This window comes from Salmo salar, chromosome 09 (genome assembly GCF_965601325.2).
Source record: "Salmo salar chromosome 09, fSalSal1, whole genome shotgun sequence".
NCBI lineage: Eukaryota > Metazoa > Chordata > Actinopteri > Salmoniformes > Salmonidae > Salmo > Salmo salar.
Genome location: NC_138299.1, coordinates 81,927,691 through 82,216,048, shown reverse-complemented (window position 1 = coordinate 82,216,048; position 288,358 = coordinate 81,927,691). Strand labels below are relative to the sequence as shown.

At 42.6% G+C, this 288,358-nt stretch overlaps 5 protein-coding genes across 11 annotated transcripts in view; 2 read left to right on the top strand and 3 right to left on the bottom strand.

Moving 5' to 3' along the window:
• slc26a2 (solute carrier family 26 member 2) overlaps window positions 1-1,132 on the top strand; it is a 13,969-nt gene extending 12,837 nt beyond the window's left edge. For all 6 annotated transcript variants that reach the window (XM_014212591.3, XM_014212592.3, XM_082955970.1 and 3 more), the window contains one exon: window positions 1-1,132. This exon is cut by the window's left edge and continues 2,157 nt beyond it. The gene's annotated coding sequence lies outside the window, so the exon portion shown is untranslated.
• A 91,298-nt stretch (window positions 1,133-92,430) lies between these two features.
• LOC106611927 (5-hydroxytryptamine receptor 4-like) lies at window positions 92,431-199,487 on the top strand. 2 transcript variants are annotated; one of them, XM_014212595.3, is made up of 8 exons: window positions 92,457-92,715; window positions 117,197-117,331; window positions 117,772-117,859; window positions 136,851-136,964; window positions 150,188-150,388; window positions 156,591-156,744; window positions 164,088-164,656; window positions 196,770-199,487. In XM_014212595.3, the coding sequence occupies exons 2-8, from the start codon at window positions 117,253-117,255 to the stop codon at window positions 196,858-196,860; spliced, it is 1,296 nt and encodes a 431-aa protein (XP_014068070.1). In that variant the 5' UTR covers window positions 92,457-92,715; window positions 117,197-117,252; the 3' UTR covers window positions 196,861-199,487. The 2 variants fall into 2 exon arrangements, with proteins under 2 accessions (XP_014068075.1, XP_014068070.1); XM_014212600.3 differs by lacking the exon at window positions 117,197-117,331 and having other exon boundaries at window positions 92,431-92,715.
• A 24,853-nt stretch (window positions 199,488-224,340) lies between these two features.
• Window positions 224,341-226,124, bottom strand: LOC106611950 (gastrotropin). Its single transcript, XM_014212652.3, has 4 exons — window positions 225,743-226,124; window positions 225,275-225,435; window positions 225,047-225,136; window positions 224,341-224,747 (listed from the first exon to the last, which is right to left on the bottom strand). Exons 1-4 carry the CDS (start codon window positions 225,807-225,809, stop codon window positions 224,688-224,690), a joined length of 378 nt encoding a protein of 125 aa, XP_014068127.1. The 5' UTR covers window positions 225,810-226,124; the 3' UTR covers window positions 224,341-224,687.
• An 18,028-nt stretch (window positions 226,125-244,152) lies between these two features.
• Window positions 244,153-250,075, bottom strand: LOC106611929 (octopamine receptor beta-2R). The gene has a single exon (XM_082955968.1). It carries the CDS (start codon window positions 248,363-248,365, stop codon window positions 247,148-247,150), a length of 1,218 nt encoding a protein of 405 aa, XP_082812094.1. The 5' UTR covers window positions 248,366-250,075; the 3' UTR covers window positions 244,153-247,147.
• Window positions 250,076-250,287: 212 nt separating this feature from the next.
• On the bottom strand, window positions 250,288-282,938 carry LOC106611928 (alpha-1A adrenergic receptor). Its single transcript, XM_014212601.3, has 3 exons — window positions 281,438-282,938; window positions 252,703-252,844; window positions 250,288-252,494 (listed from the first exon to the last, which is right to left on the bottom strand). The coding sequence occupies exons 1-3, from the start codon at window positions 282,417-282,419 to the stop codon at window positions 252,080-252,082; spliced, it is 1,539 nt and encodes a 512-aa protein (XP_014068076.1). The 5' UTR covers window positions 282,420-282,938; the 3' UTR covers window positions 250,288-252,079.
• Window positions 282,939-288,358: the final 5,420 nt, after the last annotated feature.

Sequence of the window (288,358 nt, the reverse complement as noted above, 5' to 3'; positions counted from 1 at the left end):
AAACATATGTAAATGTATCCAAAAAGCTGTGCTTACTGCACGATTACAGATTCTTTGATCTGAAAGTTGAATGTCATGTTGACAGTATAGCTATGTAACCTTAATCTTGATCTTGTCAGACTGTGAACCAAAATGAACTTTCTGTTACAATCTCATCTAAGACAGAATGCATTGTCATGCATTGTCAAGTTTTAGGACGCTTTTTTTTAAGCAATGTTCGGTCCTCTGGCTGTGGCACCATGATTTAGCACCCATTTTTTTCCCTCCATGTTTATTTCTTGTTTAAACAGTGGGAATGTTACTGTTGTTGACGTCCTTTGTTACCACAGCAAAAGTAGAGCTGGTGTCAACAAGATGAATGGTTATAGAGTAAGAGGGTGTTATCTGTTTTGAATGCGGTATGAGAATGTGTCAGTTATAAATTATACATGATTGTTTTTCAGTTGCAACTTATGGTGAAGTAGTGATTGATAAATGTGTTGTCTTAGCTTTCTGGAATGTAAGAAGTTTAATCACAGTAGAAAGTAATTTTTTAGTTAGAAAAACACCTCTATTGACCTATTACACTTACAGCCTTCCAGACTGCTGCTCAGAGACACTCCCAGAATCCTTCACTCCAGCCAGTTTAGGCCATGCCAGAAGTTTTCAGTAACTGAGACATTTTCTGTTTATATCAGAAAGATTTGGTCATATCAGTCCAAACGCAAAATTGTATTATCATTTTTAATCAAACCGCCTTTGTGTTTTCAGGGGTTTTGACACCTTAATGCTGTATGCTTCTTTTTTATTATTTTATTTATGTTCTTATGGTCGTTTAGCAATAGCAGTATATATTTATGACTACATTTGACTAAAGTTATACTAGAGTCAGTAATCAGTGCTGGGAAAGAGTGTTACTGTCTGCTTTAGTTTATTGATGTTGTAAAACTGTTATATTTACATGTAGAATATAGAGACAATCAATGTCGAGATCATACGAGATCATCAGATGGGAAATATCTATTACTGGAAATTGTAAATGTTCTCCTGTACTTTCAAGTGCCTCTGAAATGATATAATATCATGTTAATTGAAGTGCCTTTCTGAATGTCCCTATATTTATATACTCTGTAAGTAAACGTATTTAGTTAAACCAGTCTCTGCTCGTTATTCCTGATTGTGAGTTGGTCTGATATGCAACTGATTTACTCCTTTCCTCCTTCAACATTTTGATGCAAGTCATTTTTGCATTACTGTTCGACACTACTCTGACTCAGGACAGGTTAGTTGATTTAGATTTTTAAAAAACAATGAAATACATTTTTCCCAAAATGCCATGCTCAAATACCACCACTATTCAAGAATTGCCACTTTACTAACATGAATAACTGCTCTAATAAACAATGTATTATTGCCTTTAATAAACAAGGACACTGCTTTGTGAATGCTTTAGTTCATGTTAACTACAACATAATTGAAAAGTGTTTCCAAAATGGACAATCAAAGTAACTTAGTTTGCTTACTGCCATTTGTAAAATGTCACTTTAAATGTATTTTCTGTTGTGTCCACAGTGAGTCAGCTGTACGTGCAGACGGTGGTTCTATCATCTTTCTATGTGTCTGTGATCAGGAATACCGAACAATGTGAAATCCTTTTCAAAGGTAAACACTGATTACGTTTTACCCACTGACCATCCTAACAGCACTAGCAGTGCCTCAATCTCTGATGACATCAAGGAACGAGCATTGTGATCATGACTAATCTGAAACCAAAGGACTGGTATTTACTGGTGCCATGTAGGATTGGGGATGTATGTAAATCGGGACATCATTACAACCTAATTGTCACTCCAGGTAAAATCCCTTCACTGCTTTCATTGAAAGAGTTTATTTTCAAAACGTGATTGATTATGGCTGTTATCAAACTTTTAAAACATTAACATTTCTTTCAAACCGCTAATCGAACACACTCGGTTATTTCTAGGATGCGGTATATCTAGCCAAAATCCGTCAGATAGCGATATTGAGCCGTTTCATTTTACCGTCCAAAGGGAATCTGAATCTGGCCGTACATTTGTATCCCTTTCGGAATGGTTCTTCATTCAGGCTGCAAAGGCATCCATTTCCTCCTTAACTAGATTTAATGGCGAGAAGGAGGGAAAAAATAGGGAAAATATAGTTACGTACTCTATTTCATTATTAACCACTTTAGCATGGTGGTGGAAAAGGGTGTTTCATAAAGAAAGTACGCATATTCCATCTGCCGGCCTTTGGGCTACACTAGCTAGATTTGTCTGCTCAGTCGTAAATTAGATCATTGGATCATTAACTCTGAGACTACTACTGTAACAGTTACATTTTTATCTGGGACCATTGACTGTTAGGAGGGAGGAGGCTAAAGGGGATTAGCCCCCTAAAAATAGCAAAACAAATGATTGAGTGACATGTTGGCAAAAAATAAGTCTGTATCTCCAATGCGCTGTGTCAGCACAATGGACAGGGCGCCCCGCAGTGTGTGTAGTGAGTATGACTCCTTTGGCTTTCCATAAAAAGCAGGAAAAAACGCTTCTCATCACTGTGGTAGGCTATAAAGTAAATAACGTGATACAGCATGATAATAAAATGGATTACATTGAGGTTTTGTGTCACTTGCCTACATACAATACCCCATAATGTCAAAGTGGAATTTTTACAAATTAATTAAAAAAGAAAATCTAAAATGTCTTGATTCAATAAATATCCAAACCCTTTGTTATGGCAAGCCTAAATAAGTTCAGGAGTAAAAATGTGTTTAACATGTCACTTAATAAGTTGCATGGACTCACGCTGTGTGCGATAATAGTGGTTAACATGATTTTTGAATTTCTACCTTATCTCTGTACACCACACATACAATTATTTGTAAGGTCCCTCAGTTGAGCATTGCATTTCAAGCACAGATTCAACCACAAAGACCAGGGAGGTTTTCCAATGCCTCTAAAAGAAGGGCACCTATTGGTAGATGGGTTAAAAAAAAGCAGACTTTGAATATCCCTTTGAGCATGGTGAAGATATTAATTACACTTTGGATGCTGTATCAATTCACCTAGTCACCACAAAGATACAGGCTTCCTTCCTAACTCAATTGCCGAAGAGGAAGGACACCGCTCAGGGATTTCACCATGAGGCCAATGGTGACTTTAAAACAGTTACAGGGTTTAATATAGAGAAGTATTCCAGCAACTCTTCCTAGAATCGTTGCATGGCTCACACGCACACGTTCAGTGGTTGACTGACTAATACAAACTAGTACTATGGATCCACCATGAGGTGGCGTATTAGGTTAGTGTTATCATAAACAATGATCAGTCTTACTGCACTGTCGTGCCTAGACATCACATCCCTCTTTTTTTTTTACAGAATGACAATATGGTTGTACTTCTATCACAATCAATGCATTTCAACTGTTAACATTTCTGTGTATTCAACTCGACTGTTACTCTTTGCATGTAATCACAGTAAATGAACAATTCACTCAAATGCAAGCATTAAGCATTGTTTTGTCTCAATTGAGTATACAGTCGTCTTAAAGACAACTGTCTCTTGTTTGCAACAGTCTTTTTCTGTAGTCTGTGAGATTACTCACGGAGGTATGATGGAGGCTGTCACACCTTGTGGAGTACCTTTGTAGTGCTGGTGTGACACCAACAGTGTCGTCATCATCATCAGACTTAGATGAGGAGTCGTGTATCTCTGGGTTGAGCTTCTGGAAGAATGAGGAGTTCCTTGTGATGCAGTGTCCATTCCTCATTGCCGTGACCATTGAGCCTTTGACCTTTGACACAGTGTAGTGCTCGGTGTTCAGGGCGGTGGGAGTTTGTTGTGCTTGAGTTGGCATTGTAGCATGATAACACCTGGAGTGAGACTATTGGGCGTGGCGTGTCTGCGTTTGTCTGAGTGAGCCTTCATCTTTGCCTTTGTCTCTCTGTGGGATTGAAACATCAGTTCAGCGGGTGATGTTAATATGGCTCTGTGTGGTTTGGAACGGTACTCACGGAGGAAAGTGCTGAGGTACTGTCTCCATGGAAAAACTTGTGTTCCTGCCTCGCAGATGGTTTTGCCTAGAGTATCAGAACTGTTAATCAACTCTAGTCAATCAGATCTGATACTCTACTCTAATCTATCAGAACTGTTACTCTACTCTAGTCTATCAGAACCTCTACTCTACTCCAGTCTACCAGAACTGTTACTCTAATCTGGTCTATCAGAACCTCTACTCTACACTAGTCTATCAGAACCTCTACTCTACTCTAGTCTATCAGAACCTCTACTCTACTCTAGTCTATCAGAACTGTTACTCTACTCTAGTCTATCAGAACCTCTACTCTACTCTAGTCTATCAGAACTGTTACTCTACTCTAGTCTATCAGAACTGTTACTCTACTCTACTCTAGTCTATCAGAACTGCTACTCTACTCTATCAGAACCTCTACTCTACTCTAGTCTATCAGAACCTCTACTCTACGCTCCTCTATCAGAAATCCTAATCTACTCCAGTCTATCAGAACTGCTACTCTACTCTAGTCTATCAGAACCTCTACTCTAATCTAGTCTATCAGAACCTCTACTCTACTCTATCAGAACTGCTACTCTACTCTAGTCTATCAGAACTGCTACTCTACTCTAGTCTATCAGAACTGTTACTCTACTCTAGTCTATCAGAACCTCTACTCTACTCTAGTCTATCAGAACCTCTACTCTACTCTAGTCTATCAGAACGTCTACTCTACTCTAGTCTATCAGAACCTCCACTCTACTCTAGTCAATCAGAACCTCTACTCTACTCTACTCTATCAGATATTCTACTCTAATCTACTCTACTCTAGTCTATCAGAACTGCTACTCTACTCTAGTCTACTCTACTCTAGTCTATCAGAGCTGCTCCTCTACTCTAGTCAATCAGAACTTCCACTCTACTCTAGTCTATCAGAGCTGCTGCTCTACACTAGTCTATCAGAACTGCTACTCTACTCTAGTCTATCAGAACTGTTACTCTACTCTAGTCTATCAGAACCTCTACTCTACTCTAGTCTATCAGAACCTCTACTCTACTCTAGTCTATCAGAACGTCTACTCTACTCTAGTCTATCAGAACCTCCACTCTACTCTAGTCAATCAGAACCTCTACTCTACTCTCCTCTATCAGAAATCCTACTTTACTCTAGTCTATCAGAACTGTTAATCTACTCTAGTCTATCAGATCTGCCACTCAACTCTACTCTATCAGAAATCCTACTCTACTATAGTCTATCAGAACTGTTACTCTACTCGAGTCTATCAGAACCTCTACTCTACTCTAGTCTATCAGAACTGCTACTCTACTCAAGTCCATCAGAACTGTTACTCTACTCTAGTCTATCAAAACTTCTACTCTAGTCTATCAGAACATCTACTCTACTCTACTCTAGTCTTTCAGAACATCTGCTCTACTCTGGTCTATCATAACTGCTACTCTACTCTACTCTAGTGTATCAGAACTGCTACACTACTCTATTCTATCAGAACTGCTACTCTACTCAAGTCTATCAGAACTGTTACTCTACTCTAGTCTATAAGAACTTCTACTCTACTCTAGTCTATCAGAACGTCTACTCTACTCTACTCTAGTCTTTCAGAACCTCTACTCTACTGTAGTCTATCATAACTGCTACTCTACTCTATCAGAACCTCTACTCTACTCTAGTCTATCAGAACCTCTACTATACTCTAGTCTATCAGAACTGTTACTCTACTCTACTCTAGCCTATCAGAACCTCTACTCTACTCTAGTCTATCAGAACCTCTACTCTACTCTATCAGAACCTCTACTCTACTGTAGTCTATCAGAACCTCTACTCTACTCTAGTCTATCAGAGCAGCTACTCTACTCTACTCTAGTCTATCAGAACTGTTACTCTACTCTAGTCTATCAGAACTGTTACTCTACTCTTTTCCTTCAGAACTGTTACTCTACTCTATCAAAACTTCCGCTGTAGTCTATCAGATATTCTACTCTATCAGATCGTCTACTCTACTATATCAGAACTGCTACTCCTGTCTATCAGATCTGCTACTCTACTCTACTCTATCAGAACTGCTACTCTACTCTAGTCTATCAGAACTGTTACTCTACTCTAGTCTATCAGAACTTCTACTCTAGTCTATCAGAACCTCTACTCTACTCTAATCTATCAGAACAGTTACTCTACTCTAGTCTATAAGAACCTCTACTCTACTCTATATCAAACCTCTACCCTACTCTAGTCTATCAGAGCTTCTACTCTACTCTAGTCTATCAGAACTGTTACTCTACTCTAGTCTATCAGAACTGTTACTCTACTCTTTTCCTTCAGAACTGTTACTCTACTCTATCAAATCTTCCACTCTAGTCTATCAGATCTGCTACTCTACTCTAGTCTCTCAGAACTTCCACTCTACTCTACTCTATCAGAACTTCTACTCTACTCTACTCTACTCTAGTCTAGTCTATCAGAACCTCTACTCTACTCTATCAGAACCTCTACTCTAGTCTATCAGAACTGCTACTCTACTCTAGTCTATCAGTACCTCTACTCTACTCTAGTCTATCAGAACCTCTACTCTACTCTAATCTATCAGAACAGTTACTCTACTGTAGTCTATAAGAACCTCTACTCTACTCTAGTCTATCAAACCTCTACCCTACTCTAGTCTATCAGAGCTTCTACTCTACTCTAGTCTATCAGAACTGTTACTCTACTCTAGTCTATCAGAACTGTTACTCTACTTTTTTCCTTCAGAACTGTTACTCTACTCTATCAAATCTTCCACTCTAGTCTATCAGATATTCTACTCTATCAGATTGTCTACTCTACTATATCAGAACTGCTACTCCTGTCTATCAGATCTGCTACTCTACTCTAGTCTCTCAGAACTTCCACTCTACTCTACTCTACTCTATCAGAACTTCTACTCTACTCTACTCTACTCTAGTCTAGTCTATCAGAACCTCTACTCTACTGTAGTCTATCAGAACCTCTACTCTAGTCTATCAGAACTGCTACTCTACTCTAGTCTATCAGAACTGTTACTCTACTCTACTCTAGTCTATCAGAACCTCTACTCTACTCTAGTATATCAGAACTGCTACTCTACTCGAGACTATCAGAACTGTTACTATACTATACTCTAGTCTACTCTAGTCTATCAGAACCTCTACTCTACTCTAGTCTATCAGAACTGCTACTCTATTCTAGTCTATCAGAACTGCTACTCTACTCTAGTCTATCAGAACTGTTACTCTACTCTACTCTACTCTAGTCTATCAGAACCTCTACTCTACCCTAGTCTATCAGAACTGCTACTGTACTCGAGACTATCAGAACTGTTAATCTACTCTACTCTAGTCTATCAGTACCTCTACTCTACTCTATCAGAACCTCTACTCTACTCTAGTCTATCTGAGCTGCTTCTCTACTCTACTCTAGTCTATCAGAACCTCTACTCTACTCTATTCTATCAAAACTGCTACTCTACTCTAGTCTATCAGAACTTCTACTCTACTCTATCAGAACTGTTACTCTACTATACTCTAGCCTATCAGAACCTCTACTCTACTCTAGTCAATCAGAACTGTTACTCTTCTCTAGTCTATCAGAACCTCTACTCTACTCTAGTCTATCAGAGCAGCTACTCTACTCTACTCTAGTCTATCAGAACTGTTACTCGACTCTAGTCTATCAGAACTGTTACTGTACTCTTTTCCTTCAGAACTGTTACTCTACTCTATCAAAACTTCCGCTGTAGTCTATCAGATATTCTACTCTATCAGATCGTCTACTCTACTATATCAGAACTGCTACTCCTGTCTATCAGATCTGCTGCTCTACTCTACTCTATCAGAGCTGCTACTCTAGTCTATCAGAACTGCTACTTTAGTCTATCAGAACTTCTGCTCTACTCCGGTCTATCAGATCTGCTACTCTACTGTAACATGTCAGAACCGCTACTCTACTATATCAGAACTTCTACTCTACTCTAGTCTATCAGAACTGCTACTCTACTCTACTCTACTCTAGTCTATCAGAACTGCTACACTACTCTACTCTAGTCTATCAGAACTGCAACTATACTCAAATCTATCAGAACGTTTACTCTACTCTAGTCTTTCAGAACCTCTACTCTACTCTAGTCTATCAGAACCTCTACTCTACTCTAGTCTATCAGAACCTCTACTCTACTCTAATCTATCAGAACAGTTACTCTACTCTAGTCTATAAGAACCTCTACTCTACTCTAGTCTATCAAAACCTCTACCCTACTCTAGTCTATCAGAACTGTTACTCTACTCTTTTCCTTCAGAACTGTTACTCTACTCTATCAAATCTTCCACTCTAGTCTATCAGATATTCTACTCTATCAGATTGTCTACTCTACTATATCAGAACTGCTACTCCTGTCTATCAGATCTGCTACTCTACTCTAGTCTCTCAGAACTTCCACTCTACTCTACTCTAGTCTATCAGAACCTCTACTCTACCCTAGTCTATCAGAACTGCTACTGTACTCGAGACTATCAGAACTGTTACTCTACTCTACTCTAGTCTATCAGCACATCTACTCTACTCTATCAGAACCTCTACTCTACTCTAGTCTATCTGAGCTGCTTCTCTACTCTACTCTAGTCTATCAGAACCTCTACTCTACTCTTTTCTATCAAAACTGCTACTCTACTCTAGTCTATCAGAACTTCTACTCTACTCTATCAGAACTGTTACTCTACTATACTCTAGCCTATCAGAACCTCTACTCTAGTCAATCAGAACTGTTACTCTTCTCTAGTCTATCAGAACCTCTACTCTACTCTAGTCTATCAGAGCAGCTACTCTACTCTACTCTACTCTAGTCTATCAGAACTGTTACTCTACTCTACTCTATCAGAACTGTTACTCTACTCTTTTCCTTCAGAACTGTTACTCTACTCTATCAAAACTTCCACTATAGTCTATCAGATATTCTACGCTATCAGATCGTCTACTCTACTATATCAGAACTGCTACTCCTGTCTATCAGATCTTCTACTCTACTCTAGTCTCTCAGAACTTCTACTCTACTCTACTCTATCAGAACTTCTACTCTACTCTAGTCTATCAAAACCTCTACTCTACTGTAGTCTATCAGAACTGCTACTCTACTCTAGTCTGTCAGAACTGTTACTCTACTCTACTCTAGTCTATCAGAACTTCTAATCTACTCTAGTCTATCAGAACTTTTACTCTACTCTACTCTAGTCTATCAGAACCTCTACTCTAGTCTATCAAAACTGCTACTCTACTCTAGTCTATCAGAACTGCTACTCTACTCTAGTCTATGAGAACTGTTACTCTACTCTAGTCTATCAGAGCTGCTCCTCTACTCTAGTCAATCAGAACTTCCACTCTACTCTAGTCTATCAGAGCTGCTGCTCTATACTAGTCTATCAGATATGCTACTCTACACTACTCTATCAGAGCTGCTACTCTACTGTAGTATATCATAACTGCTTCTCTATTCTAGTCTATCAGAACTGCTACTCTTCTCTAGTCTATCAGAACTCTTACTCTACTCTACTCTAGTCTATCAGAACCTCTACTCTTCTTTAGTCTATCATAACTTTTACTCTACTCTAGTCTAGTCTTTCAGAACCTCTCCTCTAGTCTATCAGAACCTCTACGCTACTCTAGTCTATCAGAGCTGCTACTCTACTCTACTCTAGTCTATCATAACTGTTACTCTACTCTAGTCTAGTAACTGTTACTCTACTCTATCAGAACTGTTACTCTACTCTTTTCCTTCAGAACTGTTACTCTACTCTATCAAAACTTCCACTATAGTCTATCAGATATTCTACGCTATCAGATCGTGTACTCTACTATATCAGAACTGCTACTCCTGTCTATCAGATCTTCTACTCTACTCTAGTCTCTCAGAACTTCTACTCTACTCTACTCTATCAGAACTCCTACTCTACTCTAGTCTGTCAGAACTGTTACTCTACTCTACTCTAGTCTATCAGAACCTCTAATCTACTCTAGTCTATCAGAACTTTTACTCTACTCTACTCTAGTCTATCAGAACCTCTACTCTACTCTAGTCTATCAAAACTGCTACTCTACTCTAGTCTATCAGAACTGCTACTCTACTCTAGTCTATGAGAACTGTTACTCTACTCTAGTCTATCAGAGCTGCTCCTCTACTCTAGTCAATCAGAACTTCCACTCTACTCTAGTCTATCAGAGCTGCTGCTCTACACTAGTCTATCAGATATGCTACTCTACTCTACTCTATCAGAGCTGCTACTCTAGTCTATCAGAACTGCTACTTTAGTCTATCAGAACTTCTACTCTACTCCGGTCTATCAGATCTGCTACTCTACTCTAACATGTCAGAACTGCAACTCTACTATATCAGAACTTCTACTCTACTCTAGTCTATCAGAACTGCTACACTACTCTACTCTATCAGAAATGCTACTCTACTCTAGTCTATCAGAACTGCTTCTCTACTCTAGTGTATCAGAACTGCTACTCTACTCAAGTCTATCAGAACTGTTACTCTACTCAAGTCTATCAGAACTTCCACTCTACTCTAGTCTGTCAGAACGTCTACTCTACTCTAGTCTATCAGAACCTCTACTCTACTCTAGCCTATCAGTACCTCTACTCTACTCTAGTCTATCAGAACTGCTACTCTACTCTAGCCTATCAGATCTGTTGCTCTACTCTTGTCTATCAGATATGCTACTCTAATCTACTCTACTCTAGTCTATCAGAACCTCTACTCTACTCTCCTCTATCAGAAATCCTACTTTACTCTAGTCTATCAGAACTGTTACTCTACTCTAGTCTATCAGAACCTCTACTCTACTGTAGTCTATCAGAACTGCTACTCTACTCTAGTCTATAAGAACGTCTACTCTACTCTTGTCTATCAGAATGGCTACTCTACTCTAGTCTATCAGTACTGCTACTCTACTCTATCAGAACTGTTACTCTACTCTACTCTAGTCTATCAGAACCTCTACTCTACTCTAGTCTATCAGAACCTCAACTCTACTCTAGTCTATCAGAGCTGCTACTCTACTCTAGTCTATCAGAACGTCTACTCGACTCTTGTCTATCAGAACCTCTACTCTAGTCTAGCATAACTTTTACTCTACTCTACTCTAGTCTTTCAGAACCTCTACTCTAGTCTATCAGAGCTGCTACTCTACTCTACTCTAGTCTATCATAACTGTTACTCTACTCTAGTCTAGTAACTGTTAATCTTCTCTATCAGAACTGTTACTCTACTCTTTTCCTTCAGAACTGTTACTCTACTCTATCAAAACTTCCACTATAGTCTATCAGATATTCTACTCTATCAGATCATCTACTCTACTATATCAGAACTGCTACTCCTGTCTATCAGATCTGCTACTTTACTCTAGTCTCTCAGAACTTCTACTCTACTCTACTCTATCAGAACCTCTACTCTACTCTAGTCTATCAAAACCTCTACTCTACTGTAGTCTATCATAACTGCTACTCTATTCTAGTCTGTCAGAACTGTTACTCTACTCTACTCTAGTCTATCAGAACCTCTACTCTACTCTATCAGAACTTTTACTCTACTCTACTCTAGTCTATCAGAACCTCTACTCTACTCTAGTCTATCAAAACTGCTACTCTACTCTAGTCTATCAGAACTGCTACTCTACTCTAGTCTACTCTACTCTAGTCTATCAGAGCTGCTCCTCTACTCTAGTCAATCAGAACTTCCACTCTACTCTAGTCTATCAGAGCTGCTGCTCTACACTAGTCTATCAGATATGCTACTCTTCTCTACTCTATCAGAACTGCTACTCTAGTCTATCAGAACTGCTACTTTAGTCTATCAGAACTTCTACTCTACTCCGGTCTATCAGATCTGCTACTCTACTCTAACATGTCAGAACTGCAACTCTACTATATCAGAACTTCTACTCTACTCTAGCCTATCAGAACTGCTACACTACTCTAGTGTATCAGAACTGCTACTCTACTCAAGTCTATCAGAACTTCTACTCTATTCTAGTCTGTCAGAAAGTCTACTCTACTCTAGTCTATCAGAACCTCTACTCTACTCTAGCCTATCAGAACCTCTACTCTACTCTAGTCTATCAGAACTGTTACTCTACTCTAGTCTATCAGAACCTCAACTCTACTCTAGTCTATCAGAACCTCTACTCTACTCTAGTCTATCAGAACCTCTACTCTACTCTAGTCTATCAGAGCAGTTACTCTACTCTACTCTAGTCTATCAGAACTGTTACTCTACTCTAGTCTATCAGAACTGTTACTCTACTCTTTTCCTTCAGAACTGTTACTCTACTGTATCAAAACTTCCACTGTAGTCTATCAGATATTCTTCTCTATGAGATTGTCTACTCTACTATATCAGAACTGCTACTCTACTCTAGCCTATCAGATCTGTTGCTCTACTCTTGTCTATCAGATATGCTACTCTAATCTACTCTACTCTAGTCTATCAGAACCTCTACTCTACTGTGGGCTATACTCGGCCTTGTCCCGGGATGGTATGTTGGTGGTTGGAGATATCCCTCCAGTGGTGTGGAGGCTGTGCTTTTACAAAGTGGGTGGGGTTATATCCTACCTGTTTGGCCCTGTCCGGGGGTTTCATCGGATGGGGCCACAGTGTCTCCTGACCCCTCCTTTCTCAGCCTCCAGTGTTTATGCTGCAGTAGTTTATGTGTCGGGGGGCTAAGGTCAGTCTGTCACATCTGGAGTATTTCTCTTATCTTTTCCGGTGTCCTGTGGGAATTTAAATATGCTCTCTCTAATTCTCTCTTTCTCTTTCTTTCTTTCTCTCTTTCGGAGGACCTGAGCCCTAGGACCATGCATCAGGACTACCTGGCTTGATGACTCCTTGCTGTCCCCAGTTCACCTGTCCGTGCTGCTGCTCCAGTTCCACCTGTTCTGCCTGCAGCTATGGAACCCTGACCTGTTCACCGGACGTGCTACCTGTCCCAGACCTGTTGTCCCAGACCTGCTGGAACCCTGACCTATTCACCGGACGTGCTACCTGTCCCAGACCTGCTGTTTTCAACTCTCGAGAGACAGCAGGAGCGGTAGAGATACTCTCAAAGATCGGCTATGAAAAAGCCAACTGACACTTACTCTTGTGTTACTGACTTGTTGCACCCTCGACAACTACTATGATTATTATTATTTGACAATGCTGGTCATTTATGAACATTTGAACATCTAGGCCATGTGCTGTTATAATCTCCACACAGCACAGCCAGAAGAGGACTGGCCAACCCTCATAGCCTGGTTCCTCTCTAGGTTTCTTCCTAGGTTTTGGCCTGTCTAGGGAGTTTTTCCTAGCCACCATGCTTCTACACCTACATTGCTTGCTGTTTGGGGTTTTAGGCTGGGTTTCTGTACAGCACTTTGTGATATCAGCTGAGGTAAGAAGGGCTATATAAATTTGATTTGATTTGATACTCTACTCTATCAGAAATCCTATTTTACTCTAGTCTATCGGAACTTTTACTCTACTCTACCCTATCAGAACCTCTACTCTACTCTAGTCTATCAGATCTGCCACTCAACTCTACTCTATCAGAAATCCTACTCTACTCTAGACTATCAGAACTGTTACTCTACTCTAGTCTATCAGAACCTCTACTCTACTCTAGTCTATCAGAACTGCTACTCTACTCTAGTCTATCAGAACATCTACTCTACTCTTGTCTATCAGAACGGCTACTCTACTCTAGTCTATCAGAAATGCTACACCACTCTACTCTATCAGAACTGCTACTCTACTCAAGTCTATCAGAACTGTTACTCTACTCTAGTCTATCAGAACTGCTACTCTACTCTATCAGAACTCTTACTCTACTCAACTCTAGTCTATCAGAACCTCTACTCTACTCTAGTCTATCAGAACCTCAACTCAACTCTAGTCTATCAGAACCTCTACTCTACTCTAAAACTTCCACTGTAGTCTATCAGGTATTCTACTCTATCAGATTGTCTACTCTACCATATCAGAACTGCTACACCTGTCTATCAGATCTTCTACTCTACTCTATCAGAGCTGCTACTCTAGTCTATCAGAATTGCTACTTTAGTCTATCAGAACTTCTACTCTACTCCGGTCTATCATATCTGCTACTCTACTCTAACATGTCAGAACTGTTACTCTACTCTAGTCTATCAGAACTGCTACTCTACTCAAGTCTATCAGAACTGTTACTCTACTCTAGTCTATCAGAACTTCTACTCTACTCTAGTCTATCAGAATGTCTACTCTACTCTACTCTAGTCTTTCAGAAACTCTACTATACTCTGGTCTATCATAACTGCTACTCTACTCTACTCTAGTCTATCAGAACTGCTACACTACTCTACTCTATCAGAACTGCTACTCTACTCAAGTCTATCAGAACTGTTACTCTACTCTAGTCTATAAGAACTTCTACTCTACTCTAGTCTATCAGAACGTCTACTCTACTCTACTCTAGTCTTTTAGAACCTTTACTCTACTCTAGTCTATCATAACTGCTACTCTACTCTATCAGAACCTCTACTCTACTCTAGTCTATCAGAACCTCTACTCTAGTCTATCAGAACCTCTACTCTAGTCTGTCAGAACTGTTACTCTACTCTAGACTATCAGAACCTCTACTATACTCTAGTCTATCAGAACTGTTACTTTACTCTACTCTAGCCTATCAGAACCTCTACTCTACTCTAGTCTATCAGAACCTCTACTCTACTCTAGTGTATCTGAACTTTTACTCTACTCTAGTCTATCAGAAACTCTACTCTACTCTATCAGAACCTCTACTCTACTCTAGTCTATCAGAACCTCTACTCTACTCTAGTCTATCAGAGCAGCTACTCTACACTACTCTAGTCTATCAGAACTGTTACTCTACTCTAGTCTATCAGAACTGTTACTCTACTCTTTTCCTTCAGAACTGTTACTCTACTTTATCAAAACTTCCGCTGTAGTCTATCAGATATTCTACTCTATCAGATCGTCTACTCTACTATATCAGAACTGCTACTCCTGTCTATTAGATCTGCTACTCTACTCTACTCTATCAGAACTGCTACTCTACTCAAGTCTATCAGAACTGTTACTCTACTCTAGTCTATCAGAACTTCTACTCTAGTCTATCAGAACATCTACTCTACTCTACTCTAGTCTATCAGAACCTCTACTCTACTCTGTCAGAACCTCTACTCTACTCTAGTCTATCAGAACCTCTACTCTACTCTATTCTATCAAAACTGCTACTCTACTCTAGTCTATCAGAACTTCTACTCTACTCTATCAGAACTGTTACTCTACTATACTCTAGCCTATCAGAACCTCTACTCTACTCTAGTCAATCAGAACTGTTACTCTTCTCTAGTCTATCAGAACCTCTACTCTACTCTAGTCTATCAGAGCAGCTACTCTACTCTACTCTAGTCTATCAGAACTGTTACTCTACTCTAGTCTATCAGAACTGTTACTCTACTCTTTTCCTTCAGAACTGTTACTCTACTCTATCAAAACTTCCACTGTAGTCTATCAGATATTCTACTCTATCAGATTGTCTACTCTACTATATCAGAACATCTACTCCTGTCTGTCAGATCTGCTACTCTACTCTAGTCTATCGGAACTTCTTCTCTACTCCATCAGAAATTCTACTCGACTCTACTCTAGTCTATCAGAACCTCTACTCTACTCTAGTATATCATAACTGCTTCTCTATTCTAGTCTATCAGAACTGCTCCTTTACTCTAGTCAATCAGAACTTCAACTCTACTCTAGTCTATCAGAGCTGCTGCTCTACACTAGTCTATCAGATATGCTACTCTACTCTACTCTATCAGAGCTGCTAATCTAGTCTATAAGAACTGCTTCTTTAGTCTATCAGAACTTCTACTCTTCTTCCGGTCTATCAGATCTGCTACTCTACTCTAACATTTCAGAACTTCAACTCTACTATATCAGAACTTCTACTCTACTCTAGTCTATCAGAACTGCTACACTACTCTACTCTATCAGAAATGCTACTCTACTCTAGTCTATCAGAACGGCTACTCTACTCTAGTCTATCAGAACGTCTACTCTACTCTTTCAGAACCTCTACTCTACTCTATCATAACTGCTACTCTACTCTATCAGAACTCTTACTCTACTCTACTCTAGCCTATCAGAATCTCTACTCTACTCTAGTCTATCAGAACTGTTACTCTACTCTAGTCTATCAGAACCTCTACTCTACTCTAGTCTATCAGAACCTCTACTCTACTCTAGTCTATCAGAGCAGCTACTCTACTCTACTCTAGTCTATCAGAACTGTTACTCTACCCTAGTCTATCAGAACTGTTACTCTACTCTAGTCTATCAGAACTGTTACTCTACTCTACTCTAGTCTATCAGAACCTCTACTCTACTCTAGTCTTTCAGAACCTCTACTCTACTCTAGTCTATCATAACTGCTACTCTACTCTATCAGAACTGTTACCCTACTCTACTCTAGCCTATCAGAACCTCTACTCTACTCTAGTCTATCAGAACTGTTACTATACTCTAGTCTATCAGAACTGCTACTCTACTCTAGTCTATCAGAACTGCTACTCTAGACTATCAGAACTGTTACTCTACTCTACACTATCAGAGCTGCTACTCCACTATAGTCTATCAGAACTGCTACTCTACTCTAGTCTATCAGAACTGCTACTCCACTATAGTCTATCAGATATGCTACTCTACTCTAGTCTATCAGAACTCCTACTCTGACACCATTTAGCTGAATGTGTCTGTGGCTGTTTAAGGCTTTTGTCACTTAACTACAAACACCTTGGCATCATCACTGCTTGTTGAGTTTGGCCTCCCACCTCCTCTATGTGTTTCACCTACTTGGTTGATCGGTCTTTAGCAATGGCTCTGGTATCCATGTGTTGCTCCTGCTTTGGTTTTGAGCTGCACTGCTTTGCAAAGGATTTTGTTTCCCACAAGCTTTGCACTCTTTTCCTTTCACTGGACAGTCTCCATAATGTGGGTATTTGCCTCCACAATTCCTGCATTGGTTGTTTGCTTTAGCCCTTTGTGTGTGCTTGTTGGCAGCTGGCTGGTTGTTGCGTTGCTTCTGATGCACTGTATTGACTGTAGTACTATTGATCCACCATGTGGTGTCATATTAGGTTGGTGTTGTCGTACACAATTATCGGTCTTCCTGCACTGTCATGCCTGAACATTACAGTATCTGTGACCAACAGATGCATATCTGTATTCCCAGTCATGTGAAATCCATAGATTAGGGTCTAATGAATTTATTTCAATCGAACGCTTTCCTTATATGAACTGTAACTCAGTAAAATTGCTACATGTTGTGTTTATATTTTTGTTCAGTGTAGATACATGTTGAATGGTAGATAGACAATTGGAAAATACCATGAAAAAATACAAAGTGGAAGTCAAATCTGTATTTCCACATCATGTAACCTAGTGTTCTGTTCTCTCTGAGCATGCATAAAGACCTTATTGTTCTGCTCCATCTCCACAGAGGAACTCTGGATCTCTGTCAGTGTCCATCTGGTTCTTAGTCACCTCCCTGACCAAGGCCCTTCTCCCCCGATTGCTCATTTTGGTCAGGTGGCCAGCTCTAGGAAGAGTCTTGGTGGTTCCAAACTTCTTCTATTAAATTAATTATGGAGGCCACTGTGTTCTTGGGGACATTCAATGCTGCATAATTTATTTGGTACCCTTCACCAGATCTGTGCCTTGACACAATCCTGTCTCGGAACTCTACAGACAATTCCTTCGACCTCATTGCTTGGATTTTTCTATGACATGCACAGTCAACTGTGGGACCTTATATAGACAGGTGTGTGCCTTTCCAAATCATGTCCAATCAATTGAATTTACCACTGGTGGACTCCAATCAAGTTTTAGAAACATCTCAAGGATGACTAATGGAAACAGGATGCACCTGAGCTCAATTTCAACTCTCAAAGCAAAGGGTCTGAATATTTATGTAAATAAGGTATTTCTGTTTTTTATTTTTAATACATTTGCAAAAACAAAATGTTTTTTTCGCTTTGTCTTTATGAGGTATTGTCTGTAGTTTGCCGAGGATAAAAAAATAAAATAATTGTGAAGATGGCTGTAACGTAAAAATGTTGAAAAAGGGAAGGGGTCTGAACACTTTCCGAATGAACTGTATATGCACCATGCCACTGCCTACTTCATTTGTTAATTTAGCAAACAAGACAACATATTAATCCAGTGCCCTTATCACAGTCAACACACCTATATTTTTTATTTAATTAGCTTTAAAAATGCAAAATGTTCTCTCAGCCTCATGGCAAAATGTGTAGAATAGCATGTGACGAGCTTTAAAACAGCAACATTTTCTCTAAGCCTCATGGCAAAATGTGTAATATAGCATGAGATCAGCTATATAACTGAACATTATTTGGGGGGACACCCAAATTTCTGCAGGCCCACCCATCAACAAATGTTTAGCTACGCCACTGGACTGCACTGGGCCTTTAAACTGCCATATGCTTTTATCACTAGTTATTATTGTATTTTAATAGACTGTATTCATTTACCAGTGTTTTATTGTTTTTAATGAGGTCTACTAATTCCAGTGGTGTAAAGTACTTAAGTTAAAATACTTTAAAGTACTACTTAAGTAGTTTTTTGGGGTATCTGTACTAGAGGTCGACCTCTAATCTGTACTTTACTTTACTATTTATATTTTTGACAACTTTTATTTTTACTTCACTACATTCCTAAAGAAAATTGTATCCTTTTTACTGCCTGACACCCAAAAGTACTAGTTACAATTGGAATGCTTAGCAGGACAGGAAAAAGGTCCAATTCACACACTTATCAAGAGAACGTCCCTGGTCATCCCTACTCTCGGATCTGGTGGACTCACTAAACACAAATGCTTCCTTTGTAAATCATGTCTGAGTGTTGGAGTGTGCCCTTGGCTGTCAAAAAAAGTTATACAAAATGAAATTTTGCTGTCTGGTTTGATAAATATAAGGAATTTGATGTATAGCATTTACTTTTACTTTGTACTTTTACTCAAGTATGAAAACTGAGTACTTTTTACACCACTGTAAATCGGATACTTTTAGAATTTTACTCAGGTAGTATTTTACTGGGTTACTTTCACTTTTACTTGAGTCGTTTTATATTAAGGTATCTTTACTTTTACTCAAGTATGACATTTGAGTACTTTTCCCACCTCTGACTAATTGCTATACTGACTTGTGAAATACAGTTGACGTCAACGCTGATAACACTTTATGACAGTATTTTAAAAAATCCTCTCCTTGTTTAATCAGAGCCTTGCTGTATCTGTTTATATTTTCTAAAGCTTTATAAATGTTATATATGCTTTACTAATAAAATGTGGCTTTAAAGATACTTTACTTTTGTCCCTTTATATAACAGCATATTCAAGTTTAATGATATATGAAAAAAGAGAAGAGCCTAGCAACACTACATTATATGTCATTCAGCCAAAGATATAAATTGTGTATAGGTGCTTCAAACTACTCACGGTTCTACCAACATACTGCACATAGGGCAGCGCACAACTGACCCAGCGTTGTCTGCATTAGTGGAGGCTTGGTTGGGGTAGGTCGTCATTGTGAAATACGATTTTTTTCTAAACTGCCTAGTTAAATAAAGGTTAAATAAAATAAATAAATAAACATACTGTAGAATGTACAATCATTATTATGCAGTTATCACTTTTCACCACCAGAGAGCAGCATAGCCATGAGGATCTTGAGTAAATATCATTGAGTAGCCTATATTGAACTGTGGAGTCTGATGTCGGTAAAAACAATGGAAAGAGAGATACAACAGCCAGTAGATAATTGTCAAAGTGCATTTGTTTTCTTAACTTCCCCATGCAACAATATTAAATTACATTTTAATTGGTCAAATCCTGAAATGAACAAGGACAGTGTACTGCAGAAGGGTTTATTGCATTCTATTGAGAAATAAAGATGAAACTGAAAAATGCCATTGTCAAAGATGTGGGCATACTGAATTACTGTGTGCCTGAAATAAGTTGGGGGAAATGGTTTCAAAGGGCAAATAATATAGTTCAGATAAATAGGGTATTGAGGCAGTCTTATCACACTGTCTTATCTGAAGAATGATAGTGGACCTTGGTTCATTGAGTTAAGAAGGAATGAATGTCTCCCCATTGTCACAAAATGGATAGGTCCCATTCTTTCCTGCAGATGTTGGCATGGACACCCAGACCCAAATTTTACACACAATTTAACCCACCAATTCTATAATTCACAGTCATCCTTATGCTTGATTTTCAATTGAGAACATAGATGTATGAAGCAAAGTAATTATCTTCCAGTAGTGCATTGGTTTTGAAGATCCTAACTCCCCGTGTAGGATAATTTCTATATTTCATCATGTCAGTTCAGATAGAGGAACCAGGATTGTATGTTTGCTGTCAATGAGCATTTTATCCCTCTCATCTTTTGGCACTGCCTGTCTATACCCCTATTTCTGTCTTCCAGGCATTTCACTTCTCAATGACACCAGCTACAGCAGCATTGAGGCTATTTCCTCTCCTCTCCTCTCCTCTCCTCTCCTCTCCTCTCCTCTCCTCTCCTCTCCTCTCCTCTCCTCTCCTCTCCTCTCCTCTCCTCTCCTCTCCTCTCCTCTCCTCTCCTCTCCTCTCCTCTCCTCTCCTCTCCTCTCCTCTCCTCTCCTCTCCTCTCCCCATTGTGGTGGTGTTTGGGACATCAGTCTCATCTGACTCCTGGCTGACAATGAACCCCCTCTCCTCCCCTTTCCTCTCCTCCCCTCTTCTCCTCTCTTTAAGGAGGACCCATAGGAAGGTTCTTTGTGCTGATTAGGGAGACTGGACTAATGTGTCTGTGCCAGCAGAGTGCCTAGGACTGAGGATTCACCATTGATTTTCCCCTACAGGTGCTGTGGGGCTTAGCCCTTTAATGAAGTGTAATTGTAATTTAAATTGATTAGTGGTCATGAGCTGTTCTGTCCACAGAGCTCTGTTCTGCATCATATTAATTAGGCACCAAACAGAAGAAATACACTTAAACAGGAAGTGACTAACTGTCTTTTTCCAATAACAAACTCTGTTTTTAATTTCCCGTTGCGAAAAGTTAACCTACTGTGTGCTGTAATGAATACGACCCTGATCTGACCCTCCCTCTCCTGGGTCTGTCCGGGGATGTGTAAAATGAGCTGAGGTGAGACTCAGTCTTTAGTCTGACAACAAAACAGCTGGTTCCTTTTCCCTTATTACTACTACAGAATCGATGGACAAGAGAAATCAGCTATTCTGTGGTGTTTAAGGGAACAACAGCATGTGATTGGGCATGGCCCAGACTGTCAAATTTAAATCAAAGCACCGTGATTCACAATGACTCTCAGAACCACCATTTTGTAGTGAGCCATGGTTCCAATAAACTTTCCGATAAGAAGATAAGGAAGGATTTTTTTTGTAGTTTGCTCCATATCACAGACATGGGTGACAATGAAATGTATTTCCATGAGGTCTGGTTTAGGGATACTATGTATGGTCTGAGAACATGTTGCACTGGGCCCACCACTTAGCAGCAGCTTCTCTGTGTTCTCACTGATTTCTCTCACAGCAGGGGCAGCATTAAAGAGACACTGAGCACGCCGATTAACACCATTTTTCTGTTGCTTATTACAAAATTATTTTTTCAGTCTTGGAGGTGTGTTTCCTGACCGATTCCACATTTTGTTAATGATGTTTGTCCCCCATGTGACACTGTAGACACGGAAGCCTATTTCACTCAAGAAATTTGATAACTCAATAAATCTGTAATTCATTTCGATTACTCAAGAAATCTGTAATTCATTTTGAGGTGTTTGGTGCAGGTATTTCTCAAGTGAAAAAATGTGCCACTTGTTGTCTTATGTACATAAAGTGGAAGCTGCTGGGCAGGTCTGTCTATGCTATTGGATAGAGAACAATCACCACAGCTGTTCACCCTATGTTCGTCATCAAATTCAAAACCCAACCTTCATTTACCCGTTGTGACTCACAGATGTTCCAAACTCCGTTTTAGACCAGACTGACTTTATGACCAACATTATACTATTTACACTTTGTAGTCAATTAATTTTGACACTAGAATAACTGTTTCTGACTCGAATCGATGCCACATAGGCCGTTTTCAAAGGGATTCATTGCTTTTTGAAGGTAGTCGATCTTTAAGTGAGCAGACATTTGCCGTAATAGCTTACAGATGGATCTTATTTCAGTTGTCTACAGGTTGAGTCTACCGAGGTTAGAAGAGCTACTATCCACCAAGGCACCAAATGAGCCCCGCTGTCATCCTGTCACCCTCCCTGTTGTCTGCGTGATAATCTCATCAAAGGAGGTAGTCTACTCAGCACTCAACTGTGCTTCATGAGCTGTCATTGGCAGTACACACCCTCATTATCAACTAAAACCACCCTGTCAACAGTGAAGTATAAAGCTTACCGTAACATATTATGGTGTTTTTGTTCGATTTGGTCTTCGGCAGGTTTTCTTTTGGGTTGTTCGTGCACACCATTGTTTTCTTGAGGCAAGTCGAGGATGGATAGCCGAAGTCTATGCCCCTTCTCCAGTGATTGGTCAACAGTACCACTCTTAATAGGAGTAAGAACATGAAGTGTTTATGAGAGATGACTAGTTTTCATGCAAATGTTTTCTCTTGAGAAATACTGCACCAAACATCTTAGCTGGATGGAGCATTGCATGACTAAGACCTCCTACGCAAAAAAACGTCAAAATGAATGACACATTTCTGGATTTGTCGTAGATTAATTCAGACTATTTTGAGGAAGTGTTTCTGCCTACGTTGTTGCTACAGTGGCTCAAGAGGGACAAACAACAGTTATAATGCTGCTTTTTTTTCTCGTTTGTCAAGGTCTTTAGGGGGTATGAGAGCACAGAGGGTCGCTTCAATCTGCTAAGAACAAACCGAACCTATGTATGTGGATGCCTCAATAGGCTGAGGTTGCTAACATCTTTCTGTGCTCCATTACTTGTACACCCTGTTGAGTCTCTTTGAGGGGTATTCAGACCAGATGCCTTGGTTGGTAGATATCTGTGATCAATGCCTGTGCTGTTGCCGATGGTTGTTGATCCCCTCATTATGAGTCGGCAGATGAACAAGTGTTCCTGTTCCTGTGCCAGTGTGGGGTCACTGACTGGCTGCCCTCTCATGCTGTTCCTTTGCCAGTATGGGGCCACTGTGTGGCTGCCCTCTCCTGCTGTCCTCCACCGTCTGCTGGGGAGAGGCAGTGTTCACTCCCTGGCCCCCCACACTCTTCTACAGGGCACATCTGAGGCACAATCCAGCCCAAACCTCCCTCCAGCTATACTCGCCTCAGACTCCAAGAAGAGAAGTACGTCCGACAGCCGGGTCGGGCCGGGCCTGTTCCCTGTGTCTCTCAGGACCAGAGGGCTGCTCAGCTGGCATGCTGTTGGCTAGGGTATGAATGTGAAAGCTGCAGAGGAGGGGAGAGACAGAAGGATAGAGGAGAAGGAAGTAGATGACAGCCTTGTGGTGGTAAAAAGGACAGAGGGTCCCTCCCTATCATTACAGAGAAGCTTCTCAGATCAGATCATTCCTGGTTCTATTACAGTCATGTCCTCCCTCTCCATAAGGCATGGAGATCAACTCCTCTCTCCATAAGGCATGGAGACCAACTCCTCTCTCCATAAGGACTCCTCTCTCCATAAGGCATGGAGATCAACTCCTCTCTCCATAAGGCATGGAGATCAACTCCTCTCTCCATAAGGCATGGAGATCAACTCCTCTCTCCATAAGGCATGGAGACCAACTCCTCTCTCCATAAGGACTCCTCTCTCCATAAGGCATGGAGATCAACTCCTCTCTCCATAAGGCATGGAGATCAACTCCTCTCTCCATAAGGCATGGAGATCAACTCCTCTCTCCATAAGGCATGGAGACCAACTCCTCTCTCCATAAGGACTCCTCTCTCCATAAGGCATGGAGATCAACTCCTCTCACCATAAGGCATGGAGATCAACTCCTCTCTCAATAAGGCATGGAGATCAACTCCTCTCTCCATAAGGCATGGAGATCAACTCCTCTCACCATAAGGCATGGAGATCAACTCCTCTCTTCATAAGGCATGGAGATCAACTCCTCTCACCATAAGGCATGGAGATCAACTCCTCTCTCCATAAGGCGTGGAGATCAACTCTTCTGCTTGGTCAGCTCCATTAAGTTGAAGAAGCAGAGTAGCAGACACCCCTTTCTTGAATAAGAATGACAAATTGATTTTATGAGCACGCCCATGTTCTGACTTTCTAGTGATCATCACATTTCTTCCTGGAAAAGTAATTTACATTCATCCAACACAGGCAAGTCTACAGTAGTGAGATAGTCTCAGGAGCTTTCAATGTTTTTTGCCTATTATCAACACTGTGACAATTGATGATTGACAGGCGTGCTTTATAACCCATACTTATGCAGTTGTCAACCATTTAATGGTACAGATGTAGCATCTTAATTTGATCGCTCTTTTGTTGCTCAGAATTTTCCTGCACTGCGGGTAATGCAAACTTGTAGTGTATTCAAGGTTTATAAAGGCTTCTAAAGTTTGTAATTTCCACTTTAAAATGTCACGCACTTCAAAAAATGAATCAACCCCTACAAAAAATTCACAGTTCCTGTTCGTGCAGGATTATTTTCCTGCTGTAGCAAACTGGCTCAAATTAAGATCCTGCATCTGTACTCGTATATTATACCTATCCAGGAATAAAAAAGACAACTCTTGTATCCGAAGTGGCTGATACAATAAGATTTAAATGTAAAAAGAGAACATAACAGTTTGCAAGTCTGTTTTACAAGGACATTCTGTTCAGGATTTATTTGTGTATTTGTTCAGTTCAGTCATTATCAAACACTGTGGAGGAAGGTGCAGAGGAGGGTGAACCGAGACGCAGATGCTTCAAATTAACTACTGCCAAATGTAATCAGTGGTGAGTGCACTGTAAGTAGATCCATCAGTCTGCAGGAGCCTTCATCTGTATACTGACATCACTGTGACTGGATCAATTAGGAGTCAAGAACCTTTGTACCCATGTGTTCCTAGTGGAGATAACACAGTAAAATACACACGGTCAAGAAATAAATGAAGATAAATACCCTCCAACTGGCATTCTGTTGACTTGTCAAGCCCTTATTTGGTCATAATGTCTGTGAGCTACATTCAGTCAGTACATCTTTCCAAAACAGCTTAGGTGCAGGCAGCAGGGGAAAGGGATATATATATATAGAGAGAGGAGAAGTTGAGGACTGTTGCTACTAAATCAAATACTAGACCTATAACAGCTCAAGGCCTAGACTAGAGACCACCCAGAAAACCGGGAATATTCCCAGAACATTAGCTAAGATTCCCATTAAGTTGTAGTTAAGGTTTTATCTAATATTAGGAAGATAACATCCCAAAAACATTCAAAGAATATTTCTAAAACTATATAGACTTTCTATGATTTAAATAAAATATTCTTGGAATGTTCTAACATGTTGGGCACCACATCTGTAACAACCACCACAGAACAGTCCCCAAACGTTCTCATTAGGTTTCCAGGTAAGGTAATAACACAATGTACCAGTCATGTTTTCCCAGCAAACCAAAATTGGTTCTATGAAAGTTCTCAAAACATTCGTTAGGTTGTGACAAATGTTCTCATAACGATTATACTATGTTTGCATAAAACATTCGCCTGATGTTGCAAGAACATTCCCAGAACATATTTTGTCCTTTCTTTAAAGGTTCCCAGAATGTTTCATCAGGTTGTGGGAACAGTCTGGTGGAAACATTGTGGGGACATCACAAAAGATATGATCCCCAAATATGAAAAACTGTCCAGTTGTGTAGATGATTCTACAATGTATCTTTTAGGGTGAAAAAACATAAATCTGATGTTACAAGAATGTTCCCAGAATGTTCTCTAAAGGTTCCCAGAAAGTTTCTTTAGGTTGGCGGAACATTGTGGGGATATGACAAGAGATTCCCAAAACACTAAAACTGTCCAGTTGTGCTGACATTCAGATAATGTTTGTATCAGGGTGCAAAAAACATTCATTTGATGTTGAAAAAATGTTAACAGAATAGCCTTTCTGAGTTCTCTAAAGGTTACCGGAACATTTTATTGGGTTGTTGGAACAGTGTGCATACATTACAATAAATAGTTTCCCAAAACATAAAATATGCTCAGTTGTGATGACATTCATACAATGTTTAATTTAGGTTGCACAGGACATTCCCTTAATATTATTGTGATATTCATGAAGGTTGCACAGAACATTCCCACAATCTTGCATATTATGACCATAGCATATTTGTTTGAGGTTTAAAATACAGTGCCGTGAAAAAGTCTTTGGCCCCTTTCTGATTTTCTCTATTTTTGTATATTTTTATACTCAATGTTATCAGCTCTTCAACCATAACCTAATTTTAGATAAAGGGATCATGAGTTAACAAAAAACCAACAAAAATAATTTAATTAACAAACAAAAAAAGTGAAAATCAGAAAGGGGGCAAATGCTTTTTCACGGCATTATAATATGCCATTGATGTTCACGCAATAGTACAGTTTACCTTGTCTTGGAGGTCCTCAAAATGTTTCAACAACATTTAGAAATTGTTGAATTTAAGTTTCAGCTAATATTACCACAACATTCTCAGCATGTAAATTTGAAACTCCATGAAGCATAGGAAAGCAGATTGGAATACATCTCCATTATGTTCCTCTCCAGATTTAATGGTAATTTGCATTTGAGGACTGTATTGTAGGCCCACTACAAGGTGATATAGACAAACAGCATTTTATGTTCAATCAAACAGAATTGAATCATACAAACACAACCATATTTGTTACACTTTATATGTTGACATATGCTTTGTCATTGTGGTGTATTGTGTTTAGATTGATGAGGGACATTTTTTTTAATCCATTTTAGAATAAGGCTGTAACGTAACAAAATGCGGAAAAAGTCAAGCAGTCTGAATACTTTCCAAATGCACATAGTCCTCTTTAAACTAACCAATCTCAGTTCTCTTTAAAGTGAACTCTGGGCTCAAAAAAAGTAAAGAACTCAGTTCTCTTTGTATTTACATTGCCCTCTCCTTTGAATTTGAATGAGGACTCAACTCTTTTGCCAATTCACTTCACCTATTTTTTGGTGTCCTCTTTGCAATCACATTGCTATGTTTAGAAAGGAACCAAGATCTTTTTCCAACATTCACTCAATGCACTCTGGGTTTTTACAAAGTGCAGGACAAGCCATTCCATCAGATTGTGTTATCAGACAGCTAGTTATACCTTTACATTTGAGAAGCTAATAGACTGCATTTAGTTAAAGGTGCTAGACAGGATTTTTTATTATTTTTGCATTTAATTTTCAGAAAATGTCCATAATAGAAGATAATATTAACATGTAAATATTATTGGTAATAGAATAAATAGCATAAGAATACTGCAGATTAAATAATACTGTAATTGAAAATTGTACACTCAATGTATGCTACTGCCCATTTAAGAGCTAGCATTGACTTTGTGGTGAGTACTATCTGAGAACCTTGGGATATCCATATCCTGACCTTCATCGTAACCTTAACCCTAACCGAACCCTTAGCTAACCTTAACCCTAACCTTAGCCTTAACCATTGTAAATGTCAACATCAATAGGGTAACGTCAGAGTTGGGACGTCCCAGGGATCACTGGTTGCAATGACCTTGATTTTGTACCCTATATTGTGATTTTCACCAAATATGTTGTTGTCTTCTCACACTATTCAAACTCCACAACCCAATAAACAGCTTATGAAGCTCTCTTAACCTATAAGTCAAATATTGCAAATAAATAATCTTAACATTATGTCAGTACAAAACTTCACACATATTTTGGAATTTCTGTGCGTTCTTGACAAAATCAAATTCCAAAAACAGCACTTTTTTTTCCACGAACCTGCACATTCATATTCTCTATTGTGGTACCAATGTGAGGGGTTATGTCAGGGGAAACAGTGTTGCAGTATTCTAGTGTGTGGTGTGGGAATAATGACAAGTGTACCTGGGGACCTTTGTGTTCACATTGCCCTAAAAAAGGGAACCGGATGCGAACTCAGACTCTCGAGATGGCCTCAGTTCGGTTCGGGGGCGCTTTGAGGAGTCTGAGTTCCTTTGGAGTGTTCACACTGAACAAGAAATTAAGAGAACTGCACTTAGTTCACAAAAACTGGCTGAATGGGACTAAGTGTGAAAACACCTTACGACTAAGGCTACGTTTCAACTAACAAATCTTTTGACCAATCACATCAGATCTTTTCACATCATATCTTTTTCATAGCTGATCTGATTGGTGAAAAGACCAATTAGTGAAGAAATATCTGAATTGGTCTGCCTGTCTAATGGAAATGGAGAAGAAGCAGGCCATTTAACAGCAAATTCCGTTCAATTGTATTTCCATGGATATTTGTACCGGTTTCAACGGACATGCTACCTTGTCCCGGACTAGCTGTTTCGACTCTCTGTCCCTCTCTCCCGGACCTGCTGTCTTGACCTATGAATGCTCAGCTATGAAAAGCCAATAGACATTTGCTCCTGAGGTGTTGGATGGATGCACACTCTATAACCACTGTGGTTATTATTTTGATGTAAAAAGGGATTTGTAAAATACATTTGATTGATTGATTGCTGGCTGTGCTGCATGCTTTGTAACTGTAGCAACGGCATGGACACCAGGCTGAGGAGGTGACATGTTTCCACAAATATGAAGTGGGAGCCGCCAGTAAGGAAGACCGCTGATGGCACCAACAGATTCCCTGAAAACAACTTTCCCACTCTGGTCTGGGACTCCCACTGTCATGGTTCCTCCGGGCACCAGAGGGCGACTGAGACCGCCCTAGAGACTTTCTTTGTTACTCAGGTGTTGCTTATCATTTCATTATGATTTCCCTTTTAAAAGAGGTGTGCTTTCTGTCCTTGTTTGCAGAAGCTTGATTTCGGGTGTGTGTGTGTGTGTGTGTGTGTGTGTGTGTGTGTGTGTGTGTGTGTGTGTGTGTGTGTGTGTGTGTGTGTGTGTGTGTGTGTGTGTGTGTGTGTGTGTGTGTGTGTGTGTGTGTGTGTGTGTGTGTGTGTGTGTGTGTGTGTGTGTGTGTGCCTGAGCAAATTCAAGGCCTAATGTTTTTTTTTAAGTATTACTGTGATCCTCCTGTTTCCTTGTTTTATCAGTATAGTATTTCGTTTATCTGAAACCATTGATTCCTTGTCTGATCCAATTTCTGCACATGTGTCCAACCCCACCATGTCAGTGATCGCTGAGATCCTGGTTGAAAACAGCAGAGGTGTATTTAGAGGGCAAGTTGGTCAGGATGATATCGATGAGGGTGGCCATGTTTACGGATTTGGGATTGTACCTGGTAGGTTCTTTGATAATTTGTGTGCGATTGAAGGCATCTGGTTTAGATTGTAGGATGGCTGGGTGTTAAGCATATCCCAATTTAGGTCACCTAGCAGTACAAACTCTGACAATAGAAGGGGGGGCAATCAATTCACATATGGTGTCCAGGGCACAGCTGGGAGCTGAGGGGAGTTTATAACAAGCGGCAACAGTGAGGAACTTATTTCTAGAGAGATGGATCATTAAAAGTAGAAGCTCGAACTGTTTGGGCATAGACCTGGATAGTATGACAGAACTCTGCAGGCTATCTCTACAGTAGATTGCAATTCCACCCCCTTTAGCAGTTCTGTCTTGATGGAAAATGTTGTCATTGGGGATGGAAATTTCAGAATTGTTGGTGGCCTTCCAAAGCCAGGATTCAGACACGGCTAGGACATCAGGGTTGGCGGAGTGTGCTAAAGCAGTGAATAAAGCAAACTTAGGGAGGAGGCTTCTGATGTTAACATGCATGAACCCAAGGCTTTTATGGTTGCAGTCAGTAAATGAGAGCGCCTGGGGACGCACAGGGCCTGGGTTAAGCTCTACATCACCGGAGGAGTAGGATGAGGGTACGGCTAAAGGCTATAAGAACTGGTCATTTAGTGCTTTGGGAACACAGAATAAAAGGAGCAGATTTCTGGGCATGGTAGGATAGATTCAGGGCATAGTGTACAGACAAGGGTATGGTAGGTTGCGAGTACAGTGGGGGTAAACCTAGGCATTGAGCGACGATGAGAGAGGTTGAATCTCTGGAGGCGCCAGTTAAGCTAGGTGCGGTCTCCGCATGTGTGGGGGGTGAGGCATGTTGAGCAGGACTAGGGGCTCCGCAGTAAAATAAAACAATGAGAGCTGCCCTAAACAACAGTATACAAGGCATATTGACATTAGAGAGAGGCATAAAGCAATCACAGGTGTTGATTGGGAGAGCTAAGACAACAATGGGTAAACAGCTAAGACAACAACAACGGGTAAATGGCGATAAATGGGCAGAGGGTCAGTTCGAGGCTGGGGACGACAGACAAACAAAATGAAGTACCGTGTTAATGAACAGTCCAGCAGGCATCAGCTGTGTAGTCGAGTGATCATAGGGTCCAATGAGCAGCAATAAATGAAACAGAGAGCCGTTCGGTAGTCGATTACTACGCTAGGCGAGCGGGAGACAGAGTGTTCAGGAAGCTAGCGGGCCGGGGCTAGCAGATGGATCTTCACCACATCCACGACGCAGAGGCCGGTTGAGAGCACATCGGCCGAATTACATCAGCAGACCAGTCGTGATGGATCGGCAGGGCTCCGTGTCGTAAAGGGTCCAGGCCAAATTGGCAAGAAAGGTATTGTAGTTGGCGTACTTCGTTTGCTAGCCGGGAGATGGGCCTAGCTCGAGGCTAACTTGTGCATGCTTCTGGACAAGGGCGTTAGCTATTCAGTAGCAGCTAGCTAGCTGCGACGATCCGGTGTAATGGTCCAGAGCTTGTGGCAGGAATCCGGTGATGTAGTGGGAAAAAAGCAGTCCGATATGCTCAGGGCTGATATCACTCTGTGCAGACTGGCAGGTATTACCCGGGCTAAAGCAGCTGGTGTCCGTGCTAAAGGTAAAGCCTGCTAGCAGTGGCTAACAATGACTAAATATCTAGTAGCTAATTAGCTGGCTAGCTTCTGATGGCTAGCTTCTGATGGAGGTTCCAGTTATAAGGTTTAAAAAAATAGCAGATCCGTACCACATTGGGTGAGGCGGATTACAGGAAGGTATATTTAATTCGAAAAGAGAAAAAAGAGATGGAAATGTATACAAAAAAAACTAGAAAAAGACAGAATATTTACATTGGACAAAAACAAATATGTCTTACTGCTGCGCCATCTTGGAATCTTGATGATAGTGATTCTGAGCTCTCAGGTTCATACAGGGAGTCCTGGTCTTCACTGATCTCACTCTCCATGAGCTCCATCTGTGGTGTATGGGGCAGGACTCGGTTGTATACTGATGGTTGTGAGCGCAATCTAGCTGGGCCACAAGCTCTTTAGGGATCGTCCGGGCGGACCTCTTCTCCACTGCAGCACAGGAACACACAGGCACCCAGGGGTCAGTTTGGCATGCTGTACTAAGCGTTTTTTCCTGTTGGTAGAAAACAATTAAGGCATCTGTTAGGCTATATTCAAGAATCACTGTTTATTGTCCATTTTATATCCAAAATATCCTCAGGGATGACAGATTGAGTCTTGAAATAAACAATAGCCTTAGAAATAATATGGCTTGCATATCTACAAACATAGACAGGGCTCTAACTCCCCTAGCTCCACAATGAGATGGGGTGCAGGCCAGGCAGCTGTTAGCCAGCCTGCCAGCTGTCTGCCACTAGCACAGTCAATGTAGTCAGCTCAGCTATCCCCATTGAGACCGTGTCTGTGCCTCGATCTAGGTTGGGCAAAACTAAACATGGCGGTGTTCGCCTTAGCAATCTAACTGGAATAAAGACCTCCTCCATTCCTGTCATTATTGAAAGAGATTGTGATGTCTCACATCTCAAAATAGGGCTGCTTAATGTTAGATCCCTCACTTCCAAGGCAGTTATATTCAATGAACTAATCACTGATCATAATCTTGATGTGATTGGCCTGACTGAAACATGGCTTAAGCCTGATGAATTTACTGTGTTAAATGAGGTCTCACCTCCTGGTTACACGAGTGACCATATCTCCAGCAAAGGCTGAGGTGTTGCTAACCTTTACGATAGCAAATTTCAATTTACAAAAAAAAAACACTGCGTTTTCATCTTTTGAGATTCTAGTCATGAAATCTATGCAGCCTACTCAGTCAATTTTTATAGCTACTGTTTACAGGCCTCCTGGGCCATATACAGCGTTCCTCACTGAGTTCCCTGAATTCCTATCGGACATTGTAGTCATGGCAGGTAATATTCACATTTTTGGTGACTTTAATATTCACATGGAAAAGTCCACAGACCCACTCCGAAAAACTTTCAGATCCATCATTGACTCAGTGGGTTTTGTCCAACATGTCTCTGGACCTACTCACTGCCACAGTCATATTCTGGACCTAGTTTTGTCCTGTGGATTAAATGTTATGGATCTTAATGTTTTTCCGCATAATCCTGGACTATCGGACCACCATTTTATTACGTTTGTAAACGCAACAAATCTACTCAGACCCCAACCAAGGATCATCAAAAGCCGTGCTATAAATTCTCGGGCCAACCCAAAGATTCATAGATGCCCTTCCAGACTCCCTCCACCTACCCAAGGACATCAGAGTGCAAAAATCCGCTAACCACCTAACTGAGGAACTCAATTTAACCTTGCGTAATACCCTAGATGGAGTCACAACCCTAAAAACAAAAAACATAACTAGCTCCCTGGTATACAGAAAATACCCGAGCTCTGAAGCAAGCTTCCAGAAAATTGAAATGGAAGTGGCACTACACCAAACTGGAAGTCTTCCGACTAGCTTGGAAAGATGCAGTATCGAAGAGCCCTCACTGATGCTCGATCATCCTATTTTTCAAACTTAATTGAGTAAAATAAGAACAATCCAAAATGTATTTTTGATACTGTCGCAAAGCCAACTAAAAAGCAGCATTCCCCAAGAGAGGATGGCTTTCACTTCAGCAGTGATAAACTCATTAACTTCTTTGATGAAAAGATCATGATCATTAGAAAGAAAATTACAGACTCCTCTTTAAATCTGCGTATTCCTCCAAAGCTCAGATGTCCTGAGTCTGCACAACACTGCCAAGACCTAGGATCAAGGGAGACACAAGTGTTTTTAATATTGTATCTCTTGACACGTTGATGAAAATAATCATGGCCTCTAAATCTTCAAGCTGCATACTGGACCCTATTCCAATGAAACTACTGAAAGAGCTGCTTACTGTGCTTGGCCCTCCTATGTTGAACATAATAAACGGCTCTCTATCCACCGGATGTGTACCAAACTCACTAAAAGTGCCAGTAATAAAGCCTCTCTTGAAAAAGCGAAACCTTCACCCAGAAAATATAAAAATCTGCCGGCCTATATTGAATCTCTCATTCCTCTCAAATTTTAGAAAAAGCTGTTGCACAGCAACTCACTGCCTTCTGAAGAATAACAATGTATAAGAAACACTTCAATCTTGTTTTAGACCCCATCATAGCACTGAGATTGCACTTGTGAAGGTGGTAAATTACCTTTTAATAGCGTCAGACCGAGTCTCTGCATCTTCCTCGTGCAGATTTTGATACCATCGATCACCACATTATTTTATACGGACAAGTTCTGGCCTGGTTTAGATCTTATCTGTCAGAAAGATATCAGTTTGTCTCTGTAGATGGTTTGTCCTCTGACAAATCAACAGAAAATTTCGGTGTTCCTCAAGGCTCCGTTTTAGGACCGCTATTGTTTTCACTATATATTTTACCTCTTGGTGATGTCATTTGGAAACACAATGTTAACTTTCACTGCTATGCGGATGACACACAGCTGTACATTTCGATGAAACATGGTGAAGCCCCAAAATTGTCCTCCCTAGAATCCTGTGTTTCAGACATAAGGAAGTGGATGGCGGCAAATGTTCTACTTTTAAACTCGGACAAAACAGAGATGCTTGTTCTAGGTCCTAAGAAACAAAGAGCTCTTCTGTTGAATCTGACAATTAATCTTGATGGTTGTACAGTAGTCTCAAATAAAACTGAAGGACCTCAGCGTTGCTCTGGACCCTGATCTCAATTTTGACGAACATATCAAGCCTGCTTCAAGGAAAGTTTTTTCCATCTACGTAACATTGCACGAATCAGAACCTTTCTGTCCAAAAATGATGCCAAAAAATGTATCCATGCTTTTGTCACTTCTAGGTTAGACTACTGCAATGCTCTATCCAGACAAAGTGCTAAATAAACTTCAGTTAGTGCTAAACATGGCTGCTAGAATCTTGACTAGAACCAAAAAATGTGATCATATTACTCCAGTGTTAGCCTCTCTACACTGGCTTCCTGTGAAGGCTAGGGCTAATTTCAAGGTTTTACTGCTAACCTACAAAACATTACATGGGCTTGCGCCTACCTAACTTTCCGATTTGGTCCTGCCGTACATACCTACACGTACTCTATGTTCACAAGACGCAGGCCTCCTTGCTGTACCTAGAATTTCTAAGCAAACAGCTGGAGGCAGGGCTTTCTCCTATCAAGCTCATTTTTTTATGGAATGGTCTGCCTATCCATGTGAGAGACGCAGATTTGGTCTTGACCTTTAAGTCTTTATTGAAGACTCATCTCTTCAGTAGGTCCTATGATTGAGTGTAGTCTGGCCCAGGAGTGTGAAGGTGAACGGAAAGGCACTGGCGCAACGAACCTCCCTTGCTGTCTCTGCCTGGCCAGTTCCCCTCTCTCCACTGGGATTCTCTGCCTCAAACCCTATTCCAGGGCCTGAATCACTGGCTTACTGGTGCTCTTCCATGCTGTCCCTAGGAGGGGTGCGTCACTTGAGTGGGTTGAGTCACTGACGTTGTCACGCCCTGACCTGAGAGAGCCTTTGTTATGTCTCTATTTAGGTTTGGTCAGGGTGTGATTTGGGTGGGCATTCTATGTCCTTTTTTCTATGCTTTGTATTTCTTTGTTTTGGCCTGGTATGGCGCTCAATGAGGGACAGCTGTACATCGTTGTCGCTGATTGGGAGTCATACTTAGGCAGCTTTTTGCCTTTGGGGTTTTATGGGTAGTTATTTTCTGTTTTGTACATTGTGACCTGACAGAACTGTTGGCTTTTGTTTGTTTCTTTTGTTAAAGTGTTTCTTCACCACGCTGCGCTTTGGTCCCCTTCTTCTACAGACGACAAGCGTTACAGAACTACCCACCACCAAAGGACCAAGCAGCGGAGGAAGCAGCAACAGGAGGACTATACAGAGTCATGGACCTGGGAGGAGATCCTGGACGGGGCAGGACCATGGCACCAGGCTGGGGAATATCGCCGCCCGAAGGAGGAACTAGAGGCAGCGAAAGCTGAGACGCGGCGATATGAGGCAAGGCAGCGCAGCAGGCACGAGAGGCAGCCCCCCCCAAAAAATGGGGGGGGGGGGGGGCACACGGGGAGGTTGGCGGAGTCAGGCGATAGACCTGAGCCAACTCCCCGTGCTTACCGGAAGCAGCGTAGTACTGGTCAGGCACTGTGTTATGCGGTGAAGCGCACGGTGTCTCCAGTACGCGCTCATAGCCCGGAGCGCTACATGCCAGCCCCCCGCAAGTGCCATGCGAGAGTGGGCATCGAGCCAGGGCGGATTGTGCCAGCTCAGCACGTCTGGTCTCCAGTGCGTCGTTTCGGTCCAGGGTATCCTGCGCCGGCTCTGCGCACTTTGTCTCCGGGGCGCTGGGAGGGCTCAGTTTGTCCTATGCCTGCGCTCCGCCGGTGCCGGGCAAAAGTGGGCATTGAGCCAAATGGAGAGGTGCGTGTAGCAAGCATCAGATCTCCAGTGCTCCCCCACAGCCCGGTTCGACCTGTGCCTGCGCTCTGGAGGGGCCGAGCTAGAGTGGGCATTCAGCCTGGAGGAGGGGGGGTCAAGCCTATGCACCAGATCTCCAGTGCTCCCCCACAGCCCGGTCTATCCTGTGCCTCCTACATGGACCAGGCCTCCAGTGGGTCTCCCCAGCCTGGTGAATCCTGTGCCTCCTCCACGGACCAGGCCTCCAGTGGGTCTCCCCAGCCTGGGGAATCCGGCGCAGCCAGAGTCGCCCGCCTGTCCTCCGGCGCAGCCAGAGTCACCCGCCTGTCCTCCGGCGCAGCCAGAATCACCCTCCAGTCCGGGGCCCACGGCGAGGGACCCCGCTCTAGAGGCGCCACCAAAGTGGGGTGAGCCAGTGGTGGAGCGGGGTCTGCATCCCGCTCCAGAGCCGCCACCGCGGAGAGATACTCACCCAGACCCTCCCCTATAGGTTCAGGTTTTGCGGCCGGAGTCCGCACCTTTGGGGGGGGGGGGGGGGGGTTTGTACTGTCACGCCCTGACCTGAGAGAGCCTTTGTTATGTCTCTATTTAGGTTTGGTCAGGGTGTGATTTGGGTGGGCATTCTATGTCCTTTTTTCTATGCTTTGTATTTCTTTGTTTTGGCCTGGTATGGCTCTCAATCAGGGACGCTGTACATCGTTGTCGCTGATTGGGAGTCATACTTAGGCAGCTTTTTTCCTTTGGGGTTTTGTGGGTAGTTATTTTCTGTTTAGTCATTTGTTACCTGACAGAACTGTTTGGCTGTTGTCTTTTGTTTATTTTGTAAAGTGTTGTCTTTTTTCATTAAATTACAAAGATGAGCACTAACCACACTGCGCCTTCGTCTACTCCATTCAACAGCCATTACAGACGTGATCCTCCTGTCTGGGTTGGTGCCCCCCTTGGGTTCGTGCCGTGGGGGAGATCTTTGTGGGCTATACTCAGCCTTGTCTCAGGATAGTAAGTTGGTGTTTGAAGATATCCATCTAGTGGTGTGAGGGCTGTGCTTTGGCAAAGTGGGTGGGGTTATATCCTGCCTGTTTGGCCCTGTCCGAGGGTATCGTCAGACGGGGCCACAGTATCTCCCGACCCCTTCCTGTCTCAGCCTCCAGTATTTATGCTGCAATAGTTTGTGTCGGGGGGCTAGGGTCAGTCTGTTATATCTGGAGTATTTCTCCTGTCTTATCCTGTGTCCTGTGTGAATTTAAGTATTCTTTCTCTCTCAGGACCATGCCTCTGGACTGATGACTTGCTGTCCCCAGTCCACCTGGTCATGCTGCTGCTCCAGTTTCAACTGTTCTGCCTGTGGCTATGGAACCCTGACCTACCTTGTCCCTGCTGTTTTTTGTCCCTGCTGTTTTCAACTCTAGAGGCAGCAGGAGCTGTAGAGATACTCCGAATGATTGGCTATGAAAAGCCAACTGACATTTACTCCTGAGGTGCTGACCTGTTGCACCCTCTACAACCACTGTGATTATTATTATTTGACCCTGCTGGTCATCTATGAACATCTGAACATCTTGGCCATGTTCTGTTATAATCTCCACCCGGCATAGCCAGAAGAGGACTGGCACCCCTCATAGCCTGGTTCCTCTCTAGGTTTCTTCCTAGGTTCTGGCCTTTATAGGGAGTTTTTCCTATCCACTGTGCTTCTACACCTGCATTGTTTGGGGTTTTAGGCTGGGTTTCTGTACAGCACTTTGTGACATCAGCTGATGTAAGAAGGGCTTTATTAATATATTTGATTGATGTGCCTCCTCCTGCATTCTCCTCCAGGATGAAAACCTTTTCAGGGATGAAGATGTCATACTGAAAACAAACATTTTAAGACAACTAAACCCAAATATATTAGTTGGTGTTTACAAGCTACCTGTCTTGCATGCTATTTCATCACACACACAGCAAGCATTTATTTTTCAACAAACATTAGCTATTCCAACTTCAGTCTAGCTAATTGAGGTGGAGCTAACAAAACATTCCAAAAACAAATGCCAACAAAATGTATTACTGTGCTAGCTTCCACCTCAAATAGTCAAGTACCGTAACTACCCAATAACAGGGCTGCACGGAGAAACTGTGCTGCAATTTTAGTTACAGTTGAGTTGTTTGTTAATGTTAGTTACTGGGGGGTGTTACACAACACTTCAGATGCAATTAGCTAGTTACCTTCAACTAGAGTTGCAATAACGTTGTCCAGTGTCTAACGCTAGCCTAGTCCAACAACAGTCATGACTCATGACCGGTTAACATTACTTCAGGCTCTATTGACTCGCTTTCACCTCCTCCGTTCAGCCCGGCTCTTGCTAGACCTCGAAGTCAGCTATGTTGATGATGGTCGATCGATAACACCTGCACCATAACCCTTGAAATGGAGTGGCAAGCAGCGTGCTTCAACGTAGTCCTATGACTCCTTTCCATTTGGAAACTTCCGGTTGCCACATCGAATGTGCCCTTCATTGCAAAGTCTTCCTCCGCGAAGTGTGGGCTGCAGATCCTGGTACTGTAGCTCAAGCTGGCACGTCCTTCCTCTTCAGGACATGGAGCCGCTTCTTCAAAAGTTGTGGGTCCTTGGGGCAGCCGATGGTAGCTTACCAATATATATTTTTTGGAGCCAATTCCTACAGCCTGGCGCTATACAGTTTATGTTTGAATTATTACTTGTTGCCATCTTCGTTGTCCGCACCTAACCTCACTGTCTTCGATTCACTCTCCATGCGAAATCTCAATACCACAGACAATTAGCTGATTCCTGGCAGTGACGCACTGGTGACAGTCGTTACTATGGCAATTTAAAATGGCGCTGACCATAGCTCAAATAAACTTTGTTGAAGATCAAAATACTAAATATAGAGAGGTTTTTATGTTAAATGCACATGTTTAGTATTAGTGGATTGAAAACATCTCTTTGTTTGGATCTACTTCCTGAAGTGTTTCCGTTCCCCTTTAACCATGTTTCTTAGAAGAAAAAAACTCTGATATAATCTACTACAAGAGAGGATTAATTTTTTTCATCCAGATGTATAAATCCAGTTAGAAAGGCAGAATTTAGACGAACTGTCAAAAGTTAAACATTGTGTAAAAATTGCGCCCAATATAATTCCTGCTTGCAACGCTTGATATGCCGCCCCTGTTTTCATGATCTGAAAAGCAAATGTGATCCTAGATCAGCACTCATAGTCTTGGATACCTTGTAAACATGGGCCCAGAAGTACACCACATATCAGTGTTTCCCATCCCTGGTCCTCAAAAAAAAACAACAATACACATTTTTATTGTAACCCTGGACAAGTACACCTGATTCAACTTTTCAACTAATTACAAGCCCTCAATGAGTTGAATGAGCTGTGTTTGTCAAGGGCTACAACAAAACTGTGTACTGTTGGAGCTACTCAATAAAACATTTATTTTTTATTTTACCTTTATTTAACGAGGTAGGCCAGTTGAAAACAAGTTCTCATTTACAACTGCGACCTGGCCAAGATAAAGCAAAGCAGCGTGACACAAACAACACAGAGTTACACATAGGATAAACCAAAGTGCAGTCAATAACACAATAGAAAAATCCATATACAGTGTGTGCAAATGTAATAAGATTAGGGAGGTAAGGCAATAAATAGGCCATACTGGCGAAATAATTACAATTGAGAAATTATACACTAGGGTGATAGATCATGTCGAAGATGAATGTGCAAGTAGAGATACTGGGGTGCAAAGGAACAAAAAAATAAATAACAATATGGGGATGAGGTAGTTGGGTGGGCTATTTACAGATGGGCTGTGTACAGCTGCAATGATAGGTAAGCTGCTCTGACAGCTGATGCTTAAAGTTAGTGAGGGAGATATAAGACTCCAGCTTCAGTGATTTTTGCAATTTGTTCCAGTCATTGGCAGCAGAGAACTAGAAAGAAAGGCGGCCAAAGGAGGAGTGGGCTTTGGGGATGACTAGTGAAATATACCTGCTGGAGTGCGTGCTATGGGTGGGTGCTGCTATGGTGACCAGTGAGCTGGGATAAGTCGGGGCTTTACCTAGCAAAGACTTATAGATGACCTGGAGCCAGTGGGTTTGGCGACGAATATGAAGCGAGGGCCAGCCAACGAGAGCATACAGGTTGCAGTGGTGGGTAGTATATGGGGCTTTGGTGACAAAACAGATGACACTGTGATAGACTACATCCAATTTGCTGAGTAGAGTGTTGGAGGCTATTTTGTAAATGACATCGCCAAAGTCAAGGATCAGTAGGACAGTCAGGGCGGGTGGGTGCGGGCAGCGATCGGTTGAAGAGCATGCACTTAGTTTTACTTGCATTTAAGAGCAATTGGTGGCCACGGAAGGAGTGTTGTATGGCATTGAAGCTCGACTGGAGGTTTGTTAACACATTGTCCAAAGAAGAGCCAGAATATACAGAATGGTGTCATCTGCGTAGAGGTGGATCAGAGGAACATCAGCAGCAAGAACGACATCATTGATGTATACAGAGAAAAGAGTCGGCCTGAGATTTGAACTCTGTGGCACCCCCATAGAGACTGCCAGAGGTCCGGACAACAGGCCCTCCGATTTGACACACTGAACTCTATCTGAGAAGTAGTTGGTGAACCAGGTGAGGCAGTCATTTGAGAAATCAAGGCTGCTGAGTCTGCCGATAAGAATGCAGTGGTTGACAGAGTCGAAAGCCTTGGCCAGGTCGATGAAGACGGCTGCACAGTATTGTCTTTTATTGATGGCGGTTATGATATTGTTTAGGACCTTGAGCGTGGTTGAGGTGCACCCATGACCGGCTCGGAAACCAGATTGCATAGCGGAGAAGGTATGGTGGAATTCGAAATGGTGGGTGATCTGTTTTTTAACTTGGCTTTTAAAGACTTTAGAAAGGCAGGGTAGGATAGATTTAGGTCTGAAACAGTTTGGGTCTAGAGTGTCTGCCCCTTTGAAGAGGGGGATGACCGCAGCAGCTTTCCAATCTTTAGGGATCTTAGACGATACGAAAGAGAGGTTAAACAGGCTAGTAATAGGGGTTGCAACAATTGCAGTGGATAATTTTATAAAGAGAACGTCCAGATTGTCTAGCCCAGCTGATTTGTAGGGGTCCAGATGTTGCAGCTCTTTCAGAACATCAGCTATCTGGATTTGGGTGAAGGAGAAATGGGGAGGCTTGGGCAAGTGCTGTGGGGTGTGCAGAGCTGTTGACCGGGGTAGGGGTAGCCAGGTGGAAGGCATGGCCAGCCATAGAAAAATGCTTATTGAAATTCTCGATTATCGTAGATTTATCGGTGATGACAGTGTTTCCTAGCCTCAGTGCAGTGGGCAGCTGGGAGGAGCTGCTCTTATTCTCCATGGACTTTACAGTGTCCCAGAACTTTTTGGAGTTTGTACTACAGGATGCAAATTTCTGTTTGAATAAGCTAGCCTTTGCTTTCCTAACTGCCTGTGTATATTGGTTCCCTGAAAAGTTGCATATCGCGGGGGCTATTCGATGATAATGCAGTACGCCACAGGATGTTTTTGTGCTGGTCAAGGGCAGTCAAGTCTGGAGTGAACCAAGGGCTATATCTGTTCTTAGTTCTACATTTTTTGAAAGGGACATGCTTGTTTAAGATGGTGAGGAAAGCACTTTTAAAGAATAACCAGGCATCCTCTACTGATGGAATGAGGTCAATATCCTTCCAGGATACCCGGGCCAGGTCGATTAGAAAGGCCTGCTCGCTGAAGTGTTTTAGGGAACGTTTGACTGTGATGAGGGGTGGTCGTTTGACCGCGGACCCATTACGGACGCAGGCAATGAGGCAGTGATCGCTGAGATCTTGGATGAAAACAGCAGAGATGTGTTTAGAGGGCAGGTTGGTCAGGATTATATATATCAGGGTGCCCGTGCTTACGGATTTAGGGTTGTACCTGGTAGGTTTGAGATTGAGGGCATCTAGCTTAGATTGTAGGACGGCCGGGGTGTTAAGCATATCCCAGTTTAGGTCACCTAACAGTACAGTCGTGGCCAAAAGTTTTGAGAATGACACAAATATTAATTTTCACAAAGTCTGCTGCCTCAGTTTGTATGATGGCAATTTGTATATACTCCAGAATGTTATGAAGAGTAAACAGATGAATTCCAATTAATTGCAAAGTCCCTCTTTGCCATGCAAATGAACTGAATCCCCCCAAAACATTTCCACTGCATTTCAGCCCTGCCACAAAAGGACCAGCTGACATCATGTCAGTGATTCTCTCATTAACACAGGTGTGAGTGTTGATGAGGACAAGGCTGGAGATCACTCTGTCATGCTGATTGAGTTCGAATAACAGACTGGAAGCTTCAAAAGGAGGGTGGTGCTTGGAATCATTGTTCTTCCTCTGTCAACCATGGTTACCTGCAAGAAAACACGTGCCGCCATCATTGCTTTGAACAAAAAGGGATTCACAGGCAAGGATATTGCTGCCAGCAAGATTGCACCTAAATCAACCATTAATCGGATCATTAAGAACTTCAAGGAGAGTGGTTCAATTGTTGTGAAGAAGGCTTCAGGGTGCCCAAGAAAGTCCAGCAAGCGCCAGGAACGTCTCCTAAAGTTGATTCAGCTGCGGGATCGGGGCACCACCAGTACAGAGCTTGCTCAGGAATGGCAGCAGGCAGGTGTGAGTGCATCTGGACACACAGTGAGACGAAGACTTTTGGAGGATGGCCTGTGTCAAGAAGGGCAGAAAAGAAGCCACTACTCTCCAGGAAAAACATCAGGGACAGACTGATATTCTGCAAAAGGTACAGGGATTGGACAGCTGAGGACTGCGGTAAAGTCATTTTCTCTGATGAATCCCCTTTCCGATTGTTTGGGGCATCCGGAAAAAAGCTTGTTCGGAGAAGACAAGGTGAGCACTACCATCAGTCCTGTGTCATGCCAACAGTAAAGCATCCTGAGACCATTCATGTGTGGGGTTGCTTCTCAGCCAAGGGAGTGGCCTCACTCACAATTTTGCCTAAGAACACAGCCATGAATATAGAATGGTACCAACATATCCTCAGAGAGCAACTTCTCCCAACCATCCAGGAATAGTTTGGTGACGAACAATGCCTTTTCCAGCATGATGGAGCACCTTGCCACTTGCAAAAGTGATAACTAAGTGGCTCGGGGAACAAAGCATCGATATTTTGGGTCCATGGCCAGGACACTCCCCAGACCTTAATCCCATTGAGAACTTGTGGTCAATCCTCAAGAGGCGGGTGGACAAACAAAAACTCACAAATTCTGACAAACTCCAAGCATTGATTATGCAAGAATGGGCTGCCATCAGTCAGGATGTGGCCCAGAAGTTAATTGACAGCATGCCAGGGCGGATTGCAGAGGTCTTGAAAAAGAAGGGTCAACACTGCAAATATTGACTCTTTGCATCAACTTCATGTAATTGTCTATAAAAGCCTTTGACACTTATGAAATGCTTGTAATTATACTTCAGTATTCTGTAGTAACATCTGACAAAATATCTAAAGACACTGAAGCAGCAAACTTTGTGGAAATAAATATTTGTGTCATTCTCAAAACTTTTGGCCACGACTGTACAAGCTCTGAAGATAAATCGGGGGCAATTAATTCACATATGGTGTCCAGGGCACAGCTGGGGACTGAGGGGGGAACAGTAAGAGACTTAAAAGTAGAAGTTTGAACTGTTTGGGCACAAACCTGGATAGCATGACAGAACTCTGCAGACTATCTCTGCAGTAGATTGCAATTCCACCCCCTTTGGCAGTTCTATCTTGGCAGTTCTATCTTATATAAAATGTTGTAGTTGGGTGTCACGTCCTGACCAGTAAAAGGGGTTGTTTGTTATTGTAGTTTGGTCAGGGCGTGGCAGGGGGTGTTTGTTTAGTGTGTTTCAGGGTTTTTTGGGCAATGTTCTATGTTAATACATTTCTATGTCTGTGTCTATTTAGTCTCTTTCTATGTTCAGGGTTTTTGGTTTGGCCTTCAATTAGAAGCAGCTGTTCTTCGTTGCTTCTAATTGGAGGTCATATTTAAGTAGGGGTTTTTGTCACTGTGTTTGTGGGTAGTTGTTTCCTGTTCCATGTATAGCGTGTTGCCTTACAGGACTGTCTTCGTCAATTGTTTGTTATTTTGTTAAGTGTTCAATTTTCCTTCTAAATAAAAGAAGATGAGTATACACATTCCCGCTGCATTTTGGTCCACTCAATGCGACGAACGTTACAGAACTACCCACCAACAAAGGACCAAGCAGCGGAGGGGGAAGCAGCAGGAGGTGTATAAGGAGTCATGGACCTGGGAGGAGATACTGGCTGGAGAAGGCCCATGGAGGAAGACTGGAGAGGACCGAGAACATTATTCGGGAACACGGCTGGCAAGGAAACCCGAGAGGCACCCCCAAAAATAATTTGGGGTGGGCACACGGGTAGTTTGGCTGGGCCAAGGGTGAGCCCTAAGTCAACTCCCTGTGCTTATTATGGGGAGCGTTTGGCGGGGAGAAGAGCGCCGGTCTATGCAGAAGTGCGCACGATCTCGCCCATGCGCACGCACAGTCCGGTGCGAGCGATTCCAGCCCCCCGTAAGTGCCGTGCTAGAGTGGCATCCAGCCTGGGAGAAGGGCGCCGGCACAATACATCTGGCCACCAGTGAGTCTCCTGGATCCAGGCTTCCCTGCGCCTGCTCTACACACGGCAGCCATCAGTACTCTGCACAGCCCAGTTCGCCCTGTACCAACACTCCGCCCGTGCAGGGCTACTGTTACAACCCAGCCAGGACGGGTTGTGCAGGTTGTGCGCTCCAGACCTCCAGTGCTTATTCATGGCCCAGTGTATCCAGTCCCTGCTCCTCGCACTAACCTTGAGGTGCGTGTCCCTTGTCTGGCGCCTCCAAAGCCAGCCCCACGCATTTTTTTCATTTTTGTATTATTTATAATTTATTTGTTATTTAATTTTTTTCCTCTTTTTAATTTTTTTAATTTTATATTTTTTTTTATTTTTATTTTTTTTGGCCTTCCCTGTAGCTCAGTTGGTAGAGCATGGGGTTTGCAATGCATGGTGTTTGCAACGCCAGGGTTGTGGGTTCGATTCCCACGGGGGGCCAGCACAGGAAAAAAAACATGTATGAAATGTTTGTATTCACTACTGTAAGTTGCTCTGGATAAGAGCGCATCAGGCCTTCAGTGCGCAGTCCCCATCCAGAGCTTCTGACGACAGTTCCCCGTCTAGAACTTCTGACGACAGTTCCCCGTCTAGAACTTCTGACGACAGTTCCCCGTCTAGAACTTCCGATGACAGTTCCCCGTCTAGAGCTTCCGCCGACAGTTCCCCGTCCAGTGCTTCCGGCGATGTCCTACAGTCCGGAGCCTGCAGAGACGGCCCACAGTCCGGAGCCTGCAGAGACGGCCCACAGTCCGGAGCCTGCAGAGACGGACCACAGTCCGGAGCCTGCACAGCCAGAGTCGCCCTCCAGTCCGGAACCGGCGCAGCCAGAGTCGCCCTCCAGTCCGGAACCGGCGCAGCCAGAGTCGCCCTCCAGTCCGGAACCGGCGCAGCCAGAGTCGCCCTCCGGTCCCAGAGTCGCCCTCCAGTCCGGAGCTCCCAGAGTCGCCCTCCAGCCCAAGGTCACCAGTGACGCGCCTTAGCCCAGAGACCTCTGTAGGGGTATACAGGCATGAGCTTTCAAGGGGGGTGGGCAGGCTAGGTTATGGACCTAAGACAGAGCCTGAGCCACCTCCATAGTAGGAGGATTGGGGAGGGGTGGTGTAGCACAAGAACCGTCGGTGACGGTAGCCACCCTCCCTTCCCTCCCTGTAGTTTGGGATTATTTTTGTTTTGTGGTTTATTTTTGTGGTTTTTGTTTGAGGTGCATCCGGGGTCTGCACTTTTTTGGGGGGGGGGGGGGGGGGGGGTACTGTCACGTCCTGACCAGTAAAAGGGGTTGTTTGTTATTGTAGTTTGGTCAGGGCGTGGCAGGGGGTGTTTGTTTAGTGTGTTTCGGTGTTTTTTGGACAATGTTCTATGTTAGTACATTTCTATGTCTGTGTCTATTTAGTCTATTTCTATGTTCAGGGTTTTTGGTTTGGCCTTCAATTAGAAGCAGCTGTTCTTCGTTGCTTCTAATTGGAGGTCATATTTAAGTGGGGGTTTTTGTCACTGTTTGTGGGTAGTTGTTTCCTGTTCCATGTATAGCGTGTTGCCTTACAGGACTGTCTTCGCCAATTGTTTGTTATTTTGTTAAGTGTTCAAGTTTCCTTCTAAATAAAAGAAGATGAGTATACACATTCCCGCTACGTTTTGGTCCACTCAATACGACGAACATTAAATTGGGGATGGAAATGTCAGAATTTTTGGTGGCCTTCCAAAGCCAGGATTCAGACACGGCTAGGACATCGGGGTTGGCGTGTGTGCTAAAGCAGTGAATAAAACAAACTTAGGGAGGAGGCTTCTGATGTTAACACGCATGAAACCAACGCTTTTACGGTTACAGAAGTCAACAAAAGAAGGGCCAGGGTTGGGAAACACTGCTCTATGTCACCTTCAAATGTGAATTACCATTATGTTTCCTTCCAGATTTAATGGCAATGTTTTCCAATCTGCTTTAAGGAGCTACAATTTTGCACGCTGTTAATGTTATGGTAATATTTGGTAAAACTTAAATATAACGTTTTCTAAATGTTTTGAGGACCTCCGAGACAAAGTAAAATATATATTGCATGAACATCAATGGAATATTATGTTAAACCTAAAATAATTATGCTATGAACGTCATAAAAATGGACTTATTTGTAAATTGTGGCACATGTTCTGTGCAACCTATGTGAATATCATAAGAACATTCTTGCAACATCCCAGACAACTACCATAACTGTATTACATGTTCTGGGAACATATAATGAACTTAGACAAGGTGTTCTGTCAACATTCTTACAACATTATAGGAATGTTTTATGCACACTTATACAAACATTATCTAAATGTCAGCTCAACTGGGCAGTTTCAGTGTTTTGGGAACCTATCGCTGTTGATATATCCACACTGTTCCCACAATCTAATTAAATGTTCTGGGAACCTTTTAAAATACAGACAAAATGTGTTCTGGGAACATTCTTGTATCGTCAGGTGAATGCTTTTTGCACCCTAAAAGAAGGATGACACAACTCCCATTCCAACCCCAGTAATATGTCTGATTTAGATCCAGAGGAACCAGGTTTTATCTGTCAAAACACTCACCAAACACTGAGATCTTCACGATACGGCTACTCTCTCTACATCCCCTCTGCACCAAGAAAACACACAAAAAATGTTGTTTTAAGGAGACAATTTGTCCTTATATGATGTAGTATGACTCAGAATAGAGTATGACTCAGAATAGACGACCCGCTTCAGGGGAAATTGAACCATTAATTATTTCTAACGCGGAGCATCATAACCATTAATTAGCAAATAGTCTCTGGAAAAACCCTTAAAAGCATTCTCTGAAATGCACGGTCTTTAGCGATGCAAAAACACTCAGCTAATAATGAGTGTCCAGGTCTGGGCTCTCTATTTATTTCTCCTTCATATCTACAATTCCTTTTCAGTTAATGATCCCATCATTCAAGGTTATGAATCATCATTCTACAAGCCATACACAGAGTGACACTTTTATATGCCAAGGATGGTCAGATGAAGCATAATAATTACGTCAAATTTCACATTTCTGATATTTGCTTCATGTTGTTTGAATTCAGACAGAATAGACACTTAAGATAGAGTTATATGTCTAACTGCGTATTGTTATTTCGGTGCTGTGCTAACAGAAGGTGTGAATAACTTTGGTAACACATTTGATGTCATTGTCATTTCACTTGTCAGCGTGGGTCTTGAGTAAATGGATCTGATTTCAGCCAGGTCATTGCTGCGTAGGTTGTCATAGTTGTTTTAATCTCACCAGGAGGGTGGTGAGGTAGTCTAGTAATTGAAAAGGAGGACCAGAACCTATAAGGTTCTATCTGGAAGAGGTATGGTTTTTAGATGATGAATATTTTCAAGTCCCAGAACTGTTTTGTGATGTCTTCCTCGTCCATGACTAAATAAGTACAGTACATCCCCTTACACACAATTATTTTGGATTGACAACACAGCATTCTGTGATTGGATTGCAGATAGAACCTTATAGCACCAAGTTAAAACTTTCAGGTGTATCATTTCTTTTTCGTCAATTGACTTTTTAAAACATTTGGACATATCTCACATGTAAAGGACCAACTAATGAGCAACTCTATGTGAATAACACATTTTTTACCCAGATTTCAGATATCATTTTATAGTCCCAAGGTCACGAAGTGAGTCATCTTTCTGTCATTGAGAAAATTATTTTTTATTTTGTTGTTTAGTTAAATCAGCCTGTTTTTCAAAACGTTTTCCTTCTCTGTTTTCTCTGTTTCTCTCTTTTTCTCTCTCTGAGTGAGAAAGTTTAAGAAGGTCAAAGGTCACACCCCCAAGACATGCTAACCTCTCACCATTACCAGTAACAGAGAAGGTTAGCATGTCTTGGGTGTATGATATTTGTGTGTCTGTAACGTTGTCACTCATCATTATTCACAATTAATGGTAACATATACATGTAGAAGTATTTAGAAACATAATCTGTTCTTACAATAAAAGTGACTCCAAAATGACACAATACATTATTTACCATTAATTTCTATTGGGCACAAAATAATCTGAAACACAACCAAAACAAACTTCAAATGCATCCAACAAGTTTGTAGAGTCACAAGCTTGATGTAGTCAATGTGTGTTAGGAATATCTGACCAAATACTAAACTGTTGACTATTTTATTGATAAGAATCTTTAGGGATATCAATAATTTTCACCCTTAACATTTTGAGGCAAAACAATATTACTTGTTTAACCAAATCTCTTTCTCTGAGCAATTGTAATAGTATAAAATAATATCATTTTACAATGTATTTCAGCATACAATATAGCTCAGTATTTGTATTATTTATTTTATACAGTCATTATTGCTCATCTTTATCAAGGGTGTCAATAGTTTTGTACCCCGCTCTATATACACATCAGTTTACAGGAAGAAAAAATATAGAAACTGACTGAATTCTCTTAGGTGATTGAAATCAACTGCTTGACTTCATCAGAGGCATCTGACCTCAGCTCGCCTCTGCTGCTCATCCCTCACATTCTTCAGAGACTCTGTAAACTCACTCTCCCCATATCCGTCCAATCACATAACATGGTGTTCAGCACAACACAGCTAACTCCCTGACACTGGGCCGGACAACAACCTCCTTTTTTGGTGAGGTTCGGACCTGTTGACCAATAATCGTCTAACAGTTTCCATTCCTCCCAATCCCTAGACTGAGATAGACTTTATCCTCTGTCACGCCACAGTGGAAGTTATTGGGCAACTGCTAATGACTTGGGTATAATCAATTCATGTAGTAAAGATTATGTCACTTTTCACGCCTTCGACCATGTCTGCCTTTGTCATTACAGTATCCGTGATGATCCCATGAGAGTGTTAATGATGTCTAGGTTGGTTCTACACTTCACCTTTAGTACATCAGAGACAAACACAATACGCCTACCTCCCCTGAATGAAACACGATGGGCCTACTCCCCTTGAATGAAACACGATGGGCCTACTTCCCCTGAATGAAACACGATGGGCCTACTCCCCTTGAATGAAACACGATGGGCCTACTCCCACTGAATGAAACGCGATGGGCCTACTCCCCCTGAATAAAACGCGATGGGCCTTCACCTCCTGAATGAAACACGATGAGCCTACTCCCCCTGAATGAAACACGATGGGCCTTCACCTCCTGAATGAAACACGATGGGCCTACTCCCCCTGAATGAAACACGATGGGCCTACTCCCCCTGAATGAAACACGATGGGCCTTCACCTCCTGAATGAAACACGACGGGCCTACTCCCCCTGAATGAAACACGATGGGCCTACTCCCCCTGAATGAAACACGATGGGCAACCTCCCCCTGAATGAAACACGATGGGCCTTAACCTCCTGAATGAAACACGATGGGCCTCTCACCTCCTGAATGAAACGCGATGGGCCTTCACCTCCTGAATGAAACACGATGGGCCTACTCCCCCTGAATGAAACACGATGGGCCTACTCCCCCTGAAAGAAACACGATGGGCCTACTCCCCCTGAAAGAAACACGATGGGCCTACTACTCCTGAATGAGACACGATGGGCCTACTCCCCCTGAAAGAAACACGATGGGCCTTCACCTCCTGAATGAAACACGATGGGCCTACTCCCCCTGAATGAGACACGATGGGCCTACTCCCCCTGAATGAGACACGATGGGCCTACTCCCCCATAATGAACCGCGATGGGCCTTCACCTCCTGAATGAGACACGATGGGCCTACTCCCCCTGAATGAGACATGATGGGCCTACTCCCCAGTAATGAACCCCGATGGGCCTACTCCCCTTGAATGAGACACGATGGGCCAACTCCCCTTGAATGAGACACGATGGGCCTACTCCCCCTGAATGAAACACGATGGGCCTACTCCCCCTGAATGAAACACGATGGGCCTTCACCTCCTGAATGAAACACGATGGGCCTACTCCCCCTGAATTAATCGCTATGGGCCTACTCCCCCTGAATGAAACACGATGGGCCTACTCCCCCTGAATGAATCGCTATGGGCCTACTCCCCCTGAATGAAACACGATGGGCCTACTCCCCCTGAATGAAACGTGATGGGCATACTCCCCCTGAATGAAACACAATAGGCCTACTTCCCCTGAATGAAACGCTATGGGCCTACTGTGAATGAAACACGATGGGCCTACTCCCCCTGAATGAAACACGATGGGCCTTCACCTCCTGAATGAAACACGATGGGCCTACTCCCCCTGAATTAATCGCTATGGGCCTACTCCCCCTGAATGAAACACGATGGGCCTACTCCCCCTGAATGAATCGCTATGGGCCTACTCCCCCTGAATGAAACACGATGGGCCTACTCCCCCTGAATGAAACGTGATGGGCATACTCCCCCTGAATGAAACACAATAGGCCTACTTCCCCTGAATGAAACGCTATGGGCCTACTCCCCCTGAATGAAACGCTATGGGCCTACTCCCCCTGAATGAAACGTGATGGGCCTACTCCCCCTGAATGAACCGCGATGGGCCTTCACCTCCTGAATGAAACACGATGGGCCTTCACCTCCTGAATGAAACACGATGGGCCTACTCCCCCTGAATGAAACACGATGGGCCATCACCTCCTGAATGAAACACGATGAGCCTTCACCTCCTGAATGAAACACGATGGGCCTTCACCTCCTGAATGAAACACGATGGGCAACCTCCCCCTGAATGAAACACGATGGGCAACCTCCCCCTGAATGAAACACGATGGGCCTACTCCCCCTGAATGAAACACGATGAGCCTACTCCCCTTGAATGAAACACGATGGGCCTACTCCCCCTGAATGAAACACGATGGGCCTACTCCCCCTGAATGAAACACGATGGGCATATTCCCCCTTAGTGAAACACGATGGGCCTACTCCCCCTGAATGAGACACGATGGGCCTACTCCCCCTTAGTGAAACACGATGGGCCTACTCCCCTTGAATGAAACACGATGGGCCTTCACCTCCTGAATGAAACATGATGGGAATATGTTGTAGCGTTTCAGCAGGAGGCCAAGGGAAACTAAGTAACATTATGAAAGTGTAGTTTGTGTGCATGCATTATGACCAACCCCTTCGCCTCATGGGCATTTTAGTACATCACATTTATATAGAGTAGAAGTAAAAGCATCCTAAAATCACAACCAATCAGGGGCCTATGAATCACCTCAAAGGTTATTGTAAAGGAAATTCTCCTGAACCAGGTTACAAGATTTGTTTGTTTATTTTAGTATTTTCTTTCTTTCTCCTATTGACTTTATGAAAGTACATGTTTATCGGCTCTACGTGAAACAACACACTCTGAGATAACCCTGAATTTGAGAAATTAGGGTTTTGCATCATACTGTTTTCACCGGTGACGGTTTGAGCTGTTGCCATGACTACGAGAGCTTGACTCAGAGAACAAAAAAACATGGAGGGGGTAGAAACTGATGTTAAACTGAAAGATAAGATCATCTGAGGTGTTCAGGAGACATACCGAGAAGACTCATTCTTTAAAATGAAAGGCTGTAATTAATCTGGAGAAAGCAACAGGTCTATTAACTTCCCCCTTTTGGAAATATGCCTTTCAATCACGTATACCTGACACCCACTGCCCTCGGAATTATCTTGACGTGAACAAGGCATCCATTGGCTTTGTCTGGGGGAAACTAGCACTGGTATTTGGCAAAGCTCAGTCATTAGAGTATGATTCATTCCCTTGCCCAAGGAGCTGGTGATATCAGGGTCCTGCAGAAGCAGCAAGACTGTCATATAGTCAGACCTTTTCCGCTGAGCCATACGGGGGAGAGGGGATGCTGGGTGGATGGGGCTGAAGCTGGGGGGTTGTGCTGGGAACTGGGGGGTGGATCTGGGTTCTGGAGCTGGGGGGTGGAGCTTGTGCTAGATCAACACACACACTAATGTCTGATTCCCTTTCACTGAAAGGTAATCAATTGTACCAGCTCAAAATGTCAGATGGACTTAGTTTCCGGAGCCTCAACAAAGTTTTAATTAAACCACAGTGCGATTTCCTACCTAGTTCAACTTTTTATACCAAATCCCCCCTATCAGACCATTCAGGGGCTACTCAACTTGCCTAATTCAATTAGTATCAGTACATTAAATACAGATTTAACATTCTCAAACTATTCTCCTATGTATTGAGATAATGAACGAGGTACATTATGGCTGTGGACAGTCTCAGATAAATAATATCTGGTCTACTGGTCTGCTTCAACGGATGCAAATGAGCCGATTTCAGCTCAGTGACTAATGGTGACAGGGAGCATATGGGAGAAGGCACCTTTGGTTTTTCCTGCCTGCCACAACACACACAGCAAGTTGTCCTCCGGGGCAAGAGGCAAAGTCCTCTACTCACAGTAGGACAGCTGTGGCTGTGGGAAACACACACACGGACTGGCTAGCTGCTAATTTGCTTCCTAGGAGTTTGGCCTGGTGTATGTTTGCGCATGCTTTTGTATGTGTGTGTGTGTGTGTGTGTGTGTGTGTGTGTGTGTGTGTGTGTGTGTGTGTGTGTGTGTGTGTGTGTGTGTGTGTGTGTGACTCCTGACGGTTGCACAAACAGACTATTTCTGGGGGGACCAATGGGTTGCACATGCATCATGAGTGGTAAAACCAGGTTAATGTACATTACACTGGGGTTCACTGTCATTAACCTTATGCTACAACATTATTAAAGGCACAATGCAGTCCAAAATGTGATTTTCCTTTGTTTTGTATATATTTTCACACTATGTTAGAATGTTTGAAAAGGCTGCCTGAAATTTCAACCTACTTTGGTGGGATGGAGTTTTGTCATGCCTGGTGAATTTTTGACCATTTTAATTGAAAACAATCACAGTAAGGTACTTAACTGTTACCCAGAACTGATTTGATATTGAGATAAAACAGCTGCACTGGACCTTTAAGCACTTGAGAAAGTCAGCCAAATAGAATTCACTATCTACTATATCATAAAAACATGTTGTTGTTTGTTTTATTAACTCTACACAACTTGTGTAATGTCTGTGATGATTTACAACAAGAATAGCCAGCGGGGAGCAGGCTGCAGGAGAGCCCATTGGAGTCAAGCCTCAGGCTGCATCATTAAAAGCCTCTGCCATAAAGTATGTCAGTTCATTCAGCTCAGTCCTTTGTGAGCCCTTGGTATTGTGTCTGGAGGGCACCAGGCGAGGCTGTTACAGTCCTTTATGACCCCTGACATGTCTGGAGTCCACCAGGAGAGGCTGATACAGTCCTTTAAGAGCCCTGATGTCTGGAGTCCACCAGGAGAGGCTGATACAGTCCTTTAAGAGCCCTGATATCTGGAGTGCACCAGGAGAGGCTGATACAGTCCTTTAAGAGCCCTGATGTCTGGAGTGCTTGTATCAGCTTCTACTCCACCACATACTCTGAAAGTGTAGCGTAAGAGAGGACGAACATGCATCATTCAAAATGTGCAAGACCTCCAGTCTTTAGTCAGTGTACTGTACTGTACTGTACATGACCCAGGGGACACAGCTACAGTATGTAGGACCATCCTATTTCAATTACAGATCCAACAAGATTTCCTCTCATACAGGAGGCCAAGGATGGGTAATACTTGGCAAAAACAATCAATGATGGGCTATAACAATGGGTGAACCTTAGAGAAATGTTTCTAGAAAGCATTCAAAAACATGAACCCGTTTGTGGTGAACATGTTATTCTCTATTCTCTTGTTGTGTGTGACGTGTGGGGAGCTTTTATTTCCCCTAATGTTGAAGAAATCAATTTGATTAGCTAACATCTACGATAACATTGTACACTGCAAGGATACTTACCCCCAAACACCCTTCAAATTTATATTAGTAATAGGTCATGGTATTGATTACCCGGGGGCAACATTCCAGCCCTGTGTCATCTCTGAAGAGCACTGAGGTCCTCAGAGCTTCAAATAGAATGAAACCCCATCGATCTCTGTGGTGAAACCCCCTCAAGCACAACTCATCCAACTGATTACAGAAATACTTTTAACACTGACCGTCCGACCGCAAAGACTGTTAAAGAAATGTCGATAAACGACAGTGACAATGGAAAAAGGAAAGTAAAACTCTATATAGATAATGCTTTTGACCTGTTTTTTTTCTTGCTATCATCACACAATCATGCTTAAAAAAATGGAAAGTTAAACGTTCTGAGGCGTATTTAATGAAGCCTTAATCAGCAGTATTATTGTGTTGTGGTTTCTATGGAGACCTTTGTCTGTAAAGGCTTTTGGGGTTGGTGATGCTATTGAGTAGATCTTACCTGAGCTGTAAAATAGGATCATGAAGGGATGCAATCTGCTCTGAAGAGGCTGGGGACTTTAGTGTTACACTGCCTTCATCTCTCTTCTGCCTGAACTCACCTTGTAGGATTCAGTAGGCTGGAAGGTCCTTGTGTAAACTGTCTAAAAAAAAGTGCTGTTCACCAAAAAGGATGAATTATGACGTAACAAACTTTCTGATATGGAAGTTTGTCAACACGTCACCTTAAAACAAGCGATTAGTATATAAGTGAGCAAAATGTTCTGCAAAAACAATTATTTATATACAAAAAAAACTAACTTTAAACCAATTCTGTTCTTCTGAGCATGGCTAAAGATATAACATTTTATCCAAAATAATTAATGTTACCCAATGGTAAAGAGAGACAGGATATTTACCCAACGGAGAGCATTCCATGTTAGAATATCGTGCTGGGAATCATTTCCCCTGCCATAAAGCTGCCATATAAGGATTATTAGACAGCATAATACTCTGGATTCAATTCTGCATCCTCAGAATAATCTTTATCAGGTTATTCTTGTATTTATTAATAGCTAAAAACAAACTAGCCCTTTGAACTGTTTACAAGGCAAGGATATTCCCCCAATACAAACACAATATTGTGTTTCTACTCCAAAACCTATAAGAATACATTTCTAGGTTCAGACATATACTGTGCGTAGCGCAAGAGCACAAACAGTTAAACCATAAGATTCAAGTGTAGTTGTGTGTACATGTGTGTGTTGATGTGTGGACCGCTCCATGCTCCATGCCATGATGAGGGTATTAGAGACTGGCAACACCATACACATCAGAAGAAAACTAGGTGGACCCAGAGGGCTGGGGCCTGACCTTTCCCTGTCTCTGTGGAGGTTTACAGCTGACCCTGGCCGGTCCCTGTTGTCAGCCGGCTCACAGAACAACATGTCTACGGTCTCACAACAGCAGGAGAGGGTGGTGCTCTGTTTCGCTAGCTCACTAGCTTCACTTGCAAGGTCTCTTTAAAAAATGTTTTATCTCTCAATCTCTCTCTCTTGCTCTCAATTCAATTCAAGGGGCTTTATTGGCATGGGAAACAAATGTTTACATTGCCAACGCAAGTGAAATTGATAAACAGAAGTGAACTCACAAGTTCCAAGATAAAGACATTTCAAATGTCATATTACATCTACAGTATATACAGTGTTGTAACGATGTGCAAATAGTTAAAGTACAAAATGGGAGTTTATAAAAATTGGATTCGTTTTTGAATTCTTTGTGGGTCTGTGTAATCTGAGGGAAATATGTGTCTTTAATATGGTCATACATTTGTCAGGAGGTTAGGAAATGCAGCTCAGTTTCCACTTCATTTTGTGGGCAGTGTGCACATAACCTGTCTTCTCTTGAGAGCCAGGTCTGCCTATGGCCACCTTTCTCAAAAGCAAGGCTATGCTAACTGAGTCTGTAAATAGTCAAAGCTTTCCTTCATTTGAGGTCAGTCACAGTGGTCAGGTATTCTGCCACTGTGTACTCTCTGTTTAGGGCCAAATAGTATTTTAGTTTGCTCTGTTTTTTTGTTAATGAATTATCTTTTGGTTTTCTCATGATTTGGTTGGGTCTAATTGTGTTGCTGTCCTGGGGCTCTGTGGGGTCTGTTTGTGTTTGTGAACAGAGCCCCAGGACCAGCTTGCTTAGGGGACTCTTCTCCAGGTTCATCTCTCTGTAGGTGATGGCTTTGTTATGGAACGTTTGGGAATCACTTCATTTTAGGTGGTTGTAGAATTTTTCAGAATTTTGATAATTAGCGGGTATCGGCCTAATTGTGCTCTGCATGCATGCATCTCTCTCTCTCTCTCTCTCTCTCTCTCTCTCTCTCTCTCTCTCTCTCTCTCTCTCTCTCTCTCTCTCTCTCTCTCTCTCTCTCTCTCTCTCTCTCTCTCTCTCTCTCTCTCTCTCTCTCTCTCTATGTTCTATGTACTGTATTGAGTATACATTAATATTTATGTAAGGCAGTAGAGAAATAAGTGCAGCCATTCCTACACCACCCCAGGCTTAGACAAAAGCTTGAGGAGCACTGCCTAACACATTTCATTGAACCTTTATTTGAGACACGGAGTCATACTGAGACCAAGGTCTCTTTCACATATGAGCCCTGCATAAACATTAATACACAACACACATCAATATTCACATCAATACACAAAAAGCAAAACACAATCATGAAAACAAAACTTTTTTTTTTCAGTATAAAGGTCATCAATCAGCCTTTTGAATTGCCTGGAGGCACCAATTCATCCAATTTTAGAGAGCCTTGGAGATTATTCCACAAGTAAGGTGCAGAAAAACTAAAAGCAGATTTACTTAACTCAGTGGAGATGGAAGGGATCTCCAGAGTTAGCCGTCCCTGAGACCGGGTCTGGTTTCTGCTACGTCTGTAGGTTAACGATCAACATTCAACATCCAGGTTGAGTGGCAAAATAAAGAAGTCAACAACAGGTTGTAAGATTACACGTTTTATTTTAGTCAAAACCTCAGACTTCTGTCATAAGCCTGGTCAAAGGACATGGAGCACACAGGAGAACACAATGAGATATACATACAAACAAACACAGGTTCTGGTGCACGGTCCAGGGAAGCACTATCTAAACATTAATTCAACTTCAAATCAAGGTAAATCAAATATATTCTCTCAACTTAGTAAGACAGTCACTGTCCTGCACCTTCCCACATGGCAACTTCCCTGCACCTTCCCCCATGACAACTTCCCTGCACCTTCCCCGATGACAACTTCCTGCACCTTCCCCGATGGCAACTTCCCTGCACCTTCCCCCATGACAACTTCCCTGCACCTTCCCCCATGACAAATTCCCTGCAACTTCCCCATAACAACTTCCCTGCACCTTCCCCATGACAACTTCCCAGCCCTTCCCCATGACAACTTCCCTGCACCTTCCCCATGACAACTTCCCTGCACCTTCCCTGATGGCAACTTCCCTGCACCTTCCCCGATGGCAACTTCCCTGCACCTTCCCCATGACAACTTCCCTGCACCTTCCCCATGACAACTTCCCTGCACCTTCCCCATGACAACTTCCCTGCACCTTCCCCGATGGCAACTTCCCTGCACCTTCCCCATGACAACATCCCTGGACCTTCCCCATGACAACTTCCCTGCACCTTCCCCCATGACAACTTCCCTGCACCTTCCCCATGACAACTTCCCTGCACCTTCCCCATGACAACTTCCCTGCACCTTCCCCATAACAACTTCCCTGCATCTTCCCCATGACAACTTCCCTGCACCTTCCCCATGACAACTTCCCTGCACCTTCCCCATGACAACTTCCCTGCACCTTCCCCATGACAACTTCCCTGCACCTTCCCCATGACAACTTCCCTGCACCTTCCCCATGACAACTTCCCTGCACCTTCCCCATAACAACTTCCCTGCACCTTCCCCATGACAACTTCCCTGCACCTTCCCCATGACAACATCCCTGCACCTTCCCCATGACAACTTCCCTGCACCTTCCCCCATGACAACTTCCCTGCACCTTCCCCATGACAACTTCCCTGCACCTTCCCCATGACAACTTCCCTGCACCTTCCCCATAACAACTTCCCTGCACCTTCCCCATGACAACTTCCCTGCACCTTCCCCCATGACAACTTACCTGCACCTTCCTCCATGGCAACTCTCCTGCACCTTCCCACATTGCAACTTCCCTGCACCTTCCCCATAACAACTTCCCTGCACCTTCCCCATGACAACTTCCCTGCACCTTCCCCATGACAACATCCCTGCACCTTCCCCATGACAACTTCCCTGCACCTTCCCCCATGACAACTTCCCTGCACCTTCCCCATGACAACTTCCCTGCACCTTCCCCATGACAACTTCCCTGCACCTTCCCCATAACAACTTCCCTGCACCTTCCCCATGACAACTTCCCTGCACCTTCCCCCATGACAACTTACCTGCACCTTCCTCCATGGCAACTCTCCTGCACCTTCCCACATTGCAACTTCCCTGCACCTTCCCCATGGCAACTTCCATGCACCTTCCTCCATGGCAACTTCCCAGCCACACCTCAAACTAGAAAAATTGACAGGATTTAAAGAAAGTCAGCCAATGAAATTACAGAATCAAACATTCAATTAGCAAGGCAGAAACATGCATGATAAGCAACGGAGGCTCATTGTCACACCTTTTACATTTATTCAGAACACTCGAATACCAATCTGAGATAAGAGGTTGTTTCGAAAGCATTGAACAACCCATTCATCAGCAGCGTGTGCTCAGGTCTGATGTCCCATAGTTAATAACCAGGCTCATTACTCATTTCAAGAACCAGCACTGGCCATCAGTACAAAGAGATAAAGGGAGTGACCTGGTGGATGAATTCATTGTTTGCTGTCAAAATGCCCTATATACGCTCATGGAAAATCTGCCACTTAAAAAATAAACATCATTTTTAAACCGTTCTGTCTGGATGTGTGGGCAGGCATCGGATTCTACACCCACACGCAATTCATTTGATCTCATCTGCTGTCAGTTATACTGTATTTCATCCTGCATCTCTGTTTTAATGAAAGCACATGCAGCATCCAAGGCTTAGTTGAATGATGTCTGACAATGAACACGCTTCTGAACAGAACGCAAAGCTGATATAAACGAAAAGATGATTGAGCATATCTAACAGGGTAAATCATTTTGATATCTGACGAAAATATATATTCATGCCAGAACAAACTCTGGAGATTGTGTTGATTTATGCACATCCTGTCCACTGCTCGGTTGTTTGAAACAAGCCTGGACCATTTATGAAATATGTATAACTTGTGATGATTAATTGTTGATTGGAACTGTATCTTATTTCCTTATTCACAGCCTATGGATTTGTGTGCAGAACATGGACTCTGTGGAAATACCATACATTCTGTGTTGCCATGACACCTGGCTCTGTCTGTCTGTCTGTTGGTGAGAAACTTTCCCACCCAGCTGATGCAGAACTTTCACTCCCAAAAAAGGCTTCCAGCCCTTGAAGAAATAAATCCTCAGTGAAATCTGTCTTTTTCCTCTCTGAGATGTGGTAATGTATGTTGAGAGGCAAAAGACTAGGACAAACTACATGACCAGAATTGAACAGAACAGTGTGATCTCTGAAATAACTACCCTCCCAGCCCTATACCCAGCCCCATACCCCTCCCAGCCCCAGTCTCTGGTCCCCAGCCCCATATCCAACCCCATACCCCACCCCAGTCTCTGTGCCCCAGCCCTATACCCAGCCCCATACACCTCCCAGCCCCAGGCTCTGGTCCCCAGCCCCATATCCAGCCCCATACCCTGCCCCAGTCTCTGTGCCCCAGCCCTATCCCCAGCCTCATACCCCCCCAGCCCCAGTCTCTGTCCCCAGCCCCATATCCAGCCCCATACCCCGCCCCAGTCTCTGTGCCCCAGCCCTATACCCAGCCCCAGCCCAATACCCAGTCCCATACCCCACCTCAGTCACTGTGCCTCAGACTAAGCCCCAGTCACTGTGCCCCAGCCCCAGGCTATGTGCCCCAGCCCCATACCCAGCCCTAAGCCACAGTATCTGTAAGAGTAAGGGTTGATCTGTCCGAGTAAGTCCCTGAAGATGTTTCTTCCTTTGCTTTCAGGGTGGATCCCCCAGGCCCTGAGGGTCATCCATTGGCCAGTCTCCCCCCCAAGGGTATGATTTGTATGAGGTAAGTAGCCTATCCTGGTCATTTCTGCCTCCCAGGGTGGACCTGCTGCGTCAGACAGACACAGGGACAGATGAGATGTGCGTCAGAGTGAAATGTGTCTCTCTCTACTTCAGCCTAAGGCAGCCAGCCATCAGTCTAGCCATCAGTCCATGTTGGGGCTGTGTTAATTGAAGTGGACGTGGTGGTGACCGTGCAGCAACAGTCTACACTGTGATATTAACTTATACTGACGTGGCTGATGGATGAAGAATTGTATGTGGCTGATGGATGAAGAACTGTCAGTTATTGATACTGCAAACTCCAGTGTAGATTTTAGCATGTAAATCTTGGTGGGTCAAACAAAAATATATATTTTTAGTTGCATGCCAGCAAAGCCACCACTAAGCAATACCTTAATTGCAGTATAACTGTGACAAACGATGCCCGCAAACTGTTAGGGCCTACATAAAGCTGTCCCAACAGCAGAGCTTTCTTTTCAGCACCATGGAGTGAATCCTTACCACTGCTACACCTGGCTATCAGCAGAGCCTTGTCTGTCAACCAAACAGTTAATTCAGCCTCATTTACTGCCTTTAAAAAAACAGACAATGAAAGCGCTTACAATATTAAATGATGTGCACCACGAACAGTAGGCTAAATTATTATGGGGAAAAGGACCAAATTATTAGGGTGAGGTACATGGGCTACCGACCGCTTACTACACAACATACACTTAGTATTACTTTCTTAGCTACAGTATACATATATCTCCTTGGCATATTACATGACGTCAGTGATCTTCAGGTTGGAGCTCTAGAAAGAGGCCTGAGTTCCTGACTTACGAGTTGGATGACCGTTCAAAAAGTATTTTCCCAGTCGGAGCAAATTTTTCCCAGTTGTCTTGAACTCACTTCAGTCTGAGATTTCCCAGTTCCGAGTTTCCAGTGGTTTGGACACGGCAGAAGTCATGCTGGATTTACAGTATTGCCAATGTTGAATGTTAATCATTTTAAGCCTGGAAAAGAGACCCTTAAACCAAGACTTGGACCACACACCTATTCAACTGAATAGCAGGCTACTAATTGCTTTGCAATGCTTGCAGTTAGCCACTGATTCCTTCCAAACCACTCATTGTTGAATATGCAATTTCCAACTTGTTGTGTAATATTTATGCCCATCGGCTGATGAGCACCGATACATTTTATCTATCATAATTTCTCTTCATTTGACAACGCTTGAAAAGGATTTGCCAGTAGAATGTCGACTTGATTCATGATGATGACTGCTAGCTTTCTAGCTAAGATTTTGAAAGTAACATGTTGACATGATCAGTCCATTCAAAGCTACGGTAGATATAACATTTACATTTACATTTACGTAATTTAGCAGACGCTCTTATCCAGAGCGACTTACAAATTGGTGCATTCACCTTATGATATCCAGTGGAACAACCACTTTACAATAGTACATCTATATATTTTATTTTTTGGGGGGGGGGGGGGTGGGGGGGGTTAGAAGGATTACTTTATCGTATCCCAGGTATTCCTTAAAGAGGTGGGGTTTCAGGTGTCTCCGAAAGGTGGTGATTGACTCCGCTGTCCTGGCGTCGTGAGGGAGCTTGTTCCACCATTGGGGTGCCAGAGCAGCGAGCAGAGGTAGGGGGGCCAGCAGGCCAGAGGTGGATGAACGCAGTGCCCTTGTTTGGGCGTAGGGACTGATCAGAGCCTGAAGGTACGGAGGTGCCGTTCCCCTCACAGCTCCGTAGGCAAGCACCATGGTCTTGTAGCAGATGCGAGCTTCAACTGGAAGCCAGTGGAGTGTGCGGAGGAGCGGGGTGACGTGAGAGAACTTGGGAAGGTTGAACACCAGACGCTGCGGCGTTCTGGATGAGTTGTAGGGGTTTAATGGCACAGGCAGGGAGCCTCGCCAACAGCGAGTTGCAGTAATCCAGACAGGAGATGACAAGTTCCTGGATTAGGACCTGCGCCGCTTCCTGTGTAAGGCAGGGACGTACTCTGCGAATGTTGTAGAGCATGAACCTATAGGATTGGGTCACCGCTTTGATGTTAGCGGAGAACGACAGGGTGTTGTCCAGGGTCATGCCGAGGCTCTTAGCACTCTGGGAGGAGGACACAATGGAGTTGTCAACCGTGATGGCGAAATCGTGGAACGGGCAGTCCTTCCCCGGGAGGAAGAGCAGCTCCGTCTTGCCGAGGTTCAGCTTGAGGTGGTGATCCGTCATCCACACTGATATGTCTGCAGACATGCAGAGATGCGATTTGCCACCTCGTTATCAGAAGGGGGAAAAGAGAAGATTAATTGTGTGTCGTCTGCGTAGCAATGATAGGAGAGACCATGTGAGGATATGACAGAGCCAAGTGACTTGGTGTATAGCGAGAATAGGAGAGGGCCTAGAAGTGAGCCCTGGGGGACACCAGTGGTGAGAGCACGTGGCGCAGAGACGGATTCTCGCCACGCCACCTGGTAGGAGCGACCTGTCAGGTAGGACGCAATCCAAGAGTGAGCCACGCCAGAGATGCCCAACTCGGAGAGGGTGGAGAGGAGGATCTGATGGTTCACAGTATCAAAGGCAGCAGATAGGTCTAGAAGGATGAGAGCAGAGGAGAGAGAGTTAGCTTTAGCAGTGCGGAGAGCCTCCGTGACACAGAGAAGAGCAGTCTCAGTTGAATGACCAGTCTTGAAACCTGACTGATTTGGATCAAGAAGGTAATTCTGAGAGAGATAGCAAGAGAGGACAGCATGCTCAAGAGTTTGGGAGAGAAAAGAAAGAAGGGATACTGGTCTGTAGTTGTTGACATCGGAGGGATCGAGTGTAGGTTTTTTGAGAAGGGGTGCAACTCTCGCTCTCTTGAAGACGGAAGGGATGTAGCCAGCGGTCAAGGATGAGTTGATGAGCGAGGTGAGGTAAGGGAGAAGGTCTCCGGAAATGGCCTGGAGAAGAGAGGAGGGGATAGGGTCAAGCGGGCAGGTTATTGGGCGGCCGGCCGTCACAAGTCGCAAGATTTCATCTGGAGAGAGAGGGGAGAAAGAGGTCAAAGCATAGGGTAGGGCAATGTGAGCAGGACCAGCGGTGTCGTTTGACTTAACTCTTACATCTAGACGTTCCGCTAGCGCAACACCTGCTCCAATATCCAATGATAGGCGTGGCGCGAATTACAAATTCCTCTAAAATACAAAAACTTCAATTTTTCAAACATATGACTATTTCACAGCATTTTAAAGACAAGACTCTCCTTTATCTAACCACACTGTCCGATTTCAAAAAGGCTTTACAGCGAAAGCAAAACATTAGATTATGTCAGCAGAGTACCCAGCCAGAAATAATCAGACACCCATTTTTCAAGCTAGCATATAATGTCACAAATAACAAAACCACAGCTAAATGCAGCACTAACCTTTGATGATCTTCATCAGATGACACACCTAGGACATTATGTTAAACAATACATGCATGTTTTGTTCAATCAAGTTCATATTTATATCAAAAACCAGCTTTTTACATTAGCATGTGACGTTCAGAACAAGCATACCCCCCGCAAACCTCCGGTGAATTTACTAAATTACTCACGATAAACGTTCACAAAAAACATAACAATTATTTTAAGAATTATAGATACAGAACTCCTTTGTGCAATCGAGGTGTCCGATTTTAAAATAGCTTTTCGGTGAAAGCACATTTTGCAATATTCTGAGTACATAGCCCAGCCATCACGGCTAGCTATTTAGACACCCACTAAGTTTAGCCCTGACCAAAGTCAGATTTACTATTAGAAAAGTTTGATTACCTTTGGTGTTCTTCGTCAGAATGCACTCCCAGGACTGCTACTTCAATAACAAATGTTGGTTTGGTTCAAAATAATCCATAGTTATATCCAAACAGCGGCGTTTTGTTCGTGCGTTCAAGACACTATCCGAAGTGTAAATAAGGGTCACGAGCATGGCGCATTTTGTGACAAAAAATGTCTAAATATTCCATTACCGTACTTCGAAGCATGTCAACCGCTGTTTAAAATCAATTTTTTATGCCATTTTTCTCATAAAAAAGCGATAATATTCCGACCGGGAATCTGCGTTTAGGTAAACAGACGAAAGAAAACAAAGCATGGGGTCGACGCGGGCACGCGCCTGAGTCTCACAGTACTGTAACCAGCCACTATCCAAACGCGCTACTTTTTTTCAGCCAGAGCCTGCAAAGCCACGATTCAGCTTTTTGCCGCCTTCTGAGAGCCCATGGGAGCCGTAGGAAGTGTCACGTAACAGCAGAGATCCTCTGTAATGGATAGAGATAATCAAGAAGGGCAAGAAATTGTCAGACAGGGCACTTCCTGCATGGAATCTTCTCAGGTTTTGGCCTGCCAAATGAGTTCTGTTATACTCACAGACACCATTCAAACAGTTTTAGAAACTTTGGAGTGTTTTCTATCCAAAGCTAATAATTATATGCATATTCTAGTTTCTGGGCAGGAGTAATAATCAGATTAAATCAGGTACGTTTTTTTATCCGGCTGTGAAAATACTGCCCCCTAGCCATAACAGGTTAACAAATGAGGATCGGATGTCGTCGACCTTTTTTTCAAAATGGTTGACGAAGTCATCCGCAGAGAGGGAGGAGGGGGGGGGGGGGGGGGGGGGGGGGGGAGGATTCAGGAGGGAGGAGAAGGTGGCAAAGAGCTTCCTAGGGTTAGAGGCAGATGCTTGGAATTTAGAGTGGTAGAAAGTGGCTTTAGCATCAGAAACAGAGGAAGATGTGCCTTATAACGTGAGTTGACGTCATTTTATCTGTGGCCATTGACCTTGAGCCTTCTTGGATGGGCACTTCTAATGTAAATGTATGGCAGCACCCAAAGGGCTTATTTGCTCTCCCCGTAGATTTTGTGGTGAAGTGGTGTCCCCATGAGTGGCAGAATACTGTTTCAATCACTGCGCATCGAGAATATTACCAACCCCTACGTTCCGTATTTTCCACTGGCTGCCTCAACACCACAGAAAGCTGAGCCAGGCTGAAACACCTTCATTTTGGAGCTGCCTTACACAAGAAAGCAAAAAAGAGACCATGTTTGTATGCGGCTTTATTAACTCAATATGTTTTTACATTGTTTGCAAACTGAAATGCGACACGTATTAATGCCAAAATAACATGCAAAACAGGAACAAACAAAATCATTAGACCTCTTGACTTTTTCCACATTTTGTTAAGTTACAGCCTTATTCTAAAACGGATTAAATAAATAAAAAGCCTCAGCAATCTCTACACAATACCCCTTAATGACAAAGCGAAAACAGGTTTTTAGAAATGTCCGCAAATGTATTAACATTTTGGGGAAAATACCATTTAATTAAGTCTTCAGACCGTTTACTCAGTACTTTGTTGAAGCACCTGTGGCTGTGATTACAGCCTCGAGTCTTCTTGGGTATGATGCTACAAGCTTGGCACACCTGTATTTGGGGAGTTCCCCCCATTCATCTCTGCAGATCCTCTCAAGCTCTGTCAGGTTGGATGGGGAGCGATGCTGCAAAACTATTTTCAGGTCTCTCCAGAGATGTTAGATTGGGCTCAAGTCTCTGGCTGGGCCACTCAAGGACATTTAGAGACTTGTCCCGAAGCCACTCCTGCATTGTCTTGGATGTGTGCTTAGCGTCGTTGTCCTGTTGGAAGGTCAACCTTCGCTCCAGTCTGAGGTTCTGAGCACTCTGGAGCAGATTTTCATTAAGGATCTCTCTGTACTTTGACCCGTTCATCTTTCCCTCGATCCTGACTACTCTCCCATTCCCTGCTGCTGAAAACATCCCCACAGCATTATGCTGCCACCACCATGCTTCACTTTAGGGATGTTACCAGGTTTCCTCCAGACGTGACACTTGGCATTCAGGCCAAAGAGTTCAATCTTGGTTTAATCAGAACAGAGAATCTTGTTTCTCATGGTCTGAGAGTCTTTAGGTGCCTATTGGCAAACTCCAAGCGGGCTGTCATCTGCCTTTTACTGAGGAGTGGCTTCCGTCTGGCCTCTCTACCATAAAGGCCTGATTGGTGGAATGCTGCAGAGATGGTTTTCAGAGGTACTCTGGAGCTCTGTCAGAGTGACCATTGGGTTCTTGGTCACCTCCCTGATCAATGCCCTTCTGTCTCGGAGCTCTACGGACAATTCCTTTGACCTCATGGCTTAGTATTTTCTCTGTCATACACCGTCAATTGTGAGACCTTATATAGACAGGTGTGTGCCTTTACAACAGGTGGCCTCCAATCAAATTGTAGAAACATATCAAGGACGATCAATAGAAACAGGATGCACCTGAGCTCAATTTCGAGTCCCATAGTGAAGGGTCTGAATACTTATGTAAATAAGGTATTTCTGTTTTCTATTTTTAATACATTTGCAAACTTGTCTCAAAACCTGTTTTTACTTTGTCATTGTGGGGTATTGTGTATAGACTGATAAGGACTTTGTTTTTATTTAATCCATTTTAGAATACGGCTGTAACGTAACAAAATGTGGAAAGAGTCATGGGGTCTGAATACTTTCCAAAGTCACTGTGTATATGTTATTTTGCTTAACAGGTGGGGTTCTGCCCCACCTGCCCTGAATGATGAGTCGCCACTGGCCAACTTAAGTTCTGGCTCTGTAGTGGACAATGAGCTGGATGGTTCAATGCTGTAGGAGTACAAGATAGAGCTCTGTGTGAGACCACTGTATACTTCAGAAATCCACACAGTATTTCCAGTATTTGAATGTGAAATGTAAGGCTGAACAGACATCACCATCCGCTTTTTTTTATAAAAAAAATGATTTTACTTTTATTTAACTAGGCAAGTCAGTTAAGAACAAATTCTTATTTACAATGACGGCCTAGAAACAGTGAGAGGCAGAACGGCAGGTTTTTACCTTATCAGCTCTTTCACTCAACGTGGACTCAAACTAGCTCACAACAGGAAATGATTTCATGATCTGTACTAAAGCAAAGCAAGGGGGAAAAATAGTTTTCAAGGACAAATGCATTTCTTGATGTGAAGATCAGCAACATGACATGGGAAAACATTGTACAGAGTTAATGACCTGTGAAAGTATGGCCGCAATAGGTCCCCCTGCAGTAATTCACCCAGTCCAACATAATGCCTCACAGGCTAGCATCAGTCCCCTGATGACATTAGCATCCAGCATTTCCCAATTCTTACGTCAGATAGCACGTCGATTCGGCCTGCACTGATCTGTCTTATATATTGCAAAGGGTAATGGGATAGCTTGAAAGTATACTGAACAAAAATATTAACGAAACACGCAACAATTTTAATAATTTTACTGAGTTACGGTTCATTTAAGGAAATCAGTCAGTTAAATTCATTAGGCCCTAACCTATGGATTTCACATGACTTGGCAGGGGCACAGCCATTGTTCCAGACAATCAGAATTAGTTTTTCCCCAAAAAAGGGCTTTATTACAGACAGAAATACTTTCATCATCTGTCTGGGTGGCTGGTCTCAGATGATCCCGCAGGTGAAGAAGCCGGATGTGGAGGTCCTGGGCTGGCGTGTTTGCACGTGGTCTGCGGTTGTGACGCACATTTGTACACAACATTTGAGCGAAATAAACTTTTTGAGCATATGGAACATTTCTGGGGTCTTTTATTTTAGCTCATGAAATGTGGGACCAACACTTTACATGTTGCGTTCATATTTTTGTTCAGTATAGTTCAGCTACAATGTAGTCTTTTGTCCAAGACACTTGGCTGTCCTCCATTGCCCTTTCCTTTGCTTTGCTCCACAGAAACACCACTTTGTATACAGTAGGTGCGCTCCTCCTGTGCTGAGAACAACAACTAAATGTGAGAGCTCCTGTATGGTCCATGGTTCAGCGAGGAGCTGGGGCTAACGCTCTCTGAAGGTTTACATATATTACACCTGGCTTTACAGGAAAATAGGGATGTGATGCAAAAACTTATTTGCTTCCTGACCACCAGATTTGACTTATTAACTTCTAAACACTCATTAACATCTTGGTCTCTCTTCCTAGTCTCTCCCAGTCCAATATGTCTAGTGTCTTAGCATGGCTACTGACTCACTTGGAGAGACTTACTGGACAGAGGTAGTACCCCACTGGGCAAAAACTGGTTGAATCAATGTTGTCTCCAAATAATTTGAACCCCAAAATTCAATGCGATAACGTTGAGTCAATGTGGATAACTGATTGGATTTGAAAAAAATTATGAACGTTAGGGAAATTTGTATTTCTTTCACCAAACGTTCTACCGAAATCCAAAGAAATGTTTTGGTTTATTTCACATTGATTTCACGTTAGTTGACAACTCAACCAAATGTAAATCAAAACTAGATGTTGAACTGACGTCTGTGCCCACTGGGACCTCTTTTACGATTATATACTATGTTCCATGAATGCTGTGCTCATCAGTATACAGTAGTCTTAGGCTGGCATTCAAATAAACCACAACGCACCCAGATCACACTGAACTTGACTTTCAAAGGCAATGTATATTTGAGCTGACATCCACAGCATGTATGCAGGTTGGCATTTATTGGAATGAGTCTTGTACTGGAGGCAGCTCAGCCACAAAGTCATAAAATCTGATTTTAAACCTTACCCTGACCGTAACTACACTGCTAACCCTAACCTTAAAATGAAGACAAAAAAACACATAATTATTTTAATTAATTTTTACGATGTAGGCAATTTTGGCTTTGCAGCTGGCTCATCTAGATGAAACCGTTCAATTCTGCCTCCAGGGCCAGACTTAAGACAATCAACCTGCAGCCTTTACTGCGAACGCGATTTTCACGATGGTCAAAGTAACTGCCTTTAAAAGTAGTGCATAGCGGTTTGTTTGAATCCTGGTCCTAGACAACTTAAGGTGACATTTTATATTTTCATAAATAATGGCTAAAGTTGGATAACTTTATTCAGGTAGTAGTAGTTTTGCAAAGTCCACAAAATAACTTCTGCAGTTTTTGTTATGCACTCCGTATGCTGCACCTTCGGTTCCAGGAATACATCATTAAAGTTCCTCCCTAATTGCCTATTCCCATTGCTTCATGTCAAAGCTGCATGCATTTAGTGCTAACCAAATGATTAATGTGGCCAGTTTATTGCTAACACCAAACTGTGCAATGTTTTAAAATAAATCTAGAACACCCCACGATAGGAATTAATCTCAGGTTAAATTCCACCACACTCTGCCTGCTACCTGGAGATTGTTGTGACAACACAGAGATGTTGGTCATCATTGTGTTGTTATCTTTCTATTATTTTTCTATTTTTCTCTCTGCATTGTTGGGAAGTAAGCATTTCACTGTTAGTATACACCTGTTGTTTATGAAGCATGCAACAAATACAATCTGATTTGATTAGCCCTGGGCTATAGAAAATCTACCCTTATTATCAAGGCCCTGGGCTATAGAAAATATAGCCTCATTATCAAGGCCCTGGGCTATAGAAAATATAGCCTCATTATCAAGGCCCTGGGATATAGAAAATATAGCCTCATTATCAAGGCCCTGGGATATAGAAAATATAGCCTCATTATCAAGGCCCTGGGCTATAGAAAATATAGCCTCATTATCAAGGCCCTGGGCTATAGAAAATATAGCCTCATTATCAAGGCCCTGGGCTATAGAAAATATAGCCTGAATATCTAGTGGAGAGGTGGCCAGTGGGGCGAAACATTCAAACACAGTGAATGGAATTCAAGTTATACATTGAAAACGTATTAGAAAATCATTAATCAATGTTGTTGAATAGCACATTTGGATTCATTTCAACCAAGCCCAGAGAGGACATGGAGGAGTGCAGTTAATGATTAGCATGCTAAACTGTAATGAAAAGCCAAAGAAATGCTTGTTTAGTGGCTGGCATTTAAACCGTCTCTTCCAATCCCATTAACACTGTTGCTATTTCAGTCTGTGTAAAGGTCTGAGACATGAGTGGGATGGAACAGCCCTGCCAAGTTCTCCCCAACCAACCGCCACTGCCATATTGTTCTCCGAGCAATCACATTATGTTTTTCTTTCTACCGCTCTGCAGGATGTCATGTACATTAATGAGAGCTCCTAGTCAGAATCACAGACAGTATTATGTCTGTCTTTTTCTGTTCTATTATAACAGAATGTTTCGTATTTTAGATGTGTGTGTGTGTGTTTCAAGTTTCAAGTTTCTTCTCAACAATGCAACAACAATAATAAATAATACAATTTAAGAATAGGAACTTAAAGTAAATGGCTCAATAGTATAGAATAAACATTTTAGCATAAGTATAATACAGGAAGGCAGACTTTACACATGTTTAAGAGAAAGGGGGGATTGGGGGGCAAGTGTTTAAATTGAGCAGTTTTAGCAATAGTAAATAAGTGTCTGGTAGCAGCAGCTGTGATGCACAGCATGTGTAGCATTAATGTGTGTGTGTGTGTGTGTGTGTGTGTGTGTGTGTGTGTGTGTGTGTGTGTGTGTGTGTGTGTGTGTGTGTGTGTGTGTGTGTGTGTGTGTGTGTGTGTGTGTGTGTGTGTGTGTGTGTGTGTGTGTGTGTGTGTGTGTGTGTATATCAGTGTGGGTGTGTGAGTGAGTGTATGTGTGTTAAGGTCAGGAGAGTCAGTGCAGGTGGTCAGTCCAGTTCAAGTATTCAGCAGTCTGATGGCTTGTAGATAGAAACTGCCTCTGAGCCTGTTGGTATCAGACCTCATGCTCCAATACCAGACCTGTATATATATGTGTGTGTGTGTGTGTGTGTGTGTGTGTGTGTGTGTGTGTGTGTGTGTGTGTGTGTGTGTGTGTGTGTGTGTGTGTGTGTGTGTGTGTGTGTGTGTGTGTGTGTGTGTGTGTGGAGTGTGTGTGTCTGAGATTGCCTAAATTTGTCAGAATTTCAATCCTATTTGAAAAACAAATAGTTCAACAACAATCATTCCTAAGAAGTCAGATTGTAGTCTAGAGCAGGACTTTGATGCTAGAGCAGGACTCTGATGTCATGCTGTCTCATCCTCTTGATAGACTCCCCTACAATCTTCTCTAAGTGTGGTCCTCTGACGAAGAGTGGTCTGAGAATCTCTCTCTGGTAAATGTCACATCTGAGTACCGGGCTGCCTGACAGAGCTCATCTCCTCTAGATGAAGCAGATGGATCCACACTCTCAAGCAGAAAAGCTGAGGAGGAATTGAGTCGGTGCTGGAGAGAGAGAGAAAGAGAGAGAATACTGGGGGACTTTGAGCGGTTCTGGACCGGTTCCGACTGACATTTTGGTGTGCAAAGCGCTCCGTGAATGTCGTAGGGTCCAGTATCTTATAATGCCAGAAAGCCCCATATGCCTGCTCTCTGCTACTACTCTCTCAGTGGAGCTGACTTGAAGTGTCCGGTTTCACACCTTACATTTACATAGGGAGTGACGTGCCACATTTTCTGGCCTATCCAGACAAAGAATCGATTTTCTCTTCCTTTGAGCGAGTGAGCGCAGCTTGGGATATGGCATCTAAAAGATGACAGTCAAGTCAGATCCAGCCATTGTGGTTTCTGTCGCTGTGATATTCTCAGCCGGATTTAGAGCTCTCAACATGAAAAAATACTAAATAATTTCATAGAATTGAAAGACCCCTTCGTGCTTAAATCTGAAGTTGCAACGAGTCTGCACACATTTGAATAGTGTCTCTGCGACGCTTAGTGAAATGTGAAATCTTATAGTAAGTAATTTATCATTTGATTGTTCCTATATTTAGAAAGCATTTCAGTCATTTCAAGCCATATTTCCCCACTTTTGTTGAATAGGAAAAAATCTTATACTGTATGATTTTTCATATTTTGATAATATTTGTACAATGTACTTGAGTTTGTGTCCTCAAAAGTGAGTACACTTCAGCAATTTATGACAATTTTTTATCAGAAAGGTGAGTTCCAGACCTTGCAACATTACAAGTTATTGTTTATGCCCATCTCATTAACAATATTTTGTTTAGGTATGTCTATTTAGGAGAAAATCGAAATGTTGCCCTATTATTCAAGAGGTTTTAATGTCCCTGGTTATGAGATTTCTACTGTCATGTTCCTGTCATATAGCCTGACGACTCTAAATTCTGACGACACTAAATTCACACTAAATTCCTCCGCTGCTCTGTCCTTTCCTATCTACTTTAGTCGGAGACTGCAGTCATTGAAGTTGTTTGTTGTGACGAAGGGGCAAAAGAGCGTTGTACAAAACAAAGTCATCATTGATTGGATCATCGCTAACCAATCAAAGTATTAAAGCCAATGACACATTTTCAAACCGCCGCTTTTCCCACCTGTGTTCTGGCTCTGGAACAATCTGATGGCCCCGAATGTGTTTGCATTCGTTGAATGGTCAGGGAGGTACTCAGATCCATACTAACATCCGTGGGCATTGCCAGATAAAGGAGTCTGGGTAGCCAGGAAACCTGTCATAATGAATAACCCAATAACCAATGGCTCTTCACAGTAGTGTAGATCTAGAATGTGGTTGACATTGACATTCACTAATGGACTGGCATCATACCAGGCTTTCTGGGGAGAGCAAGCATTTTCACCTTTCTCTTTTCACATTGACTAAACTACAACATGCAGACATTTGATGCTGACTGGCATGTACATATAGTAACCCTATATCAGTGACATTTGGCTGAATAAACTAGGTATGGAAATACCTTGTGGGCCCATATAATACTTTATGGTTTACATTTGGGCCAGGCAGTCAGCGGTAGAGGCTGTGGTATAATGGTAGTCCTGGTGTCACGTCCTGACCATATACTTAGGTATTTTTGTATTATATTTGGTCAGGACGTGGCAGAGTTACGTTTGGTTATGGTATAGTGGGGTTGTGAGTGTTGGTTTAGGTTCTAGGTTAGGTTTTCTATGTGTAGGTTGGGTGCTGGACTCTCAATTGAAGGCAGGTGTGTTGAGTTGCCTTTGATTGGGAGTCCTATATTAGTAGGGTGTGTTTGTCTGTGTGTTTGTGGGTAATTGTATTTTGCACTGTGTTTCGTTTCACCTGTGAAACTGTCACCTTGCTCCTTTGCGTGTTTATTTTGTTTTGTCGTTTCCATCTATAATAAATATGATGTGGAACAGTCAACCCGCTGCGTATTGGTCATCGAGTGATTTCGACATATCTTCCGATGAGGGAGAATACGAGAAACGTGACACCTGGTGGGGATGTGACCAGTACTCAGGGGCTGAGCTGGGCTCCCACCTATGTTGTGGTTGCTGTTTCCCCTGGAGAAAGGCGCTGTACCTAGTACGCTTCGGTGAAACTGGACATGCATTTGCAAGGGAGTTGAATATGGGAAAAGAAGTCACCCTGAAATAAATCAACACAGGCTGAATACATGACAGCACTGCATTCAAAATAAATCTTACCTAGATATCTGCTGACTTTAACCTAAAAAAAGGCTTGAAACAATTCAGAATATCTTAAAACAATAAAAAGTTATCTGGATGCATTTTCTTGGTAAGCTAAATCAACTCACAACAAGTTCATGCATTTTCTTGGTGAGCGGGATTAACTCAAAACAAGTCATTTTAACTTCATTATGTCAATACAATACAGCAAAATCTAGGTAACATTTACATTGTTTGCAGTGATTATTTGACTCATTTGTCTCTATGGTCCCTCATGGTGTCCAGAAAACTTGTGATTTCCCTTAAATGTAGCATTTACACTCTTTTGATAAATAAAGTATAATTCACTTGTTTTGATGTGTTTCAAAGTGCTGATGCCAGGCTCATAAAAATGGAAAGTGAGGGAGGAGGAATCAGGAAGGATTGATGAGGAAGCAACACTGCTCTGAGTCACCAATGTTCTCAATCATCTTTCTCGAAATGGAAAAGTTATAAATGTCACATTTCAAATGTATTATCCAACCACTTACACTGCACATATGGCATTTACAAAGAATTCAAGGGTAGAAAATAAGTTATCAAAATGTTTTATGAAAATGATAACTTCAGCAGTGCAACAAGAGAAACCAGATTTGAAAGACTACTATACTGTAACAATACATTCAATTGAATGGAACTCTCTTCTGCCAATACTCAGTCAACTGTCTCAGGTGCATATCAACTTCTGGTCCATGTCAAACTCCAATATTTTCCTCCTGCAGTTCATAGAAAATGATTGCCTCTAAGTACGAAAATATTTGTATAACTGGATAAACTAAAGAAAAGCAAAAGTGAGGCGTGTAATGTTTGTAACCCAATCCACTTGAAATGGTGGGGGTCAAAATTGCATGGAGGAGTTTAAAGAAAGTAATGGCAGAGTAAGAAAATGAGCCTTTGTACATTGAAGTTAATGGAAAGATGTGTTGGTCATTTAATGAGCAGCATCCACATTCCAAACAACGTTAAGGGCTGTTTCCTACATTAGGGCACGGAGCATTAGGATAAGTGTGGGTGGACAGAGTTGACAGGTAGATTATTGAATGAGTAACGGGGAAAATACATCTCTGGGCCTGATACAGTATGTCTGGGAGTCATGTATTCTGCTCTCTCTTCACGCCGAGGCACAGAGTGGTATCTATCATCAGAAGAAGACAAATTGGGTCGTTTTCAGACAACCTGATTCCTTATGCCTGAGCTGAAATCAATTGTCGGACACTGTTGACATAAGTAGCAGCCCGCAGTCCTTTAAAAACCCTTCTCCCACCGTCGTAGACACTTTGTCAAAACAACTAAATAGATCAATTCCTGTTTTAAGTAACTATTACTCCTTTCTCATTTTCTGCAAGGTTGCAGTGGGTCAATAGGATCCTGGGCTTAGGCCTGTTGTCTGGGCTGCAGGTGCTCAGGCCTGTTGCCTGGGCTGCAGGTGCTCAGGCCTGTTGTCTGGGCTGCAGGTGCTTAGGCCTGGAGTCTGGGCTGCAGGAGCTTAGGCCTGTTGTCTGGGCTGCAGGTGCTCAGGCCTGTTGCCTGGGCTGCAGGTGCTCAGGCCTGTTGCCTGGGCTGCAGGTGCTCAGGCCTGTTGCCTGGGCTGCAGGTGCTTAGGCCTGGAGTCTGGGCTGCAGGAGCTTAGGCCTGGTGTTTGGGCTGCAGGAGCTTGGGAGCTTGGGCCCGGTGTCTGAGCTGCCCTCCCTCCCTCCCTGCCTGCATGATGCCTCTCCCCCCCTGCAGTTTAAAGGTGGTAAGGCCTGATCACTCCTGCATGTCAGCCTGTTTACAGCTGGTCTGGAGAACCCCGCTCCGCACTAGAGACTCAACACAGTATAACAACAAATATAGTGATGCTGCTCCTTTACAAACATACAGTAGAATGCATACAGTGGAATAGAAAAACTCATTAAGAGGCTATGGCATAAAGGTCAATGCACTTCATTGATTGGACAATTGTTCAGATTTGCCATTAGTTCTTTTATTCATTTTTGGACTCAAAATATAGTGAAGTTTAATCATCCCCTAAGGCAACTTTGTAACCTTTGACGAAACCAGTTTTGGGTTAGTTATGCCATTAACTGTGTGGCAGTGAGCCGTAGTACAATTCAATATCCAACCCGGGCATATCTCCCTACAGGGATGGGAGGAATATACTATGGAGCTGGACATAGTTCATACAATGGGAACAGGTTAGACAAGAGTCATACATTAGCTTTACTGATAATTCTCCAATAAATAATGATGTGTAAATAGGAACCTGTTTAGCTCCAGGAACAGGAGTGGTAGAGGTCACATTAGTGATCTCATAGAGAATCTACTATGTAACACTACCACTTCCTGTTCAACAAGTGATATCATAGCGAATCCACTATGTAACACTACCACTTCCTGTTCAACAAGTGATATCATAGCGAATCCACTATGTAACACTACCACTTCCTGTTCAACAAGTGATCTCATAGCGAATCCACTATGTAACACTACCACTTCCTGTTCAACAAGTGATCTCATAGCAAATCCACTATGTAACACTACCACTTCCTGTTCAACAAGTGATCTCATAGCGAATCCACTATGTAACACTACCACGTCCTGTTCAACAAGTGATCTCATAGCGAATCCACTATGTAACACTACCACTTCCTGTTCAACAAGTGATCTCATAGCGAATACACTATGTAACTCTACCACTTCCTATCCAACAACAAAAGAAGCATCCTTTTCTTTTTCATATTTGTGAATGACTAGACTAGACATTATGAGGAATGTATTGACTTCTTCAGCTGTGTCCTTGTACATGCGTTTTGGTTAAAGGCACAATGCAGCCATTTTTATATCAATATCAAATCATTTCTGGGTAACAATTAAAACCTCTCTGGGACATCTGGGACGCTAGCGTCCCACCCGCGGTACACATTATCAACAGCCAGTGAAATAGCAGGGCGGCAAATTCAAAACAACAAAAATCTCATAATTCAAATTTCTCAAACATACAAGTATTATACACCATTTTAAAGATAAGATTCTCCTTAATCCAACCACAGTGTCCGATTTCAAAAAGGCTTTATGGCGGAAGCATAACATTAGATTATGTTAGGACAGCGCCTAAACAAGAAAAACCACACAGCCATTTTCCAAGCAAGGAGAGGCGTCACAAAAACCAGAACTACAGCTAAAATTAATCACTAACCTTTGATGATCTTCATCAGATGATACTCCCAGGACTCAATATAACACAATACATGTATGTTTTGTTCGATAAAGTTAATATTTATATCCATAAACCCCATTTTACATTGGTGCGTTATGTTCAGAAAATGTATTCCCTCCAAAACTCCTGGAGAATGAGCACATCAGTTTACAAGAATACTCATCATAAACGTTGATAAAATTTACAACAGTTATTGAAAGAATTATAGATACACTTCTCCTTAATGCAACAGCTGTGTCAGATTTTAAAATAGCTTTACACTGAAAGCACATTTTTCAATATTCTGAATACAGAGCTCAGCCATCAAAGCAAGCTATACAGTTACCTGCCAAGTTCTGGAGTCAACTAAACTCAGAATTAGTATTATAAATCTTCACTTACCTTTGCTGATCCTCGTCGGAAGGCACTCCCAGGACTCCCACTTCCACAAGAAATGTTCGTTTTGTTCGATAAACTCCATATTAATGTCCAAATACCTCAGTTTTGTTTGTTTTGTTCGCGCGTTCAGATCACCAGAGACGAAAAGTCGAATAGTTCCATTACCGTTCGTAGAAACATGTCAAACGATGTTTACAATCAATCCTTAGGGTCTTTGTAACATAACTCTTCGATAATATTCCAACCAGACAATAGCGTATTCATTACAGAGGAAAAAGAAGGAAGGGTGCGCCTGCGTGAGTGCGCAGTAAACAACTCGTTGGTCCCAGGCTTGAGTCAGCTCCTATTCTCTGCCCAGTAACAGTAAAAGCATAAAACAAGGTTCTAAAGACTGTTGACATCTAGTGGAAGCCTTAGGAAGTGCAAAATGACCCCACAGACACTGTAGTTTGAATAGGGATTAGATAGAAAAACTACAAGTCACTTTCTGGTTGGATTTTTTCTCAGGTTTTTGCCTGCCATATGAGTTCTGTTATACTCACAGACATCATTCAAACAGTTTTAGAAACTTCAGAGTGTTTTCCATCCAAATCTACTAATAATATGCATATCCTACCTTCTGGGCCCGAGTAGCAGGCAGTTTAATTTGGGCATGTTATTCATCTGAATTTCTGAATACTGCCCCCTGTCACCAATAAGTTTTAAGTACCCTACTGTAATAGGAAAACTACATTTTTCTCTGCACTGGGCCTTTAAATAAATGGAGAAAGAAAATCTCCATCCTCTCTTGCTCCTTTTTTTCTTTAACAATCTAAGACTGAGACTTCTTAGCACACTGCCAAAGTCCAGAAGTATCCATTCTCAAACATTCGAAGACTTTTCAATATTTACCAAGGTCATTAATAACAACTCCAGCAAGTATTTGTGCTGCATACATAGCTTCAATGGTGCACTCACTCTGCTTCATCGAAATGGAGTCAAATATAATTTATTGACACACAAAGGCACATAGCCCATTGGCCAGCTGGTATTGTCCTTCATTCAGGCATCCTCCAGGTTGTTCCAGGTGATGAATCAGTGTACTACAGTTATGTGACTTCACTAAATCAATTGTGTCTGACAGACAGAGGAGCAGTAAGAGAGCATTGATTTACTAGTGGTCTAACATTGTCCTATTATTATTATATAAAGTGTTCTCATGAACCCTCCTGTAACCCTGGTGTCTATTCACTACCTTTTCTTGTATGTTTTCTCTGTGGCAGCAATTTTATTTGATTTATTTAAAAGCACATGAAGTGCTCTGGTACTGTGAGTCTAGTGTATTGAAGTTGAGAGGGTGCAATTAGGATCCAGTGCATCTCCTGATTCTGTTGCGTCACATCGTTATTTATCACCACCCACGGCTGAACAATGACACTATGTTAACTGTTAGCCCTCCTGCAAGGTTAGTCATGCCATAAAGTTTCACTTCATTAATCTACAGTGCATTCGGAAAGTATTTTTCCACATTTTGTTAAGTTACAGATGTATTTTTTTTTCCTCATCAATCTACACACAATACCCCATAATGACAAAGCAAAAAACGTTAAAAAACATTTTTTTTGCTAATGTATTACAAATAAATAACTAAAATATTACATTTGCATAAGTATTCAGACCTTTTGCTATGAGACTCGAAATTGAGCTAAGGTGCATCCTGTTTCCATTGCTCATCCTTAAGATGTTTCTACAACTTGATTGGAGTCCACCTGTGGTAAATTCAGTAACGCTACAATTGTCCTTACTGAGATGGGATTGCTTCTTCTCTTATTCATCATCCTAGATTTTATAATGCAGTGCACTCCGCTTGAACGCAGTTATAATAAGTAACCACTTAGAGTGAGCCAATCTCCCTGTGATCAATATAGGAAGACTGATCTGTAGTTGGGGTTGGAGACATTCAGTAACTATGCTCATACAATACAATGCATAGGTTTCATAATGAATGTTCTGCATGACAATTAGCAGAACTACCAGAGAATACAAGAGTTGTTTCTATTTTCGAATCAACAAACAAACGGAGCAAATGGAAAGGCCAGTCTTTCTCAAATCTCAGTCATTTCAGCAGTGGCGTGTATTGATGGTGCCAAGGGAAGCCATGAACAAAAAACACACAAAAACAAGATAAAATAATGTGTTTCAAAATTTTCCAAGAGGCTGAATGTGCACTACAAAAGTATGTGGACACCCCTTCAAATGAGTGGATTTGGCTATTTTAGCCACACCCATTGCTGACAGGTGTATAAAATCGAGCACACAGCCATGCAATCTTCATAGACAAACATTGGCAGTAGAATGGCCTTACTGAAGAACTCAGTGACTTTCAACGTTGCACCGTCATAGGATTCCACCTTTCCAACAAGTCAGTTAGTCAAATTTCTGCCCTGCTAAAGCTTCCCCGGTCAACTGTAGTGTTGCTATTGTAAAGTGGAAACGTCTAGGAGCAACAATGGCTCAGCCGCGAAGTGGTAAACCATATAAGCTCACAGAATGGCACCGCCGAGTGCTGCAGCCCACAAAAATCACCTGTCCTCGGGTGCAACACTCGCTACCGAGTTCCAAACTGCCTCTGGAAGCAACGTCAGCACAAGAACTGTTCGTCGGGAGCTTCATGAAATGGGTTTCCAGGGCTGAGCAGCTGCGCACAAGCCTATTATGACCATGCGCAATGCCAAGATTCAGCTGGAAGGCTGTAAAGTTCAATGCCATTGGACTCTGGAGCAGTTCTCTGTAATGATGAATCACGCTTCACCATCTGGCAGTCCAACGGACTAATCTGGGTTTAGAGGATACTAGGAGAACGCTACCTGCCCCAATGCATAGTGCCAACTGTAAATTTTGGTGGAGGATGAATAATGGTATGGGGCTGTTTTTCATGGTTCGGGCTAGGCCCCTCAGTTCCATTGAAGGGAAATCTTAATGCTACTGCATACAATGACAATGATTCTGTGCTTCCAACTTTGTGGAAACAGTTTGGGGAAGGCCCTTTACTGTTTTAGCATGACAATGCCCCCGTGCACAAAGCGAGATCCATACAGAAATGGTTTGTCGAGATTGGTGTGGAAAAGCTTGACGACTGGCCTTCAAAGAGCCCTGACCTCAACCCCATCAAACACCTTTGGGATGAATTGGAATGCCGAATGCGAGCCAGGCCTAATTGCCCAACATCAATGCCCGGCCTCACTAATGCTCTTGTGGCTGAATGGAAGCAAGTCCCCGCAGCAACGTCCCAACATCTAGTGGAAAACCTTCCCAGAAGAGTGGAGGCTGTTATAGCAGCAAAGGGGGGACCAACTCCATATTAATGCCAATGATATTGAAATGAGATGTTCGATGAGTAGGCGTCCACATACTTTTATTCATGTAGTGTATCTCACTGGAGAAAGTATCCGAGCAAGCAAAACTTCACTCCTCTGTCTCTGTATGTGTAGCCCATCTATCTGAGGCTGTCTGGTCAAAATGAGTGTGATATTGCCCGTAACATGAATGTTAGGGAAGCCAGCGAGCATTTGGCCTCCCTTGATTAAAGAAAAAAGTACAATAATATCCAATCAGCGTTGAGCTAAACTGAGCGAACTCAGCTTTGAATGGTCCTGGTGCACCAAAAAATATGTTAAGGGAAGCCAGTTTGGATTTAGCTTCACACCAATCACATCACATCGAGAGCAATACATCATTGACAGATACAACAATTCAAGTTGTATCTTGTTGTGTTGTTGTCCTCTGGTGGCTAGCTAGCGAGCTAAAATTAATACATTGTGCCCCTGGCCTGAGAGGATGGAAGTTCAGTACGTAGCTAGATGTAGAAGGCTAATGTTAACTAGCTAACTTTGCCCATGACATGAAGTTAGGCTAGTGAGCAAGCATTTTAGCCAAGTAGCCAAAAAATTTAGCCAAAAAATAAAAGCTTGTACTGTATGACAGAGTTATTTCGTCAACATGAGAGAGAGGAGGATGGCATTGGCGTTTCTCTACAAGTAGGGTGAGTCAACATGTATTTTCTACTTACGCATACACACACACACACACACACACACACACACACACACACACACACACACACACACACACACACACACACACACACACACACACACACACAAACACACATAAATCAGAACCATGGACAGCCACATGATATTCAGCTTACGTTGATTGGACTAAATTGTTTTTGGTATCTTTTAGTTGTCCCGTATTAGACTTAGCTTAGGTGATTTGACGATGTTGAAATGATGAAGTTTAAATGGTGCTGGAATAGTGGAAGCAGCTCCTGTTTTCATTGCAACTTGGGTAACAGTCCAGTGTTCTAAATCAATAGTTGTTTAGTAGTCCGAAGATGTAGGAAACATTAACTTGCTTGATCGTGCAGTAGGTCATGTAACTGTTTGTTACATGCAATATGCTTTGTGGACTTTACTGGACAGATGTTGCTCTCCGGTTTTGTGATGAAACAAAGGTTTGGTTGAATTTATTCTGCCACTGTGTCTTCTTACTGTCTCGGCCTGAGGCCTATATATCACAGTGTCAAGGCATATGATCTAACAGGTTATAGAGCAAACAACACAATTATCACAACATATAGGTTGCAATATGGCTTTTTTTCTGGTTTGGCTTCCCCGGTGATTTTACTCACGCACCGCTACTGCATTTCAGTACAGAGAATCAGATTAAGGAGCTAACTATCCATCCTAGCTGGTGTCCATCATTGCATCGACTAGATGTGTCAGCAGAATGGGTTTTTAGAGAAGCTTACACGAGCACTGTGACTGTGGATATTGAGACAGGGCATTGTGTTCCACACAGAGTCAGTATACAGCAACAAAGGTGAAGGTGCATAAAAATGGCGTCCCACATTTACTTACCACAAATTCCTTGTTTGTTTAGTTTGCCGTATTGTATGTTGCTCTCCGTTACTCTTTTTTGAGAGTATACTGACCCCAATTCCAGCTCCAAGACAGTGGGAATAAAAAAAAATGAAACCGTAGATGGTGCTGATTTACTGGCACATTGGACCATGTTGCGTGGCGTAGTTAAAGAACTCTGTAGGTAGTGCTAAAAACAATGACCTCATATCTAAATTCATCCATCTGCCTGCACGTTCACCATGATCAACTCTGAAAAGACAACACAGCTTTTTTTGAGAATGATAAAAGGTTATTGTTATTTTTTTATAACTTACTGGAAGTATTTTTTCACAGGTATGACCTAGTGTATCTGATAGATGAAGGTACAGAAATCATAAGCTACAGTAATAATTACAGGTATAGGCCTAATCAGCGATATTGTATTTGGTTAAGTAATTCATGATAGGATTGTTAAGAATATTAACTGACATGCTGTAATTGTAAATATGACGACACAAGGTTTACTTCCCAGGGAGCCTCCACCAGCTGCAGATGTTGAACATTGAGCGCTTAACCATAGAAATAGATCCATTCCATTCAGTCTATTTCTATGTGGATAATCATATTTATCACCCTGCTATGTTAAAGTGGAACTGACAGCGTTTTAACTACTGCAGATATGAAACAGACAATCATAATATCAGTCAAAAATATCAAATTCCCAGTTTATGCTACAGAACCAACTTTACAAGAGCTTTTTAAAACCGGTTCTATTTGACTCAACATTCCCTGACGTTCACGAAGGCATTGTTGGCAGAGTAGATGAATGCAGTTCAATGCATGACTAATATAACTCACCAATGCATTTCTTGGTAGTCCAAAAAATATTGCTATCAGGTTGTAAATCACAGCCGGCCTGGTACATGGTTTGCTGCCTCCATTTGGGATGCACTGTTTCAGTTTCAATGACTCAATATTTTGGACAAAAATGGACGAATGTAACTAAGGCTGGGAATGTCAATACAATCAAACTAGCAAGGGCAATGATCACAAGTCAGTCATAATGTGGCTAATAGGCTAGCATATTTATTTATGTAGCAAGCTAAAAACACGGAGCCTAACAAGTAATAGTTTGTCACGAACGCTCTAGATAACATGTACACAGCCTAACCAGCTCTGCTACGGCAAGTAAAATGGTCAGAGTGAGGTGTTCTCTCATTTGTTTCTGGAAGTAGCTAGCTAGAAAGCTAGCCAACTTTAGGGTGCTTGGTTGGGACAAGCATGTATCGGCAGACAAGCTGCAGAAAGACGAGTAGGCTACAATTGCCCATCATTATCATTGTAATTTTGATGGCCAACTAGCTGAAACAGTTTGAGAGGGTTTATCCAATGTTCCTTCTTTAGATTTTAGCTCATCTTGCTCTGGCTAGCATTAGTTGTTGATCTTGTGTATCTAATGTTTCTTCTTTAGATTTTAGCTCATCTGGCTCTGGCTAGCATTAGTTGTTGATCTTGTGTATCTAATGTTTCTTCTTTAGATTTTAGCACATCTGGCTCTGGCTAGCATTAATTGTTGATCTTGTGTATCTAATGTTCCTTCATTAGATTTTAGCTCATCTTGCTCTGGCTAGCATTAGTTGTTGATCTTGTGTATCTAATGTTCCTTCGTTAGATTTTAGCTCATCTTACTCTGGCTAGCATTAGTTGTTGATCTTGTTGTTGTTTATGTGCATAACTGAGAGAGAGAGCGCCTACCTTTTCATGGTTCAATCAAATCAATCACATTTATTTATAAAGCACTTTTTACATCAGCAGATTTCCCAAAGTGGTATACAGAAACCCAGCCTAAAACCCCAAACAGCAAGCAATGCAGATGTACTGTAGAAGCACGGTTGTTTGATCAATAGGACTGTACAGTTCCCAAACGTAAGAGGACTCCCGTGGTATTTACATATTTTCAGAAATCCATTTAGGTGTATTTTGTGGCTTTTGGGGAATGCATTCAAATGATCTAAAGTTGCGCTGTTGCAACTGCCTGTAAACACACAGTCCAGTTCAAATTGAATGATGGCAGGCCCGTGTGGCAAATGGTTTGTTTGTATAAAGGCCTAATGTAGCTCTGATTGGCTATAGTGCACCGGTCTGCGTAGACTCCAGTCTTGGACAAGAAAATATGTTTTTATTAGGTTTTATTTACTGCAGTGTCTATTAATTGTCCAAATGCACGGCCAATTTCCCACTCTATATTGCTATAGAATTTTCACAAATGCCTTAGTATACGTAATTCCCAAACAATAATTTATGAAAATGTGAAAATGACCATATCTAAGTGCTCGCTTGTCAGAAAATGTTTAAATAAGTGTCATATTCTTCCTGGGAGTGTATATGAACAGATTTTGATAAGATTTCATGTTGCTAAAACGCTGTCAGTTCCACTTTAATATCAGGTATTTTAGTCACTGCCGTGGTTGAATATAAATCAGCCCTCTTCATCAGCTGAAAAAGCTGTCTTCACTCTGTTCTTTTCTGTCTTCTTAGTGTCTCTTGGTTTAAAATGTAAACTGAGTTTAGTCACACGAGACAAAGAACTGGTAAAATTAATTTTCCACTCTACCTTGACATTGATTAATTTAATATTGCTGTAGAAATAGTCAGGGAAATTATTATAATAGTCAGGGATATGCTGCTGGTTCAATCTTCACTCTGTGCCACAGCAGAGTGAGGAAGCAGAAACCAGGGACACATAGGTGGGAAGTTTTCTACGTTTTTAGGGTTTTATTTAGCTGGGGGGCATAGTTGGATGAAGAGTTTCTTACTAGGTCCTAAGATTGTTGAGCAAGGAGCATGCTTCCAAATTGTAAATGGGCCACTCTAAAGTGAACCTTTTTTGCAATTCTATTTACTTTGATCTAAAGTAAACTATTGGTATTTGTCATTGTACTGATGTTTTTCAGTTAGTTTTAATGTGTTGAGATGAGTTGGCGTAGTATGAGGGGTACAGCACCATGGCCATCATGCCAGACAGAGAGAGGGAGAGAGAGAGAGAGCAGGTGGGCCTCAGAACAGACAATCAAAGCTAACTGTCTCGTCTTCCAGCACACAAATCGAAAGTCATAATCACAGTTAATACGATACCACTTCCACAGTATGTTAGAGAAGCCTAAACAGACAGCTAGAATTAGCAAGGTTGTTTTGTTGAGGAAGATATTTAGTAAAGAAAATACTATAATGATGTTTATAGACATGCTTTATGTGCCAATCAATGTTCAGAGAAGTATAGATGTCAGGTGCCTTTCTAGTCTTCAGAATCTGATCTGTTGTTTTTTTGTTGGGTCTAATTGTTGCCGAAATGTGGAATCCATGCAGTCACATATCTGAAAAGTAATCACAATTTGACAGAAGCAAAAAGTGAGGCTTTCCATTTGGTACAACTAAATGTTTGCTGCCCAGCTGCTAAAACTGCCTCTCTATGTAAATGCATTGTTGCATAATTCACGTGTTGCATTTGATTTGGCTGTGATAGAATAGCACCTGATTACTGTACTCCTCTGAATGTGGCGATGCACATTCTCATCCTCCTCTGTCGAATTATATTACATTACAAAGAGGAAGGAGGAAGTCTCCTCACAAGTCTCCTCTCCTTAGGTTTACATACAGTAGAATCGACTGCTTCCTTGAACCATACCATTCAATCTTATGAGTTATGAGTTAAAAATGTAAGAGGATAACATTTTATACTGTGCTCTCTTAGCCTAACAAATGACAAAGTGCTTGGTGGAGTATAATATTTATTACTAAGTGTGGTACAATCAAAAAAGTGTAATGTTAATTCCTCAAATTTTCTCCACTAAGTGCATTCAGTAGGACTAACAATCAATTTGAAGGAAGAAAAGTGTCAGTTGGTATCAGTTACAAATGGTCCATTGAGTAACAGCACATTCATGTTGTGGCATGTTTGTGGTTGACTTTGTAATGTTTATGTAAAATATTTGTTACCTCCTTCGCTTAACTATTAATGAGGCTACAAATAGGAGTGTTGAGTTCTTGAACACACCTCTGAGGAAGACAGATACCAGTGCTACTGTCTCCCAGATGTTTATTGGACCCTTACTTAACCAACAACGGCCCTAAATTAAAAGAAGCACAAAACACTAAGTTCTCTGTTGGCGTTACAGCCTACAGTATATCAATATAGTACAGCTAGGTTATCCTTAGCCGAAACCTCTCCTACGGTTCAGCAAGAACCACATGGCACTCTCACTGCTGCCTACCTTATATTTTTCACATTGACTGCACTTCTGCCAGGTGTGGATAATAAAGAGACTCTCGCTCCACTCGATGGCCTGGAAAGAGTGGAGGAAAGTGTGTGTTCCAGCCAGCCAGGCCTGACAGACCGGTTCTGTACTGCAGCCTGAAAATGTCCCTCTCCTCAGCCTCACTGCCAGGGCTCGGACTGCAGACAGGGGAACTTTCCTCTGTCATTTTCAGGCATGAGAGTATGTCCACTCAGAGAGCTTGGAAATAAGGCTTTCCATCCTCTAGCTAGCATATACTGTAGGACTGTATGCAGGCCTCTGTCAGTCTACTGGGGGGAGGGGGAGAGAATACAGGCCCCTGTCAGTCTACTATAGGGGGTATACAGGCCTCTGTCAGTCTACTGGGCAAGGGGGAGGGGGGGGGGGATACAGGCCTCTGTCAGTCTACTATGGGGGGTATACAGGCCTCTGTCAGTCTACAGGGGGGTATACAGGCCTCTGTTAGTCTACTGGGGGGTATACAAGCCTCTGTCAGTCTACTGGGGGGTATACAGGCCTCTGTCAGTCTACAGGGGGTATACAGGCCTCTGTTAGTCTACTGGGGGGGTATACAGGCATCTATCAGTCTACTGGGGGGAGGGAAAGTACAGTACTGTTCAAATCCTCCTTTTTTGTTTACTTAGTAAGAAGCACTGTCCAATTTGCACAGGGGCTGGAGATGTTACGTTAGAAACAGAACAGTGGTCTTTTTACGTACTGCGCTGGAATCTGAACAGTGACTGACTTCTGAGACTGACTGGCAGTTATTTGTCACGCTGGTATAAAGGATTTTTGGAGACAGGCGCAGGAATACACAATAGGAGTTCTTAATACACCCAAAACAAACACGTTTACAAAAACAAAAGAGCAAGGGTAAACCTTGTTGAATGCCACAGGACGATACCCGTAATACACAATATATATAGCACGCAGCATAACAGCTGCACCAACGCATAGGTACTCACACCACCAACAGACATGGGAACAGTAACTGACAAAGACTTTGGGAACAGAGGGCACATATATACAGTGGGGGGAAAAAATATTTGATCCCCTGCTGATTTTGTACGTTTGCCCACTGATTAAGAAAGGATCAGTCTATAATTTTAATGGTAGGTTTATTTGAACAGTGAAAGACAGAATAACAACAAAAATATCCAGAAAAACACATGTCAAAAATGTTATAAATTGATTTGCATTTTAATGAGGGAAATAAGTATTTGACCCCCTCTCAATCAGAAAAATGTCTGGCTCCCAGGTGACTTTTATACAGGTAACGAGCTGAGATTAGGAGCACACTCTTAAAGGGAGTGCTTCTAACTGCAGCTTGTTACCTGTAAAAAAGACACATGTCCACAATCAATCAGATTCCAAACTCTCCACCATGGCCAAGACCAAAGAGCTATCCAAGGATGTCAGGGACAAGATTGTAGACCTACACAAGGCTGGAATGGGCTACAAGACCATCGCCAAGCAGCTTGGTGAGAAGGTGACAACATTTGGTGCGATTATTCGCAAATGGAAGAAACACAAAAGAACTGTCAATATCCCTCGGCCTGGGGCTCCATGCAAGATCTCACCTCGTGGGGTTGCAATGATCATGAGAACGGTGAGGAATCAGCCCAGAACTACACGGGAGGATCTTGTCAATGAACTCAAGGCAGCCGGGACCATTGTCACCAAGAAAACAATTGCTAACACACTACGCCGTGAAGGACTGAAATCCTGCAGCGCCCGCAAGGTCCCCCTGCTCAAGAATACATATACATGCCCGTCTGAAGTTTGCCAATGAACATCTGAATGATTCAGAAGACAACTGGTGAAAGTGTTGTGGTTAGATGAGACCAAAATGGAGCTCTTTGGCATCAACTCAACTGGCCGTGTTTGGAGGAGGAGGAATGCTGCCTATGACCCCAAGAAAAACCATCTCCACCGTCAAACATGGAGGTGGAAACATTATGATTTGGGGGTGTTTTTCTGCTAAGGGGACAGGACAACTTCACCGCATCATTTTACGGGGCCATGTACTGTCAAATCTTGGATGAGAACCTCCTTCCCTCAGCCAGGGCATTGAAAATGGGTCGTGGATGGGTATTCCAGCATGACAATGACCCAAAACACACGGCCAAGGCAACAAAGGAGTAGCTCAAGAAGAAGCACATTAAGGTCCTGGAGTGGCCTAGCCAGTCTCCAGACCTTAATCCTATAGAAAATCTGTGGAGGGAGCTGAAGGTTCGAGTTGCCAAACGTCAGCCTCGAAACCTTAATGACTTGGAGAAGATCTGCAAAGAGGAGTGAGACAAAATCCCTCCTGAGATGTGTGCAAACCTGGTGTCCAACTACAAGAAACGTCTGACCTCTGTGATTGCCAACAAGGGTTTTGCCACCAAGTACTAAGTCATGTTTTGCAGAGGGGTCAAATACTTATTTCCCTCATTAAAATGGAAATAATTTTATAACATTTTTGACATGCGTTTTTCTGGATTTTTTTGTTGTTATTCTGTCTCTCACTGTTCATATAAAGCTAACATTAAATGATAGACCTGATAATTTCTTTGTAAGTGGGCAAACGTACAAAATCAGCAGGGGATCAAATGCTTTCTTCCCCCACTGTAACATACTAATCAGGGGAAATTGGAACCAGGTGTGTGTAATCAGTCAAGACAGTCTGGGGTTGATGATAATGAATCCCGTTCAGTGAAGCCTAGAAAGCCGGTGATGTAGACCTCCGGAACTGGTGAACAGAATGAGCAGCAGTACCGGAGGGATCCGTGACATTATGAGGCAAAAACAAGACCTGTCATCTCTGAGACTGCCAGCTGAGTTCACCTCAATGTCAATATATTGTTAGTGGAGAGGGAGGACAAATCAAGGGGATTATATAAGATGATTAGGCAGTGAACAAAAAACACTATGTGGCTGCTTGATGGCCTCCATAGTTACCTCTCTGTGGGTACGTTCGGAATGGCACCCTATATAGTGGACCCTCGTCAAAAGTAACGCACACTATAGGGAATCAGGTGCTATTTAATTGGTACGCAGCATGTGTGTGTTATCCTGAAACAGAATATGCAGGGAGAACTTGGCTTCCTGTGATCTGGTTTCTCCTCAATGGCCACGTCAGCAGGAGGATAGCAGTTTACATGCTGACGGCCCTCTCCATCATTTACATCATTCTAAATAGTCTCTAACTGGCTAATCGGGAACTGTGTCTGTATGATAATTGTAAGAGTCATGTCATAGAAACATGTTTTTAACACATCAAGAAGATGTGTGTATGATTTCACAATTACTAAAGTAGTAATTATTTCACTTAGATGAGTATGGTTTTATTACTTGTGCAATTTGACCTAGAAAGATTGTGTGTATGTATTGATATGTAGGCTACATGTGACATTTTTTTATTGATGTAGTTCTGTCCTTGTTTATTAATGTTCTGTATTACGTCATGTTTCATGTTTTGTGTAGACCACAGGAAGAGTTGCTGCTGCTTTCACAACAGTTTATGGGGATCCTAATAAAATACCAAAATACCTAAATGTATGTTAAGTTGTACATTACACAAGTTAATGACTAAGCTTCTGTAATTAGGCTACTGGTTGAAGACTCATTTTAGTTTCCACTGATCACAGCATGACATCTCACATTGTCTGAAGATTTTGTAATGTAGATCCATACATGTAACACTAATTAATAATGTTTACTTTGAATTATTGGTAGCCAGGTTTTTCGGTCATGATGAGTCGAAGTGTAAACAAAGAAACAAAATTACAGTACCAGTCAAAAGACTGGACACACCTACACATTCAAGTGTTTTTCTTTATTTTCACAACTTTCTACACTGTAGAATAATAGTGAAGACATCGAAAATACGAAATAACACATATGGAATCACGTCGCAACCAAAAACGTGTTAAACCATTCAAGATATATTTTAGATGCTTCAAAGTAGTCACTCTTTGCCTTGATGACAGCTTTGCACACTCTTGGCATTCTCTCAACCAGCTTCATAAGGAACGCTTTTCCAACAGTCTTGAAGGAGTTCCCACATATGCTGAGCCCTTGTTGGCTGCTTTTCCTTCACTCTGCGGTCAGGTCGGGTGATTGTGGAGGCCATGTTATCTGATGTAGTACTCCATCACTCTCCTTCTTGGTAAAATAGCCCTTACACAGCCTGCAGGTGTGTTGGGTCATTGTCCTGTTGAAAACAAATGATAGTCCCACTCAGCGCAAATCAGATGGGACGGCATATCACTGCAGAATGCTGTGGTAACCATGCTGGTTAAGTGTGCCTTGAATTCTAAATAAATAACTGACAGTGTCACCAGCAAAACACCCCCACACCATCACACCTCCTCCTCCATGCTTCACGGTGGGAACAACAAATGCGGAGATCATCCGTTCACCTATTCTGTGTCTCACAAAGACACGGCGGTTGGAACCAAAATCGCAAATTTCAACTCATCAGACCATAGGACAGATTTCCACCAGTCTAATGTCCATTGCTAGCGTTTCTTGGACCAAGCAAGTCTCTTCTTCTTATTGGCGTCCTTTAGTAGTGGTTTCTTTGCAGCAATTTGACCATGAAGGCCTGATTCACGCAGTCTCCTCTGAACAGTTGATGTTGAGATGTGTCTGCTACTTAAACTCTGTAAAGCATTTATTTGGGCTGAAATTTCTGAGGCTGGTAACTCTAATGAACTTATCTGCAGCAGATGTAACTCTGGGTCTTCCTTTCCTGTGGCGGTCCTCATGAGAGCTAGTTCCATCATAGCACTTTATGGTTTTTGCAACTGCACTAGAAAACCTTTTTAAAGTTCTTGAAATGTTCCGGATTAACGGACCTTCATGTCTTAAAATAATGATTGACTGTCGTTTCTCTTTGCTTATATGAGCCATAATACGGACTTGGTCTTTTACCAAATATGGCTATCTTCTGTATACCACCCCTATCTTGTCACAACACAACTGATTGGCTCAAACGCATAAAGAAGGAAAGAAATTCTACAAATTAACTTTTAACAAGGCACACCTGTTAATTGAAATGTATTCCAGGTGACTACCTCATGAAGCTGGTTAAGAGACTGCCAAGATTGTGCAAAGTTGTCATCAAGGCAAATAGTCGCTACTTTGAAGAATCTCAAATATAACATATTTTGATTTGTTTTAACACTTTTTTGGTTACTACATGATTCCATATGTGTTATTCCATAGTTTTGATGTCTTCACTGTTATTCTACAATGTAAGAATTAGGAAGAAATCTGGAATGAGTAGGTGTGTCCATACTTTTGACTGGTACTGTTTATAAACAATATCTTGCCAAAGGCTGTTCTATTTTGAGAATACATCATATTCTTAGTTAAATCTTACACAAGGGTTGCTTTTCCAACAGTCCATATCACTGTGATTAATGGTAGGCCTAACCTATTTTAATTGAAAATTAAAAGATACAAAATCATCAGAAAAAAGTGATATGACAGAGCAATTTACTGGGGGAATCTGCCTTGCAAATCCACATGTTCAAGCAATTCATTTTTACAATGAATGTCTCACCACCATTTATAGCCTGCCATACCTGCATCAAACAAATTTAAACCGAGACGATTTTACCTCCTCAATAAAGACCAAGCGAAAGAGGAGGGACTTAAAGGTGCAATTTGCTGGGAATACAGAGGTCTCGCTTTCCAAGCATTACATCCACAGAACAGCGCGAGGTGCCCCACGCGTACGAAACCGTCCAGCCGTTCACATTTGCGCTCATACTTCCGACTGCGCTCAGGATACATGGACAACTTTTTCGCTTTGTGAATGTCAGCAGGGAACATCTCTGAAATTGTAGTCACAAAAAAAAAAACGGTTCACTTCTTAACTTGTGTTTTTATACAAGTCGAAAATGTGATTTCTCTCATGGGGATATAGCGTCGTACCATGGTTTTGGAACCCGGCGTCTCCACCAGGACATGGTAAGTGTACTGTACGATTATAATTGTACGTTATTAGTTACCCCTTTATGTGGAAATGTCATATTTGTATTGTATAAAGTGTGTATCATTGACGCCTATATATACATTATTATGAAAGTTCATTCTAGGAAGGAGGACAGGACAGCCACTATTTGCTGTTGTCCCCAACTTTTACACTCTAATTATGAAATTGCCATTCTCCTAAAGTTGTAAATCAATTTATTGATTTGTTTAGGAATCATGCTGTGGTATTGCCCCAGCTTTTCATACATGTGTTGTGAGAGCTACTGTATATTGGAGATGGCCCCCAGCACTGTCATAAGGTGTTGTAGTGTAAATAGCACAAATATGGATGGATTATGGACTGCTGTTACATATGACCATCACCGTATCATAGTTATTAAAACTAAGACCAAATGTTTACAAGGAGTATTGGAAACTATCTATATTGAAAAAGATGAAACAGCACTGCATGCCTATAGCTACTTAAAATCAACCATTAGAATAGTCACTTTAGATGGTTTCAAAGTAGCAAAACCCTCTTAATTTAACTACACACATTTTGTCCACATGTTGCCTACAGTACTATGTAATAACTAATTGTTATTAGTGTGTTTTGTATGTATTTATATGAACACTGCAGTAACATTACATCTGACACTTACATTGACTCGTTTTTATTTATTTTTTATTGAACCTTTATTTAACTATGTACACTGACACATTATGTACGCTAGCCATGCAGGCTATTTACTAGAGCAATCAAGGTTAACCAATGTACCTTGATCAAAGGTTCTCCAGACATGCCTCTCTTCACCTGGCTCTGATAACATCCTGATTATCATTCAACTGTTTCCATACACCCTGTTATGTTTAGTTCCGCATTTATCTGTAATGCAGGCCTTTAACATCCTTCACTTTCAGTCAGTTTTTCCTTTGACTGACAGTCATATACTACACTGGGCAGTAATTCCACTCTCTGACGCATCAAATCAAATGTATTACGCCTAAAAGCTTCACAAAAGTACACCTCTGATAAACCACAATAAATCTTTGGGCACTGTTTATGAATTCTTACGGACACTGTTTATGAATTGTAATCAGAATCTACAGCAGCCATGCTTCTGTTGATGCTGGGGTTCTAGATCACATGTGGTAATGTCTGTTTGGCTGATTCTCCGAGACAGACATCGATCAGAGGTGTATAAAGCTGAGACTGAGAGCCAGGGGTCAAGGCAAGGCGAGTGTGTTCTGATGATTAGCTGGGACGACTAGAAGGGTGTTAATCTCTGCTCCATTGTGAGCTTCCCGTCTGTCCGCCCGCCCGCCCGCCCGTTTGTTTGTCTGTCTATCTGCCCACCTGTCTACCTTACTGCTTATCTTTCTGTCTGTCTAGCTGCCTGTCTGCCTGCCTGACTGCCTGTCTGCCTGGTCAAAGTGAGCTTACGCAACAATCCAGGGGCCAGTCAATAAGGTGGTGGCGGTGCCATGCGATGGGCATGGTAGATACTAGTGAGAGGATGTGTCCTGATTAATGGCACGGAATGGAGAGGGCCTTGTTGGAGGGTCAATAGTCTCCACTTTCACATCACATTAGAACTCTTTGGAGCTGAAGGTTAGACATAAAAACAAACTCTCTTACAGCTTCCATTCGTATGTGCACTTTACTCCCAGTCCCAGAACTCCCTGAGAAGTTCTATATAATCTGAAGCTCTCTGTCTGGCTCATGGCCCGTACACAGCCAAGACTCACAATGTCCTGTCCTGTCCCATGAGTTGAGCTGAGCTGAGGAGAAAGGGAGATTTCTCGCTGTTCGATTACAGGACTCAGTGTAGACATATCAAACTTTATCAAATGTATTTTTGATAGGTAGAGGACTACTCCACATGTTCACTTTGTAGAAATGAGTTCATGGATTTGGGGAGAGGAAGTACCTCATGGGATTCCTGTACTTATACTCAGTTCGTAATAAGAATGACTTGTTTGATGACTTTCTGCATTGCCGTTTCTTCCACAATTACTCTAGGGCTCCTGAATACCGTTATCAGTGTGAAGAGATAATTACTCTAGGGCTCCTGAATACCGTTATCAGTGTGAAGAGATAATTACTCTAGGGCTCCTGAATACCGTTATCAGTGTGAAGAGCCAATTACTCTAGGGCTCCTGAATACCGTTATCAGTGTGAAGAGATAATTACTCTAGGGCTCCTGAATACCGTTATCAGTGTGAAGAGATAATTACTCTAGGGCTCCTGAATACCGTTATCAGTGTGAAGAGCCAATTACTCTAGGGCTCCTGAATACCGTTATCAGTGTGAAGAGCCAATTACTCTAGGGCTCCTGAATACCATTATCAGTGTGAAGAGACAATTACTCTAGGGCTCCTGAATACCGTTATCAGTGTGAAGAGCCAATTACTCTAGGGCTCCTGAATACCGTTATCAGTGTGAAGAGACAATTACTCTAGGGCTCCTGAATACCGTTATCAGTGTGAAGAGCCAATTACTCTAGGGCTCCTGAATACCGTTATCAGTGTGAAGAGCCAATTACTCTAGGGCTCCTGAATACCGTTATCAGTGTGAAAAGTCAACTACTCTAGGGCTCCTGAATATCGTTATCAGTGTGAAGAGCGGAACATGAAAGCTGAATATGAGACTTTGTTTCACCCCAGTTCCTCATTCTAGACAATTTGCGCTGACCCCAGAAATGAACAGTGAGAGAACAGTTAGACATGTTCCTGTCTCTGCAGTTTCTCACCATTACTCCTGTTGGTCCAACCTCAGTACTGTAGACAGATTTGCTGGGTAATTTAAAAAAAATATTGTTTAACCTTTATTTAACTAGGCAAGTCGGTTATTAAGAACAAATTCTTATTTACAAGGTGCTGTTATGAATTGTTTATTGCAAGTGTTCCTACTATTGGTTATAATTACTGAACTGAGCTGACTGTGTGAATGAAACAATTATCATAAGATTACTGAGAGACTGGAAAACATTTAAAAAAGAAAACTAGTTTTCATAAAGCATTTCAAATAGTCCATAAAGCTTGTGAAAACAGTTTTAAAATAATTTGTTAGTTGTGGGTCATTTATGAGAAAGAGAATGTCCTGACTGAGACCCAATCACATTTTGTAAGAAAACCACAAGAGGGGAAAATAGCTATTCAGCTAGCATACTGTAACAGTCCCTTTTGTTAATCCTCAGTAAACATATTCAGTAATTGATTAAGTTATATCAGTTATATCATTTGCATCCCTGTGGAACAAATGTTTCAAAATCAGGCATAGAGGTAAAAACAGACAATGATCTTTTTTTCATTCCATTATGGCAGTGCTGTACTATCCCTGAGTGCTTCCATTTTTTGATTCCATCTCATGTATTTGCCCTGGGTGGAGAGAAACATTTTTTTTGTGAGGATTTCTAAAACTCAGACAAGCAAGTAAGTAGTGGATCACCACAGGCACTGTCCTCATTATGAAAATCCTATTTTTAGATATGTTTTCACAAAACCGATATGCTGACACACACACACACACACAAACACACACACACACACACACACACACACACACCACACACACACACACACACACACACACACTGAATTAACATAATATTTATATTTACATATAAATAAATGATGTGCTATGATAGAGAGTTGAGTTCCACTCTAAATGTTATGAATGAAAATAATGAATTGGGCCCTTGTTGACATGAAACAAGTCTTGTATGACACCTCTAAGTAATGCTTATCACACATAAATATAATGATGTCACTTAACCATCACAGTACACCTGAGTGAGCAGGAGGTGTAGACTGTAATGAGGGTAATACTTCCTTGTGTTTTTGTCATTAGAACCTTCTCAGAGTTCCAAAAGAATATGTTACTGTAAATAACATGTTACTGTTAATAATATGTTACTGCAAGTAATATGTTACTGTAAATAATATGTTACTGTTAATAATATGTTACTGTTAATAATATGTTACTGCAAATAATATGTTACTGTAAGTAATATGTTACTGTAAATAATATGTTACTGCGAATAATATGTTACTGCAAATAATGTATTTTTTCTAGACGTTTGGGGTTGGAATGGTGGACATATTTGTCAGCCTCAAACAAACGGTCAGCTCAGATACCCAGTAGATAGAAAACAAACTGTCAGCCTCAGACACCCAGTAGATAGAAAACAAACTGTCAGCCTCAGACACCCAGTAGATAGAAAACAAACTGTCAGCCTCAGATACCCAGTAGATAGAAAACAAACTGTCAGCCTCAGATACCCAGTAGATAGAAAACAAACTGTCAGCCTCAGATACCCAGTAGATAGAAAACAAACTGTCAGCCTCAGACACCCAGTAGATAGAAAACAAACTGTCAGCCTCAGACACCCAGTAGATAGAAAACAAACTGTCAGCCTCAGATACCCAGTAGATAGAAAACAAACTGTCAGCCTCAGATACCCAGTAGATAGAAAACAAACTGTCAGCCTCAGATACCCAGTAGATAGAAAACAAACTGTCAGCCTCAGACACCCAGTAGATAGAAAACAAACTGTCAGCCTCAGATACCCAGTAGATAGAAAACAAACTGTCAGCCTCAGACACCCAGTAGATAGAAAACAAACTGTCAGCCTCAGACACTCAGGAACCAAGTACTTGTACTTCCGCATGTATTCCCCAGAGCCAGGCCCTGAATGACTCACAGAACCCTGCGTAAACACCCAGAGCCTGGCCCAGTATAGACTCCCAGAGCCTGGCGCAGCATAGACTCCCAGAGCCTGGCCCAGCATAGACTCCCAGAGCCTGGCACTGAATAGACTCACAAAGCCTGGCCCTGAATAGACTCCCAGAGCCAGGCCCTGAATAGACTCCCAGAGCCTGGCCCATCATAGAGTCCCAGAGCATGGCCCTGAATAGACTCCCAGAGGCTGGCCCTGCATAGACTCCCAGAGGCTGGCCCTGCATAGACTCCCAGAGGCTGGCCCTGCATAGACTCCCAGAGCCTGGCCCTGCATAGACTCCCAGAGCCTGGCCCATAGACTCTCAGTGCCTTGCCCATAGACTCCCAGAGCCTGGCCCTGCATAGACTCCCAGAGCCTGGCCCTGCATAGACTCCCAGAGCCTGGCCCTGCATAGACTCACAGAGCTTGGCCCTGCATAGACTCCCAGAGCCTGGCTCATAGACTCTCAGTGCCTTGTCCATAGACTCCCAAAGCCTGGCCCTGCATAGACTCCATGAGCCTGGCCCATAGACTCTCAGTGCCTTGCCCATAGACTCCCAGAGCCTGGCCCATAGACTCCCAGAGCCTGGCCCATAGACTCCCAGAGCCTGGCCCAAAGACTTCCAGAGCCTGGCCCTGCATAGACTCCACGAGCTTGGCCCATAGACTCCCAGAGCCTGGCCCATAGGCTCCCAGAGCCTGGCCCATAGGCTCCCAGAGCCTGGCCAATAGACTCTCAGAGCCTGGCCAATAGACTCCCAGAGCCTGGCCAATAGACTCCCAGAGCCTGGCCCATAGACTCCCAGAGCCTGGCCCATAGACTCCCAGAGCCTGGCCCATAGACTCCCAGAGCCTGGCCAATAGACTCCCAGAGCCTGGCCAATAGACTCCCAGAGCCTGGCCAATAGACTTCCAGAGCCTGGCCCATAGACTTCCAGAGCCTGGCCCATAGACTCCCAGAGCCTGGCCCATAGACTCCCAGAGCCTGGCCCATAGACTCCCAGAGCCTGGCCCATAGACTCCCAGAGTCTGGCCCATAGACTCCCAGAGCCTGACCCATAGACTCCCAGTGCCTGGCCCATAGACTCCCAGAGCCTGGTTTTGCATAAACTTGGGTGACTCGCTCTCTTCTCTTGAGATATATTGTGCTCTGTTTGAGCGAGACTTGACTGAACAAATCTCCAGTTTATAGGTTTGTCTGAAATGTTAAAGCGTTCCTTATGTTATGTGCCAGATCAATTTGTCCACTGTTCCGAAATGAAGAAGTACATTTGGTGAAATTCATAAGAGAGAGAGAGATATACGTGCCAATGGGAGCACTAGAGCTGGAGGTAAATACACGGGATAGAATTCCACGGGATAGCATGCCACAGGGTTAGCATGCAACAGGGATAACATGCCACGGGAACAGCATGCCACGAAGATAGCATGCCACTGGATAGCATGCAACGGGGATAGCATTCCACGGGAACAGCATGCCACAGGAACAGCATGCCACGAAGATAGCATGCCACGGGATAACATGCCGCGGTGATAGCATGCCACAGGATAGCATGCCATGGGAACAGCATGCCACGGGATAGCATTTTTATTTTGTACAGCATCTGCTCTTATACTGACATCAAGCAATGGCAACATAAACCATTTTGAAAAGAAGGTTGACGATATCCGATCCTCGTTTGCTAAGTCAAACGACACCGCTGGTCCTGCTCACACTGCCCTACCCTGTGCTTTGACCTCTTTCTCCCCTCTCTCTCCAGATGAAATCTTGCGTCTTGTGACGGCCGGCCGCCCAACAACCTGCCCACTTGACCCTATCCCCTCCTCTCTTCTCCAGACCATTTCCGGAGACCTTCTCCCCTTCCTCACCTCGCTCATCAACTCATCCTTGACCGCTGGCTACGTCCCTTCCGTCTTCAAGAGAGCGAGAGTTGCACCCCTTCTGAAAAAACCTACACTCGATCCCTCCGATGTCAACAACTACAGACCAGTATCCCTTCTTTCTTTTCTCTCCAAAACTCTTGAACGTGCCGTCCTTGGCCAGCTCTCCTGCTATCTCTCTCAGAATGACCTTCTTGATCCTAATCAGTCAGGTTTCAAGACTGGGCATTCAACTGAGACTGCTCTTCTCTGTGTCACGGAGGCTCTCCGCACTGCTAAAGCTAACTCTCTCTCCTCTGCTCTCATCCTTCTAGACCTATCTGCTGCCTTTGATACTGTGAACCATCAGATCCTCCTCTCCACCCTCTCCGAGTTGGGCATCTCCGGCGCGGCCCACGCTTGGATTGCATCCTACCTGACAGGTCGCTCCTACCAGGTGGCGTGGCGAGAATCTGTCTCCGCACCATGCGCTCTCACCACTGGTGTCCCCCAGGGCTCTGTTCTAGGCCCTCTCCTATTCTCGCTATACACCAAGTCACTTGGCTCTGTCATATCCTCACATGGTCTCTCCTATCATTGCTATGCAGACGACACACAATTAATCTTCTCCTTTCCCCCTTCTGATAACCAGGCGGCGAATCGCATCTCTGCATGTCTGTCAGACATATCAGTGTGGATGACGGATCACCAGCTCAAGCTGAACCTCGGCAAGACGGAGCTGCTCTTCCTCCCGGGGAAGGACTGCCCCTTCCATGATCTCGCCATCACGGTTGACAACTCCCTTGTGTCCTCCTCCCAGAGTGCTAAGAACCTTGGCGTGATCCTGGACAACACCCTGTCGTTCTCCACTAACATCAAGGCGGTGACCCGATCCTGTAGGTTCATGCTCTACAACATTCGCAGAGTACGACCCTGCCTCACACAGGAAGCGGCGCAGGTCCTAATCCAGGCACTTGTCATCTCCCGTCTGGATTACTGCAACTCGCTGTTGGCTGGGCTCCCTGCCTGTGCCATTAAACCCCTACAACTCATCCAGAACGCCGCAGCCCGTCTGGTGTTCAACCTTCCCAAGTTCTCTCACGTCACCCCGCTCCTCCGCTCTCTCCACTGGCTTCCAGTTGAAGCTCGCATCCGCTACAAGACCATGGTGATTGCCTACGGAGCTGTGAAGGGAACGGCACCTCCATACCTTCAGGCTCTGATCAGGCCCTACACCCAAACAAGGGCACTGCGTTCATCCACCACTGGCCTGCTGGCCCCCCTACCTCTGAGGAAGCACAGTTCCCGCTCAGCCCAGTCAAAACTGTTCGCTGCTCTGGCACCCCAATGGTGGAACAAGCTCCCTCACGACGCCAGGACAGCGGAGTCAATCACCACCTTCCGGAGACACCTGAAACCCCACCTCTTTAAGGAATACCTAGGATAGGATAAAGTAATCCTTCTAACCCCCCCCCCCCCCCCCCCCTTAAAAGATTTAGATGCACTATTGTAAAGTGGTTATTCCACTGGATATCATAAGGTGAATGCACCATTTTGTAAGTCGCTCTGGATAAGAGCGTCTGCTAAATGACTTAAATGTAAATGTAAATGTAAATAAACTTAGCCAGTGATGTATTCACCCAAACAAATGGCTCTTATCTTTTCCCCTATCTTCAGTTTATTTGAGTTGAAGAAAGTTGCTCTACATTCAGTAAACACATTATTTATTCACTGTAGAACATCAGCAATTGAACAGTATTGACAATCCTTCAATGAAAAGTTGTACCAGAGCATAAACAGATATTTTTATACTTCAGAAGCTTGTTGTTAGGAGACCAGTCATACATTAGTTTTAATACACATTTTTTTACACTCAGTGTAGTTAATGCTATGTGTAATAGCATGTGTAATAGCATTAACTACACCGAGTGTAAAAACATTTTGCATGGTGAAATATGAGCTGAAGTTTTCAAGGAAATGTCTGGCACAAAGCTGTAGCAACAGCAGCTGCTCTCACTCTCTCTCTCTCTCTCTCTCTCTCTCTCTCTCTTTCTCTCTCTCTCTCTCTCTCTCTCTCTCTCTCTCTCCCCACCACTGACACTTCCCATCTCTCTCTCTCTGTCTCTCTCAATCTCTCAGTCTCTCTCTCTCTCATCTCTCTCTCCACTCTCTCTCTCTGTCTCTCTCACGCTCTCTCTCTCTCTGTCTCTCTCTTGCTTTTTCTCTCTCTTTCTCTTCCCCTCTCTCTCTATATATATATTTCCCCCTCCCTCTCCGGACCAGACTCCAAACCATTCATTTACTCTACCCCCTGACTGGCCAGGACAAGTCTCCCAAGTTTTCTTAGACCCCGGATGGAAGAGACAGGGCTTCATACACAGCAGACAGAGGCAGAGTACCTCTTTCTATAATCCATCACAACCTTCTCCTCTCTACTCTGCTCAGTGGGATGGTTTGTATAAATTTGCACAGGAGGCGTGGAGCAGAGTAGAGCGGAGGCAGAATTCCTTGGCCTTGCAACATCAGATTTGACAGAAGTCCATGACACCCAGACAGCAGTGAGCTGTGTTTACCCTTAATGCAAAGCAAGTGAGAAATCATTCTAGTTTATTACCCCAGGATGAGATGCCTGCCATTCTGTCCTCAACCCCATGACCTCTGAACTATGCCATAAACACACATAGCTCTGGACTCTTGAACTGAATTTCACATTCGCAGCATTCTCCCCTGTGAGTTGCATCAGTAATATCACAAATCAGTAATAGCACCCTAGCTTACTGTACAAAGGTTATGGGACTTTATTTTGAGATCAAATTTCCACTCTAGTCTGATTCAGGATGACATATGTCCAATTTCAGTTCCCATCAAGAGTTTAGTGGAGTCTAGTGTTGTTTACAGTTACAGTGCATAAGGAAAGTATTCAGACCCTTTGACTTTTTCAACATTTTGTTACGTTACAACCTTGTTCAAAAATGTATTTTCCTCATCAATCTACACACAATACCCCATAATGACAAAGCAAAAACAGGACTTTAGATTTTTTGGCAAATTAATACAAATTTAAAACTGAAATATCATATTTACATAAGTATTCAGACCCTTTACTTAGTACTTTGTTGAAGAACCTTTGGCAGTGATTACAGCCTCGATTCTTCTTGGGTATGACGCTACAAGCTTGACACACCTGTATTTGGGGAGTTTCTCCCATTTTTCTCTGCAGTGCCTCTCAAGCTCTGTCAGGTTGGATGGGGAGCGTCGCTGCACAGCTATTTTTAGGTCTCTCCAGAGATGTTCAAGTCCGGGCTCTGACTGGGCCACTCAAGGACATTCAGAGACCTATCGCGTATCCACTCATGCGTTGTCTTGGCTGTGTGCTTAGGGTCGTTGTTCTGTTGGAAGGTGAACCTTTGCCCCAGTCTGAGGTCCTGAGCACTCTGGAGCAGGTTTTCATCAAGGATCCCTCTGTAATTTGCTCCGTTCATCTTTGCCTCGATCCTGACTACTCTCTCAGTCCCTGACACTGAAAAACATCCCCACAGCATGATGCTACCACCACCATGGTTGACTGTAGGGATGATGCCAGGTTTCCTCCAGACATGACGCTTGGCATTCAGGCCAAAGAGTTCAATCTTGGTTACATCAGACCAGAGAATCTTGTTTCTCATGGTCTGAGAGTCTTTAGGTACCTTTTGGCAAACTCCAGGCGGGCTGTCATGTGCCTTTTACTGAAGAGTGGATTCCGTCTGGCCACTCTACCATAAAAGCCTGATTGGTGGAGTGCTGCAGAGATGGTTGTCCTTCTGGAAGATTCTCCCATCAACACAGAGGAACTCTAGAGTTCTGTCAGAGGGACCATTGGGTTCTTGGTCACCTCCCTGACCAAGGCCCTTCTTTCCCAATTGCTCAGTTTGGCCGGGCGGTCAGCTCTAGGAAGTCTTGGTGATTCCAAACTTCTTCCATTTAAGAATGATGGAGGCCACTGTGTTCTTGGGGACCTTCAATGCTGCAAACATTTTGCCTCGACACAATCTTGCCTCGGAGCTCTACGGACATATCCTTCGATCTCATGGCTTGGTTTTTGCTCTAACATGCACTGTCAACTGTTGGACCTTATATAGACAGGTGTGCCTTTCCATATCATGTCCAATCAATTGAATTTACCACAGGTGAACTGCAATCAAGTTGTAGTAACATCTCAAGTATGATCAATGGAAACAGGATGCACCTGAGCTCAATTTGGAGTCTCATAGCAAAGGGTCTGAATTCTTATGTAAATAAGGTATTTCAGTTCTTTACTGAAATACATTTGCAAAAATGTCTATAAACCTGTTTTTGCTTTGTCATTATGAGGTATTGTGTGTAGCTTGATGAGGAAAATATATTTTTGAACAAGGCTGTAACGCAACAAAATGGTGAAAAAGTCAAGGGGTCTGAATACTTTCCTAATGCACTGTATTTAATAACTATCAAAAGTTAAAGTTAAAGATGCACACAGCCACACAGTTTTGAAAGTGGGTCCCTGTTTTTTGAGTACTACGCCATCCATTTTGTGTGATATGTTACGTATTTTGCAATTTGTGTGATATGGTACAAATCCAATGTGTGCAATAAGTTATGAATTTGTTTTGCTTAAGATCCCAGAGTGTTGTCTTTAATCGTAGGATATAATGTTGATACAGGCCAGCGCTTTATTTTGGTCAGTTCTGCGGGAATTCCTGTCATGTTACTGTGTTTCTTGGGGAAATCTTTCATTTATTCGTATTATTTTTAATATTGGGAAGAATGTTGCTTGTTTTCAAAGTGATCCATGCAACAGAGTTGTCTGGACAGCTCCTGACTGCACCTAGATGGTGGTGGATCCATCCTACATCCGGACACATAAAACATGTTAAATAGCGAAAGCTCCCAATATCTTTATCATGTGCTCATGTTCTTTTTAAGAATTATGGTTTGCCCATGAGAAAGGTTTGCAGTATGTATGATTCATTTTTCTGTTCTATTTTAGATGAGCATAAAAAGGTTAAGGAGAAAGAGAAAACATTCTATTAGAGGAAGTGTCTAAAGTTCAAATCAATAGCAAACTTGTTTCATTTTATGAAGCTCAACGAGCCTCAGCATGCTGCCAATGGGAATGACACTGATGCCAGCTGCTATTATTGATTTGTTTAAGCCACTGTTTTTAGAGGCTTTGGTGTGAATGGTGACGCTGCTTGACATTGGCTGAGTCATACAATTCACAATTCAGACCACCTGTGTCTGTGTTTGAAAGGCTCGGATCCTCCGGTTGAGCTTTCCCTGCCCTTTAGTCAGTTTTATGGTCAAATACTGGACATTTTTGACAGACATAGACCAGAAACCATATTTTCCATAAATGTTCTATTAATCAATTTTAAATGTTGTCCATAAAGGTTCACATTCACCCCCAGTATAAAGACAGGAAAATGTATACTAACATATTTGTTTATAGGTTAATATTTAATTTTAACCGAACAGGAACTGAATGTTAGTCGAGGTAATTGAGAAAGTCTGTACATGTAGGTAGCATTAAAATGACTATGCATAGATAATAAACTCTGAGTAGCAGCAGCGTAAAAGGGGGGGTGGGGTGACAATGCAAATAGTCTGGGTAGCCATTTGATTAGCTGTTCAGGAGTCTTACTGCTTGAGGGTAGAAGCTGTTAAGAAGCCTTTTGGACCTAGATTTGGATCTCCGGTATGCCGTGCAGTAGCAGAGAGAACAGTCTATGACTAGGGTGGCTGGAGTCTGACAATTTTTAGGGTCTTCCTCTGACACTGCCTGGTATAGAGGTCGGAGGCTGAGCAGTTGCCATACCAGGAAGTGATGCAACCAGTCAGGATGCTCTCGATGGTGCAGCTGTAGAACTTTTTGAGGATCTGAGGACCCATGCCAAATTGTTTCAGTCTCCTGAGGGGGAATAGGCTTTGTCGTGCCCTCTTCACGACTAGGGATGGGTATTGTTGAGATTTTAATGACTGATACTGCTTATTGATCCAGTACTTTAACAGTATTCCTATCGATTGTTTTTGATATTTTTCACAAAAAAATAAAAAAAATAAATTAAGAACAGAATTAACATTGCTTTATTTTCTGAAATGTAAAAGAAATAAAATAAACAATTATTTACATCAAAAGAAACAGCAATGTTTTGAACAAATCACTATTATAGACTCTAATGTTGTGATGATGGAAATGTAAAACAAATGAAATAAGCAATTTTTTCCTGCAAAAGAACGTAGATCGGGCAACGATCTAACGTAGATCGAGCAACGAGAGATGAACTACGAGCTAGCCAGTCAAACTGTTTCTCTGCCTGTACATGATGCACTTTCCATAGATGTTTGGACAGATTGCTCGTGTTTCCGCCCTTACAAGCAAAAGTCGTGTTGCACTTGTGGCAACGAGCGCTGTCAGCATCGACTCTGGTGAAGCGTAACCACACTTTCGTCACTAAACCTCGAGACTTCCTTACTATTATATTTTGTGCACAAGCTGTTGTTTACAAATACAGATAGACCGTCACCCCTTGTCTTTCCAGAGGCTGCTGTTCTATCTTGCCGATACAGTGTAATGCCCACCAGCTGTATGTTATTCATGTCGTCGTTCAGCCACGACTCGGTTAAAAATAAGATATTACAGTTTTAATGTCCCGTTGGTAGGATGTACGTGATCGTAGTTCGTCTATTTTATTATCCAATGATTGTATGTTGGCTAATAGGACCGATGGTAAAGGAAGATTACCCACTCGCCGGTGGATCCTTACAAGGCACCCCGACCTACAGTACGTCCCCAATATCTCCGTCTCTTTCTCCTGCTAATGACGGGTATGAGGGCCTTGGCGGGTGTCTGAAGTAAATCCTTTGCGTCCGGCTCATTAAAGAAAAAGTTATCTTCCAGTCCGAGGTGGGTAATCGCTGTCCTGATATCTAGAAACGTTTCCAGTTCCTGCTTCTCCATGTTAAACCAGCTGGCACAGACCAACGGGCCAGAGCCTCATTGGTTCATTGTTCCAAGTTTCCAACACTTTCCAAAGGAGGTATTTATAGTCTTGGGATTATTAGTGCATTCATAACTGCACACTACATGACATTTGGACAGACAGTGACATGAATCTCCCGTTTTAGTCATTTGTTTTTAATCAGGTTTATAAGCCAGCCACACAGTCATGCAACACTATTGCTTGCATAATGTCACCAGGATTATGGCACCAATAAACTGACTCGTTCATCTTTGCCCCCAATTTCTTTGTTATATGGCTTTGTACTATATACAGTTAGGTTAGAAATACACATTTATTTGACTGTTAGTGTAGCCTACATAACTGTTTGTGTCACAGGATCAAGGGATTTCACATACTTGTCAACATGTCTACGTCAAACTGGCAACCCAACGACTAGTGTATATGAACATGAATTGTATGACGTTGCTGTTACCCTCTTCCCTTCTATTTGGAGCCGTTTAAATCAAGGGCCGTGTAATTGTCAAGTAATAGACCCTAAAACTCTTATTTGTTAGTTTTTTGTTACTCTAATCAGTGTAATGGTTGTCATTACACTTGTGAATATGGCCCAGTAATATCATATCAGGCATTATAGGGGCTACCTTTATATTTGTCAATATTGAATGATTATTACTGATGTAATGGGCCATAAAGTATAATGGGATAAACAAAGTAGTATCTTTCCCATTTCAGGATGCCAGGTTAGGCTTTTAGTAATCCTATACTCGATAAAGCCTTTTTATACCTTTAATGTGCAGGCTCTTAAGATGCTCTGACAGCATACATCATTATTAAATATGCTTAACCCTTGAGGGAAGCTGATCGTTTTTTGTTGTTGACTATGCCTCGGATAGCTTTATTCTTAACAGTCAGGGGCAACAATAATGATTTGCTCGCTTTGAAATAATTAGAATATTGTCAATTTATGGCCTACAGGACTGAATAGGAAATGATGGACATTCTGGGAGACTTTGGACTTTGCTCAGAGGTCTTGAATACAGAGGAGGGAACCCAGACTGTTTCTTAGTGAATTGTAAAATTGTAGGGCGTGTTAGGTTGTAAAAATATGTAAACCATTCAAATCAGTGTGAGACAGGAGGTTGTATTGTTCTGAGGTGAAGCAGTCAGCTTGTGGTTAAATATACGCTCCTTTACAAGGCATTCTCCCTCAAATGTATTGGTGAGCAGGTCTATGAAGTTGCCACTGTACTCTTTTTAACATGTTACTGTAAGACCACCTTGATCAGCAGCACATTATAATGATATCGTATGCCATATTAGTAAAAGTTCTTGGATATACACCCTTTTATGGTCTTTGTGAAAGTACAAGTCAACACCACTCAAACAGTTATACAGGAATCCCATCTACTCTACTGGGAACGTTACTGAGGTTATTACTGTTTATGTCTGTGGAGGTGTAAAAAACGTAGACATGAGAGGGACCTATAGGGATTTTAGAATTACCCATAAAGATACTGCATTCCAGATGGGAGGCCCAATGCAAACCCTAACGATATGTAACTTTAGCACTACCTCGCTGTTCTGAAAACCACTAGAGCCAATGTCTGTGACCCCGAGGAAATGTAATTAGCATAATACAGCAATACCCATCAAAATCCATCTGTTTAAGCTAGAGATCTGTTTTTTTTTTTCATTCCACCGCATCCGCCCATGTCGGCCTTCTGTATCTGCGGTGGAAGGTGGTAGAGCTACCGTGCTGTTTATTAGACCTGGAGACATCACCAAAAACCGATCTTCTCATGAAAACGTCTGTAGTGTCCAAATGGTATGGAAAGGCTATGGAAAGATGGTTCTCTCACGAACACCATGGTGTTCTCCGTTTCGCTCTACAACCCCCACAAGTGTCACAGGACTGGTCTGAGGCAGAAGAGGCTGCTGAAGGGAGAACGGCTCATAATAATGGCTGGAACGGAGCAAATTGAATTGTATCAAACACCTGGGATACCATTCCACCAATTCCGCTCCAGCCATTACCATGAGCCTGTTCTCCCCAATTAAGGTGTCACCAACCTCCTGTAGTCTGAAGGTAACCCGGTACCAGACTGAAAAATGAATGGAAGTGATAAGGGCATTTCCACGTAAAGGTATACGGGTAATTCCACAATATTTTCTTTTTTTCTAGCTTTCTTATATCTCTCAGATATAATGCAGACACTTCAAAACGTACTTCCTTTTGATTTATTTTTGGACTCTGTTTTTCCATATGTGAGTCTGTTATTCAATGTGTTTCTATGGGCTAATAGCAGCAAGGTTACATCAATCATTTTTTATATATATTTTTTTATATCTACAGGGGTCCTAAAATGTACCATCTTAAAACAATTCCATATGTTAGCTTAGTTGAAACCCATCCCGGGCCCTTAGGTCTTCATTTGTTTTTACTTCGTTTTTTTTAATGTATTTGTGTTTCTTATGTAACTTTTCTTTGGATTTCTTCCACTTTGACATGCAGACAATAAATGGGCCTATATACGGTATACTGTGTTACTATAGTGGTGAGGGCGCTTCACTTTGAAGTGTGTGTGTATATCAATTATACTTCTGTATTGAATGTGTGGCTTTTCAGTAGTCATGGCAATGAGCATACCTTAGGAGATGGAATGAGAGGGTACTAAGTACTGAATGGGACCGCTTTAGTTGTTACATCCCTCCAACAATAGCCACATTTCCAACACCACTCTAAGGTGTCTTCAGCCAGGTTATCACAATCTGCCCCTGCCTTCAAGCCAATAGGTGCAGTTTGACTTTTATATCTTTGGCCATAGAATTTTAAAAGGCTCTGAGTCAGAATATTGAGGCCTACAATGAATTTATTCCTCTCAAGGCACTTCTGGAAAGTCCAGTGTTTTTATTGGTCCTACTCCTGCAGCTGGTATTCTATCAACAGAAGAGTCATTCTCTAATATTAGCAGCTCTAAGTAATACTGTTGAAACACACTGCTACAGTTTATTGCTATTTTGAACATTTGGCAATCACTTCAATCTGAGTGTTTGCTTTAGTGAATGGTTTGACAATCACCTCAGGTGTTGTATTTATACCTGCTGAAGCAATTTCAAACACCAAGTTCAGCTTCTTTCTGTTTCATAAAATCTCCTGAACTCTTTTTGGTGCTCTGAACCGTTCTGTCATTTACATTCGGGGGGGGGGAAGTCTATGAAATATCATCAAATGACTTCTATTATAATGAATCAATATCATGCTGATAAACAACCTGAGAGGGGTTTTAGATAGTCAGTCAAAGCAGAAACTTCTCTCTGTAATCTCTCCCAATGACATCAGTGGATTGTTAGTTAGGCTACTGACTCCATAATCTGTCATTAAACGCCTAATTCATTTGAAATAGTTGTTCTATACTTATAGGAAGTAATGTATCTTTTGGGAGATAAAGAGATACTCTGGAGGCATGGCTGCACACTGTATCCACATGATGTGCATTATTAATGGTTTGGCAAATTGCTATTTTAATACTCAGCTGCATCCACATGCCCAGAGCAGAGCTGAAAGCGTTGGTGCCGAGCAGGAGAACTCAGTAAATATGATGTCAGGAGGAGCACAAGTAAGAGCATTAGGAGCCCCAAAACCATCATTAAACCCAAATTAGCATTTAAATTAAATTGGAAATCCATCAGGGAGAGTGTGTGTAGTATTCAGTATAATGAGAAAGTTTCCTTGAGGCTGATGCTGCTTTTGTGGCATGCGGCATCCCCCACCCCCAACAGTAACAGGCTTGCTTCTACCTGACACATATGGTTCCCTCGGTGCATTAGTCCACAGTTAAATTAGGGAAAAGTTGAAAGGAAAATGTCTTCAATTTGTTGAACAGTAATATATCAAATATCATTATATCATGGTAAGTGAAAAGTATAAAACATATATCAGAAAATTGTTAATAGTGATTGAATGAATACACTGTCTGGGTCAAACCTTAGTTCAGGAACAGGAAGCAGCCAATGATTTGGAAATATGTGGCAAATGTGAGTCTGGTAAGAGGTCAGAGGTCAGACGTCATGTTCCTTGATTAGGATGGGGGATTAATGAGCTTTAGACCAACAGGGGAAACCTGAGCCAGATGGCAGGGTGTCCCTCCACAACACAACGCTGGACCACCGTCAGTCAGACTCTTAGCTCTCACACATGACAAACATCGGCTGCAGTCTGGAAACTCAGTAATGATGATCTTGTTTCCAGCATCAACTCACAGAGGTCGGAGTTGCACTCAGATGAGACTACAGAGACACATCCTTACTTATGAGATTTCTTTTTTGCCAAGAAAACGTTAACAAATTACAAGCACAATATTTACAGTGCATTCGGACCCCTAGAATTTTTCCACATTTTGTTACGTTACAACCTTATTTTAAAATGGATTAAATTATTATAAAAACCTTATTTACATAACTATTCAGACCCTTTGCTATGCGACTTGTAATTGATCATCCTTGATGAGGTCCACCTGTGGTAAATTCAATTGATTGGACATGATTTGGAAAGGCACACCTGTCTATATAAGGTCTCACAGTTGACAGTGCATGTCAGAGCAAAAACCAAGCCATGAGGTCGAAAGAATTGTCTGTAGAGCTCTGGGACAGGATTGTGTCGAGACACAGATCTGGGGAAGGGTACCAAAAATTTGTGCAGCATTGAATGTCCCCAACAACACAGTGGCCTACATCATTCTTAAATGGAAGAAGTTTGGGTCCACCAAGACTCTTCCTAGAGCTAACTGCCCGGCCAAACTAAGCAATCGGGGGAGAAGGGCCTTGGTCAGGGAGGTGACCAAGAACCCGATGGCCACTCTGACAGAACTCCAGAGTTCCACTCCTCAGTAAAAGGCACATGAGAGCCTGCTTGGAGGTTGCCAAAAGGCACCTAATTGACTCTCAGACCATGAGAAACAGGATTCTCTGGTCTGATGAAACCAAGATTGAACTCTTTGGCCTGAATGCCAAGCATCACGTCTGGAGGAAACCTCTCCCCACCCCTACAGTGAAGCATTGAGGTGGCAGGGACTAGGAGACTAGTCAGGATTGGAGGTAAAGATGAATTAAGCAAAGTACAAAGGGATCCTTGAAGGATACCTGCTCCAGAGTGCTCAGGACCTTAGACTGGGGTAAAGGTTCACCTTCCAACAGGATAACCCTAAGCACACAGCCAAGACAATGCAGGAGTGGCTTCGGGACAAGTCTCTGAATGTCCTTGAGTTGCCCAGCCAGAGCCCGGACTTGAACCTGATCAAACATCTCTGGAGAGACCTGAAAGTAGCTGTGCACCGATTCTCCCTATCCAACCTGACAGAGCTTGAGAGGATCTGCAGAGAAGAATGGGAGAAATTCCCCAAATACAGGTGTGCCATGCTTGTAGTGTCATACCCAAGAAGACTCAAGGCTGTAATCGCTGCCAAAGGTGCTTCAGCAGAGTACTGAGTAAAGGGTCTGAATACTTATGTAAATGTTATATTTCCATTTTCAAAAATTTTAAAGACCTGTTTTTGCTTTGTCATTATGGGTTATTGTGTGTAGATTGATGAGGGAAAAAAACGATTTAATCCATTTTAGAATAAGGCTGTAACATAAACAAAATGTGGAAAAGGTCTGAATACTTTCCGAATGCACTGTAAGTTAGTGTGGAACGTTTCAAAGACTGACGATATGGTGAGATGGAAGAGCAGATGAGACAGACATTATATACAAAACACATTAGAGTTTGAACTGTGTAATTGTAAAAGAGAATGGGTGATTTAGATAAAAGGGTGTTAGTATTTAATTGGTCTTCATCTTAAAATGAAAGACATTTCTCTCTGTTCCTCAAAAGGTTTTTGATATCTGGTTACGGCATATTATAGGATAAGTAATTAAGCAGTTTGACATCTCACCACTCAGAAGTTCCAATTATACCTATGGTATCATGTATAAAATTGGTATACATAATTTCAGTTCTTAAATGATTAATGTGAGCAGAGAAACAAAGCTTGGGCACACTGTGTTAGCAAACACATTTGACAGCTATTCAGACAGACTGGTAATGAAGTCAAGGAATGCTGCAAGGCTCCCTCTGTCAGATGTGTTTTAATGAAGAAAAGGGAAGAACACATTAAAACATCACAGGATCTCAAAGCACGTCAAATATACCAGGCTCATAGGGAATGTTTTTCACTTATTAAAATAGAAGAGAGATGAATACATTCCGTAAATGGTCTTGAAAGTGACAAAATATGTGTTTAATGAAAACAAGGGCAGAATGTTCTATGACGCAACTGTAGACAATACCCTGTCTGGTGTACCTTTTATTTCCCAAATTGATACAGTCCAGACGCCATGCAGCCAGTCCAGACTCCATGCAGCCAGTCCAGACTCCATGCAGCCAGCCCAGACTCCATGCAGCCAGCCCAAACTCCATGCAGCCAGTCCAGACTCCATGCAGCCAGCCCAAACTCCATGCAGCCAGTCCAGACTCCATGCAGCCAGTCCAGACTCCATGCAGCCAGTCCAGACTCCATGCAGCCAGTCCAGACTCCATGCTGCCAGTCCAGACTCCATGCTGCCAGTCCAGACTCCATGCAGCCAGTCCAGACTCCATGCAGCCAGTCCAGACTCTCTGCAAACAGTCCAGACTCCATGAAGCCAGGCTAGACCATGCAGAAAGTCCAAACTCCATTCAGACAGTCCAGACTCCATGCAGCCAGTCCAGACTCCATGCAGCCAGTCCAGACTCCATGCAGCCAGTCCAGACTCCATGCAGCCAGTCAGGATTCCATGCAGACAGTTCAGACTCCATGCAGCCAGTTCAGACTCCATGCAGACAGTCCAGACTCCATGCAGCCAGTCCAGAATCCATGCAGTCAGTCCAGACTTCATGCAGCCAGTCCAGACTCCATGCATCCAGACCAGACTCCATGCAGCCAGTCCAGACTCCATGCAGCCAGTCCAGACTCCAGGCAGACAGTCCAGACTCCATGCAGCCAGTCCAGACTCCATGCAGCCAGTCCAGACTCCAGGCAGACAGTCCAGACTACATGCAGACAGTCAGCCAAACTTGCAGCAGTCAGTGTTGGTATCTTTCTGCTGGTTTAACAGTGCTGCTGACACAGTTTCAGTGTGCTGACTGTTGTTTATCCATGTGTATTGAGCTAGTTCTGTGGCAGGTCTTTTCTTGTGAATGGAGCACACGTGTGGTGTGTCTGTGTGTGTGTGTGTGTGTGTGATTGTGTGTACATGTGCAACGTTTGTGTGCGCAGCGTGTGTGTGTGTTTGTAACATATATGTGTGTGTAGTGTGTCTGTGTCCTCCATATGTCTGGAGAGAGACCACCTGTGACCACTCTGTCTGGATGATATGGAGTCAGGGACCCCCGCTGCACAGTCTCTCCACCTAGAGGGTTGAATGACGCTATACCTGCCCATACCGTCCCTTTGAGAAAGCCATTAGCCTCAGTATCTCTACTTACACATCATCATCTGCACATCTATCACTCCAGTGTTAACGCTAAATTGTAATTATTTCGCCTCTATGGCCTATTTATTGCCTTACCTCCCGACTCTTCTACATTTGCACACACTGTACATAGATTTTTCTATTGTATTATTGACTGTACGTTTGTTTATGTGTAACTGTGTTGTTGTTTTTGTCGCACTGCTTTGCTTATCTTGGCCAGGTCGCAGTTGTAAATGAGAACTTGTTCTCAACTGGCCGACCTGGTTAAATAAAGGTGAAATAAAATAAAATCAATTAAAATGTATTTCCTTGTAAATATTGCCTTTCCCAGGTGTGTATATAAGCACATCAGAGATGTCAATTTTCGTGCTGAAAGACAAAGGCCCAGTGATACTAACTGATGTGTGTGGAGCCAGGTGTTTATTGCTGACTGCTACAAATCACTTAATTCTAAACCAAATAACACACATCAGACACCTGCCTGCTGCCTCGGGGCTCAGAGGAGAATCAATCAGATCAGCTCTCAAGGTGTAAAGGTGTCATCGGTTGTCAGTTGTAATCAAACCTTACGTCGGTGCTTCATTCATAAACAACTGTAACAATTGTTTCCGTATGAATGAGAAGGGGTCATCTTAACATCACAGGATCAGTTTTATTGTCAACATTATAATGTAAACAGTATTACAAGGTTATTCACCTGTACTTTGTTTACACTGAGCCAACAACAAACAATTTACATTTTTTAGGCTTAGTCATAGTAAGGCAAAAACAGTGACAGAATGAGAGACAAATGGACTATACCACAGATGAAGCAGATTACTATGGACCTTGGACATTTAATCTCATGTATTTGTGTAGATAATTAGAATGAGTTGCACAAACCATAGCATTATTATTATTATCCCACTGATTTTCTCAGTCAAATGTCCAGTTGGCTGGGGTGCATCATCATTCTGTTCAGAATCATTTCAAATGCCTGTGATGATGTTCATGAAAAGAGTTTACTATATTTCTTGTACAGTTGAAGTCGGAAGTTTACATACACTTAGGTTGAAGTCATTAAAACTAGTTTTTCAACCACTCCACAAATTTCTTGGTAACAAACTATAGTTTTGGCAAGTCCGTTAGGACATCTACTTTGTGCATGACACAAGTCATTTTTCCGACAATTGTTTACAGACAGATTATTTCACTTAAAATTCACTGTATCACAATTCCAGTGGGTCAGAAGTTTACATACACTAAGTTGACTGTGCCTTTAAACAGCTTGGAAAATTCCAGAAAATGATGTCATGGCTTTAGAAGCTTCTGATAGGCTAATTGACATCATTTGAGTCAATTGGAGGTGTACCTGTGGATGTAGTTCAAGGCCTACCTTCAAACTCAGTGCCTCTTTGCTTGACATCATGGGAAAATCAAAAGAAATCAGCCAAGACTTCAGAATTTTTTTTGTAGACCTCCACAAGTCTGGTTCATCCTTGGGAGCAATTTCCAAATGCCTGAAGGTACCATGTTCATCTGTACAAACAATAGTACACAAGTATAAATATCATGGGGCCACGCAGCCGTCATACCGCTCAAGAAGGAGATGCGTTCTGTCTCCTAGAGATGAATGTACTTTGGTGCGGAAAGTGCAAATCAATCCCAGAACAACAGCGAAGGACCTTGTGAAGATGCTGGAGGAAACAGGTACAAAAGTATCTATATCCACAGTAAAATGAGTCCTATATCGACATAACCTGAAAGACCGCTCAGCAAGGAAGAAGCCACTGCTACAAAACCGCCATAAAAAAAGCCAGACCACAGTTTGCAACTGCACATGGGGACAAAGAACGTACTTTCTGGAGAAATGTCCTCTGGTCTGATGAAACAAAAATATAACTGTTTGGCCATAATGACATACTTTTACATTTTAGTCATTTAGCAGATGCTCTTATCCAGAGTGACTTACAGTAGTGAATGCATACATTTCATTAAAAAAAATTATTCCGTACTGGTCCCCCGTGGGAATCGACCCCACAACCCTGGCGTTGCAAACACCATGCTCTACCAACTGAGCCACACCCTCCCCCCAGATGCAGTCACGGTCAATGCACATGTGCATGTCCTTGTCCATCGTTATGTTTGGAGGAAAAGGTGGATGCTTGCAAGCCGAAGAACACCATCCCAACCGTGAAGCACAGAGGTGGCAGCATCATGTTGTGGGGGTGCTTCACTGCAGGAGGGACTGGTGCACTTCACAAAATAGATGGCATCATGAGGAGCGAAAATTATGTGGATATATTGAAGCAACATCTCAAGACATCTGTCAGGAAGTTAAAGCATGGTAGCAAATGGGTCTTCCAAATGGACAATGACCCCAAGCATACGTCCAAAGTTGTGGCAAAATGGCTTAAGGACAACAAAGTCAAGGTATTGGAGTGGCCATCACAAAGTTCTGACCTCAATTCTATAGAAAATGTGTGGGCAGAACTGAAAAAGCGTGTGCAAGCAAGGAGGCCTACAAACCTGACTCAGTTACAACAGCTCTGTCAGGAGGAATGGGCCTAAATTCACCTAACATATTGTGGGAAGTTAAACAATTTAAAAGCAATGCTACCAAATACTAATTGAGTGTATGTAAACTTCTGACCCACTGGGAATGTGATGAAAGAAATAAAAGCTGAAATAAATAATTCTCGCTACTATTATTCTGACATTTCACATTCTTAAATTAAAGTGGTGATCCTAACTGACCTAAGACATGGAATTTTTACTAGGATTAAATGTCAGGAATTGTGAAAAACTGAGTTTAAATGTATTTGGCTAAGGTGTATGTAAACTTCCGACTTCAACTGTATGTACAGTAGAACTGCAATAGCGCCAATCAACCACAATGTGAACTGTCATTTTTACATTACTGTTTAGTCATTTAGCAGACAGTCAGTAGTGAGAACGTACATTTTCTTACTTATTTTTCTCGTACTAGTCCCCCATGGGAATCAAACCCACATCTCTGGCCTTGCAAATGAGCTACACGGGACCTTGTATAAATTATATTGGAATAATGTTTTTAGAAATTAAACTGACACGATCACATGACATTGAGAGAAATTACACACACACATATTATTACTCTAGAGGTAATCCTTCTGACGACATATTATGGAAATACTCTGTATAATAAAAATATTCATATTTTGTAAATGTATTCATTGGGATATATTTGTACACTGTACAGGGCAAGACCTAAATGACCAGATGCAGTCATGGTCAATGCACATGTGCATGTCCTTGTCCATTTTCCAAAAGGGAATTCCTGATATTTTAATACATGGAGAACATATCAGTGATGGTACAGATATACATTTGGGTGAAAAAACAGAAGTGAAGTGTCTTCTCTGCATTTTTAACAACTACCTCCTGCTGTTGCTTGTGTTGCAGGACTGCTGCATAGCCCCTGTGGCAGCCTATTGTATTCATGCATCCCAAAAGGAGACATGAATGCAATGAATTTCTTGAACAAAATGGCATTATGTGACCCAACCAGTAATACAACCAATAGCTCATATGACCATGGCAAGTGAAAACATAATTCAATATCTGCTACACTATTCTTGCATGCATTTAAACAATGAAGGGCAATCATTTATCATTGGCTCACGTAAAGTGTCATATTAATTTTAATCCCAGTCAGTAAATTCAAGTCTGTTCTGCCTGTAATGTTGTTGCATGTATTAATTTAATCCGCACGCTGTTAGTGGATATGTTATTGTAGAGTAATTAGAGGCATATTTTCATTTAGATTTTTTGTTAAATAGTTAAAGAACACTATTTTATTTTCCTTTGTCTCCTAAATCATCTAAATTATAGGTTCAAAATCTGGGCAGTTGTCAAACAATAAATTGCTGTTGACAGCCTTACAAAATGTGGTATAGTGAGTAATATCCGGGGCATATCTGTAAGGTCATAATGAATCCTAACTGCCTGAGTAACCTCTATTTCTCCTTGTTTCGTAGGGAGTTTCGGCATTGATGGGTACATGAATCTAAGTTCTGGGGGCCCGATGCCTGTGATGGAGGAAGTAAATATCAGCAACAGTGAGAGGTAAGGACAGTACATGCCATCCATGAATACATGACTCTTAAATGAATAGGTACATGAATCATTCTTTCATTCATTCAAGTGTTGGCACACATACAGGAGAGATTAGGTGTCATACACACGTAAGGTAGCGTGAGGGATGGTGGTGCTATGGGTAGTCTAAGCCTGCGTCCAAAATGACTTCCTATTCACTACATCAGTGGTTCTCCAACCCCTCCCCAGACATTTCATCATGTTGTTCTACAGTAGTGCTGAACTAGCTCACCTGATTCACCTAGTCAAGCACTTGATGATTAGTTGACAAGTTGAATCAGGTGTGCTAGCTCTGGAAAAATTCAAATACATGGAACGGATGGAGGTCCCAGAGGAGAGAACCACTGACCTACATAATGTGCTGCTTTTGACCAGGGCCTATAGGGCTCTGTGCACTATGTAGTGAAAAGAGTGCCATTTGGGACGCAGACTACAGTGCTTGGGGAAGGACATGCACTGTGGTCAGCTCTGCAGGAACCAGAGGTTTCCTCCTCGGGAATCATCTTTCCCTGCTTTTGCATCTGCTTGCCTTCTCCCTGTACTCATGTGGTATCCTGTGACAGGCTTCCTATTAGGAGGAAAGGTTTCAATAAAAAAAATTGCATTATACAGAACATAAATCTTAAATGGCAAGAGCACTTGGGCACTTACAAATGGACCCATTGCCCTCTAGACCTGGTCATCTTTTTTGACTGCATGACATAAATAATTGTATTCATGGCTGGTATTAGAAATAGTTGGTATCATAAATATGCACTTGCAATGGCTTTCCAGAATCATGTGTACAGTAGAAAACGTGGCAGGGCTTGCAAATGATCACACTGACACAAGCCTACCAGATGAGCTAAATACCTTCAATGCCTGCTTAGAGGCCAGCAACACTGAACTATGCATGAGAACACCAGCTGTTCTGGACGACTATGTAATCCTCCTCTCCGTAGCCGATGTGAGTAAAACCTTCAAACAGGTTAACATTAACAAGGCCGCAGGGCCAGACGGATTACCAGGACGCGTACTCAGAGCATGCACTGACCAGTTGGTAATTGTCTTCACTGACATTTTCAACCTCTCCCTGACCCAGTCTGTAATAGCTACATGTTTCAAGCAGACCACCATAGTCCCTGTGCCCAAGAACACCAACGTCGCCTGCCTAAATTACTATTGCCTGTTAGCACACACATCTGTAGCCATGAAATGCTTTGAAAGGCTGCTCATGGCTCAACACCACCAATCCAGACACCCTGGACCCACTCCAATTCGCATAACAGCCCAACAGATTGACAGATGATGCAATCTCTATTGCACTTCACACTGCGCTTTCCCACCTGGACAAAAGGAATACCTATGTGAGAATGCTGTTCATTGACTACAGTTAAGCGTTCAACACCATAGTGCCCTCCAAGCTCATCACTAAGTTAAGGACCCTGGGATGACAACAACATCTGACATGCTGACCCTCAACAGGGGGGCCCCTCAGGAGTGTGTGCTTAGTCCCCTCCGGTACTCCCTGTTCACCCACATCTGAGTGGCCAAGCACAACTCCAACACCATCATTAAGTTTACTGACGACACGACGGCGATAGGCCTGATCACCGATGCCAATGAGACAGCCTACAAGGAGCAGGTCAGAGACCTGGCAGTGGGGTGCCAGAACAACAACCTCTCCCTCAATGTCAGCAAGACAAAGGAGCTGATCGTGGACCACAGGTCGAGATCAAGTTCCTCGGTGTCCACATCACTAAGGAGCTATCATGGTCCACACACATCAACACAGTCTTGAAGAGGCCACGACAACACCTCTTCCCCCTCAGAATCAGCATGGGCCCTCAGATCCTGAAAAAGTCATACAGCTGCACCATTGAGAGCATCTTGATTGGCTGCATCACCTCTTGGTATGGCAACTGCTTGGCATCCAACCGCAAGGCACTGCAGAGGGTAGTGCGTACGGCCCAGTACATCACTGGGGCCAATCTTCCTGCCATCCAGGACCTATATAATAGGCGATGTCAGAGGAAGGCCGTAAAAAGACTTCAGCCACCCAAGTCATAGACTGTTCTCTCATTGTGTATTTATTCCTCGTTTTATTATTTTTCTATTTTTCTACCATTTCTCTTTATTTGTTTCTCTGCATTGTTGGGAAGGACCCGGAAGTAAGCATGTCACTGTTAGTCTACACCTTTTGTTTACGAAGCATGTGACATAAAACAATTTGATTTGATTTGAAACGTGTGTAGGAAACATATTCTCTAGACAGTGTGTTCATTCAGCTCATGTTGATGTGGTCCTGATAAGCTGAAACCTATTGAAGAATGTACAAGAGACAACAACAACACCATGTGGTGCTGAATCACTATAGTAATGTGCCTAACAAATCTGCCAAAATATCCATTGATAAACGCATGTCCCCTGGGGCTCGGCTAGCAAATTATTATCAGCTCAAGCAGTGGTGAGAAGACTGTTCCATTAGACATTGTTTAGGACACATTTGTATGAACGTCTCATGGCGTGATTTATGGCATCTGTCAGTGATATCAGAATACAACACATGTACAGTATCTTCATTCCTTTTTCTACTCACTTTTTCGGGAAATGGTTTAGCAATGAAAAATGCACCCATCTAAGACATTTCACAGTACAAGAAGCTGGTGTTGTGAGAAAGTTTGAACATCATCTTTCCTGTTCAGATCAATTACATATATAGGATCTTCATTTGAGCCAGTTTGCTACAGCAGGAAAATAATCCTGCAGCAAAAGGAAATCTTAAAAATTATGTTATTAGGGGTTTATGCAGTTTTTTAGGGAAAATCAAGTCTGACATTTTAAAGTGCAAATGATAAACTGTAGAAGCCTTTTTAAACCTTGCATACACTACAAGTATGCATTTCAATAAGAAAAGAGTGATCAGATTAAGATCCTACATCTGTGACTAAGGTGTTGGTGACAAGTGAAGTTAAGCCACGGTCTGCTGCATGTTTTTTCCCAGATGTATTTGATACAGTCTCTCAGGACTGCAACTGTATTATAAAGTCTTACTGTATTACTAAGTGAATGTTAATGATCTTGCAGATAGAAACACATGCTTGTGCCTGTCTAACCACTGTGAGTAACTGGTTGGGTTGCCGCACCTGGAGGGGGGATTATTTGTGAGTTAATCAGAGTAAAAGACTAGAGGTAGATAATAGTACGCTAATACAGTAACTCTATCTCCTGGCAGTAACTCTAGCTCCTGGCAATATGTGCGGCTCATACTATTACAGTAACTTTATTTCCTGTCAGTATGTGCTGCTGATACTATTACATTAACTCTATCTCCTGGCAGTATGTGCTGCTCATACTATTACAGTAACTATCTCCTGACAGTATGTGGTGCTCATACTATTACAGTAACTATATATTCTGGCAGTATGTGCTGCTCATACTAACTGACTTGGTGATTTCTGGAGGCCACAATGTTTGCTTTGTCAGCTTTTTCATAATTGACACTAACATTATGGATAATGGAAAATGGTGCCGGAGGAGATGGGCCAGACGGATTAACAAGGCCACAGGGCCAGACGGATTACCAGGACGTGAACTCCAACCATGCGCTGACCAACTGGAAAGTGTCTTCACTGATATTTTCAACCTCTCCCTGACGGAGTCTGTAATACCAACATGTTTCAAGCAGACCACCATAGTCCCTGTGCCCAAGAACACTAAGGTAACGTGCCTAAATGACTACCGACCCGTAGCACTCACAACTGTAGCCATGAAGTGCTTTAAAAGGCTGGTCATGACTCACATCAACACCATTATCCCAGAAACCCTAGACCCACTCCAATTTGCATACCGCCCCAACAGATCCACAGATGATGCAATCTCTATTGCACTCCACACTGCCCTTTCCCATGCAATCTCTATTGCACTCCACACTTCCCTTTCCCACCTGGACAAAAGGAACACCTATGTGAGAATGCTATTCATTGACTACAGCTCAGCGTTCAACACCATAGTGCCCTCAAAGCTCATCACTAAGCTAAGGACCCTGCGACTAAACACATCCCTCTGAGACTGGATCCTGGACTTCCTGACAGGCTGCCCCCAGGTGGTATGGTTAGGTAACAACAGGTCTGCCATGCTGATCCTCAACACGGGGGCCACTCAGGGGTGCATGCTCAGTCCCCTCCTGTACTCCCGGTTCACTCATGACTGCATGGCCAGGCACGACTCCCTGTCAATGATGAAACAGCCTGGCCGTGTTGTGTCGTCAGCAAACGTGATCAAGACAAAGGAGATGATTGTGGACTATAGGAAAAGGAGGACTGAGCACGCCCCCATTCTCACTGACGGGGCTGTAGTGGAGCAGGTTGAGAGCTTCAAGCACATCACTGGGGCCAAGCTTCCTGCCATCCAGGACCTCTATACCAGGCGGTGTCAGAGGAAGGCCCTAAAAATTGTCAAAGACTCCAGCCACCCTAGTCATAGACTGTTCTCTCTGCTACTGCACGGCAAGCGGTACCGGAGCGCCAAATCTAGGTCCAAAAGGCTTCTTAACAGCTTCTACCCCCAAGCCATAAGACTCCTGAACAGCTAATCAAATGGCTACACAGACTGTTTGCATTGTCCCTCTCCCCCCCCCCCCCCCCCCCCCCCCCCTTTTATGCTGCTGCTTCTCTCTCTCTTTATTATCAATGCATAGTCACTTTAACTCTACCTACATGTACATATTACCTCAATTACCTTGACTAACCGGTGCCCCTGCACATTGACTCTGTACCAAGCCCCCTGTATATAGCCTCACTACTGTTATTTTACTGCAGCTCTTTAATTATTTGTTATTTATTTTTTACTTAACACTTATTTTTCTTAAAACTGCATTGTTGGTTACAGGCTTGTAAGTAAGTATTTCACTGTAAGGTCTACACCTGTTGTATTCGGCGCATGTGACAAATACAATTGTATTTGATTTGATTACTGTAATTTCCGGACTATTGAGCGCACCTGAATATAAGCCGCACCCACTGATTTTTTTTAAATGTATTATTTTGAACATAAATAAGCCACACATGTCTATAAGCCGCAGGTGCCTACCGGTACATTGAAACAAATGAACTTTACACAGGCTTTAACGAAACACGGCTTGTAACAAAAATAAATAGGCTTTAACGAAACACGGCTTGTAACAAAAATAAATAGGCTTTAACGAAACACGGCTTGTAACAAAAAATAAAAAATTATCAGTAAGCTTTAGTTGTCTTTTTTGCACTGAGTCAATTCCTCACGCTGCTGTCTCCAATGTCTTATCATCGACTCATTAAGACCAAGCTCCCGTGCAGCAGCTCTATTTCCTTTTCCAACAGCCAGATCAATCGCCTTCAACTTGAAAGCTGCATCATATGTATTTCTCCGTGTCTTTGCCATGATGAGGGTGACAAAATGACTACCGTAATCAGAATGATGGGAAGTTTGAGAGCGCTTGATTTAATCTAAACAGTAAACAAAAAAGTTGTTTGACCTTAACCCGTTCGGCAATTTCATTGGTCTAATGAAAGCTTCATGCCGCCAAAAAACTGAGCACGTCACAGAATGTGTTTTTTTGGAAGAAAAAAAATTGAAAGCGGGAAAAATCCATATATTAGCATTGTTTAAGCCGCGAGGTTCAAAGCGTGGGAAAAAAGTTGCGGCTTATAGTCCGGAAATTACGGTACATGTACCTCAAAATCTGAATCAAAATACTATTGTCTTCATTTAAAATAAAGTTAAATCATTAGGTCAAACCTATGTTGATTTGTCCATATCCATAGTACAACTCATGCTGTTTCCCAGTAATTATATACTGTAGGTAGCCTATTTGTTCTGGTGTTACTTTTCTTGTTCATTCATTTCCTCAACAACAATGAAAGTCTATATTCTATGCTTATTTAATCTCATCCTGAAATATCATATTTTATTACCAAGATCCAGTTAATGGATTGAATGAGCAGTTGAATACAGTGAGCTTGCTCTGTCTCCTTCCTCTACGGACATTGCAGTGGGAGTTCATGTGTGGGTCATTGGAATGACAGTGTGTAGAGGTCCAACACAACTCTATGTAAACAGAGCCCCATTTCGAAGTCAATAACTCCTGCAATGTGACAGAGAGAGAGAGTTTCTCATGTGTTGGAATGATAGGACAAAAGAAGAGTATCATCAAAGGCTTGCATTGAATTGAACCTTTAAGTTTATATTATGCAAAGGTCTGTTTGTTGAATAATGATACATGTTGTTTTTTTTTTGGGGGGGGGGGGGGGGGGGGGGGGAATTGCTGTTTAGTCATTTATTACATTATTATCCCTATAGACAACAGAGTCACTGTGGCCCTGTCCAAAGTTACCCCCGGACAGGGCCAATCAGGCAGGATATAACCCCACCCACTTTGCCTAAGCACAGCCCCCACACCGCCAAAGGGATATAAACAGACCAAACTTTCTACCCTGAGACAAGGCCAAGTATAGCCCAGAAAGATCTCCCAAACTGCACGAGCCCGAGGGGACAGGAAGATCAGCCTGACTCAACCCACTCAAGTCGAGTATTGCAAAAAAAGCCTGGCATGATGTAATGCAAGGCAGCGACTCAGCCCCTGTAATAGGGTCAGGGGCAGAGAATCCTAGTGGTGGATCCCCTGCAACTGTTACCCTCTCCACTTGTTTTTACCCCCATTTGAGGTTTTCAGATGTCAACTACAGATTTCAATCTACGGTATAGTTCAGGCAGAGACAGCAAGGGTTGTTCGTCACTCTAGTATCTTACCGTTCATCTTAACACCCCTGGGCCAGACTATACTTAATCATAGGACCTACTGAAGAGATGAGTCTTCAGTAAAAACTTAAAGGCTGAGACCGAGTCTGCGTCTCTCACATGGATAGGCAGACCATTCTTTAAAAATTGAGCACTATAATAAGAAAGTCCTTCCTCCAGCTGTTTGATTTGAAATTCTAGGGACAATAATGAGGCCTGAGTCTTTTGTCCGTAGCGTTCGTGTAGGTATGTACGGCAGGACGAAATCTGAGAGATAAGTAGGAGCAAGTCCTTGTAATGCTTTATAGGTTAATAATTAGCAGGATGGTGAAAAACTAAGACACAGTGCTTCTATTGGCAGATAACTGCTCAGTCTCTTAGTAGAATATGAAAACTTGTTAGAGGCCAGTACAGTCTAGGACAGGTCAGTGAGAACAACACACCCAGTTCAGTTTTAATTTGACTATATGCTTGAACTTTCCGATCGAGAAAAGCACTAAGAACATTATCCAATTTTAATAGGACAAATGGAAAGTGCTGGTTTAACTCTGTCTGCCTTTTACCAAGGTGAAGACGTATCCAAGCAACAGAAAGGTAGCCCTTGTCTTATCTGGCCATTCTCTTGGAGAATATGACTCATTAGCTGTAATCCCTCACAGAAAAAACACATGATTTCACATGTGGTAAATCACATGAGCAATCATGTGTTTTTGGATCACTTCACATGTGAAATGCATGTGTTTTTTTCCCGTAAGGGATGTGACTGCTCGCACTCTGGTGCCTAACATTCAGCACACACAGATTTCTGAGTTTAGTGTCATTATTTTGATCATGATGTCCTTCCACACAGAGAGAGCAGAAGCGGTTTCCTTGATCTCTCCTCCTATCATTGGCTCGAGCTGTTCTTCCCACCCAGGAGTCTTGTATGATCTGGAGCCTGGCATGGGGCATTGCTTTTTGCAAAACCATCTACATGTAATGCATAACAATGATACCATGTTGTCCAGTATTCGTTGTGATGACTTTCTGGATGGGCTTTATGGCAGGAGATCTTCATGTGTGTCTAGTTCATGATGTTGAGCTGCAGACTGGCTACCAGATAGCGATAGAATGGCAAGGAATAGAGGTAGAATGTGTATGGATAGTCCCTGTAGACAGACTGCGTACCATATAGGCCAGGAATAGAGGCCGAATGTGTTTGGATAGTCCCTGTAGACAGACTGCGTACCATATAGGCCAGGAATAGAGGCAGAATGTGTATGGATAGTCCCTGTAGACAGACTGCGTACCATATAGGCCAGGAATAGAGGCCGAATGTGTATGGATAGTCCCTGTAGACAGACTGCGTACCATATAGGCCAGGAATAGAGGCAGAATGTGTATGGATAGTCCCTGTAGACAGACTTGTGGCACACCGTTGGATGGGTGAGGTCTTTCTTGCATTGTATGGGTTGTAAAGTACAGAAGGTGGTACTTAGAACCACAAAGGGTTATTCAATTGTCCCCATAGCAGAACCATCTGAATATAAAAAAGGTTTGTTACAAGTGAAACCCTTTCACCACTTAAAGGTTCTAAGTAGAAGCTTTTTCACCACCAAAGTGTTCTACCTGGAACCAGAAAGGGTTCTCCTATGGGTGACAAACGAAGAACCCTTATTTTCTAAGTGTGTAGCCTTGCGATTCACAATGTCGAACATGCAATGTTGCTAGGCAACTCAAACTGGTTTATGATTATGGTCAACATAGATGTGATGTCACAAGAATGTCAAGCATTGAAGTGACAAAATAATGTATCACTGACACTGTATACAAACTGCCATATCCTGCTGTCCAGTATGATCTTGTAAAGCCCTACTCCGCTGCATGCTGCTGCTTTCACTGCTGCTACTGACACTGGATGACATCGCTGAGGAATGGTGATCATCATCGTCAATCATAATAATCACCATCATTATTATCATTTATAATGATTACAGCGGAGGCGGTAATGTGGATTCTGACACATTGCTGAAATGTTTGGCAAAACCTCAATGTGAAGCATGCACGTTTATTTCACACAGAAATGTGAACAAATTGACTGTGTGCAGTGACTATATTGTTGGTGTGTAATGGAATAACGTGGTATCGTAGACTTGGCTATGTCTGAATACAGGACAGAGAATGGAAGGCTTAAAATAAGAAATAATTCCATTTAAAAGTCTGTCAATCGTCTTTTCAGCATCAGCGCTAATTTAGTTCCACCCTAAAGGACCTTTTGTCCATTGGGACTGAAGGAAGTCACATTCATAGACAGTTGAAATGAGGAGCAATGAAATCCCATCCCAGGTGCAAGCCATTTACAGATTTATTTTCCATTACATGCTACGCTGCAAACGGGAGGCAAATAAGTGGTTGATAATTGCAAAGAAATAAATGTATTCCTAAGAATCCGTCATATATGATTGGTGGAGTTCAGCTCAATTGACCTAGTTCAATTGACCTATATTTAGTGTCACTAAATGCTGGAAGTTTCTCATGAGAGTATTTTCTTATAAATCATGTGCCTGAAATTATGTTCCTTGAATTATGCCCAACATTTAAATGTCAGTCTTTCAAAAGCATTTGCATTATAAAGTGAAATACTGATTTGTACTTCTTTAGACAGAATTGTCAACGTGCTCTCATCACAACACGTATCTTACTGCAGTCAGTCAGTCACGTTCTCTTCACAGAAAGTAGAGATCGGATGTAGCTTATCTACCAGTCTGTGAGATGGCTAGCCAGTTTTAGTGTCTGGCATGATGAAGTACAAGAGGTTGATTATCTCAGTCACAGTTCATTAGTTTTAACCAGCATGCCTGACACACTTTGCAGAGAGGAAGACAGTCTTGTCACATAGCCTCTGCTATGCCATTTCATGTGGCAGTTTGGGTACCAGATCCCTGTGACTTGAATAGGCTCTTTGTCAACTGTCTTTACAGAAAAGAGGACTAGCACAAGTTAACAGAATGGAACATTATGGAATGCCTATGGTCTTGAATCAAATTTGGATGCATCCCAAATGGCACCCTATTCCAGTGCACTATTTTTGACCAAAGCCCATGCCCTGGTCAAAGGTACTGTAGTGCACTACATAGGGAATAGGGTCCTATCCAGGACATCCATTTAAATATCCATTAAAACAAAGACTCGTCATTAATACATTTTGGACAAGGTGATGGATTACTTTTAGTAACTGATGCAAGACGTCAAAATCTAACTTTTAACTTTGAGGGCTAATTTCAGGTATCTCAAGTCATATTATATTTCAGAAGATTGCTTTTGGCTGTCAGGGCTTGAAAGCTGAACATGCAGTGATGTAATTGTACTGTTTTATCAGTTCCTAGACCTACAGTATATAGACCTCTGTTGTTCATCTATATGACGTGATGATAAAGAAACAAATATGGAAGAAAATTACATTTATTCTACAAGAACCAATTTCACTCCCTAAAAATACAACCCTACATAACAATCCTTGGATAGCTTTTCAGAATTCACCAATAAAACTGGTCCACATGGAAAACTAAAGGCATAGAAACCGCAAATGACTTGGTAACAGGAAATACATGTATTTCCATGACATAATTAAAAAGCAATTTGACTGACCAATATAGATATTTTCCAACACATGAAGTTAAATGTCAAGACATTTTGATTTGAAATCTTTTAGACATCAGCGCAACCTTAGGGGAATCTTATTTGAGTCAGGAAAAATATTTTCATATGATAGGGAAGATATACAAAACCTTGCAGAGATGTAAGGGCTGTCGTGAGAGAGAGTAGACCAAGGTGCAGCGGAGTTAGTGTTCATCATTGCATTTAATAATAGAAAGAACACTATACAAAACAAGAAAACCGACAGCCAAACAGTCCTGTCAGGTGCAAAACACTCAACAGAAACAATTACCCACAAAACCCAAAGGAAAAACATGCTCCTTATTCTGTGACTCCCAATCAGCAACAACAAACTTCAGCTGTGCCTGATTGGGAGCCACACACACACACACACACACACACACACACACACACACACACACACACACACACACACCACACACACACACACACACGGCCCAAAACAAAGAAATACAAAAACATAGAAAAAGGAACATAGAAAGCCCACCCAATGTAACACCCTGGCCTAACCAAAATAAAGAACAAAAACCCCTCTCTATGGCCAGGGCGTTACAAGAGAGCATATCCAACTGACAATCTTTTAGAAAAAAAATATATAAACTATTGGAAACTGAAAGAACTCCATCTTGTCACAAGATGGAGGCAATGTTGGAACATAACTAACAAAGTTACAGTTAACAAAATCGTATGCTTAATCCAGTATAAACTAATGTATAGAATGTATTATACAAATTCTACAGCACAACAGCAGAGTCATGTCTTAAGTGTAAAACTAATAATGACTCAATAATTCATGCTTCTGGGAATGTTATGAAGTCCAAAAGTTATGGGTGGACCTAGAAAGTTGTCTTTCAGAAGTATTCCGATGTAAACTTACATTTAATCTGCATATTTCAAGACATGTCATATGGGGGTGTAGTGAGATACCAATGGGCTGGACGATTCTCTTCTCATCACTCATCTTAAAAAACATATAGTAAATACTAGGAAATGAATCTGCCATCATGTCACGTCCTGAACATAGAGTGGTCTTATTTTCTATGGTAGAGATGGTCAGGACGTGACTAGGGGGTCTAGTTTTTTTTTTCTATGTTATGTTCTAGTTCCTTTTTTCTGTGTTGGGGTTTTGGTATGATTCCCAATTAGAGGCAGCTGGTCATCGTTGTCTCTAATTGGGGATCATATTTAAGGAGTTGTTTTTCCCACCTGTGTTCGTGGGAAATTATTTTTGAGTTAGTGCATTTAGCTCCTCTTTGTCATGGTTTGTTGTTTTGTTTATGGTTTATTGTATGTCTTGCATAGTTTCACATAAAAATAGAGATATGTGGAATGATACCCACGCTGTGCTTTGGTCTGTTCCTACACACACTCGTGACACATTAACGCAATGAAAAAAAAAGATGTATTTATTATTGAGATATTGAAATAGCATGAGTGACTGAGAAAAACTAATTTGTACAATTTAAGGCCATGTGGCAAATAATGATGCAGCACAAGGGATGGGCACAGGAGATGTAGTTGTTTGTGGATGTCTGTAAGTTATTGTTCGTATGTGTATGTTTATATCTGGTGTGGGAAAAAATATATATAATAATCAAAGTGTCTCTTTCAAACTTGACATTTGCAATCATAACACTAAGCAAATAGACACTAAGTTTTACTGAATCTCTCATTTAAGTTTGATGTTAAAATACCTATTTACTCTGTTCCATCGGACTACACAATCCACTGTCTTATCAGCCCAGGCAGGGAAGTTGTAAACTTGATCTCCACTATAAAAAGCATCTAGACATTATCTCACATTTCTTTTAGACTAACATTTTGTTTTCAATAGTAGAGATTTGTGCGGAGATAAAACAAAATAAAGCTAATTTACAGTCTTTCCAGTTTCAGTTTGAAGTGATTGTGTTACTGTAGCTGTGTTGTTGGCTAGCTTCTCTGAACAACAGTGTCCAGACGAGTGAGCACATTTTCTATGCCAGGGGATATTGTGCCTCATTAGCTCATTGTTAAGGATGTATCCAAATAAATGTCACTAGAAAACAGCTTAAACAAATGCAATAGCAGCTACTTTGCTGTTATTCTGGCTGCTTTCTTGACGTGACTGTAAATTAGCCGTAGTTGACTAGCTAGCAAGCAGGGATAAAAACGTAGCCAGCCAGCATGGCAATGGAACATTTATAATGAACGACTGGGTCGCGTCTATAGACAAGAACAAAAAGACTAAACAACTGGGTCGCGTCTCTAGCAACCCTAGATTTGTGTCCCTCTTGTGGAGGGATAAAATAGTAAGAATAAATTAATCAAAATAAAGTTATTAATGAAAATATGTCAATCATTATTTGAATATGTTGGTAACCCGTTGTATAAAAGTGATAATGCCTTCGAAGCCGGTGTTTGGAGGACATATTGGTACGGTTTTCCATCATAACAACATAACAATGCCAATAACGTGCCCATATATCCTCCAGACACGGGCTTCTCAGGCATTATCACTTAACTAGAAAACTGCTTAGCAATATACCTCTCCAAAGTCCGAACCATGCATTTTGATACATTTTCTCTGGTGTGCTTGACATTTAAAATGTTTCTACCAAATTGTATTTCATGCATTCATTTATTTTCTCCCCTCCTAAACAATTTTTGCTTGAAAACTTGGTTTTCACGAGAGGTAAAGTTAACAGTAGGAAATTAGAATAACACTTGTCTGAAGCATTCTCCATCACTTAAATGTGTGAACATAAATGTGCCACAAGAGGCAAATGTAAGCAGAAGGGGTCTCACAGAAAGGCTATGTCTTTGAAAAGAAAACAATCATTGGGACTAAATTAACATAGGTTGCTGCCTGGGGCCACTTAACTTCAAATCACAGCCTGGGTGCACTTTCAACAAATTGTTTACAAAAAATAACGTGTTACAAAAATGAAGGATTAAGTCAAACTATGTTTGACTATAGCTATAAATAACACGACTCTATTGTAAATGCAAGATTACCCTTCTTGTGTTTTTGTCTGTCAATGTCTGTGACCACCCAGATTGATGTTTCTCATAAACATATTCATGAAAATATTGAGTTGTATATATTGAGTTGTGCAGATAGCAACACTCCTGAAAATAGACAAAACATTATTTGGTCTGTTTTAGAGGAATATAGTTGGGTTTATATTATATTATATTATTTTATCACCCTAGCTAGCATTGACATAAATTGTTCCTGACAGGTTGTGAGAAATCTCTCTGTATGAGTAAACAGGGTAGTGATTCCGTCTGATAGTTTGTCTAACAGTTTCTATGGTTGGTTCATGTTGAAACAAGGACTTACCCTTTGATTCATTGACTTCAGTTATATTTCAGTTATTTCTCTGTCAAACTACACAACTCTGCTTAAATTCACTTTTACTTCACAGCTTTTAAGCTTAAAGGTCCAGTGCTGTCAAAAACCATTTTTTTCCTGTGTTTTATATATATTTCCACACTATAAGGTTGGAATAATACCGTGAAATTGTGATATTGGTGATAATGCCCTTCTAGTGTAAGAGCTGTTTGAAAATACCAGCCTGTTTTGGTGGGATAGAGTTTTGGCCTGCCTGGTGACATCACCAATTAAGAAAGAAAGCTCCAAACCTATCTGCTAGTTTTCAGTTTTTCCACTCAGACCACTCCCAGACAGTCCTAGCAACATTCTTGCTTTAGAGATTGCTCTTTGCTAAAAAGCTATCTTTGTTTCTTTTTGACCATTTTAATTAAAAACAATCACAGTAAGGTACGTAATTGTTACCCAGAAATGATTTGATATTGAGATAAAAACAGCTGCATTGGACTTTTAATTAAGGAGAACGTACTGCCCTCAATTTCTCCACGTCACACCAGTAGAACATTAGCATGGTCAGTTTGTGTGGCTCTGACCACATTTTGCCGCGGTTGATTGCAGTAGTGAGTGAGTGAATATTTGGAGCAGACAGACCGATAGACAGACACTTTGCCCTGCAGTAGAGGTCTACATAGTAGGTCGCTAGGACACTCCCGCTGAAAGGGAGCACTAATTCAATTTTCAAGCCCCGACAGCTTTTGTTTATAATGAACCATTTGCATCAACGACATCAGCAAGGCCAAGGGGCTATTTGTGGTTTGATAATATAAACCAAATAATTTCCTCATGAATTTTTATAACGCCTCTGGCTTAGGTGTGATAATAAGAAAGAAATATGCCAAGTACCATATTGCGGTGATTGTGACAGGGTACCCACCTGCACTTGTCCGTAGTCTGAGAACAGTATGTGGGTTAACAAGTAATTCAGTTAGATTCTGGTTTTAAAACGAGAGCTTTTGAGATTCTTTTAGATTTCAAGACCACCATGCTGAACACCCAATCACCCAAGCATATCTGCCTATAAGCTTTTACATAAATCAAAGAACACTTAATATATATATATATATATATATATATATACTGCTCAAAAAAATAAAGGGAACACTTAAACAACACGATGTAACTCCAAGTCAATCACACTTCTGTGAAATCAAACTGTCCATTTAGGAAGCAACACTGATTGACAATAAATTTCACATGCTGTTGTGCAAATGGAATAGACAACAGGTGGAAATTATAGGCAATTAGCAAGACACCCCCAATAAAGGAGTGGTTCTGCAGGTGGGGACCACAGACCACTTCTCAGTTCCTATGCTTCCTGGCTGATGTTTTGGTCACTTTTGAATGCTGGCGGTGCTTTCACTCTAGTGGTAGCATGAGACGGAGTCTACAACCCACACAAGTGACTCAGGTAGTGCAACTCATCCAGGATGGCACATCAATGCGAGCTGTGGCAAGAAGGTGTGCTGTGTCTGTCAGCGTAGTGTCCAGAGCATGGAGGCGCTACCAGGAGACAGGCCAGTACATCAGGAGACGTGGAGGAGGCCGTAGGAGGGCAACAACCCAGCAGCAGGACCGCTATCTCCGCCTTTGTGCAAGGAGGAGCAGGAGGAGCACTGCCAGAGCCCTGCAAAATGACCTCCAGCAGGCCACAAATGTGCATGTGTCTGCTCAAACGGTCAGAAACAGACTCCATGAGGGTGGTATGAGGGCCCGACGTCCACAGGTGGGTGTTGTGCTTACAGCCCAACACCGTGCAGGACGTTTGGCATTTGCCAGAGAACACCAAGATTGGCAAATTCGCCACTGACGCCCTGTGCTCTTCACAGATGAAAGCAGGTTCACACTGAGCACGTGACAGACGTAACAGAGTCTGGAGACGCCGTGGAGAACGTTCTGCTGCCTGCAACATCCTCCAGCATGACCGGTTTGGCGGTGGGTCAGTCATGGTGTGGGGTGGCATTTCTTTGGGGGGGTCACACAGCCCTCCATGTGCTCGCCAGAGGTAGCCTGACTGCCATTAGGTACCGAGATGAGATCCTCAGACCCCTTGTGAGACCATATGCTGGTGCGGTTGGCCCTGGGTTCCTCCTAATGCAAGACAATGCTAGACCTCATGTGGCTGGAGTGTGTCAGCAGTTCCTGCAAGAGGAAGGCATTGATGCTATGGACTGGCCCGCCCGTTCCCCAGACCTGAATCCAATTGAGCACATCTGGGACATCATGTCTCGCTCCATCCACCAACGCCACGTTGCACCACAGACTGTCCAGGAGTTGGCGGATGCTTTAGTCCAGGTCTGGGAGGAGATCCCTCAGGAGACCATCCGCCACCTCATCAGGAGCATGCCCAGGCATTGTAGGGAGGTCATACAGGCACGTGGAGGCCACACACACTACTGAGCCTCATTTTGAATTGTTTTAAGGACATTACATCAAAGTTGGATCAGCCTGTAGTGTGGTTTTCCACTTTAATTTTGAGTGTGACTCCAAATCCAGACCTCCATGGGTTGATAAATTGGATTTCCATTGATTATTTTTGTGTTATTTTGTTGTCAGCACATTCAACTATGTAAAGAAAAAAGTATTTAATAAGATTATTTCTTTCATTCAGATCTAGGATGTGTTGTTTAAGTGGAGAGTGCCGTCATGTGACATTTCTAGTCTTGTGGCAGTTTAAACTACTGTGCTGGTGTGTTCATTGAGCCTTAGGTCCTCTGTCCTGGAGTTGGAACTTTGATTGTGCCTGTTGCTGACTGATTGCCTGTTACGTATAGCTCAATTGTAGGGTTGAGTGTCAACTGTTTTAGGTGTCATCATCACACACGTGTAGCTGCATCACGGTAAGAAGGCTTGATATTCACAGGCTTCAACCTCAGTTCATCTGAGGGGGTTTGGCTAGGACCTTTTTACTATAGGACTTCCTTCATGCACTCTTAGATAAAAAAGGTGCTATCTAGAACCTAAAAGGGTTATTCGGCTGACCCCATAGGAGAACCCTTTACAGAATCCTTTTTTGGTTCCATGTAGAACTCTTTTGGGTTCCATGTAGAACACTTTTCACAGAGGGTTCTACAAGGAACCCAAAATGGTTCTACCTGGAACCCATAACAGTTCTCCATTGGGGACAGCTGAAGAACCCTTTTGGAACCCTTTTTTCTAAGAGTGTGGCGTCATATTAGCTGCGGTTCGAATATGACAACTACATTTCAAATGGAAATCAAACACTTACTTAACAATATTGTATTTGTTAGAGGATAGATGAAAAAGCTATCAAGAAAGGCAGTATAATTTGTCTGCTTTCATAGTCAACTAGACGTTAGAAAAATAATGCGATAATGTACGTGAAAGTAAATTGTCGTCAGGAAGAGGTGGAAGACATTTTGACAACAAATCCTAGATGAAGTTTGTTTCATGTTGAGTTGACATCTTTCCCCACCTCTAGGCCTAGTGAATGTTGTTGTAATGCTAGAGGAACTGGATTCACAAGGTTTCTGAATAAAACATACTTGTATAAGCTGACGTCAAAGGGATGCTACATCTCAGACAAATTATATTGAACAAAAAATATAAACGCAACATGTGACAATTTCAACGATTTCAAGGAGTTACAGTTCATATAAGGAAATCAGTCAATTGAAATAAATGAATTAGGCCCTAATCTATGGATTTCACATGACTGGGCAGGGGCGCAGCCATGGGCGGGCCTGGGAGGGCAAAGGCCCACCCACTGGGGAGCCAGGCCCAGCCAATCAGAATGAGTTTCCCCAAAAAAGGGCTTTATTACAGACAGAAATACTCCTCAGTTTCATCAGCTGTCCGGGTGGCTGGTCTCAGATGGTCCCACAGGTGAAGAAGCTGGATGTGGAGGTCCTGGGCTGGCGTGGTTACACGTGGTCTGTGAGGCCGGTTGGACGTTCTGCCAAATTCTCTAAAACAACGTTGGTATATGGCTTATGGTATAGAAATTAACAACTTCTCTGGCAACAGCTCTGGTAGACATTCCTGCAGCCAGCACGCCAATTGCATGCTCACTCAAAACTTGAGACATCGGTGGTATTGTGTTGTGTGACAAAACTGCACATTTTAGAGTGGCCTTTTATTGTGCCCAGCACAAGCTGCACCTGTGCAATGATCATACTGTTTAATCAGCTTCTCGATACGCCACACCTGTCAGGTGGATGGATTATCCTGGCAAAGGAGAAATACTTTTACTAACAGGAATATAAACAAACTTGTGCACAATTTTTTTTGAGAAATAAGCTTTTTTGTGCCTATGGAACATTTCTGGGATCTTATATTTCAGCTCATGAAACATTGAACCAACACTTTACATGTTGCCTTTATAGTTTTGTTCAGTAATACATTTCTTTCTAAAGTTTTTGTAATGCTATGGGCATTCCTATTTGGCAAATAAGATTGATCTGAAACTGATACCTGAACCATTTTTAAATACTGTACTGCTGGGTTGATACATGTATTCTACTATTTTCTGTATAAACTACCAGGAGTGACTACTGTAAGGAGTGACGTCTTGTGTGAATACTGTAGATTGTAAAACCTCGAGTGTGAAAACCACAAACGTCAAGGGATTACAGTAATGTATTACAATTGTCAAACATTCACAAGCATAAAAATCATTTTGAGAGCTTTAAATCATTATCGTGACAGCTACTTACCTTGTATTACATACATGACAAATTAGCCTGGATTCTGGCAGAGTTTTCTGGACAATGCCTGCCCACACTGTCATGTTACCATGGGGACAAAGGTGACATAACCAGTTGTATTTTTTTGCCCAAGCACTACACAGCTGATTCAAATAACCAACTCATGATCACGCTTGGATTATTTGAATTATCTGTGTAGTGCTAGGGCAAAACCCAAAACGTGCACCTCGGAGGGGGGGGGGGGGGGTTTGGAAACCGCTGATTTACAGTACACTCTGCAATTCTGAACAAATACGTAACTTCAACTCACTATAAATTACAGTTTAAAAACAAATGTTTAATTGTAACAGGTATCATGATGTTCCAATTTGTCTGGTTGACATTTACGTATATATTCAGAAATGGAAGGTTATGTATTCCACATTTAAATAACTTTCCAATCAGTTATTAATCTTGGCTTGTTTTTTATATATTCACTGACTGGTTGTCCCCTCTCCTGTCGTAACCACAGCAACAGCATGCCGAAGAGCATTGCTCTCATCTGCTTCCTGTCCCTGGTGATGCTCATGAGTGTCCTGGGGAACCTCCTGGTCATGACGGCTGTCTGCAAGGACCGCCAGCTCAGGTTAGTCTCTCCCTACGATCTGCTCCCTCCCTCCCTCCCTCCGTCCGTCCATCCGTCCGTCCATCCGTCCGTCCGTCCGTCCGTCCGTCCGTCTGTCTGTCTGTCTGCAGCTCGGGTTAGTACAGCTATTTCTTTATATATTTTTATCTGTCTCTCTTTCTTCACTAAAGCTCTCTTTCCCTCTCTCCCTCTCTGTCTGTCTGCCTGTGAACAGAACAGTGTGGTCTCTGAATTTACTATCTTTCTCTCCTCTCCCTCACTCCCTCTCTGTCTCTGTCTCTCTTTCTTCACTAGAACTGTCTGTCTCCCTCTCTGTCTCCCTCTCTGTCTCTCTTTCTTCACTAGAACTGTCTCTCTCCCTCTCTGTCTCCCTCTCTGTCTCTCTTTCTTCAGTAGAACTGTCTCTCTCCCTCTTTGTCTCCCTCTCTGTCTCTCTTTCTTCACTAGAACTGTCTGTCTCCCTCTCTGTCTCCCTCTCTGTCTCTCTTTCTTCACTAGAACTGTCTCTCTCCCTCTCTGTCTCTCTCGGTGTGTGTTTGTGAACAGAAAAGGACAGTGTGGTTAACTATCTCTCTCTCCTCTCCCTCTCTCTCATGCTGCTCTAGCCAAAGCAAATAATGTTCTTTCTTCTGCTTAGCACCTTATCACCTAGTTGCACTAGACTAAATAAGTCAGCCCCAATTTGAATAATCCTGCTCTGAGAGTATTATAGAGTAATTGTTTTCTCATTAAAAGAGTGCCTGGTCGATTGTGATCCCAGTCCCTTGGTGGTTGAGCAGCATGGCATGCAGTGACTATGGAATAACAACACACTCTGATGCTGAACTACTGTTTAGTCTGTCTGATAACCTGGGGAAAGTATCATCCCTCAGCACTCCTGTGCTTTGCAACTTTCACTTCAGACCAGAATATATCTACAGTATAATTGACTGTCAACCACCAAGCCAGAGTCAATACATAAAGAGCTGTGTGGGCTAAACTCTTAAACGTGAGACACTTTTGCTATTTCATTCTCCCTCTACTTTTTGAAGGATACTTACTGTAGGAATATGTGAGCTTTTTTTATGGTTGTGTTGACATGTAGAGTTAGAGAGAGTGACAGTATTCCATATTGAGACATGTCGAGTTAGAGAGAGAGACAGTATTCCATAGGGAGACTTGAAGTTAGAGAGAGTGACAGTATTCCATAGGGAGACATGTATTGTTAGAGAGAGTGACAGTATTCCATAGGGAGACATGTAGAGTTAGAGAGAGTGACAGTATTCCATAGGGAGACATGTATAGTTAGAGAGAGTGACAGTATTCCATATTGAGACATGTAGAGTTAGAGAGAGTGACAGTATTCCATATTGAGACATGTAGAGTCAGAGAGAGTGATAGTATTCTATTGCGAGACGTGTAGAGTTAGAGAGAGTGACAGTATTCCATAGGGAGACGTGTAGAGTCAGAGAGAGTGACAGTATTCCATATTGAGACATGTAGAGTTAGAGAGAGTGACAGTATTCCATAGGGAGACATGTATAGTTAGAGAGAGTGACAGTATTCCATAGGGAGACATGTAGAGTTAGAGAGAGTGACAGTATTCCATAGGGAGACATGTAGAGTTAGAGAGAGTGACAGTATTCCATATTGAGACATGTAGAGTTAGAGAGAGTGACAGTATTCCATATATAGATATGTAGAGTTAGAGAGAGTGACAGTATTCCATAGGGAGACATGTATAGTTAGAGAGAGTGACAGTATTCCATATTGAGACATGTAGAGTTAGAGAGAGTGACAGTATTCCATAGGGAGACATGTATAGTTAGAGAGAGTGACGGTATTCCATATTGAGACATGTATAGTTAGAGAGAGTGACAGTATTCCATAGGGAGACATGTAGAGTTAGAGAGAGTGACAGTATTCCATATATAGATATGTAGAGTTAGAGAGAGTGACAGTATTCCATAGGGAGACATGTATAGTTAGAGAGAGTGACAGTATTCCATATTGAGACATGTATAGTTAGAGAGAGTGACAGTATTCCATATTGAGACATGTAGAGTTAGAGAGAGTGACAGTATTCCATAGGGAGACATGTATTGTTAGAGAGAGTGACAGTATTCCATAGGGAGACATGTAGAGTTAGAGAGAGTGACAGTATTCCATAGGGAGACATGTATAGTTAGAGAGAGTGACAGTATTCCATATTGAGACATGTAGAGTTAGAGAGAGTGACAGTATTCCATATTGAGACATGTAGAGTCAGAGAGAGTGATAGTATTCTATTGCGAGACGTGTAGAGTTAGAGAGAGTGACAGTATTCCATAGGGAGACGTGTAGAGTCAGAGAGAGTGACAGTATTCCATATTGAGACATGTAGAGTTAGAGAGAGTGACAGTATTCCATATTGAGACATGTAGAGTTAGAGAGAGTGACAGTATTCCATATATAGATATGTAGAGTTAGAGAGAGTGACAGTATTCCATAGGGAGACATGTATAGTTAGAGAGAGTGACAGTATTCCATATTGAGACATGTAGAGTTAGAGAGAGTGACAGTATTCCATAGGGAGACATGTATAGTTAGAGAGAGTGACGGTATTCCATAGGGAGACATGTAGAGTTAGAGAGAGTGACAGTATTCCATATTGAGACATGTAGAGTTAGAGAGAGTGACAGTATTCCATATATAGATATGTAGAGTTAGAGAGAGTGACAGTATTCCATAGGGAGACATGTATAGTTAGAGAGAGTGACAGTATTCCATATTGAGACATGTAGAGTTAGAGAGAGTGACAGTATTCCATATATAGATATGTAGAGTTAGAGAGAGTGACAGTATTCCATAGGGAGACATGTAGAGTTAGAGAGAGTGACAGTATTCCATAGGGAGACATGTAGAGTTAGAGAGAGTGACAGTATTCCATATTGAGACATGTAGAGTTAAGAGAGAGTGACAGTATTCCATATATAGATATGTAGAGTTAGAGAGAGTGACAGTATTCCATAGGGAGACATGTATAGTTAGAGAGAGTGACAGTATTCCATATTGAGACATGTATAGTTAGAGAGAGTGACAGTATTCCATATTGAGACATGTAGAGTTAGAGAAAGTGACAGTATTCTTTAGGGAGACATGTATAGTTAGAGAGAGTGACAGTATTCCACAGGGAGACATGTATAGTTAGAGAGAGTGACAGTATTCCACAGGGAGACATGTATAGTTAGAGGGAGTGACAGTATTCCACAGGGAGACATGTATAGTTAGAGTGACAGTATTCCACAGGGAGACATGTATAGTTAGAGAGAGTGACAGTATTCCACAGGGAGACATGTATAGTTAGAGAGAGTGACAGTATTCCACAGGGAGACATGTATAGTTAGAGTGACAGTATTCCACAGGGAGACATGTATAGTTAGAGAGAGTGACAGTATTCCACAGGGAGACATGTATAGTTAGAGTGACAGTATTCCACAGGGAGACATGTAGAGTTAGAGAGAGTGACAGTATTCTTTAGGGAGACATGTATAGTTAGAGAGAGTGACAGTATTCCACAGGGAGACATACTGTCAGAACTCTCTACGAGAGGTGGATGTAGAAGTCAGGCGCAGGAGAGGAGTAAATACTGAGAAAGCGTATTTATTACAGTTCATCACAACACGACAGGCACGGACAAAAATGCAGTCCACAAAAATCCTCTAGAACAATGTCTAGGGAAAAACACCTGATAGGAAAAATGAACAAATAAAACGCACCCAAAACCACAGACAGGAAAAACGTAAACAAACCCACACGAAACAAAGTGGGTAGGGCGAGAATAAATACCCAAACTAAACAAGACACAGGTGAACAATCAAAACAGACATGACCAAACGAAAAAGAAAAAAGGATTGGTGGCAGCTAGTAGACCATCGACGACGACCGCCGAGCGCCGCCCGAACAGGGAGAGGAGCCACCTTCGGTGGAAGTCGTGACACATGTGGAGTTAGAGAGAGTGACAGTATTCCATATTGAGACATGTGGAGTTAGAGAGAGTGACAGTATTCCATATTGAGACATGTGGAGTTAGAGAGAGTGACAGTATTCCATAGGGAGACATGTATAGTTAGAGAGAGTGACAGTATTCCATATTGAGACATGTAGAGTTAGAGTGACAGTATTCCATATTGAGACATGTAGAGTTAGAGAGAGTGACAGTATTCCTCAGGAAGACATGTATTGTTAGAGAGAGTGACAGTATTCCATAGGGAGACATGTATAGTTAGAGAGAGTGACATTATTCCATATATAGATATGTAGAGTTAGAGAGAGTGACAGTATTCCATAGGGAGACATGTAGAGTTAGAGAGAGTGACAGTATTCCATATATAGATATGTATAGTTAGAGAGAGTGACAGTATTCCATAGGGAGACATGTAGAGTAAGAGAGAGTGACATTATTCCATATATAGATATGTATAGTTAGAGAGAGTGACAGTATTCCATAGGGAGACATGTAGAGTTAGAGAGAGTGACAGTATTCCATATTGAGACATGTATAGTTAGAGTGACATTAGTCCATATTGAGATATGTATAGTTAGAGTGACAGTATTCCATAGAGAGACATGTAGAGTTAGAGAGAGTGACAGTATTCCATAGGGAGACATGTAGAGTTAGAGAGAGTGACAGTATTCCATAGGGAGACATGTAGAGTAAGAGAGAGTGACATTATTCCATATATAGATATGTATAGTTAGAGAGAGTGACAGTATTCCATAGGGAGACATGTAGAGTTAGAGAGAGTGACAGTATTCCATATTGAGACATGTATAGTTAGAGTGACATTAGTCCATATTGAGATATGTATAGTTAGAGTGACAGTATTCCATAGAGAGACATGTAGAGTTAGAGAGAGTGACAGTAATCCATAGGGAGACATGTAGAGTTAGAGAGAGTGACTTTATTCCATAGGGAGACATGTAGAGTTAGAGAGAGTGACTTTATTCCATAGGGAGACATGTAGAGTTTTTGAGAGTGACAGTATTCCACATTTGAGACATGTAGAGTTAGCGAGAGTGACAGTATTCCATCTTGAGACATGTAGAGATAGAGAGAGTGACAGTATTCCACATTTGAGACATGTAGAGTTAGAGAGTGACTTTATTCCATAGGGAGACATGTAGAGTTTTAGAGAGTGACAGTTTTCCACATTTGAGACATGCAGAGTTAGAGAGAGTGACTGTATTCCATAGGGAGACATGTAGAGTTAGAGAGAGTGACAGTATTCCATAAGGAGACATGTAGAATTAGAGAGAGTGACTGTATTCCATATTGAGACATGTAGAGTTAGAGAGAGTGACAGTATTCCATAGGGAGACATGTATAGTTAGAGAGAGTGACAGTATTCCATAGGGAGACATGTAGAGTTAGAGAGAGTGACAGTATTCCATATTGAGACATGTAGAGTTAGAGAGAGTGACAGTATTCCATAGGGAGACATGTATAGTTAGAGAGAGTGACAGTATTCCATAGGGAGACATGTATTGTTAGAGAGAGTGACAGTATTCCATATTGAGACTTCTAGAGAGAGATTGACAGTATTCCATAGGGAGACGTGTAGTTAGAGAGAGTGACAGTATTCCATATTTAGACATGTAGAGTTAGAGAGAGTGACAGTATTCCATATTGAGACATCTAGAGAGAGATTGACAGTATTCCATAGGGAGACATGTGTAGTTAGAGAGAGTGACAGTTTTCCATATTGAGACATGTAGAGTTAGAGAGAGTGACAGTATTCCATAGGGAGACATGTAGAGTTAGAGAGAGTGACAGTATTCCATAGGGAGACATGATGAGTAAGAGAGAGTGACAGTATTCCTCAGGAAGACATGTATTGTTAGAGAGAGTGACAGTATTCCATAGGGAGACATGTAGAGTTAGAGAGAGTGACAGTATTCCATAGGGAGACATGTAGAGTTTTTGAGAGTGACAGTATTCCACATTTGAGACATGTAGAGTTAGCAAGAGTGACAGTATTCCATAAATCAAATCAAATCAAATCAAATTTATTTTTATATAGCCCTTCGTACATCAGCTGATATCTCAAAGTGCTGTACAGAAACCCAGCCTAAAACCCCAAACAGCAAGCAAAGCATGTGAAAGAAGCACGGTGGCTAGGAAAAACTCCCTAGGAAAAACTCCCTAGAAAGGCCAAAAACCTAGGAAGAAACCTAGAGAGGAACCAGGCTATGAGGGGTGGCCAGTCCTCTTCTGGCTGTGCAAGGTGGATATTATAACAGAACATGGTCAAGATGTTAAAATGTTCATAAATGACCAGCATGGTCAAATAATAATAATCATAGTAGTTGTCGAGGGTGCAACAAGCACGTCCGGTGAACAGGTCAGGGTTCCATAGCCGCAGGCAGAACAGTTGAAACTGGAGCAGCAGCACGGCCAGGTGGACTGGGGACAGCAAGGAGTCATCATACCAGGTAGTCCTGAGGCATGGTCCTAGGGCTCAGGTCCTCCGAGAGAAAGACAGAAAGAGAGAAAGAGAGAATTAGAGAGAGCATATTTAAATTCACACAGGACACCGGATAAGACAAGAGAAATACTCCAGATGTAACAGACTGACCCTAGCCCCCCGACACATAAACTACTACAGCATAAATACTGGAGGCTGAGACAGGAGGGATCAGAAGACACTGTGGCCCCATCCGATGATACCCCCGGACAGGGCCAAACAGGCAGGATATAACCCCACCCACTTTGCCAAAGCACAGCCCCCACACCACTAGAGGGATGTCTCCAACCACCAACTTACCGTCCTAAGACAAGGCCGAGTATAGCCCACAACGATCTCCGCCATGGCACAACCCAAGGGGGGGCGCCAACCCAGACAGGAAGACCACGTCAGTGACTCAACCCACTCAAGTGATGCACCCCTCCCATGGACGGCATGGAAGAACACCAGTAAGCCAGTGACTCAGCCCCTGTAAAAGGGTTAGAGGCAGAGAATCCCAGTGGAAAGAGGGGAACCGGCAAGGCAGAGACAGCAAGGGCGGTTCGTTGCTCCAGCCTTTCCGTTCACCTTCACACTCCTGGGCCAGACTATACTTAATCATAGGACCTACTGAAGAGATAAGTCTTCAGTATAGACTTAAAGGTTGAGACTGAGTCTGCGTCTCTCACATTGGTAGGCAGACCATTCCATAAAAATGGAGCTCTATAGGAGAAAGCCCTACCTCCAGCCGTTTGCTTAGAAATTCTAGGGGCAATTAGGAGGCCTGCGTCTTGTGACCGTAGCGTACGTGTAGGTATGTACGGCAGGACCAAATCGGAAAGATAGGTAGGAGCAAGCCCATGTAATGCTTTGTAGGTTAGCAGTAAAACCTTGAAATCAGCCCTTGCCTTAACAGGAAGCCAGTGTAGGGAGGCTAGCACTGGAGTAATATGATCACATTTTTTGGTTCTAGTCAGGATTCTAGCAGCCGTATTTAGCACTAACTGAAGTTTATTTAGTGCTTTATCCGGGTAGCCGGAAAGTAGAGCATTGCAGTAGTCCAGCCTAGAAGTAACAAAAGCATGGATAAATTTTTCTGCGTCATTTTTGGACAGAAAATTTCTGATTTTTGCAATGTTACGTAGATGGAAAAAAGCTGTCCTTGAAACAGTCTTGATATGTTCTTCAAAAGAGAGATCAGCGTCCAGAGTAACGCCGAGGTCCTTCACAGTTTTATTTGAGACGACTGTACAACCATCCAGATTAATTGTCAGATTCAACAGAAGATCTCTCCCATAGGGAGACATGTAGAGTTAGAGAGAGTGACTGTATTCCATAGGGAGACATGTGTAGTTAGAGAGAGCGACAGTATTCCATAGGGAGACATGTATAGTTAGAGAGAGTGACAGTATTCCATAGGGAGACATGTATAGTTAGAGAGAGTGACAGTATTCCATAGGGAGACATCTAGAGTTAGAGAGAGTGACAGTATTCCACATTTGAGACATGTAGTGTTAGAGAGTGACTTTATTCCATAGGGAGACATGTAGAGTTTTAGAGAGTGACAGTTTTCCACATTTGAGACATGCAGAGTTAGAGAGAGTGACAGTATTCCATAGGGAGACATGTAGAGTTAGAGAGAGTGACAGTATTCCATAGGGAGACATGTAGAGTTAGAGAGAGTGACTTTATTCCATAGGGAGACATGTAGAGTTTTTGAGAGTGACAGTATTCCACATTTGAGACATGTAGAGTTAGCGAGAGTGACAGTATTCCATCTTGAGACATGTAGAGATAGAGAGAGTGACAGTATCCATATTGAGACATGTAGAGTTAGAGAGAGTGACAGTATTCCACATTTGAGACATGTAGAGTTAGAGAGTGACTTTATTCCATAGGGAGACATGTAGAGTTTTAGAGAGTGACAGTATTCCATATTGAGACATCTAGAGAGAGATTGACAGTATTCCATAGGGAGACATGTGTAGTTAGAGAGAGTGACAGTATTCCATATTGAGACATGTAGAGTTAGAGAGAGTGACAGTATTCCATAGGGAGACATGTGTAGTTAGAGAGAGTGACAGTTTTCCATATTGAGACATGTAGAGTTAGAGAGAGTGACAGTATTCCACAGGGAGACATGTAGAGTTAGAGAGAGTGACAGTATTCCATAGGGAGACATGTATAGTTAGAGAGAGTGACAGTATTCCACATTTGAGACATGTAGAGTTAGAGAGTGACTTTATTCCATAGGGAGACATGTAGAGTTTTAGAGAGTGACAGTATTCCATATTGAGACATCTAGAGAGAGATTGACAGTATTCCATAGGGAGACATGTGTAGTTAGAGAGAGTGACAGTTTTCCATATTGAGACATGTAGAGTTAGAGAGAGTGACAGTATTCCATAGGGAGACATGATGAGTAAGAGAGAGTGACAGTATTCCACAGGAAGACATGTATTGTTAGAGAGAGTGACAGTATTCCATAGGGAGACATGTAGAGTTAGAGAGAGTGACAGTATTCCATAGGGAGACATGTAGAGTTAGAGAGAGTGACTGTGTTCCATATTGAGACATGTATTGTTAGAGAGAGTGACAGTATTCCATATTGAGACATGTAGAGAATGAGAGTGACAGTTTTCCATAGGTAGACTTGTAGAGTTAGAGAGAGTGACAGAATTCCACAGGGAGACATGTATTGTTAGAGAGAGTGACAATTTTCCATAGGGAGACATGTAGAGTTAGAGAGAGTGACAGAATTCCACAGGGAGACATGTATTGTTAGAGAGAGTGACAATTTTCCATAGGGAGACATGTAGAGTTAGAGAGAGTGACTGTATTCAATAGTGTTACATTTATAGTTAGAGAGAGTGGCAGTTCTCCATATTTAGACATGTAGAGTTAGAGAGAGTGACAGTATTCAATTGCGAGACATGTGGAGTTGGATAGAGTGACAGTTTTTCAAGTAATTTTGACATTTAGAGTTTAACCCAGACACGCATGCACACACACACACACACACACACACACACACACACACACACACACACACACACACACACACACACACACACACACACACACAGTCAGGAAATGACAGCACCAGGTAATGTTAACCTCAAATCCCCATTCATTAAAATGTTCAGCCCCCAAAAGATCTCACGTCTGTTCTGTTGATATGATCTCTGATAATGAAATGCTACTGTACCACACGAATCACACACATCACACCCCCGTTTGCCAATACAATGCCCACCAAGACTTCCCAGCAGCTCAGAATAACAGTGACGTGAAGCAGTACCTCCACCACCATACCCTGGGGAATTCATCAGCAATCACCAATTTTCCTTTCAATAGCACACCTGTTACAGCCATCTGTAAAATGAGAGTTGTCATAAGACTGCTTAGCCATAATTGAAGACATTGTGCAGCTGGAGGCAGAGCCACAGAGCCAGGCCTATATTTGGACAACCTCTGTGACTTCCTTTGATTACCAAACTGGAAAAATGGAAATGGCCTTATTGGCATTATACACTGCTCCAAAAAATAAAGGGAACACTTAAACAACACAATGTAACTCCAAGTCAATCACACTTCTGTGAAATCAAACTGTCCACTTAGGAAGCAACACTGATTGACAATAAATTTCTCATGCTGTTGTGCAAATGGCATAGACAACGGGTGGAAATTATAGGCAATTAGCAAGACACCCCCAATAAAGGAGTGGTTCTGCAGGTGGGGACCACAGACCACTTCTCAGTTCCTATGCTTCCTGGCTGATGTTTTGGTCACTTTTGAATGCTGCCGGTGCTTTCACTCTAGTGGTAGCATGAGACGGAGTCTACAACCCACACAAGTGGCTCAGGTAGTGCAGCTCATCCAGGATGGCACATCAATGCGAGCTGTGGCAAGAAGGTTTGCTGTGTCTGTCAGCGTAGTGTCCAGAGCATGGAGGCGCTACCAGGAGACAGGCCAGTACATCAGGAGATGTGGAGGAGGCCGTAGGAGGGCAACAACCCAGCAGCAGGACCGCTACCTACGCCTTTGTGCAAGGAGGAGCAGGAGAAGCACTGCCAGAGCCCTGCAAAATTACCTCCAGCAGGCCACAAATGTGCATGTGTCTGCTCAAACGGTCAGAAACAGACTCCATGAGGGTGGTATGAGGGCCCGACGTCCACAGGTGGGGGTTGTGCTTACAGCCCAACACCGTGCAGGATTTTTGGCATTTGCCAGAGAACACCAAGATTGGCAAATTCGCCACTGACGCCCTGTGCTCTTCACAGATGAAAGCAGGTTCACACTGAGCACGTGACAGACGTGACAGAGTCTGGAGACGCCGTGGAGAACGTTCTGCTGCCTGCAACATCCTCCAGCATGACCTGGTTTGGCGGTGAGTCAGTCATGGTGTGGGGTGGCATTTCTTTGGGGGGCCGCACAGCCCTCCATGTGCTCGCCAGAGGTAGCCTGACTGCCATTAGGTACCGAGATGAGATCCTCAGACCCCTTGTGAGACCATATGCTGGTGCGGTTGGCCCTGGGTTCCTCCTAATGCAAGACAATGCTAGACCTCATGTGGCTGGAGTGTGTCAGCAGTTCCTGCAAGAGGAAGGCATTGATGCTATGGACTGGCCCGCCCGTTCCCCAGACCTGAATCCAATTGAGCACATCTGGGACATCATGTCTCGCTCCATCCACCAACGCCACGTTGCACCACAGACTGTCCAGGAGTTGGCGGATGCTTTAGTCCAGGTCTGGGAGGAGATCCCTCAGGAGACCATCCTCCACCTCATCAGGAGCATGCCCAGGCATTGTAGGGAGGTCATACAGGCACGTGGAGGCCACACACAGTACTGAGCCTCATTTTGACTTGTTTTAAGGACATTACATCAAAGTTGGATCAGCCTGTAGTGTGGTTTTCCACTTTAATTTTGAGTGTGACTCCAAATCCAGACCTCCATGGGTTGATAAATTGGATTTCCATTGATTATTTGTGTGTGATTTTGTTGTCAGCACATTCAACTATGTAAAGAAAAAAGTATTTAATAAGATTATTTCATTCATTCAGATCTAGGATGTGTTGTTTAAGTGTTCCCTTTATTTTTTTGAGCAGTATATCATCATGCCACACTATCAATCTAGATCTGTTTTTGCCATGTTTTCTCTCTCTCTCTCTCTCTCTCTCTCTCTCTCTCTCTCTCTCTCTCTCTCTCTCTCTCTCTCTCTCTCTCTCTCTCTCTCTCTCTCTCCTCTCTCTCTCCTCATCCTTATCCAGTCACTGGTTCAACAGACATTTTGCCTAATTAATAAAAAAAGCATCTAATCACCAATGTCATTATTTTAAATTAACTCCGTAACTTGTCCAAATATAAACCTTTTTTACAACTGCCAACAGTTTAAATCCAAAACACTGACAACAAAGACATATTGACATAGCTGTTATAATCTGAAGTACTTGAAAGCGCCATGAGATGTATTGTGATAGATTACATAAAGTCCTTGAAAGATACCAACATTCTGGTAGTTTACTGGTAAACCTTCAACGTTTCCAGTAATTTACCCTCCCTTTGACAAGATGATATAGCTTTTAATGTTTCAAATTTCAGATTAATTTAATTCCTTCGCGTCAATGCAAACATGATCTTCCATTCATTCGATAGTCCATCCAGTTTTGAGTCAAAGCCAGTGGAGTCATGTTTTATATGTTCTGATCAACATGAAAGCATGTTGTTAACAGACAGCTGTTAAACAACTTTTATTGCATGTTTTCGTGAAATGACAACGTGATTTGATTCGACAGCCGTTAGCTGTTCTCAGTCAGTTATTTTTAGCTGAGCGGGCTCTGAGCGGTTGCCTCACCCAGAGTTGTATTAGTCATTAACGGCCCATGGCTCTGGTCTATATCAAATAGACTGAGAGGGGGGACGCCACCACACCAGAGGCTCACCCGGTGGCTCTACATCAATGATTCTCTCATTCTCGCTCTCTCTCTCTCTCTCTCTCTCTCTCTGATTCTCTCCCACTCTCTCTCCCTCCCTCCCTCCCTCCCTCTTCTCTCTCTCTTTTCTCTCCTTCTCACCTATTCTTATTTCATATATTTCGCTCCCTGAGTCTCTCTCTATCTGTCCTTATGCCTTTTCCTCAGTCTCATACAGTTATCACAAATATTTACTGCAAGGTGGCGATTTAAAGTGTTTACAGTGAATGCTTATACAGTACTGTTCCATTAGCTAAATATGGTGAATATGTTGTCATGGGTAACAGGTCCTTCAGAAATGGTTGTTGTTTAGTACATACCACAGTACAGACTCTGACATGCCTATAAAATGGTATGTTTATGTGCATTTACCACTAGTCGACAGTATGCTCTCTTCAGTGTGTTCTGAATTATTTCATTTTTTTTTCACAGTATGCCTCTAACATACTGTCACCATCTCATCTCCAAAACAGAAACCTTTCAGGAAATAGATAAAAATGCCAAATTTTTCCATTAATGAACATACAATTACGAAACTTCAAAAGCTACAGTATTTTGAACAAACGTTTTTGGTCCTATAGTCATGAAATGTTCAGAGTACATTGAGGGGTTACTGCTTTCATATAGCCTACGTCTGTATTTTTGGCAAAAGTAGAGTTAGGAGGTTTACATCCAACAGCGACGATACATTCTACCACATGATACACCTATGATTCAAGTGAACAATGGCAATCATATTTAGATATATAGTCAATAAGATACTTCTCATTCCACTTCTCCCCCAGAAAAATCAAGACCAATTACTTCATAGTATCGCTGGCCTTTGCAGACCTGATGGTGTCGGTGCTGGTGATGCCGTTTGGTGCCATCGAGCTGATCCACCAGAACTGGATTTATGGAGAAACCTTCTGCCTGGTCCGGACATCTCTAGATGTACTGTTGACAACAGCCTCCATATTACACCTGTGTTGCATAGCCTTGGACAGGTAAGCACCACTGCTGAAAAACCTGGCTTGGAAAGATACTTCCAGTCAACATTTAGTCAGTAGATATAGTATTCAATATCATACTAACACTCTCAACCTATCAACACATTTTAACATGCTATTTAATTAACTGATTTATGATGGCACTTGTATGAGACCAGCTTTATGATAACATAATACGTCTGCTGGGCTCATATACGAACACCTCCCTACATGTTCCAGTTTCCCAATGCCTCAGCTCTCCCACCAGACCAGTGTGTTCTTGGTCTTGTCTTGGTGCAAAAGACGAAATTGTAGTTTTATTCAATGATGTGGATGGAGAGCAAAACTTGTGCAGAGTGTGTAAGTAGCACTAGTAACTGACTGGCTGCACTGTGGAGAGACACAATGTGCCCGCCATAAATTATTTAGATGACAAATCCTCTGTAGTGAAGACCCTCTTTAATTATCATCCTTATTGACCACATTAAAATGATGAATGAGTCTGATGAAGAAAGCGAATGGGAAACGAAGAGAGAATGCTTTTAAAGAATTACAGGAATAATATGCATTATTATATTAATCAATGCATAAATATGTGTTGTAAAAAGCTACTGGGAAAATCATGGCTTTACGTCAAATGGTGGATAACATGTCAGCGTAATAGCTGCATGGTCAATCTGACGTCTGCGTTGGCCGTGCAGCATTTACAGTGATACGTCTTTGCAGAAGTCAGGGCATTCATACTTCTTGTGCTTCAAGGAGCAGTGCACAGCTGTTGAGCAGAGCTGTTGTGAAGGAAGTTGTCAAGGAATTTGTCAAGGAAGTGAGTTTGTGTTTATTCAGGACATCCCGCCCCCACCTACTTTCAACCAATCATGTCAATGCGAAGCCATACAGAGCCCTCCACATTGTTACAACATTTGTGTGGACGCTACAATGTAGTACAGAACTCAAATTGGCCTCTGCATGCCTCCGGAGGCTCCACAATTGGTCACACCCTACATATGGAGCCTCTGACACCACCCCCGGATCAAGTATAAATTGGCTTTTCAGGATTCTAACCATACACAACTATAGGATGCATGACTTCCACTGCATTGCAGAGTAGCTAGTTTGTTCAAAGTGCTTTCCATGCTGAGCTAAGTATTAGTGAATTCTATCAACAGAGGGGGCCGGATTACGACAGCTGAGCTCTGAGTGCAGCGATAGATAGGATTGCGTCACTCTGTCCCCTGCAGTTATTATTATGAAAGCAATGTTACAATATGAATGGTTCTTACCGGGGTCATAGGGTCAGACAGTAGGATGGAGAGAGAAGAGAGAAAGAAAAGAGAGGATTTAGCCTTTTCCTCTGTCTCTCTCCCTCTCTTATTTTTGTCTCTCCACCTCTCCCCTTAGCCCAGAGAAGAGAAGTGTTTTAAGTTTAAACCACTGACAGCTCTTCAATTAATTGTTCGTTTAAACCACTGATAACTCTTCATTAATGTTAATGGAAGATGGAATTTTGCCGTCCCATTCTACATATTTTTGGGAGAGCCACACCATTCCCTAGAGACAACACCATTCCCTAGAGATAGGAGTGTATATGAAAAAGTATTGTGTTTAAGGTGAAAATTGGATTTTATTATTTACGAATGAATGCTGATATGTTCCATTTATTCATTGTTTCGTTCCTCAATGCCCAGTGAAGGGAAGTACGTTTTCCTGTACATTACACAACTCCAGTGTGTGGATTAATAGTTGCGTGCGTCAGGCACTAGAAATTCCAGTGAGCTACAACCGCTAGCAGACAGTTATTACAATCATGAATCTTGCAATAGGCTCATTTTTGGCTATTTCACAACCCATTTACCATTGCAAGTGTTTACAATGAGGAAGAAACATGCAACAGAAATGGTCTCTCGCCTGCCAGTCCTTTGGGCAGTCACTTAGTAAGTGCATAAAACAATTTTAGCTATGTCAATGGTGTAAAACATGGACTGCCCTGAATCCAAATGGCTCTGTCATCTCATGTTTCCATTCTGCCCCTCAAACTTTAAATGTTCAAATTCTATTTATTGGTGTTTTAGAAAGTGTGGTGTGTTTACTGTAGGTTGGAGTCAGTGTGTTGTTCTCCAAATGGTCTTCTTGTCCTTCTTGTTGTGTTTTTTTTTGTATAGGAATTTCAGTGAGCCACCAAATGATTTGGGGTCTTGCAGTTGAATAGTCGATGACTGTTATCAGTTCACACATCCCTGCTCTCTGTGCTTCACTGTATACTATTAGTCTCGCGTTTTTGCACAGGCAGCCATACTCTTTCTAGAACAATGGCGATCGTGCATAAAGATGGCAAAATCCAGATATGAGGTCATTGTTTTACCGCTATCCACTGACGGCGTGCAACATGCTTCAATGTGCCAGTAAATCAGCACAAGCTACTTTTACATTTTTTCAAATTGCCAGCTTCTTGGAGCTAGAATTGGATCATGTATACTGTGCTAATGCCAATAATGCCAAAAGAGTAATGGAGAGCAATGTATAATACAGCAAACTTAGCAAAACCAGGAATTTGTGGTAAGTACATGGGGGCTGCCATCGTAATGCATCTTTGACAAGATGAAGAATCAGTCATTTTTCAGAGATTGGCTGTGTAGCATTACTTTTTGAACATGCAAATTGTATTGTTCCTCCTAAAAACCAATATACATTGTACTTTATTATCGATACCTAGTCTTTCTGGTACCACATAATACTGTGACAGTAAGGCCTTGACATTGGCCAAGAGAAGAAAGAGAAAAGCTTCAGGACATACAGCCGTTCATTTGTCTGTGAGGGAATACCAACTAAAAGGATTCAAAATAGCTACAGTGAGTGCTACACTCCTAGAAAAAAGGGTACCAAAAGGGTTCTTCGGCTGTCCCCATAGGGGAACCCTTTTTGGTTCCAGGTAGAACCCTTTTTTTTTCTAGATAGCACCTTTTTATCTAAGAATGTAGAAAGACTAATGTGCGTTCTTAACGGAGCGGTCTTCCAGTAAATACTGTATCTCTGTACCAGATCAATAGAAAGGCAAGATGAGCAGTACTGTTTTTCTAAGAGTGGTGTATTTAAAAAGGGAAAGAATGCACAGTGACCCTGAATGGACAATCTGTTTCTCATAGAAGAGGGTTGAAATAAAGTGTTCGTAGTTAACGTTTTGGTCTCTGCTCTTACAGCACAGATGTCTGCTTTTCATTTGCCTTCAGGTTAATTTCTCTATAATGTACATTTGTGCGGTGCCAGCAAAGCTTGGAATTGAGTTTTACACAAGTTCCTATAATGCCCCCCCACTGGGCACAGACGTCAGTTCAACTTCTAGTTTTGATTTACATTTGGTTGAGTTGTGAATTCAATGTAAAATGTGAATTCAATGTAAATTCAACAAATCATTTCACCATGTCATTGGATTTAGGTTAAAAGTTGGGTGAAAAAAATACTAAATGCCTTACATTGATGACTTTTTGCAAATCCATTCAGTTAATTCAACATCATCACATAGATTTTGATGGGTTGAAATGACGTCTAAGTAACATTGATTCAACCAGTTTCTGTCCAGTGGGCCTTTTCCAGCGTAAGACCAGAAGGAACATTTCAAATGAATGATGGATTGTTAAAACTCTTAAATCCGATTTACTAACAGCAGAATTCTGGATCACATGGAATTGAAGTTTAAGTGCCTGGTTTGTTGATCCATCTGTTTTCCATTGAGGCTCTGCTGTACGTTCTTTAAGTAGCTATTGGTGGCCAAAGTTAGCTTAATAAGCCAGGTGAACAGATGTAGAAGGTTGGCCTGGTGTCAACAAACCACACGGCTGCTGTGCTTCTGGCCTTCTGACAGACAGGCTCGGTTTTGGCTAGGTGAGACAAGAAGCGGCACAGTACACGTACACAACCATGCTCCATCTAACCTAGACTCACAAACATGTTATTAATGAAGTCATGCTGTTTCAGAGCCATAATACACTCATTACTCAAGCGATACAGGGCAGGCTTACAAGACATCCTCGTCTTCTGAAAACCTGAGTACAAAACTGATGGAAGATGCCTCTCTGAAGTTGGTAAACTGGCCTGGGACTATTTTCTTTCTGATGTGTCAGCTTTGTGCAGCAGTCCGACCAATCAGGTAGTCTTCTTATTTATTGATGTTGTTAACAGTTGGTGGCTCCATTTCAGTTGACCTGCAATGAAATATGAAATGCCCTCACTAACATGTCTCTGAGTCATGAAGGGTGACAGAGAGAGTAAGCATAGTGCCTTGAAGACATGGTGGGCTGTGGTGCTGTGGCATAGTGATACAGACTGCAATGGGCTGTGGTACAGTGATACAGGGTGCAATGGGCTGTGGTACAGTGATACAGGGTGCAATGGGCTGTGGTACAGTGATACAGACTGCAATGGGCTGTGGTACAGTGATACAGGGTGCAATGGGCTGTGGTACAGTGATACAGACTGCAATGGGCTGTGGTACAGTGATACAGGGTGCAATGGGCTGTGGTACAGTGATACAGACTGCAATGGGCTGTGGTACAGTGATACAGGGTGCAATGGGCTGTGGTACAGTGATACAGACTGCAATGGGCTGTGGTACAGTGATACAGACTGCAATGGGCTGTGGTACAGTGATACAGGGTGCAATGGGCTGTGGTACAGTGATACAGACTGCAATGGGCTGTGGTACAGTGATACAGGGTGCAATGGGCTGTGGTACAGTGATACAGGGTGCAATGGGCTGTGGTACAGTGATACAGACTGTAATGGGCTGTGGTACAGTGATACAGGGTGCAATGGGCTGTGGTACAGTGATACAGACTGCAATGGGCTGTGGTACAGTGATACAGGGTGCAATGGGCTGTGCCACAGTGATACAGGCTGCAATGTGCGGCAATGGGCTGTGGCACAGTGATACAGGCTGCAGTGGGCTGTGACACAGTGATACAGGCTGCAATGTGCTGCAATGGGCTGTGGCACAATGATACAGGCTGAAATGGGCTGCAGTGGGCAGTGCTGTGGCACAGTGATACAGGCTGAAATGGACTGCAGTGATGTGGCACAGTGTTACAGGCTGAAATGGACTGCAGTGGGCAGTGATGTGGCACAGTGATACAGGCTGAAATGGGCTGCAGTGGGCAGTGCTGTGGCAAAGTGATACAGGCTGCAATGGGCTACAGCAGGCAGCCCCAGTCTTGCCATGAGAAATCACGGTGTGATGAACCCATTCCAGGAATGTAACACCGAGGCCAGGGGCAAGCGACTACATTGGTGAGGTCCGTTCTGGAAGAGAGGGAAAGTAGTCTTCTCCCTTTGACAACGATCTTAGGAGTTGGCAAGACAGAACAGAGCTGAGACCAGGCTATGCAGAGAGGGAGAGGTTTACAACTTTATAACCATTGTGTATCAAAGCTGACATGACAACCTGGGGCCCAATACCCACCACCGGGCAGCCACCGCTGTAATCCTGTTGACTATTCATGTGATGTTTCAGCTAATCCCCATCCATTGTGGAGGATTGCCTGTGTCATTTTACACAGTGAAATGGTGTCGACGTACGCAAGAAATGATCGATATCAAGGTTTTTTTGTTTAGTGGAATAGGAATTAATTGAACTGTCAAACGTCAACGATCAGTTAAATACCACTCAGAAAGCAATCCCGTCGACAATGAGAGCTTCGACCTGGTTGCTGTGTGTTCACGTTGCCATAGTAACCTGAAGTCCCTGAAAGAGGAAGAGCAAGTCAAGTGAGGCCTCTGGGACATTAACCTCTCAAGCTCCACAGACAGAGGGTTCAGCCAAGTCAAGTAGCAATTTGTGACTGACGCCATTTCAGGGATTTTTTTGCCCATTGTAAATAATTTAATGATCATGAAAAGTACACTCTAATATCACTTTCCCGGAAAAGAGGTAGAGATGTGTGATGTCGAAAATGTCCAAGATTAAGCAAATCTCTCAGCTACGCTCTGAACATGATAAACACAGCTTTAAAAAGATCTCAGATAGCAACATCAAACCCTTTGACATCACAAATATACCTTTTATCTGTGTTTCTCACAAGGATCATGTGGTTTTAACAAGGTGTCAATTTCACGTGCAAGATACACTTGTTGACCCGGATTTTGTCCACTGAAAGAAAAGCTTGCATTAAATATAATCATATCTATTTCCTCTATGGAATCTTCCTTAGAAGTGTATCCTCTTCTTCTCTAGGTACTATGCCATCTGCTGCCAGCCGCTCGTCTACAGGAAGAAGATGACATCACTGAGAGTGGCTCTAATGTTAGGAGGATGCTGGGTAATCCCCACCTTTATATCCTTCCTACCCATTATGCAAGGATGGAACAGTATTGGAATAGACCATTTGGTGAGTTAATACTATTTTCTGTTTTTATGTGTATACACTGCGAATATTTGACAAACCATGCAGTAAAACAAGGTCAAATTAAACGTGTTGTTTTGACTGTGCTACCTATATTGTAACTAATTCCATATGGTGTCAATGACACCTTCACACAACCAAAAGGGTTTTAGTGTAGATCTGTTCCATGTGCTATAGGGCACATGCTACCTGTTTCAGAGGATCACCTCCCAGCAGACTGAGATTGAATCTGTGTCTAGGATATGATACTGAAGCAGTAAGGCCCACCTCCGGCTGCTGCTTATATGAAAACAATGGTTGAAGCAGTAAAGCCCACCTCCGGCTGCTGCTTATATGAAAACAATGGTTGAAGCAGTAAAGCCCACCTCCGGCTGATGCTCATATGAAAACAATGGTTGAAGCAGTAAAGCCCACCTCCCACTGATGCTCATATGAAAACAATGGTTGAAGCAGTAAAGCCCACCTCCCACTGATGCTCATATGAAAACAATGGTTGAAGCAGTAAAGCCCACCTCCCACTGATGCTCATATGAAAACAATGGTTGAAGCAGTATAGCCCACCTCCAACTGCTGCTCATATGAAAACAATGGTTGAAGCAGTAAAGCCCACCTCCAACTGCTGCTCATATGAAAACAATGGTTGAAGCAGTAAAGCCCACCTCCCGCTGCTGCTCATATGAAAACAATGGCTAGAAGTGAAAGCTCAATGAAAGGCATTGGCTGACTGATACTGTGTGATGATGATGCTCAAATGAAACAACAGGGAGTCTGCATCGAAATGTCAGACCCAATTCTACTATGTACCAACCCAAAACAAATGGACTGGGGGAGAGGGTGATGTAATGAAAAGTATTGGTAGAGATGGGGTAACCCTGTCTATGTCTATCATAATCATGAACTAGGGAATGGGATGAATATATTTAAAAACAGAACAACACAGACCCTGAAAAACTGTTTTTGTTAGATTTGTTTAAATGGAGGACATAGTATCTCTCTTTCTAATAATACTTTTCAGGTATGAACTGTGATTTGACTCCAGAAGATAGGAGGTTATGTCATATTTTATTTATTTTATTTTATTTAATAATCATATTATTTTGTCCATTGTTGAGTGTTTATATCAGGGATTGGCATCCTACCCCCTTTTGAAGACCCTCGGATCACCCCCCCCAAAAAATAATTACTCGCTGCACCTGCTGTAACATCTGCTAATGTTCGTGCGACCAATAAACTTTGATTCAAATTTTTGAATACAGCACATCTCTGATCTTGTCAATATCAAAGGATTTTATTTAATCATAATAGTACATTACAGTATATATCGTACTTTATATGTTTCTACTTTACAGACATACATTTTCATTATGTAGTTCTCAAAATCTGTAGTAGATAAACCAATATGCATCTATAATTGGTCGGCTTTAAATTGACGAGCAGATTATAAAGGCTTTATAAAGCGTTCATAAAGCCTTCATAAACAATACATAATTGTGTTACAAATGATCTGTAACCATATGACATGCTTTATAAAGGGTTCATAAAGATTTTCCATGTTCACAACAATACTTAAACCACATCAGGGGACGACTTTTGATGTCTGTTCAGTGTAGTTGCTGTTTAATTCAGTGCACATGCCCTCAATGTTGTTTGGTTAGAGGTTTTTCTGTAGCACAGTAAGAGGACATGTGGTGATTATTGTATTCCATATACAATGATTTGAATTTGAGTGTAAGTCCAGCAACACTCCATATTATTCAGAGCCCCATGAAATGACACCATATATACATTCTACAGACCCTACTGAGTATTCCCTATAATAGTTTTATAGCGGCACCCAGAATAGTTTTTGCTCTAGAAGCCAATATGTATTCCAAATACAGTAATTCGCATTGGGGCATTTATATGACCTTGGAACATGCTTTAAACCCCTAATTTTAAGGTCCCTTAAATATGAACAAATATGAATTGTTAATATTTAGAGAATTATTTTTCATTTATCATACAGGTTGTTGACACTTTTCTACTATTGCGTGGGGGATTTTTATTTAGAAAGTTTCCGAAATTCCGCGACCCAGAAGTACTTTTTTTGTGTTGCTGACGAGACGCTGATCATGTGATGCGTTCGCAAATCAAATGGCCAATTGTGGTGCCAACCGGACAGCGAAAAACAAGTAAGTTAACCTTTATTTGTGGTAATTGAAATTTGTTTGTTGTAAAGTGTTGACTTAGATTAAGCAACCTCAGTCGTTATTTCAAATAATTTCGGTGACTTCACAGCAATTGCTAGCTATCTGAAATGTAGCTAGCTAGCAGACTCCGCTAAATAAAAATCAATTTACATGCATCCACGTATCATAGTCATTTCATGAGATTTTTAAATGAAAGAGGAATATAATAATACAAATTAAATAGAGTTTCCCATCTCCCCATTTAGAGTTTCTGGCACAGCACAGAAATGCCCTTATCCAGATGGTGTGACAAAGGCATTTCCTAACAGACCTGCTAACTTTCTTTGTTGTTACTTTTAAGGTTAGAACCAACCAAGACAGACAAGAACCATTCGTCCGCCAGCTCAGGGACAAGCTACACGATTCACAGTCCTGTGTAATGTTCAATGTAATTGCATTGCTGGACTTTTTTAAAGTTAATGTATAGTAAAAATAAAATTTAAAAAATAAAGGAAATGTATGGTTTAAACATGTCTTTAATGTTTATTTGTTTTAGCTGTTTTAGTGTTAATACGTTTGTATTTACATCATTAATCCTTTATGTATGTGTTATGAATGACCAAAGGTGTCTGACCTTATAGTAATTACACTGTCATATGTGACTCATTTCAGGAAACTAGGAGTATGATGCGGGTCACTACTTTACAGGAGATCCCTTTGAACTTAATTTTTTAAATTATTATTATTAAAATAAGTTTTTGGGCAGAAATGCCTTCTGGAACATATGAACTTTCATGTGCCTTAATAACAAACTTGTATGCCATCTGTAAATAAAAATAAAATGGTTAAATTAGGAGCCTAGTTGGTTTAGCCACAGAAAAACCTTTTCCGCTACCCATGATAAGCTAAGATAATGAATGCGCTGGACATGCCGAGAGATGAGTTCGGATTGGTCTGCGGTATAGCACGCTTCTGTCTATTTAAGCTGGTCAGTATGTATTGGTAATACTTTCTAACGCAGCTTTTTAAAAATATACATTGCGTTGTAGATCTAGATAACTGGCTCGCCAGCTAATGTTACATGTATGATCTTATTATTCGTATCTCAAAGCCATTTGCTTTGCTAGCTAACATTGAACATGGTTGGTTAGCTACCTGCAGATTCATGCAGGGTAGTAACGTCATGAGTTGGGATTATGGTTCATTGTTTAGCTAGCTAGCTACATGTCTTAACAAAAGACTCCACTATTCAAGTAACCATTTCAATAGAATGTCACTGCGACAACTGTTGGTAGACGTACTGTAGCTGGTAAATTTGCTCTAGCTATCTACTCCGATTTCAGAGCATTCTCATCTGAGTGTGCCAGAGTGCAGAATTACAGACAAATTTATGAACGCTCAACACGCGTTGGATATGCCCGGTGTCAGTAAATGTTGGCAAAAAATAGCAAATTGTTGCCAGCAGCACAGTTAGTCACCAACGCTCTAGATAACATAAAAACAGCCTAACCAGCTCTGCTAGGGCGATGAAAATGGTCAGTGAGCTGTTTGTTCATTTGTGTCTGTAAGTAGCTAGCAAGCTAGCCAACTTTAGCCAGTTAGCTTGGGTGATTGAGTACTGTTGTTAGGGCAGAATGCTAGGCTCAAACCTTAAAGACATGGGTGGGGCTAAATCTTAAGAGGGTGTGAATGATGCTGAATGGGTGTAGACAAAGAAGAGCTCTCCAGTAGGCACCAAAACAGGTGAAGGCCATTTTCTCAAAAGTGAGGTTACTAGTTCATCAACTTTCAAAGTGTAATTACTTTCCCATTGTTCCTCAAATGCAGTGTATGTTATACTATTTTGTAGCTCTGTGTCTCTGCTTTTATCCAATGTAAAAAACACAATTTCAAATTGTACTTTATCAAGGCAGTTGGTCACATCCATAAAGACATTTTTGGATGTGTTATAAATGACCGAAGGCGTCTCACTTTAAATTAAGTATTACAGGACACAATAGTAAAATGTATTTTTAAACCTCTAAAATGTAACTACATGTAATCTAAAATGTAATCTATGCAATCGTCAAAAGTAATTAGATTTCAGATTTCAAAAAAGTTTTACGGCAAAAGCAAACTTTGCAATAATCTGAGTACAGCGCTCAGACACCAAAAGAAGCCATACAGATACCCGCCATTTTGGAGTCAACAGAAGTCACAAATAACGTTATAAATATTCACTTACCTTTGATGATCTTCATCGGAATGCACTCCCAGGAATCCCAGTTCCACAATAAATGTTTGTTTTGTTTCGATAAAGTCCACTGACTGCGCGAGCATAGTGCATTTGGAATGCTGGACTGAACGCGCAAACAAAAAGGAGGTATTTCGACGCGTTCAGTCCAGCATTCCAAATGCACTATGCTCGCGCAGTCAGTTCAGACGGAAAGTCCAAAAAGTTATATTACAGTTCGTAGAAACATGTCAAACGATGTATAACATCAATCTTTAGGATGTTTTTATCATAAATCTTCGATAATATTCCAACCGGACAATTCCATTGTCTTCAGAAATGAAAAGGAACACACCTAACGTGCGCCTATCTGAGGTCATGTCATTTTCTCAGTCATCTGATTCCAATGGCTCTTATTCTCTCCCCATTCACAGTAGAAGCATGAAACAACATTCTAAAGACTGTTGACATCTAGTGGAAGACTTAGGAAGTGCAAAATGACCCCACAGACACTGTGTATTAGATAGTCAATCACTTGAAAAACTACAAACCTCAGATTTCCCGACTTCCTGGTTGGATTTTTTCTCAGGTTTTTGCCTGCCATATGAGTTCTGTTATACTCACAGACATCATTCAAACAGTTTTAGAAACTTCAGAGTGTTTTCTATCCAAATCTACTAATAATATGCATATCCTATCTTCTGGGCCTGAGTAGCAGGCAGTTTACTACGGGCACGCTTTGATGAAGTTAAGGGCTTGTAAGTAAGCACTTCACTGTAAGTTCTACACCTGTTGTATTTGGCGCATGTGACAAATAAAATTGGATTTGATGTGCTTAGAGTTTTTACAACAGCCCCTTGGATGATCTGTTTTGAGTTGTGCACTAAGAGTTGTTAAAATGTACCACATAGTTGTGAACATGTACCACATAGTTGTGAACATGTACCACATGGTTGTGAACATGTACCACATAGTTGTGAACATGTACCACACAGGTGTGAACATGTACCACATAGTTGTGAACATGTACCACATAGTTGTGAACATGTACCACACAGTTGTGAACATGTACCACATAGTTGTGAACTTGTACCACATAGTTGTGAACATATATTTGTGAACATGTACCACACAGTTGTGAACATGTACCACATAGTTGTGAACATGTACCCCACAGTTGTGAACATGTACCACACAGTTGTGAACATGTACCACGCAGTTGTGAACATGTACCACATAGTTGTGAACATGTACCACATAGTTGTGAACATGTACCACACAGTTGTGAACATGTACCACACAGTTGTGAACATCTACCACACAGTTGTGAACATGTACCACATAGTTGTGAACATGTACCACATGGTTGTGAACATGTACCACATGGTTGTGAACATGTACCACATAGTTGTGAACATGTACCACACAGTTGTGAACATGTACCACATAGTTGTGAACATGTACCACACAGTTGTGAACATGTACCACATAGTTGTGAACATGTACCACATAGTTGTGAACATATATTTGTGAGCATGTACCACGCAGTTGTGAACATGTACCACATAGTTGTGAACATGTACCACATAGTTGTGAACATGTACCACACAGTTGTGAACATCTACCACATAGTTGTGAACATGTACTACACAGTTGTGAACATTGCACCAAAGTGATAAAAAAACTGTAGCATGCAATAATGTAGCCTAAATCAAGTGTATTTATTTGGTCTTGACTCAAGTAGTAGTCTTACATACTCTATTCACCATCGAGCTGAGGGCGTGTCCTGTTTTATCTGTCTTAACATAATTTAGCCTAATTCAATATAATCAATCAATCGTTCATTCATGTCATACGAGTCATTCATGCCTTTGAAAGAGGGACTCGGTGAAATTACGTTGCCACGAGCAGCACCGCAGATATTGAGATGCGTGAGATGCAAGACTTCACTCTCACACAGTCACACACAGTATCAGCGCATGTGCACGAGCCAGGGAACCAAAACAGCAGAGGAGTTGAGCCTCATGCTTCAACGCTCTTAGTTGTTGTGGAAATTGACCCACTATGATGTTAACTTTCTGCATCTACATCATATCGCTGAGTATTCCTTTAAATACAAACAAGCATTTTATTTTGAAATGAAATAACAAAGGGAGCCTTAAAGAATTAGATAAAGAATTAAATAAAGAATTAGATTTTCTGCCAAACACCTATTTGAATAATCGTTCAAAAGCCCGGTGATTTGAATACATGTTTGATTAGAGAAACATTTGGATCAGTTATGGGTCTACTTTCGATAGTTTACAAGATCCAGCAAGGCACATTAGCAGGGCAGTCATACGCAGTGCGTACTGTATATATGCAGTGCTCATACCTTATCAGTAGTAGAGTGGAGTAATTTATTTTCTCCAGAGTAGAGACAGGTATGACCTGAGGTGGCCAGAGGTTCTGGCAGTGTGCCGGTGGAGGACAGTGATTAATGATCTGTTTCAAAGCCCTCATCTTCCCCACTCTGGACCTAGTCGCTACTTTCAGGAAATAGCATTGATGGAAGTTTGGTTTGTGCACCATTCATCATTGCTCTCCTAGATACGTTTAAGTGTTTAGAAAATCCACTTGATGAACAGGAGCCTACAGGACTCCATAGTAAATGGTAGAAAACCCTGACAAGCTCAGTCCTCTTACCTTAGACATAATTAATTGACAACATTTTTCACTGAACTGTATTGACCTGATTCATATCAACTTGCCATGTCATATACTTATTCTCTGAATGATTACTGTTCTGTGTCCGTGAAACTAATGTTTCATGACCTGACACATTAACCATATGTTTTTTTTCTTCTGTGATGTGTTTCTGTGCGTGTGTGTGTCTGTGTGCCTCTGTGTGTGTCTGTGTGTCTCTGTGGTTGTGGTGGTGGTGTTACCACATCTCAACCCCTTGGTAGATAGAGGCACGGAAGTTCAGCAGTGACGTGGCCAACTCGACGGCGTGTGTCTTCATGGTCAACAAGCCGTACGCTCTGACGTGTTCCGTGGTGGCCTTCTACATTCCACTGGGGTTGATGGTGCTGGCCTACCAGCGCATCTATGTGACTGCACGGGAGCACGCACGCCAAATCAGTATGCTGCAACGGGCGGGGGCCGCCTCGGCAGACAGCGCCGACCACCAGCGCAACCACCGCATGCGTACAGAGACCAAAGCGGCCAAGACTCTGTGCATCATCATGGGCTGTTTCTGCCTGTGCTGGGCCCCTTTTTTCATCACCAACGTGGTGGACCCCTTTATAAACTACACAGTGCCGGACCAGCTGTGGGCAGCATGCCTGTGGCTGGGCTACATTAACTCCATGCTTAATCCCATTCTCTATGCCTTCCTGAACAAGTCCTTCCGCCGTGCCTTCCTCATCATCCTCTGCTGTGGGAGAAAGCGTTACAGCGCCAGGCGGCCATCCATACTGGGGCCGGGGCCCCCCTGCTCAGCCACACAGATAAACGGCTCCACCCATGTGCTCAAGTAAGTGTCTACTCCCTCCTCACCTACCTGAGAGCCCTTCACTAACTCTCTACAGCCCACAGATAGTCTTCAGATGGTGTTGGCAGCAGCTTGAGATTTTATTATTAATATATTGAATGGGTTCTTAGGCAGGGGAGACATGGATCGAGTCCATGTGGATGAACTGTAGCCTACATGACCAGCATGCAGCTGCCATAACATTCCCACCATGTTCCTGGATCTGAGGACTGATGAGACATATTAGTTTACACAGATGACCATCTACAAAAGGCTGTTTGCTTTGCTGTGAGACTTGGTGAGCTAGAGACTTGCAGTAGTACATCAAGCAGCCGGCTTATTACATTTCAGCCACCCACCCAACTGTCCAATTTTAGAATTCTCAGACTATAATGGAATAAAACTGTATTGCTCTGTCCACTCGGTGGATAATTAATGTATCCCCTTGGCTGTTCTAGAGGAGAGACCTGATGTATGTTACATGGCTATTATAGGGTCACTAGAGGTTGGACCTGATGTATGTTACATGGCTATTATAGGGTCACTAGAGGTTAGACCTGATGTATGTTACATGGCTATTATAGGGTCACTAGAGGAGAGACCTGATGTATGTTACATGGCTATTATAGGGTCACTAGAGGTTGGACCTGATGTATGTTACATGGCTATTATAGGGTCACTAGAGGTTGGACCTGATGTATGTTACATGGCTATTATAGGGTCACTAGAGGAGAGACCTGATGTATGTTACATGGCTATTATAGGGTCACTAGAGGTTAGACCTGATGTATGTTACATGGCTATTATAGGGTCACTAGAGGTTAGACCTGATGTATGTTACATGGCTATTATAGGGTCACTAGAGGTTGGACCTGATGTATGTTACATGGCTATTATAGGGTCACTAGAGGAGAGACCTGATGTATGTTACATGGCTATTATAGGGTCACTAGAGGTTAGACCTGATGTATGTTAGATGGCTATTATAGGGTCACTAGAGGAGAGACCTGATGTATGTTACATGGCTATTATAGGGTCACTAGACATTGGACCTGATGTACAGTACCAGTCAAAAGTTTGGACACACCTACTCATTCAAAGGTTTCTCTTTATGTTTATTATTTTGTACATTGTATAATAAAAGTGAAGACATCACAACTATAAAATAACACATATGGAATCAAGTAGTAACAACAATATATATATATATATATTTACATTATATTTGAGATTCTTCAAAGTAGCCACCCTTTGCCTTGATGACAGTTTTAGCACACTCTTGGCATTCTCTCAACCAGCTTCAACTGGACTGCTTTTCCAACATTCTTGAAGGAGTTCCCACATATGCTGAGCACTTGTTGGCTGCTTTTCCTTCACTATGTGGTTCAACTCATCCCAAACCATCTCAATTGGGTTGAGGTCGGGTGATTGTTGAGGCCAGGTCATCTGATGCAGCACTCCATCACTCTCCTTCTTTGTCAAATAGCTCTTATACAACCTGGGAGGTATTTTGTCTCATTGTCCTGTTGAAAAACAAATGATAGTCCCACTAAGTGCAAACCAGATGGGATGTCAGTGTCACCAGCACCAGCGGTTTCATACTGACACCTGCAGGGGTCAGCATGGATGAGACCAAAGTCACCGCCGTCAGTAACGGGCACAAACCCACCACCGTCAAGGAACGTTTCATTGGGTTCTCCAACTACTATCACCGGTTCATTCGGAACTTCAATTCTACTGCCGCTTCCCTCACTGCCCTTACCAGCCAAAAGACCCGGACCCTTCAATGGACTGATACCACCTTGACTGCTTTCAACAACTTGAAAACGCCTCTTCACCTCAGCTCCTGTCCTTTGCCAACCTGATGCGACCTTTCCTTTCACCCTGGAGGTGGATGCCTCCGAAGTAGGAGTAGGAGTCATAGTCTCTCAGCGGGTGGGAACACCCCAAATCACATCCCTGTGCCTTCTTCTCCAGGAAGTTATCCTCCGCTGAGAGGAATTACGATGTGGGGAACAGAACACCTGGCTATTAAGCTGGCCATTGAGGAGTGGCGCCACTTGTTGGAGGGCGCACAACATCCCTTTCTCGTCCTAACAGATCATCGTAATCTGGAATATATCAGAGGGGCCAAGAGGTTAAACTCGAGACAAGCCTGCTGGGCTCTCTTCTTCACACACTTCCATTTCATGTTACTTACATCCTTGGAAAGAAAAACGTACAAGCTGATGCTCTCTACCACCAGTTTGACCTTCCGACCAGTAACTCAGACCCTACACCCATTCTTCCTTCCTCTTGCATTATGGGACTGGTACAGTGGGAGGTTCACTCTGCCATACAAGAAGCCCTAACCTCAGACCCGGCTCCTCCTGAGACCCCAGCTGGGAGGAGTTACGTACCAGCAGCTGTTAGACCCCAACTGATGCAATGGTGTCACACGTCCTTGGGGTCAGGACATCCAGGCATTACACGAACCACCGAACTTCTAGCCTGTAAGTTCTGGTGGTCCTCACTGGCATCCGATGTTAGGGGATTATGTACTCTCCTGTCCAGTCTGCGCCCAAACCAAAAGCCCTTGTCATCTCCCTTCCGGTAAGCTTCAACCTTGGCCAATCCCTCACAGACCCTGGTCCCACATAGCTGTTGATTTCATCACAGACCTTCTTGAATCCTCTGGTAACACCACCATCCTTGTCATAGTAGACCGTTTTCAAAAATGTGTCTGGTTCTTCTTCCTCATTTACCTAACGCCATGGAATTGGCTGAGTGTACGTTCCGGCAGGTGTTCTGTCTTTCTGGGATTCCGGAGAACATAAACTGGGGCCCGCGGTCAGAGACTATCTTCCTGGTGTGGCAAGCCTTCTGTGACCGACTGGGGGTCGCCCTCAGCCTCTCCACCGGGTGCCATCCCCAGACCAACAGGCAGACGGAATGCCTGAACCAAGAAATAGGGAAGTACCTTCGCCAACAATGTTCTGAGTCAGATCTCACTCATGCATTCATCCCTCCACCCTACTCCGTTTCAGTGTGTACTTGGTTACCAACCCCCCCCCCCCCCCATGTTTCCCTGGGACGCGGAGCCTAGTACTGTCCCAGCTGTTGACGACTGGTTTCGGCGTAGTGAGCGGGTATGGGAGACCACTCATCAGCATCTGCAGGAAGCCTCTAATACCCAGAAACGCTTTGCCGACAGACACCGCCGACCTACGCCACGCTTTCACCCTAGACAGCATGTGTGGATCTCTACCAGAGACATCCGCCTCCCCTGCATGAGTTCTACCTGGAACCAAAAAGGGTTCTCCTATGGGGACAGCCAAATAATGCTTTTGGAACCCTTTTTTCTAAAAGTGTAGTCATTATTTAGTTCATAACTGTTTTTCCCTGACTGAAATATTACAACACAAGAGACTTCTTATTGCACAATGTACGAATGCAGATATTACTGCAGACAAACTGAAACTTGATTTGTTTGTTTTGTTGCTACGGCGACATGAATGTTATTACCATTAATCAACAGGAAAAAGACAGAGTTGATATGTTAACTGACATAATGACTTTAAACTTTCTTTAATATTTGTAATTATATTGTCATGGGACTAAATTAAATAATATAGCTCTTGCTCGTTGTACAAACTCCTCAAGCAAATCACAATTATGTCGAATATTTGGAGGATTTTCTTTATTTTATTATTCATAGTGGCAGCTAGCTAGTGGCAGGATTTGATAATGCTGGGATTTATGCATGGTTTGTTAGTGACATTAAGCTGTGTTTCCATTTGGAGAATGGAGAGATCAGGAGATACCGAGGCAGAGTTCAAATGATGTCGTCAACTTGCACCATCCTCCGTCTCTCAGGCAAGTGGACCTCTGATGTGGTCAGTTAACAATTCACTCTTTCTCTTCTGTTCCTGTTGTAAAATACAGTTTACACTGGAATCTAGACAAAACACACCAAGTCTTGTTCGACAGAAAAAGAAGGAAACTTCAAGTGTGCGTGTTTGAAAAACATTCACTACTGACAACCCTTTTGTTGCCATAGAAATAAGAAGTGTTCAGAAACAGACCATAGGACTGGGCCCTGTGACACCACTCTTTGAACTGGTAAAAGGGCTGAACATGAACGCATAAGAAAACATAAATATGTGACTTATATTTAGTCAACTGCGTAAGATTGTGTTTTTGTATGAAGTTATTTCAGAAAACTCAGGTGTGGGTACATTCAAGTATATATTGCATTTCTAAGTTAAGTGGTTAAAGTTTTATAATACTAAATATATTTTAAGAACTTGGGGGTCACAGCTAAGGGTTGAGAGACCGATTGTGCTAACAACCTTAATTGAAAGCATATACTTTGTAGTTTAACAATGTTCTCCTCCGCCCTGGGAGTCTGCTCTGTAAACAGAACATGTTGAGAATATATCCAGATTGAAAAGTATAAATGACCATGAAAGACTCTCCACAATGTCCCCGCAAAAAATCGTTGTTTTCTGCTGCGGCACTTGGAAACTCTGGGAGAACATAAATCCCCGGAACAGTTTCCAAATGGTGGAGCTGTCAGCATGTTACTCGGGCTGATAAACAGAGAAGTGAAGTATGCTGGGATGTCTGTCGGTCGGAGCAGCTGTGGAGAGGCGCAAGCCGGCGGGCCCCGGCCTCCGGCCCCCTGTTGAGAGGCAACCACACTATAGACCTGAGAGAATGAGTTGTGGAAGGAACCCATGTAAAATGTAATGATCAGTGATTACTGAGCACAGCAGAGTGTGATTAAGATACAGGCCCTACTAAGAATCTCCTTCTGACTTCATTCTTCACTCAGTGGGGCCCTGCTCCCAGTTAGACAGACTATATTCATCTGTGGCTAGAGTGAAGGATGCATTGATCCATCTCGGCAGCCAGGTGTGGATACATTGCACTGTAAAAGTATATTATTACCCCGGCTAGGAGCAGCTGATTCCTGATCACACCCCAAACCCCACCTTTACCGAGACAGTTTTTAACCCAGATAAGTAATAATGTCAACGTCGTGCTTGTGAGTGATCAAATGCTGTCTAGGTGCCAAGACCAGGCTATATAGGTGTACTGGGCAGGATGCCAGGTAGAGAGATACTGTAGGAAAACTGAACGTGTAATTGGTGTAATTTGCTGCTGGCCACCACAGCTTCTTTAATAACACTAATTACCACAGTGAATGGGGAGAAAGGTCATATTGTTGATCAAGTTTGATCTTTGGTTCTAGATGATTATCTCTGCTGTAAAATGGGAAAGAATAGCATGAGAGAGCACCACACAGTCTGAAGTTGGTCACATTTTTCATGACCTGTTCAAGAATCAGTAGTTTCTCTCCTCTGGGACACATGGAGTTAAATACTGGTTGGTGTGACGCTCACAGGGGCTGACATGTACCCAGATGCAAGGGTCAGATTCTTATCTACCACATGAATGAATGGGGCACATTTCGCCTCCTAGTAGTTCTTTCTCTCTTGGCATGCTCCAACCTCATCTAACTCTAACCACACGATCCACATGATCACACAGCTTCCCTTCCTTCTATTTCTATGGTTACGCCTGCTGCAGTTCCAGTCAGTTGTATGTCAACAAATAAGGATATGCAGGGATGTGAAGCCTTGACCTTCTGAGTAGTGGAGTCACGCGTATGCCTTTTTGACTCCTGAGTAAAAGCAGATGAAATTGCCACCCACCCACACGGCTATTCAGTTGACCCCTTAAGTTAATCTTAAATCTACAGCATCATTACAAACATATTGAATTTCAGGCCATTAAATCATATATCCATATTATAAAATGCTTTGTATGCATTGCAAGAAAATAACTGTCCAGAATAAATGCTGAAGTCTGCAATCTAATCATATGTGAAAGCTTTCATTTTTTACCCTTATACAAGTCAGTTAAGAACAGATTTTTATTTTCAATGACAGCCTAGGAACAGTGTTATACCCCTTGTTCCGGGGTAGAATGACAGATTTTTACTTTGTCAGCTCTGGGATTTGATCTTGCAGCCTTTCAATTCCAAGTCCAATGCTCTAACCACTAGGCTACCTGCCGCCCCAAAAGCTTGTTGGAGCATAATAGCCTGTTATGGTTTAAATGGCAAAATATAGAACCCTGAGTTCGTTGATACTATCAGACTGTTGAAGTTGATATATTGGCCGTTTTATACTTGCCAAAAACAACTAATAACATTCATAACAATTTCTCCAGAGTTTACTAAGCCTTTAATGTACTACCTCATCACCTTGTGGGTCTAGTGGTTGTAGGTCTAGTGGTCTAGTGGTTAGTAGGTCTAGTGGTTGTAGGTATGGTGGTTAGTAGGTCTAGTGGTTGTAGGTCTAGTGGTCTAGTGGTTAGTAGGTCTAGTGGTTAGTAGGTCTAGTGGTTGTAGGTATGGTGGTTAGTAGGTCTAGTGGTTGTTGGTCTAGTGTTTGTAGGTCTAGTGTTTGTAGGTCTAGTGGTTGTAGGTCTGGTGGTCTAGTGTTTGTAGGTCTAGTGGTCTAGTGTTTGTAGGTCTAGTGGTTGTAGGTCTGGTGGTCTAGTGGTTGTTGGTCTAGTGGTTGTTGGTCTAGTGTTTGTAGGTCTAGTGTTTGTAGGTCCAGTGGTTGTAGGTCTAGTGGTTGTAGGTCTGGTTGGTCTAGTGGTTGTAGGTCTAGTGATTGTAGGTCTAGTGGTTGTAGGTCTGGTGGTCTAGTGGTTGTAGGTCTGGTGTTTGTAGGTCTAGTGGTTGAAGGTCTAGTGGTTGTAGGTCTGGTGGTCTAGTGGTTGTAGGTCTAGTGATTGTAGGTCTAGTGGTTGAAGGTCTAGTGGTTAGTAGGTCTAGTGGTTGTAGGTCTAGTGGTTGTAGGTCTTGTGGTCTTGTGGTTGCAGGTCTAGTGGTTGCAGGTCTAGTGGTTGAATGTCTAGTGGTTAGTAGGTCTAGTGGTTGTAGGTCTAGTGGTTGTAGGTCTAGTGGTTGAAGGTCTAGTGGTTAGTAGGTCTAGTGGCCTAGTTTGTGGTCCCGTGTGGCTCAGTTGGTAGAGCATGGTGTTTGCAACGCCAGGGTTGTGGGTTCGATTCCCACGGGGGACCAGTACGGAGAAGAAAAAAAAATGTATGAAATGTATGCATTCACTACTGTAAGTCGCTCTGGATAAGAGCGTCTGCTAAATGACTAAATGTATGTAAATGTAGTGGTTGTAGGTCTAGTAGTTGAAGGTCTAGTGGTTGTAGGTCTAGTGGTTAGTAGGTCTTGTGGTCTTGTGGTTGAAGGTCTTGTGGTTGAAGGTCTAGTGGTTGTAGGTCTAGTGGTTGTAGGTCTAGTGGTTGAAGGTCTAGTGGTTGTAGGTCTAGTGGTTGTAGGTCTAGTGGTTGTAGGTCTAGTGGTTAGTATGTCTAGTGGTTGTAAGTCTAGTGGTTGAAGGTCTAGTGGTTGAAGGTCTAGTGGTTGTAGGTCTAGTGGTTGAAGGTCTGGTGTTTGTAGGTCTAGTGGTTGGTTGAAGGTCTAGTGCTTAGTAGGTCTTGTGGTTGAAGGTCTAGTGGTCTAGTGGTTGTAGGTCTAGTGGTTGTATGTCTAGTGGTTGTAGGTCTAGTGGTTGTAGGTCTAGTGGTTAGTATGTCTAGTGGTTGTAGGTCTAGTGGTTGTAAGTCTAGTGGTTAAGGAATGGTGGTCTAGTGGTTGTAGATCTAGTAAGTCTAGTGCTTAAGGTATGGTGGTCTAGTGGTTGAAGGTCGAGTGTTTAGTAGGTCTTGTGGTTGTAGGTCTAATGTTTGTAGGTCTAGTGGTTGTAGGTCTAGTGGTTGAAGGTCTAGTGGTTAGTAGGTCTAGTAGTCTTGTGGTTGTAGGTCTAGTGTTTGTATGTTCAGTGTTAGTAGGTCTAGTGGTTGTAGGTCTAGTGGTTGTAGGTCTAGTGTTTGTATGTTCAGTGTTAGTAGGTCTAGTGATTGTAGGTCTAGTGGATGTAGGTCTAGTGGTTGTAGGTATAGTGGTTTAGTGGTTGTAGGTCATCAAATCAATCAATCAAATGTATTTATAAAGCCCTTTTTTCATCAGCTGATGTCACAAAGGTATATACAGAAACCCAGTCTAAAACCCCAAACAGCAAGCAATGCAGATGTAGAAGGATAGTGGCTAGGCAAAACTCCTACAAAGGCAGGAGCCTAGGAAGAAACCGAGAGAGGAATCAGGTGCTGAGGGTTTGGTCTAGTGATGGTAGGTCTAGTGGTGGTAGGTCTAGTGGTTGTAGGTCTAGTGGTGGTAGGTCTAGTGGTTGTAGGTCTAGTGGTGTTAGGTCTAGTGGTGTTAGGTCTAGTGGTGGTAGGTCTAGTGGCTGTAGGTCTAGTGGTGGTATATATAGTGGTGGTATGTCTAGTGGTGGTATGTCTAGTGGTGGTAGGTCTAGCGGTGGTATGTCTAGTGGTGTAGGTCTAGTGGTAGGTCTAGTGGTGGTATGTCTAGTGGTGGTAGGTCTAGTGGTTGTAGGTCTAGTGGTGGTATATTTAGTGGTGGTATGTCTAGTGGTGGTAGGTTTGGCGGTGGTATGTCTAGTGGTGGTAGGTCTAGTGGTCTAGTGGTTGTAGGTCTAGTGGTCTAGTGGTGGTAGGTCTAGTGGTGGTAGGTCTAGTGGTGGTAGGTCTAGTGTTTGTAGGTCTAGTGGTGGTAGGTCTAGTGGTGGTAGGTCTAGTGGTGGTATGTCTAGTGATGATAGGTCTGGGTAACGCTGCTTCGAGGGTGGCTGTTGTCGATGTGTTCCTGGTTTGAGCCCAGGTAGGCGCGAGGAGAGGGACGGAAGCTATACTGTTACACTGGCAATACTAAAGTGCCTATAAGAACATCCAATAGTCAAAGGTATATGAAATACAAATCGTATAGAGAGAAATAGTCCTATAATTCCTATAATAACTACAACCTAAAACTTCTTACCTGGGAATATTGAAGACTCATGTTAAAAGGAACCACCAGCTTTCATATGTTCTCATGTTCTGAGCAAGGAACTTAAACGTTAGCTTTTTTACATTGCACATATTGCACTTTTACTTTCTTCTCCAACACTTTGTTTTTGCATTATTTAAACCAAATTGAACATGTTTCATTATTTATTTGAGGCTAAATTGATAGTATTTATGTATTATATTAAGTTAAAATACGTGTTCATTCAGTATTGTTGTAATTGTCATTATTACAAAAAAATACAAAAACGGCCGATTAATCGGCAGCGGCTTTTTTTGGGTCCTCCAATAATCGGTATCGGCGTTGAAAAATCATAATCGGTCGACCTCTAGATGGTATGTCTAGTGGTTGTAGTTCTGGTGGTTGTCGGTCTGGTGGTGGTAGATCTAGTGGTGTTAGGTCTATTTGTTGTAGGTCTAGCCGTTGTAGGTCTAGTGGTTGTGTTATTCTCCCAGGAGCCATATTTCTAAGCCATGTTAAGTGAGCATAGAGAGAAAGGCCAGGCCAGACGGTCGTCATGTCTGAGGCGCTAGAAGCCACTGTTTGTGTTGGTTCGCACTCCCTGGCTCCCTTCTGTGTGCCATAAATTACATTTATTCTGATTTATATTTTAAGTTAAAGCTGAATTATTTTATTTATTACGTTTTGCTACTTATAATTTTCCCTGTTACTATATTACAAAATCCACTTCTAAAGAGAGTTGTAGGAGGGATTTTGTGGTTATGTAAACATATTAGACGTTCATCACAGGGACAGCTCTGAGAGATGAACATTTGACCTTTTTCCACACTTTAATATAATGTATTTTTCAAAGACATGCTGACATACTGTCAGTTGCTCTTGCCCCTCAGTGTTGACCCCTACATATGCTTCAAAGCTTCACTAGAAATATTGAATAGTATTTGAAGGACTAGGTGGAAAGAGCATTCAGCTATAGATCAACAGCTCTAAAGACATAGGTATATTATCTTTTTTTCATCTGACCACATTTATTATGAGTATATAAAACTGAAAGGGTTGCTGTTTTTCAGACTTGGAACGGTTGTGTTGCATTATTCAGTCTACTCTTCCACAAGGTGTCTTACCTTGAACAAGAATGCCTCCTCTTTGACCTTCTCCTTTATTTATGCATGAGTAGAAGAGCTGTTATTGCGTGATTGTTGTATAAACTAATCCTTGGCCAATGTGTGTGTAGGGGAGATAAACCACATCGCACTATCATGAACCAACAGCAGTGTTCTGCATCAACTCCAGCGTTAATAGGGATTATACACTACATGACCAAAAGTTTGTGGATAGCTGCTCATCAAACATCTCATTCCAAAATCATAGGCGTTAATTTGGAGTTGGTCCCCCTTTTGCTGCTATTACAGCCTCCAATCTTCTGGGAAGGCTTTCCACTAGATTTTGGAACATTTTTCGCGGACTTGCTTCCATTCAACAACAAGAGCATTAGTGAGGTCAGGCACTGATGTTGGGCGATTGGGCCTGGCTCATAGTCGGCGTTCCAGTTCATCCCAAAGGTGTTTGATGGGGTTAAGGTCAGGGCTCTGTGCAGGCCAGTCAAGTTCGTTTACACCGATCTTGACAAACCATTTCTGTACGGAACTTGCTTTGTGCAAAGGAGCGTTGTCATGCTGAAACAGGAAATGGCCTTCCCCAAACTGTTGCCACAAAGTTGGAAGCACAGAATCCACGAGAACGTCATTATATATTGTAGCATTAAGGGTCCTAGCCCGAACCATGAAAAACAGTCCCAGACCATTATTCCTCCTCCACCAAACTACAGTTGGCAGTATGCATTCAGGCAGGTAGCATTCTCCTGGCATCTGCCAAACCCAGATTTGTCTGTCGAACTGCCATATGGTGAAGTGTGATTCATTACTCCAGAGAGCGCGTTTCCTCTGCTCCAGAGTCCAATGGCGGCGAGCTTTACACCACTCCAGCCGACGCTTGGAATTGTGCACGGTGATCTTAGGCTTGTGTGAGGCTGCTCAGCCATTGAATCCCATTTCATGAATCTCCTGACAAACAGTTATTGTGCTGACATCGCTTCCAGAGGCAGTTTGGAACTCAGTAGTGAGTGTTGCAACCGAGGACAGACGATTTTTACGCACTACACGCTTCAGCGGTCCTGTTCTGTGAGCTTGTGTGGCCTACCACTTTGTGGCTAAGCCATTGTTGCCCCTAGACGTGTCCACTTCACAATAACAGCACTTACAGTTGACCGGAGCAGCTCTAGCAGGGCAGAAATCTGACAAACTGACTTGTTGGAAAGGTGGCACCCTATGATGGTGCCACATTGAAAGTCGCTGGGTTCTTCAGTAAGGCCATTTTACTGCCAATGTTTGTCTATGGAGATCACATGGCTGTGTGCTAAATTTTATACAACTGTCAGCAATGGTTGTGGCTGAAATAGCCAAATCCACTCATTTGAAGGGGTGTCCACATACTTTCATATTTATTTTAACTAGGCAAGTCAGTTAAGAACACATTCTTATTTACAATGACGGCCTAGGGACAGTGGATTAACTGCCTTGTTCAGGGGTAGAACAACAGATTTTTACCTTGTCAGCTTGGGGATTCAATCTAGCAACCTTTTGGTTACTGGCCCAACGCTCTAACCACTAGGCTACCTGCCGCCCCTGTATATATAGTGTATATAGAGAAATAACAGCGAGCAGAGCCAGCAAAACCCAGTCCTACATTTGGTTTTCTCCCAGTTGACACTGCCACAGCGATGACAGCTCATCCCTGAGCTTAACATTATTCTGGCAGGGGAGTGTGTAGCGATGCAAAGATAACATGTACAGACTCACAGACGCGGGGGCTGCTTGTGAGCACCGGCTGGCATGGCATTGCAGATGAATTTCACTGTGGTGGGCACCGACTGGGCACGTTTGAAACCCTCTCAATTCAGGATGATCAAATGCCCTTGTACTCCATCCCTCATTATGAATACAGAGCTATCAAATAACATAGACATATTTTAAACAGATATTTGCTCTACTGTGATCCCCGTCTTATAGGCTACGGTGTACTGGATATGTTATGGAGTATCTCTGGGTTAGCAGTCAGAAGTCTTCACCAGATGCAGTGTGTCCCTCCGGGGTATTTGACCTCATTTTCACAGATTGCTTACCGGTTCCATCAGGCAGCATGTACAACACTGAGCAGCACACTGTATGCTATCTGTAATAGACTTCCTGTACTCACTCAGTCTGGACCTGGATGTTTGGTTCTGGTAGAATGGCTTTGAAACAATGCCACACATATGTGTGTATGTGTCAGATCTGGACCAGACAATGTCTGGACAGCGTGGGGAGTCTGGGTTGTTTTGTCTGCTGGCAGAAAATAAACACAAAGAAACAGGAAGTTGCCAAAGCAGTGGTAAATATATTGACAGGAGTATGACATTGTCACCTGGCACCAAAACCGCATTGTGCCTAAGAGCAGCCCTTAGCCGTGTATTATTCACGATAATCAGTGGGTTCTCATGGCCTATTGCTTAATTATTACAATGTGATCACAAACTGAACTACATGTTTTCAGATCTTGTAAATGTATTTATGGGCTAAATGCAATGTTTAGAGCATCTTGATTTCTCAGTGTGATTTGTGCTATATTTCTGTTTTAATAACCCTTTTTCCTCCTTACCATAACATCAATCAATAGCTATATAAATTTGCCCGAGGACCTTCATCAATTACCATATCATGATTGAGGAACATCAATCATTGTATGTACTGTAGGTTTATCTGGGGACTCAGTAACATGTTATTGACTGGGGAAGGCTGCTATAGAAAGTGGTCAGGCTCACTCTATTCATTAGACCTCTAGAGCAATTCAATACATCCTCCTCTGTCAACAACAACAACCCAACTCTCACAGTTGGGTAAAGACAAGAAGTTACGTTGAACCAACGTGGAATAGATGTTGACTTTAGCCCAGAAATGAACACTGAGCCGGTCTGACTGATTTCATGGTCCCTGTTATCTCTGTTTTGTTGTCATGTCCTCTCAAAGCTTCTTCTATGTCATTAGCTACTGTACATATTTTTATATACGTACTTTTTCAACCTCTTCTTTCATTCACTTTAATGATGGTGCGTTGCATTTTCTCTGTTTGTCCTTTAATTAATCTAACTGCTTGAATAAAGCACCGTAATGAAACCAACATGATTAATGCTCTGACGAAAGGTCTTCCTAATTAGAGGAGAGCTGCCTCATACAGTACCTGGCTGCACGTATGCTAGCTGTGGGTTAGTAACTGCTGAATGAGTCACTTGGGTGTTGATTAACCAGATTTTTCCCCGCTCTCTTTCTCTTTCTCTCTCCCTCTCACCTCTTCTCCTCTGCCTTTGCCAACTTCTTCCTTTTATGTTATTTTCCTTCACTCCCTCCCTTTGCTCTCTCTTCCTCTGTCTGGACCTCTGCTCCTGCTACCCTGTGATGCCTCTTCCTTCCCCCTCCTTCTCTGCCTCCGCCTCCCCCACCAGTGGCTGCTCCTCTCTCTCCAAACTCCTGCTCTGGTTCTGCAACACTAGGCCTGTTCCTGTCTAGTGCTGCTTGACAACCTCTCAAGTGAGTCTATTTCACACAAACCTTACCCCCTCAACCTGTTCTGTGTCCACTGTCTGAAATGAGCTTAATTCACACAGACCTCACCCCCCCAACCTGCTCTGTGTCCACTGTCTGAAAGAGCTTAATTCACACAAACCTCACCCCCCCAACCTGCTCTGTGTCCACTGTCTGAAGTTAGTACATTTCACAGAACCCCCCCCCCCCCCACCTGTTCTGTGTCTGCTGTCTGAAGTGAGTCCATTTGGGAATCTCTCTTGCATGCTAGTTCAGATTACATGCATGACTTGTAGGGCCCTGTATTTTGGACAATCATGCCTGGATTTGAACATTTATTGAAAACTTTTTCATCAAACTGTCCTCTTTTCTTTTTATGTCAGATGGTCCAGCACCATCCTCAGACAATGCTTTTTATTTTTTGTGTATTTCTCATTTCTGGATAAGGCTTAAAATACAGGATAAAATTGTTCTCTGTCACATGATTGTGCAAAACATAGGGTTTTTATGATGTGTGGTTTAGGGGGCCGTTAGCATAGCGGTTAAGAGTGTTGGGCCAGTAACCAAAAAAGTTTTTGCTCCCCGGGCCAACGAGTTGAAAAATCTGAATGTAAGTCGTTCTGGAAAAGAGTGTCAGCTAAATGACTAAAAGATGATGTGCATCGATTTAATGGTCAATTGCATGTTTTTATGTCCAATTGCACAATTACATTATCATTATCTGTATTTCAAGAAGGATGTTGATCATGTGTATGGCATCCGTTCTGTGTGTGCTTGCGTGCCCACCTCTCCATATCTTGATAGAGTTTTTAATTACCGGCCAGTCAGCCAGATTGCCCGTTGAGCAGCTGAATAGGCCTGACTGACCACTTGTTGTTAATCTGATTCTGGCCTCTGATACAGTATAATCCAATGGGAGCTATCTGCTCCTTAATACACAGGTGTTTGAGTAGATTGTAATATAAACTCTATATCAATGGAGTCCCTCAGTGCAAGATACAGTATTATGCATTCAGGGTATCATTTTTACTGTTCATGTTTACAAGTGATGTTTATTGTGAATTAGGCTCAGGGTGGCAGGTAGTCTTGTGGTTAGAGCGGTGGACCAGTATCCCCAAGCCAACAATGTGAAAATCTGTTGATGTACCCTTGAGCAAGGCACTTAACCATACTGTAATTTACTCCAGGGATGCCATACTACTATGGCTGACCCTGTAAAACACATTTCACTGCACCTATCTGGTGTTTGTTATAATAAAACATATTTATTTTTGCATGCAGTACTTCTTGTGCAGGTTGCTGGAAGAGAAGAGCCCTGCTGTACTGTAGTGTTGAAGCTTGGTGAGATACTGTATGTGGTTGTCCCACCTAGCTTTCTTAAGATGAATGCACTAACTGCAAGTTGCTCTGGATAAAGATGACTAAAATCTAAATGTATTATTGTGTCGAAGCTTAAAACTGTTTCTGCTTCTGGAATGATACAAAGAAACACAATTCAAAATAATGTTATGAATAGCCAGGACAAGAATTATATCACTGCCTAATTCAACAGCAGTCCTTACAGTCTCAGAATAAGAGATGATTGCGATAATTAAAGTCTGCTCACAGAACGGTGGTGCACAATACTGTGTTTCTCACTATCATTTAAGAAACAGATCTCCAGAAGACAGAACACCAGCCTTGAATAGCACACGCTGGAACAGACATACGTCAACATAGAGCAGATCAGTTATTCCATAGTTATTCCATTGTACGGGCAATTGTTCTTGTATTGTTTAGATAACCAGGTTTGGGTAGGTTACTTTTTAAATGTAAGCCGTTACAGTTACCTGTCTAAAATTGTAATTTATTTATCTAGGCAAGTCAGTTAAGAACAAATTCTTATTTACTATGACGGCCTACTGGGGAACTGTCACGTCCTGACCAGTAAAAGGGGTTATTTGTCATTATAGTTGGTCAGGGCGTGGCAGGGGGGTGTTTGTTTTGTGTGTTTGGGTAGTTTGGGTTTAGGTTCTAGTTTTCCTATTTCTATGTTTAAATCTAGCTTTTCTATTTCTATGTGAGTTTTGGCAATGACCTCCAATTAGAGGCGGGTGTTTGTTTTCTCTAATTGGAGGCCATATTTAGTTTTGTTTGTTTTCACTTGTGTTTGTGGGTGGTTGTTTCTAGTATAGTCTGTGCACCTTACTGGACTGTTTTCGTTGTTTGTTTTGTTTAAGTGTTTTTTCCTTTAATAAAATAAGATGAGCACTTTACCGCTGCGTTTTGGTCCCCCTTCAACGACGTTTATGACAGTGGGTTAACTGCCTTGTTCAGGGGCAGAACGACAGATTTTTACCTTGTCAGCTCGGGGATTCGATCCAGCAACCTTTTGGTTACTGACCGAACACTCTAACCACCTGCCGCCCACAGTAATTTACATTTTGTATTTTTTTACATTTTTATTTCACCTTTGTTTAACCAGGTAGGCCAGTTGAGAACAAGTTCTCATTTACAACTGCGACCTGGACAAGATAAAGCTAAGCAGTGCGACACAAACAACACAGTTACACATGGGATAAACAAACGTACAGTCAATAACACAATAGAAAAATCTATATACAGTGTGTGCACATGTAGTAATATTAGGGAGGTAAGGCAATAAATAGGCCATAATGGCAAAATAATTGCAATTCAGCAATTAATCACTGGAGTGACAGATGTGCAGAATATGAATGTGCAAGTAGAGATTCTGGGGTGCAAAGGAGGGAAAAAAAATAACAATATGGGGATGATGTAGTGGGCTATTTACAGATGGGCTGTGTACATGTGCAATGATCGGTAAGCTGCTTTGACAGCTGATGCTTAAAGTTAGTAAGGGAGATATAAGATTCGTTCCAGTCATTAGCAGCAGAGAACTGTAAGGAAAGGTGGCCAAAGGGAGAGTTGGCTTTGGGAATGACCAGTGAAATATTCCTCCGCTGGAGCGTGTGCTACGGCTGGGTGCTGCTATGGTGACCAGTGAGCTGAGATAAGGTGGGGCTTTACCTAGCAAAGACTTATAGATGACCTGGAGCCAGTGGGTTTGGCGACTAATTCAATTTTGGATTACCTTAACTATGTAACGGCTGTCGTGAGAGAGAGTAGACCAAGGTGCAACGGAGTTAGTGTTCATCATTGCATTTAATAATAGAAAGAACACTATACAAAACACTCAACAGAAACAATTACCCACAGTACCCCCCCCCCCCCAAGGTGCGGACTCCGGCCGCAAAACCTGACACTGAAGGGGAGGGTCCGGGTGGGCCTTCTTACGGTGGTGGCTCAGGTGCGGGACGTGGCCTCTGCTCCACCCTTGGCGTCGCCCTCTTAGATGGCGCACCTGGCCGCGCCGAAGGTCTGGTGGGCGACCCTGGTTGCGCCCGGCTGGCGGGCGGCGATGGCTGCGCCCGGCTGGCGGGCGACCCTGGTTGCGCCCGGCTGGCGGGCGTTCCTGGCTGCGCCCGGCTGGCGGGCGTCCCTGGCTGCGCCCGGCTGGCGGCCGTCCCTGGTGGCTCCGGCGGCACTGACCCAGGATTCACCAGGCTGAGGAGACATGAAAGAGGCCTGGCCCTAGACGTAGGCACAGGACTCACCGGGCTGGCGGGCGGCTCTGACTGCTCTGGACAGGCGGGCGGCTCTGGCGGCTTCGGACAGGCGGGTGGCTCTGGACAGGCGGGCGGATCTGGCGGCTCCGGACAGGCGGGCGGCTCTGGTGGCTCTGGACAGGCGGGCGGCTCTGGCGGCTCCGGACAGGCGGGCGGCTCCGGACAGGCGGGCGGCTCTGGCGGCTCCGGACAGGCGGGCGGCTCTGGCGGCTACTGACTGGCGGGCGGCTCTGGCGGCTCCGGACTGGCGGGCGGCTCTGGTGGCTCAGGACTGGCGGGCGGCTCTGGCGGCTCCGGACTGGCGGGCGGCTCTGGCGGCTCCGGACTGGCGGGCGGCTCTGGCGGCTCCGGACTGGCAGGCAGCTCTGGCGGCTCTGGACTGGCGAGACCCACTGGAGGCCTAGTCCTAGGAGGCGGCACAGGATGGACCAGGATGGGGAGACCCACTGGAGGCCTAGTCCTGGGAGGTGGCACAGGATGGACCAGGATGGGGAGACCCACTGGAGGCCTGGTCCGAGGAGGAGGCACAGGCTTAACCAAGATGGGGAGACCCATTGGAGGCCTGGTCTGTGGAGGCGGCACAGGATTCACCAGGCTGGGGAGACATGCAGGAGGCCTGGTTCTGGGCGCAGGCACAGGATAGACCGGGTCCTGAAGACGCACTGGAGGTCTAGAGCGCACGGCCTGCACAACCCATCCTGGCTCGATGCCCAATCTCCCCCGGCAGATGTTAGGAGCTGAGATGTAACGCACCGGGCTCTCCACGCGTACTGGGGACACCGTGCGCTTTACTGCATAACACGGTGCCTGACCAGTACTATGTTGCCTCCTGTAAGCATGGGGAGCTGGCTCAGGTCTCCAACCTGACTCTGCCACACTCCCCGTGTGCCCCCCAAATTTTTTTTTTGGGGGGGGCTGCCTCTCGGGCTCTACCTGCCTCCCAGGCAGGTTGTCACAGTGGTCCCGCAATTGCTCCCATGTCCAGTCAATCCTTGACTCCAACACTTCCAGCGACCAGGATGCCATCTCCTCCCGAGCACGCTGCTTCCAATAGTCCTCCTTGACTTCCATCTGCCCTCTTCTCCACTGCTTGGTCTTTTTGTGGTGGGTAATTCTGTAACGGCTGTCGTGAGAGAGAGTAGACCAAGGTGCAGCGGAGTTAGTGTTCATCATTGCATTTAATAATAGAAAGAACACTATACAAAACAAGAAAACTGACAGCCAAACAGTCCTGTCAGGTGCAAAACACTCAACAGAAACAATTACCCACAAAACCCAAAGGAAAAACATGCTCCTTATGTGTGACTCCCAATCAGCAACAACGAACTTCAGCTGTGCCTGATTGGGAGCCACACACGGCCCAAAACAAAGAAATACAAAAACATAGAAAAAGGAACATAGAACGCCCACCCAATGTAACACCCTGGCCTAACCAAAATAAAGAACAAAAAAACCCTCTCTATGGCCAGGGCGTTACAAACTAGTAATGTAATCTGATTACTTTCAGTTACTTCACCCGTAAAACACATAAGGAGAAAAAAAATATTATTATCAATTTAACAACATTTATTGCAGGATGTTTGAGCCACTAAGCAGAGCCACACAAGAACACATCACAAAACATTGTGACAAAAAATGTATTTAAGCCCTGTATACCTGCCTCTAACATGCGTCCTTCATCCTTTGTCCATTTACACCTATAATATCTGATCACAGTCAGACCACAATGCGTCTTTTAATCATGTACACCTGTCTAAAAATGTGGACACAAACACAATGTGCAGAACAAAGGATACATGTCAAAACCAGGTATAAGTAAGGGCTTAACCTCTATGGGCTAGGTGGGACGCTAGCGTGCCACCCGTGGTGCACTCCATCAACAGCAGGTGCATTTCAAGAGCGGCAAATTTGAATCCAAATAAATGTCAAAATTCAAATTTTTCAAAAATACAACTATTTTACACCATTTGAAAGATAAACATCTCCTTAATCTAACCACGTTTTACGATTTCAAAAAGGTTTTACGGCGAAAGCATAAATTTAGAGTATGTTAGGACAGTACATTTACAAGAGTTGTGTGTAATGTTTTGTCAAGTCAAAGACAGGGTCACCAAAACCATAAAACCAGCTAAAATGATGCACTAACCTTTTACAATCTCCATCAGATGACACTCCTAGGACATTATGTTAGACAATGCATGCATTTTTAGTTCTATCAAGTTCATATTTATATCCAAAAACAGTGTTTTACTATGGCATTGATGTTGAGGAAATCGTTTCCCTCCAATAACCGGCAGTCAAGTCAGCGTCACAAATTAAATAATTAAAATTAGAAAACATTGGTAAAATATTATATTGTCATTTAAAGAATTATAGATTTACATCTCTTGAACGCAATCAACTTGCCAGATTTAAAAATAACCTTACTGGGAAATCACACTTTGCAATAATCTGAGCACTGCGCCCAGAAAAATACGCGTTGCGATACAGACTAGACGTCATGTTGGGGAGATCTAAAATCGAAAATACTATGTAAATAATCCATTACCTTTGATTCTCTTCATCAGATGTCACTTCCAGGTATCACAGGTCCATAACGAATGTAGTTTTGTTCAAAAAAGCTCATCATTTATGTCCAAAAATCTCCGTCTTGTTCGCACATGATCTAAGCCAGCCGGACTTCTCGTCATGAACGAGGGGAAAAAATATATTTCCGTTCGTTCAAACATGTCAAACGTTGTATAGCATAAATCATTAGGGCCTTTTTTAACCAGAACATGAATAATATTCAAGGTGGACGAATGCATACTCTTTTATAACGTATTGGAACGAGGGTACCCAACATGAACTCGCGCGCCAGGTGTCTAATGGGACATCATCGTTCCATGGCTCTTGTTCGGTCAGATCTCCCTCCAGAAGACTCAAAACACTTTGTAAAGGCTGGTGACATCTAGTGGAAGCAATAGGAAGTGCCAAAATATTCCTAAACCCCTGTGTTTTTCAATGGGATAGGTTTAAAGTCAATACAACACATCAGGTATCCACTTCCTGTCAGAAAATGTCTCAGGGTTTTGCCTGCCAAATGAGTTCTGTTATACTCACAGACACCATTCAAACAGTTTTAGAAACTTTAGAGTGTTTTCTATCCATATATAATAAGTATATGCATATTCTAGTTACTGGGTAGGATTAGTAACCAGATTAAATCGGGTACATTTTTTTTATCCAGACGTGCAAATGCTGCCCCCTAGCCCTAACAGGTTAAGTAACACAGCAACATGGATGGCGCTAAACACTTATCCCACGGGACACCGGTACAAAAAAGTATGAAAATGTATGCACTCTGGATAAGAGCATCTGCTAAATGACAAAAATGAGAAATAGAAATATGAAGACAACATTTTTATTTACAACATGCACAGTGTAATCACACATTTAGTCCACCAGGTAGTTTTTCATTTTAAGCAAAAGAAGTACAGCTATGACATTGCAGTAGGCCTGTTCTGAAGCTAGCCTACTCGGATGATTGAAGGCAGAAATTGCTGTTGTATTGCAGCAAGAGGAAATGCTCTTGATGAGCATCAGACATCCTTTTTTTGCTGAAGGTGCTCAACTGGGGCACTGGAGGGCAGTGTAGTCTTGTACTTCAGAAACAAGTTCCGGACTATAGGGAACAATTTTTCAAGGAGTCCAAAGACTTGTCTTTGTCTTCAAAGTACTTCCTCACCTCATCCTCTGCAGTACCACAGGCCCTTTTTGCACCGCCGAATGCAAAAATATTGTCTTGACTCATAAGACTCGTTCTGTGCTCCCTCACCACCTCTTCGGAGTGTGTGTTCTCCATAGAAGCTGTTTCTTGAACTAATGTGCTCGGCATCTCCTCTCTGTTTCCATGGTTGAGCCAACACAGTCAAAACTTTGGCATGGTAGCAGTTGCCATTTTTGCTTCATGGATGCTTTGCATGGGTCCAAACCAGTGGTCTATAGCCTCAATGACTGCAGTGAGGATGTGTGCAGAGAATGTTGCAAAAGGTACAGTATTTTCTCTGAGAGCTTAGACTTCATGCTTAGGATTGTTGGGGAAAGCCAAGAAAACATTTCTTCTCTCACTGAAGAAGATCAATAGAGAATGTGAGTGGCTGTAGGACTGCACTGTACACCTTGAGAAAAGCAATCTCACAAGGATGTAGTTTGCTGCTTACACCCAGGTCTTCACAGATTTGCCCCAGCTGGTCATCTGTGAGGGCTTTGAGTTTGGAGATGGCACGGTACTCTGAGCTCCATCTTGTCACACATGGCACAGTTACTTTCATGCGTGCAATGTCCTCTGCATTTCCTCTGAAGCTAATGTGGACCTGTGTGCTTTGTTCCAAATGCTGGAACATTTTGACATTGCACTTCTGTACAATTTTCATGATGGACCTTGGGATGCATATTTGTCCACCTCATTGGTGGAGATGAGGTTGAGGGTGTGTGCATCACAATGTTGAAGTGGAGGGAGAAAAAAGTTCAGTTTTTGCTCAACCTCCTTAGGAATCGCACCCACATCATCAAACCTCACTCCATCATCTGTCTCATCTTGCTCCTCTTCATTTCTTCTGAACTCCCGGAATGCCTTTACAAAGATGCTTCCATTGTCTGTCACTGTGGCCCTCACTTTGCGCTGAATTATAAAGTCTGCATGTATTTCACTTAACTTGGCAGCAATCACATCGTAGGTATGACGTCCTCTCAGTCTCGCATAAGCCAAAGCAGCTGACTTCCTCTCCAAGGTGTCCTTGGCTAGCTAGCTAGAAATCTGACTAACTAGCTAGCTAGTACTCTCTGAAATCTCCGACCTATGCTGGAACATTGGTAACATTGTGAAGACATCCTGTCTGTCTCCAGAGACTAGCTAGCTAAGCAAGCTAATGCGCAACACCTGCCAATAGTCACCCTTGTTTCTTCAGGTTGGAAGTGGAGTCTCTGGATGTTAACAGCAGCTCGAAGTAGCACGTTTTCGGTTAATAACTGACGTTAATTTGAAAGTTAATTAAGAAAACATGCAATCGTTTCATAGACATTTTTTCTGCAAACATCCCTTCTAAATTTGAAAGTAATCCTAGAAGTAATTTACTACTTTTTCAAAAGTATCGGTGATCTGATTACAATATTTTTGCTGGTAACATAACAGATTACAGTTACAGTTTTTTTGTAATCCATTACATGTAATGGATTACATGTCATCCGTTACTCCCCAACCCTGTGGATAACAAGCCGTGGGAGATGGAACACTAACGTCTTTTAAACCATAGAGATAGAATCCCCTTCTATGTTCTAAACCATCTGCTGGTAGCAGGTCAGATTGACAGAATAATGCACAATGTATAGGCTATCTGAAAACAATAGACATGTTCCATAAGACACTGGGACCCTCAAGGATAGACTCTATGTGTTGTCCCATATGGAGCAGAGAAACCTAGACATGTGACTCTGCATGGTGATTTTCCAGAACTGTCTAACACAAAGGAGCTTTCCAGTAGAAAATTGGTCAAGTGACTTACACAACTTTCTTGAGAGCTTTCTTAACAATTGAGCCAAAGACATCACACACCAAAAGGTGAAAGTGAATACACAGCTAGGGTATTTAATGAATAGATTCGACTGAAGTGGGGACCGTTTACTCTGACAACACAGGGGTTCATCTGACACAATGGTCAATATAGCTCCCTAAACTAAACCTGTGTTACAGTTACTGTAAGGACAGCTTAAGGGGATTAAAGTGTCAGCTCAGCCCGTTTCAGACTTTTTAAAAAGTACAACCGGGAGGGACAGACCACAGAGTGTCTAGAGACTTTTTCTACCCACCACTCAGCTGTTCTCTCATTCACTGGTTTCTTCTTCCTCTTCTTCCAAAGACAGATTGGCCGTGCAGAGTGAGTTAATCACAGAGATCCTCTTCACAGTGAGCTCACCAGTTGTGTCGTCAAGTTGTCTGTTCCCATGGGGGAGATAGACATTTGTTTCAGAAATGAAGGAAACGTGTAATGTGTGAGCGGAAAGGGGGGGTGCACAGATGGTTGAATTCATTAAGAGATGAAGACTGTATTCCTGTTTCAAAAGCACAACTGTTGAACATCCCAACTCTAATTAAATGCAAACAGACGCTGGCTACTGGCTTATAATACCTTTCGCATTATGTCGTATTCTTTGTGTTAATTTGCTGCATCCAGACTTGACAAGAGTACTTTCAGACAACAGCGGTGTGATACTTGACAGATCATGATAATTGGATTGCTTAACCTTTTTTTGCGTTACTTGACTGACTTTTGCCTGCCAGAAGACGCCCAGACACAGTGTGGTACAGATTGCAGCGCCATTTACAGAGCTATAAGCATGATGGTTGTCATAGCTCTTTGAATGGTACTGCCATATGTACTGAAATACCAGCTCTATCATCCACCAATGCAGGCAGGCGGACATCTGCAACTTCACTTCTCAGTACTTGATGCATATGTATAGAGTATGTGGAAATATGTTTGTTTTTAGGTCATGGTGAATGGATGAATGATTAATTATGTTAATCTGTGAATCTGCTGTGCCCTTTTATGCCAAGTGTATCAATGTTCAGGAAAGTGATACACTTGTTTTTCACAAGAGGATTGTATCAGTAGTAGCAATGATAGGATCACATGTTACAAGTAGTCTGAAGTGTAAAGTCACACAGATACAAGGTCACTAACTACCGTTAATGCACCGTTTACTCGCTATTATGCAGGATTACAGGATAGTTTACAAGATGTTGGTAATGTTGAAATCTGATATACAAAACAAACGTGTTTTACTAGAGGATTTATTAAGACGTGCATGTGCAACTTTACATATTCACCAGGTTTTAAAGTATGTAAACCGAAAGTGAAATCTATTAATAGCTTTAAGAGGAGTAAAGTTATCTGTGCTGCTGGTCTTCAGCATCAAGTACCTTTAACACAATTTTTGCTCTGTCTGCCATTGTATGGGTTCTGGAGGACATGCCTGTCTTTGTGCTGGACTCTGAGTAGCACTTCTCAACTGTTAGTTGATCGTTGAATGAAATGACTGCATTTACTTGAACGTTCTCAACATGTGACGGCTCTTATGTTAACAGCAGTACTTTAGCCTACTTGTCATATTTGATAGACATTTCCACTTACACACTTACAAATTGTGAATTATGACAGCACATTTATTTGACAAAATGTAGAAAATATCACCCATCCTCCAACCTGTGGCAACTCTACCCACACGGACTATGACAAAAAACCATGTAGGCAACATGAATGCACCTGTGAAATGTTTGAATTAAAAGTTGACATATAAGTTCACCTATGAATTAAAGAACACAAGTGCAAGGTTGACATTCAACACATGCTCCCCTAGTTCCAGAAAAGAGCACCAACCAATCAGTTCATAGCCTATCTGATGGAAACATTGTTGAGCCGTAGAGGACAAGCTCTACCACGTAATTCAGAGGAAAGGAACCTCTCTCTCTCTGTGTGTTTCAACCTTAACAATGAGTTTCGTTTTTTTTATTAACTCCGAACATATGATTCAAAGATGTTTGTTTTACACTGTCAGGGCATCACATAAATATGAGGATTTTTCCTCTTTAAATGGACTGTAGGAAGTGAATTTTTTTCTACATAGAAAATAAAGCACCATGGGCTACATTGGACGCAGTCCAGCTGCAGGTTTCTTGCAGAGCCCTTTGATTTTTACAGTTACTGGGTTCTGCTCATTGTCATAGTAATGCATAATGTATAAATTATCACAAAAGGAAATGTTTATAGCTTGAAAAGTAACTTGTGTATGAAACACCCCACTTTGTTCTAACCATCTGAATCATAAACGCTAAGGCTCTTCTGTTAGCTATGAGCAGGTAAACAGCAGCTGGTTATTTACTATCTTGTGTTTGCTAACTTTTCCTATATGCAAATGCACTGAGTGGACTAAACATTAAGAACACCTTCCTAATATTGAGTTGCACCCCCTTTTGTCCTCAGAACAGCCTCAATTCATCTGGGCATGGACTCTATAAGGTGTTAAAAGCTTTCCACAGGGATGCCGGCCCCTGATGACTCCAATGCTTCCCACAATTGTGTCAAGGTTGCTGGATGTCCTTTGGGTGGTGGACCATTCTTGATACAAACGGGAAACTGTTGTGCGTGAATAACCCAACAGCGTGGCAGTTCTTGACACAAACCGGTGCGTCTGGAACCTACTACCATACCCCGTTCAAAGGCACTTAAATATTTTGTCTTGCCCATTCACACTCTGAATGGCACACATATACAATCCATGTCTCAAGGCTTAAAAATCCTTCTTTAACCTGTCTCCTACCCTTCATCTACACTCATTGAAGTGGATTTAACAAGTGAGTCAACACTCTTCACCCTTCCCCTGGCTTTTCTGGCTCTGTGGCTCACAGTGATGAGGTAGATGTTCTTTTTCCCCTAGGGGATGAAAGGGAAGGGACTTCCTTTAGTGCTGTCCTCATGTAAACTTCAGGCGATGGGGCCGGCCTGTGAAAATTTATAGCAAGATTTGTATCTGGTTTATGTGAAGGCAAAAAGGAATCAGACTTGCACATTTACAGCACACTTCACTCCACAACATACTCTTATAATCATGTTCACACACAAAGGTGTACTCTAATGTCTTATTCTCATGCCTCAACACGCTCTCTCTCTCTCTCTCTCTCTTTCTCTCTCTCTCTCTCTCTCTCTCTCTCGGTCACACACACACACACACACACACACACACACACACACACACACACACACACACACACACACACACACACACACACACACACACACACACACACACACACACACACACAAACAGTCCATCTGAACTGAAGAGGGTGGTGTGTATAAGGTAAACACAGACTTCTCTCCCATGGGACTTGTAGGTACTTTTCTTCTCTCTATGTTTGCTCTCTCCATGTCTGCTCCTCATTCCAGTCAAAGAAACAATCAGGTCAGGAATGCTACACCACTGCAACTCAACCGTCACTCAGCTAAAAGTAATCAACCTTCTACCTTTGTTCCATTGAGAGATTCAGCATGTTCACCAACTTTCCTCCAACCACCACAGCTGTCTGCCCTGTGTGTTAGCTAGTCTGAACACCCACAGCTGTCTGCCCTGTGTGTTAGCCTGCCTGGACACCCACAGCTGTCTGCCCTGTGTGTTAGCTAGCCTGCACACCAACAGCTATCTCCCCTGTTTGTTAGCTAGCCTGGACACCCACAGCTATCTCCCTTGTTTGTTAGCTAGCCTGGACACCCACAGCTGTCTGCCCTGTGTGTTAGCTAGCCTGGACACCCACAGCCTGGACACCCACAGCCACCTGTGTGTTAGCTAGCCCGGACACTCACAACTGTCTGCCCTGTGTGTTAGCTAGCCTGGACACTCACAGCTGTCTCCCCTGTGTGTTAGCTAGCCTGTCTGGCCTGGCCCTGATTGTGTGCGTGCAAGTCCAGCCAGCGAGCTGTCCGTACCTTGGACCCTTCACTTAGAGATCAATCACACTGCTTAACTTATCCCCATAGCACTGCCAGGCTGGCACTGGGCCCTTTTTGGAGCTCCATGTCTATATCCAGACTAGCATATGGGCATTCTGTATGATGGAGCTCCATGTCTATATCCAGACTAGCATATGGGCATTCTGTATGATGGAGCTCCATGTCTATATCCAGACTAGCATATGGGGATTCTGTATGATGAAGCTCCATGTCTATATCCAGACTAGCATATGGGCATTCTGTATGATGGAGCTCCATGTCTATATCCAGACTAGCATATGGGAATTCTGTATGATGGAGCTCCATGTCTATATCCAGACTAGCATATGGGCATTCTGTATGATGGAGCTCCATGTCTATATCCAGACTAGCATATGGGCATTCTGTATGATGAAGCTCCATGTCTATATCCAGACTAACATATGGGCATTCTGTATGATGGAGCTCCATGTCTATATCCAGACTAGCATATGGGCATTCTGTATGATGGAGCTCCATGTCTATATCCAGACTAGCATATGGGCATTCTGTATGATGGAGCTCCATGTCAATATCCAGACTAGCATATGGGCATTCTGTATGATGGAGCTCCATGTCTATATCCAGACTAACATATGGGCATTCTGTATGATGAAGCTCCATGTCTATATCCAGACTAGCATATGGGAATTCTGTATGATGAAGCTCCATGTCTATATCCAGACTAGCATATGGGCATTCTGTATGATGGAGCTCCATGTCTATATCCAGACTAGCATATGGGCATTCTGTATGATGGAGCTCCATGTCTATATCCAGACTAGCATATGGGGATTCTGTATGATGAAGCTCCATGTCTATATCCAGACTAGCATATGGGCATTCTGTATGATGGAGCTCCATGTCTATATCCAGACTAGCATATGGGAATTCTGTATGATGGAGCGTCTCATTTAAGTCTTTCTTCAAAAAGATTCCTATGTTAATTACTGCAGTCGGCTAAATCATACCCAATTTTGAGTTTCCATCCCAATATTATACTTTATATACACCACAGAAGACTGAAATATAACAAAACTGATTGACATTTCAGCAACAACAAAAACGGTGTATTAATTATGAAATTATTAAAAATATTAAGAGCATTTCACCCATGAAGCCACTAAGTAATTTGACTGCAGGAAAGGGCTACTGCGACTGCATACATAAATTCTAGAAACAACAGTGGGTAGTGGCTGAGGCGGAGTATTAATAATTCAGCCTGCATCCCTAGAGAGACAATAGCTCACTTAATCAGGCTGGTATCATTCAAGTCAAATCTGGAGCCCCCTGCCCGTGACCCCCTGCCGCCCTGCCTGTCCCTCTTCTGGAGAATGACAAGTGGAATGTGAGCCCCAGTGAAATGAAGGGATGCTGTTCCTGCTGTGCCCTGATGCCCTCCCTGTGCCCTGTTGTGAACTAGAACATGTTGGAGTAGATTAGTATATAATAGATTTCCTCTCCCCCTGCAAAGGAAGCTTGGAATTGCAGGATTGCAGATCACCAAGAGGAGCAAGTTATCTGGGTTTTACTTTGCTAACTAATCCCATACAGCTCAGTGAAAAGGCTCCTGTCCTGAACAGCAGGACAATCTATAGCAGTGTTTTTATTCTTCACTCTGATGTTCCCAAGGTAACCAGAAAAACAAAATGGAAAACATGTATTGATCTAATCCTTTTTCTTTTTATTGTTGTTTAGTTAGTTTCCCGGTCCCCACTCTCTGAGTCATTTCATTTCACAGTTTATATTTTCAAACTGATGTCCAACTCTTTAGTCATTCTCCGAACAAAGCTGTTCAGCCAAAATTTGTCAGGATGAGCAGATTTATTCTACTGGGCCAAAGTTGAGAAGTTAAATCCCTCTTACAGTAAATAGAGTAGCTGCAATTGTATACAATAATTCATAATAGAGTTGCCAGCCTTCTACTCTCAGTGTATGTGATTGGCAGTATTCTACAGTTGACTGCTGTGGTCAAATCTAAGTGGCTGCTATGCTGTGGTCAGTGGCAAAGAGCCATTATTACCAATAAGATGAGAGCTGAGTTGGATGTCTTTAACACATCTTTGATCATCCAGCGCTAGTTTGAATACAGAGCAGGTAAAATAAGGCAGGTATTTGTTCTTATTTGTAAGCTTGGCCAAGTAACGTTATTGGATTCAGGAAGCCTGAGTATGTTTTAGATTGATCGCATTAAAATGTCAGTCTTTTCAAATGTATTTACAATACACACACTACTAGTGAAAGTACAGTAGGCTAAATATCTGATCTGAGCTCATTGATGTCATAGATTTTTTTGTTTGTGTAATTGTAATTGTGGAGATTGAGGCTACCATTTCAACACGATAGATCATGTGAGCATGAGGACAAACTGAAGAGCATGAATAGATGAGATGTACTGTAGTTAGCCTTGGCTTGAAAGGCCAACATCCAGCCATATCGCAATGACTTGAAAAGAATGGTTGGTGAAAAGAGCGGTTAGGTGTTAGGTGTTAATGAAGTCAGGATGAGAGTCAGAGAGAGAGCAGTGGAGAGTGGGCAGCAGAGACATCCCAGTCAAGCGGAAGGAAGGTCAGACAGACAGACAGACAGACAGACAGACACACGGTGGGGGCTCTGGCCTATGCCAGTTTTTGTGTTGCTGTAGCCCCATCCTTGGTATATAGAGCTTAGGGCCTGGCCCGTATCCACAAAGCATCTCAGAGTAGGAGGGCTGATCTAGGATCTGTCCATACAATCATATTAATTTTGATCTAAAAGACAAAACTGATCCTAGATCAGCACTCCTACTCTGAGACACTTTGTGGAAACAGGCCCAGGAACTGAGGGGCTGATATAGGGACACAGAGAAAAAGAGGATCTGCCCCTCTAACACAGTCATATGTTTCCAGAGCATTTGATCCATTAGGAGCAGTGTCATCATCTTCCGTTCAGTCTGTGGTCCTTTCTGTGGGTAGGTGGTAGCACTTGTTGGGTTAAACACTGCAATGTGGCAGCAATTTTGGTTTCTGCTGAATTCCGGAACATTAGAGAGGTCTGAGTTTTTTTTGAAGGTACATTTCATGGCCAATTTCTAAGCAGGAATCACCTTTGGTTTGGTTGTTTATGAAAACATCTCCTAATGAGACAGTGAGTCTACATTACAGTGAAATATTTAATTCACTTCTATGTAAGCAATTTACTCCAGAGAAATCACTCATTATATGGTTTCCAAATGGTCTTTCTTTATCATCCGTTTGATGAATTGCTGTTTTGCACGTTTAAAATGTAATTTAGTGAGCATGATTTTTAATGCAATGGTATCACCCACAATTCTGCCAATCCAGGATTTTGCTATATTCATTTATTGGAGTCAATTACCTTACCTTATTGAATATTACCTTACCAGTATATGAATATCATTCTGAAACCCTTGGTTGAAAATACAATCCAAGATGCCATTGGTTTAAACAAATGTGGTGTCTGTCTTGACCGATGCATCTGGCCTCATTAAAATTTTGCCCATGTTTAACACGGAACCCAAACCGGCTGCGAGCGTGTGCCATCGTGCATACATTTATTTTGTCCCCGCACCAAACGCGATCATGACACGCAGGTTAAAATATCAAAACAAACTCTGAACCAATGACATTAATTTGGAGACAGGTCGAAAAGCATGAAACATGTATGGCAATTTAGCTAGCTAGCTTGCACATGCTAGCTAATTTGTCCTATTTAGCTAGCCTGCTGTTGCTAGCTAATTTGTCCTGGGATATAAACATTGAGTTGTTATTTTACCTGAAATGCACAAGGTCCTCTACTCCGACAATTAATCCACACATAAAACAGTAACCAAATCATTTCTAGTCATCTCTCCTCCTTCCAGGCTTTTTCATCTTTGAACTTATATGGTGATTGGCATCTAAACTTTCATAGTATTACCATGACGACCGGCAAAACAGTTCGTCTTTCAATCACCCACGTGGGTATAACCAATGAGGAGATGACACGTGGGTACCTGCTTCTATAAACCAATGAGGAAATGGGAGAGGCAGGACTTGCAGCGCGATCTGCCTCAGAAATAGGAATGACTTCTATTTTAGCCCTTGGCAACGCAGACGCACATTGGCGCGTGCGAGCAGTGTGGGTGCAATAATTGAATAACATGGATTTCTACATTTATTTTGCAACGCTCGCGCATGCGACGTGTCCGGTCTGGTCAGCATGTTAGACTTTAAAACCACAGGCTTTAATTGGTCTTTGGATTAATAGGATTCAAATTCTACCTCTACAACCACCCCCATGACAACCCCAGTCATATGATTTCTCAAATATGAAGTGAAAGAGAGGTTGTTTCTGGACATGCCTTTCAATCATGCAGACATAGTCCTATAGCATGGTCATTTGACTACTTTTTCAAAGCCTTGGACGATGTCAAGAAATGTCTCAATTTTCCTCAATAGAATGTTATATGTGTCGAGTGAATGAATGATCACATGACAGTGAATGGGAGTTCATGCTAATTTATGATTATATGTCCTTTGCGGGGAGATGATCCGTGCAAAACATCCCTGAAATTGAACTCCATATGAAACGGTTGATCATATTGCTTACTCATTTGAGAGTCACCGTGTCCGGAAAAATAGGATTAAGAAAACATCTGTGGCCCTAAACTTGTCAAAGTAAATTGATGGCATGACTAAAATGTGCAGCTCGATGGTTTTAAATCATCATTCTTTATCGTCTCGATTCATCAACATGACACTATTTCAGTCATCCATTAAAGTCAAAATGTCTGCCTATATGCCAATTTGGTGTATCTTCAAGTTCTCATGATGCCAGATGGTGAAAGGGAGTGTTGTCATCTCAAGTAGAAGTCTCGCTGTCTTGACTCAGCCTTACATCCCACTTGTTCATGTCACATCGTATAATTGGAGGGGTATAGTTGTATATTTGAACAGTGTATCTGAATATGGTCGTTATAAAGCACTCTGACTACTTTATAGCTTCCTCACTAATCCTGGTTGACCATGGCCTTTAGGGAACCAGTTAAGGTTTCACTGTAGTTCCACTCCTGTATTGCTGCCAACAACAACCTCAGAGAAGAGAAAGTATGGCTCACCTCCTCAGAGCCAAACCCAATGTACTGTCATCCCAGAGCTTCATGTTAACCAGACTGCTTGAACCTGGCAGAAGAGACGTGCTGCTCTCTTTATGTGGGATTTAAGTTACTCAACAATACCTCTCTCCGTTCCAGGGTTGGCTATAATTTCAACAAAACAGTGAATCCTAAATTAAATATATTGTTATGCACTTTCTTTAATCTGTGTGCTGTGTGTGTCTTTAGGAATGTTGATATATCTCAGAATATTGAAGCACATTGAATGATAACCCCATGTCACTTTGAAACTAATGTTACATTTCGTATCATTTCAGGTATGCTGCCCTGCACAATGGAAACCACATTGAACAGGAAAAGCAGTCGTTGCAAAGAGAGGACACAGAGTCGCAGGAGTCCTGCTTCTGACAACCACAGACAGACAGACAGACAGACAGTCACTTCCCCATGTAGGCTGAGACAGGGACTGGGTCAGAACCAGCCCTAGAGGGGTCATTCTAAAACAGCCTCTCCAACTGAGAGACATCCAACTCAACAACATCTCCGGACTTCATTCTTAGTAGCAGGATTTGATTATGGACTGTGGAACACTAAAAGGTGAATAATGTTGCCAAAGCTATTTGATATGAACTTGGTTTTAAGATATGTCCTTCCATATTTCCTTTTCTTAGAAAAGGAAGGAAAACACTCCAAATCTCTCTGATCCACTATAGCTCCGTTAGAAGACGAATGTTCCAGTAAGGCTTAGTGTCACTTAGAATGAAGCATTAACTTGAAATGTTGTAATTTAAAAAATGTAAAGGTCTCTTGTCTCTCCCTGTCATTGGTGCCCTGTACTCAATCACTAGCAGCCTACATCATCTGATTTATCTTGATGTTCTGCACAATCTTCAAAAGCCGAAAGGGATAGAAAGTAATTGAACACACCTACGGTAAAGTATGAAGTAATTCAGCTCTTGACCGACTCTTGATGAGTATTATTAGCTGCTAAAATATATAAAGGATCCATCCCTTCCCTGTCATGACTCATCTCTCAGATGTCTACAAGGAAGGACCATGCAATAAGATGGACATGTTTCGATGAAAGCTTTTAAAAGGTTATGGTTGCTGGAGTCATTTAATCTTGGTCACAGTATTTTACCTCCTACTGCTGCTGTGTGGTAGTCTACTACCGTACTCTGTACAGTACGTGTGTGCATACTTGAGATCATGTCCTATGCTTTTTGAAGTGCCGCTCTCAACATCACGTGTGTTTAGTCCAGTACACAGTAACATCCAATGTCTTATACATGACTAACAGTAGCCTGAAAACATGTGCCAGAATGTACTCACATTTTCATTCATTTTATATTCATCAGCAATCAAAGGTATCCTTGAAATGTATACACAGCACTTCAGCCAATTTTTACTTGCACCTGAAATGTAAACATTGGCTTTTTCACTTAGGTTATTTTCCTGTGCAATTTCAGAGCAAACCAATCCACTTGCTGAGTCCTTCAGTAGGCTACCAATGAGGTCTAGCTCATGTAAGGTATTCGCCACCAAAGCCAGCATTTAATTTTCTATGAGTCATCAAATAGAGGACCAGTGGTACACTTAATTATATGTTCTGTCCAAAGCACTGGGAATATTTACTTTCAGTAAGCAATGTAAAGAGATCAACCAACAGGATGAAGAGATTACCAACTGTATTTTCCCCCACACATCCATTCTGTTAAACACACATTCAATTTAAACTAAATGACCCTGTTGGTTGAACTTCCTGATGAAATGTCCAACCTTTGTAGATATCTGCTTTTGATGGGCTAACAGTACGGTCCTCATGTTTCTGTAATGCAGAGAATGTAGATGACCATTCAGATGTCTCAGAGTGGGGTGTTGACGGCAGGGTCAAGTGTGTTACACAGTGTCCAGAAGCATTAAGCCATTAATCATGACATTCATACCGTCTTCCTCCTTAGAAAACTGAAACTTCAGTAACACACTCCTTCATCCTGTCCTTGGATTCAAACTTTCCCCTGGAGATTCATGAGAAGTAATAATAACGTTGAGTTTTATTTTAGGAATATTTATACTTTTCAGGGGAAGGTTTTTAGTGGCATTGACAGTTCTGCTATTCCAGAGGGTCTTGGTCGATACAAATGTTCTTGTTTTTTCCTGCAGTAACTGACAGCTAAATGTATTTAGAATATATAGGCAGAGCATTTACAGTGCTATACCCTCCCACTACAGACATCAAACTAATGTGTTTTTTGTTCGTTTTTTTATTCTCCTTTTAAAAAACGATATCTTTCACTGTGACCTCTTCCTTAATTGAAGCACTAGCACTTTTGTAAAATATAGATGATAATGTAAAAAGATTATTCCATAGTCTTCTCATCAGTTGATTGTCCGAGACCAACATGATGTAAACCATGAATAGGTATTTTGATCACTTAAGTTATTAACTTTCCTTTTCATTCATCCTGAGGATTTAATTTAATTTTTTATTTTATTTTTGGTAATACATTCAGAAAATTGTGTTATGTCATTTAAAAAAAATGATGAATATAAAAGTAACTACAATGTGTATAATCCATTCTAATTATATAAACATCTTCTCAAATGATTCCTTTTGTGAGTAAGACTGTGCACTTTGTACTAACAATGCAACATAATGTTTGTCCGTGAACTATCTTAACCATTTGTATATTTTATTTTGTGTTTGTGTTTTTTAGGAAGTGAATTCAGCCAATGAAGCAGATTATGCATTGTTCTGTCAGCATAATGAAGGCTTCTGTTTCTGAGATTTTAAAGTTTAAATAGTGATGTATTTTTCTGCAAAGAGTGTAAAATGAGTCTGTCTGTTCAGTGGGCAATTATAATGACTTTATATTCTCCATTCCAGTAGCTCTGCTGGCCTATCCTTCCAGCACAGTATAATGGTAAAGGCTGAACATGTATGCTACCATATACTATGACTGATGCAGTCTCATACAGCTGTTGATTGAGCTTTCCTTTGTTCAGGATGTTTATAAACCTTGTTCATCACAACATTCTATTGCCAGTTTTCAGTGGACGTGGCCACCATAATAATTTCAGCCAAACAAAAAAGTGTGTCCCATCATGTTTTGTTTGTGATAATAGGTACAGGATTCTGCATACGCACTCCCCTGGGCCTAGCGGTTACCATGACACCTGGAATATAAAGCTCTGTGATTGACATGGTACATTATGTGTTGGTGGTTGAAAGTCCAGAATTAGAATACTGCCTGTAGAGATTTAAAAAGGACAACCTCCTGTGGTAATAACACACCTTTCATGTTTACTATAGTACTTTACATGCAAGAGGTAGATTTGAAAGGAGAACCATAAAATAGCGCATATTTGACAGCTGATAATGGTAAGTATGGTAATTCATTGTATCTTCTGCTTTGTCCAGTAGGAGCTCCTTTTTATCCTTTGTGGATAACATACACATACGTAAAAGGTTAAAGTGGTGATATATTCAATGATTCATCTGTTCATTAGTGATCAGAACCACAGGCATCTTCTTGTCCCTGTGGTGTATTCTAACACCCCCTGACTCTGCATACTCAGGACATCTGAAGCCCCATTTATACCTGCAGCTAACATGCATCCTTCATCCTGATCTTGTCCTGATCTTGTCCGTTTACACTTACAAGATCTGATCAAAGTCTTTGAATCGTACACACCTGTCTGGAAATGTGGGTACAATCAGAATGTGGACATGATCCGGACACAGGACGCATGTTCACACCTATAAATGGGTCTTGAGAGAGGCTGAGCTTTGAGGTCAGTTGTCAAGAGGCGAAAGGCAAGGGACTGCACCTCACATAGAGAGCTACAATGTAATAGGCAAATCAAGTCAATCATACATAACTCATCTGGGGAGATATTGGACAATGAGGAAGAAAAATGAAATATGCAGTTTCAACAAACCATTTTTGTTAAGCCAATTTAAAACATACACAAATGTTGGTACTTTTAAATCTCAACAAACCATTGCCTTTTAAAAGTTGATCTAGATGCAACAACGTCATAGAAAGAGTTGTATCTCAAAGCCATACATTCCCGGTTTGGACATTTTGGTTCAATCCTTTTTCTGTTTTTGTCATGTTGTCACCATGTCTTCACACCAGGAACCCCCCAACCTTCCAGTCTCACTCTTAGGGTGCTGCCTCTGAAAGCTGCCCTGAAGGCAGAGCAAGCTCACAGCATGAATGTGCTCAACAGTAAATCTCCCAAAAAGGTTGTCGAAGAATAAACTTTTGTAATAACACTCAGTATTTATTTTGATGGAAGAAAGATGGGTCACTATTTTCATGTCAGGGAGCTATAACGTGTATGACTTTTTCTGTTGCTATGTGACAGCTTTAATAAATGATAATGAATGATAATTGAAGACGGAGAGATGTTACTAATCCCTGGCTTCAGGTTTCCTTTTGGTGTCACCTGGCTCTGATAGAGAGCATGCTAGTAATTTACATTACAGATAATAATGTCCTTCAAGCACTCCATAAACAATTACTGTTAGCTCCAAATGCTAAGCATTCAAAGTCTCTCCCTCTCTTTCCACAGTCTCAGTGAGGGAGGGATTGGAGTGTTCATTGGCTGCCTGGCTTGTTATATAATAGTGAATAGAGCAGGTAACATAGGTTGGGACCTTTTGCCCTTTTACCATAAGCAATGGCACTCAGTTCCAGTCCCTGGGGCACAGTTAGAATACAGTCTATTGATTCAGAAAGCCAGACCTCATTTCTCCTTCAGCCAATACAAGATAAATAGAATGCGTCACTTCCAACCTCTCAGTACACTGGGAATGCATCTGACTGAGAGTCCTTAGAATAAGCATACCTCATGTACCAGGTAAAATCAAACTTACGTGTGTTCCTCTTATCATGTTCTACATTGGAGTCCCATGGGTCAATAATTATGTTAGTCATGTTAGCATAACGTCACATTAATGTCTCCTTAGGTGTACAGTAATGTTAATGCTAACCCTATCACACACATAGGTCCTCAAACATGTAGGTTCTTGTACAAGCTGGGTTGCTGCTGTCATTCTGGTCCCAAAGCTGGTCACCATATGGCTCAGCTTGGTTACCAGCAGACCTTTGACAGACAAGTACCACACATCCTGGTTCCCAGACAGACCTACTGTACGTATGACAGACAGACGTGAGCCTCATCACACGACGGCCTGTTTAAATCAGATGGAAACCCTTACAGAATCACAATGCCTTGCAGCTGTCAAAGCAACAACGTTTTCCATAACTGGTTAAACAGATGGACTTGCCACCTTGGGGTTTTGTCTCCCCATTCTGGACTACAGTAGGCTATGTGCCTGACACACAAAGTAGTCTCCTTCTTTCTCGTCTGCTTCTTTGCTTTAAAATTAATTTAATGTGTATCCTGACACTCTATGCACAAGCTCACACACACACTCACACACTCACACTAAACTACAGTATGAGGCATCCTGCTGTAGATTAATTTTACAGTGCAATGACAGGTTGGACTATTGCACCACCATAGAAAAAACTGGTTGGCAGCTAGCACAGATATAACTGGTTCCGGGATATACAAAACTTTTCTCAATAAGCAATCACATTGGTAAAGTCATGTGGAGGTTTTTCCTTTCTGAAGCTGATTGGCCTTAGCATGCAGGGACTCATTTCCTGCTTATTGATTTGATCTACTTCCTCTTTATTTCTCATACCTGACATTCCGTCATTTATTTCTCAGTCTATTCAGTGTGAATATAATTTGGAGAGAGTTGTTCACTACTCAAACACTTGTTTTGAGATAAACTTCAGTTTAAATGTAAACAGTTATCTATTGATTTCCATTACCATGTTGAGGTTAACCGACATTGATGATACAAGCTTCATCAAGTATTTTCTACAAAATCGTTGAGCCAGTAGAACTTCAGCTCTAATTCCTGTGGCGTTCACAGTTTGGCCTGATTACAAAGAGAATTCTTGGTCCCTAACAGTTATCAAGCACCATGCGGAAGCCAACCGTATAATTATTGTGTGGAAACTGAACAATGTCTCTCCCTGATTGTCTCGTGGAGGAGTTTCAGAGCCCATTCATCATTCCCTCCTTCCCTGTGAGGATCAGGCCATGTTTCATTTAAAAAGAGAGTAGAAAAAGCAGCATTTTAACAAGCGAAAATGTCAGAGTACTAATGGACTTTACACTTACTGACGTAGTGAGCCTCTCCTTGGGTTGTCACCAGTTACCACAGCCACAAAGTCTAAACCCCACCTATTTCTAACATTTCTCTTCTTAAAACCTGATTTTAAACCTAACCCTAACCTCAACCCTAACCTTAGCCACACTGCTAACCTTACACCTAACCTTAATCTTGAGGAGAGAGATCGTGACATCGCAATTAAGCTTGCCTAACATGGTAAAAATGCTCCATTCACAGATTTTTTTCCCGGGTCCTATTTCCCTTGGCACTCTCTCATAACTGTCTCAACTTGACCTTTAAACATACATTCTAGATTTTAATGACTTTGTAAGCTTTCTAATAATGCATCTAACCTTTAGAACAGGGATGCGCAACTCCAGTCCTCGGGGGCCAGAGATGTCAGACTATTCCCCCCATCCCTAGCAAACACAGATGATTAAACTAATTACATTCTAAGTCCTTAAGAGTCTAAGCCGGAGGGGGGGAATCTTATGGAATTGTTTTAAGAAGGTCAGACCAAGGATAATTTAGCCATTTGATTTTGAATTGAAGGACACCTTCAGGTAGTAAAATATAACAATTATTAGATTAAACATTGAATTTGGCCTTACTGCTATTAGCCCATAGAAACGCATTGAATAACATATTCATACATGGAAAAACAGCTAGTCAAAAATGTAATAAAAAAGGATGTTTTTTGTGTAGTGTCTGTCCTATATCTGAGAGATAGAAAGATCAAGATTTTTTTTGTTTGACACCTGTTATCCATCTTATTTTAGGCACTAAACTACTTTCATATATACTATACATCCATCATTTTTTTAAACTGGTACCGGGCTACCTTCAGATGAGTCTTGTGAGGCTTGTGGGCACCCTAGAGCAAAACATGTATTGGTTCATGAGAGTCTCACCTTTCCACAGAGGGGTCATATTAGTGTGTAGCCCAAACTGTTCAGGCGCTATAGACAGACGTTGGCAGATCGGTGGTACCGACTTCAGGCATGTCCAATACTGCATCTGGGGGTTATAGAGCAAAATGGAGAACACCATCGTGTTCGTGAGAGTCTCATCTTTCCATAGAGTGGTCATACTATTTCGGATGCTACAGATGTTTTCGTGAGAAGACTGATTTTCAGGATGTCTCTTGGTCTGACAAAGACCTCTGTACTGTAGTTCGGTCGACATTGGCGGATGCTGTGGATTGAGATGCAGCCCATGCAACAAAACAGATCTTCAACAGAGAGATTTCAATGGGGATTTTTTTATTTTGCTGATTAGATTTCTATGTGTGTTAGCTGGGGCTGGGGAAAACGTGTGACACCAATTAGACCCCTGAGAACTGGAGTTGCTCATCTCTGCTTTAGAGGTTCAGAGGATCTCACTCTCTCAGCTCAATTGGATGGAGTTTGGCCCTTATCATTTTACATTTTAGTCATTTAGCAGATGCTCTTATCCAGAGCGACTTACAGTAGAGTGCATACATTTTTATTACGTTTTTACATATTTACATATTCCATTTTTACATACTACATTTTTACATACCTATACTATGGGGCTCTACAGTGTAATCCAGAGATGAGAGCTATGTTCATTTGGAACAGTACACTCGAATGTGAGGAGATGCTCAAGGGGCAGCCAAGTTGAGCTAACCCTTCTCTTCCTCTGGATGGATTATGGCGGATGGTGCCTCTCAGGGATCAAAAGGTGATCGAATGAAGATTTTAGCTGTGTTTAGCTTTGTTTGATGTACTGTTATCATGTTCTGTATTTGTTCTTGGTAGAAATGGGTATGAAGGAGAGCACTGAGATGTGAATGGGAAGCAGTTGTCCAAGAAGTGCTTATTATAACACAACTGAATAAAGATATGTTTTGGCAGGAGCACTGTCTGTGAACCTCCGCCACTCACTTAATGTCTTCATAAAATGTGTCCTTTTGCCTTTAGATTTTGTCTGCCTTGCTTAGTGCACCAACTCTTCTCCTAATACATTTTTTTAAAGGCCAACCTGTCAAAGCAGGGTAATGTTTCAGCATTTCCTTTACAGTTTAAAATGTTTTGTTTAAGATACTAGTTGCCATTCCACTCAAATAAATCACAGGAAAAAAATTGCACCCCTTTTAAAGTAGCTGCAGTGATGGCATACTAAGCCAAATGTATGTTATTTCCTCCACACATTCCATTGATATTTAGAGCGCTGTCTCTCTGCTTGGAATGGGTTTACTAGTAGTGTCCTAAAGTGTCTCCTGCTGATTCCTATCTGTGGAGTGTTTTACGACAGACGCTCCCTCCTTCATTCTCAGCAGCACCTCTGTCCTCTTTTATTAGATGAGCTGTGAGCTGGGGGAGAGGTGAAGAGAGAGGTGCCAGAGTTCCACTGGACTGATGCTGATGATGGGGAGTCATCATCAGCATCACTCTTTCTACAGGCATGGGCCTGTAGAAAGAGTTTCAGAGTATGACTGCTGAAATGGTTGTATGCCATTTCTGCCCCATGCAACATTGCATAAGATCACCTTTTCTACGTGAATTGTTAACAGAAACAGCGTCACTTGTCTTTCTGCTTGAAATTCATCAGCTTACAGGATTTGCTTTTAGATAATAATGAAGAACATTACATGGACAGGGGGAGCCTGATCCTGGATCAGCACTGCTATACTCTAGAGCCCCCAGAACATCTTCAATACAGGGGGGGACTCAGTCGTGCTTCGACCCCTGGTATCATATGACCATACATAAGATATGGTAAAATGTATAGAATTGCAGGAAATGAGCATTAAAAATGCAAAAAAATTGTGTAAAAGGTTTGAACATTTTGGGATTGCATGGGTTGAGAGGTGGGGTTTGTTGCTACGACGATAAATTACAATATCCATCCGGACCTTTTCCACCTGGGAAATCTGTGTGATCGGACCTTCTCAGATAGTAGCTGAGTACCCTGGTCTAGAGTCTGAGATGAGCACTGAGCCATGGAGGGAGATGAAGAACTGACATACCTACTACCATGCTGATGTGGCTCCTCTTAAACAGAACAAACCAGGGCATCTCAGAGTAGGATTGCTGATCTAAGATCAGTTTTGCCATGTTGGTCATATGAATAAGATTACATGGACAGGGGTGAACTGATCCTAGATCTGCCTTCCTACTTTGAGACTGCTCATCCTGACGGAGGCACAACTTTGTTGTTAAGTCTGGTTTTCCATTACTATAACAAGAGTAGTGGAGAGAGAATCACTGATGCCATGGCGTGTAGTAACATCCTGTAGAATCCCAGTCTCTGATGAGGTTCCAGGGGATCAATGTAAGATTCAGATCCATCCTAACTTCAAACTCAGAGCTAATTATATCTTTCCATAGCCTTCAGTCATTTAGGTCATATTCTTTCAGATATCAAGTCATGTATATGCTTTTGCTTCCTCCAGTCTAGACATAAGTGAGTTTTGATTTCATTTTAATGTATTTTTGTTTTTCTGGGACCACACTGTTTGTCAAATAATATGCACAAAGTGAGTGAAGGACTTGTCTGTCTGCGAGGGATATTGAAGAAATCTTTTACTCACCACCTGTTCCATGTCAAACACCCCACAGTGACAGCAGGAAACCACTACCAGGCACAAATCATAAATCACAAAGCCATATTATCCACTTTGACTGGAGAAATGCATAACTTGTAAAATTCCGTCTTGATCTAAGTCCAGGTGTTTTTCATGAAATAAAGCCTTGTTCTACTCCTCTGTCATGATTTATAGAAACCTATATCACTGGATGTGCTGTTGTACCTTTATCCCAAACCAATCTCAACACAATCAACACTGATATCTGAGCTACCTCTGTTTATCAGTGGATTCTACTAAATTGTTTTCAGCAAAGACTCGATTTGCTGGGCTCTGTGTAGTTTGGCACAAGCCAGGAGAACCCACTGTTGTCAGCGCTGGGGCAATTTTGAGTGTGTGTTCCCTTCCCTCAAACCTTGCAGAAACACTTATGGTTAAGTTGGATCACAAATCAAGCCAACTCCCAACTCAATGAAGAATGTGCCTGCTTTCCACATAATCAGGTTTGGTCAAATAGAAGTAGGAGCAAGTTAATTCAACAATGTGTTGGACGGATTTCCTTTTGAGTGGGACATCAAGTGGCTACTGTTGAGCACTTGATGGTAATGGCTTTGCTGGATTTGACAATGGGATTTACAGCCATAGGACAAGCTGAATATTGGCCTACCTTATCATTGATTTACAAAGGCCAATGTCACAGCCATTTCTAGTTTTCATTCATACACACATTGAAAGCAATGTATGACACTTAGAAAACCAACTAGACATTTATAAACCCTTTAAAATGTTTCTAAATGTAGCCACTAAGACATTGAGATTAAATCAAAGCTATGATACACTTTAGGTTGGTAATTAAAACTATAAAAAGTCTATCAGGATATGTATAGACCCCTATGGATAAATTCCTTAATTGTGTATTTCCTTTTTCATTTAAATTGACAGGAGTTTAACAGACGTTTCAAATTTTATTGTCACATGCACCAGTACAGTGAAATGCCTTTCTTGCAAGCTCTAAACCCCACAATGTAGTAGTCAATAGCAATGTAATAAAATCAAATAAAATCTAATTTTATTGGTCACATACACATGGTTAGCAGATGTTAATGCGAGTGTAGCGAAATGCTTGTGCTTCTAGTTCTGACCGTGCAGTAATATCTAACAAGTAATCTTTTCACAACAACTACCTTATACACAGAAGTGTAAAGGAATGAATAAGAATATGTACATATAAATACATGGATGAGCGACGGCAGCGCAGCATAGGCAAGATGCAGTAGATGGTATAGAGTACAGTATATCAATATGAGATGGGTAATGTAGGGTATGTAAACATTATATAAAGTGGCATTGTTTAAAGTGACTAGTGATACATTTTATTATTAAAGTGGCTAGAGATTTGAGTCAGTATGTTGGCAGCAGCCACTCAATGTTAGTGATGGCTGTTTAACAGTTTGATGGCCTCAGTCCCAGCTTTGATGCATCTGTACTGACCTCGCCTTCTGGATGATAGCGGGTTGAACAGGCAGTGGCTCGGGTGGTTGTTGTCCTTGATGATCTTTTTGGCCTTCCTGTGATATCGGGTGGTGTAGGTGTCCTGGAGGGCAGGTAGTTTGCCCCCAGTGATGCGTTGTGCACTACCCTCTGGAGAGCCTTACGGTTGTGGGCGGAGCAGTTGCCATACCAGGCAGTGATACAGCCCGACAGGATGCTCTCGATTGTGCATCTGTAAAGGTTTGTGAGTGTTTTCGGTGACAAGCCAAATTTCTTCAGCCTCCTGAGGTTGAAGAGGCACTGTTGCACCTTCTTCACCACGCTGTCTGTGTGGGTGGACCATTTCAGTTTGTCCGTGATGTGTACGCCGAGGAACTTAAAACTTTCCACCTTCTCCACTACTGTCCATTCGATGTGGATAGGGGGGTGCTCCCTCTGCTGTTTCCTGAAGTCCACAATCATCTCCTTTGTTTTATTGACGTTGAGTGTGAAGTTATTTTCCTGACACCACACTCCGAGGGCCCTCACCTCCTCCCTGTAGGCCGTCTTGTCATTGTTGGTAATCAAGCCTACCACTGTAGTGTCGTCTGCAAACTTGATGATTGAGTTCGAGGCGTGCATGGCCACACAGTCATGAGTGAACAGGGAGTACAGGAGAGGGCTGAGAATGCACCCTTGTGGGGCCCCAGTGTTGAGGATCAGGGTGCAGATGCTGTTTCCTACCATCACCACCTGTGGGCGGCCCATCAGAAAGTCCAGGACCCAGTTCCACAGGGCGGGGTCGAGACCCAGAGTCTCGAGCTTAATGACGAGTTTGGAGGGGGTACTATGGTGTTAAATGCTGAGCTGTAATCGATGAACAGCATTCTTACATAGGTATTCCTCTTGTCCAGATGGGTTAGGGCAGTGTGCAGTGGGATTGCGATTGCGTCGTCTGTGGACCTATTGGGTCGGTAAGCAAATTGGAGTGGGTCTAGGGTGTCAGGTAGGGTGGAAATGATATGGTCCTTGACTAGTCTCTCAAAGCACTTCATGATGACGGAAGTGAGTGCTACGGGGCGATAGTCATTTAGCTCAGTTACCTTAGCTTTCTTGGGATAGGAACAATGGTGACCCTCTTGAAGCATGTGGGAACAGCAGACTGGGATAGGGATTGATTGAATATGTCCGTAATCACACCAGCCAGCTGGTCTGCGCATGCTCTGAGGACACGGCTAGGGATGCCATCTGGGCCGGCAGCCTTGCGAGGTTTAACACGTTTAAATGTTTTACTCACGTTGGCTGTGGTGAAGGAGATCCCACAGGTTTTGGTAACAGGCCATGTCAGTGGCACTGTATTGTCCTCAAAGTGACCAAAGATGTTGTTTAATTTTTCTGGGAGCAAGACGTTGGTGTCCGCGACGGGGCTGGTTTTCTTTTTGTAATCCGTGGTTGACTGTAGACCCTGCCACATACGTCTTGTGTCTGATCCATTGAATTGCAACTCTACTTTGTCTCTATACTGATGCTTAGTTGTTTGATTGCCTTGCGGAGGGAATAGCTACACTGTTTGTGTTCGGTCATGTTTCCGTTCGCCTTGCCATGATTAAAAGCAGTGGTTTGTGCTTTCAGTTTTGCGCGAATGCTGCCATCAATCCATGGTTTCTGGTTGGGGAAGGTTTTAATAGTCACCGTGGGCACAACATCACCGATGCACTTGCTAATAAACTCACTCACCGAATCAGTGTATACATCAATGTTGTTGTCTGAGGCTATCCGGAACATATCCCAGTCCATGTGATCGAAGCAATCTTGAAGCGTGGAATCAGATTGGTCGGACCAGCATTGAACAGACCTGAGCACGGGTGTTTCCTGTTTTTGTTTCTGTCTATAGGCTGGGAGCAACAAAATGGAGTTGTGGTCATATTTGCTTAAAGGAGGGTGAGGGAGGGCTTTGTATGGGTCGCGGAAGTTAGAGTAGCAATGATCCAGAATGCTGCCAGGCCAGGTCCCGCATTCGACATGCTGATAATATTTAGGGAGCCTTGTTTTCATATTAGCTTTGTTAAAATCCCCAGCTACAATAAATGCAGCCTCGGGATATGTGGTTTCCAGTTTACATAAATTCCAATGAAGTTCTTTCAGGGCTGTCAAGGTGTCTGCTTGGGGGGGATTTCCACTGCTGTGATTAGAATCAAAAATAATTATCTTGGTAGATAATGCGGTCGGCATTTGATTGTAAGGATTTCTAGGTCAGGTGAACAAAAGGACTTGAGTTCATGTATGTTGTTATGATCACACCACGACTCGTTAATCATAAGGCATACACCCCCCCTTTTTCTTACCAGAGAGATGTTTGTTTCTGTCGGCGCGATGCGTGAAGAAACCGGGTGGCTGTACCGACTCTGATAACGTATCCCAAGTAAGCCATTTTTCCGGGAAACAGAATGTTCAAATCTCTGTTGTCTCTCTTGATGGCAACCTCTGCTTGAATTTCGTCTACCTTGTTGTCAAGAGATTAGACACTGGCGAGTACATTTACATTTTACATTTAAGTCATTTAGCAGACGCTCTTATCCAGAGTATACTCGGGAGCGGTGAGTGATGTGCCCGTCTACGGAGCCTGACCAGAAGACCGCTCCGTCTGCCCCTTCTGCGGCGCCATTGTTTTGGGTCGCCTACTGGGATCCGATCCATTGTCCTGGGTGGTGGTCCAAACAGAGGGTCCGCTTCTGGAAAGTCCTATTCATGGTCGTAATGTTGGTAAATTGACGTTGCTCTTATATCCAATAGTTCTTCCCGGCTGTATGTAATAAGACTTAAGATTTCCTGGGGTAATAGTGTAAGAAAAAATATTTAAAAAACAAATACTGCATAGTTTCCTAAGAACGCGAAGCAAGGAGACCATCTCATGTGGGGGCCATGTTGATACTAGAAATAACAAGGTAGAACAAAAACACATGAGAAATAAAAATAAGAACACAATCAAGTAAGTAAGCATACAATATTTAAGGTCAGTTCCAGTACCATATTTACAATGTGCAGGGAAACTGGATGGATAGAGGTAGATTTGTAAAAGGGTAAGGTGACTAGGCATCAGGATATATGATAAATAGAGTAGCAGCAGCGAATATAATGATTGTATGTGAGTGTGAGTGTATGTGTGTAGAGTCAGTGTAAATGTATGTGCATGTTATGTGTGTGTGAGCAAATGATGGTGTGAGTGTTTGTCTGTGTGTTGGAGTATCAGTGTGCATAGTGTGTAAAGCCCACAGAGTGCAAATATAAGAATCAAATACAAAGGTCCACTCAGATAGTCCGTGTAGCCATTTTGTTAGCTATTTGATTAGCTATTTAGCAGTCTTATGGCATAGGGATAGAAGCTGTTAAGAAGCCTCTTGGTGTCTTGATGCACAGATAGCAGAGAGAATAGTTTATTGCTTGGGTGGTTGGAGTCTTTAACGATTTCCTGGGTCTTCCTTTCACACCGCCTGATACAGAGGTCCTGGACGGCAGGGAGCTGGGCCCCAATGATGTACTGGGCTGTCCGCACCACCCTCTGTAGCGCCATGCAATCAAAGGTGGTGCTATTGCCATACCAAGCAGTGATGCAGCCAGTCATGATGCTCTCAGCTGTATAACCTTTTGAAGATTTGAGGGCCCATGCCAAACTTTCAACTAGCATATATTTTGATGATAAATGACCATGGCAGACATAAGCATAAGAGACAATGTGCTTGTGCTGCAGAACATGTCAAGTATATATACCAAATCAGTTTAATGCAAGTCTGACTCACCACTCAGTGTGTATGTACTAGCCTACAGTTAGTCGTCAGCTTTACAACCCTGTGATGGTCCTCCTTGGTGCTAGACCTTTCTTTTGATCATAGAGATGTAGGACTATATATGTAGGTACATGTAGGTCTATATATGTAGAGATATGTAGGTACATGTAGATCTATATATGTAGAGATATGTAGGTATATGTAGGTCTATATATGTAGAGATATGCAGGTACTGTCACGGGTGTCGTAGGGATTGGACCAAAACGCAGCGGGAACATGTAAACTCATCTTCTTATTTTATTAAAGAAGGAAAACAAAAGAAACACGTATACAAAAACAACAATCGACACTAAACAGTCCCGTCAGGTGCACGAACACAAAACAGGAAACAACTACCCACAAATCCCATAGAAAAAACACCCCTCTTGTGGCCGGACACTCTGGACGGGGCACTGTTGCCGGACACTCTGGACCGGGGCACTGTTGCCGGACACTCTGGACCGGGGCACTGTTGCCGGACACTCTGGACCGGGGCACTGTTGCCGGACACTCTGGACCGGGGCACTGTTGCCGGACACTCTGGACCGGGGCACTGTTGCCGGACACTCTGGACCGGGGCACTGTTTGCCGGAAGCTCTGGACGGGGACTGCGCACTGAAGGCCTGATGCGTGTGGCTGGCTTAGGAGGCGCCAGACTAGGGACACGCACCACAGGGCTAGTGCGAGGAGCAGGAGTAGGACGAGCTGGACTGGGCTGATGCACTGGAGGCCTTGTGCGTGGGGCTGGTACTGGAGGTACCAGACTGGAGACATGCACCCCAAGGCTAGTGCGAGGAGCGGGAACAGGACGTACTAGACTGGGCTGACGCACTGGAGGCCTGGTGCGTGGTACTGGCTTTGGAGGCGTCACACGAGAGACACGCACCTCAGGGCTAGTGCGAAGAGCAGGAACTGGATACACCGGGCCATGAGTAGGCACTGGAGGTCTGGAGCGCACCTCCTGCACAACCCGTCCTGGCTGGATGGTAATAGTAGCCCTGCACGAGCGGAGTGCTGGCACAGGGCGAACTGGGCTGTGCAGAGGCCTGATGGCTGCCGTGCGTAGAGCAGGCGTAGGGTAGCCTGGGCCTAGGAGGCGCACTGGTGGCCAGATGTGCTGCGCAGGCATCCTACTTCCAGGCTGGATGCCCACTCTAGCACGGCACTTGCGAAGGGCTGGGATCGCTCACACCGGACTGTGCGTGCGCATGGGCGAGATCGTGCGCACTTCCGCATACACCGGCGCTCTCCACTCCACTCGCTCCCCATAATAAGCACGGGGAATTGGCTTAGGGCTCACCCTTGGCCCAGCCAAACTACCAGTGTGCCCCCCCAAACATTTTTCTTGGGGGTACCTCTCAGGCTTCCTTGCTAGCCTTCTCCTGCTAGTATCTGCTCCCAAGTCCAAAACTCCTTATAGCTCTGCTGCTGCTCCTTCCTCCGCTGCTTGGTCCATTGGTGGTGGGTAGTTCTGTCACGGGTGTCGTAGGGATTGGACCAAAACGCAGCGGGAACTTGTAAACTCATCTTCTTATTTTATTAAAGAAGGAAAACAAAAGAAACACGTATACAAAAACAACAATCGACACTAAAACAGTCCCGTCAGGTGCACGAACACAAAACAGGAAACAATTACCCACAAATCCCATAGAAAAAACACCCCTCTTAAATAGGACCTTCAATTAGAAGCAACGAGGAGCAGCTGCTTCCAATTGAAGGTCAACCCAATAAACACCACATAGAAGTAGACATACTAGAAAAAACAAACCCCCCCTGCCACGCCCTGACCAAACTACAATAACAAACAACCTCTTTTACTGGTCAGGACGTGAGAGGCACAGTACATGTAGGTCGATATATGTTGAGATACTGTATGTAGATACAATACATATAGGTCTACATATGTATGTAGAGACATGTAGGTACAGTACACGTAGGTCTATATATGTAGAGATAAGTAGGGACCTGTAGGTCTATATATGTAAAGATAAGTAGGGACCTGTAGGTCTATATATGTAGAGATATGTCGGTACAGCACATGTAGGTCTATATATGTAGAGATAAGTTGGTACATGTAGGTCTGTAAATGTAGAGATATGTAGGTACATGTAGGACTACATACATTATGTAAAGATATGTGGGTACGTATAGGTCTATGCATATGTAGAGGTTTGTAGGTACATGTAGGCCTACAGTATACAGTTGAAGTCGGAAGTTTACATACACTTAGGTTGGAGTCATTAAAACTCGTTTTTCAACCACTCCACAAATTTCTTGTTAACAAACTATAGTTTTGGCAAGTCCGTTAGGACATCTACTTTGTGCATGACACAAGTATTTTTTCCAACAATTGTTAAGTTTCTTCAAATGCAGTCGCAAAAACCATCAAGCACTGTGACGAAACTGGCTCTCATGAGGTCCGTCACAGGAAAGGAAGACCCAGAGTTACCTCTGCTGCAGATTATAAGTTCATTAGAGTTTCCAGTCTCAGAAATTGCAGCCCAAATAAATGCTTCACAGAGTTCAAGTAACAGACACATCTCAACATCAACTGTTCAGAGGAGATTGCGTGAATCAGGCTTACTTTGATTTACTTAGAATTCAAGGCACACTTAACCAGCATGGCTACCACAGCATTCTGCAGCGATACACCATCCCATCTGGTTTGCGCTTAATGAGACTATCATTTGTTTTTCAAATGGACAATGACCCAACACACTTCCAGGTGGTGTAAGGGCTGTTTGACCAAGAAGGAGAGTGATGGAGTGCTGTATCAGATAACCTGGCCTCCACAAGCACCTGACCTCAACCCAATTGAGATGGTTTGGGATGAGTTGGACCTCAGACTGAAGGAAAAGCTGCCAACAAGTGCTCAGCATATGTGGGAACTCCGTCAAGACTGTTGGAAAAGCATTCAAAGGTGAAGATGGCTGAGAGAATGCCAAGAGTGTACAAAGCTGTCATCAAGGCAAAGGGTTCCTAATTTGAAGAATCAAAATGATTCCATATGTGTTATGTCATAGTTTTGATGTCCTCACTATTATTCTACAATGTAAAAAATAAAGAAAAACACTTGAATGAGTAGGTGTGTCCAAACTTTTGACTGGTACTGTATGTAGAGATTTGTAGGTACATGTAGGTCTATATATGTAGAGATATGTAGGTACATGTAAGCCAATATACTGTATGTACCGGCACATAACTATAGATTATTAAACTTTTGCAATGTGAACTCCCTTCACTTCTTTCCAAATGCAGAATACTAACTTGACAACATGATAGTTTTCTCATGAAGAACATGAAATCTCAATTTGCCCCCACCTAGGCCAAAGGAATCATGAAAGGATATTTGATGTTTAAAGATGAAACTGCTGTCTGAAAAATGTGGACTTCTAACAAATTGCAGTAATTCCTTTACCCCATAGCCCTACATAAAAGAGGTGATGGTGTTGTTTAATTGAATTACCATTAGAGGGTCGGGTGGCTGAGGGTTGGGTGCTGTAATTGTGTCTATAGCAGAGGAAGCCAGAAGGAAAATAAATTGTTAATCGCTTGATTTAATTAGTATGACTACTGGGAACAAATTAGAATTAAGCAATAACGCCTGCTGAGGTGTGATACGGCTAAGGGCTGTTCTTAACCAAGACGCAACGCGGATTGCCCGGATACAGTTTTAGCCGTGTTATACTGGCCATAATTCACAAACCCCCCGAAGTGCCTTATTGCTATTATAAACTGGTTACCAATGTAATTATAAGAGTAAAAATAAATGTTTTGTCATGCCCATGGAATACGGTCTGATATACCACGGCTTTGAGACAATCAGCCTTCAGGGCTCGAACCACCCAGTTTATAATTAAGCAATAAGGCACGAGGTGGTGTGGTATATGGCCAATATACCACGAGTAAGGGCGGCTCTTATGCATGATGCATCGCGGAGTGCCTGGACACAGCCCTTAGCCGTGGTATATTGGCCATATACCACAAACCCCAGAGGTACCTTATTACTATTATAAACTGCAGTAAAAACAAAGCAGTAAAAACAAATAGGGTATAATCTATTTTTCCTCTTACTATCATGAAGTAATCTAGTGACACCGTCTAGTGGAGAAAACAAGTATGCTTCCAAAGTGGTATATATGGATTAGCTGACAACATCACAAAAATTATGTGCAGGCTTCAATGGGGCACTAGATTAGTACGTGAGTTGTTTTGATTCTGAATGGCCAGATAGCTAGCAACAATGACAAGAATCTGCCATGTGGAGAATCGTTTCAGCTAGTTTCATCTTGTTCTTGATACCATGTCTTGCTTTGAGATGTTTTGACTGACTTTATGTCAATGCTAATATGGCTAAAATTCGTTAACTAGCTAACCAACAACTGTAATGATGTATTTGAGAGACAATTGCTCATTGAGCAAATGTCTTTGTTTTCAATATACATTGGAGACTAAATATAGTTTACATGTTGTCAACAATCTAAGCCAACCCTAACCTCTATGAATCCAAGAGCGGAAGACTCCTCTCTTGTCTCTAAAAGTAGGCTCACTTTATGTGAACAGTCCCATCACAAGTCAGACTGTTGAATTAACTTCATTTGAACGTACTTTACCTGTTGTCTGCTGATTTTGTCCTTATGTGCTGTTGAAGGTAATCTGAGAGCAAATATCCTCAGACAAGTGTTATTAACCCGACTTTCAGTACGTTGGTCTGTATGTCGCTTAGTATTTCTGATTTTAACCAAAGAACAGACCAAACCTTGTCCCGTGCAACCAGCTGGCAAATTTCACAAGCACTTCCAGCTGATTGCGAGGGAACACGCTTTGGTCGACAACGTTCAGTTACATTTGGCCAGTTTTGTAGTACTCGAGTCGGGTTTCGAAACCACATATTGAGTATCTCGTGTCGGTAACATTTTTACTCTGTCTTGTCTTGGTGTTCCCGAGACCAGCAGAGTAAAAAACTCATAATCAACTTCCATTTAGTCAGCGCATAAAAGCCTTCGCCAGGCCAAATATATACACTCCTTTCTTGAAACAATATCTTATGGTCTATAGGAAGCTGGGATTTCTACTTAACTCGTAACATTACTGTCCTTTACTGTCATTGAAAAATTGCCTTGACTCTCTGATAGGGAAGAGGTGGGGAAATTGTTGGAAAGTTGGGTGCTTACTATTAGCAAAGGGGAGACAGGGTGAAAGTGTAACAGTCTTTATATCTATTATAGGCATATCTTAGCAGTGGCGAACCTATTGGACCTAGGCGTGTGGCTCAGTTGGTAGAGCATGGTGTTTGCAATACCAGGGTTGTGGGTTTGATTCCCACGGGGGACCAGTACGGAGAAAAAAATTTATGAACTGTATGCATTCACTACTGTAAGTTGCTCTGGATAAGAGTGTCTGCTAAATGACTAAAATGTAAATGTAGGCCTTCAGTGCGTTACAGGTTAGTACAGTGGTGAACCTATTGGATTTAGGCCTTCAGTGTGTGACAAGTTAGTACAATGGTGAACCTATTGGACCTTCCGTGTGTGACAGGTTAGTACAGTGGTGAACCTATTGGACCTAGGCCTTCAGTGTGTGACAGGCTAGTACAGTGGTGTATTGGATCTAGGTCTTCAGTGTGTGACAGGTTAGTACAGTGGTGAACCTATTGGATCTAGGCCTTCAGTGTGTGACAGGTTAGTACAGTGGTGAACCTATTGGACCTTCAGTGTGTGACAGGTTAGTACAGTGGTGAACCTATTGGATCTAGGTCTTCAGTGTGTGACAGGTTAGTACAGTGGTGAACCTATTGGACCTTCAGTGTGTGACAGGTTAGTACAGTGGTGAACCTATTGGACCTAGGCCTTCAGTGTGTGACAGGCTAGTACAGTGGTGAATGTATTGGATCTAGGTCTTCAGTGTGTGACAGGTTAGTACAGTGGCGAACCTATTGGATCTAGGCTTTCAATGTGTGACAGGTTAGTACAATGGTGAACCTATTGGACCTTCAGTGTTTGACAGGTTAGTACAGTGGTGAACCTATTTGACCTAGGCCTTCAGTGTGTGACAGGTTAGTACAGTGGTGAACCTATTGGATCTAGGTCTTCAGTGTGTGACAGGTTAGTACAGCGGTGAACCTATTGGACCTCGGTCTTCAGTGAGTGACAGGTTAGTACAGTGGCAAACCTATTGGACATAGGCCTTCAGTGTGTGACAGGCTAGTACAGTGGTGAATGTATTGGATCTAGGTCTTTAGATGCACTATTGTAAAGTGGTTGTTCCACTGGATATTATAAGGTGAATGCACCAATTTGTAAGTCGCTCTGGATAAGAGCGTCTGCTAAATGACTAAAATGTAAAATGTAAAAAATGTCTTCAGTGTGTGACAGGTTAGTACAGTGGTGAACCTATTGGATCTAGGCCTTCAATGTGTGACAGGTTAGTACAGTGGTGAACCTATTGGACCTTCAGTGTGTGACAGGCTAGTACAGTGGTGAACCTATTGGATCTAGGTCTTCAGTGTGTGACAGGTTAGTACAATGGTGAACCTATTGGATCTAGGCCTTCAGTGTGTGACAGGTTAGTACAGTGGTGAACCTATTGGATCTAGGTCTTCAGTGTGTGACAGGTTAGTACAGTGGTGAACCTATTGGACCTCGGTCTTCAGTGTGTGACAGGTTGGTACAGTGGTGAACCTATTGGACCTAGACCTTCAGTGTGTGACAGGCTCGTGATGCTGAAAGGACAGCAACCGTAATACCAGCACAGCCATTGTTGGTGTAGTGGAGGATAAATGCAGGTACATGCCCTATACCCCTTTTTGTCAGTGGGCATTTCCTATACTCACTTCTTAATCCCTTCTGTTGTGTATCAAAGTAGTGCATTGGAGGTATACGACTTATTAATGATGTTGTACAATAGAGAAATCATGCACAAAGTAGCCTACATACTGTAGCCTATTTCCAGCTGAATATCACCTACAGGCAGCAAGACTGTGCAGCCCTTAACTGTCTGTTTCATTGAGCAGCTCACAGAAGAACCGGTAGGTAGGAAAGACAGTTCAACTGATGATATCTACCAGTAAATGCTAACTAAAGTAACAATGGGTATGCAAACCAGGTGTTGAAAAAGTGTGGTCTTTAGTCTTGGTTAGTAGGCTATTTGTGATGTGTAATTCAGTCATCATGCGTTGTTTGCATGAACATTTCTAAAGGCTTTCCGCAAAAAACCTTCCCAGTTAAATGTTGACTGCAATGTAGGCCTACCTGACAGAATGATATCATGATGATTTGTATCATTTACATTTGACATTTTAGCCATTTCGCAGACACTCTTATCCAGAGCAACTTACAGTAGTGAATGCACACATTTCATACATTTTTTTCTCTGTACTGGTCCCCCGTGGGAATCAAACCCACAACCCTGGCATTGCAAACACCATGCTCTACCAACTGAGCCACACGGGACCTATCAATTGGGAGGGCATTTGTTTTGTTCAATTCAATTAAAGGACAACTACACACTCCACAAATATATTTTGTAGATTTGTCCCAGACCTTAAAAATGGTCTCCTGTTGTGGACTTAGAACATCAAGTTTTGTCGTAAAAAAATTATTTTGAGACTGAAAATCTGAAAAATATGATAGGAAAACAGGATTTTTCACGCAGAGGCTGTCCTTCACACAGGACCCACTTCTCCAGGCATCACTGCACCACTGCATAGGGCTGATGGAAAGACAGCAGTCCATTCACTCTGACATTATAAACCAGTAGGTCCCAATCATAATACAAAAACACAACCATTAGGCTAAGCGTTTCCCAATTGAAATGTACAACTATTACTTACCATTGCAAAAAAAAAATAACGTTTAGCACACAAATAACTGGTGATCTAAAGTTTAAATGCATAACATAAGTTATTTTCAAAGAGATGGCCAACAACAGCATGTGAGCTGCAATAAAAAACACAGTTCCACTCACCAGATGATGATAATTTGAAATGTAACTTCTTGTTGAAAGTTATTCTTTAAAAGGGAGAAGCTAACAAATTAGCAACAACATCCTCTTTGATAACACCCACTGCAGCTGCTGCAAACTAGCCTACAGAAAAATCTAGCTAGACTGTGGGAAAACTACTGCTCACTATTGCAAAGTGACCTGTTGGCCATTACAAGTCAATGTGATTCGCTGATTCCACTGTCACTCAAAAATGTTGCCCTAATACAATTGAATGGCAAATGCCTTCTATCAAGCTTATGATGGCCTAGCCAATGGCTGACTTAGCTAGCCAGATGTATCTCCCCAGAGACCACCAAAGAAAAGTCCTGATTTGAACTTTTTTTTCTCTTCAGTATTAACCTTTTCCTTTCTAACAAAAACGGAAGCAATTAAATCGTTGGCCTTTCTCTGAAAGTGTAGAGGGCCCTCATTGTTCCCCACTGTGTTTGGGATAGTACATATGTGTAGAGTGTCTCTCTATTTACCATCAGCATGTATTTATTCACCATTCTGAATGTCTAAAGAATCCATATGTTCTTCTGGAATATCAACACAGAAATACTGGACATTTTAAGTCTTATTATGATGTCGATTTTACACAATTACAGTCATGATCTTGAATTGGACTCGCATTTTTCTGGTCTTGGTCTTGACTCGGTCTCACTCCCTCTCAGGTCTTGGTCTTGACTCGGTTTCGCTCCCTCTCAGGTCTCAGTCTTGACTCGGTCTCGCTCCTTCTCAGGTCTTGGTCTTGACTCGGTCTCGCTCCCTCTCAGGTCTGGTCTTGAGTCGGTCTTGCTCCCTCTCAGGTCTCGGTCTTGACTTGGTCTCGCTCCCTCTCAGGTCTTGGTCTTGAGTTGGTCTCGCTCCCTCTCAGGTCTTGGTCTTGACTCAGTCTCGCTCCCTCTCAGGTCTTGGTCTTGACTCGGTCTCGCTCCCTCTCAGGTCTTGGTCTTGACTCGGTCTCACTCCCTCTCAGGTCTTGGTCTTGACTCGGTCTCGCTCCCTCTCAGGTCTTGGTCTTGACTCGGTCTCGCTCCCTCTCAGGTCTTGGTCTTGAGTCGGTCTCGCTCCCTCTCAGGTCTTGGTCTTGACTCGGTCTCGCTCCCTCTCAGGTCTTGGTCTTGACTCGGTCTCACTCCCTCTCAGGTCTTGGTCTTGAGTCGGTCTCGCTCCCTCTCAGGTCTTGGTCTTGACTTGGTCTCGCTCCCTCTCAGGTCTTGGTCTTGACTCGGTCTCGCTCCCTCTCAGGTCTTGGTCTTAAGTCGGTCTCGCTCCCTCTCAGGTCTTGGTCTTGACTCGGTCTCGCTCCCTCTCAGGTCTTGGTCTTGAGTCGGTCTCGATCCCTCTCAGATATTGGTCTTGACTCGGTCTTGCTCCCTCTCAGGTCTTGGTCTTGACTCGGACTGGATTCGCTTCCGGTCTTGGTCTTGAATCAGTCTCGCTTTAGGTGGTCTCGAATACAATACTGCATTCGGCTATTGTTTACATATTGTTCGTCACATGAAATGCATCAGAAGATGGAAAATACAAGCAACAGAACATACCGGCACCACCTCCTGTCACCAAAAGGACCAACAGCATGAACAATCGGTAAAATACATTTACATTTAATTTTAGTCAACATTCTGGCTTGTAGAGACGATTGCATCTTTTTTTACAGCGACTTCTTTGACTGATATCCATGGAGTAGCCATGGTAACATTCTGATGTTTCGACAAAGTCAACCCGTCTGTTTTGCCCCATAGTTGCGCAGGCGTCGGTTTTGTTGTTAAACAACCAACATGTCTATGATTTTCTTATTTTTTTATCACCTTGGCACATTTTCAGATGTAAGTGGAGTATTTACAACTCTAAACTGATTACATGTTGTGCCCCCTATCTTATGTTCAGGAACCTTTGATTGTGAAGTCATTGGGGTTTCACACATCTTTCACCATGGAGTCATTGATGTAAAATCTAAGTTAAAATCATCAGATAATGATAGGCTCACCATTCCATTTTCTCAACCATTTAATCCAATAGCAAAAAATACAAGATACACATTTCAAAACTGTTCTATGTGAAGTGCTGAATAGAAAGAATAGTAGATTGTAAATATCATTTTCCAATGGCAGGTTGTGAGCATGTTGACAAATATTTCAGTCTAACACTTTCATTATCCTTATACAGTAGATGTCAAATTGATACATTTGAGGTAGAAATATAGACATTTAGAGCATTCAGCAGTTCAAAAAAATATACGTTATCTAGACACTACATAATTTTGTTTCAGTAGTTATCAGTTTTGAGCAGTTTTATTAAATTATAGTTAATTGTATTGTTAACAAATGACAAGAAAATCATAGCAAAATTGAAGTGATTATTGCATTTTGAAAAGCAGATACAGAGATTGAACATGTATCCAAATTGAAAGAGTGATTCGGTGCAGTGAACAAGTGACTGTTAATTTGTTTGTTGTACTCCGTCAATTAAAAATATGTGTAGAGTTCTGAAACATGAGCCATTTTGATGATCTGTTCAGATTTTTGTGCTTAAGAGATGTGAAAATGTACCACATTCTTGTGAAAATTCCAGCAAAGTAAATGATCTCAGCTGTTGCAGTAGTAAAGGAACAGTGTCAGTCTGTCTCCCTCTAGTGGCTGTAAGGATACATTATAGACCTCTCTAGCCAGAAGCTTCTTCTGGGGATGGTGGAACAGTGGAAGGTCATTTCTTTCCAGGGGTTGTGGTGCACTGGAACGCATGAGAAGGATAAGCAAATAGACAGGGTCCAGGCCCTAGAGGGAAGGAACTTGGTCCAGACAAAGTCATTTCCATGCTGGACTATCTCTCACCGCCTTGAAGTCTGTCTTCACTGCATCATCACATACAATCCCTGTGGGAAAGTTGAGGAAAGGGTGGAAGAGGGGAATGTGAGCATGGAGATGGGGGTGCGAGAACGATTGAGGTCAACATTCAGTGAATTCAATTATCAAATACATGTTATCTAAAATGTTAGTTTAGCTCGTTCCAACAGAGGTTTACATAGAATAACTTCTCCAAATGTTGTTTTCTGTTTTTGAAAATGATAGGTTTGGTACTGACCAAAGTGCTTGAGGAACACCACTTGGTTCTTCTAAATCTTCATCTCATATCTGCCACTGAATGACATAAGGGGAGGTCAGAGTAGAGGGCTGTAGAGAGAGGTGGTGTTCTCTGTAGAGAGAGGTGGCGTTCTCTGTAGAGAGAGGTGTTGTTCTCTGTAGAGAGAGGTGGCGTTCTCTGTAGAGAGAGGTGGCGTTCTCTGTAGAGAGAGGTGGTGTTCTCTGTAGAGAGAGATGCTGTTCTGTAGAGAGAGGTGTTGTTCTCTGTAGAGAGAGGCGGTGTTCTCTGTAGAGCGAGGTGGTGTTCTCTGTAGAGAGAGGTGCTGTTCTCTGTAGAGAGAGGTGCTGTTCTCTGTAGAGAGGTGGTGTTATCGCTACATTTAAAAATATTACCATCATAGATTGCCTGGGTGACTGTTTGAGAAATGTGCCTTTCTTTGTTTGAAGCAAAATTCTGGATTGGATTCATCATCTAACTGCCAGTGACTAGGAGAGTAGCTGTGCACACCCCAACCAAGCAGCACAGCTTCTTGACACAATGCCCTCTTAACACAGAAGCCAGCTGCACCAATGTGTCGGAGGAAACACCGTGCACCTGGAGACCGTGTCATCATGCACTGCACCCACCCCACCACAGGAGTCACTAGTGCACAATGGGACAAGGACATCCCTGCCAGCCAAACCCTCCCCTTACCTGGACGACGCTGTGCATCCCATGGGTCTCCCGGTCGCAACAGAGCCTTGACTCGAACCCAGAATCTCTAGTGGCACAGCTAGCACTGCAAAGCAGTGCCTTAGACCACTGCACCACTCGGGAGGCCTTCATGAAGGTTTTTAATGGAGATTCATAATCCCACAGTGAGGACTATAAAATCACTTTGAATAAAATCATACAGGCTTATCAATGTTAATATTAATTTTAATACATATTTGTGTTGTAGGAACTGAAGGCAGGGTGTGTGATCATGGGAGGGAAGGGAACTGGGGCGACTGTCAACAGGGGGTTGTTGTATTTAAGGAAGCACTCCTAGTTACTTGTCTGCTCTGAGCACCTCGTCATCATCGTCTTCTTCTCATCGCTCCACACCGCAGCACGGCCATGGCCTTCAGCGGCCATCATGAGATGGAGAGCCAGGGAAATGTCGATAAGTTCACGGAGTTACTTGGTAAGAACCACCTCATGATGTATCGGAATTGTACAATGTAAAAACAACTGTACGTTCAACGAAGATGTTAGATCGCAAAGGTTTTACCTCGTAGTACAGAGGGAATATGTGTTGTCATAATTGTACTCTACAGTAGATGTGTGTTTGTCAGTATATAAAAATAATCACAATGCACCAAAGATAATATGACAATAGGAGTCTAATAGGAAATAAAATACAAGTCTAAACCAGATATAGAAAATAGACCTATATGATGATATAACCTCTATCGTTTACAAGGGTTATCCAAGAACATGGTTGAGGAAGGCAGTGAGGTGAGTTATGTTATGATTCCCCAAATGTAATGAGATGGCATAGATCGGCCTTCTGTCTGGCCCTCCAGATCTCCAAGCCCGCGGAGTGAACGGCTCCACATCCATTGAAGAGAAACAGCAAGAGGGCCCAAAGCGGCCTGTCTCTTCACTAAGCCTTATTGAGCTAGAAACACATCTGCACTGTTTCCTAATAAGCAGTAGGGGGAGACGGACTGCAACTGTTACTCTACTGCAACAGCGGAGCTCAGGATGATTCTAAAACAAAGAAAGCTGCCTTGGCAAGGAGTCTGGTGTTCTCTTGCATGTTAATTTTACTTTTATTTTACATGATCAGCTGGTACAAAGAAATAAGACATTACTTTATTCACATGAAGGTAGTTCATGGATTCCATTGACACACTTCAAACATTGAATACCAGGAAGTTGCATAGATTGTTTGGTGTATCTCTTTTTATATTAAAGTTGGACAGGGGACCGTTGCTGGAAATGTACTGGAAGGGTGATCCAGGTGGTATGAGTCATCCAGATCTTTCTGGAGGTGAAACAGTAAAATACGGGTAGTTTACGAGGTAGCGGGAACAAGGTTTCCAGTAACAGCACACATAGAAGAGCTCTGCCTCAACACGTTACATTTTTAATGTCAGATCCTCTTGTTGATTCTCTTCATGGTCACACCCTTCTCCCCGGCGGTTGTACAGAGCTGTATAACAGAGAAAGGAGAAAAGAACACGGAGAGAGGTTTTATCAGAGTATTGGAATTAAAATATCCATTCTGTTGTACAGTATGTCACATATAAGTATAAACAACAGTCTCCCTCTTTATATGTCTCTTTCCTTTAATCACTCACTAACTCAATCACGCTCCTCCTTCTTTCTTTCTTTCTTTCTTTCTTTCTTTCTTTCTTTCTTTCTTTCTTTCTTTCTTTCTTTCTTTCTTTCTTTCTTTCTTTCTTTCTTCTTCTTTCTTTCTTTCTCTCTGTCTCAGTCTCTTTCTCTTACCATGATCAGCTTGTCCCCACTGATCTCAGCAGTGAAATGATACTGGGGGAACGGAATAATTATCTTGCCTCCTTCCATGGTGACGGTTGTCTAAGAGGGACAAAAAGAGTTCAGCACGTGAATCACAATCAGATGCAAAGTACAGTACATACGCTGTATCTCTTTGAATACTATTCCATGAGTTTAAAGAGCACACTCATTCATTTATTCATTCATTTATTCACTCACCACGAATTTAGAGCGTAGCATGCTCTCTAGCTCACACTCCTTTCCGATGGTGAATTTGTTAGTCAAGGTCCAGTTGGGAATAATCTGTGACCAGGTAAAATCGTCCCCCTCCTGAAGCACTTCTGTTATCACTTTGAAGTCAGTCTTGGCATTGGCAAACCCTGGGGGAAAAGTACAGAGGGTACGGTAAGGGTTATATGTTAAGGTTGGGGTTAGGGTAAGGGTAGGGGTAAGATATGGGTTAGGGTTAGGATTAGATTGATAGTTGCGGCTAGTGTTAGGATTAGAGTTAGGGTCATTGTTAGGATTAGAATTAGGGTTGTGGTTAGGGGTAGAGCTACGGTAGTGAACGGTGGGAGAGATTAATGGGGAAAGATTGAGCTTAATGACATACACATCTAATTAAAACCTTTTAGTTTGACTCAAACACATTAAACACATAAACAAATCTTTTAGAGTTTGACTTACCAATTGCCTCCAGAAACTCATCATAATTCTCTTGACTTTCAAGCTCATACGTCCCAGAGAATGCCATGGTGGTGAAGAACTGATCAGAGACAGCAGAGAACAGACAGGAACTCTAGAGAGGTGGGTTATTCTCCTTCTTTTGAAAGAATTCTTTCTTTTTATCATGCAATGTTCAGTGACTCACTGACAAAACTGCCTCATTCCCTCCCTCCACACACAGGCCTCACTGACAGCAGCACAAAGACTCCAAGAGGAAGTATGTAGGGCACATGCCAGTCATGGCACCTTGTCGTTCTATTGCCAATGCAATGACATAATGTTGCTGCACGCAGAAACAGTCAGGTACTCAAGTGTTCAGAAAAGTGGATTTCAGCTATGCTATTCACTATTGGGTTGCTGTTGCTTTAAGAAATGTCATATCGGATGTGATTGAGTCATACAGAACAAGTTTGTGCAGTATGACGGACAGATGTTCCTAATAAGATGCACTGCACATTGCAATAGTATTGCTTACGTAACACCACGTATGGTGGATACAGTGAGGGAAAAAAGTATTTGATCCCCTGCTGATTTTGTACGTTTGCCCACTGACAAATAAATGATCAGTCTATAATTTTAATGGTAATTTTATTTGAACAGTGAGAGACAGAATAACAACAACAAAAATCCAGAAAAACGCATCTCAAAAATGTTATAAAATGATTTGCATTTTAATGAGGGAAATAAGTATTTGACCCCTCTGCAAAACATGACTTAGTACTTGGTGGCAAAACCCTTGTTGGTAATCACAGAGGTCAGACGTTTCTTGTAGTTGGCCACCAGGTTTGCACACATCTCAGGAGGGATTTTGTCCCACTCCTCTTTGCAGATCTTTTCCAAGTCATTAAGGTTTCGAGGCTGATGTTTGGCAACTCGAAACCTTCAGCTCCCTCCACAGATTTTCTATGGGATTAAGGTCTGGAGACCGGCTAGGCCACTCCAGGACCTTAATGTGCTTCTTCTTGAGCCACTCCTTTGTTGCCTTGGCTGTGTGTTTTGGGTCATTGTCATGCTGGAATACCCATCCACGACCCATTTTCAAAGCCCTGGCTGAGGGAAGGAGGTTCTCACCCAAGATTTGACGGTACATGGCCCCGTCCTTCGTCCCTTTGATGCGGTGAAGTTGTCCTGTCCCCTTAGCAGAAAAACACCCCCAAAGCATAATGTTTCCACCTCCATTTTTGACGGTGGGGATGGTGTTCTTGGGGTCATAGGCAGCATTCCTCCTCCTCCAAACACGGCGAGTTGAGTTGATGCCAAAGAGCTCCATTTTGGTCTCATCTGACCACAACACTTTCACCCAGTTGTCCTCTGAATCATTCAGATGTTCATTGGCAAACTTCAGACGAGCATGTATATGTGCTTTCCTGAGCAGGGGGACCTTGTGGGCGCTGCAGGATTTCAGTCCTTCACGGCGTAGTGTGTTACCAATTGTTTTCTTGGTGACTATGGTCCCAGCTGCCTTGAGATCATTGACAAGATCCTCCCGTGTAGTTCTGGGCTGATTCCTCACCATTCTCATGATCATTGCAACTCCACGAGGTGAGATCTTGCATGGAGCCCCAGGCCGAGGGAGATTGACAGTTCTTTTGTGTTTCTTCTATTTGTGAATAATCGCACCAACTTTTATCATCTTCTCACCTAGCGATGGTCTTGTAGCCCATTCCAGCCTTGTGTAGGTCTACAATCTTGTCCCTGACATCCTTGGAGAGCTCTTTGGTCTTGGCCATGGTGGAGAGTTTGGAATCTGATTGATTGATTGCTTCTGTGGACAGGTGTCTTTTATACAGGTAACAAGCTGAGATTAGGAGCACTCCCTTTAAGAGTGTGCTCCTAATCTCAGCTCATTACCTATATAAAAGACACCTGGGAGCCAGAAATATTTCTGATTGAGAGGGGGTCAAATACTTATTTCCCTCATTAAAATGCAAATCAATTTATAACAATTTTGACATTTCATTTCTTTGTCAGTGGGCAAACATACAAAATCAGCAGGGGATCAAATACTTTATTCCCTCACTGTAGTATGGGGTTTAGGGGGCTGTTTATAGGAGGAGTATTGTTGAGATTTCTAGCTCACTCAGGAAAAGAAAACAATATATATATAAATAGATAAAAGAGAAGCAAATGGGTCTGATGTGTTCAATTAAATGGGGAATGAGTGATTTCTTTAAGTTTCTTAGATGCTCAAATATGTTACGTTATGTGCGAATGCGTAGCTTCACTAGAGACTTAAATTACAGCACCTGGTAATCACTTCCCCGTAGACGATCATCAGGAGCACACAGCCCGTTGGTATGTAACTGCTAACTACTCAGTCTAGCATTGATGTTTAAGTCACTTATATGTTTGTGCACTGAACGTTTACCTCACTGTGTTGGTGTTAGTTGGCCGGGAGTAACTTGTAGCTCGCTGGGTGCGGTAGCTCAGCGACCCAGATGCTATATAGCATTAGGCTATTATTATCAGCCATTTGCATTGTGCTGATTGTTCGGAGCACTCTGCTGGTTTCTGGTGGCGGTGGTGATAGCGGTGGTTTGGTTCGGTGATCCATGGTGGAGTGCCGCATTATGTTGCGTTTGTGTGTAAATCCTTTGGACGAGGCATGTGGTGGCATGGGTTCTGTGTCCTGTGACAGCGTCCATAGCAACCTGTGACGGCAGAGTCACTGTGCGCATGCTCCTCTGGCGCTGGGCATTCTGGGTGATGTAGTCGGTGCTGTTTTAAGCCAGATTCGCCACATCTTTGATGGTGTTGCAGGCTTATTTTGATGTATTATTATTATTATACTAAATAATATATCTGAATAATATATTGTCATTACTTGTTTGTTGTATTTCAAGTTTATGACCTGTGGTCATTTGATTTAAAATAAAATTAAGGACAAAACACGAGTCATGACATTGTGTGCTTCCTGGTGAGCCTTTTCGGAGGGCTAAATAACGAAAATCCGAACAGTCATAAACCACGGTTCTCCTTTACATGGATAATGCAAGTGCTAGAACATTCGTCACGAGACTAACTTCTGATAAGCAAACAGTCCACCCATAAAGCTGTCTGCTCATCTGTTGACTTACTAAGCAAATCATTACTGAGTGAAAGCCAAGAAGGGGATAGAGTCTACAGTTAAAGGACTATTTAAAACCCAGTTGGCAGAAAACACTTGCGCTTGAGTTAAACGCTAGAAAGTTGGCAAGATGGCAGCATCAGAGGAGGAACTGGAGAGGCTAAAACAGAAGCGGTCAGCAGCCCAGACTGCGTTCACTAAAAAGCCAATTACCTCACCTCCAGAGCTAGTGCACTGGGGGAATGTGAAATGAAAAGTGAGTGGAGGAACTTTAAAGTGGATCACTCCAGAGTCAGAGATGCAGGGTTTGAGTATGCCACGGCCCTGAGAGAAGTGGACGAGGATGAAGCCAAAAAGAAGGCGGAAAACATTGACGGAAAAACAGCAGAATGTGACTGTAAGTTTGATGAAACTGAACAAGTCATCCTGATCAGATTCTGGACAAGGTTCGCTGAGGCGTAGATTACCACCCTCACTGAAGAGGCTGGATCAGCCGTGGACCAGGCCGAGGACACCGATCACCACCATATGACCAGGAGGGAATGTGAATTGATTCATAGGAACCTGGAACGGGAGATCAACAACTTCGAACGAGGATTGGATGAGTGGAAAGATTTGATCCCTCGGTCCAAGGCAACAGAGTCAAAGGACCAGATCCGGAAGTTGAAGAAAAGGTGTGAAAAACTGTGGGATGAGTGGGCATGGATAGGCGGTTCTCAATCCGACGACGAAGGGAAACTGGGAAAAGTGAAAATTGTGGAGCAGGAGGAGCCAGTTGGGACTTACAACTACAGGCCCCAGATCAGCCTAGAATGTGCACGCTTGCCCATGTTTGCTGGTAATATGAGGGATTACTACCGCTGGAAAGCTGAATGGGAGGACTTGCAACGTCTGGGAAACCCTCATGGATTGGAAAATGTGAGAAAATTCCATCTCTTGGGAAGCCTAGATGAAAAAGTCAAGAGGGACCTCGTATTGTCCAGCTGTGGATCCGCCAACGACGTGTTCAGGCTCCTGGACAACAAGTACGGAAATAAGCCAAAAATAGTGCTGCTGATTGCACAAGAAGTGCAAGGACTTTGCCCCATCGAAGGAAACCATCCGAGGAAGACAATTGAACTGATTCAAGCCGTGGAGAGAGCTCTTCGTGACCTACAAGTCTTAGGGGAGGAAGATGCTGTGAAGAACCGAGTGGTTGTGCAGTCGATTGAAAGTAAGCTTCCTGACTCCCTGAAAGAAAAGTGGATAACACACAAAAATGACCCTGGAAGCGGGTTTTCACCACGCAACCACTTTGACTGTCTACTGCAATACTTGAAGAAGCAGGAGGACATTCTTGAGGAGCTAGACCAGCTACAGCCTAGCCCGGCGGACAATACTGAGAGGTCGAGCGAGAAGAAAAAAGAAAGGAGGGCATTCACCAGAGCCACATCAGGAAACACCCTAAAGGGCGCTCAACCAAGCTCATGCATCACATGTGGAGACAACGAGCATGGAGGTAGGCTGTTCGCCTGCAAGGTCTTCAAGAAGCTCAATCTGACAGGCAAGAAGGCTCAGCTTAGGAGAGCAGGAGCATGCTTTAAGTGCTTGCGCCTTCATGGTGACGATGGCGGCTGCACACAAAAGTATCTATGCTCAAAGGATGACTGTCAGAAAGAGGGCTCTTCAGACCACAATTACTTGCTCTGTCCAAAGTCACAGATCAAGAAGAAAGAGGAAAAGAGCGGAGAGCAGAGCGACGCAAAATTGGGGAAAAGGGGGCTTGGACTAACCAACAAACAGGAGGAGCTCCTTGACAAACTTTCTCCAGAGGTGCGAGCAGAGTTCAAAGAAGCCTTTTCAAATAAGATCACGACAAAAGTGTGTGCTAGCATTGGTTGTGAGCCAAAAGAGTGCCCTGTCATAATGATGCTACTGGATGTGACGACAAACTCTGGCCAGCTAGTCGGTACGTTGATTGATCTCGCTTCGCTTCAGATACTAATTATATCTCTAATAAAGCAGCACAGCGTCTCAAGCTAAATGGTGAGAACATTAAGTTGATTGTCCAAGGTGTTGGAGGGATGGAGAAAACCATTACTACCATGAAGTATACCCTGAGGCTGAGAGTAAAAACTCCCAGAGGTACAATAGCAGAGCACAAACTCCTCTGTTACGGCTTGGAAGATGTTGCGAAGGTGAACCAAGCTGTCACGCCACAGCAACTGCAGAAGTTCTTTCCAAATGTTCAACTCAGGGACTTGGTCCGGCCCGAAAAGATCGACCTGTTGATTAGCCACAGAGAGGGTCGCCTTGTCCCACAGCCAGTCAGAGTAGTTGGAGACCTCGTCCTCTGGGATGGTCCCCTTGGGAAGACTGTTGGTGGAACGCATCCTGACCTCTTTGAAGTGATAGACCTAGCAGTGCACAGGTCTGAAACACATTTCGCTAGGTCAATGAGAACAGCTTCAAGGGCGTACAAAGAGATTCTCGTGAAGACGGGAGGACCCAGTGGAGTTTCGGTGGAAGAAGACGACGCAATCCTCCGAAACACTGCAACTACCAACAAAGAAGTTTTTGAATGGTTTAAGTGGGACAGTATTGGCGCCGCCTGTGATCCTCAGTGTGGTGGCTGCAGATGCGGTAGGTGCCCCCCTGGAGGCAAGGAAATGACCCTAGGAGAGGAAAGAGACTTGGAGAAAATAAAGGAATGTCTGACCTACGTGCAAGCTGACAAGCACAGCGACTCCCCTCACTGGGACGCAGCTTACCCGTGGAAAGGAGACCCCACAACACTGCCTGACAATCGACGTGCAGTGGAAGCGACCTTTTTAAACACTGAGAAACGACTGGAGAGGGAGCCGGAATGGAAGGCTGCGTACAGAGAGCAAATCCACGATATGGTCTCAAGAGGGGCTGCCGTTAAAGTCACCCAGGAGGAAATCGATAGCTGGAAGGGACCTAAGTGGTATATCAGTCATTTAGTTGCTCCTAATCCTCACTCAAAAACTACCCCTGTAAGAATTGTCTGGAACAGTAGCCAAGAATTCATGGGAATAAGTTTAAATGACCTACTGTACAAGGGTCCTGATGTCCTAAATCAGATAAGGGGCGTGCTTCTGAGATTCAGGACTGGGTTGTACGCCGCACTGGGCGATGTGAAAAAAATGTACAACTCTGTCTGGCTAGAAGACAAAGAAGTACACCTCCATAGATTCCTCTGGAGAGACAATCCTGAGGAGGTGATCGAAGTCTTTGCTGTCGTCAGGGTCAACATTGGCGATAAACCTGCTGGTTGTATCGCCCAGGTGGCAATGAGAGAAACAGCCAACCTGCCCCAGTTTGCAGACATGGTTGAGGAGCGCAGAGTTGTGGTAGAAGATAGTTATGTGGATGACATCTTGACGTCCCACAATGACTTGCAGATACTGGAGAAAATCACCAAAGGAGTGGAAAAGATCTTAAAGGCTGGAGGCTTCTCCCTTAAGCCATGGGTCTTATCAGGTCAAAGTGGGAGGTCCGCAACCACAACTGATGCCAGTATCAGTAAGACAACTGTGAGTGTGCCCAAAACGCTGGTGTTACCCAACCAGATGCGGGACGAAGAGAGCAAAGCACTTGGAGTCGGCTATGAACCAGAGACCGACAAACTTCGTGTGATGACCTCTGTAAATTTCTCAAAGAAGAGAGGAAAGATGAGAACAGGAGTTGATTTGCGCGAAGAGGAAGTCAGGGGTAAAACTCCAAACCCATTGACCCGTCGGATGCTGCTAAGCCAGATCGCTGGATTCTACGACCCCATTGGTCTTGCCACACCCGCAAAGCAGAAAGGGGTTATGCTTGTGAGAGAAGCTTACCAAGAAGCGAGTATAAGCAGTCCAGTTAAGGACACTTGGGATGACCCACTCTCACCAAAACTACGAGAGGCTTCCATAAGACTCCTCGAAGAATATGTGAGACTTGCCCAGATCAGGTTCGAAAGAAGCCTCACACCAACTGGAGCCATAGGCCATCCAATGGGAGTCACGTTTTCAGATGGGAGTGAGGCTTCCTACGGCGTGGTGCTCTATCTCCGTTGGGAGACGCAGAATGGGGTCGTAGTAAGGCTGGTTGAGTCAAAAGCAAAGCTTACCCCTCTCAACCAGAAAGGAGACGTGATTAAGGCAGAGGTATGTGGTGCTGTCTTTTCGATCCGCCTGAGAAAATACCTTGTAAAGCACTGCCGCATCAAGGTCGCACGCTGGGTCCACTTCGTGGATAGCCAAACAATCCTGGGAGCAATTCACAAGGATAGCTATGGCTACCAAACTTTCTTCGCTAACCGCATCGGAGAGATCCAGAAGGCTGGACCAGTGGAAGACTGGAGGTGGATTGAGGGCAACCTGAACATAGCAGACATCATCACAAGGGGAGCAACTCCTGAGGAACTCGATGAAGGGTCAGAGTGGCAACAAGGCCCAGAGTTCCTGAGTTGGCCTGAGGCTGAGTGGCCTGTGAAGACGGCCAGTGAGATAGTGACCAGCGTGGCTGATGACGTTAAAAGGTTGCAGAGAAGAGCGTTCTCAGCTGTAGTCACCAGGTCTCAGGCAGAAAAATTGTCAGGCCCCAGCAATACTGATGTTGGGGCAGACTTGCAAGACTCCGCACCGCGACCGCAGATGAAAGACCAAGGTCCAATTCCAGCAGTAGAGAGGCCAAAGAGGAAGCCCTGGGGTGTAGCTCTAGTGCGCCTTGTTGGGCCCGAACGATTCAATAGCTTGTCTAAATTGTGTGGAACAATCGCCTGGGTTCGAAGAGCGGCAGAATCCTGGCTGAGGACAAGCTACCAAGCCTCGAGCTCAGCAAACTGGGAGGTGAGGGGGCCCAGGCTGTCTGTGGGAGAGAGAACAGCAGCTTTCCAAGACCTAGCCCTTGCAGCCCAAGACGGCGTGAACTTTCAGGATACGACCTTAAACCGCCTTGTTGTGATGAAAGATGACAACAATGGACTCTTACTTTGTGGTGGTAGAGTCCAGTCTTGGAATGAAGACGGAACCGCTGTACCTTTAATCCCGTTCCGGTCGTGGCTGGGGGCCTTGCTTGCGAGGGAAGCTCACGAAGCGAATCATGAAGGGGTGGCTGCCACACTGCTGCACACTAAAAGAAAGGCCTGGGTTGTGCAAGGTCGGAGGACAGTGAAGAAGGTGGTCAACAGGTGCATCACTTGCAAGAAGCAAAGAGCCCGGCTCTGCCGGCAAGTGATGAGCGCTCTTCCTCAGGAACGTACCAGTAGAGCGAACCCATTCGAGTATACTACACTAGACCTCTTTGGACCCTTTGAAGTGAGGGACGCTGTTAAGAAAAGAACCAAGAAAAAGGTCTGGGGAGTCGTGTATTGCTGCATGACTTCCAGAGCCGTCCATGCTGATCTCATCGATGACCAGTCTTCTGAGAGCTTTCTTCAGGCCTACTCCCGGTTCACTGCTCTAAGGGGGCATCCCAAAAAGCTATGGTCAGACAGAGGCACAAACTTCTTGGGAGCCAGGCCTGCTGTGAGAGAGCTACACAAGCACCTGGCCTGTTTGCAGAAGGCTTTTGTTGAAGACAAGTCTGCCAGAAATAGCACAGAGTGGCAATGGGACTTTCATCCTGCAGACTCGCCACACAGGAATGGAGCAGCAGAGACAGCTGTTAAGCTCCTTAAAAGAGCTCTTAACCTGTTGGGTCTAGGGGGCAGCATTTGCACGTCTGGATAAAAAAAATGTACCCGATTTAATCTGGTTACTAATCCTACCCAGTAACTAGAATATGCATATACTTATTATATATGGATAGAAAACACTCTAAAGTTTCCAAAACTGTTTGAATGGTGTCTGTGAGTATAACAGAACTCATTTGGCAGGCAAAACCCTGAGACATTTTCTGACAGGAAGTGGATACCTGATGTGTTGTATTGAGTTTAAACCTATCCCATTGAAAAACACAGGGGTTTAGGAATATTTTGGCACTTCCTATTGCTTCCACTAGATGTCACCAGCCTTTACAAAGTGTTTTGAGTCTTCTGGAGGGAGATCTGACCGAACAAGAGCCATGGAACGGTGATGTCCCATTAGACACCTGGCGCGCTACTTCATGTTGGGTACCCTCGTTCCAATACGTTATAAAAGGCTATGCATTCGTCCACCTTGAATATTATTCATGTTCTGGTTAAAAAAGGCCCTAATGATTTATGCTATACAACGTTTGACATGTTTGAACGAACGGAAATATATTTTTTCCCCTCGTTCATGACGAGAAGTCCGGCTGGCTTACATCATGTGCTAACGAGACGGAGATTTTTGGACATAAATGATGAGCTTTTTTGAACAAAACTACATTCGTTATGGACCTGTGATACCTGGAAGTGACATCTGATGAAGAGAATCAAAGGTAATGGATTATTTACATAGTATTTTCGATTTTAGATCTCCCCAACATGACGTCTAGTCTGTATCGCAACGCGTATTTTTCTGGGCACAGTGCTCAGATTATTGCAAAGTGTGATTTCCCAGTAAGGTTATTTTTAAATCTGGCAAGTTGATTGCGTTCAAAAGATGTAAATCTATAATTCTTTAAATGACAATATAATATTTTACCAATGTTTTCTAATTTTAATTATTTAATTTGTGACGCTGACTTGACTGCCGGTTATTGGAGGGAAACGATTTCCTCAACATCAATGCCATAGTAAAACGCTGTTTTTGTATATAAATATGAACTTGATAGAACTAAAAATGCATGCATTGTCTAACATAATGTCCTAGGAGTGTCATCTGATGGAGATTGTAAAAGGTTAGTGTATCATTTTAGCTGGTTTTATGGTTTTGGTGACCCTGTCTTTGACTTGACAAAACATTACACACAACTCTTGTAAATGTACTGTCCTAACATACTCTAAATTTATGCTTTCGCCGTAAAACCTTTTTGAAATCGTAAAACGTGGTTAGATTAAGGAGATGTTTATCTTTCAAATGGTGTAACATAGTTGTATTTTTGAAAAATTTGAATTTTGACATTTATTTGGATTCAAATTTGCCGCTCTTGAAATGCACCTGCTGTTGATGGAGTGCACCACGGGTGGCACGCTAGCGTCCCACCTAGCCCCAAGAGGTTAACAGTCTTGGCGGAACAACTGGCTGCTACACCTGGGGGGAGTTCCAGACCCTTCTCTACTCTGCAGCCAACTTGACTAATGAGCGACCCATCGACGCCAGGGCACAGGAACAAGAGGACTCAGTGGAGTACTTGACCCCCAACTCGCTTATCCTGGGGCGCACCGGACAGGGAGGTGACATACACGGAATCGACATGGAAACCCGCTCTTGGCGCAGGCTGAGTGCTGTCCAGGCTGGAGTCGACAGGTTCTGGAAGAAATGGAGCGAACTGGCAGGACCAAACTTGTTCATACGACACAAGTGGCACCGAGCAGAGAGAAGTATCAAGGTTGGAGACGTAGTCTGGATTGCAGAACAGAACGCTCTGAGGGGGCAGTTCCGGCTCGGCCGGGTTGCTACAACATATCCAGACGAGAAGGGGGTTGTCCGGGATGCGGACATAACAACCTGCATGGGTCTTCCTGCTCCCATGGTTCCCAGGGCCCGGAGCAAGGACTCTACCATGCACACGAAAATCGTCATTCGCAGGGATGTGAGGAGGTTGGTGATCTTGATTCCTGCTGAAGACCAAGAGGAGGTAAGATAAGTCCTCGCCATGGGTACCCAAAGACTGTGACTCTGTGTTCTTTGCTTAGCTAGCGGGTAACCCTGGGAGGCAACTGAGTGCTTTGAGGGCAAACCTACACTCAGTAGGAGGAAAGGTGGTGGAGCCTACCTCCTTAGTTAATACATGTTTGTAAATGCCTACAAAGACTGGACTTTAGTTTGAAATTCTCACTGAGAGACTCAAGAGACTGTGCCCTCCTTGGATCTTCGATCAGTCGGCCAAGTGGGAGGTGTTGAGATTTCTAGCTCACTCAGGAAAAGAAAACAATATATATATAAATAGATAAAAGAGAAGCAAATGGGTCTGATGTGTTCAATTAAATGGGGAATGAGTGATTTCTTTAAGTTTCTTAGATGCTCAAATATGTTACGTTATGTGCGAATGCGTAGCTTCACTAGAGACTTAAATTACAGCACCTGGTAATCACTTCCCCGTAGACAATCATCAGGAGCACACAGCCCGTTGGTATGTAACTGCGAACTACTCAGTCTAGCATTGATGTTTAAGTCACTTATATGTTTGTGCACTGAACGTTTACCTCACTGTGTTGGTGTTAGTTGGCCGGGAGTAACTTGTAGCTCGCTGGGTGCGGTAGCTCAGCGACCCAGATGCTATATAGCATTAGGCTATTATTATCAGCCATTTGCATTGTGCTGATTGTTCGGAGCACTCTGCTGGTTTCTGGTGGCGGTGGTGATAGCGGTGGTTTGGTTCGGTGATCCATGGTGGAATGCCGCATTATGTTGCGTTTCTGTGTAAATCCTTTGGACGAGGCATGTGGTGGCATGGGTTCTGTGTCCTGTGACAGCGTCCATAGCAACCTGTGACGGCAGAGTCACTGTGCGCATGCTCCTCTGGCGCTGGGCATTCTGGGTGATGTAGTCGGCGCTGTTTTAAGCCAAATTCGCCACATCTTTGATGGTGTTGCAGGCTTATTTTGATGTATTATTATTATTATACTAAATAATATATCTGAATAATATATTGTCATTACTTGTTTGTTGTATTTCAGGTTTATGACCTGTGGTCATTTGATTTAAAATAAAATTAAGGACAAAACACGAGTCATGACATTGTGTGCTTCCTGGTGAGCCTTTTTGGAGGGCTAAATAACGAAAATCCAAACAAGTATAGTATGGGATATAGGGGTCTGTTTATAGAAGGTTTGTAGTATGTGGTATAGGGGACTGTTTTTATAGGAGGTGTATAGTATGGGGTATAGGGGGCTGTTTGTAGGAGGTGTATAGTATGGGGTTTAGGGCTGTTTATAGGAGGTGTCTAGTCTGGGGTATAGGGGGCTGTTTATAGGAGGGTTGTATAGTATGTGGTATAGGGGGCATTTTATAGGAGGTGTATGGTATTTTGTAAAGGGGGCTGTTTATAGGAGGTGTATAGTATGTGGCATTGAGGGCTTTTTATAGGAGGGTGTATTGTCTGGTGTATAAGGGCTGTTTATAGAAGGTATATAGTATGGGGTATAGGGGGCTGTTTATAGGAGGTGTATAGTATGGGGTTTAGGGTGCTGTTTCCTCACTCAGACCGACTCATTTGTTACATCTGGGAATCTGAAAGTAGAAGAAACTGTAGTTATTTGTATAGTTTCTATAGTAACAACATCATTACTTTGTGCTGCATATGCATTCAAGTCAATGCTAATGAATACATTGTCTGAGGCCATAGAGGTAACTGTAATGTATTACTTATTAGTGGGAGTCAGGTTCTGGTTCAGGTGGTACATATTCCCAGACCACAGAATTGGGATTACAAGAATGGACATACATGGACTGGTGGCAATATTGGGTGTACCACAGGCATTGAATGTTTAGTATTCAATACAAACTCAATGACGCCATGGGAATGTTCAATGATGATGTTCAATGATGTTTATTTGAAAGCACATAGTTCTCATATGCCACCCATACAATTAGAAGTAGTACAGACAAAGCAGCCCAGACTATTGCAATCCCATGGAAAAATGCCATGATCTGAGAGAACATTTCCATTATATTTATTGTAATACTATGCTCCAGAAAATGGGAGAGTAACTGGGGAGGAGGTATCATATGTCTGCCTGATGCTCAGTTTTTCAAAACGTATTTGTGTGGATACAGTACCCATTGTGCTACAAATGCTACCCTTTTCCCCCCTCGCTAATTTAAAAGATACGCTCCTTATGTTTCCAGCAACGGGTGGCTCGATACTAAGTTTCCTGAAGTCCCACATGGAGATGGAAGTCATCTTGTCAGAGGACAGGGCAAGGGAGAGTTATGATGGTGAGAAGAAGCGGGGCAGAAAGAAGGGCGTGAGGTGCATACCCGAACCGGCTGCGAAATACAAGTCAAGTACTTTCACCTTTGGGTCAAGTACAGGAGATACAAATGCAGTTGATTGATAGTAAACTTGAAATTGATCCTGACAAAAATGAGGAGAAAGAACCTGCATTGTCAGTCGAGAAGAGAGCTTCCGAGTCTGACCCAATGATCAGGAAAATGCCCAAGATGTCCCAGTGGGCCGATTCCGGTTGGCCAGATAGCTTTGTCCGGCCGGCCTGCCAGATAGCTAAGTCCAGCCAGCCAGATAAATATGTCCGGCTGGCCAGATCTAGCTATCTGGCCGGACCTAGCTATCTGGCTGGCCAAGCTGTCTGGCCGGCCGGACTTAGCTATATGGTAGGCCAGACGTAGCTATCCGGTCAGGTCCAGCCGGCCAGATAGATTGGTCCGGCCGACAGACTGGCCTGAAAGCTAAGGCCATCCAGATAGCTTGGTCCGGCCAGCTAGATAGCTAGGTCCAGCCGGACAGATAGCTTCATTAAATAGTACCAGCAAAAAAACAGTCTCAACGTCAACACTGAAGAGGTTACTGCGGGATGCTGGCCTTCTAGGCAGAGTTGGAAAGAAAAAGCCATATCTCAGACTGGCCAATAAAAAGAAAAGATTAAGATGGGCAAAAGAACACAGACACTGGACAGAGGAACTCTGCCTGAAAGGCCAGTATCCCGCAGTCGCCTCTTTACTGTTGACATTGAGACTGGTGTTTTGCGGGTACTATTTAATGAAGCTGCCAGTTGAGGACTTGTGAGTCGTATGTTTCTCAAACTAGACACTCTAATGCACTTGTCCTTTTGCTCTGTTGTGCACCGGGGCCTCCCACTTCTCTTTCTATTCTGGTTAGAGCCAGTTTGCGCTGATCTGTAAGGGGAGTAGTACACAGTGTTGTACGAGAACTTCCGTTTCTTGACAATTTTTCGCATGGAATAGCCTTCATTTCTCAGAACAAGTATAGACTGAGGAGTTTCAGAAGAAAGTTCTTTGTTTCTGGCCATTTTGAGCCTGTAATCGAACCCACAAATGCTGATGCTCCAGATACTCAACTAGTCTAAAGAAGGCCAGTTTTATTGCTTCTTTAATCAGAACAACAGTTTTCAGCTGTGCTAACATAATTGCAAAAGGGTTTTCTAATGATAACTTAGCCTTTTAAAATGATAAACTTGGATTAGCTAACACAACGTGCCATTGGAACACAGGAGTGATGGTTGCTGATAATGGACCTCTGTACGCCAATGAAGATATTCCATAAAAAATCTGCCGTTTCCAGCTACAATAGTCATTTACAACATTAACAATGTCTACACTGTATTTCTGATAAATTTGATGTTATTTTAATGGACAGAAAATGTGCTTTTCTTTCAAAAACAAGGACATTTCTAAGTGACCCCAAACTTTTGAACGGTAGTGTATATGCTATATTTTATTTGTTGTGTTGTTTCCTGTTTGGACCCCAGGAAGAGTAGCCTATAGGCATCTGCTAATTGTGGATCCTTATAAATACTACAATTATAAATGATGAAGAGATTGAATATGCACACTGATGGCAGATACGATTTTGTCAATCTCTCAAGATACTTTGTAAAATAATGTTGTTATCCCAATATAGATGTTGATATCTCACCAAGTGTCCAGCAGCAAGTGATCAAGAAATATAATGAATTCCTGCAACATCTGGATTGTTAGGTATTTCTCACAGCCCAGATTTCTCAACCTCAAAATCCCAGTAAGTCCTGACAAAAATGGTGGCCTACTTTTCCTCCACAATGACATTGATGGAGGTCCTAAGGCATGAACTATCAAATCAAATGGATTTGTTACATGCGCCGAATACAACAGGTGTAGACCTTACAGTGAAATGCTTACTTTCACGCCCTTAACCAACAATGCAGTTTTAAGAACATACCAAAAAATGTAAGAGATAAGAATAACAAATGATTAAAGAGCAGCAGTAAATAACAATAGGAGGGCTATATACAGGGGTACCGGTACAGAGTCAATGTGCGGGGGCACCGGTGTCGAGGTAATTGCGGTAATATGTACATGTAGGTAGGGTTATTAAGTGACTATGCATAGATAATAACATAGAGTAGCAGCAGTGTAGAAGGGGTGGGGGTGGGGGGGCAATGCAAATAGTCTGGGTAGCCATTTGATTGGATGTTCAGGAGTCTTATGGCTTGGGGGTAGAAGCTGTTTAGAAGTCTCTTGGACCTAGACTTGGCACTCCGGTACCGCTTGCCGTGCGGTAGCAGAGAGAACAGTCTATGTCCAGGGTGGCTGGAGTCTTTGACAATTTTTAAGGCCCTCTGACACCGCTTGGTATAGAGGTGCTGGATGGCAGGAATCTTGGCCCTGATGTACTGGGCCGTATCCACTACCCTCTGTAGTGCCTTGCGGTCGGAGGCCGAGCAGTTGCCATACCAGGCAGTGACGCAACCAGTCAGCATGCTCTCGATGTTGCAGCTGTAAAACCTTTTGAGGATCTGAGGACCCACGCCAAATCTTTTCAGTCTCCTGAGGGGTAATAGGCTTTGTCGTGCCCTCTTTACGTCTTTCTTGATGTATTTGCACCATGATAGTTTGTTGGTGATGTGAACAAGAAACTTGAAGCTCTCAACCTGCTCCACTACAGCCCCATCGATGAGAATGCGGGCGAGATTGGTCCTCCTTTTCCAGTAGTCCACAATCATCTCCTTTGTCTTGATCACGTTGAGGGAGAGGTTGTTATCCTGGCACCACACGGCCAGGTTTCTGACCTCCTCCCTATAGGCTGTCTCATCGTTGTCAGCGATCAGGTCTACCACTGTTGTGTCTTCACAAGGATCTGAGGACCCATGCCAAATACTTTCAGTCTCCTGAGAGGGAATAGGTTTTGCCGTGCCCTCTTCACTACTGTTGGCTTACTTGCAAAATGTTCCAAAAATATGTGTTACATACAGTACATACTTAATGAACACAACTGGCCTACAATACAGTCATTGAACCTACTGTACATTATACCAGCTTTGACCAGGATTTGTACCTGATTCATCTAATCTTCTTGATTGATGATTGTGATCAGTTATATCTGGTGTGTTGGGCTTATAGTGAGATTGATATTCAATGTCATTTTCACCACTGGTTTACAAGCATATTGTCAATATCTGACTTGACATACAAGGTAAAAATGAACATAAGGATTGGGTCAGGTTTTATAGCAAAGTTTATTCTTTAAGGCAGCACCCAGTTGTTGTGGGTAGAGAAGGGTTAGATAGATCCTCTTGCTGATTCCACTGTTCCATTCTCTCCACTGGCAGCAAAACACTGGGTGGAAGGTAGGAGAGAGAAGATGGTAAGAAGTCATCATACAGTTTATAGTGTTGGCTAAAATAGAATTGTTGAAGATTATACAATGGTACAGTCATACGGGATGCTTTGAATACACAGGATGGTTAATCATCACCTGGCATGTGGCAATAACATCTCTCTCTCTTTTTCTCTCTCTCACCCTCTCTCTCTTTCTCTCTCTCTCACTCTCTCTTGAATACAAAATGAGAAGTATGAAAAAATCGGAAGCTTTTTGCTGCCTTTTTCAACAATATCGTCACCATATTCCTTTGTACTGCTTTCAGATGCCATATAGAATAGTAGGAGACAGCTAGTTTCTTACCAATGTGCTTAAGGAATTCATCGTGGATCTCGTATCTCGCAGTGTAAGCCTGGCAGCTTAGCGATGGAAGCAGCAGCTAATTGATGAAGATGAGGTGAGATGCCACTCTGCTCCTTTAAATAGTGTACACCATCAACCAACCACACACATAGAACCATAAACATTGATAATGGTGCCACAATCACTGGCAGTGTGCTAAGATGTTGGTCAGTGACAGAGGTAATTCACCCTCTACTGAACATAGGCCAAGTCAGATGGAGAACTGTTTCTCACCAAAGTGACCATCTGTTGCTTTACAAACATGTCTCAGGTGTGTATACAATTTGATTGAAGTCAATGATTTCAAAAGCAGCCATAAAATAAACTCCATTGTTCATTCAGCAATAAGTAGAATTGTACCTTGGACAGAACAGATTGAAATAATATAAAATATAGGATTGTGAAGTTTAACCTGTTAGGGCTAGGGGGCAGTATTGACACGGCTGGATAAAAAACGTACCCGATTTAATCTGGTTACTACTCCTGCCCAGTAAGTAGAATATGCATATAATTATTGGCTTTGGATAGAAAACACCCTAAAGTTTCTAAAACTGTTTGAATGGTGTCTGTGAGTATAACAGAACTCCTATGGCAGGCCAAAACCTGAGAAGATTTCAAGCAGGAAGTGGCCTGTCTGAGAAGTAGTGTTTCATCTTGGCTCTTTTTATTGAAGACTCAGGATCTGTGCAATAACGTGACACTTCCTACCTCTTCCATAGGGTCTCAGAGCCCGGGAAAAAGTTGAACGATATCGAGGCAGGCTCTGGCTGAAACACTTTATCGCTTTTGGCAAGTGGCCACTCAGAGTACTATGGGCTTAGGCGCATGCCCGCTTCGACCGAATGCTTTCTTTTCCTTTGTCTGTTTATCTAAACGCAGATTCCCGGTTGGAATATTATCGCTTTTTTAAGAGAAAAATGGCATAAAAATTGATTTTAAACAGCGGTTGACATGCTTCGAAGTACGGTAAGGGAATATTTAGAATGATTTTGTCACGAATTGCGCCATGCTCGTCACCCTTATTTACCCTTTAGGATAGTGTCTAGAACGCACGAACAAAACGCCGCTGTTTGGATATAACGATGGATTATTTTGGACCAAACCAACATTTGTTATTGAAGTAGAAGTCCTGGGAGTGCATTCTGATGAAGACAACAAAGGTAATAACATTTTTCTTATAGTAAATCTGATTTTGATGAGTGCTAAACCTGCTGGGTGTCTAAATAGCTAGCCCTGTGATGCCGGGCTATCTACTGAGAATATTGCAAAATGTGCTTTCACCGAAAAGCTATTTTAAAATCGGACATATCGAGTGCATAGAGGAGTTCTGTATCTATAATTCTTAAAATAATTGTTATGCTTTTTGTGAACATTTATCGTGAGTAATTTAGTAAATTCACCGGCAGTGTTCGGTGTGAATGCTAGTCACATGCTAGTCACATGCTAATGTAAAAAGCTGGTTTTTGATATAAATATGAACTTGATTGAACAAAACATGCATGTATTGTATAACATAATGTCCTAGGGTTGTCATCTGATGAAGATCATCAAAGGTTAGTGCTACATTTAGCTGTGGTTTGGGTTTATGTGACATTATATGCTAGCTTGAAAAATGGGTGTCTGATTATTTCTGGCTCGGTACTCTGCTGACATAATCTAATGTTTTGCTTTCGTTGTAAAGCCTTTTTGAAATCGGACAGTGTGGTTAGATTAACGAGAGTCTTATCTTTAAAATGGTGTAAAATAGTCATATTTTTGAAAAATTGAAGTAATATCATATCTAAGGTATTTGAATAACGCGCCACAGGATTCAACTGGCTGTTGAGTAGGTGGGACGCAAGCGTCCCACCTAGCCCATAGAGGATAATGTCACTCCAAATGATGTCATAGGCTTCAGGTTCCCCTTTAAATTGTGGTAATATGGTCCTATTACAAATAGGAGTGAGTGTTGCATAAAGACATCTGCCCCTGTAGAAGCTTTCTCTTTCTCTTCCTGATCCTGATAGGGTGAAAGAAACATTGTGTTACGTAGCTGGCTCCCACATAGCCTGGTTAACTACTCTGTCACCCTGACAACGCAATGACACTGCAAGCACTGACACCTTGAAATGATAACAATCTCATGACAGTGAGGATAAAGAGAATATCTTGACACCATATTATTTCCTCTTTTATTCAGTGAAAGAAACAATGATATAGCTACAGGTTCATTTCAACAAACCAGCACAAAGAGACAGAGAGGGAGTGAAATGGGAGACTTGTCAGATCTTAAAACATGCACCTTTCTTTAACAAAGCAAATTTAGGGAAATCCCTACCAAAGTTCTATCAACACATTGACTGTAGTACTCGCTTAGGAAAAACACTAGATCACTGCTACTCGCCTTTTCGAAATGCCTATGCCTACAAGGCCCTCCCCACCCTCCCTTCAGCAAATCAGATCATGACTCCATTTTGCTCCCCCCTTCTCTATAGGCAGAAACTCGAACAGGAAGTACACGTGCTAAACTCTATTCAATGCTGGTCTGACCAACCAGAATCCATGCTTCAAGATTGTCTTGATCATGCAGACTGGGATATGTTCCGGGTAGCCTCTGAGAATAACATAGACGTATACACGGACACTGTGACTGAGTTCATCAGGAAGTGTACAGGGTAGGTTGTTCCCATGGTGACTATTAAAACATACCCAAACCAGAAACCGTGGATCGATGGCAGCATTCGAGCAAATCTGAAAGCACGGACCACCGCATTTAACCATGGCAAGGTGACTGGGGATATGGTTGAATACAAACAGTGTAGTTATTCCTTCCATAAGGCAATCAAACAGGCAAAAAGTCAGTACAGAGACAAAGTGGAGTCGCGATTCAACAGTTCAGACACAAGACGCATGTGGTAGGGTCTACAGACAATCACGGATTACAAAGGGAAAACCAGCCACATCGCAGTCACCGACGTCTTGCTCCCAGACAAGCTAAATACCTTCTTCACCCGCTTTGAGGATAACACAGTGCCACCGACGCAGCCCGCTCCCAGCCCACTCTCGTTTTCCGTGGCTGACGTGAGTAAGACATTTAAGCGTGTTAACACTCGCAAGACTGCAGGCCCAGACAGCATCCCTATCCGCATCCTCAGAGCATGCGCAGAACAAGTGACTGGAGTTTTACGGACATATTCAATCTCTCTCTATCCCAGTCTGCTGTCCCCACTTGCTTCAAGATGTCCACCATTGTTCCTGTACCCAAGAAAGTAAAGGTAACTGAACTAAATGACTATCACCCCGTATCTCTCAATTCTGTCATCATGATGTGCTTTGAGAGGATAATTAAGGATCACACCTGAGACGCACTTCAATTTGCTTACCGCCCCAATAGATCCACAGACGATGCAATTGCCATCGCACTGCACACTGCCCTATCCCATCTGGACAAGAAAAATACCTAAGTCAGAATGCTGTTCATTGACTATAGCTCTGCCTTCAACCCCATAGTAACCTCCAAGCTCATCATTAAGCTCGGGGCCCTGGGTCTGAACCCTGCCCTGTGCAACTGGGCCCTGGACTTCCTGACGGCCGCCCCCCAGGTGGTGAAGGTAGGAAACAACACCTCCACTTCGCTGATCCTCAACACAGGGGCCACACAAGGGTGCGTGCTCAGCCCTCTCCTGTACTCCCTGTTCACCCATGACTGCGTGGCCATGCACGCCTCCAACTCAATCACTCTATCATCAAGTTTGCAGACGAAACAACAGTAGTAGGCCTGATTACCAACAATGATGAGACAGCCTACAGGGAGGAGTTGAGGGCCATGGCAGAGTGGTGCCAGGAAAATAACCTCTCCCTCAACGTCAACAAAATGAAGGAGCTGATCGTGGACTTCAGGAAACAGCAGAGGGAGCACACCCCTATTCACATTGACAGGACCGCAGTGGAGAAGGTGGAAAGCTTCAAGTTCCTTGGTGTACACATCACTGACAATCTGAATTGGTCCACCCACACAGACACTGTGGTGAAGAAGGCGCAACAGCGAAGGCCAAAAAGATCATCAAGGACATCAACCACCCGAGCCACGGCCTGTTCACTCCGCAATCATCCAGAAGGCAAGGTCAGTACAGGTGCATCAAAGCTGGGACCGAGAGACTGAAAAATTGCTTCTATCTCAAGGCCATCAGACTGATAAATAGCCATCACTAGCCAGCTACCACCCAGCTACTCAACCCTGCACCTTAGAGGCTGCTGCTCTCTATATATAGAAATTGAATCACTGGCCACTTTAATAATGGAACACTAGTCACTTTAATAATGTTTACATACTGCTTTACTCATCTCATATGTATATACTGTACTCTATTCTACTGTCAATGCCACTCCGACATTGCTCGTCCTAATATTTATATATCCCATTCTTTTACTTTTAGATTTGTGTATTGTTGTGAGATGTCAGACACTACTGCACTGTTGCTAGGAACACAAGCATTTAGCTACACCCACAATAACATCTGCTAAATATGTGTATGTAACCAATACATTTTCTGTTTAATAAAAGGAATCTACCTGCACTCCGGCAGTCATTTTGAGATGGTTTCCAAGGTAACTACAGTATGTACCTGCCTACTGATCTCCTGAGTAGACACCAAACATCCCCTGATCTGCCTGCCTAGTATCTCACAACCCAAGATGGCCACAAACGCATGGCGAAAGTCTTTATTGAAGAAGGCATAAATAAAAGGATTCAGAGATGAGTTAGCATAGCCCAGCCACATAGAGGCCTCCAGGACTATGGGGCTGATCCTGTCTCCCCACAGAGGAAAGGCTATGTTGATACTGAAGTAGGGGAGCCAGCACATTAGGAACACCCCCATGATCAAACCCAGGGTCCTTGCAGCCTTGTTCTCCTTTCTGATGGAGAAGCCTCCCAACCTAGCCTGGACTCGCCTGGCTGGATCTGATCTGGCTGGGTCTGGCCTGGCTGGGTCTGGCCGTGCTGGATCTTCCCTGGTAGGGTTCTGGTCCATGTGGAGCTGCCCTGAATGGTTCTCCATGGCATGGATCCACCTGGCCTGCCTCTGAGCCACCATAAAGATCCTCCCATAGGCAAACAGCATGAACACAACAGGAATGAAGAAACACACCGTAGAGTCAGCCACAGCATAGGGTGTGTGGATCTGGGCCACACAGGTTGGGCTTTCCTGCTGGGTGCCCCTGTACCCAGTAGGGGGCGTCAAATAGTACATGCTGAGGGAGACGCAGAGGGAGGAGATGAGGAGGGGGAGCAGCCAGGAGAGCAGGAGGAGCATAGTGACCCGTCTTGGAGACATACGGGTGGGGTAGTGAAGTGGGTCGCACACTGCCACGTACCGGTCCAATGCCACACAGCTGAGGTTGAAGATGGAGGAAGTGCACAGGGTCATGTCCAAAAGGAAGTGGGCCACACAGAAGTTCCGTCCAAACCACCAGGTGTCCACAGAGCGCACCAGGCTGAACGGCATCACCAGCACAGCAACCAGGAGGTCCGCCATTGCTAAAGAGACAATGAAGGAGTTGGTGGGCATCTGGATGTTCCGGAAGCGTCCGACAGAAGCCACGATGAGGAGATTGCCCAGTATGGCAAATACCGGTATGGGGATGAGGACGCAGAGCACACACACTTTGAAGGCGGTGCTCCGGAGCAGGGCTGAGGTGCTCTCGTTGTGCCCCCCAGTATCAGTGAGGTTGATGTAGTCTGTGGTGGAAGAGTTGGACCCAGAGAGTAGAACACCATGAGAGAGAACGCCAGCCATCCACATCGACAGGCCAATTATTGAGAACCCAGAAGGTGTAAATGAATTAGACTGATAACTACAATCACAAGAGGCTTTCAGCCATATGCCCCACTAAATATATAAACTCAATGTATCCTGACTTAGCTGAAGATTTAATCCCTTAGTTAATAGATAAAAGCCTCTTAGTTTGAGCGCTTGATCTATAGCTTTCGGTTGGAGTCTAACAGTCCGACTACGCTCTCTCTCTTCCTTTATCATAGGGACTGCCTTGTCCCCTCTCTGTGCTGTTTGTCTCTACATCTCCCAGCTGTGCGTCTCCAGCCATGGGTGGTCAATGTCAATCATTAACCAGCATGCATTTGGGTGTCAAGGGGTAACTGGGCATGAATGCGAAGACTAGGTAGCTATGGCTTCATATGGCTCTTCCAGATGAGGCCTGATCGATCCAGCGCTATCACAACCATCAACTTTCTCTCTCTCTCTCTCTCTCTCTATCTCTATCTCTCTCTATCTATCTCGATCTCGATCTCTCTCTCTCTCTCTCTCTTTCTCTCTCTCTGCTCTTTGGATGTGTTCCTGTTACTGCCCACTGTTTGCTCCCAACCCCTGTCACTCAGGACTGTTTGATCACTGCTTAGTGCAGAATGCATCATTGCCCTATGGCCTATTATGTCTGTAAATAAAAGGGATCATGACAGTATTGAAAATGTGCCTGGATACCAGTCTGTTTGTACCATCACACCACTCCTTGCGAATCCTTAATCTAAGTAGGCAACAGACAATATTTTATATTCGACATATAACTGACAGTTTGAGGAATATTTTGAAATATATTTATTTACAGAGTGTATCAGATTTGTCATCGATGGGGTAGCAAGTGTAACCATAGCAGTGTTTTTTTTCTTCTCTCAAATCAAAACACAATGTCATCTACACACCTTTTCATACCCACTAGATGTTTGTCCATATGATTACTACACCAGATAAACCAGGTTAGACTTTATTTACCCACTAGATGTTTGTCCATATGATTACTACACCGGATAAACCAGGGTAGACTTTATTTACCCACTAGATGTTTGTCCATATGATTACTACACCAGATAAACCAGGTTATACTTTATTTACCCACTAGATGTTTGTCCATATGATTACTACACCGGATAAACCAGGTCATACTTTATTTACCCACTAGATGTTTGTCCATATGATTACTACACCAGATAAACCAGGTCATACTTTATTTACCCACTAGATGTTTGTCCATATGATTACTACACCAGATAAACCAGGTTATACTTTATTTACCCACTAGATGTTTGTCCATATGATTACTACACCGGATAAACCAGGTCATACTTTATTTACCCACTAGATGTTTGTCCATATGATTACTACACCGGATAAACCAGGTTATACTTTATTTATCCACTAGATGTTTGTCCACATGATTACTACACTGGATAAACCAGGTTAGACTTTATTTACCCAACAGATGTTTGTCCATATGATTACTACACTGGATAAACCAGGTTATACTTTATTTACCAACTAGATGTTTGTCCATATGATTACTACACAGGATAAACCAGGTTAGACTTTATTTACCCACTAGATGTTTGTCCATATGATTACTACACCAGATAAACCAGGTTAGACTTTATTTACCCACTAGATGTTTGTCCATATGATTACTACACCGGATAAACCAGGGTAGACTTTATTTACCCACTAGATGTTTGTCCATATGATTACTACACCGGATAAACCAGGCTAGAATTTATTTACCCACCAGATATTTGCCCATATGATAACTACACTGGATAAACCAGGTCATACTTTATTTACCCACTAGATGTTTGTCCATATGATTACTACACAGGATAAACCAGGTTAGACTTTATTTACCCACTAGATGTTTGTCCATATGATTACTACACAGGATAAACCAGGTTATACTTTATTTAAGCAAACACACCATAAAGACAATGAGTGACATTAACAGAAATGTGATCATCTGCTCTTTACATATAGCACCATTCTCCGACTGACCACACACCAGAAACATTCACAGATCAGGCCAACTTAAAGAGAATGACCACAGACCAGAAACATTCACAGATCAGACCAACTGAAAGAGAATGACCACAGCCCCAGGAGACCAGAAACATTCACAGATCAGACCAACTGAAAGAGAATGACCACAGCTCCAGGAGACCAGAAACATTCACAGATCAGACCAGCTGAAAGAGAATGACCACAGACCAGAAACATTCACAGATCAGACCAACTGAAAGAGAATGACCACAGCTCCAGGAGACCAGAAACATTCACAGATCAGACCAGCTGAAAGAGAATGACCACAGCCCCAGGAGACCAGAAACATTCACAGATCAGACCAACTGAAAGAGAATGACCACAGCTCCAGGAGACCAGAAACATTCACAGATCAGACCAGCTGAAAGAGAATGACCACAGACCAGAAACATTCACAGATCAGACCAACTGAAAAAGAATGACCACAGCCCCAGGAGACCAGAAACATTCACAGATCAGACCAACTGAAAGAGAATGACCACAGCTCCAGGAGACCAGAAACATTCACAGATCAGACCAGCTGAAAGAGAATGACCACAGCCCCAGGAGACCAGAAACATTTACAGATCAGACCAGCTGAAAGAGAAGGAATGACAGATTAGGGTGCAGTTCTACAGATAGTCTCAAGGTAGTGTAGTCTCTCCCAGTCCTAGGGCCAATACTGTGGCCTTTTATCACTTAGATTTGCTCACCTCCTGCGTCCTCTCTCCTCCGTCCTCTCTCCTCCGTCCTCTCTCGCCTCTTTTTGAAAAAGGTCAAAGTTAATTCAGGAGAGTCGGCGAGGAGAGTGAACGTGGATGAAAACACAGTTGCTTGAAATGAGACGGTCCTTCTCCACTTGCGCATCATTAGGAAAATTACATTTACACAGGTGGAGCCCCCAAACACGTGTAAAGTGCTCAAAACAAATTAAATTCGTTGTTCAAGACATTTATAGATAAAACAATAAGTAGCATATTATTTTTAAATGTGTTCATTTTTTTTCTCCTCTGACATAAAAGCTGATTCAAAGGGGGTGTGGCAGATTTCAAAACTCTTCCGCGTTAGGATACACATGAGTATCCTTGATGAAAGGTGGCCATTGAGGAGGGGAAGACACTCTTCCGTTCTCCCACTAACGAATTAACACTCTCCTCCAACATTAAACAACTTATCGGTTTCTGGGTCACGGAGGAGAGAGGACGGAGGACGGTCTTTGGCCCAAACGAGAATCTCCCTGTATGTACAGCCTTGATACAGATGCATGCATTGGTCTGCTATGGTCAAATCCATAAAGTACAGTTCATGTGGTTTATCCCATTGCTTCACTACTGGCCTTGATCATGTCTCTGAGAAATACAAGACAGCTTCATCTGTAGTCATTTCTATCTGACACTATTCCATTGAACAGATGCTGGACTGAGCCTGATGCTCAGTAATACCTGCTAACATACAGCAGAGGCCACTGTAGCACCATCTCTACTCCTTCAACCATTTTCCATGCCAACGATACAAAACCATTGACAGTTTGACTTGACTTGAATCACTGACAGTAAATGGAACCATACATCACTCCCCCTCATCAATCAGGTACTGAACATGATTTAAATCCCCATCAGGAATCATTTAACAACAACTGATGACTGTAAGACTCCCAGACAGTCAAACCTTATCCTCAGGTATGTCCCCTCCATGCTCCCCACATGGGAACGAGAACACCCCCTGGCTGGACTTCCTGTGAGACATCTCCCTCTGAGTCCCTCCACACCCCACACCCCCCCTCAGTGTCCACAGCTGGCAGTCAGCAGGACTTCCAGGCAGCATAGAGGAGGGCCTGGAGGCGGCAGAGGCCCAGCAGGTGGAGAGGGTCTCCCCCTCTGCGCAGGACGGCAGGTAGCTGGGGCTGGGGCTGGCTGAGGAGGGCAGGGTGCGCTGGCTCCCGTTGAGGCAGGCAGAGTTCTTCCGTGAGTAGCCAGACTCTGCAGAGTTCTTCCGTGAGTGGCCAGAGGAGTTGAAGTGGGAGGTGCGGTAGTTGGAAGCCCGCCAGCCTGGGCGACTTCTATAGTGACACTGGCATCTAAGGTTGGGGAGGTGCGGGAAAATGTTTAATTAAAAAACATTATCCATTGAAATGTGTCTTTTGTTTCCACAATTACAGACACAATGTACATACTCTAACATCATTTTATATCATCGGCATTAAGAAATACGAAAGGCCAACCGGAGGATGCAGATTAATTAAAAAGAGTACAGTAATATGATTGGTAGTAAAGTAATAGACCAACCGGAGGATGCGTATGAAGGCCAGTTTGAACTCTCGGCTGTAGCAGGGGTAGATGATGGGGTTGAGACAGGAGTTGAAGTAGCCCAGCCAGAAGATCACCTTGAACAGCGTCTCAGGAGGACGAAAGTCTGGGTTGAAAGACCCTGGGGGAACAAGAACAGATACAAGTTATACAGCTTTATATTGATCTGTATTGATCTGTGTTCCCTGTTCATAACAACAGCCTTTATATCAATTAAGTCAATACATAAAGCTGCACACGTCAGGCAGCTTGCTAAGCTTTCTAGTGTACTTCTATTTTTGTCCAATAGATGGCAGCATGCTGTAATAAAACCATGTGGTTCATGATGGACCAAATCAGCTGGACATGTAAACTGCCTCAGTGAAAGATAAATATCACGGTTCAAAAACAGCTCATTGTGGCCTTTTACAACATTGCCAGAAGACACAGTAAATGAGGCCAGAGATCATAAACTAGATAAATATCATTTTTAGTTCTTCTGACAACGACGCCACATTCGTCCCAGGTATGTGACTAGCGGACCTGGCTGGCGGACACCAGCCTAGCAACTTGGAATTGACACATAACAACACTAACAGGGCCTGAGATGACCCAACATTCTGAGGGAAGACAGATGCTTTCCAGACGAGATGCACCTCTTCAAAAAGAGGGCAGGAATCGGTATGTGTTCAAGACTACATAACATCGTAAACTTCTCAGCCTTGCTATCTCAAGGTCATTTTTCAATTATGGTGGCATTTGTGCATTGTATTTGAATAATAAAGAAATAAAGAAATAAAAATGGTTTACCTTTATTTAACTAGGCAAGTCAGTTAAGAACAAATTCTTATTTACAATGAAGGACAACACCGGCCATACCAGAACCACGCTTGGCCAATTGTGCGCCGCCCTATGGGACTCTCAATCATGGCCGGTTGTGATACAGCCTGGATTCAAACTAGGGTGTCTGTAGGTGATACCTCTAGCACTGAGATGTAGTGCCTTAGACCGCTGCGTCACTTGGGAGCCCTGGTACATCTTCCCATTCTAAATAAACAAATATGGTAGCTTAATGACTTTACCATTATGGTAACATTGTGTCACCAGTAATATTTGTATTTAAAAACGTATTCAGGATCGGTGAGTCACCTCGGGACGTTGACCTAATGCTATTAGCATGAGGATGTAAGTAAGACAGTTTCCCAGGACATAGACATATCTGATATTGGCAGAAAGCTTAAATTCTTGTTAATCTAACTGCACTGTCCAATTTACAGTAGCTATTACAGTGAAAGAATACCATGCTATTATTTGAGGAGAGTGCACAGTTCTGAACATGAAAAGTTATTAATAAACCAATTAGGCACATTTGGGCAGTCTGAAAAAACATTTTGAACAGAAATGCAGTGGTTCATTGGCTCAGTCTAAACCTTGGCACATTCACTGCTGCCATCTAGTGGCCACAATCCAAATTGCAGCTGGGCTGGAATAATACATGATGGCCTTTCTCTTGCATTTCAAAGATGATGGTGCAAAACAAAATACAAAAGAACGGTTGGTTTTTTCTTTGTATTTTCTTTTACCAGATTTATTGTGTTATATTCTCATACATTCCTTTCACATTTTCACAGACGCCAAAGTGTTTCCTTTCAAATGGTACCAAGAATATGCATATCCTTGTTTCAGGGCCTGAGTTACAGGCAGTTAGATTTGGGTATGTCATTTTAGGCGAAAATTTGAAAAAAAAGGGTCGGATCCTGAAGAGGATTTATAGACCCCTCCCTCGATAACAGTTTGCTACTGGAGGGAATAATCAAGGTCCTTGTATATCTTTGTAATCAGTGATAAGTCAAGGTGGTAACACCAATGAAATCAAACTGAGGGACACATTATACTATTAAAAGAAATAGGGATTTTAATAGTGTTCTTTATTTTTATTGATCTAAACAATATATTCAATAATTGTGTTCATCGTCTAGCATTCAAAATAATAGATAGATATATCTAAACCCACAAAACATGTCACTACTCATCTATACCAGTGGGACAAGCCAACCTGCTAGCCCCCAGTAGTTTCTACAATACATACAAATGGATGTGTTGCGGTGTAAAGGATGTACATATGTTTTCTTATTAAATAACAGTTAAATAAAACACAACATTTTTATCATGTGATTTTACATGGTGCCAAAGTCAAGGGACAGCATTTACCGTCACAATAAAATAATGAGCAAAAGCGAGACCACATGCATTTACCTACTAAATTACAAAAACCTGGACTCATCAATTACAAACGATCCACGGATTTCAACACCTAACTACAGTAGATTACAACATTAGCATGGATTCTCATCAAACACATTTCTTCTGTAGACTAATGAGAGCAGCTAGTCTGTGTTATATTGTGTCACACTCCCCACTGCTACGGTCAAGCATCGCTGGTGAGAGGGAATCTCATAGGCTAATGATGTGAGAGTGGAAACTAGGAAGTACACCTTAGGAATGAAAACACTGAGTTATGAAACACATACAGGAAGTTTGGAATAGCTGGGCTGTGTATTTCTGTGTGTATGTATGTGTATGTAGTGTGTGTGTGTGTGTGTGTGTGTGTGTGTGTGTGTGTGTGTGTGTGTGTGTGTGTGTGTGTGTGTGTGTGTGTGTGTGTGTGTGTGTGTGTGTGTGTGTGTGTGTGTGTGTGTGTATGTCTGTCTGAATGATGTCTGTGGTGTGGGTAAGCCACACTTGGTCTCTGAGGAGATGAACAGCCCAAATGAAAATCACATTCCTGGTAAAATTGTGGATGCTCTATAATCCCAGGCAATCGTGTGTGAAAGTTAGGACAAATAAGAACACAATATTGTTAATAACCTCTTCCAGGACCCTGCCGAAAACAGCTTGTCTGTCGTAATGCTGGATGTTAGGCTATTACATTATTGTATCTGAGCTCCTAGAGTGTGCGGCTGTTCAAGTGTTCTACTAGCCTACACCTCGCCTAAACAGGTGTGCGTTTCTTTCACCTCCAGATGAATCTCTTTCAGGACACCAACATAAAGGCAAGTGTGTCTGGTAGTGGTAATTCCTGTCAACTGAAAGTGGTAACACCTGTCATCTGGTAGTAATGTTAACACTGTTGCTTAGTAGTACTGGTAACAATGTCATCTGATAGTACTGGTAACACCTGTCATCTGGTAGTACTGGTAATACTGTCATCTGGTAGTGGTCACACCTGTCATCTGGTAGTACTGGTGACACATGTCATCTGGTAGTAATGGAAACACTGTCATCTGGTAGTACTGCTAACACTGTCATCTGGTAGTACTGCAAACACTGTCTTCTGGTAGTACTGGTAACACTGTCATCTGGTAGTACTGGTGACACCTGTCATCTGGTAGTACTGGTGACACATGTCATCTGGTAGTAATGGAAACACTGTCATCTGGTAGTACTGGTAACGCTGTCATCTGGTAGTACTGCTAACACTGTCATCTGGTAGTACTGCAAACACTGTCATCTGGTAGTACTGGTAACACTGTCATCTGGTACTGGTAACACTTTCACCTGGTAGTACTGTTTACACAGTCATCTGGTAGAGTAACACTGTCATCTGGTAGTACTTTTAACACTGTCATCTGGTTGTACTGGTAACACTGTGACCTCTTAGTACTGTTAACACTGTCGTCTGGTACTGGTAACACTGTCATCTGGAAGTGGTATAGCTATCATGTGATAGTACTGGTAACAACTGTCATGTGGTAGTGGTAAAACTGCAATCTGGAAGTACTGGTAACACTGTGCTCTGGTACTATTGGTAACACTGGTCATGTGGTAGTGCTACTCACACTGTCAACTGGTAATTATAATCCTGTCATATGGTAGTGGTAACACTGTCATCTGAGAGTACTGCTAACACTGTCATCTGGTACTGGTAACACTGGTCATGTCAAGGGGTCTGAATACTTTCCGAATGCACTGTTGGAATACTGCTGTGAAATTGTGAAAATTATGATAATACCCTTTTAGTGTAAGAGCTGTTTGAAAAGATGACCTGAAATTTCTACCTGTTTTGGTGGGATGGAGTTTTGGTCTATCACCAGGCGCTATATATAGTCAATAGACTAATAAGAAAGATATTTCCAAACCTATCTGTCAATAATAGCTAGTTATCAGTTTTCCCCTCCCCACTCAGACCACTCCCAGACAGTCTTACCTAAATTATAGCTTGAGAAGTTTCTCTTTCTAAGAAGCTTTTGATTTGATATTGAGATAAAAATGTCTCCATTGGAACTTTAACAATCCAAAGTAGATTTTTATGGTGAGCAGTGTCAGAATCCAGAATCTAAATATGAATACGTGGTGTGTAATGACAGTATATAATTTCTTAAAGAAAATGGTTTGTAAAGTAGTAGGTATATTAGGATGAGCCTAATCCTCTGATAATCCTCTTCGTACATGAGTGTGTTTGTGTGTGTTGGGTTGAGTTGACACAGTGGCTGTGTGTATTGGTCCAGGCACTGTGGTCTAGGCACTGACCCATGGTCGTGGCCCCCAGGGGACTCTCTGTGTGTGTAGAGCCCACTCCTGACAGAGAGGCAGACAGGAACACAGCTTTTTTGGCATGGGCTCATACCAGGCTAACGGCCCCTCTGTGGTTCCCTGGCTCAGTGGAGGAAGTGAAGCTTCCCACTACCCACTGGTTCTCCTCTCATCCCAGTACACTGCTCCTTTTGTTTGGCACAAAACCTTTAGCTCTGGCCAAGGAGGGAGGGAGAGAGAGAGAGAGAGAGAGAGGAGAGAGAGAGAGAGAGAGAGAGAGAGAGAGAGAGAGAGAGAGAGAGAGAGAGAGAGAGAGAGAGAGAGAGATCTCAGCCAATTTCTCTGTGTGTGGCAGGGATGGCAAGGATGCACTGTTTACTGTGAGGCTTGAGTCACAGATGGCACAACGCATTTGCAATTAGGATAATCTCTGTGTGTTTTGGTCTGTGAGATGGAGCGAGAGAGAGAGAGACAGAGGGAGAATGTTCTCTGTACGTGGCTTGACCTCCTGTACAGTACATGTATGGAACAGTGTTCACTGGCTGGTATTTTCAAATGGTATTTTCACCCTTTGACGTCCACAGTAAATGAGATTACGTAACCAGGAATTGATGCACCGTAGGACTGCTTGAGATGCAGAATAGGTTGGGCATTAAGCCCCCAACTATCTACTTCTATCCCTCCTCCCCCCATTTACCTTCCTCTTTCTTTCTGTCTGTCTCTCTCTCTCTGTCTCTCTCTGTCTCTTTCTTTCTGTCCATCTCCCTCCATCTCTCTCTCTCAATCTTTCTCTCTCTCTCTCTCTATCATTTGTTTACATTGCCAAAGTAAGTGAAATAGATAATAAATAAAAGTGAAATAATCAATAAAAAATGTACAGTAAACATTACACTCACAAAAGTTCCACTCTCTCTCCATCTCTCTCTCAACTCAACTCAACTCAACTCAAGGGGCTTTATTGGCATGGGAAACATATGTTAACATTGCCAAAGCAAGTGAAGTAGATAATATACAAAAGTGAAATAAACAATAAAAATTAACATTGAACATTACACATACAGAAGTTTCAAAAGATTAAAGACATAACACATGTCATATTATGTATATATAGTGTTGTAATGATGTACAAATGGTTAAAGTACAAAGGGAAAATATATAAGCATAAATATGGGTTGTATTTACAATGGTGTTTGTTCTTCACTGGTTGACCTTTATTTGTGGCAACAGGTCACAAATCTTCATGTCTCTTCATCTCTCAAGTCTGGCACCAAGTCGGGTCTGGGGTAATAGTTGGAAAGGATCCCCTGGACAGGGTCTAGTGAGGGGTAAAGGATGAATTGGGTCCTACCACTAGAGGTTGTGCCTGTAAAATGGGTGTCTTTGACAATACACACCACACTTTCAAACAGTAAATGAGTGTCAGAGTGTGTCAGCTTGTCTAAAATGTTTCGTTACACAATATATACAACACCTGTAAATAATGCTTATATATAAATGCATTTGAAAACGACTATGTTGTGCTTTGTTGTAGGAAGTCTGGAGCAATTAATATTATGACTGTTCTCATAGTTGTAATCTAGAAAAAAGAAACGCACACCTTTAAAGGCGAGGTGCTGGCTAGCGGAGTAGAACACTAGAAAATAAAGGAAAGCCGCACACTCTAAGAGCTCAGATGCAAAAATTTAATAACCAACGTTTCGACAGCGAAGCTGTCTTCATCAGGGTATCATCAAACACTGCGAGATGAGTCATTTATATAGTGTCAAGAGACACACAGGTGTTTGTAATCATGGCCAAGTATGGCCTAATATCATTGGATAACTCAAATATTTTAAAAAATGGCATACAAAGAACATACAAAAAGACAAACAAATGGATAGCATACGATCATAGCATTTGTAGTCTAAAATGTATCTAACAAACAATTTCAATGGCAAAATCACAATTATCACAAGAATGGCTTCAGATCAAAGTCTATGTTGAGACCGAAGGGAGCAAGGGTCTTTAAATTAAAGATCCAGGCAGCCTCTCGTTTTAACAATAAATTATCAAGGTCACCCCCTCTCCTCGGGAGGGTGACATGTTCGATACCAATATAACGCAGAGACGAAATCGGATGGTTTGCTTCCAAAAAGTGGGCCGCAACTCGGTAAGTTAAGTTTTTGAACCTAATGGTGCTACGATGCTCTGAGATACGTACTTTTAATTCACGCTTTGTTTTACCCACATAATTTTTACCACAAGGACAAGTTATAAGATAAATAACTGCCTTAGTGGAACACGTAATAACACCTTTAATTGGGATAGATTTCCCTGTTTGGGGGTGTTTGAAGGATCTACATTTATAAGTGCCATTGCATTGAGCACAGCCATTACACTTGTAATTTCCATCCAGTAGGGGCGCAAATAGACGTTGTTCAGGAATATCTTGGGGTGGTAAATCAGAGTGTACCAATTGGTCTCTGAGATTTCTGCCCCGCGAGAATACGACCAGGGGAAGGTCAGAAAACACATTAACGAGACTATCATCATATTTCAGAATGTGCCAATGTTTGTGAACGATTCCTTTAATTTGTTCAGAGCACTTTGAATAGCGGGTAGTGAGAACGCAAGAATGCGTCTTTTTGCGAGACTGACCTTGAAAAAGGTCATGTCTCGTTTGTTTTGAATTTTGTCAATGGCAATTGTAATCTATAATTGTTTGTTAGATACATTTTAGACTACAAATGCTATGATCGTATGCTATCCATTTGTTTGTCTTTTTGTATGTTCTTTGTATGCCATTTTTTAAAATATTTGAGTTAACCAATGATATTAGGCCATACTTGGCCATGATTACAAACACCTGTGTGTCTCTTGACACTATATAAATGACTCATCTCGCAGTGTTTGATGATACCCTGATGAAGACAGCTTCGCTGTCGAAACGTTTGTTCTCATAGTTGTGTCATGCGCTATGGAGTGGTAGAGTTATGCGAAACTAAATTCTAAATTCATAATTTAGTGATGGTTCAGACAATGTTACCACTACCAGATGACCTTGTTACCATTACTAGATGACAGTGTTACCATTACTAGATGACAGTGTTACCAGTACTACCAGATGACAGTGTTACCATTACTAGATGACAGTGTTACCAGCACTACCAGATGACAGTGTTACCATTACCACCAGATGACAGTGTTACCAGTACTACCAGATGACAGAGTTACCAGCACTACCAGATGACAGAGTTACCAGTACTACCAGATGACAGTGTTACCAGTACCACCAGATGACAGTGTTACCAGTACTACCAGATGACAGTGTTACCAGTACTACCAGATGACAGTGTTACCATTACTAGAGGACAGTGTTACCATTACTAGATGACAGTGTTACCAGTACTACCAGATGACAGCGTTACCAGCACTACCAGATGACAGTGTTACCATTACTAGATGACAGTGTTACCAGTACTACCAGATGACAGTGTTACCAGCACTACCAGATGACAGTGTTACCAGCACTACCAGATGACAGTGTTACCATTACTAGATGACAGTGTTATCAGTACTACCAGATGACAGGTGTTACCAGCACTACCAGATGACAGTGTTACCATTACTAGATGACAGTGTTACCAGTACTACCAGATGACAGTGTTACCAGTACTACCAGATGACAGTGTTACCAGTACTAGCAGATGACAGTGTTACCATTACTAGATGACAGTGTTACCAGTACTACCAGATGAGTGTTACCATTACTAGATGACAGTGTTACCATTACTAGATGACAGTGTTACCAGTACTACCAGATGACAGTGTTACCAGCACTACCAGATGACAATGTTAGCAGTACTACCAGATGACAGTGTTACAAGTACTACCAGATGACAGTGTTACCAGCACTACCAGATGACATTGTTACCATTACTAGTTGACAGTGTTACCAGTACTACCAGATGACAGTGTTACCAGTACTACCAGATGACAGTGTTACAAGTACTAGCAGATGACAGTGTTACCATTACTAGATGACAGTGTTATCAGTACTACCAGATGACAGGTGTTACCAGCACTACCAGATGACAGTGTTACCATTACTAGATGACAGTGTTACCAGTACTACCAGATGACAGTGTTACCAGTACTACCAGATGACAGTGTTACCAGTACTACCAGATGACAGTGTTACCAGCACTACCAGATGACAGTGTTACCTTTACTAGATGACAGTCTTATCAGTACTACCAGATGACAGGTGTTACCAGCACTACCAGATGACAGTGTTACCATTACCAGATGACAGTGTTACCAGTACTACCAGATGACAGTGTTACCAGTACTAGCAGATGACAGTGTTACCATTACTAGATGACAGTGTTACCAGTACTACCAGATGACAGTGTTACCAGTACTACCAGATGACAGTGTTACCAGCACTACCAGATGACAGTGTTACCATTACTAGATGACAGTGTTACCAGTACTACCAGATGACAGGTGTTACCAGTATTACCAGATGCCAGTGTTACCATTACTAGATGACAGTGTTACCCGCACTACCAGATGACAGTGTTAGCAGTACTAGATGACAGTGTTACCAGTACTACCAGATGACAGGTGTTACCACTTCCAGATGACTGTGTCACCAATACTACCAGTTGACATTCTTACCAATACCAGATGGCAGTGTTACGAGAACAACTAGATGACGGCGTTACTAGTATTACCAGATGACAGTGTTACGAGGGCTTCCAGCTGACAGTCTTACCACTACCAGATGACCGTGTTACCAGTAGTACCAGTGAACAGTGTTACCACTACCAGATGACAGTGTTAGCAGTACTACCAGATGACAGTGTTACCACTACCAGATGACAGTGTTACCACTAGCAGATGACAGTGTTACGTTACAGCCTTATTCTAAAATGGATGAAATAAAAAAAATATTCATCAATCTACACACAATACCCATTAATGACATCACAATACCCACTATTGACATCACAATACCCACTAATGACTTCACAATACCCACTAATGACATCACAATACCCACTAATAACATCACAATACCCACTAATAACAAAGCGAATACAGGTTTCGACCGTCCTGTAGGAAGGTGAACCTTCACCCCAGTTTGCGGTCCTGAGCGCTCTGGAGAAGGTTTTCATTAAGGATCTCTCTGTATTTTGCTCCGTTCATCTTTCCTTCGATCCTGACCAGTCTCCTAGTCCCTGCTGCTGAAAAACATCCCCACAGCATGATGCTGCCACCAACATGCTTCACCGTAGGGATGGTGCTAGGTTTCCCCCAGATGTGATGATCGGCATTCAGGTCAACGAGTTCAATCTTGGTTTCATCAGACCAGAGAATCTTGTTTCTCATGGTCTGAGAGTCCTTTAGGTGCCTTTTGGTCAACTCCAAACGGGTTGTCGTGTACCTTTTACTGAGGAGTGGCTTCCGTCTGGCCACTCTACCTTGAAGGCCTGATTGATAGAGTGCTGAGGAGATGGTTGTCCTTCTAGAAGGTTCTCCCATCTCCACAGAGAAACTCTGGAGCTCTGTCAGAGTGGCCATCGGGTTCTTGGTCACCTCCCTGACCAAGGCCCTTCTCCCCCGATTGCTCAGTTTGTGTGGGTGGTCAGCTCTAGGAAGAGTAATGGTGGTTCCAAACTTCTTCCATTTATTGATGGAGGCCACTGTGTTCTTGGAAACCTCTGCTGAAAACAAAAATGTATACCCTTCCTCAGATCTGTGTCTCGACACAATCCTGTCTTGGAGCTCTATGGATAATTCCTTAGTTTTTGCTCTGACAAGTGTGGGACCTTATATAGACAGGTGTGTGACTTTCCAAATCATGTCCAATCAATTTAATTTTCCATAATCAAGTTGTAGAAACATCAAGGTTGATCAATGGAAACAGGATGGACCTGGGCTCAATTTTGAGTCTCATCGCAAAGGGTCTGAATACTTATATAAATAGGTATTTTTGCTTTGTTTTCCATACATTTGGAAAAACAACCTTTTACGCTTTGTCATTATGGGGTATTGTGTGTAGATTAATGAGGAAAAAAAAAAAATTCATCAATTTTAGAATAAGGCTGCAACATAACAAAATGTGAAAAAAGTCAAGGGGTCTGAATACTTTCCGAATATACTGCATATATAAAACACAGGACAATTATATTCTGGACTGCCCTGGGCTGTAACACCTGTAAATCTGTGTACGTGACCAATAAACGTTGATTTGATTTGACACACACAGAGGATTAGAGAGGACAGAGGAAAAGTAACACAACAGGAGAGAAACCGGGAGAGCTTTTCCTGCATGTTTGCTCAGGAGGTCCTTTGTGATCTTTAGCTTTGAAAGCTATGTGTATTATTGTAGATTGTTTTGTGTGTTTGTGCTACGCTTTGTGTGTATGACACTTTGTTCTACAGTATCCTCTTGCCAGTGTTTATATTGAATTCCTATACAAAACTGTCAGTGTAAACTGCCAACTGTTTGGCAAGGATGTAGCCAGTGTCCGGTGGTACATGAAAGACAATGGGATGGGGGAAGAACTTAGGGAGAACTATTGTTTCTCCTATGATCTGATCCCGTCCACTGAAAACAGTGTTTGCACCTCCTTCCTGCAGACAAACAACCTTCACTCACACATTACTTTACACATTATTTTACACATAACTTAACACATTACTTTACACATGGCACAAAACGTTTAATTTGTTTCTTTTTCTCTTTGTGTTTTTTTTCTGGGGTGTTCCCTCTGTGTAATTTGTTGTTATAAGATGCTCCCTTCCAAAAGAGACCTCGGTCTCAGTGGGACTTCCTGTTAAAATAAAGGTAAAATAAATCAAACATTACACAGCGTAAGAAAGAACAGGAGCGTCTGCAGGAATGTCCTGAGGAAGCAATGCATCCTGTTATTCTCACTGATGGTGTATTTGATACCTTTATGAACACACACACATGTACACACATGCAAAGAGGTGTCTAAGATCAGCGTTGAGGGGAGAGAAAATCACACACTCAGACCGGAATGATAGAATGTCCATTAGGTATATACAGTAAGATGTGTCTGGTGTTATAAAAACCTGGTTTCTTGGTGACATAGCCTAAATACATATGTGATGAACGATGTAAGCCGAGGGAAAGTGTTATTGCTTTGAATGAAAGACACGGAATTAAGCTATTATTGGTGCCTTCATTTGATGTCCCTGCGTCCTTGCTTTAGTGACCCTATCCAGTGGTCCATGGCAGCTCGGTCACAAGGCTCACCTGCCATCCCCTCTATATCGACATCACTCCTCTGACACTTAGCATTCTCATTATTCTTCCCTTCAAAACACCATTTCAATTACCCCCAGAGCACAGGGGCCAGCAGCCTCACTGCGTAAGCACAACATGGACACACGCAGGTGGAGAAATACACGCATTGAGACACATCGACATACACACACACACACACACACACACACACACACACACACACACACACACACACACACACACACACCACACACACACACACACACACACACACACACACACACACACACACACACACACACACACACACAGCTCCACCGCCTCAATCACACACAAACACAACACTGCCTCACACAAACACACTGTTTTATAAATACAAATTGTCATGTTTGGACATGCTGCCTTCACCATTGGCTAAATAAGAAGCCTTTAGTGCTGGGTGTTCTTATAAATATACACTTTTATGGGTTAAAGTGGCCATTGAAATGTATGCAGAGAAAATAACACAAATATCCCCTGAGTATTACAGTTTTTTACGATTGCTTACACACTAAAATGTAACTTTTCCCACAATTAGCAAAACCTTACACTCAACGAGCAAAACACAAGGCTAGATTTGCACAACTGTAATCACATTGTCAGCTTCACACTATTTGAAAAACATTACACACAGTGATTTGCAAAACACTAAACACACTTGTATACATCAGACACAGAAGTATATCATGATGTCACTTCCTTGCAATTCCAAAGCACTGACTGTCAAATTACCACACCTATGAGCCAATCTGTTAAACACAGCCATCAGGTGCACACACACATGATTGCTAAATTGTAGACACACCAATCAGGTTTAAGCACTATAAAAATGCAGCAGGTAGGTTCACCTGCCTTCAACCAAAATGGAAGGAGTCAGAAGAAGAGTGAGGGTGAGAGGAGGAGTACACAGAGGAGGAGGAGAAGGAGGTAGAGGTAGAGGAAGAGGAAGAGGAAGAGGAAGAGGCAGAGGAAGAGGAAGAGGAAGAGGCAGAGACAGAGACAGAGGCAGAGGCCAAGCCAGAGGTCGAGGAAGACCTGAAGCAGGAGGAGAACGTGCACAAAGAAGAAGAGGACCAAACTTATCAAATGACATTCGTGCAACACAATGTTGTGAACCACGGATTGACGCTGAGGGAGGCTGGACTGAAAGTTCAGCCAAATCTTAGCAGATATACAGTGGCATCTGTCATAAGGTCTTTTCGACAGGAAAACAAGTAAAAGAAGATCTGTCTACAGTTACAGTAATCAGCCGCTTATTGTATGCACCATATCAGCACTTGTGATACCCCTTCCTGTGACATTGTACAGTAAGTTACATGTATTATTCTCTACATAAGATTGAGGGTCGGGAACGACAAGGAGGAAGGGGGCCCATATTCAGGCAAGAACAAGAGAGAGATAATAAACATGGTTTTGGCCAATAATGCTATCAGGCTCAGAGAACTACAAGCCAACATTATCGGTGACCATGCCATTTTCAATAATGTCCAGCAGGTCTCCCAGTCAACACTGGCACGCATCCTGAAAAGACATCAGGTTCAAATGAAACAACTTTATTGAGTGCCTTTTGAGCGGAATTCAGAGAGGGTCAAACGGCTGCGGCATGAGTTTGTGGAGGTTTGTATTGTTCACTTTAGCACTGTGATGTTGCATACTGCACACATTACTTTTTTACATTGACTGTATACTAGACCTATCCTGAACTACACAATCTTGTCTTTCACTGTATTTCAGGGAGTTTTGCAGATGGATGCTGAGGAAATCCTGCATGAATTCATATATATTGATGAGGCAGGGTTCAACCTCACAAAAGCAAGAAGGAGAGGCAGAAATATCGTTGGCCACAGGGCTATAATCAATGTCCCAGGGCAACGTGGGGGTAACATCACCCTTTGCGCTGCCATTTCACAGCATGGGGTTCTTCTCCGTCATGCCAAAATGGGCCCTTACAACACACCTCACATTCACGCATTTTTGGACTGATTGCACCACATCGTCACAGCAGGTAATGAAATGCACCAGATGCAATACACTGTCATCTGGGACAATGTCTCATTCCACCGCTCTGCTTTGGTCCAGAACTGGTTTCAACACCATCCACAGTTGACAGTACTATGCCTTCCACCATACTCTCCGTTTCTAAACCCTATCGAAGAGTTTTTCTCTGCATGGCGGTGGAAGGTTTACGATCTCCAGCCCCAGGCTCAGGTAACCCCTCATTCAGGCCATGGAGGACGCCTGTGACCAAGTCGACGCCGCAGCTGTGCAAGGATGGATTCGACATTCAAGACGGTTCTTCCCGTGTTGTCTTGCTAATGAGGATACTGCTTGTGATGTTGACGAAATTATCTGGCCAGATCCAGGTAGGCGAAGAGATAATGTATAGTATGTTTACTGTAGTATTTTCTGTACAATATTGTCCGTTTTTTTCAGATTCTTTTTTATGTTGTTATTTACTGTAATTGTAACCTGTACTGGATACAGTATTTTATGTTTGTCTGTTTGCTGAGCTAACAGTGTTATGCACACTACTGTAGTAGCATGAAAACTGGGACATGTTTTGTTGTGATTCTCCATGTTGACTGATTTGGGTATATGGAGAGAAATAAATGAGATTTTCCTCAGTCTGCAGCATTGGTCTTGTGTAGTGTTTGTATAGTTGAACTTTCTCTGTGTACTTCATTTACAGTACTCTAATCACTGACAATTAGACTTGCTAAAAGTGTTTTAGGTTAGCAACAGCAGTGTGTAACTGGTTCAAAAAGATTGAAGTCATATGAAATGTGCGTGTATCGTAACAAAATATTGTTTTTATGAAGTCGTGTGTAGTTTTGACAAGTGTTCCATTTTGCAAATGATCTGAAGTGTTGTGCTACTTTGGTGTAGGGTTGTGCTAATTGTGCGTAGTGTTTTGACAAACCGGGCCCTGTTTTCAAAATTGTGCTTAAACAATTGAAGAAAACTAATGATTTGTCACTGACTGGCTGAGATGAGAGACAGCATTTAGATGTCCCACCTTCATTTACTGCCGCTAACGAAAGAGATGTACAGGTAACTGACAAAATAAAGGAAACACTTTCCCACCATTAACAAAACACCAAATTATGGAATATCTTGTGGAAGACTGGTGTCGCATCCCTCCAATAGAGTTCCAGACAAATGTTCAATGCCAAGGTGCATTGAAGCTGTTCTGTCTCGTGGTGGCCCAATGCCCTATTAAGATGCTTTATGTTGGTGTTTCCTTTATTTGGGCAGTTACCTATATATTGAATGCATATTCGTTGATAGAAGCTGATGGATTTTGTGCCCTCTGGGATGGCAGTATGACAGATTAAACTCTGCACCTCATTCTCATTCTATGGAGATACAATTAGGCACATTGGTTTACTGTACCTGTTAAAGGATGGGTCTCTCTTTGGGAATAACACATTCTCAGCTTCTTTCTGTGAGAAAGTTCAGTTCAGTGAGCAGGTCTGATAGAGCATGAATCCCACAGGTTGTATAGCTGTGTGTCTGACACACATAGAGATGAGTACTGACACCTGTGTACCCTTTCAGGAAGTGATTAACACTGGGCTACTGGTTGCCCACGTCAGTGACCTTCATTAGTCTGTGTGTGTGTGTGTGTGCGTCCGTCTATTTTCTGCTTTGAAGTTAGGCCGCTGACCCCTATGAGCCGTAGTTACAACATCCACGCTGGAAAAAAGACCCTCGGGCTACCTGGCATGTGGTCTGAAATCAACATGAGTTTGAGGAGAGAGGAGCCGCTGGGAGCACAGCCAGCCATCACTCTAGTTACATTACATCGACCACAGACTAGTGATTGCAGTGGTTGGGTGTAATGAGCGGCTCACGGGAAATCCCCCTTAGTGGGTGAAGGTAGGCTGATGAAGGCAGTGGGAGCGGAGCTGTGCTGGGAGGGAGAGGATGTGTCTTTCTGTGAGAAAGTTCAGTTCAGTGAGCAGGTCTGATAGAGCATGAATCCTACAGGTTGTATAGCTGTGTGTCTGACACACATAGAGATGAGCACTGACACCTGTGTACCCTTTCAGGAAGTGATTAACACTGGGCTACTGGTTGCCCACATCAGTGACCTTAATTAATGTGTGTGTGTGTGTGTGTGTGTGTGGTGTGTGTGTGTGTGTGTGTGTGGTGTGTGTGTGTGTGGTGTGTGTGTGTGTGTGTGTCTGTGTGAATCAGAGAAGTGCGGGGGGCAGTCATAATCGACATCCATGTCTTCGGAGTGCATGTTGTAACGGTTTTGACTTCAGGGCCATCACAATGTGTGTGTGTGTGTGTGTGATGGAGCCTGTGTGTTTCTGCTCCTATCAGGCTACTATTACTGAGGGCCAGTCAGTTAAGCTCAGAAGAGCAGCAGGGGATTATTATTTAAAAAACGATAACCCATCCCTTAACCCCTCCATTTACAGACTATAGGATAGGGAGAATAGATAGGATAAGACTACAGGATTGTCATAATATACTGACGAGGAGTCGAGAAGAGGTAGACTATTCCATTGTATAGTGTGGCTATGTAAACAATATGGATGTACGTGGTCCACTGTTCCTACTGTATCTATGCTTGAATTCACAACTCTTGCAGCTCAGCTTAAATTAGCCCCTAAATTTAAACAGGGTTGTACTGTTAAGTAACATGATGCACTGTATCGTACTGGCCCCTAATAATCAGGATATTAGTCTCGTGGTTATCTGTTGATTGGTCTTAAATAAACAGTCCAGAGCTGTCCTCATTCTTACGCCCCCCTCCTCATCCCTCTCCAAAGAACCCTCAGGATCAACAGAACACAACTTCACAATGTTCTCAGGATGTTCCCAGATTTCTGTGCTTCTGTTATCTAATTAAATGTTCCTTGGAGCGGTAGGAGGAATCTCCTGCTGCTGTCCGACCTTGTTTAGTGACCAGTAACCTCATCTCGGATAGGAACGCATAATGTGTGTGTGTTTGTGTATGTGTGCGTGTGTGTATGTTTGTTTGTTTGTTTGTTTGTTTGTTTGTTTGTGGGTGTGTGTGTGTTTGTGCAGCAGCGGGGGGTTCTTAAGGCGCCCTCATATTAGGTTCGGTTTGCTCTTAGCAGAACTGCGGTAGGCAAAGCGAACGTCTGTGTCTCGAATACTCCCTTAAAAGACTTTAGCTTGAAAAACGGGAAAAAAGCGGCAATAATACTGTTTGTCCCTTTTGAGATGCAGTAGCAACAACATAGCCAGTTTACACTTCCTCAAAACAGTCTGAATTAATCTAAAATAATCCAAGAAATCTGTTAGAAATGTTTACAGAGGATGTTTGGTGCAGAATTCCTCAAGTGAAAAATTGACATGAACACTAGTCGTCTTTCATTGAATGTCAACAAACATCCATCATTCTCACTCCTACTAGGAATAGTAATGTCGACCAATCAGAGACAAATATTTTTTTCGCAAAACCTGCCGAACACCAAAACTAACAAAAATGTCACAAAATGTACTCATAATATATGCACAAACTTTTTCGACTGGGAAGCATGCGACAGGTTTAAGGCCAGGGCCTGTCAAAAAGCACATTTCCACATGGCTGCAGTAATTATAGTCGCACCGGTTGGCGCTCAATGTTAAATTAAAATCTCCTTATTATCATAGCTAAGCCAGTATGAAACCAATGTTGATGAAAATTCACAAATCAACTTGATTCGTCATGAACTGTCTGGCCGTTTACCGAGAACCACTATAACAGATTTTTGACAGGGTCGTTAGCATTAGGGTTGTCAGACAGTTTTTTGAGGGAGTTCTATTACGCTGGCCCGGGTTGAACCGAGCAATGGCCCATCACGCCATCGGGCGAAAATGGGGAGGGAGGAGGATCCTTCTCAAAACATGCAGTAATCTTTGCCAAACAGTAACAAGGCAGCATGGTGCATCGTCCAAAAACATATAACATCTCTATTCCTTAAAATAAATGTTTGAATTTTCAAACTAGTTTTCATTAGGAAGGCAGATAAAGCGTTTTTTATAAAAAACAATCACTTCTGCATCTGAAACAGAATCTTAGTCATCACTCCTGCTTGACTACACCAATTTCTTTTGAGCCAACTTCACCGTCGTTGGCCAGAGCTGGTTCACGCCCAGCAGGCAGCCCAGTTCAAAAAATAAATGCAATCACTTTTCACCCAGTAACCCGGGCCAAATAAAGGAACCCACTCACTGCTTGCTTGCACGACCTGTGCACTGTCAAAACATGCAAGAAAAGTGGTCAGAGACCTGGCCGGGTGGTGCCAGAATAACAACCTATCCCTCATCGTAACCAAGACTAAGGAGATGATTGTGGACTACAGGAAAAGAAGCACCGAGCTCATCCCCATTGTCATCGACGGGGCTGTAGTGGAGCAGGTTGAGAGCTTCAAATTCCTTGGTGTCCACATCAACAACAAACTAGAATGGTCCAAACACACCAAGACAGTCGTGAAGAGGGCACGACAAAGCCTTTTCCCCCTCAGGAAACTAAAAAGATTTGGCATGGGTCCTGAGATCTTCAAAAGGTTCTACAGCTGCAACATCGAGAGCATCCTGACAGGTTGCATCACTGCCTGGTACTGCAATTGCTCGGCCTCTGACCGCAAGGCACTTCAGAGGGTAGTGCGTACGGCCCAATACATCACTGGGGCAAAGCTGCCTACCATCCAGGACCTCTACACCAGGCGGTGTCAGAGGAAGGCCCTAAAAATGGTCAAAGACCCCAGCCACCCCAGTCATAGACTGTTCTCTCTACTACCGCATGGCAAGTGGTACCGGAGTGCCAAGTCTAGGACAAAAATGCTTCTCAACAGTTTTTACCCCCAAGCCATAAGACTTCTGAACAGGTAACCAATGGTTACCCGGACTATTTGCATTGTGTGCCCCCCCCCCCCCCCACCCTCTTTTACGCTGCTGCTACTCTCTGTTTATCTTATATGCATAGTCACTTTAACCATAAATCCATGTACATGCTACCTCAATTGGCCTGACCAACCAGCATAGTCACTTTAACCATACCTACATGTACATAGTACCTCAATAAGCCTGACTAACCGGTGTCTGTATATAGCCTTGCTACTCATATTTTCAAATGTATTTTTACTGTTATTTTATTTCTTTACTTACCCACACACACACACACACACACACACACACACACACACACACACACACACACACACACACACACACACACACACACACACACACACACACACACACACACACACACCACACACACACACCTTTTTTTCGCACTATTGGTTAGAGCCTGTAAGTAAGCATTTCACTGTAAGGTTTGATTTGATTTAAAAAAATAAATGCAATCACTTTTCACCCAGTAACCCGGGCCAAATAAAGGAACCCACTCACTGCTTGCGCGACCTGTGCACTGTCAAAACATGCAAGAAAAATAAACGTTCAATCAGTAATGAGTGAATGAACAACTAAAACAATTTTGGATTGAACGTGGCTCTCATCACCAGACTGTCCATTGAAATTGAGTGTCAAGTTGACTTACCTCTAACAGTGTTTGTAACGTGACGGTTAGCGTCATCGCCCTGGGATTTGAAAGTCCTGGGATATTTTGACAAAAAATGTAGTGTTTAGTTTTTGCCACCCCTGCTCTTCCCGACACACACACACGGTGTGGGCTTATTTTAATTTATTAGGTGTCTCTTAAAGGAGCCTTTGGGTTGGTTGGGCATCGTTGTTGAGTGGCAAGGGACGGAGTGGGACATGTACTTGTACTAGTGTGCATGTCTTGCTACTACAGAGGATAGAACGGTGGAGAGACCAGCTCTTAAACTCTCAAGTAAATTGTTGTTGGCCTCAACCGTCAGATGCACACCATCTCTACGGTACATCCCATGGACACACTGCTTAATGGCAGGGTGGCGGATTGTGGGCATGCACCTATCCCGTAGAAATGTGCAAACCTGCTGATTAATTTATCACCAGGCCATCTCTATGGGAATATTTCTGTCATTTGAGAAGCTAAGAAATTTGTCAAGCTGGCCAACGTGGATCTGACAAACAACTTCAGCACATACACATGTACACAGTAGACTAGCCTACATCACACACATCAGTAGCACTTATGTATGTTTTCATATTTATACTGCCATTTAAAAATGGGGGAATGCGTGCTCTTCTACTGGAGTTGGACAGCTGTGTACAGCATTACTAAGAGCATTTGCAGCTAAAGGATTAAGAGTGAGAAAGTTACAGACACACCAATATCATACCCCCAATACATGATAACCTTGTCTTGGATGTTCTACACCTGCATTGCGTGCTGTTTGGGGTTTTAGGCTGGGTTTCTGTACAGCACTTTGAGATATCAGCTGATGTAAGAAGGGCTATATAAATACATTTGATTTGATTTGATGTCTTGGAGGTGTGATATTTGTGCGTCTGTAACTTTCTCACTCATCGTTACTCACAATTCATTCCCACATGAATGTAGAAGTGTTTAAGAAACATTATATACTATTAATATCTATTGGGCACAAAATAATCTGAAACACAAAAAAAAACAGCAAAGGCATCCAACAAGTTTGTAGAGTCACAAGCTTGATGTAGTCATTGTGTGCAAGAAATATGGGACCAGATAATACACTTTTGACTACTTTAATACACATAAGTGAATTTGTCCCAATACTTTTGGTCCCCTAAAATGGGGGGACTATGTACAAAAAGTAATGTAATGTCTAAACGGTTCACCTGATATGGATGAAAATACCCTCAAGTAGCCCTAACGTCACAGCCAGCAATTTAAAATCCAATGTGCTGGAGTACATATAAAAAACAACAAAACATGTGTTACTGTCCCAATACTTTTGGAGCTCACTGTATGTATTCATAGAAGTGTTTTGTACTTGTCTAATGACTGTATTTTACAGGTGTTTCACAGCAGTTTGTCATTTGTCACAGTGTTTGTATCAGGAGTTTCCAAAATTGCTATTGATGAGCCACAGTGTTTTGTAGGCTTTTTTGTTTAACCTCTTCGCTATAGGGGGCAGTATTTTCACGTCCGGATGAAAAACGTACCCAAATTAAACGGCCTACTTATCGGGCCCAGAGTCAAATATATGCATATTATTAGTAGATTTGGATAGAAAACACACTGAAGTTTCTAAAACTGTTTGAATGGTGTCTGTGAGCATAACAGAACTCATATGGCAGGCAAAAACCTGAGGATATTCCAAGCAGGAAGTGGCCTTTTGATTCTTTATCAAAACTACAGTATCTGTGGGGTTACGTAGCACTTTCTAAGGCTTCCATTGGCTCTCTAAAGCCTTCAGAAAGTGGATTGAGGCGTCTCCTGTCTCTGGGCAGAGTATAGTAGCTCAGTTTATCAGTGGTCTGCCTGGTGACAAAGAGATTGGATATGCGCATTCACGAGACCACGCTGTTTTTTATATTCCTCTTTGAATGAATACACTATTGTCCGGTTGGAATATTATCGCTATTTTACGAGAAAAATACCATAAAAATAGATTTTAAACAGCGTTTGACATGCTTAAAAGTACGGTAATGGAACATTTTGAATTATTTTGTCTCGAATTGCGCTCGCGCATTACCCTTTGGATAGTGACCTGAACGCACGAACAAAACGGAGGTATTTGGACATAACTATGGATTATTTGGAACAAAACAACATTTATTGTGGAAGTAGCAGTCCTGGGAGTGCATTCTGATGAAGATCAGCAAAGGTAATAACATTTTTCTAATACTAATTCTGAGTTTAGTGTGCCCCGAAGTTGGCAGGTGTCAAAATAGCTAGCCGTGATGGCTGAGCTATGTACTCAGAATATTGCAAAATGTGCTTTTGCCGAAAAGCTATTTTAAAATCTGACATAGCGATTGCATAAAGGAGTTCTGTATCTATAATTCTTAAAATAATTGTTATGTATTTTGTCAACGTTTATGATGAGTAATTTAGTAAATTCACCGGAAGTTTTTGGTGGGAATACATTTTCTGAACATCACACGCCAATGTAAAAAGCTGTTTTTTTATATAAATATGAACTTGATTGAACAAAACATGCATGTATTGTATAACATAATGTCCTAGGAGTGTCATTTGATGAAGATCATCAAAGGTTAGTGCTTCATTTAGCTGTGTTTTGGGGTTTTGTGACATATATGCTTGCTTGGAAAATGGCTGTGTGATTATTTTTGGCTATGTCCTCTCCTAACATAATCTAATGTTTTGCTTTCGCTGTAAAGCCTTTTTGAAATTTGACAATATGGTTAGATTAACGAGAGTCTTATCTTTAAAATGGTGTAAAATAGTCGTATGTTTGAAAAATTGAAATTATTGCATTTTTGAGGTTTTTATATTTCGCGCCATGCTCTTCCATTGGATATTGGCGAGGCGTTCCGCTAGTGGAACCCCTAGATGTAAGAAGTTAATTAAGCCTGCCACACCTGTTCATCAAGACCTCAGCTGTTCATCAAGACCTCAGCTGTTCATCAAGACCTCAGCAGTTCATCGAGACCTCAGCAGTTTATCGAGACCTCAGCAGTTTATCGAGACCTCAGCAGTTCATCGAGACCTCAGCTATTCATCGAGACCTCAGCTATTCATCGAGACCTCAGCTATTCATCGAGACCTCAGCTATTCATCGAGACCTCAGCTGGTCATCGAGACCTCAGCTGTTCATCGAGACCTCAGCTGTTCATCGAGACCTCAGCTGTTCATCGAGACCTCAGCTGTTCATCGAGACCTCAGCTGTTCATCGAGACCTCAGCTGTTCATCGAGACCTCAGCTGTTCATCGAGACCTCAGCTGGTCATCGAAACCTCAGCTGGTCATCGAAACCTCAGCTGTTCATCGAAACCTCAGCTGGTCATCGGTACCTCAGCTGGTCATCGGTACCTCAGCTGGTCATCGGTACCTCAGCTGGTCATCGGTACCTCAGCTATTCATCGAGGCCTCAGCTGTTCATCGAGACCTCAGCTGGTCATCAAAACCTCAGCTGGTCATCGAGACCTCAGCTATTCATCGAGACCTCAGCTGTTCATCGAGACCTCAGCTGTTCATCGAGACCTCAGCTGGTCATCGAGACCTCAGCTGGTCATCGAGACCTCAGCTGGTCATCGAGACCTCAGCTGGTCATCGAGACCTCAGCTATTCATCGAGACCTCAGCTATTCATCGAGACCTCAGCTGGTCATCGAAACCTCAGCTGTTCATCGAGACCTCAGCTGGTCATCGAGACCTCAGCTGTTCATCGAGACCTCAGCTATTCATCGAGACCTCAGCTATTCATCGAGACCTCAGCTATTCATCGAGACCTCAGCTGGTCATCGAGACCTCAGCTGTTCATCGTGATCTCAGCTGTTCATCAAGACCTCAGCTATTCATCGAGACCTCAGCTGTTCATCAAGACCTTTAATAGTAGAATCAGGTGTGGTAAAACTGGGCTTGAACAAGAAAGTCTGCATAACCCTGTAGCTCTTCAAAAGCAATTATGGCCATCCCTGAATTGTATGTACAAAGTTGACTAAATCTGATGAATGTACGTTTTACTATACATTTTCTGTTTTGTAATAATTCACTTTTGTTTACAGGTAATGTAGTACTAGGCATTTCTTCAGTCAATTCAAATCAAATCAAATCAAATTGTATTTGTCACATGCACCGAATACAACCGTTGTAGACCTTACAGTGAAATGCTTACTTACAAGCCCTTAAGTAAACTATAAGGTACATTTTCATGTAAATAGCTAATGGGTACATGTTGATTATTTGTGTATTTTCCAGGAGCATGCTTGATTATCTTAAGAGAGATCAGAGAAAAGTTTACCAGTTTACTCCATATTGGCTTAAATGGGTTTCTGGTTTTTGCTTCCCTCTGGAAAATCAGCTGTTAATATTAAATAAACACTAACAACTACATTATTTCTATTGCCATTTCTGATTATTGTTTACTTTTACTTAACTTTTATTTCTGTGTTATGTTGTATTATAACGTTGTATAATAATGTTGCATGTAAAACCATGGAAACTCAAAACAATAAACAAGGTTTTAAGTGAGAAGTAGGCATTTGTCTGAAGCTGAAAAAGAAAGGAAATTCACATGAGCACCACAATGCGTACTTCACCCATGCTTTACCAAGGTTTTCCTGCACTAAGCTTTGACCTACTACAGTAGCTATGTTGGTCTATTGTACTTCAAACAATGTGTAGGCAGGTTGCTTAAGATTCAAACCTTCTCAAACAGCCTAATTCATTCTCTTCAGAGGGATAATGGACTTTACAGTATCCTGCTGTTCAAATAATATATATATATTATTTATATATATTATTTCAACAGCAGGACACTGTAAAGTCCATTATCCTGTGACATTTGTGGTGGTCGTAGAGCAAAATGGAGAACAACACAGTGTTTGTGTGTCACATTCTGACCAGTAAAGGGGTTACTTGTTATTGTAGTTTGGTCAGGACGTGGCAGGGGGGTATTTGTTTTATGTGGTTCGGGGTGTATGTTTATGTAGAGAGTGTTTGGTTAGTATTCTCCAGGGTTTTTGGGCTATGTTCTATGTTAGTATATTTCTATGTTCTAGTCTAGTCTTTTTAGTTCTATGTTTAGTTTATTGATTTGGCCTTCAATTGGAGGGAGCTGTTCCTCGTTGCCTCTGATTGAAGGTCCTATATAGAGGGGTGTGTTTTATTTGGGTTTTGTGGGAAGTTGTGATTGCATAGCTGTGTTTAGCCTGTTATCTATCTCGTTCGTTCGTTCGTTCGTTCGTTCGTTCGTTCGTTCGTTCGTTCGTTCGTTCGTTCGTTTGTTCGTATTCGTGGTTTCCTTAAGCGGTCACAATAAATATATAATGAGCACTCAACCTGCTGCGCTTTGGTCCACTTACTACGACGACCGTTACATTGTGAGAGTCTTATCTTTCCAGTGGTCATATTAGGCCAAACCGTTCGGATGCTACAGGCATTTTAGTGAGAAGACAGATTTTTCATGGTCTGACACACATCGCTGTAGCTCGACCACCTTCCACCACAGACGCGGAAGGCCGACATAGGTGGATGGTGTGGATTCAGACATAGCCCATGCAGATATATCTAGCTTAAACTGACGGATTTTGATGGGGATTTTTTAAGTTATGTTACTTAGATTGACGCACAGTTGTTACATAGTCATTTGAAAGAGGTATTGAACTGTCCATTGATCAGCACAGCAATTGATAAAACAGGACCATGTTTGACAAATTGTTTTGAGCTTATGTCAATATTACACAGGTAAACTAACGGTTACTTAAATCAGGTTTGAATACATGCTCTATAGACCACTATATCTAAACTCAGCAAAAAAAGAAACATCCTCTCACTGTCAACTGCATTTATTCTCAGCAAACTTAACGTGTAAATATTTGTATGAACATAACAAGATTCAGCAACTGAGACATAATCTGAACAAGTTCCACAGACATGTGACTAACAGAAATTTAATAATGTGTCCCTGAACAAAGGGGGGGGGGGGGGTCCAAATCAAAAGTAACAGTCAGTATCTGGTGTGGCCACCAGCTGCGTTAAGTACTGCAGTGAATCTCCTTCTCATGGACTGCACAAGATTTGCCAGTTCTTGCTGTGAGATGTTACCCCACTCTTCCACCAAGGCTCAATGAGATTGAGATTCGGGCCCTTCTCTGGCCATGGCAAAACACTGACATTCCTGTCTTGCAGGAAATCATGCACAGAACGAGCAATATGGCTGGTGGCATTGTCATGCTGGAGGGTCATGTCAGGATGAGCGTGCAGGAAGGGTACCACATGAGGGAGGAGGATGTCTTCCCTGTAACGCACAGCGTTGAGATTGACTGCAATGACAACAAGCTCAGTCCGATGATGCTGTGACACACTACCCCAGACCATGATGGACCCTCCACCTCCAAATCCATCCCACTCCAGAGTACAGGCCTCGGTGTAACGCTCATTCCTTAGATGATAAACGCCTCTGGTGAGACAAAACCACTACTTGTCAGTGAAGAGCACCTTTTGCCAGTCCTGTCGGTCCAGCGACGGTGGGTTTGTGCTCATAGGCAATGTTGTTGCCGGTGATGTCTGGTGAGGACGTGCCTTACAACAAGCCTACAAGCCCTCAGTCCAGCCTCTGTCAGCCTATTGCGGACAGTCTGAGCACTGATGGAGGGATTGTGCATTCCTGGTGTAACTCGGGCAGTTGTTGTTGCCATCCTGTACCTGTACCGCAGGTGTGATGTTCGGATGTACCGATCCTGTGCAGGTGTTGTTACATGTGGTCTGCCACTGCGAGGACGATCAGCTGTCCATCCTGTCTCCCTGTAGCGCTGTCTTAGGCGTCTCACAGTACGGACATTGCAATTTATTGCCCTGGCCACATCTGCAGTCCTCATGCCTCCTTGCAGCATGCCTAAGGCGCGTTCACGCAGATGAGCAGGGACAATGGTCATCTTTCTTTTGGTGTTTTTCAGAGTCAGTAGAAAGGCCTCTTTAGTGTCCTAAGTCTTCACAACTGTGACCTTAATTGCCTAGCGTCTGTAAGCTGTTAGTGTCTTAACAACTGTTCCAATTCCACAGGTGCATGTTCATTCGTTGTTTATGGTTAATTGAACAAGCATGGGAAACAGTGTTTAAACCCTTTACAATGAATATCAGTGAAGTTATTTGGATTTTTATACGAGTTTATATGAGTGACTGTGTTGAACACACCAACCCCTGTTGTTATGTTGGGTACACACTGACCAACAAATGTGTCATGAAATATATTTATTTTTCAATGACATGTATTGTTAAAATAAAGGTTTATGGAAATACAGGCAGGTACCACATTACTACAAGACAAAATAGCTAAAACAAGCCTGTTGGTCTTTAAGTCTATAAGTATAAAAGTAAAGCTTGCTTTCGTATAATTAAACAAAGCTTGTAAAGGTAGTGGAAGGAGCTAATGTCTTAGTGTAAGCTGGGAAGAATGCAATACATTACCTTGTATGAGGTACACATCACGTTACTGTGGGAGCACCTCCTCTAAGAGAATGAATTAGGCTGTTTGAGAAGTTTTGAATTGTAAGCAACCTGCCTACACATTGTTCGAAGTACCATAGACCAACAGAGCTACTGTAGTAGGTCAAAGCTGTGTGCTGGAAAACCTTGGTAAAGCATGGGTGGAGTACGCATTGTGGTGCTCATGTGAATGTCCTTTCTTTTTAGGCTTCAGACCAATTCCTACTTCTCACTTAAAACATATTTTTTTGTTTTAATTAACTAATAGTTCCAGTCGAAGCTAGGACTGCAGACTCCTAATAAGTGCACTACGGATAAGTACTTCCTGATAAGCACAAACTCGTTCACAATTCAAGTGCTCTACATTATTTCTAATGACTGGAGATCTGCATGCTCTGGTTTAGTGCATGCATTCACAACTGTCCCAAGCCAATCCACAGTGGTGGAAAAAGTACTCAACTGTCACACTTGAGTAAAAGTAAAGATACCTTAATAGAAAATTACCCAAATAAAAGTGAAAGTCACCCAGTAATATACTAATTGAATAAAGGTCTAAAAGTATCTGGTTTTAAATTGACTTAAGTTCAGTTGTGGAAAAAGTACTCAATTGTCATAATGTTACTGGAGTAAAAGTATAAAGTAAAAGCTATACATCAAATTCCTTATACTAAGCAAACCTTTTGACGGTAAAAACTTTAGTTTTTTTGTTTTTACAGTCAAGACACCCAGGGGCACACTTCAACACTCAGACATAATTTAGAAACACAGTATATGTGTTTAGTGAGTGCGCCAGATCAGAGGCAGAAGTGATGACAACACGTTATATTGATAGGTGTGTGATTTGGGCCATATTGCTGTCCTGTCTGAGCATTCGAAATGTAACAAATACTCTTGGGTGTAAGGGGAAATTTATGGGAGTAAAAATAACATACATTTATTTTCTTTAGGAATGTAGTGTAGTAAAAGTAAAAGTTGTTAAAAATATAAATAATAAAGTAAAGTACAGACACCCCAAAAAAAAATCGTAAAATATTTTGACTTACTTTACACGACTGCCAATGCATGTATCAGGAGTTTTAGTGATTGACTGCATCTGGTTTATTAGGGGTTATAATAGATAGCTGACACAGTACATTACCATACTGGAACTGACCTCTTAGAGATAGAGGCACAGAGAAGGGGAAGGACAGAGCAGAGGTCTCCCTGAAAACAACAGCAGTAAATAATGATGAACGTTTTCCTCGTCTATCTGCACTGCTCTGTCCACTAACCCCTACCGGCCCCCACTGGCCCCCCTAGACTCCCCTTAACTCCTACCGGCCCCCCACTGGCCCCTCTAGACTTCACTAGCCCCTGTGTCCCAAAAAGCACCCAATCCCATTAGTACAATACTTTTGACCAGGGTCCATAGGGCTTTGGTCAAAGCAGTCCATTATAGGGAATAGGGTGTCATTTGGGACGCAGACATCATGCTGATAAATCATGTCAGTAAATTAATGGATGGATATTATCATATAGGCCATGGTCAGTGCCAACTTTCTGGAGATGGGATTTATGGAACAGTTCTCTCTGAATGGGACCCAAGGGCCACATAGATTTACTTCCAGATATTAAAGAAAAATCTTCTCAGCCACTTTTCAGTAGTTTGCTTGCGAAATGTAATATGGCACCAAAATATATATAAATGTACCATAATATTTTTGTATGTGTATTATCACATATTGAGGGTTATTTTAATTGCAGGCTATAGTATCATATGATTATTATCATTGTTTCATTCAACTGCTGGACTGCTGTGTCAAATAACCATATTGATCAAGATAGTTTTCTGTAGAAGGTGTACTTGGATATTAGTTTGGAAAAGGGTCAATATATATGGAAAAATATACCTACCAATGGGTAAGGCTAGGAAGAACGGCAGCCAGCAAAGCGTAAACATGCCAACCACGACCCCCAAAGTTTTTGCTGCTTTCTTCTCCCGGGAGAATTTCAGAAGTTTCACTGCCAGGGAGCTCCTCGCCTGGGTTGCGCGGCCCTTGCTGGTGCCACCGCCTGTGTCATCATGCATCTGGGATCCCCTGTGGATTCTGAGCGTGAGCTCACTCGTATTCATCCTCTCCCTCATCACCCCAGCCTCCAAGTTCTTGGTGGTCCGTTTGGCGACTACATAAACCCTAAAATACATGGACAAGATAACAACCAGCGGTATATAGAAGGACCCGAGGGAGGAAAAGAGTGCGTAAAACGGTTCCTCTGTGATGAGGCACACCGTGTCGTCCACTGATGGTGGCTGCTTCCACCCAAGGAGGGGTCCAATGGAGATGACCACCGAGAGCACCCACACCCCGAGCATGGCCAGAAGTGCCCGCTTCTCAGTCACTATGCTCAGGTACTGCAGCGGGTGGCTCACCCCGATGTAACGGTCGATTGAAATGACGCACAGGCTCATAATGGACGCGGTGCAGCACAGAACATCCACCGCCGCCCAGATGTCACAGAAGACCCTGCCGAACACCCAGTAGTTGAGGATCTCCAGGGTGGCAGACACCGGCAGCACGGTGGTGCCCAGCAGCAGGTCGGCAATTGCCAGGTTGATTATGAAGTAGTTGGTCGGAGTCCGCAGGTGCCTGTTGGTCACCACCGCCAGGATGACAAGGATGTTGCCCACGATGGCAAACACGATGAAAGCCCCCAGGACCAAGCCGAGCAGGATGGCACGGGTAAGATCCACTTCATCGATCTGCGTCCCGTTGCCAGTGGCGTTTGTGGAGTTGACAGGCGACTCTGACAACCACGGTATCCCCACTTTCCCACCCTGAAATTCCAATAAGGAACCATTTCCCCATAAGTTGGCATCGTTAGTGCTCAGATTCATTTTGACTAAAGAGATCCTCCATAGCAGGTTTCTAATCACCTGGAGATGTAGCAAAATAAAACGAGCAACACCATCCCAAAATAAACCTGCTCGAACAAGTGTTGTTAGGCTACATGATTAATGGAGAGGTTATCAAGGATTAAAATTTAATTTCCCAACCGGTGCATTTTCTTAACGTCCCACTCAGTTACAAAACCAATTGGTTGAAATTGTATCATAAAGGTCTTGTCACATCAGTCCAATTGCAGTGCAGTTGTCTCGCTCTGTCTTCTCTGGGAACTGTTTGCATGAAAAGTATCGAGCAGTCCCCCTGTGCCTCCTGTCAAACCTCACTGCTCCGCGCGCTTCACTGTATGTGCTTCAGCAGCTCTCTCAATGCAGCTTGACTGTATGAATTGGTAGATAGATATACAGCCGAACAGAAGAGACGTACTGTATATGACGAATATTAGGCCTACGCAGTAGCCCAAGAATAACTGCACTAGGAAAATGTCTGTGGCAGCACAGAAAACGCATGGATTTCTGTGTTGTTTTTGTGGTGAGGTCTATGCATGCAACTTTTTCATGAGTTGGGCGGGGAGTGGACTAGTGGCTGTGCTGTCATTGATGTATTTTTTCAGATGAGTAGATTAGATTGTTGTTTTGGGAGCTTAGTCTATAGGCTACTATGTTATGCAGGATGTGGGCAGGGGTTCAAGTGGGATTTTCTGGTGGAAAATACGATTTGATTGGAGGGCTAAACTAAAATCAAACAATTGTGCCTTTATGTTCATAACGGGTTTCAATGAGAGCTGATGCTGCTATGCAATGAATTCCTTAAAAAAAATAGTTTCTCCAACAAATCACTCACGACATTATCATGACCACACATTTTATGTGAGGAATAGCTGTCTGATCTAAACATGGAATGGTTCAAATTTGGCTTGGGATTTGTATATGTTTTCAGAAGGAATTATTCCCTCAATCTCTCTATCCACCATGAAACTCCACAATATTTAGGTAATATGAACAATGTTCAGAAATAAATAATCGAAAAGTCTATCACTACATATCTTAAACTGGATTTTGGAGGTGGGCTTTAGCACATTATACTCTGGGCATCACACCAGGTTGAGTATCTTGGGCATTGAAAACATTGAAGGTTTTTCTTGTCTTGATCGGTCATTTAGTTCAAATGGAATGGAGGCTTAAAGGGAATCAAAAAGGTGAACAAGCACATGGCTGAATTTTGCCTGTTTTTACCCATAGAATAATATCAGTAAGCAATGCATAGCTGTTAATATTTCTTTCCCTGTCAAGACAGACTAATATCTTATCATTAAGATTCAGGTGAATATATTTTTCCCACAGTCGCTGTAAAAAAACAACCCCTCCAAAAATGACTTCAACTAGTCACATGTAAATTGTCTTTCACATGTCTTTCCATTTGAAAAATACTACATTTGTTGAACCCAAATGTATGATTCAATACTATTATTTGTTTTGTTATTGATTATTACCAAACCTATTTGTCAAGTTGCAACCTACCTTCAACACTTACTTTTCCCCTTTGGTTAAATCTAATAAATATCAAATAAAACAAATATTTAATGTAAATACAACCCATTGTTTTTATCCCGTTGGAATTACCTAATCACATTTCTTCAATTGAGTTACTATGAATGAAATAAATCCCCTGGAAATCAAGTTATTGGTTCAATAACTTGAAATAATGTTTTCAAACATATTCTTTACACAAGTCTGTCATATGTAGTAGACACAATATATAAACCTACCCTTCCCTTTAATAGTACATGCATTTACATTATGTAACTAAAATTACATTTGGTGGCAGTGTGTCAGTTTAAGTTTGAATAACAAATGTAAAAGACCACATTAACTGGAGTCACATTCATTCTCAAGGGTGGGCAAAAAAAACCAAGCAGAAAGCCACGTCATCAATAAGCCACTCCTCCATCTCTTCTGATAGGCTCCCACCGCTACATGCAATGCACATGCGCGTAAGGTATTGAAAGCAATTTTAAAGCTTTCGTTCAATTAAAAAAATCATATTTTATCAGACAAATTGAATAATAGGTTGAATGAACCTGAATCGTAATTTTTACTCATTCCAATCAGTATAAGCACTCCAAATAAACAACAGTGTAGTCCCACTTTTCACAGTGTAGACTCTAAGGTGGTCGACTGGAAGGGATAGTTCATGCATTTGCAGAACAATTTATGTTCTTGTCCAATTTTTGCCGATCAAGCGTTTCAATTACTGCTTTGGCACAGACCGGATTTCTTTTGTAGGATAATTACGCAGCCGTACATATTAAATACTACTGTACTGTCTCTACTGTATACTGCAGCTTCCCTTTATACTGTCCCTGCCTGGAACCTAAACTACCTTGTGTATATATAGAAATAACATTCCTACACTACGCAGCATGCATTGGTGATGGATTGAGGTGTTTTTATAGGCTTATGTAGTGGAAGCAAATAAAAGTCCTAATAATAGCAATTTTTTCTGTAGCTTGTTTGCAAATACTCTGGGTTGCATATCACCTTTGAGTTCTTCTTCACCACACCTGTTTCCAATAGGGGTTCAGAGCAGTTTGGTCATTGTAATGCCACACCACATTCATTCATATTATTCTCTGTGTTCCGGTCCAGCACGGGCAACAAGTCCATATAACAAGGGATTACTAATGTTAACATTGTCAGGGGTTGACCTGCAAACCACAAAGTGAATTATTTTGTAAAGCATGAAGTTGGTATTCAGGTGTCTAGGTCCGGAGGCTTTCAACGCTTTCAGGACTGATGCTTATGTCAACGTAGTCTGAGGCATGTGATGCCAGTCTTTCCGATTGAGACATTGTTCATTACACAGGAGATGGGGGGCAGGGCAAAGCCGCATTACGGACCTCTTCATGCATATTATTGCTAGTGATTAGCAAGGCACCAAGGCTAACTGAAAGGCTACTCTGATGGTGGACCTGGCTAAGGCTGTCAGTCAGTCTGGAAACACTTTGAGCTGAATTCATAACACAAGAACCTTAATGACCTGTTCTGTCATTGCGCCTGGAGTTAGATGTGTTGATGTTTACATCCTGATGAATGGCACATGGCAGAGAAGCTAATATGGCTTACCCCACACGCATCCCACGTCCAGTCCAATATACAGTACATAGATCGCATTTGTACCACTCAGTGCTCCATTCAGTCTCCAGATGTCTGATTCTGTATAGAGAGTCTGTCCCTGCCCATATATGTTTCATCTGTAGAAAAATAACTAAGGAGACCACTTTGTTTAGCTGCATGTGAGACTTGTTTCAATTATATGATTTTGACACCACAGCAAAACAAGCCCTCACTCATAACCAATGAAGAGGCCAAAATGCTCTCTCTCTCTCTCTCTCTCTCAGAACCTTTGCAGATAATTGAGTTTCAAAGGAGTTTTCCTATAAAGACCGCATTTCTAAAATCCTACTCTTATTGTCAGCCAGCACACCGTAAATCCATGAAGAAACAACCAATTCAACTGGGAATTCAGATCTTTATCAATGCAAGTCCTTAATCACAGGAATTGCTACTCGAAAATAGCGGCCTGGTGATGCTGTTGGTGTAACGGTATTCGTCGTCTGAAGAGGAAGAATCATCGGACCAAAACGCAGTGTGGTAAGTGTTCATGCTTTCTTTAATAAACTGAACACTAAAACAAAAATAACAAAGAGAAGAACCGAAACAGTTCCGTAAGGTGCAAAACACTGAACAGAAATTAACTACCCACAAAAACCCTGTGGGAAAAGGCTACCAAAGTATGGTTCCCAATCAGAGACAACGATAGACAGCTGTCCCTGATTGAGAACCATACTCGGCCGAAACAAAGAAGTACACAAAACATAGAAAAGGGCACATAGAATGCCCACCTTAGTCACACCCTGGCCTAACCAAAATAGAGAACAAAAACCTCTCTCTGGCCAGGGCGTGACAGTTGGTCAAAATGCTTGTCATAGCTCTATGCTGTAAGAGTCAATTAAACTGGTCCTCGATGATTTTCAGACAGTGTGTTGTGCTCTGCTTTTGTTGTTGTTGTCTGTTAATGTAACATATGACCTCCGGAAACCCTTCAGAAACAGGGGATATCGACTTTCCGAAAGAGCTTCAGCACACAGCCATGTCCATGTTTGGAAAAGTTTACGATTCTGAGCACCCTAACTTCAAACGTATGAATAGTCTTTGTCTTTGTTTAGGGAAGACAAAATCCTTTAAAACAAGAGAAACAATTTTTTGATTATGTTGCTTGGCCACAGGCCTCTTCGCGGTACGATGTTTTTATTATTATTATTTCTACTAGTCTTGTGGAGCAGACCGACTGAGTCCCTGGAGACTGTGATTGAGCATCAAGCGATGAGAGCCATATGTGTAAGACGGCATGCAGGGAGAGAGGGAAAGAGAGAGAGTGAGAGAGAGAGTGAGAGAAGAGAGGGAGAGAGGGAAAGAGAGAGAGGGGGAGTGAGAGAGAGAGAGAGAGAGAGGAAGAGAGGGAAACAGAATGAGGTGAAAAAAGGGAGAGAGAGAGAGAGGAAGAGAGGGAGAGAGGGAAGAGAGGGAGAGAGGGAAAGAGAGAGAGAGGGGAGAGGGAAACAGAGTGAGGTGAAAAAAGGGAGAGAGGGAGAGAGGGAGAGGGAGAGAGAGAGGGAGAGAGAGGGAAAGAAAGAGAGAGAGAGCGTGAGAGAGAGAGGGAAAGAAAGAGAGAGAGAGCTTGAGAGAGAGAGAGAGAGAGAGAGAGAGAGAGAGAGAGAGAGAGGGAGAGAGGGAAACAGAGTGAGATGAAAAAAAGGGAGAGGGAGAGAGGGAAAGAGAGAGAGAGAGAGAGAGAGAGAGGAAGAGAGGGAGACAGAGCTCCAGCCTCTCACTCATCACCTAGCATTGCGCACCACACATAGTTCACTACATAAACCCTTCTCCAATGGCACGCAACAACAATCAGCACACAACACCATTCAGGAAGCTCATGTATTCACTGAAAGACACTACATACATTAGCTCAGCCATTGGGACATGTAGGGAGTAGGTTAGAGACCTGTAATGTATACTCTGTAACTCAAGACTGCGTTAGCCTACTGAGCCAAAGCCTCCACTTTCTAACCTCTAAACATTGAATTCAACTATATCGCTATCCTCAGGTCTCTTGCGATCTTTCTCTCTACAACAGCCAAGCAATTGAACTATCCCATCCACAACGAGAAAGCCAGCCATGTAAAACGCCAGAATGGTGGAAGTTGGATACATATTTGGTGCTCTCCAGGGATAGACATCGTGGGTCCTGTTGAATGTTTCTGTGTTATACGATGACTCGAAGTGACAGAAGATATTTCGGAATGGAAATCCAAATGACTCACTCTACCTCCTGAGAATGGCACATTAAAGGGGAACTGAAATTAGCCAGTCGTTCATGGCTTTGATTTGAATGAATTACACAGAGGGAATAGTGCTGGAGTGATATTAGGCTTGAGTGGTTACATTGCGATGATATTTCACCGTCGTTGTTTCACACCCCTTAAAAAAACTGTGCTGTAGCTGAATGGCTTTCGTTTAGGAATAATGTCCTGTTTTTTTCTCTTCTTCTAATTTCATACAGATATTTTTGTCTTGCCTTTGCAGCTTGAACATGTATTCTTAATATACATCCCAGCAAATTGAGCACTTGGTTGAGATTGTATAGCTGTAACTCCCTTGACAGAGACAGCCATACAATAAGTATTTCAGCTAAAATGTTATGGTCCCCACTCAATAGAACACATTTCCCCTCTTCCTAACCCAAAAGGCTGATCATTTAGTTGGAACATGTGGTCTGTTGGGGTTCGGGCTTACACAGCACTCCTATAGAATGTTTAGGGCTATTCTGATTAAGTACATCCGCAGACACTGGTGGGAGGGTTTCTCATGCATGC

Bases quoted from the DNA above. Each gene is read 5' to 3' on its own strand.
- LOC106611950 (XM_014212652.3), bottom strand. From the start codon at position 225,809: ATGGCATTCTCTGGGACGTATGAGCTTGAAAGTCAAGAGAATTATGAT. The intron at 225,137-225,274 runs GTGAGTGAATAA...TGTCCCTCTTAG, and splicing joins TGCTACGCTCTAAATTCGTG to ACAACCGTCACCATGGAAGG. The intron at 224,748-225,046 runs GTAAGAGAAAGA...TCTGTTATACAG, and splicing joins GTGGGGACAAGCTGATCATG to CTCTGTACAACCGCCGGGGA.
- LOC106611929 (XM_082955968.1), bottom strand. From the start codon at position 248,365: ATGTGGATGGCTGGCGTTCTCTCTCATGGTGTTCTACTCTCTGGGTCC.
- LOC106611928 (XM_014212601.3), bottom strand. From the start codon at position 282,419: ATGAATCTGAGCACTAACGATGCCAACTTATGGGGAAATGGTTCCTTA. The intron at 252,845-281,437 runs GTAGGTATATTT...TTGTTCCCCCAG, and splicing joins CTTCCTAGCCTTACCCATTG to GGTCTTTCAACCCAGACTTT. The intron at 252,495-252,702 runs GTTGGTCTATTA...CCCCAACCTTAG, and splicing joins GCCTTCATACGCATCCTCCG to ATGCCAGTGTCACTATAGAA.
- LOC106611927 (XM_014212595.3), top strand. From the start codon at position 117,253: ATGAATGCAATGAATTTCTTGAACAAAATGGCATTATGTGACCCAACC. The intron at 117,860-136,850 runs GTAAGGACAGTA...TCGTAACCACAG, and splicing joins AATATCAGCAACAGTGAGAG to CAACAGCATGCCGAAGAGCA. The intron at 136,965-150,187 runs GTTAGTCTCTCC...CTTCTCCCCCAG, and splicing joins TGCAAGGACCGCCAGCTCAG to AAAAATCAAGACCAATTACT.